Source organism: Zootermopsis nevadensis, unplaced genomic scaffold (genome assembly GCF_977971745.1).
Source record: "Zootermopsis nevadensis isolate Lab colony 2312 unplaced genomic scaffold, Znev_1.0 Znev_ptg000021l, whole genome shotgun sequence".
NCBI classification, from domain to species: Eukaryota; Metazoa; Arthropoda; class Insecta; order Blattodea; family Termopsidae; genus Zootermopsis; species Zootermopsis nevadensis.
In genome coordinates, this window is record NW_028259153.1 from 6147891 (window position 1) to 6420992 (window position 273102).

General features: G+C 40.2%; 13 protein-coding genes, 5 long non-coding RNA genes, 2 other non-coding genes and 3 pseudogenes across 52 annotated transcripts; 8 read left to right on the plus strand and 15 right to left on the minus strand.

Moving 5' to 3' along the window:
• Window positions 1-862: 862 nt before the first annotated feature.
• On the minus strand, window positions 863-3803 carry LOC147873109 (uncharacterized). Its single transcript, XR_015536082.1, has 2 exons — window positions 3703-3803; window positions 863-2751 (listed from the first exon to the last, which is right to left on the minus strand). It is a non-coding gene; the product is annotated as an uncharacterized LOC147873109 (long non-coding RNA).
• A 4264-nt stretch (window positions 3804-8067) lies between these two features.
• Window positions 8068-29807, minus strand: LOC147873110 (uncharacterized). Of its 5 annotated transcripts, none has more exons than XM_087353002.1 (7): window positions 29533-29807; window positions 26596-26729; window positions 26342-26467; window positions 25981-26071; window positions 22799-25664; window positions 11146-11406; window positions 8068-8354 (listed from the first exon to the last, which is right to left on the minus strand). In XM_087353002.1, exons 3-5 carry the CDS (start codon window positions 26421-26423, stop codon window positions 25502-25504), a joined length of 336 nt encoding a protein of 111 aa, XP_087209128.1. In that variant the 5' UTR covers window positions 26424-26467; window positions 26596-26729; window positions 29533-29807; the 3' UTR covers window positions 8068-8354; window positions 11146-11406; window positions 22799-25501. The 5 variants fall into 5 exon arrangements, 4 of the variants coding, with proteins under 4 accessions (XP_087209128.1, XP_087209127.1, XP_087209126.1 ...); XM_087353001.1 differs by lacking the exon at window positions 29533-29807 and adding an exon at window positions 26931-27109; XM_087353000.1 differs by lacking the exon at window positions 29533-29807 and adding an exon at window positions 26784-27109 and having other exon boundaries at window positions 26596-26682.
• LOC147873111 (uncharacterized) lies at window positions 11160-14252 on the plus strand. The gene is made up of 5 exons (XM_087352998.1): window positions 11160-11295; window positions 11651-11821; window positions 12355-12510; window positions 13122-13274; window positions 14032-14252. The coding sequence occupies exons 1-5, from the start codon at window positions 11236-11238 to the stop codon at window positions 14182-14184; spliced, it is 693 nt and encodes a 230-aa protein (XP_087209124.1). The 5' UTR covers window positions 11160-11235; the 3' UTR covers window positions 14185-14252.
• A 3037-nt stretch (window positions 29808-32844) lies between the features above and the next one.
• LOC147873112 (uncharacterized) lies at window positions 32845-45816 on the minus strand. 7 transcript variants are annotated; one of them, XM_087353004.1, is made up of 5 exons: window positions 45757-45816; window positions 43111-43292; window positions 38616-38801; window positions 38286-38385; window positions 32845-37297 (listed from the first exon to the last, which is right to left on the minus strand). In XM_087353004.1, exons 3-5 carry the CDS (start codon window positions 38695-38697, stop codon window positions 37033-37035), a joined length of 447 nt encoding a protein of 148 aa, XP_087209130.1. In that variant the 5' UTR covers window positions 38698-38801; window positions 43111-43292; window positions 45757-45816; the 3' UTR covers window positions 32845-37032. The 7 variants fall into 7 exon arrangements, with proteins under 7 accessions (XP_087209130.1, XP_087209131.1, XP_087209135.1 ...); XM_087353005.1 differs by having other exon boundaries at window positions 38616-38817; XM_087353009.1 differs by lacking the exon at window positions 38286-38385 and having other exon boundaries at window positions 38616-38817.
• Window positions 37297-37874, plus strand: LOC147873113 (uncharacterized). Its single transcript, XR_015536206.1, has 2 exons — window positions 37297-37461; window positions 37733-37874. It is a non-coding gene; the product is annotated as an uncharacterized LOC147873113 (long non-coding RNA).
• Window positions 45817-49249: 3433 nt separating the features above from the next.
• Window positions 49250-60138, minus strand: LOC147873114 (kelch-like protein 10). Its single transcript, XM_087352596.1, has 8 exons — window positions 59870-60138; window positions 57806-57993; window positions 56310-56561; window positions 54342-54621; window positions 51803-52048; window positions 50818-50987; window positions 50310-50470; window positions 49250-49437 (listed from the first exon to the last, which is right to left on the minus strand). The coding sequence occupies exons 2-8, from the start codon at window positions 57988-57990 to the stop codon at window positions 49250-49252; spliced, it is 1482 nt and encodes a 493-aa protein (XP_087208722.1). The 5' UTR covers window positions 57991-57993; window positions 59870-60138.
• A 6277-nt stretch (window positions 60139-66415) lies between these two features.
• LOC147873115 (U2 spliceosomal RNA) lies at window positions 66416-66595 on the minus strand (annotated as a pseudogene).
• Window positions 66596-69747: 3152 nt separating this feature from the next.
• LOC147873116 (U2 spliceosomal RNA) lies at window positions 69748-69933 on the minus strand. The gene has a single exon (XR_015536277.1). It is a non-coding gene; the product is annotated as a U2 spliceosomal RNA (small nuclear RNA).
• A 3534-nt stretch (window positions 69934-73467) lies between these two features.
• On the minus strand, window positions 73468-88532 carry LOC147873117 (uncharacterized). 15 transcript variants are annotated; one of them, XM_087352351.1, is made up of 8 exons: window positions 88372-88527; window positions 86685-86822; window positions 86128-86295; window positions 85324-85424; window positions 83864-83982; window positions 80627-80786; window positions 80220-80426; window positions 73468-79954 (listed from the first exon to the last, which is right to left on the minus strand). In XM_087352351.1, exon 8 carries the CDS (start codon window positions 77389-77391, stop codon window positions 76912-76914), a length of 480 nt encoding a protein of 159 aa, XP_087208477.1. In that variant the 5' UTR covers window positions 77392-79954; window positions 80220-80426; window positions 80627-80786; window positions 83864-83982; window positions 85324-85424; window positions 86128-86295; window positions 86685-86822; window positions 88372-88527; the 3' UTR covers window positions 73468-76911. The 15 variants fall into 15 exon arrangements, 12 of the variants coding, with proteins under 12 accessions (XP_087208477.1, XP_087208476.1, XP_087208474.1 ...); XM_087352350.1 differs by having other exon boundaries at window positions 80284-80426; window positions 85324-85458; XM_087352348.1 differs by having other exon boundaries at window positions 85324-85458.
• A 6144-nt stretch (window positions 88533-94676) lies between these two features.
• On the plus strand, window positions 94677-104626 carry LOC147873118 (kelch-like protein 10). The gene is made up of 8 exons (XM_087352597.1): window positions 94677-94886; window positions 97015-97205; window positions 98390-98641; window positions 99948-100227; window positions 101860-102096; window positions 102912-103081; window positions 103399-103559; window positions 104442-104626. Exons 2-8 carry the CDS (start codon window positions 97018-97020, stop codon window positions 104624-104626), a joined length of 1473 nt encoding a protein of 490 aa, XP_087208723.1. The 5' UTR covers window positions 94677-94886; window positions 97015-97017.
• A 124-nt stretch (window positions 104627-104750) lies between these two features.
• Window positions 104751-108776, plus strand: LOC147873119 (uncharacterized). Of its 3 annotated transcripts, XR_015536084.1 has the most exons (3): window positions 105095-105767; window positions 105891-106066; window positions 107062-108776. XR_015536084.1 is itself a non-coding variant. In XM_087352370.1 (2 exons), the coding sequence occupies exons 1-2, from the start codon at window positions 105640-105642 to the stop codon at window positions 107627-107629; spliced, it is 696 nt and encodes a 231-aa protein (XP_087208496.1). In that variant the 5' UTR covers window positions 105117-105639; the 3' UTR covers window positions 107630-108776. The 3 variants fall into 3 exon arrangements, 1 of the variants encoding a protein (XP_087208496.1); XR_015536083.1 differs by having other exon boundaries at window positions 104751-106066; XM_087352370.1 differs by lacking the exon at window positions 105891-106066 and having other exon boundaries at window positions 105117-105767.
• Window positions 108777-114133: 5357 nt separating this feature from the next.
• Window positions 114134-116823, minus strand: LOC147873120 (uncharacterized). Its single transcript, XR_015536098.1, has 3 exons — window positions 116196-116823; window positions 115397-115593; window positions 114134-114970 (listed from the first exon to the last, which is right to left on the minus strand). It is a non-coding gene; the product is annotated as an uncharacterized LOC147873120 (long non-coding RNA).
• A 3466-nt stretch (window positions 116824-120289) lies between these two features.
• On the plus strand, window positions 120290-134296 carry LOC147873121 (kelch-like protein 10). The gene is made up of 10 exons (XM_087352579.1): window positions 120290-120500; window positions 122633-122808; window positions 124041-124292; window positions 125507-125786; window positions 127390-127626; window positions 128094-128266; window positions 128556-128725; window positions 129267-129425; window positions 130272-130464; window positions 132673-134296. The coding sequence occupies exons 2-10, from the start codon at window positions 122636-122638 to the stop codon at window positions 132938-132940; spliced, it is 1905 nt and encodes a 634-aa protein (XP_087208705.1). The 5' UTR covers window positions 120290-120500; window positions 122633-122635; the 3' UTR covers window positions 132941-134296.
• A 33596-nt stretch (window positions 134297-167892) lies between these two features.
• On the plus strand, window positions 167893-168450 carry LOC147873122 (uncharacterized). Its single transcript, XM_087352598.1, has one exon. The coding sequence runs from the start codon at window positions 167893-167895 to the stop codon at window positions 168448-168450; it is 558 nt and encodes a 185-aa protein (XP_087208724.1).
• Window positions 168451-170297: 1847 nt separating this feature from the next.
• Window positions 170298-172007, plus strand: LOC147873123 (SCAN domain-containing protein 3 pseudogene; annotated as a pseudogene).
• A 9897-nt stretch (window positions 172008-181904) lies between these two features.
• LOC147873124 (uncharacterized) lies at window positions 181905-199522 on the minus strand. Of its 3 annotated transcripts, none has more exons than XR_015536171.1 (5): window positions 199344-199522; window positions 187845-188105; window positions 182507-185053; window positions 182150-182203; window positions 181905-181949 (listed from the first exon to the last, which is right to left on the minus strand). It is a non-coding gene; the product is annotated as an uncharacterized LOC147873124 (long non-coding RNA). The 3 variants fall into 3 exon arrangements; XR_015536172.1 differs by having other exon boundaries at window positions 181918-181949; window positions 182400-185980; XR_015536170.1 differs by having other exon boundaries at window positions 181920-181949; window positions 182400-185053.
• LOC147873125 (uncharacterized) lies at window positions 187859-190951 on the plus strand. The gene is made up of 5 exons (XM_087352805.1): window positions 187859-187994; window positions 188350-188520; window positions 189054-189209; window positions 189821-189973; window positions 190731-190951. The coding sequence occupies exons 1-5, from the start codon at window positions 187935-187937 to the stop codon at window positions 190881-190883; spliced, it is 693 nt and encodes a 230-aa protein (XP_087208931.1). The 5' UTR covers window positions 187859-187934; the 3' UTR covers window positions 190884-190951.
• A 395-nt stretch (window positions 199523-199917) lies between the features above and the next one.
• LOC147873126 (uncharacterized) lies at window positions 199918-211308 on the minus strand. Of its 4 annotated transcripts, none has more exons than XM_087352810.1 (5): window positions 206232-211308; window positions 203295-203381; window positions 203041-203166; window positions 202680-202770; window positions 199918-202363 (listed from the first exon to the last, which is right to left on the minus strand). In XM_087352810.1, the coding sequence occupies exons 3-5, from the start codon at window positions 203120-203122 to the stop codon at window positions 202201-202203; spliced, it is 336 nt and encodes a 111-aa protein (XP_087208936.1). In that variant the 5' UTR covers window positions 203123-203166; window positions 203295-203381; window positions 206232-211308; the 3' UTR covers window positions 199918-202200. The 4 variants fall into 4 exon arrangements, with proteins under 4 accessions (XP_087208936.1, XP_087208935.1, XP_087208934.1 ...); XM_087352809.1 differs by having other exon boundaries at window positions 203295-203428; XM_087352808.1 differs by lacking the exon at window positions 206232-211308 and adding an exon at window positions 203630-203812 and having other exon boundaries at window positions 203295-203428.
• A 137-nt stretch (window positions 211309-211445) lies between these two features.
• On the minus strand, window positions 211446-215124 carry LOC147873127 (uncharacterized). Its single transcript, XM_087352806.1, has 2 exons — window positions 214985-215124; window positions 211446-213996 (listed from the first exon to the last, which is right to left on the minus strand). The coding sequence occupies exons 1-2, from the start codon at window positions 215071-215073 to the stop codon at window positions 213732-213734; spliced, it is 354 nt and encodes a 117-aa protein (XP_087208932.1). The 5' UTR covers window positions 215074-215124; the 3' UTR covers window positions 211446-213731.
• Window positions 211446-222816, minus strand: LOC147873128 (uncharacterized). Its single transcript, XR_015536169.1, has 3 exons — window positions 222451-222816; window positions 219809-219990; window positions 211446-215499 (listed from the first exon to the last, which is right to left on the minus strand). It is a non-coding gene; the product is annotated as an uncharacterized LOC147873128 (long non-coding RNA).
• Window positions 222817-223571: 755 nt separating this feature from the next.
• Window positions 223572-239327, minus strand: LOC147873129 (kelch-like protein 10). 2 transcript variants are annotated; one of them, XM_087352803.1, is made up of 10 exons: window positions 239069-239327; window positions 237005-237192; window positions 235509-235760; window positions 233541-233820; window positions 231002-231247; window positions 230017-230186; window positions 229509-229669; window positions 228475-228636; window positions 227282-227489; window positions 223572-225883 (listed from the first exon to the last, which is right to left on the minus strand). In XM_087352803.1, exons 2-10 carry the CDS (start codon window positions 237187-237189, stop codon window positions 225676-225678), a joined length of 1872 nt encoding a protein of 623 aa, XP_087208929.1. In that variant the 5' UTR covers window positions 237190-237192; window positions 239069-239327; the 3' UTR covers window positions 223572-225675. The 2 variants fall into 2 exon arrangements, with proteins under 2 accessions (XP_087208929.1, XP_087208930.1); XM_087352804.1 differs by lacking the exon at window positions 228475-228636.
• A 6287-nt stretch (window positions 239328-245614) lies between these two features.
• Window positions 245615-245794, minus strand: LOC147873130 (U2 spliceosomal RNA; annotated as a pseudogene).
• A 3152-nt stretch (window positions 245795-248946) lies between these two features.
• On the minus strand, window positions 248947-249132 carry LOC147873131 (U2 spliceosomal RNA). The gene has a single exon (XR_015536278.1). It is a non-coding gene; the product is annotated as a U2 spliceosomal RNA (small nuclear RNA).
• Window positions 249133-273102: the final 23970 nt, after the last annotated feature.

The following is a 273102-nucleotide window of genomic DNA, read 5'->3' on the forward strand; positions in this document are numbered from 1 at the left end:
TTAGTAATATTCTCATCAAAATTACAGAACACCGTAATACACCGTATTTCTGATACGTTCAATGTAATAGGACTCTTGTACATATTTAATAACATCATCCTCAGTATATACAGACTATTCGGTGGGGGTGGGGGGATAAAGAAGATGACAAAAATCATCAACTCTAGAAAAATCTAAACTATTCGTGAAAAACTACTTTCTTGTTGCTGCATGAATGTTATTCCTTCATCCTCTCAGTTGGTACACTGGGGTTAAGTGGTTTTGCTTCAGCAACAGAAATTTTCCTACACTTGAGTACAGAGATCAGTTTAAATAATAAATCCAAATGGAAAAAGAGAGAGAGAGAGAGAGAGAGAGAGAGGGGCAGAATATAAGTTTGAGCATTTTTCAATATTCATATACTGATTCACGAATCAACAAAATTATGAAAATGCTCGTTACTTTCCTGCTTCAAATCTGATCAATAACAGACAATCGATGAAAGCCAGCAGTCCCATTTCGCAGATTTACGACATGTAAAAGAACCTTACGAGCATGAACGAGGTGCTTCGTAAGCAAGCCGTGGTGACAATAATACCCACGCAATATTGAAGTTCACAGACAACGCAACCACGGCTCACCGTAGACTAACAACGGAAACCACAACTTAGGCCAGCGGACATTAAGCTAACTAAATTTACATAAAGCTTAATCATTCAGTGTGGTATTACATGAAGCATGGTTTCAAAAAGTGCAACTTTTTATGCCGAGCGCTTTATAACATACAATCGTCTTGTGAATTGTATGATTTTAATAGACAGACTAAAGAATTCATGTTTTTGGCACTGATGATCACCTCATGAGGTCAAAACACGTTTGGCACTAAATGCTTTTCAAAGTGTAAACTGTTCTGTTTGTATGCACGATTTTATATATTTCAGATAAATATGAACTTCTAAAGTTACGCCATGAGAACAGCCCTTTCAGGTTGCATCGTACACACCTCAGCATCCGATACATTATCCTATCTCTCTGGCCGCAGTCAGACAAATGTGGTCTGAAGAACTGCCTTGTCGGTGAAGGCACATTTCAATGACCGCAAACCTAAGCACGTCCAGTCGACGTAATTAAAAGATGAATTTAATAACTTTCATGATAAAACTTAAAAGGCAGTAGACTTAAAATTGCTCAGCGCAGAAAGAGACCGTTTTGAAACTCACCAATTCTGAGAACAATAAATCATTTCTAGCATTTTATTTTGTCAAAAAAAAAATCAAATCAAAATTTTGTAGAAATAACTGCAGTGAAATGTATTCAGCCTAATATTGTCTACATTCACAAATTTATTTCTGATTCTTCCTTCTTTTAAACTTTCATTATGCACCTGTTCCACAGACAATTCAATTCCATTCACTCACTCAAGTGAGGCGTGGCATGACATAAGAAGCCGGGCGACTTTTATTCAAGTTATGGCACCTGTGGTATCTGGTGCTGAAGACCAGAACTAAATCGTGGGACATGAATTCATGATTCCACTACGTAAATGGCTCTAAACAGGAGACATCAAGGCAAAGACAGTAAAACAGTAATGGTAAAATAGTGAAAGCATGTGCGCATGAAAGAAAATGATTTGGGATACAAATCAATCTCTTTCCATTATCTTACACTATTAGAATAAAGTTATTATTCCGCACTGCATGATAAAACTGACATTCAAACACTGCATCTCACTTATATAATGAATTTCTCTCAGGCTACCAACCGTGCCAGGTGGTTGAAAGACGAGAGAATCAATTTTCTAAGGAACATATTCATCCTCAAGGTGCTGAGCACTTTAGCACTGAGGACGAGATCAAAGCCTCAAAAGGTAAAATCCTCTGAAATTTTAGAAAAATCCCATAAATACAAAACTAGTAAAAACCAAAATATCATTGTGTTATTTGACCTAGCAATAAACAGAAAAAAGTAAATTACAGGAGAGTCGAATATCTGGACTTGGATTGGACGGAAAACTGTGCATGCGTATCAGTATACCCGTATACTCAGTTGTTGTTATCTGTTAGTTTGTTCAGTTATTTATTGCTGCTCGGTACCAAGTTAAAAGTTTGGAATTCACTTAACAGTGAGGAAGATTCCGTCTCTTTTCTGCAGAATGAAGGAATACTACCGTAGGCGAGGTACGAAATTTCTTATGCAATAGTGGGCCACCCTGATTTCAGAGTTAATATACATCCTATACATTTTTAAAACTAACGGTAACACCCACGCACCATTGGAGTTCACAGACGCAGGCGACGCAACCACGGCTCATCGTAGACCAACAACGGCAAGCAGACCAGCGGACAAAATAGCCAAGTGCTCAATATAATGCACCAACTCCTGAGCAATCAACGTCCAGTGAGGTGTTACATAAATACGATTTAGTAAAGAACTTGCGTTTTATGCTCAGTTAAAAACCATAATCTTTTAGATCTGTGTCATAAGTATTAACTTGTTTTTGCCAACGATAATGACCACTTGAGATCAAAACTCCTTCGGCATTAGTGTCCTTCAAACTGCAAACAGTTTTATATTCCAATACACTACACGGTGTGCAAGGTCTTAAGATTATTGGTGTTTCACCTTTCAACCACACGACATGGCTGGCAACCTAAGAAGAATTTTAGTTGCAACAAAAGCTCCAGGTCAAACTGGCACTTACTTGTTAGACTCCAGCTGCTATTACTACTTCTGCACTCACCATTAAGGGCCCAGGCTGCAATTGTTCCAGTCCTGAAAACAAAAATGTACAAAGTCCTGTGAAGACTAGTTGACTGGATTCCTGACATCACGTTCACCCTAAGCAACTTCTGTGGTAACCGCTTTCATCTCCTAATTATGGTTACACATTTTAGTTAATGTGTGTTTACAGTGCCTTTCAGAAATACAATGATGTGAAAAGTGAGCGAAGGAAAATTTAACTAGGAAGTGGCTGTGCGTTAATTGAGCCCATTATCTTGGACTAACTTAAATCTCACATACAGAATGCACATGCGATATGTCCTATTGCTGATCTGATGCACTTAAAAAGTGATATGAAGTTTCTTAAGAACACACAACAACATGTGGGCCTTCAGCACATTATCTTGAGGCAAACACAGGAGACACAATTTGCTACTCAGCAGACTATGCAGGATCAAGCCTCTAGTAATGAATTCCTAGATTGATAAAAAGCAATTATATCCTAAATATCCTGTTTCCTGAATGCAAACATACTCAAACAAATCAGCAGATTCTTGGGCAATGAGCTTTTTATTAAAATAGAGCATATGTCTAACTCAGCCCTCTCTTATGAAAATGGTAATATGCGTTCGACTTTCCATGTCCAAGTCACACCCATTTGAATATGGTACCAAATGTAATCATGACGCCACAGATGGGTGATGTAATAATGGCAGAACCAATCAGCATTGATATTTCGTTTTCCAGATGGCGCATATTACAATTCTCAGAATGAAGGTACACCAGAAATGAATCCTAGCCTACTCAACAGAAGTTAATCAGACGCATTCACCCCCCCCCCCAACCCTTTTGCACAACATTTCGCAAACTCATCCCAACCTCAAACAGCAAAAAAAAACATCAACTTACGTTGCAGCGTCTGAAAGGATAACCGAATGATAAAAGCGAAACCATAACGTTCACCTCAGTTTCCTTACTGCAATGAATATTCTGATTTAATACCTGGGTCTATGAAGTAACGCCAAGCCACGCCACGCCAGGGAAGATCAACGAACTGCAACCTATCCTTAGTAACGCAAGGCAGTAAGCTTCTTCCACATTGCTGAAATGACCAAAGCAAACAATTTTGAAATGTAATTTGGGGGGGGGGGGGGGGGGAAGTGACGAGTTGCTACTAGCCATTCTAAAAACATTCGTTCCACAACCACTGAATGAACAACAAACAGGCTTTCATTTGTTCTAATGGGAATAGCTTTAAGATTACCTCACAGAGGCACAGCGATTTAATCTAGAATATTATCAGAACACATTAGAGGTGCACTCACTACACGCTACTTGTAACGGCTTGATGTTTTCAGTCCACAGATCAGGAGAAAATCCCTGCTAGGAATTCGATATACGCGCATGCGCAAGGTTTCGCGGTGAGTAACGACCGATCCTAAAAGCATTCGTTCCACAACCACTGAACGAACAACAGACAACAGGCTTTCATGTGTTCTAATGGGAACAGCTTTAAGAATACCTCACAGTGATTTAATCTAGATTATCAGAACACATTACAAGTGCACTAACTACACGCTACTCTTAACTGCTTAATGTTTTCAGTCTGTGTAGTAGCGTAAAACTCTTGCCGTATCACACTTCCCACCAACAGCAGCCCTCTAGTCCACCTGATAAGAAACCCTCCCCATGCACAGCACCAGAAACGACTTCCAAGAGGCTGGTGGACAGAACCAGTTTAGTTCAATGTCATTGTCATACCAATAAAGACTGCCAAACCCATTAAGGGAAACAGTAGATTTTTATATGAAATCCTTAAGTTCATTGCCGTAGTCACAAAAGCTTACTATTCGTGCCCGTTCTGAGCAAGTTACATTCCATGCCACTCCTTCACTTCAAATTTCAGTTCCATTTTAATATTACCCTACCGTCAACGTCTTAGTATTGTAAAAAATGTTTTTTTCATGCGAGTAATCTCATCTTTCCCATCCGTGCTAGGTGTCCCGCCCATCTCATCCTTATTTATTTGATAAATAAGAATGATAATAATATTTGAAAACGTCCGAACCATGGAATCCCTGCAGCCTCTTTGGTCCAGAAACTTTCCCAGTTTCAGAACCTGGCTCGGAGAATGACAGTCCTGCCTCAGCTTTTGTGATTTTCCAAAGTCTCTCCAGACACAACCGGGGATATTTTTAAAAATTATTGTTACCAAGTGTTACTCTAAATTAAAATGCGTTTAATTCCTTTTGTTAATGTAATGGCAAGGAAACAGTGAACGGATTCTAAAGGACGTTTTTGCAGTCTTAAGAAAACCAATATAAATCCTAAAATTTAAACTGAATTTCTTCACTGCATTCACAATAAACTCTTTCGTCACTAAAACGCTTAATGCATAATGTTATTGAAAAAACATTAATTTCACTTTATTTTACGGCTTGTATTAGTTTGACATGTGGTAGTTTCTGATTTCTGGATTCTATTGTTGGTGATGTTTGCGACTTATGACTTGCAAGATCAAGGCGTTTCACAAATCCCAATTGCTAATTTCTTTCTAAGTGTTTTTGTACTTAGTTATTCTTTCGACGGAAGGCCACGTGGGCAAGTCATGATATTGTTTTCTGTTTTAGTCTTGTGGAGTTGCCTTTAAGATGGTCGAGATATTGCACGTGTTTCGAGATTGACACAGCTGTTGAGTTTTGTGTGAACGCAGGTGTACAGCCTAAAAGTGGGGTCTATTGAGTCAGAAGTGGTTTAATACAAGGGTCTCCAAACTTTTTTGGTCGTGCACCCTACTTAGTAAAAAAACGTAGCACGCACCCCCGGAACAAACAAATATTTAAGTGTAATTTTATTATATTAAAAAATAATTTACACGGTATGCATTTATATCTAGCATCACATCATACAATCACAAATAAAATTCAATACAAGAATACAAAACAAAATTAATTGAAATTATCTCGCGACCCCCACGAGCATCTCGCACACCCTACTTTGGGGACCATTGGTTTAATGAAGGAGACGATGGAGCGACAGAAGTTTGAACGCATGATTTGCATTCTTTATAATAAAATATATTTTAAGTCTGCATAACTACACCCCGTTAAGCGACCCCTCAGCAAACCGGTTCGAGACGGTGAAACGGTTAGAATAAATTATATTCAGGATATCATAGTAATTAATACAGCATCCCTTAGGGTACTTCCTCTCTGATATTTGGGACGATGATCTAGATGGACCTTGTCATCCCTTCATATATTGAGCACGGTTGAATTAATACAATTTCAGAGTTCAAATCCAATTAGTTAGGTTTTTAACCTGAAATGTACTGAAATGACAGTGTCAGAGTAATCTAAGTGCTGACTACATATATTCCACCTAATTCTTGTCTGAAAAACTTTTTTATTTTTCTAGTATCTTGTGACAGCGCGATTCTGGGTTCGAGCAAACAATAATTTGGTACGGGACACTTTGTGAAAGACCGAAGCCGGAAGTATGGCGCCAGGGTGCCGGTCGCAATCTGAAATTTGTAATTTAAAACAATTACTGTGTCGTTCTGTACAACTATAGCGGCGAGAGCGATTTGTTTTGAAGCAATGTCGTGTTAGGTCCGACATGCACGTCGAGTGGGGCTGATAAGACTATTTGTTCATTGTTCGAAAGAAACAACCTTCAAACCTCTGTCGAGACAGACTGTCTTCCGGCTGTGACTTGAGCACAGGAACTCCCGAACACGTGCCAATCACTCGGCTACGATATTGCTAGAGAGAGAAGAAAAGTCAACAACGAACGAGCAAGGAACAATAAAAGTTGCAGACAAAAACAGAAATTTGAAAAATGTATAAGGAAAGAACGTGGCAAATGGCTGCTTGAGCCGGAGTTCGAAGGCAGGACCAAAAGCTGATACGTAATTTGGTGGTCATTTTTTCAGTGTCTCGGTCATCCTGTGATTTGATATAAAAGTAACATCATCACTACGAATTGTTATAAATGTGATGGAGTGCACATCGGGCTACATGGTTTCCGCTGCCTTTGCGTTGTTTCCACGTGTAGCATGGCAAAAGTTTCCCAACGTCCCAGAGGTACTTGCTGCCTCGCCCTGATGAAGGACGCAAAGATTTTGTACGTTTGGTGACCGCTGCTCTAGAGTGTACGTAGTACGGGATCAGTTTTGGATAAAAAGAAGAACAGGAAACGACAATTCATTTCGGCAATATCCCAGAAGGGCTTTGTCGAGTATTTCGAAACAAGTTAACGAGATGTGAAGTTGCCTACAAGCACAAGGAAGTCACTTTGAACATCTTTTGTGATTTAAGGTAAGAACAATTAATGTAATAACATATATCAGCGACGAGAAACACTCGCAGCTCCCTGTTACTAGCGGCACTGAAACTGATTCGCTTGCGACTCACGGGAAGAACCCTGCCCTAGGCCAACTAAATCCAGTCGCCTGACATTATCCTCCCATCTACACCTAGGTCTCCCTAACAGTTTCTTCCCAACAGGCTTACCAACCAATACCCGGTGCACATCTCTTGTCCCATCCATGTGCGCTACATGCCCCACCCATCTCATTCCTCTCGACTTAATCACCCTGACAATACTGGGGGAGAACAAATTTTAAAGCTCACCATTATAAAGTTTTCTCTATACCCCATCGTCTTCTCATCTAGGCCCAAATATCCTCAACACCCTGTTCTCAGACACCTACAATCCATGTTCCTCCCTCAGAGTGAGAAACCATATTTTGCACCCGTACAAAACAGGCAAAATTATTGTTTTTGTATATTTTAATCTACAGCTTCTTAGAAATCTGATGGGAACACAAAATATTTTTATGAAGTAAACTGTTCTCTGGATATTAACCATCCTCCAATACTAAATAAAATCAATATAAGCCTATCTCCATCCTCAGGTAAAACCTAATCTGTTGGACCCAATCGATACAGCTAATCCCTATTTTGAATTGAGAAGTAACACATATTTCCTGAATTTAATGCCAAACGCGTTTTGATCTCAAAGTGGTCATCATCATTGGCAAAAACAAGTTAATACTTATGACACAGATCTAAAAGATTATAATTTCAAATGTAAATAGGCCTGAAAAATAAAATAATATGTAGGCTAATTTAGGAAGAGGCCATACACAAGTTTACTTTATTGTAAAATTGCCTTTAAACATGACCAACCACTGAAGTTGTAAATATGCTTTGTCATAATGTCTTTTTGCAAGGAATTCAGAACACCTGAAAGGATTACCATTAAATTTCAAATTACGGATTTTTCAGACTTTTCTGCACATTCAAATTCTTGTTAAAAATTGGCAACTATATGGGATCTATGGAATGTAATAAAATATGGATGTGTTTATGTATGGATTTTTATTATTCTCTGTGACCATAGGTAAATCAAAACAGCTGGTCCTTGCTTAGAATTTGGAGAGCTTTAACAAGAAAACATGGCGGTGAAGGCTACAGCGACTGAAAATCGTAATGATGAAGCAGCTCACCCAAGGGTTGAAGATGAATCCAGCGGGGTAAGACTTCCTTAACCATTACAAACGGTTTCTAGCAACGTTTTGTGTTTTATTTAAGTTAGTGTACAGGTAGCCCTCGATTTGCGCCGATTCAGAATAACGCCAATTTTGAAACCTGCAAGTCAAAAAGTGGAAAAAATTGCTTATAACCTTTTACAATGTTTCTCGTACTAATTCTTATACTAAATCGTAATTCTTACATCGCTGGTTTTGAATAAAAATTATAAAAGCAGTCATCTCTGCAATTACGTATGTTTCGTTAACGCGAATTTGCTCCAATGAGATCGATGAATCGGTAAAAGCCGTTTGTGAAATGCAAAATTTTGCATATGCGAGTTTGCTCTCATGCAATTTCATTCCTGGTGCTTTAAACTTTCAAAGGACTAACTTAATCTCTGCGGAGGTCGCAGGGTTATTTTTGCTACGCAGTTTTCTATAGGTCGGTGTCTTACATCGCATAACAGCAGAGATGACTGTACACATCAATCACAAGAAAGGATCACAGTCAATCGCGGGGACCAACGAATTGTAAGTGCATAAAATATATTTTTTAAATTCCCTTTATTTTATTTACATTATTTCATAGATTTAAATGTATTTCCATTATATTACTCGTCGATGTTTTGGTGCTGGGAACACATGTAATTGACTACCCATTGATTTACATTATTAAAGAGTTTCAATTTACGCTGATTCGTCCAGGAACGCATCTCCGGCGTAATCGAGGGCTACTTGTACAGTCCCTCAAATCAAAAAGCTGATCAGGTTATGATGAAATAACAAGTAAAATTTAGAAAACTTGTCCAGCCTTAACCTCTCAAAGTTGAACTGTGGCCTCTTCAATCTTTGCCTCCATTCATTTCTTATTTTTCCTTATTCCTAGAAATTTATTGGCATTCTCCCTCACAGCATCTCCCCACCTCTTTCTGGGTTTACCTATTCTTCGCTTTCCATATGCATGTATTGTCTCTTGAGTCACCTTTTTGGATACGCGATTATCCTCCATCCTAACCACATGGCCAGCCCACCGCAATCTCTTGAGCTTAATAAACAGGGAAAATTTTTAGGTCCTTGTACAGTTCACAAATTTCATAATTATACCCAATTCTCCATCTACCAGCTTTGGACCATAAATTTGTCTTAGTATTTTCCTTTCAAGGACATCCAACATGTCTTCTGAATTCCTTACCATGGTCCAAGGTCACATCAATAGGATACAATCGGTCGTATGATAATTTTGTGTAATCTCACTTTGTTATTTTGCTGGACTGGAAAAAGGTAACAGGGTCTATCTATTTTTATTATTCCCTGGATGTCATTCACGGGGCATTCGATGGCGCCACCGTTCTCCAAAGAGCGTAATTATCGGATTCAAGCAGGACTTTTGGATTAACAATTTATCGAAGGTTCAAAAAGTAAATCAAAATATTCTCGGGCAATCAGCCGCGTTAGCTGGTTACCGTAGTAAAGCGACGTTTCGGGAGCAAATTCAATAAAATCTCAGGCAGTCAGCTGCGTTACAGTAAACGACGTTTCGGGAACAAATTCAATAAATCTTCTCGGACAAACAGCTGTGTTAACCGGTTATGGTAGTAATCCGACGTTTCGGGAACAAACTCTGTCCCAATCTTCAGGGTTCTGACGTGACTGGATCCTCGGAAGTTGCCTGTGTAACTGCCTGCTCGGGACCAGTGCACGCAGTTACACAGGCGACTTCCGAGGATCCAGTCAGATCAGAACCCTGAAGATGGGGACAGAGCTTCCTCCCTAGAATCGCGAAGGTCCCGGCTAGCCTCCGAATAAAAGTGAAATGTAAAGTTTTCTTCCTATGTTGCATTAACAGAGACAAAACTTGGAATCGATTGATGAGAGGGATGGGTAGAAATTACGCAGACTGTTCTGTCTGATAGCAAAGGAACAATTCCACAGATTTGTTGCCTCATTAGGTTAGAACTGTTATCTCCATTTTAATTTTTAGAAAACTCCGATCGAGTGTAATTCTAAATTCTCGATAATTCCATAATTAATCGTAGAATGTCAGACACTTCGACGCGTGATAGATAAGGGCATTGATAGCGATTCTGTTTTTTTGTTTACAATCTTTTTATGTCTCATGTTTACTTCTCTTCACAAACAACGATGCGCAGTTGTGACAGTCACTGACATGAGTGACTGAGGAAAATCTGAGGCGAAGTAGTTGTTGGCGTGGCGGGCGGCCGACGCAGTAGGAGGAAACATAACATAACACAACGTGCAACAAATCTTAAAAATAATTTCTGACGAAAGGAAGTTGATTTGTTACTCTCAACGTTACTCATAAGTGGACCTAATGGTACAGTCACGTGATTTTTGCCAGAGATACTTAATTTCATTTTGAAAAACTACGCTAGAGGTGGGAGAGTCGAATTTATGCAGAGAAGGTTTTAGATAATTCTTATTTTACTAGAAGCTAAGAAATGCCGTGGAAGCATAAATAAAGGAAACCTTCGATTCTTCGTCCTTGAAAGACTCCACATTCACGTAAAGAACTCTGACGGCGTCCGGAATTTCCTTTGAGAATGAGGCACGCAGGCATTCGACTGCGTATTTGCCCTTAAAACACACGCATGGAGAGAAAAATTAGCAAATCAAAATGACTCGGGTCTGAATGTCGACAGAAACTCGTCTAGAAAACTGGATTTTCCTCGGTTCTTCCAGGCTAATTCCCCGATGTAAGCCGAGAGACCGTTTTTATGAACTCGATAATTTAACAACTTTTATTATCAATAACAAATATTATTCCAAGGTAAATAACAAGTGCAGGGTGCTGAAGTGTCCCTAAGTGACGCATAAATCATCGATCAAAATACGCAATTGCAGATCTTGATCGCAGGGATTAAAATATTTGCACTTTCTCATTACATCACCTATGCTTGAAGTGGTTTCAGAGGTTGCTCGCTCTGGGGGCCATAATCGTCCCTTTAGCGAGCCAGGTGGTGTTCCTGATCGCCAACAAGATGGGACACGACGTCCGCTGGTTTGTGTTGGCCATCGTGTTATTCACCATCGTATTGCAGGTACGTGACACGTAGTCTTAGGTTTCTGTCTTCATTGCTCACATGCTCATTCTGTTCCTGCCTAACCCTTGAATGATCTATGAAATTCTTTGCCGCGATGATCCTGCGTCCCTGTGAACATTGACATAATCTTATTACGTAGAAGCGTAAATTATTTAAAAGAAGGCGAAGGAAGAGTGGAGAAAGTGGGGCCAGAAGGAAACCAGTTTGAGCATAATTTCGATTCACTCGCGTAACTTAAATCAACATTTCATTTCAGATGTGGCGGGTATCGCTTTGTTGTGAGTTACGAAATGTAATCAGACTCGCCTTTGTTTTTATTTTCTGATTTTTTCTGTTTTGTTCCGTGCCTCAGATTGTTCGGGGCTACATCTGGGGATGCCATACCTACAAATGGGTGTGGATCCTGGAATGTTGCTGCGAGCTAGATACATTCGAGTACTGGGTCGACTGCACGTTTTATGCAGTCGTAATTGCTGGGGGAGCCTTAGGCATCACCCAGCATAAGAAGATCCTTGATCCAGCGGTAAGATCGAAGTCTCGAGCCATTCAGGGCTCAAGAGTGCGATGACTAAGCCACGTCTTCACCGCCGTCAGAACCTCAAATGCCACCAATAAATCTGATTTCTGGAATTGTACAATTTATTTTTGTAAATCGTGATTTTCCGGGGGGTGGCAACAGGAACCCCAAAACGCACATTTTTAAGGGAGCCTCGTATTCGAAATTGCACTTAAGTGATGCACAAATCATCAATCAAGATACGTAATTGATCACAGGGATTAAAATATTTACACTTTAGCAAATCAAAATGACTCAGGTCTGAATGTCGGCAGAAACTCGTCTAGAAAACTGGGTTTTCCTCGGTTCTTCCAGGCAAATTCCCCGATGTAAGCCGAGAGACCGTTTTTATGAACTCGCTAATTTAAGAACTTATTATTATCAAAGATAAATATTAATCCGAGGTAAATAACCCTAAGTGACGCATAAATCATCGATCAGGATATGCAATTGCAGATCTTGATCGCAGGGATTAAAATATTTACACTTTCTCATTACAGTGGAAAAAGAAACTGGGCATCGCCATTGCGGAGGTGGCCCAGTTTTTGAACATCTGGGGCCAAGGAAAGGCCATCAACAGGATGAGGGAGAAGGAAGACCATACCCCGTCAGTAATTACCCTGACATTCTTGGTGGCCATCACCGTCATTCTCTTGGTACGTGACACGTAGTCTTAGGTTTCTGTGTTCGTTGCTCGCACGCTCATTCTGTTCCTGCCTAAGCCTTGAACGATCTACGAGATTCTTTGCCGCGATGATCCTGTGACCTTTGACATAGTCTTATTACGCAGAAGTGTAAATTATTTAAAAGAAGGCGAAGGAGGAGTGGAGAAAATGGGGCCAGAAGGAAACCAAAATAGTTTCACATTACTGAGATGTTCTTCGTGGAAGAACATCTCAAAGAGGTCCGCAGGATTTTGCAGACACAACTTCTTTGTGGACAAGTTCAAGGTCTGTAGTACAGAACCGTCAGTTCAGGTAAGTTCTCTACGACGACACCGTTTGCAGTGAGGCTTGCTGGGAGAACCCAGATTCAAGAAAGGTTCAAGGACGGAATTACCTCAATCCCTTGACAATTGTAATTATGGAGGGAAAGTCAAGTCTCCGAGAATTTGCCTGTTCGCGCTGTTCAAGAACTTATTTTTCCGAGGTATTTAACAAGTGCACGGTACTACAGTGACCTTAAGAGACGCATAAATCATGAATGAGGATACGCAATTGCAGATCTTGATCACAGGGATTAAAATATTTACACTTTCTCATTACAGCACCCAAGGCTGAAGTGTGTGAAGAAGACGCTAGCAATGGCGGCAATGCTATTCACCTTATCCGTGAAATTGGCTTTGGTGATAGATGGGGACAAAGATTCCCACGGTTACACTCCGATAGTGGTGTCGACCGGCTTCGCTGTCGATTTCGTGGTAAGTGACACGTTGTCTCACACGCCCTTTCTGGTCCTGCCTAAGCCTTGAACGATCTACGAGATTCTTTGCCGCGAAGATCCTGTGACCTTTGACGTAGTCTTGTTACGTAGAAGTGTAAATTATTTAAAACAAGGCGAAAGAGGAGCGGAGAAAGTGGGGCCAGAAGGAAACCAAAATAAATCACTGATAATAAGAAAAATATCGGAGAGTGCAGGATCTAACAAGTAGGGAAATTTGCTATGAAAGAGAAAATACTAGGATCGGCATTAAGTGAACGAAATTGGAGCTAATTATAATTTCGCTTAACTGATCAGACAATTTAATTAGTCTGCGTGTCATAAAACCTCGCTGACAGGCCCGAACATTCCGCGTTCTTTATAAACTAAATGAACGTGTGTGCATTAAGTCAGTCTTCGAATCACTTGGTCTTTCCTTTAATAGGGAAACCCCCATGACTTTTTAAAACTGCTTGTAATAAGTAGACTCCAGTTTAAAATATGAGGACTTTGGCCTGCCATTTTAAGCCGCTAATCGATGCTCGTAAATACCCATTTTCTGTTGATCTGTTTAGAAATTCCTTTGGTCACAATTAATTTGTAAGTACAGTAGCAATAATACAAGAGCATAATTTCGATTCACTCGCTTGACTTAAATCAACATTTCATTTCAGATGTGACGGGTATCGCTTTGTTGTGAGTTACGAAATGTTTTTATTATTGTTTTCTAATTTTTTCTGTTTTGTTCCATGCCTCAGCTTGCTCGGGTCTACGTATATGTGGCCCGATATAAGCCGGAGTGGCGGCGATGCCAGGAAGCCTCTGGGCTGGAGGATTTCCACCTGTGGGTGTTGCTTTGCACAGGACTTGTGAGCACTGGATGCGCAATTATTGGAATACAAGAACATTAAATTAATGTCCATGTATTCCAATAATTATTGCAGGAAAAAAATGTACATAAACAATTTTATAAATTTTATATGATGAGTTTTATTCATAAACACAAAGAATGAACTTTTCACTTTTTGAAAAATTATACAGCTCTTCAGCTCTAACCCGGTTTCCTACGTGAGCGATTAAATGCGAGTTGCGTGGGTGAAGCGGAAATAGCAAACTGGCTGTTTGTGTGGCGCTGTCCTAGGTTACAGCGAAGCGATCAGGAGAGTAAAGCGGCCGGATTCCGAGATCAGATATTTCGATATGTTCGCGTGAGTCGCTGCGCTGGCCGTGTAGTACACGGAAGGTGCGTGCGCAGGAATGTTTCTCTCACGTAGGACACAACGAGCGATTGCCCGCTTCATATGACACCCCGAGCTCGCTTGCCTTACGGACGGGTCGTCACTGACTACGATACTGTCAGGCAACCGCCCATGAAATTAATTTAACTTGATTGTGCATTAATCTGCTATGTGGACCAACAAATAACCAAAGAACACAAATCAGTAAGTAAATATATTTGCATGACCAAGAATAAAAAGAAGAAAAAATGTACACCGGAGCCACGTCCGCCGTTTTATAAAGGAAAATAATTTACCACAGTGAACGTCCCCACCCTCACAGGGCCAACACCCCAGAGCCAAAAGAGATTTTTATGGAAAAGGCTGAACTGTGGGTGAAGGTCTTACAAGTTACAGGGCAACGCAGTCCCAAGGAGCGGAGGGGAAATGTAGGGGGTGGGGGGGGGAAAATGGCAACTGCGTAGTTTGACTGTGGCTTCATTAGCCGAAACCTTTTGGTTACTGCTGTCATGTCACATGACAATTATTATTTGCTCTCTGTTTATTACAGTTACTAAACTTTTAGTTGTGCTTATATGAACAGAACAATTTCTCTTTAATGCAGCATTTGGTTAAAATATAGATTTCACTACAAACAAAACTTTATCTCCAGCCACCAAAAAATATCTAGTCTTTAAAATGTCAATCGACAATAACTTTTCAGTATTCTGCGCAGGAAATCACGACTTGGGGTTCAGTTATGTCTTTATAATTGTTCAATAAATAATAATAATGCTTTGGCGAAAGGCAATTCATATATCAGTTGTTTACTCTGAAATACAATATCAACATCACGATCCACCTTCCGACATTTACTGATACATATTTTAGACACAATAACATCATTTAAAAATATATTTTCTCTTTATTAGTTAGTTTATATATTTCGATCCACGCAAGTAGAATGTATTTATTGCAGTTAGGACGATAAATAAAAATTGCGACTCCAAGAGGCTGGCGGCCAGTTCAAACGTTCGCCGACTGACGCGCCCTTCTAAGAGGGTGGGAGAAGGTGTAAGCTGTACAGCAACTTTCTTTCCATGAACAACAAATCAGGGTTTTTTTTTCAAACAATATAACAACAAATAATGACATTCGTAATACCTTACAAAAACAGAAGATAAACGACGGATATCAACAGACATCACGCAATACCCAGTTCCGACGGTCCTCACGAATATAAAAAACTATCAGGTGAGTACGCGGAGCGCATCGCTGGGTCGGAACTGACAGTTACAGTCTTGATCCATACACGGCTTACGGGTTTGTACCCTCAGTTCCTCAAATATCTTCGCAAGAACAGAAAAATTATGCCTTGGGCCATCTATTATATAAATCTATTTTATTCTGAGATTATAGATGCTGTATTTGAGTAGAAGACAATGCTTGTGCTACGTCCGAGACGAATAAGGGGAAGGGGTGAGCATGACGTCACAGCGTTACAGATTTCCCTCCCGTCCCACCCGCACTGACTGGTCTTCGGCTTGTGAATTTCTAGCCGTCAACGAAGCTCGCAGATATCTTGAGACAAGTTTTCCGATGGGAGAATTTCTAAGCCAGCTGAGCCACCACCAGCTTCTCAAGGAGGATTCTCGTACGTCAATTCAGTAATACGTTTCTAGGTGCCCACTTTCCAGAAAAGCATTTATTTCTGAAACATAATAGCCTTCATATTTGCGTAGAAATAACACACTCCATTCAGTGGCCTTGCCCCCCTCCAGCTCTGTGTAAAGAAAGTCCTAATTAAAATGTATTGGAATATAAAAAGCCTCTGAAACTCTCTTAAAGTCGCAGAAGATTGGACCCGGAAGCGACTTGGTTCTTTAAGTGCAATTTCGAAGGGAAAAATGCCGAGTCGAGAGGTCGTGGTGTGTGTGAACAAGTCCGTGTGTTACTCTCGAGAGAACGCCTTTCACACGTCGTCTGTCTGCCCTGACAAATGTCTGACATCAGCATCGCATTACTCACGTGTTACGAGCAGAACACGAGACGACATCGCAGTTTTGCTGAGCTGACTCTGAGACTCGATCGAAGGGCGACCTTGAAGAGTTGCTGGTTCAGAGGCAACAATTTATGGTAATTGTTGGTAATGTGATGAACTCACGACTAAGTCACCTGTTTAAAGAACGGGATTTTGATGCAAGGCAAATATTTCATTAAAGCTTAAATCTTTCTGGAATACCTTAATGTAAATGCATTAAACCTGATCGCCTTGTTAACATCTGTGACATTTTAATTATCTCAAACTCAGTTGTTCATCTGTGGGATTCGGATGATGATGATTTATTGACGATTTTTTAAACTTGCTGATTTCCAACCGACGGCGTCCCAAGACGAAACAAACCACGAGGAAGACGTCAGAGGTTTAATTACACTCTTAAATTCTGGTCCGTGTATACGCCATCATCTGCGTTACAATGAATGGCTAAGTTTATAGTTTTATAGGTTATAAATCATTATCCAAATTAATTTCCTAACGAAGGACGTGCTTTGACGTACGTGCAGCAGACGACAGTTAATTAGTGACACACTAATCCTCCTTTGTCAATATCGACCCACTGATCGATCATATTCTCTGTGAGTTCCTGTTCCTCTAACTGCCCGTATGTCACAATGCACTGCTCTGATCTGACTTGGTTTCGGGGAAGCCGTTCTTTTGTGTTGGAGCTGTTTTTTTAAAACGTCCCTAATGAAAATATATAGAAGTTTAGATTTCAGAGAAAACAAAATAACCCCCGTCACACGCCCAATTTTATTAAAATCTTCTTCTGTTCACACCAGTTTCGTATTTTCAAAGGTCGCTTAATAACAGACAATAGTCATTTACGCTAACAAGCCCAATTAGCCGCCATGTTTTTTCCCCAATTAATTCGCATTTGGTTTAAATAAGAATGAGAGGAAAATTTTTTGGTGAGTACAATCGCGGGTTTTATGCGATGTTGTGATTACTCTGTATGAGTTTTCCAAAGGAAGTGTCGGGGGGACACACATAAGAAGAGAAATTATATCAGAACGTTCCTTACGAAAAGTTGCAAACGTGCCTAACAGCTTTGTGATGTCTGTCTGTCCCTCTCCATCGGTCCTGAGATTTGGCGAGTTTCATTAAAACGTGTCCCCACTTTTCAGTTGTGGTTAAGATCGGATGGATTTAGTCAACGTCCTCACACATTCACTGATTCTCTTTAATATTATCCTACCATCTACCCCTTGGTCTTCCGAGTGGTCTCTTTCCACGTTGTTTGTCTTAAACAGACGATGAAGCTCACAATGAAAGAATGTTCGGATGGGCCCATGTGCCGCGGGTGCCAACTTAGAATGGACAGAGTGTAACCTCGTGATCGTTGAATCGCCTCGCGTTCTCTTATGTATTCGGCGCATTTCGGCTGACGAGGTGGAAGTTTATCGGTCGTTTCTGTGAGAAGGTCCGAAGGCCGGAACGAACCTGGGCCTTGTGCCACGCCCCCAATTAACACGCGTGACGATTCATTTCACGTCTTGAGGCGATTGGCTGGCGGTATCATAGACGCAATGAGAGCCAGTTCCCTGGTACGGCTAGACGCAGATCGCGGTATAATATTAAAATGGAGCGTGAATAAGTACAGTCTTCCGTGGAATCATCTGGCGCAGAATAGCAAAGAATATGGCGAGCCTTCGGTTCGGTAACAGGCGGGAAATTGTTTTGGCGAGACAGTCGACCTGATTACCTGCTGCAATACCGATGCAGAATTCGAGGCGCCCCACTGCACTTACTTGAAACGAAAGATAGATGCCGCCTGGTTCCAACGTACGAAGATTTGGTCTTGTTGATGGAGGGGATGAAAAATCATTTCATACCAAGAATTCGAGAGGAAGTTTGCTTCTAGTAGATGGTCACAGGTCACATTGTTCTCATTCTTGACTTCACTGTAGAGGAGGAGGTCACAACACTGCATCTTCCAGGTCACATGACACTTTTATCAGAGCACTTGAAACTGTTCTGGCAGCGGTCCGTGGACAACTGAACCCACGGCAAAGCTCAGCTGCTACAAATGACCTTGAGCCTGTCTGCGATCAGAGCTGTTTATTTTACTTTCAGATGGTCAGATGCAGAGTCTCGCCGAAGTCTGTGGTCAGAATGACGACGATCGATATATTTGGTGTCATATCAATGATTTTACTCGTGAGAGTAGAGAGTCAAATTAGTTAAAAATAAACCAAATTTAATATTATGACGCACTAATTACCCTTGTGACGTAAACTTTTTTATCGACAGAGATCTCCATCCAAAATAAATTTGGTCAGAAAAGTTCGATTACAAAATCTTACGTTTGGCAAAAAGGTGGCGCTGATAATTTCTCGGATGGCATAATATGTAACGAAAGTGAAGTGTAAGATTTGGGGTTTTCACAGCGGTGAGTATGAAGATTTCCGTCTGGCCGATGTAGACTTTTCCGCACTCACAGGGAACGCTGTGTACGCCAGGCGTCTTCAGTCCTAGGTCGTCCTTGACCGGCCGGTATTCTCTGATGTAAGACCTTACATGAATCTAAGCAAGTGTAATATATTCTGTATATTTAAAGTTAAAGAAGCTTAAAATATATGTAAATAAATGTAATAAGTTGATTTCAGATTGCTATAGTGCACGCATCATAGTCCCCAACCTTCTATTCCTTCTTTCCAAGCGATTTCTATCAGATGTCGCTTTGATTGTCGGTGATGGAGTCCTGAAATCCTAGATGCGATAATTCGCGAGCAAAATCGATTAGACTTTGTGGGACGCGATGGATAATCATGAAGCAGAACGCTTGATTCACGTTGAGTCTCTAATTCTTCACGAACCAGTGACACTTCTTAAGTCGTGAAGTCTTTGAACAGACCGGATAACAGCATGACAATCTTAAAGACTTGTGCTGAGTGTTTGAACGAACAATTTTAATTTGGATACATCCCAAAAGTTTCAGTTTCTATAATTACAAATGTTTTAACGCGTGGAATTAGCTTGTTATGGTTTCTGTATCGCATCATCGGAAAAGTATATAAAAATAAGTATGGTTGGTAATGCGTGCTGTTGGAATAAAATGCGTGCGCCATCTCTGAGACACACAATTAACCTTGACAGTGCCACTGCAGAAACACTTTCAAAAACGGATATCACAACATTATGAACCAAATAATCTCAACTGCGAATGAAACAGAACATTATTAATTTATTAAAAAATATCATATTTTTAAATTACCAAATTGAGACGTTATATTCTTTCATTAATGTGAAAGGAAGCTCGCCTCATTTGGCAATTTAAGGTCTCATACTACGTTTATGGTTTCCATTACGAGCTTTGTACCTGATAAAACGGAAAGATGGTTGTCTTATGGGTTGTGCCGTGTAGTCAGGTAGAAGTCTACAGACGTTTCAGAGGTGCTTGCTATCTCCGTCATGAACTTAATGATAATGTAATAAACTTGGCCCCACAAACGACTAGGACTTCTTTCAAAAATGATTTTCTCTATATTAGTTCCATAATTACACATGTTCATAATGTTTAAATTGTAAACGCATGTGTAAAATGTGTCTTTATTAGAATGGAAGACCAAATACAAAATTTCTCAGACACCTTCAATCTGTGTTCCTCCCTCAGAGTAAGAGACCACGTTTTGCACCCATACAAAATTACTGTTTTGTATATTTTAATCTTTAGTTTCTTAGAAATCAGACGGTAAGACAAAGTATTTTGAACTGAGAAGTGTCAAGCGTTTCCAGAACACAGTCACCTCCTGATTTCCTCATGAGTATCATTTCGATTAATTATTGTTGCTCCCAAATATTTAAAATCTGTCACGCTTTTAATGGAATGCAATCAAAGAGCAGAATAAAACAACTTCTTACATCTGTTTTATTTACACTGACTGTGAAAATGCTCCTGTACTGTCTATAACATAATCTTGTGTCATTTTGTCTCTCATTTATCTTTCTGGCATCAAAAGAAAACAATAAAATAGGCAGGTCTGTTATTTCTTCTACCACATTTAGGGATTCCGTTGTTGTTCCGCTCTGTTCGTTTCTTTGAGCAACAGAAATGCCTGAAGGATTTCTAAATTTACTTCCACTGATGGAACAATCTGAATGACAATAACAAAACAATTTCATATATACACGTCATGTAACAGATATTAATAACCATTAAAACTATTTTACATCTCACCTCTGCACTGGATTTTTGTCTACTAGAACTTCTAAGAATGTAAGTTAATTTCAAGTCATGATGCTTTTCCATGTTCTTTGAGGTCTGGTCACTGAGAAACACTAAAAATAACACTTTCATAATTTACTACACATAACCAATACAGAATAGGGTTTCCAGGGAAGGCAGTCCAGATAAGTATTAGAACTGCAATGGCAGCATGAATCACCGAACTTTCAGCACAAGGACAACTGGAATGAGCGCAGTTCTATATTATCACTCAGGTACCCATGCCAAAATCAAATGATGGAAGAAATTAACCCATTATGTCCTATAGTGAACCTGACTTGTAAGCACATCGAAGTGAGGCAGCACTGACTTGGCCTCTTTCAAAAGTCTATGGCGATCACCAAAATTTGGTAGCCAGGAATTGCAAACATTTGGTTAATGCTGTTATGATGGTGTATTTAGCATCGGACCTTCTGTGCTGAAAATTAATGACTGAGAATCTTCTTTAAAAGACTTGGCACTAAATTTTCTACAGTGATGAAAACTCACGCTTTTTTGTCATATACAAAATTTAATAAATTTAATTCCTAAAATAATTTTTATTAATTCAGCATCTTCCTTGACAGTAGCATTTACAAGGATGGATTGGCTTTATAACATATCTACATTTAGACTCACTTTTAGAAAAAATACCTCTATAAACAAATAACACAAAAGAGCAGACAATATAAATGAAAAAATTTACAACATTTCAGTATTCTTCTTATTTTGACTCTATTTAAACAAATTTCATATACCAACAACAAAATAAAGGGCCAAAATACCACAATCACAATTTCAATAAATGGACAAATATAAAGGACAACAAATAATTACACTTCACCCCACACTCTTCAAATTTAACAAGTCAATAAAATAAAATAATTCAGTTTTTTCAAAATTGGTGCCACTGCCGAATGATATTTGCCCATAAAGAATGTAAAGATCGTTTTTCATAACTTTTTCCAACAAAATATCTTCTAAGTTAATGAACTTCATTTTCAAGGAAGACTGTTTTATGGACTTCTGTCATTGCATTTTTCAAGCCTCCTTCCTTGATTCCAGTAAATTTAACCTTTTGAAAACCTCAAACATAAAACCATTGTATTAAAAACGCTGAAAAGCAGTACTACAAAATACACACGATGTACACACTTCTATAACATGCTGACCAGTCTTCAAGGAATCAAATGATTGTAAAATGATGGCTCTTATTAAAGTCCTACTACAGTAGACTGTAGCAAAATAAAACATTTCTTGCTGCTGCATGTAACATACTAAAACATAATGCCAAAAAGGGCATTTTATTAATACCAGGGAATAGTGGAGTTATATGGAACAGCAAGGGTTAATGTTTCAGAATTAGGCTTCATAAGATATTTCAACTTGCCTTATTAAAATGATGAACTGCATCCCAAAAAACCAGTTCTTTTGTGCCAGAAGACAACATCGTCATCCATTGATATCTGCATGTGGATGTGTGATTATACTTCTACACTATCTGACAGTGAAGTGAAATCATATTTTTCTCCTGCTTCCCACATTTCAATATTTTGCAATGTATGACATATTGTGATTAAAATGAGTACACCGCAGGGAATACCGTAGCAGTATGAATGCCACTGTTACAAACTAAGTTGGCAGCCCTTCAAAGGAAATGGCATAATCATGAACTTTTTCTACAGCAGTAAAATGAACTTCACATCAATAAAAATACTGCGTGTTATTTTAGTCAGCTGAACTCCACTGTTTTGTAAAGTAAAGAGATGGTGAATTCCCTGCAGTCTGCACGATTCGTAGGGAACCCAAATTCTTAACTGGCATTCTAAGCGTTAGTAAAATAGAAGCCAACAAGGAAATCCGAAAGATAATAAAAATATATATTTACCTCACTAATAATCTGTCACAGTTGCAAAGCTTTACTATAATGAAAACGACCGACTCCTTTAAAATCTGTATTCTATTACAACATAATCACTCTCAACAACACACTTCCACACACGAACGCCATCCACATAAAACCATATAATATACTAACTTACCACTGCCACCAACTGCAAAAGCTTACTATAGCTAAGTGCTCAAGATTTCCAACGCTGCCAACCCTTGCGAATTCAAGTTTCCTGTCATTATGACAGTGCTGCCACCATGCTGATTCTAGCCCGGTAAAATGAATCCTGTGTCTGTAGCCAGACCAATCTCTGTTGGGATATCAACTAAGGTAAGGACTGATCACAAATCCTGCAGAATGTTTAAGCTGACTTCTGTAACATGTATATTACATGAGTCTGGTGTCAAAGAACATGTCAGTACTCCACATCCTCCACTTTTCAAGTGTGATACCACCCCTGGCCTTGGTTTCATGATCACCAGGTAAAGCTAAATTCTTAATCATCTCCCTCTTTCCATACACACATGGCTAAATCAGATCCAGGATGTTACAGTGTATGCAATAAAAGAAGTTGACAAATCAAATATCCATTTTAATAAATAATTTAGATGCACCTAGTGCCCTTCTATTCTCTTTACATATAAACAAACAATATATTACTAAAATTTCAGGAGCAATTTACTCAAGTAAAAACTATAACAGCACTAATTTTTTTACATGAAAATGCTGTATATAGTAAGGAATGAAGAATTTGATCCTGATTAATCCATCACCCCTAATTGAGATTAGTTATTAATGCATGTCTGTCACTACACATATGCAACACACAGATAAATACGCTTTTGTTCTCTCTCATATATTACTAGACAGAGGAACCCCTCCAGGATAATTCCAGACAATTAATTTAAAAAAAACAATCACTATACTATATGAACAACATGAATGTAACAGGTGTTGAACACTTTGCCGACAGTTTTCCATCACCAGTAAAATAACAAACAAAATACTGGGCCATTATTGCAGTGTGCCAACTGAATAATGCCAAAACTGTATGTGACTTTAAATGGAGCAGCAGATTTATCGCAAAACTTTACAGAATTAAAGTTGTAATTTAGCAAACAGAAAGAAAGTTTCCTTAGGACACATCTGCGACAATTTTACTAAATAAATAAATAAAGCATTCGTTATGTTTAATAAGATCAAGATTTTGAACATCACAGTATAATGCTGAGCAAAAGATGCAGAAGAACCCAAAAACGGGAAATATTTTGCAGCTGTGACGTACCATGACCTGTCTTCTGCATGTGATACTGCGTTGGCCGCTGACAATAACTCCAAATAAGCAGTCATAAAAATAGAGTGTTATTATACTCTTTTGCAATATTCTTGCGTGACTCACTGCTGGATACAGATAAGCTCAAAGAATAAAAACAATTTGTCACAGAAAAATCATAAAAACAGTCCTCGGTGTTCAAGTTCCCCACAGAAACAGTTCTTAATCAAGAACTGACATTAGAACAACAAAATGTCATTATCAGGTATTAACTGAAGAAAAGAATGGCATCAACATTAACCTTGCAAAGCTCAAATGGGTCTTGCAGAATAAAACAGGTGTATCAAAAGGGACCATGAAAACTGCAACAAGATCACTGAAACTATTTAGGGTTTGAGGTTTTCACGGCAGTGAGTCTGAAGATGGCAGTCTTCTGGGTTTTTGCACCATGTAGAAGTCTGCCAACATTTCAGAGGTCCTTGATGCCTCCATCATCATCGTCCTGATGACAGAAGACATCCATCTTCATCGCTGAAACCATCCTTGTCTAATACAGAATGAAGTATTACACTGCACCATACACGAGTACTGCAAGGGAGCGAGTATCACTTTCTCTTCTGACTCAAAATATCTCGTGATGAGATAAAGTTATCATTTACAGTGGAAAGATAATGCAATGGCAGCTATTAAATATCAATACAGCAGAAATACTTATGATCATAAACCACCAAAAACCAATTGTTACAATACAATGGACCATAAAAACAATATGGCTCTCAAAAGAACAGGTCAATGATTGATTCAATTTTGGCGGTGAAGTAGATATTACAGAAGAGTTGGGAATTCGGCAAATATACATTTGGCTTTAACTGATTTTAAAAAACGTGTGATTATGTGAACACACAAGAAGCTGGGAAGGCACAGAACTAATATGAGAATAAGGAACACTTGTGAAAAATGTGGAAAGAGCGAGGTCAGAGACTGCAAACCTTCTGTTCCGCAACATGATAATGTACGAGATGATAACAACGGTATCAAAAGGGCAAGAAAGTGGAGTACCAAAACTTATGGTGTAGCAAGGCATTTACTGTTGTGCTGACAGTGGGATTCTCTGGAGAGATGTCCTGCAGAGGGCAGATCAAAGGGACAGTGACAAAGGCACCAAACTGTGTGTAATTCTCGTTCGTCTGTTAGAAGTTTAGCTATTGACAAGGTACGGAATTACCTCAAAGTTTCAGCCATAATCAAGAATAGTAGTACCAGAACAAATACAATATTTACTTGACTTCTAGACAGCCCCCTTTTTCTGGTATGTTTTGAAGAAAACTTCTCTTCCAATAATATACTTTGATGCATTTATACTTTACAGACATTATTTCAACTTTATTATGTAATTCCCAGATAATAATTAATGAAAATATGTGCTTCTATTAATATGGTAAATACAATATTTGATTCCAGTAACAAAGAACTTTCAATTAATGAAATTTAGTATGCAGATAGTTCATAAACAAATTTTTAATCTTGTGTGAAACTTCTTGTTGCCTGTATCATAATATAAATATGCAAGTATTACATTTATTACCAGGAGGTTGCTTCTGACAAGTTGGAGGCAGTGAAGTTGTAGAAATTGTGCACTTTTCTGCCCCTCCGTCGATTGTCAATACTTTCCGTAACATCACCTGTGGCAGAGACTCTGTTGAGGTTCCACCAGACTCTGTATATCCGTGGTCCCACTTTGTAGCTGAAAAATAAACAATAAAATAAAATACAATAAATAACATAAAACTAAAAAAAAAACATTGTCCGTCTCTCTGTTACATGAAGAATCTTCTAATCTTTATACCCCTCTGGGGACTTTTGATGAAGACGTACAAGGACATGTGAGACCGGGAACCTGGAGACACGATACTGAAGATAACACGGGTCTTTTACCTTTGGTAAATAGACCACGAAGAGGCAATAGGATGGTACAACAAATTCGTGATGAAATTGTTGAATACTGTACTCAGGAGGGGTCACTGATCTGGCAAGAATTGTATGCTTAAAGATGAACTTACCGTGTCTTGTGTGGTCCGTGGTTCATTCCGATCCAACATAAATTGCAGCGTTTCAAATGCAAACCACGTACTAGTGTAACTTCATCTGCACCTAGAACAGTGGGAATACTCTTTAAAAATAGGATAACAAATTGTACGTAGGTACAGAAAATGTAAGCTACCCTACGTTAATGTTGTTAAGGAAAATATGAACACCTCTAATACAGAAATATTATTACCTATTCTTTTCTTTTATTTTACTAATTACCCGATTACAGCAAAGCCAAAAGGAAGGGAAGTTTTGGCACTCTAAGTCGGTTAGTTAAAGGAAAGAATTTGAACTAAAACTTGATAAAATATACTATAATTACGTAGGACTAACGTTTTCCCATTCTGGTAGGTTTCTTCATTTTGTTTTCTCTCTTCTCAGAGAAGCAAGTAAGCTGGTCAGTTTCCTTTTGCATTCTTCTGTATCGATCTCCAACTCAAATGATCATCATTTTCACCACTGTGAGAATTCAAATCACACTTATCGGGTGAAGTATTACTTTGTACATCACAAAAAGTACTGAATACTGAAAATTCATTACTAGTTTAAGCATTCCACTTAACCGTTTAAAGCATTCCAAAACTTACTTCAAGACATTTTGTTGGTGTTGGTACTGTATCAACACAAATCTGATACAATGTTTTGTAGTTATGAAAGATGCTTGACACGTCACTCTGCAATGCAAGCAATTCCGAAATAATCTACTGCTTATTTACAGCGTCTGCAAAATAAAACAATAGTAATCTTTAAAGATTTCAAGAATTACCATACATACTCTTACGTTGTGGCGACAAGTATAACTCTATTTCGTAAGGATATATTTAAATCAAATTTGAGCGACGACAGGAGCATAAAACTTTTCTCATTTTTCCAAACGTCCATACACGTTTCAAAGTAGGGCCACCTTGTGTCACAAACATACCCAACCTACAAAAACGCCTTAAACCACAGGGTGAAATATGAAAGTTAAACTCTGTTAAGCGCATATAAACCCAAATATATGCCAATCAGCAACTCCAAGTAGTTCCAATGGTTACTACGAGATGGAACTAGATACATCAAACGGCCGATCTTAGTTCCCATTAATGCCACCAGGTTGCATTCGAGAAATATTTATCACAATCGAGATGATATGGAACGAGTTGAACCAAACAAACCACCTCATTAAAATAAAAGCAAATATTAGCACGGCGTGAAATTTGGATTTTGAAGACGGCACAAGCCATGAACAAGCAATATTATCAGAGCAAATGCCAGATGGGATTTATATGCAAAGAAGAGTATGAACTCCTGCAACTAGCTAACCAAGAACTTCAATACTTTTTGTATCAAAAATACTATTCTGATTCTAGTAATTTTGGCATCTGTAGAATTCATTTTATCAAGAAACAAATGATGCTTACAAAATATTTACATTGAATAAGGGGGTGCAAACACAGGCTGCCTTCTATAACTTTTGTAGCTATTTGGAACATTCTTATTTTCTTTTTATTAGCATTCGTGTTCCTTGATGTATAGTAACTAGCATCTTCAATTCACATAAAACTAATGAAGTCCAATGGTAACTGCATGATCCGTGTGCTTCAACAGTCAGTAACTCATTTTATATTTGAGTTTCATACAATTCTTACTTTAAACTTTCTTAAACTGCGTTAACAAGCTAATCTTTGTGCTAGTGAAGACTTGTTTTTTCTCCACAGTTTTGAATTCTGAAATTCTATTTAGACAATTTTCATCTTCAAAGGGTTAATGTTCTAAAATTTGTCCCTTTATTTTGATGCTGGCAAATGTTTTGGTACAATTGTACCAACCTCAGGCCAACTGTTACATGTTATTCAAAACAGAAGTCAAAAGATAATTAATTAAAAGGTACCTAAGGTTAGTACTGAAATAGATGTTACACAGTGGTATAATTAAAAATAATGCAAGTTTAAAATAAATTCAAATGGGACCAGTTACATGGAATGCCTACAATCACAAGAAATATGTTTAGGTTACATAGCGCAGGTTGAGATCATTTATATACATGCCTCACATAAAATGCCCTAGTTAATTATTATACAGTACAGATACGAATATACTGAAAGTAAATTTTTAGCCAATTTGTTTTCCTTCAAATAATTTGGTATGAACAGAAGAGACCCAATTTTCTGAGTACTATGAAAATCTGAAACATTAAATGTCATTGCACTCTAACCTATATCTTATAGCTTAGTGTATGTTACATACTTATTACCAAATTAAAAATAAGAGTTAATGCTATTGCATACTTCCACTAATTATGATGAAAACTTTGAAAGGGACGAGGCAATAACTGCATAAGTTATAAAACTTTCAAGTCACTTTTCTTAAAACTTATGAACTGTCAGTCAGAACCTTGTCAATCCAAGCTCACAACTGCCGGGACACAGTGCAACATTCCAGAAGGCAGCCATCACGACATTCACAGAACCCAGAACTCAAAATAGGACCACCTTTGCACAGGTGGATATAGGGGTTTTATCTTCCACAAGTTACATTTGAGCTACACACATCATTAGCCAACCATATTCAATGAACAGACAAAACATCTTTCAATAACCCCCATTTCTGTTAACAGTAATACAGGTGAAGTTGTTGTGTCTGAAAGTGTCTTCACATGTTCTTAACCTTGGCACAAGATGGAGTTGAGTACCTTCAAGCCCTGCAGTTTTATACTAGAGGAATAAACCCCAGTATCCACTGAATAGTTTGGTGGGACCCAGTTTTAATGTTACAGGGAAGAGAGACATCCTGCCCCACTGGCTAAATTGCAGTCTGCATCAGTACCCTAGTCACTGAACTAGCTGAACTGTCCTGGCTCATGTAAATCACCTTCAAAACCAGAATAAAATTTATTCTTGCACCATACGATGAAACTGAAACTTGTCTGTGAAGTTTCTGCCTGTTAGGACAATTCTAAATTAATATTTGGCGGGAGCACAAAATAAATTAAATAAAGAAACTGAAACTTCAGTTTTCTAAAACCAGCAAGACAACGTGAAGGCAGTTTTCCTAAATGGAATTCAATACTTTTTACACATCTGTAGCTGTTGGGGTGAGATGCTCTCCACAAACAAGTGAGCAAGAACTCTTAGAAGTTCACTCAAGAAGAACTTTAAGTTGTTACTGTAGAATTTTGATCATGATGAGGTTTGCAGGAGGAAGAACTCCAGGCTGAGTTAATTATTGCCCCAGATCCAAAATCAAAACCTATCTAACGATTCACCTGAACACCTCACACTGCACAAATCCTTTCCATGTACTGCCTCCATTTGGTTTGATATTCTTGCTGCTCCTTACATAAACTCTGAATCAATTTCCTGTGACAAATTATGAAATTCAAAACTTCTGCTGTATATCCACCCAGAAACTACAACCACCACAGTTCTTAAGTTACTTTTCCTCTGTCAAGAATCTGCATCATTACAGGAGTCCACCACTCTACATAACCCTTGTCTGACCAAAGATTCCTTCTACGCATCAATTTCCTCACATATATATACCTCTTGAAGTCCATTCCGTTTCTTGTTCCCCTTTCTTCTTTGTCATGGCACTTTTCAATCGGAGTGCTCCTGCTTCAGTATCTTCAGCTCCCATTGTGTCCTCACTGTTCAGAATATACTGCAGAGATCTTGTTCAGTAAATCTACTCCGACAGGGAACACATCTGAATCTCTTAATCCGCTTCATCAGCCTATAGGAATTTCACATGGACAATCTTTCGTAAGCCGTGTCCAACATTAGCACACCTACAGGAAAATACGAAGAAAACTTTCTCGCACCTCAAAATTCCATATTTCCCCCATTTCTTCTAATCACACTGTTTCCTTCCTAATACTTCTAACTCTTATCAATCAGATCATCTAAAATTTTATTCCAATCAATTTTGCAACATGAACAGACGATGTTACCTTTCACGTTAGGCGTATATATGGTTTCCATCACACACTTCACATTGCACATTAATCACACCATACATGATTTCTCAAAGTCCCATCAGTTTCTCACAAACATCCACCAATCGATCTATCCTTATCCAATTACTTCCCAAATACTTTATATTACTTAGTAGGTTTCTCAACTCTACACAAACTGTTCTTCATTCATTTGACTCTACACCGGAAAGAATTTGTCAGCGCAGCTTTCAAGTTCCTCTTCATACTTTCTATCCACACCTCTCCCCCCTTCCTTCAGACGCTACAACACAAAAGGCAGCCATCTTCCTATCTCAAATGTTTCACTTCTTTTCTTGAATTTCAATCATGACTTCTGAGACTTTTCTTAATCTTGATTTTCATCAATTCACTGCTTCCTTCACTGAACCGCTTTCTTACAACTTCAAACATTAAGCTTTCACACAATTTATGACTTGAACCAGCTTGCGGCCACTGTTCCTTTGTTAGACAGGCAACAGCCTTCCTCAAGGCACTCACAATTTCAGACACTCAGGTATGAACACATCACAGACCACTTTACACTAAAACAAACTGTACTTGCACTAAATAAATTTAAAACCAGTTTGTTCCTCACTTCTTTACCTGAAGCATCATGACCACATGACGACAAAGAGAGCTGCAAGGTATTTTGCAGATGATTAATAATACAAATCATATTTTGTTATTGCGGAACAACACATCTGTATTTCTTGTCCACCCACAATTTTTAAGGAAAATGTGCACGATGTCCATCAGCTACTACAGTTACTATATTACCATAACATGAAAGATATGTTCTTCTGAAAAGTTTGCATTATTTAGACCTACTGCTATACTGAGCAGATCCTTCTGTATCTTATAATGTGGCAACCATCAGTGACCCTTCCCAAAACTCAACCAAAATCCAGCCTGTGGCAGCTTCCCCCGCCTCTTTCTCCAAGGGCAAAGGCACTACAGCCTAAACCCAACCACTCACCTCCACCTAATGCCCATGTTAAGAACATGCAAAGTTTTACCTTTTGCTCCCCAAATTCAGTTCTGGAATTGGATCAGCATGAGGCAGTAAACTGTGTAAGAACACCACAGACCAAATGTTACAATGTAACCTTAACATTATCTCCATCCTTCATGTGTGTTGGTATCGCTCCTTCAGAGAGCTTCCATCCCACCTTTCCATGTTTCAGCAGATTCAGTTCCAGTTGTAGAAAGTACTAATTTGTTACTATCAAAACCAGTTACTAATTCTTGAATTGTCAGGATTCAAGATCAAACTGTTAATAAAGCAACAAATTTTATGATACTAGAGACCTTGCACCTTATACTGCTAAATAAAACAAAAAATTTGAATCTAAGCATCAAAACGACAGACTTTAGCATTTTGGTTATTCACCTGGGAAGACCTGTTCTGGAGAGGAAAATTACAATTCAAGGAAGCATGAGGAAGAGCACGACACATTTCTAACAACAGAACGCAAGACTGCAGTAGCAACTACTTTCCATTTCTAATTATTTTTCTTAATTATGCTTAAGGTTGCTTTTGTAACTTCTATACAATTTCTGCCTTGGTGCAACATCTTGACAGATGTTTATCTTTCAAGTCTAATGGTAATTTTAATTAATGTAAAATATGTGAGTATTGAACTAGTTTAAACACATTAAACAGTAAAACTTCAATTTTACAATCACTCACTTGTCTCCATCATATGGCAAAATTTCCACAATGAAGTTCAATTTGTAGTCATTTCCTGAATTCTCAGCCATACATTGAAGATTTTCATACTAAGTGATCGACTTTTTGGTTAAAAACTCTCACTGCCACTACGTATGTTCAGTGAGTACAGAACGGTGGTGGAACTCTTGGCTCAAACAAATAACAGCAAGTCCATCAAGCAGTAGCTTCACATGCCATGCACAAAAATAAAACTGTTTCAGTAGCAGAATCCTCAAACTTCTTTCTTTTTCCAACAAGCATTCATCACCTAAACAATTATGAGAAATGAAAACCATCGAGCTGGTTTTCAGCTGTAGTTGTATTAGAACCGGTTACTCAAAGTGTTTCATGTAACAGTATGTCACAGCCAGTAAGACAGCCCATAGCGAAGAGATACATTTGGCCACAACACTATATCACGCTACCAAAACAACACTGTCCCTCATTGCATAAAGGACGCAGAACACACTATACTCTTGAAAAAGGAACCCATTCCAGCACCAACCGTTGTTAATATAAGGTATGAGCAAATATTTGCCTGAATGTTCAGCCATAATGTAACCGTAAGCAGGGAATGTGGGAGGCAGTGACAATATAATTGACAGCGACTTCACAAATATCCCTGATGACAGACTGCGAGATTGCCTCCACAATATTGGAATTTTGTTTAAAATAAAATGGCCCATATGTTATCATAAATAACAAAATAAATTTTGGAACCATATATTTGATCCCAATAGAAAACATAAATATCCAGTCTAGTCCAAGATACAAGGTCTCATTTACACATTCCAAATATTTATGCCAAAATTTGCTGCTTTGTTTGAAACTTGAGTTCAAAGTGACAGATATTTGCTATGTTAAATTATACGCAATGTCTTTTGAATGTCAGTGTGTCATGGGGGCCGGTACACAGCAGAACACTAACAATGCTGCAAGCTGTGACATTGCGTATCTTACCTTGAACTAAATATTTAAGAATTTACCAAGTACAAAATGCGCAAAATTTGTATGTTCTCATGATCAGTGTATGATGTAGTATCCAAAAGTTCTGAGAATGCTCCCATAACAATTTCTGGTTTCTGCAAGGAAAAACAGCCTTCCAGACCAATAATTGCCGTCTGCCGAAGTGTCCCATAACTCGTTAGGAACATCATAGCAGGAATCAACTTGCAGTAACAATCTTTAATTTCTCTGTCTTCAACAGCTGAGGAAATGTTTATGTTTCTCCAATGAAGCAGACACACATTTTATAAATGCTTTAACAGTATACACACCTCCGAGGTCTATACCACATACTGCAGACAAATTCACTGTTACAAAGAAAAGTGCATTAAAGGAAAAATTCACCAGAAACACTTCCTTGCATTCTGTTACTCACCACACTAGAAACATCATTCATAAAGATTGTAGTTCTTATTAACTTCTGAATGTTATATCACGCCCCAAATTCCATACACTAAACTGTTTCAAAAAACTATAGGTACTTACAAATTATGTTATGTTTTACATTAGATTGATATCAACCGCAACTAACATCCCCAAAAACATTCAATACAAAACCCCAGTACTGAATTTCACTAAAATCCAAGTTATTTCAGAAACAAAACATAATCCTGGACAAACGCAGCCTCACCATAATGAAAGTATTTTGTTCACTTTCTGTGAAGAACATAAAAAAATAGACATTAAACACTGCATTCAAATTCAGCACAGCAACTGCATACCTGAAAAAGCGAGATGATCATATTTTGTAGCCACGTTGTCATATTCACACCCACATGTACTGCTGCAGCCTTTGTGCCGAACACCCCTTCAGGCCAAGATATGTTCTGCTGCAATTTAACAAATTACAGTATTCGAACACAATTCAAAATTCAGTCTTCATGCAGTACTTTTGTGCTGTTGCTGGCTGTTATGGACTGGTATTTGATGTTTACAGACCAACATTCTGAAGCATCAAAGTATGAATGCAAATTCTGTGGACCATAACGGAATGTTTCAGCACAAACTGCTGTAATGATTAATTTCTAAATCATCTTTGTGCATATTTATTTTGATTACTCACAAATTCAGACACAAACACACCGCAATCTTAATTCCACACTTACCCCACAACTAGTGCCTCTTGGTGCATTATCACTATATTTTATCTAATAGATCTCATCTTGAGGTAGGATCCTGATGTTTATTTTCCTATATTTCATTGTGAGAAAATGAGCAAAGAGCCTTACCCTACCTTATGGCCATGGTTTCTTTACGAACTTCTACGTCTCCCTAGATAATCTGATAATTTGTTAACGTCTTGGTATGGTTTCAAACTTAAAATGCCACTTATCCCTGAAATCGATATAATTTTACAAATATCTTTTTTGTCATAATCCAAACTCAATAAAGTATACAATTACATTTTTGTATCCGAGAGCAGAACCATTGAACGTTGTAGTTGGAAACCAACAGCTGGAGAATGTGGAGCATTTCAAGTACTTGGGAAGCATAGTCACGACGGACGCCCTATGCACCAAGGAAGTAAAAGCAAGGATAGCCATGGCCAAGGCAGCTTTCGTCAAGAAGAGGATACTTCTCACTAGCAAGTTGGGCTTGGAGATGAAGAAGAAACTAGTGAAGTGTTACGTATGGAGTGTCGCGCTGTATGGAGCAGAGACTTGGACACTCAGGAAGAAGGAACAGAAATACCTGGAGAGTTTTGAAATGTGGTGTTTGAGAAGAATAGAGAAGATCAGGTGGACGGATCGAGTGACCAACGAAGAAGTATTGAGGAGAGTCAACGAGCAAAGAAACATTCTGCAGGCGATTACACGAAGGAAAGCTAACTGGCTGGGACATATTATGAGAAGGAATGGATTACTGAGTGATATCACAGAAGGCCAGGTTGAAGGAAAGAGAGGACTAGGAAGAAGATTGATACAGCTAACCGACGATTTTAAAAAAGGAAAGAAGATAACGTTCCAGGAATTAAAACGAGAAGCCGAGAATAGGGAACACTGGAGAGCTCTGTTTGGGCAGAGCAATGGACCTGTCGTAAGACAGAACACTGAATAATAAATAATAATCTGCCACCATTTTCTCTTCAAATGCCTTTCCCGGTTCAGATTGTCATATATTCACCCACAATGTCACATTCAATGCATAAATGGAAACATGTTATATATCCAGGTTTAAAAAAGTATAATAAAATAACCTAATCAACATTAAAGGAACATCATGGTAGATCAGAAAATAATCACATAAAATCTGTAGTTCTTTGTATGGAACTCTACTATAAACAGTATTTGCCATGGATGTTTTCTTCACTTCTCTCTTGAACTGTAAAGATCTTCTCGTTGCATGCAATAACACAAACCTACCCTTAGCCTGTATATCTCATTTCCACCAGCATGGCATGTTTCTATGAAACTAAACACATTTTCAAAAACAGCATGAACTTGGAAGCCTCTAACTACAAACTTTTGGGTATATCTCTGCGAAGTCTTGAAACTGGTTTCATTACTTTTCTGATAAAGGTAAAGTGCTGTTAGCAACAATTACATGTCACACCCAGATAAAGCTGTGCAGATTGCTGGTATTTTTGGTGTCACGCATCAATACCTCATGGAACTTACCATCTCAGATTCTCCCTTCACACCCAACATGTATATATGCACATACTGAAAGGAACGTGTAGCATCCACCTATACAAAATTTTATTTTAAAATTATAAAATAAGCTTTCACTACTTTGTATTGCATGTAATACACTGATACAGTGAATAATATTCATCATTAAACTCATCAGGCAACTGCAAGATAAAACTTAAAAATGCTTTTAAATAAAGTCTTGTCAAATCAGAGACATGAGTTGAGCGTTAACATTTCAGTAGCAAACTAACTTATCTATTATGTGATCCAGCAGAACGTCTTGAAATATAACACCAGGTCGCTCGAGCAATGCTGTATCCTTTAGTTCTTTATGTTTTATTTATTCATGGCTTATTTAACGACACTGACTGTACCTCAGACTTCAACATCAAATTATGACTGATGAATTGGAATGGATATGGGACGAAGCGCAGACATGGCTTAATCCAATGTATTATCGTGGCATCTGCATGGACTAATGAAAAGAGCATTTCAGACGAGCTTGAAAACTGGTTATTATCTGTCGACATCGATTAAACCAGAAGTTATCTCGACTTGACAAACAACCATTTCTACGAACAAATTTAAAAAGCATACGACTAAAGAATCATTTTTAACCAATATAGTAATTTGAACACAAGATTTTCCAATGACAGAACATACATTCGAGAACATGGCCATCCAAAATAAACGAATGCAAGACAATTGTAAGGACAAATGTAACTACGTATAGTTTTTAAGCTTTTCATAATTTAAAATAATTACAGATTGAACGATGCATTTTGCAAAGTTGTGTCAGAATTACCATTTTTGTGCTTTACACATCATTTTTTCCCCATGGCATAGTATAGTCATTTTAGATAATAAGAAAGATGGCAAAAGCTCTGATTGCAGTGACGTAACAGAAAGGGTTTGGAAGTTTCTTTATAGTGTTGATGTCTAGCAGATTCACCATGTAACATAAGAACCAGAAAATTATTTAAACATTTTTGATCCCTTTCATTGCTTCGAACGACAGTTTTACCATATATCAGATGTGAATGCGGTACTTTCAGGTTAACTATAAAATATTTCTGCCAGTCTGGATTTTAAACATGACTTAATTATTAGGAAGTAAACTTTATCTTGTATTTTCAGGCACCTTCAGAGAGCACAAGTGGATTATTCTCGAAGCGAATACCAGGTAAAGGATATATTTGTGTTGTCTTATGGTCCTTCCTGCATCATATCAAAAAATACAGCCCTTTAACTACCCTTGTAATTCAGGTCTGAACCAGTGTTTCACAACCCATGCAAAGGCATGCCAGAATGTCTGAGCTTATTATTCTATCTGATGTAAAAAAGCATTTACTGTGTTTTTTCATTATGTTCTGGGCCACTGGCACCAAAACAAATTTGCCATTAATATATAATAGAAGCATTTGTTTTAAAGATTGAGTCCCAAATTAATGGACCAGTCTTTCGGGTGTTCTGTAAGAATGTAAAAGGCGTTGAGTGTCGGTACCTCTCCAAACATTGGTTGCTAGTCGTCATGTATTGTGCAATTGTATGTGTTGGGTATTCAGTATTATTGATACGCTCGTCCAGATCCTTCAAAATATTCATCCTCTTGGGTCTTGGATAACACCGAATAGGACCTCGGTGTAATAACATTACATATTCCCATTTGCACTCGCACGATCTCATAACTTATGTCATTATATTTAAAATACTAATTAAATTATTGACAGATACTGATCACAAATATTTTAACTTGCGCTGCACCTGCGTATCTGATCTTCTGTCGATAAACCAGGATACACATTGTGCCTTCTCCTGTGGAGTAGCCATTTCCCTTATCTGATAATGTAATACAGCTGTTCTCATCCTCAGCCATCAACTCTGAAATGGGTCTTCTTCCAGGACGTCGTTTTCTTGGCTCTTCCACTGACAGACCGCCTCGCCGTGCGGTAAATACTGAAGTTGTCACTGGCGATGAGGGGCAGCTGAAATATGACAACACAATACAATTAATCCAGCCACTGAACCAGCAACATGCAAAGACTCCAGCTAGACACCATCAACTTGTATAGAACAAAATAATGTTAGAGGAAGAACAAGACTTGAGTTAGTTATACAAATTCTACCTTAGGCATCATCCATTATCCAGGTAATTTGACAAACACTATGACTTTGGCGTACAGCCAACTCTCAAAATATCTAATACACCTAAGACAATGGACAATATCGAACACAGTATTCATAAAATGAAACGACAAATGTCATAAATCTTGAAAGAATCACTCAAATTAATATAGGCTACAAACTTAAGCTGTAAAATTCAGACAAGTATACAGTACACCCAGGAGAGCTCAGTCAGTACAATAACACTGAGTCCCATTCAGAACTCTATCTAACAGGTATTTGGGATCTTTCCCCAGGGTAAGAATAGCGACAGCTTGAAGATGACCAATCATGCCCACATATTATCAAGTTAAGAATACAAGGAATTGTACCTCCATAAACATTCAAGCACAGGAGCAACTGTAAATGTACACAATAAAATACCATCACATTTCCAGACTAATTCTTTCAGTGCTACAATCCAACGTAACACCAAGACAAAAATAAAATAATCACTTGTTGATCTTTAAAAGTCCACCATGGATACTCTAAAGAAAGGGAATGGCTTCAATGCAAAGATGCTCATACCACATTTCACAAAATTCTCAAATCTGGTTCAAGAGTTGAAGATGGCTGTCTTCTGGAATGTAGCAAAATGCAGTCTGGTAGGTAATAGTTTATGTTTCAAAAAAGCTCACTGCCTTCAACACATCCCAAAAGATACCCATCTGTAAGAACCTCACATCTCATCTGGTTCAAAAGTTAAAAGGTGGGAAAGACGAAAAAGTGAGCACGTGCATTTCTTTCCTCTTCAGAAATTACAGGAGGATAAACAAAAAGAACACCAGAGTAATATCGGACTGTACAAACCTGTTACACGGACTCTGGTAACCATACTGGCCTGTCTGATCATAGCTGGAAAGCGTTTGTTGCTGCTTCACTGTATTCACTATTACCATACAAATCAGACCTGTAATATGGGCACCTAAGGTTTATAATTCATTACGCATCCATTACATTAAGAATGTCCACTAGTGGGATGAAGTTTGTACCTGGTTTCATGAATATATCCAAAATGGTTATAAAGCCATTAAGTGGAGACACACAAACACATGGACATGATGCAACATAAGCTTTATGAAGTAATAAAATTAAGCGGAAACTGGAAATAAAAAACAAGGAAAATAATTCCTGACATGCCCTGTATGCAGCGGGGTGGCAGGCTGATTGCTGTAGGGGGTGTAAGAGGTGTATGGCTCCTGCAATTCTGTTCCACTTCCATCTAGTGGTGTCATTGGTGACTCATATTCTGGTGGTGGAGGATCATCCATCCGAATCCGCTTCCCTCCTCGTCGCTGCATCCTAGGTGACTGTTACTATAATCACCTGAAAACACAAAGCACTACAGACTTAAAATATTTATAAAAACTCTTTTTCATCCCACATTGGCTTGGTTCAGTTAAAGTCTGCAGTGTCAGGTGATATGCATTCAAATGTAAAATTCCTCATTCTGGCAACCACATCATTATTCTTATGACTGGGTTTTGTCCATAAAAATTTAAGACAATACTTTACTACGATGCACTAAAAATACCTTTGCATTTTTATAAGTTTCACTTCCACAATGTTCTCACATACTTATACTATTTTTACTGAAGTATATGTATACAACTATTCGTACAGTACCGATTTCTTTGTGTAGCAAGCCCTAACCAGAATGGGCTTTTTAAAAATGAAAGCTGGTTATGGGCACTACTTCTACTAGCCGAAAATACTTTCATTCTAAGGTTTAAATATTCCATTCATAACTGATCTGTATATAAAAAGTTTCCCGACAAACTGTATCCCCCACAAAGGAAAGAAGGAGACAGGTTTGTCAAATTGCTTCATGAAGTAATTGAGGACAAAAGAATATTCAAAGTTTTCCCACAAGGCTTTGGACAATAAAAAAGGTTACAAATATGATTACGCACTTCTTGCAAATCAAGTACACATAATAAAATCATTATCCACATTACATACCTAATTTAAAAATGTTACAATTTTGTTGCGACTTAACATCAACACGGCACCATTACCGCTGAAACCAGGGATACTAGTATAGCCACAGGTCGTGGCTTGGAATTGATCGAAAAAGTTTCAGCTGCCCCAAGATAACGTTCACCACCAGAGCGCACGCAGTATGATTAACTTCTTCAGAATCTTATAACCTCGATGTTCTAATGATGACATGAGCGTAATGTCTAAATTAAACTAAATTATAAACCACAGAATTAAACAAACGCAGAAGCCAAAAGCTAATAGACGAGAACGCCGAAAATGACATACAAACGGCTTCCTATTAGATTTACTTCGTGGCATTTTGTATACATCGTGCACACTGCATGAAACAAATCCTATTATATGTGCAGTAATTCGTCATAGACCGATGTGCAGGTGCCTACCTAATGCAAGATCTGACCACCCAAAAAGCCTAAATTTTATGTAGACACACGTGTCTACCCTAACAATCTAACCTAGCCTAATAGAGATATACGCGGGGTAAATGGGTAGATATCAAACTGTAAACCAAGAGCCGAATATAGGCAATTACATTGTATTTGAAATTCTGAATACAATGCCAACATTAACATCGATTAGTCCACCAACAATAAAGCAAACGTGGGATATAACATTGAATTCAGACCAACAACAAAACAACTCAATGATGCTATGTTCAAAACAGCCACCACTATATAAAAATTAAAAAACTGTTTAAAATTACTAACCACTGGCTTTGAAGGTATTCGACGAGTGTTATTCTAAATTAAATTCGAAAATAAAGAAGTTCTGAAAAGCCTTGGTTCCCAAGCCTTCTATATAAGCAGTCTGGTACTATACTTTCATATCAAAACCACAACTTCATCCATAAGCTCATGTCTAAATTGTGTTATACATTTTTGAAAAAATCAGTGAACCAAATCTGTCACAACTTTCTGAAAACTATTCTTTACTTCTTGGAAACTTATGTTTATGGGCTTACACTCCCCCACCCTGGCACTAATAATAACATAGGAAAAGCGCACAGGTGTGCATAAGAAAGTTTTTCTGTATCTAGAACGTCCTAGTCCTTGCCATATTCATTGATGGATTTGGTTCTGTTCTTACAATTTGTTACGTGTTATCTGTCGCATCGTTGATCACATAGTTCACATACACATTCGGGTCCTGGTTCTTGGTTGAGTTTCGTTTTACAGATCTTGTGGTGGTAACCGTGAACTGCCAGGCTTATTTTTGCGTGCCGCAGTGGTTGGTTCGGTCCTGTCCATGCCCGGTCGGTCATCGCGTTTCTCTTCAAGTAGTCGCGACGAGTTTTCCGTAGATGGCAGCAGTAGTCTGTAACGCAGATCTTCCATCTGGAAACTTTCCTTCTCTAGCTCGTAGGCCAGTCTTGATGGCGCGTATTTTGAAACTCCAAGAGTAATTTTCACGAATCGTGCCTTGACGTTTTCCAGTGATTTTACGTCTTTCAGACTTAGGTTGGGCCATGCGATTTCGATTCCATAGGTTAGCAGTGGGACAATTTTAGCTTCGAATAGTCTTACAGCGGTTTCAAGGCTAAATTGTCTTAGATTTTTTATTTCGAGCATTCCTTTGGTAGCTGCGATAGCTCTCTCTTTAATGTGGATCCGCAGTGTTACTCCCAGGTACTTAAATACATTAGTGACTTTCAATTGTTCCTGTTTGAAGTAGACTGTGTCTTCCGCAGTCTTCCTTCCGCCTCTCCTGAATACCATCTGTACCGTCTTTTCTTGGTTGATTATGAGTCTGTTTTGTTCCGCCCAGGTTATTAGTCGGTTGAATGTTTCCTGCAAGTCACTTTTATTCGTCGAGCCTAGGTCCATATCGTCAGCATAGCTATATTGCGACGTTGCGGGTAGACATACTTTCGTGATGTCGGCCGTGGGGATGTTGAATAAGAGTGGGCTTAGTGGATCCGCTTGTAATACCCCTCTGGTTTGTACGATTTCTTTTGATGTCGTTACGGTGTCGTCGATTCTGATCAGGTTGTGGGTCAGGATGTTGTGGATTAGGATGGATGTGCTTTTATCCAGTCCTATCTTTTCCATCTTTCCAGCGAGTATCTGTCTGTCCACACTGTCAAAGGCTGTTGTGTAGTCAATGAAAATTGTGTAGTACTTCTGTTTTGGGGTTCGGAGAGCCTCCTTAATGTCATTTAGCAGGTTTTCTATTGCTTGTAGGCAGGAGCGGCCTCTTCTAAACCCAACTGCTGTTGAGGGATTTGTGGGTCGGCTATCTTCGCGATTCTTTTCGTCAGTATGGTTGTCAGCAGTTTGAATGAGCTGTTTTCTAGAGCTGTAATTGGTTGCTTTAGGGGTAGAAAAGTATACCCTCCGGAGAATTATTCTATCCAACAGGGGCTTGATCTGAACTCTAAAATATAGTGAAAAAGCGTAGGATATAGTACCCAAGATAAGACACGACCGCGTCAGTATTAGGTACCATGACCAAAGATAACTCAAACATGGTTGTAGACCACTGCGATATATGAAAGAAGGATGTGAGCAACAACGACAACTCGATAGAATGCGAGCACTGTCAGAGATGGCAGCACTTCGACTGCAGCGGCCTCACCAGAGGGGAATTTGATATAGCAAAAAGAAAGAACTGCAAGCTGACATGGTTATGCTCGGATTGCAAGCCCAAAATATTAAAGATGACTGAGATAGAAGAAAGAATAACAGAAAAGCTGTTATTACAGGTACAGTCCAAACTGGATGCCATGATGACTAAGATCAAGGAGGAACTAAAAGCTGCAACAAGCCTAGAGCTAAGACAGCAACACCCGAGGCAGACAGTGATCAAGCCAAGGGCCCCTAACCCCCCGAATGTTCGAAATGAGAAGAGTAGTAGAACCACACAGACAGCCACTTCACAGAACCAACTGAAGGAAGAGACAAAAGAGAACAGGAAACTGAAGAGGATCCCCGAGGTACCCTCGAGAAACCCCAACCCTGGCACTAATGATATGTTGATGTCAGTGGTATTGTGTGGCAGTGAAGAATCTGAAATGTTGACAGCCCAGGGGCTGACATGGCTGACTGGCCACTGCAACTTCATTTCTCAAGACCAAACTTTTTAGTGATTCGCTATATTTTCTAATCAGACTAATATTTAACTTTATTAATGCGATGTTTTATTGTGTTCGTGAGCACATCTCAGTGCTGTATCTGTAATTGGCCATCAGGCTGTTGATACAGCACACAAATAATAATAAAGAATTGACATGTAATGGAGATAATGTATAACCCTGGGAATATGAGACTGACATCCATCATAACAGTTTCAGTAGACAAAAGATAAGGTGCATCTTAAGCCTGTTGTACCTTTGATGTCGAGATCCTGTTCAAGTGTTTTACCCATTTCCATATTGTATTTGGAGACCTAGTACTGAGGCAATGCCACAACCAACCAGTAGATTAGATTAGTTTCAAAGTTCAGTAATTAAGTGTTGTTTAATGTATTATCAGTTCTTATGAGTCAGCTATCAATCAGAATGTGTCAGCAAATACTGTTCTGAAATACGGAACTAATTTTGAGGTTCGTGCGTAAGAATCTCGCATGACTGGCATAAATTTGAAGTCTTGATAATGAATAGCTGCTGTAAATCTGGCATATGACTACAGTTTCTTACCTTGTAGCATTCTTCCCATGTGTGCTTCAACCATCTGTTGGTGATGCTGCGAATGACAAACTTGAACGTCGTTAACTGACTCTGCATTTTCTGCCTCAGAAGCCATCACTTCAGGTTGTAAGTGCTCCACTCTGTTGTTATTACAAGGGCCTTTGTGATGACGATGTGATGGTAGGTCGATACTGTGAAGCACAAATCCTTTTTGTACCTAAAACCTAATTTCTTTTTCTGAGGTATAAAAATGTTGTAACAATTATTCCTGCTGGAGTCTTTTCTGTTATCAATAATCCAAATTGAAACTTGATTTGTTGATTTTCAGAATGAAATATATTCACAAAATTTTGCTTGTTAAACCTGAATGGAAGAGCCCACTTGGAAGAGCTAGGAGTACATGGGACGAAAACAATTAAAATTGAACTTACGGATATGGTGCTATGGTGTGAACTGGATTTAGGTGGCTCAGGATTGGGATCAGTGGCAGGCTGCTATAAGAATAGTAATGAATCTTCAGTTTTTGTAAAAGGTAGGGAATTGCTTGATTGGCTGAATGTTCAGTAGCTTTTCAAGGTCTCTGCACCATTGAATTAAATAGTTGGTACCGCATTTGATTCAGTACATCAAGTAAACTATACTGTACTATATTGTACGTACAACAGTGTAAAATAATAATGTGTTAAATATAACTCATACGAAATATGAAGAATACACAGGTCGTAAAGTCAACTTACAAATTAACTAATAATAAAATAAGATCATATGGACTCATTTTAAGAATGAACAAAGAGACGATGACAGTAAAGGAATTAAATATAAAAGTGAAAGGAAAACACACAAGAGGGAGACTGATAGAGATTTAAATACAGTGAATAAATAGTGCAATTCTTATGTTACTGCATTACATTAACATGGATTATGAGGTTTTATGTGCGCACTAATTGAATTTACTGCAAGCTGAAGGCTGTAAACATTTTGTGTTATCCGACATTAATGTTGCAAATTTGGATCCTGTAACATTTTCACATGATCTAAAATTTATTAATGAGACTTCCTCTCATTACCTTGTAAGAGATTAGTGTTTACTGAAGAGTAATGTCTTGTTCTTTCTATGTGTTTTTATGCGGTCCTCTTAGAACATATAATTCGGACATCAATGTGATTTTACACTTGCATTTTCCAAAAATTTTGAATTTGTATTAGGATCGTCTTTATTCTTTCAGATAATTTTTAAGTATAGGTAATTTTATACCATCCCTGGTATAAAAAATGTTGACAGAGGTGTTGCCCAGAACCTGGCCTTGATATTTTTAGACTAAATAATTAATGAAAACATGAACATTCACGTATGTCCCACCCCTTTAGCCCCATTCACAGATTTTTGGTACTTGATAGGAAACCTGGGTCTCTCTCAGAAATCACACATCACAATCATTCTTAGATGATATGATCATCTGAAACTCTTACAGCCCCACTATTTCGACAGAAAAGAAAGTTATGATGTTTGAGGAATCTATAAAATTACAGCATTTTGAAAACTGAATCTCCTGTCTTCAGGCAGAAAAGAGAAGAACAGAAAACTTAGCCCTGGTTGGACTAGCCTCAGACCTTGTCCATCTCTGGAAAGAAAGAGCAGGTCTGAGGCCAGCTCGACCAGAGGACTCAGCAGAATTTAATTCATTCTTAGCAATTTTGTTTCTACAGATGATCTTGATGGAGATACGTATCTGTTGTTACGAAGCTATTCGACCAGATGTATATTATAGTGCATACAGATATAATTCTTTACATATTATTGAATATAACTGTTTTAAACTAAAATTATAGTTTTTAATGAGACTGCAGTTTAGTTCACACATCTACTTTTAATGATGATTGTTGTTTTGTGTTAAATTATGTTAAATCTGAACCTCATGTAAATGAAGACATTTTAAAAATGAAAGGCACCAAGTTATTTGGGATTTGATTTGCTCCTTTAAGCATAGGTGACAAACGAAGTGAATAGTTCTACTGCATTATTCATAATAAAATATCCTGCATTCAAAATTTGGTTTCCATCAGAAAGGAATTTAAATTAAGTATCAAACATTTGAATTTCTTCAGTGAGGATATTACTTATTTCAGGAATTAAAAAGTCATGTGTTTTCAAATAAAAACCACGGTTCCAGAGAATCTGACGTAAATACGTCTCAGTATTTAGATTATATTTAGGCAATAAATACAATGAAAGGAAAGGTTTAAAACACCCTCTTCAGCTTGTTCAGTGAGGTTATGTTATCCGATAACGTTTTATATCAATTATAGTGGTTAATAAAATAAAAATATGAAGTTTTGAAGCTTAAGGGAAAAATATGCTATCGACATTGTTTCATAACTTTCGTTCTCACGTAATACAGCGTAAAAACGGTGGTCTTCAGTTTCAATAAACGCCGGAGAATTTACTGTCTAGCTGAGCGACTATTAGGTTGTTAAAAAGAACTCTGCCCCACGAAGATTGACTTGTTAATGTAAAAATACTATTTTATGAGGTTAAGCAAAACCTATTAACTTTTCCCGTACGTCAGGTATAAAAGTTAAAAATGTGTCAGTTACACGTCCTTTTCGCATGCTGAAAAGTGTAAGTCAGTGGCAAATTCAACTCCACTTACGTACTTAAAGCTGCAGATTCCATTTCGTTACGAGTGCGTCTTCTCAAGCACTAAGTCGCCGATCGACTTGTAGAAACAAGTTCAAGGAAGAAAGGCAGAACAAAGATGGCGGACACGTTACATTTAATATCATGGATACCCTAAACAACAATACACGAGGGTTTCTAACCTACGTCTCCCGCAAATAAAGTTAAGCCGTGTTAAGCAACAGTCAGCGAACTAAGTATCATCCAGTCTACACGATTAAAATACGAGGTGTGTGGCCTACCGTTGACCATTATAAATAGATCAATGTTTGTAAATTATTATATGGCACGAGAATGTGCACAGGAGATTATACCCTTCAGAGCCTGAAGAAGGAGAATGTATGTTTCTCCGTAACGGTGGTATCTACCTAAACGTCCACGCATGGCATTAAAAACCGGAAGGTTTCAACCTCATTCAGCGACTATGAAGTAAATAAAACATTATTTGAACGCGCGTAGACATGAGATTAATAAACGTCATCTTCCACGTATCAAATAATATTTCAGAGGCCTAAACGGTTCCTATTTTGTGAGAGTCGAAAACTGTTCGCTGTTATTAGTACAATACAAATTGTTCCTCCGGTTTCAAGCTTCAACTCTTTCCACATACACGATTTTCCCCTGAGGGAACAAGGATGAGGCAGTGAGGGCGGAGACTCGGATGTTTTTCATCGCTCTAATAGACTTTATTAAATTAAAAATTAAATCGCACGGAAATGGCTGCTTGAATGCTAACCACATCGCTCGCTAAATTGGTGAGATTTATATAATTATATTCCTCAACTTTTAGTCTGAAATGTTTATGTTCACTACGACGATGGATTGTTAAAATATCTATAATAAATCAGCTGTAACCAATAGTTCTTGGTTTTAAAATTTACCTTGAATTAATATTTTGTATTAGATGGAATTTTATTTTAGCATAAGTAATGTTCATCAGCCAACGATTCAGAAACTGCTATTCTCTGTTATGTCTGAAAACAATTTAAAACATATAAATACGAAATCTTTTGACACTAGGTCTTCTTGATTTCAGGTCTTCCTCAGTTGTTCAATAAACCACAAATAAAATTAAATATATTTTAATGCTATTTCGTGCATTAGTCCGGACTAGACACACGACCGAAAAACTTCCCCGGAAGACTTTTAAAAGAATGAACACAATTTCTGGTAAGACAGACTTGATCTTGGTGTTTGGTTATCGCATCATTTAACAATGACGAGCGAGCAATCGCGTTCTGCGCGAGGAAATGCATCTGAATGAGTAATAAATGAGCATAGCAGAGCGTGTACTTTTTTCGTTTCAGATGCTGTTTAAGTGTGGCGGTTCTGCGAGGTTCAGTGTACGCCATGGGCGGTTTCTCTAGTAATGTTTATCACAGAACGGCTGAAAGATACGACTGCGAGACGGACCAGTGGTCAGTGTTCGCTCCAATGAACACAGGACGATCCGATGGAAGTGCGGCTGGACTGAATGGTACGTAAATCCTGTTAAAGTGTAGTGTATGAAAAGTCGCGGGATTTGAGGTTCTCACGACGGGGAGTACGAAGATACCTGTCGTTTCGCTTCTGCCGACGTTTCGGACGAACTTTATGCCTTCATCATCAGGGAATTCCTCTTCGCTCTTGATCTTAGTTTCCCTCCCTCCATTATCCAATATTCTTTCATTATCCCTTTCTTTTATCCGTGCTACGGACTTCGTTATTTCACAGACTGCAACGGCTTGAAGTTCTGAGTGCGTGATGGATTCTTCTGCTCTCGTAAGCTGTCCCTGTGCGTCGTCTTCTGCCTTTTTTAGTGTGCACTAGGAGTGAATGCAAACAACCATCAAACTGGCTCTCAAATAATACAGATGAAATGTGTTTTTGAGACAGTTATTAATCTCATGTAAACAGCACATTGTATTATAAACGTAGAGCACCTTTTAGCAGCTCGTTCCGTACATCTCTGGTGCCAAATTTAATAAAATTCGTTTCGCAGAAGACGTAACTTACCATCATTTACATCATGCATTAATTTAAGCACTTTATGCTGTTTATGTTAAATTTTATTAGTTAAACTCGTTTCCTTTGACACGCTGATGGTCTGCATTCGAAAGAAAGAAACAAATGAACAGAGACGGCCGTGTCTGTGCAGTTTCTGTGACTCGAAGGGGGACATTAGTAGATTTACAAGTTTAAGTAGGGATTGTCCAATGTCTATGCTCTGCATGGACCAGTTTAATTCCTCTCCCTACACCAAATATGTGTACAGTTCGTGTCATAATTTGTTTTTACAGACAAAATATACGTCGCTGGTGGATGTGTTAATCCTTTCAGTCCCCTAAACTCGGTGGAAATTTATGACCCGGACACCAACCGATGGACGTTCGTTGCACCAATGCATTCTGAACGTGCCTTCCATTCTTGCGTCGCCTTCCACGGCTGTCTGTACGCCCTGGGTGAGAACTCTGGACATTCTGAGTGATGCTCCTCTATCCTTCCTACAGAACGTGCTATTGTGAAATGTTTTCCTGGTATTTTTGAGTTCTTGAAATTTTATGAACAGAATTTTCTTCATGTCATCACAGAGTTAGTTTGTCAGTAATTTTAACCCCGATTCGTGGTTTCGATTACATTCTCGACAAAGAACACTTAAGTAACTAACTAACAATCTCTTGTGGTATCTCAAGTTACATATGCTCCATTTTTCACACAGTCGCAGTTTTACAGGTAAATATTTTGTTCTTGTAGCAAGGAAATTTCAGTTTGCCGCGCTGTCATCCCCAAAAAGCTGATGGTTTAAAGCAGTCCCTTCGTAGGCTTTGTTTTTCGTCACTTCTTTGTGTAACGCCGTTTGGAACAGTCCATCTAGTGTTGATATTTAAAGTTAATTTGTAATTCCGTAAACGGAACGAATGAATGGAATTCAACGAATGAAATTAATTCCCTCTTGCATTGTTAATATTAATAGCAGGAACGAATTAAAGGATGAAATAGCTAAAATATTATTTTCGTACTTGTAGCATCAGGAAATTGCGCCTGACATCTGTCGTCTGCTTCATGAAACTGATTACGAAAATAGAGTTCAACAACAACACAAGATGCACTGTTCAAAATGGCGTTAGAAAACAAGTGACGAAACACAAGACTGCGAAGGGACTGCTTTAAACCATCGGCTTTTTGGGGATAACAGCGGCAAACTGGAATTTCCTTGCTACAAGAACAAAATATTTACCTTTAAAACTGCGACTGTGTGAAAAATGGGGCATGCGTTACTTTGGATACTACAAGAGATTGTTAGTTAGTTAGTTAGTTAGTTAAGTGTTCTTTGTGGAGAATTTAATCGAAACCACGAATCGGGTTTAAAATTACTGACAAACTAACTCTGTGAAGACAGGAGAAAAATGCTGTTCATAAAATCTCAGTCACTCAAAGAAAACCAGGAAAACATTTCACAATAGCAAATTCTGTAAAAAGGACAGAGGAGCATCACTCAGAATGTCCAGAGTTCTCACCTATGGCGTACAGACAGCCGTGGAACGCGACGCAAGAATGGAGGGCACGTCGAGAAAGCATTGGAGCAACGAACGTCCATCGGTCGGTGTCCGGGTCATAAACTTCCACCGAGTTTAGGGGACTGAAAGGATTAACACATCCACCAGCGACGTATATTTTGTCTGTAAAAACAAATTAGCCATATGACACGAACTGTACACATATTTGGTGTAGGGAGAGGCGTTAAACTGCTCCGTGCAGAGCACAGACATGGGACAATCCCTACTTAAATTTGTAAATCTATTAAGTCCCCCTTCGAGTCACAGAAACTGCACAGACACGGCCGTCTCTGTTCATCTGTTTCTTTCTTTCGAATTCAGACAATCAGCGTTGCAAAGGAAATTAGTTTAACTGATAAAATTTAATATAAACAGCATAAAGTGCTTAAATTAATGCATAACGGAGATGATGGAAAGTTACATCTTCTGTGAAACGAATTTTATTAAATTTGGTACCAGAGATGTACGGAACGAGCTGCTAAAAGGTGTTCTACATTTATAATATAACGCGCTATTTACGTGAGATTATTAACTCTCTCAAAAACATATTACATCTTTATTATTTGAGAACTAGTTTGATGGTTGTTTGCATTCACTCCTAGTGCACACTAAAAAGGCAGAAGACGACGCACAGGGACAGCTTACGAGAGCAGAAGAATCCATCACGCACTCAGGACTTCAAGCCGTTGCAGTCTGTGAAATAACGAAGTCCGTAGCACGGATAAAAGAAAGGGATAATGAAAGAATATGGGACGATTGAGGGAGGGAAACTAAGATCAAGAGCGAGGAGGAATGCCTTAATGATGAAGGCATAAAGTTCGTCTGAAACGTCGGCAGAAGGCAAACGACAGCCATCTTCGTACTCCCCGCCGTGAGAACCTCAAATCCTGCGATTCCTTCAACATTCTTGCGTTCTTACACGCGGACAGACAGACAGACAGACGCCTCGCCTTCTGCACTAACTCACAAATTCCTGTTTCACATGATTTACGTACCATTCAGTGCAGCCGCACTTCCATCGGATCGCCCTGTGTTCATGGGAGCGATCCACGACCACTTGTTCGTCTTGGGGTCATATCTTTCCGCCGTTCTTATATAACGACAACCGCCCATGGCGTACACTGCACCTCGCAGAACTGCCACACTTAAACCCCATCTGAAACGAAAAAAAGTATACTCTCTGCTATGCTCATTTATTGCTGATGGAAATGCATTTCCTCTCGCAGAACGCAATTGTTCGCTCGTCATTGTTAAATCATAATTCAATTGAATTAACAAGCAAATCGTATTCTTGAAACCAAAATTGTCGCAAACGTCCTCCTACCTATTCGCACTCGGCACGATGAGCCATGAGGCATGGCTCATCGTTGTATGGAACCGCCTGCTTTCGAGGCCCTGATGTGTGGTTCAATTTTACAGCCCCTGCCCACATTTATATCTTGACTAACGGAGCGACTATCAGCTTTTTAAGAAGAACTCTGTTCCTAGGAGTTCCTTAGTTACCTTCGGGCATTCATAGGCGCCACCTCGCGGCATGTCTTCGTAACAGCGTTGAAGCAACGGCATGAGCATAAGGTTTCTATGCCGTCGAAACCACCGATGACGTAAATGTCGAAACCGACCACTGCCGTGCCATGGTCCATTCGACGACCGATCGAGTCGACCCCTTCCACCTGCAGGAAGGACAGGTTATGGCTTTATGTTTCTTTGGGTCATTCGGTCTACTGAAGTGAAGTCCTTACATTAGAGTCAAAGCGACCAACCACCGAAGCAGAGGTGCAAACCCCAACAGTGGACCGAAATTGCTACACCGTGGAGGGAGGCACTCGACAAAGACCTTGAGAAATTAACTATGAGAGGCGGAGGAAACAGGAAGACCCGAAGAGAAGCTCTCGTCAAGTTCGACAGACGAACGTAGAATTAATTTCTGATCAACAGCTGACATTTCAGGTTCGTGCGAGGGCAAAAACAGATGTTGGTGTTTTTGGTTTTATCGACGCCAAGATGGAGGCAGTACGTCCCCCACCGCACCCCAAAGCCTTCTATTTCACGAGGCTTTACCTCGCAGATGGCCGAAATCAACGCTGATCAGTGCTTCATTTACTACGTTGAAATTCACTGACGATCAACGATGTCTAAGATCAGCAGACAGGTTGCCATGACAGTTGAAGCAGGACGCTTATTGTAAACGGTATTTAAGTCAAACTTCTAATCCTTCGTCGATTCCTATTAGAACTTACATTGTCAATGAGACTCAGCATTTGAGTAATTTATTTATTTATTTATTCTTTTTAATTCATGTCTTTGGAGGTTCTCTTAAAAAAGGGTTCACTGCAATGGAAATTAACGAACACGAAATAAAGAGGCAATGCGGTCCTCGTGATTAAGCTTAAATAAACAATTACTTAGTAAAAATAAGGAAAAGTAGTTTGTCTCAGAGGCGTCATTTAACAACCCACGGTAATAGTAGAAATTTTACGCAACTCACCACAGTCCACCGGTGTGCTCGTGCGTCGTACGTTTCGATCACATCTGACAGATCTGTCACCCTTCCGTTGCGATACCCACCAATAGCAAACAGAATGTCCTGTGGGATTCGCGGGCGGGCAATCCTTGGTGTCACGAGGTCCTTGTCGTCCTTCGACAAACTTTTCACGTCGTCCAGGAATGCGAGCGTCTCCGAGATCACGGGTTTGCACTCCTCATTTTCCGTCACGTAAGGGTGCTTTGACACCTGTTGAACAGTTCAATGTGGACCTTAAGAACTTTTTTGGAAGAAATGGAATGTTCCATTGCAGAGGAGACAAGAAATTCACACATAATTTGGTTGGGAACTCGCCGAAATAGATTATGGTATATAAAGGAAAATGTTTTTTTACGTTTATTTAACGACGCTCTTAACAAATGCACAGATTGTGGAGAGAAGCGAAATCAAGGTTAAATCGATCTTAGAGGAAAATATTGAAATGTGTTTCAACCGAAATTCAAATACTTCAGTAAGTGTTGCATTTTGAGTTACATTCAAAAATTGCAATTTATTTCTCGTCTCTCCCGTGCGAGATGCACATTCTTTTTGATTCGATAAGTTTAATTAATCGTCAAAATTACGTAGCATCGAAAGAAAATTATGACAATTAGTTGCTTCGAGTGTCATTGAGACAACCTGCTACATGTTGATGGTTGGGTTGAAGGCCCGTCAACACAACAGCGTGTGATTATGGGCTCGATGTCTATTATGAGGCATTGCATGTTTCGACATTATTTGGTCATCATCAGGTGGTTCTCTTTAAGTGTTCGAAACTATTAGATAGGAATGCTAAATTGTAAAAACATTTGAAGCAGATAACTTTTTTATGGATCCGTGCGATTATTTCACACGCATTAAGTGGGAGGTGAGTGGCTGAAATCACAGGGCATTTGACTTAGGGTAGAAACATTTTTGACGTGAAAACGTCTTTAAAATCGATGCCGGGTGTGGGGAGGCAATCGCGCCCAAATGAGCGACAGTTTCTGTCGAAGTAACTTCAAACTTAAATAACTCGGCTAAAAATAGAAATAGTGCCGCCATCTTAGTCTCGCTTTAAAGAGGAAGGATGCGCGTTTGTGCCAGTATCGCTCCGACATTCGTGGCGGCCGGACGTCGCGAACTGCGCACGCGCAAATTGAACCCACGATTTTCGACTTTCCGGATTCGACACGTGTCCGTAAACGGGATCTTATCTCCGATCCGAGTGAAACAAGTGTAGTTTTGAAGAGGGATGTATATTTTACAACTCATCCTGGCCTCCAAGTGTGTATCTCAAAAACTCAAAAAGATACGAGGCTGTGAATTTGAAAAAGTTTGAAAATTTCCCGATTTTCTTAAATTGTCGCGATATATGAGGGCAAAGTAAAACGAGAATTACAAATATCGGGCAAGAATGCGTAGAGCACAAAATTCCAAAGAGAATGACACCGAAAACGCCAGGCCCGGACCCAAAACCAACGCGCAGTACTGCCGCGAATAAAGGCAACGTAAGCGCGCTCGGACAACTCAGGCGGCGTCTGACGAGCCTGGGTCAAGTATGGATGTATACCAATTAAGAAATAATCATTTATAAAAATGATTATATTTACAATATCCTACTTCTCATACCACTACCCTGTACTCAATAAATGTAAGTTGCAAATGAATTAAACGATTCAAAAAAAAAATTTGTTTACACGATTGACGTTTTCACGAAAATAACTGCGGCAGTGTCCGACACTGTCTATCATTTTTTCTCTCTCTCGGGTAAAAGCACGTGCTGGAATGGAAGAAGGAATATGGCTGCTTCGTGAGATTACGTTTAAAATATTAGAATGTTCAAGCTATGAGTTTGAAGCCCCTCGGGTAATTTACTCTTGGATGTAGAACGAAGCCTTCTTGCTGAACGTTTCGGATATCTGTTGTCCCTATGTGGTCAATCAGCTGAAGATTATCATGCTAAGTGTTCATCGTCGGAGCTGTTTGAAATTATTATAGCAGCTAAGACCCGCTTCTTATGGCAGTAGGATCTTTGGTTAAGTTGAATGCTGCGCCAGAAGACGTGATTTGTCTGTTGGGGGATTTTCCTATTCGAGCTGAGGGGACGTTTGAATGTAGTTGACGGTGGAATGCTGTCGTTGAACTTAAACGCGTAATGGATCTCAATAAACGCTGAGACTGTAATAACTAAGTTAATCTGGGGATTTCTTACTAAGGAAATTTTGCGCGGAATAAGGCATTAAAATCATTGTATAATTTTCACGTTGTTATTGTAAGATTTTAAAAAAATCGGACTGTGTCAACAGATTCCGTTAAAACTCATCAGTATTAAATCTAATGAACATCCGTTTAGACGTTCTCGAGCTGGAAATGCCAATGGACAGACAGATAGACGGGCTTACACGTGACTAAGCGAAAGGCTCACGATTTGCATTAATTAGTTAAGAACAAGTGTAAATATGGAATTAAAAATGCGGGTTTCACTTCCCATTAACATCCACGATTTCAGGGTCATACTGACCTCCTCCTTGAAAAACATTTCGTCTAGTAGTCCCAGTCTGACGCCCTCCAAAAGGCCCGCGATGTGACCTTTCCTGTTGTTCGGGTCGTGGTTGATCCACCGGAGAATGCACTCCCACACAACTCTCTCGTCCTTGACGTTCAGTTCGACGGCCTCGATTATCGCTTGCAGCTCCTCTACAGGCAGTTCCAGCAGTTCTTTGCTCTGCCGAGACACTTCCACGAAGTGGCGCAGAACGAAGCGACGAGCGTGAGTCTCAAGGTCGGCGCAGGAGTGAGACCTGCGACAGCGAGGGTAACGCTGACACAATTAACACTACAGCAAGAACTGGATTATCAAGCATTTGCACACCACAGTATTTCGCCTCCAGTTTTTACCTTAACAGTTTGAAGCCCTTACGACCGAGACTGAGAGCAGACATGAGGAGAGGCAACGATGATGGATGCTCCATTTAACCGGTGCAAAATAGAAAGTTTTCGGACCCGAAAGTTCTCAGGCAATGCCCGCTCGTCCTCGTGGTAAGATTATAGGTTGAAACAAGGGCACGGTGTACGCAAGTGAAAAAGGCAGTAAGATGAGAAGTGTAGAATTTTGAATTCTGGCATTAACCTGCGCTCTACTGGCGGCCAAGAAGATTAAAAGAATCCCAGAAGCCGGGAGGTGGTACGGTCGTAGGATAAGAATAGCGGTTAAGCCAAAAAAGCAAATAAAAGAACCCCCGATTAACCAAAAATATATTTAATAAAAATTATATAAACACTGAAAAATAGAGAACAGAGAGACACAATTCGGTCAAGCCTCCCAGGGCTCAGTCTCCGGTTGGGTATACGACTCGACACGTCAAACCAGACCCCCAAAACAGACCTGCCTTCAACCTTCCTGCTTTAGTCGTTCACTCAAGACGGACACACACAAACTGTCCTGCCCTGCTGTCTCATCAGGGCCTCGAACCCAGCGACTCCAAAGAACGTCGAGAGAGGAGATTGGCCACTTCGAGCCATGAGACATGGCTCAAACCTTGGCGAAACGACGTTTTGGTGTGTGTTAATCCAGTGAAACCTCGTGTAACCGGACTATATGGGGGAACCACGGGTCGGATAATCCGATAACTCGAATGAGCGGGGGAAAGGGGAACGTGGACATGGAATTGAACGAATAAGTAGAGACTCAATACAGATTTTCCTCGTCGGCGGATGATGCGGGCGAGTCGCACGCACCAGCCGACTTCAAAAGTCACTCGTGAGCGCTATTCGAGGGAGTCCCTGTACTAAAAGAGTGAATTTATCAGTCATTCTGTCCATTGCATGAACTGAAGTTTCTGGTGTGATTCTGCCGTTGTCAGTTGATTTGCTTGCTATGTTGTCCTGAACAAGAAGGAGTAGGAGTTCATCTTCTACGAGAACCAGCGGGCTGTTTCTTGTCTTTGCCCGATAATAACGAATTCTCTAAATGTCTTGAAGTGTTCATAATAATCAGCAAAATCTGGGGTGAGGTTAGATAAATGAACTGTACCGCGTGGACATCGATTTAACCACTCTGGCCGGTGGAAATCAATCGGAACCGATCTGGTTGAAATTCGGTCTCTTGATGTATGCAGAAATATGTGGGTCTGAATATTGATTTTGTTGTTGGGAAGATTATGTAAGAAGCGAGGAATGCTGCAGAGAAAGAAAGAAAGAAAAAAGAAAAGGAAGAGAGAGATAATTGTGACCCTGCATTGTGTAGCGATTTACGTTATACATGGTGAAATTATTCATCTGCTGTTCATAATGAAGATCAAAACATATGCAGTTAAATCAGAACATTTAAATTTCAGGGACGTTAATAACAAAATGCAAACGCATTATATTTCGCACAGTCCTCAGTCAGAGGCTTTAATCTCCGACACGGCACTCAGCATGAGATAAGGTGATTCGCTCCAGCGACGAAGGCTGGCGTCACAGCAAATGACAAATTAACACCAATTACCTTGCGACACGCAAGATGCCGATACAGTTGTCGGCGTCCATCGCGTCCATGAGGAAGTCGCAGCAGTGTTCAGTAACGTCCGGTATACACAAGTAGTCAGCCGTCTCGAGCAGCCGATACGCGTTGTCGGAGCGAATGTCCACCTCGCGAGAATAAACATAATCCAGTATCTTGTTCATCATGTCTGAGCTGACTCCGTGGAGGAGAATGTCAGTCTCCTCATTGGTGTGCAGTGTTGTCGTGAAGAGTGTCCTGAAACGTCGATTTGGAGAAACGGCGAGAATAAAATTACAAGTCATGTTCACAAAGTTTAAGTTTTTATGACTCACGTAGCCAAATAAAAGTATCCTTACGTCAATGTGGTGGATGAATTTTTGTTACCTGAATAATTAAAAGACTCCAGAATGTTTACTAATGGGACCGGATTAAATGCTAGAGGTTCAAAAGCGGGCGAAAGCTTAAAAGAATTTAACCTAAAAATCGGATAGCAAGCAGCGAACATTTGAACTATAGAATGGTCACCTCGTTTCTTACATAACCTTGACTCCTTCAAGAGATGTCTGAGGTTATAACAACTATTACAGAAATTTTAAAGCCAACGCAAATATTTCAACACACATCGCAGGCTGTACATTCCACTGATTGATAGTTCGTAATATGAAATCTATTTGTTCTGTCAAAAGATTTTCCCGACAATAAACAACTTAAAAGAAAAGCCCATGTTTCTACGAGGCCTTTAAAAGTGATCACCAACCAGCAAAGAATTTCTTATTACAAATTAAGGGTTTTGCAGTGCAAGACAAACGGAAAGATTTGATAGTCTGAAACTGAAAGAGGGCACAGCTTGTAAGAAGACGTGAGACACGTCTCTTGGAAGACAGAATCAATGGCTCACGGTTAAAATTCATTTCTCATTTCGAGAACGCACCGCGTCTTGATTTAAAACACGAGCATATTAACGTATGCACAAATTCTAGAAAGATTCTCTCGTAATAATGAAACATTTCTCGCGAAGATCTTTGTTACAGTTTATTTCAGACAGAGCAACACACAGCAGCTCTCGATGTTCCGGGCATTACCAACTTTCTTCTGGATTTTGTCGGTCGTCTTTATGTATTAAAAAGAAAACGTTTTGGAAAGGGATTCTATTTCTCCCTCCAGATCGATTCACTGTCACCTTGGTACAACCGCACTTAAAAATTAGTACAAGAAAACACCTACGTCTTCCGGGATGTTGCGTCGTAGAAATTATCGGACGTTTCAGAGGTGCTTACTGCCTCCATCTTGAAGGAAAGAAGGCAGTAATGCCACTTAATTGCCACTTAATTTCTACGGCGCCGTGAGATTTCATGACAACGAACAAATAACAAAAGACATTCAGCCGTATAAAAATACAGGTTTCTGGATCAGAGGGGATTAAACATTTCACATACGAATCGACGTCTCTTGTGTCCTTAATTCACGTGTTAATCAACCACGTCAGTAAATAAACAAACCTGAAATATTCGCTACGCATCGACAGAATCACTCTGTGGACTCGAAAGACGCCGCCGTCCTCCGACCTCAACACCGCGTCACACAAGAAGTTCCTCTCTCTTAGTTTATTCAGACGGACCAAAGCTTTGGTGCACGTGCACCTGACGCCGACTTGGAAACAGCTGCGATGTTGGTTTGACTCCATCTCCTGAAAAACAGTCGATCGCTGTTACGGGTTTTTCTTCATACTGACGCGTGTGCACATCAACTGAGAGTGACTGAGAGGGAACACGGTACTGAGAAGAATACATGGTCCTGCGAGAGAGTTACTGACAAGGGAATGGTGAAAATTGCATAATATGGAGATTTATAGATCTCTTCACTAATTAATAAATTGTAGGCTGTCAGATCGAGGGTGATGAGATAGGCGGGGCATGTAGAACATATGGCAGAGACAAGAAGTGCAACGTTTTAATCGGAAGACCTGAAAAAATAAAGATCAGTTGAGAGTCCCATGCGTTCCTGGGATAATATTAAAATGAATCTTAGAGGGTGGAGAATGAAGGTGTGGATTGTCTTCATCTGTTTGTGAATGTGGCTTAGAGTCACGGACATGAAACTTAAAGTTTCATAAAAGGCGAGGCTAATGTTAGATTCTCAAGCAGGGCTTCTGGTCCATGGACTCATTTTTTTATCTTTGTTACAGGAACGTCTGTTGAAATTCAATACAAAATGACAAAGCTGTAAATGTGACTAATCTAACTAACTACCTAGACGGCTTACGGATCACGAAGTGTCAACACCGAACCAACCAAAGCCCTCCATCAGACTCTGCCCTCAGCCAACAAGATCCAGTATCCTTCAACTCCTATCTCCCATAGATCCCGCCTGAGATTATTCTCCCATTTACGTCTGGGTCTCCCCAGCGGCCTCTTCTACCCAGGCTTTCCAAAAATTCCCGGTGCACACCTCTCGCCCCATCCATGCACTCCACATGCCCCGCCCATCTCTTTCTTCTTGACTTAATCACCCCGAAGATGTGACTGATTCAGTCAATAAGGCATGCCAAGTGTTTGTCATTACTCGCATAATTTAAATCTTTTTATATGTAAACTACGTAGACATTACGTATAAAATACCAATGTAATCCATAAATTCTTAGATGCCTCTGCTCTGGTGAACCGATTTAAAAAGATACGCCGTAGAATTTGCGTGACCTTTGATGCAGAACCAGGCAGTTAAATAAATTTTAGAAAATGAATGCTTCGCCTTTCCTTAAGCATAAAATTTTCGAGTTCTTCTCTCTGTAGGACTAAAAGTGCTTAAGATCTTACGTGATTAAGGACTTTCCTGCCTAAGTTACACATTTATATAAACCACGAGCGCAATACGTCACTTAAATTTATCAAACGAACGCGAGAATTACAGTTGGGAACAGTCACAAAAGCTCTAAGTTGTTCTAACGCATGCGTAGATCAGGCCTAGATCACGCCACTCACATACTGCAATGTGCAAGATATTCTATGGAAACTCGATTGGTACTCGACTCGTCAAAGAATACCCCACTTCCTTTTCTGAACCAGAAGGTTCATCATCGTGTTTACAAAATCCCGCCACCGGGTTTTATCCTGAGCCAGTTCGCTCCATCGAGTCCCATCTCCCTAAGATCCATCTTAATGTTATCCTCCTACTGACACCGAGGTCTTCCCAGGGGTCTCCTCCCTTCAGGCCTTGTAAACACTCAACTCACACTAACAACATCGGGTGAGGAGCTCGTCATGCATTTTCTCTATTATCTGCTCCACTCCCGTTTTGGGTGCAAACATCTTCCTCGACACTCTGTTGTCAGAGGCCCTCAGTCTGTGTTCCTCCCTCAAAGCGAAAGACAACTCCTGAGGAATGAACGTTTAAATGTGACTCGGCGCTGGATCTTACACATCTTCGTAATGTTTTTGCCGAATGACCCTTCCGTATAGACGTATTTACGTCAAAAGAAGACAAGCCTAATTCTCTTACACGAGTTCACAAATGCAGATGAAAACATTAAATGTGATGAACATTAATAATGAATAGGAATCCCTTACCTCAAACTTTGTTCAATTGTAAGAGACCACGACGTCCACCGGCAATTATTAATTTAATAAAAAATAAAATGGAGTATCACAGACTTCTTAATAATTCTTATATAAGATAAGAACTTGTGATATTCTAAAACGTTTTTAACAGCACAAAATTATCTACTCTACGACGCACTTCTTATACAAGCGATTCACAGCTCAGCTCTTGCCGCAATAATGAAAGCGGATTGTTGACGGCGATAATGAAACACAACAATGGCGAGTAAACAGATGACGTAACAATTAGTTTCTTAGGTAACATAACAATGCATATAAAAGCTGGCCATTGTTGTCGATCCATATTTACATGTTTAGACGAATGACCCTTCCCTATAGACGCATTTACGTCAAAAATATTCGCTAAACTAAAAAAAGCTGTTTGTATTTAAATCATGTTCTTTATTTACATATGCATGTACATTACTTGATTTCCTTCCGATTTTAATCAAAAACCTAAGTCGTTTTAAGCTGTAAATGCCTCGTTTTGGATCAGCATCAGATTTTGAGTATACGTGTCCCTATAAAAATGCTTTTCAAATTCGTTAATTACAAATAAATAAATAAAATTCAAAATATTAAGCACCTTTCTTCATTCTCCTTTCTTGGTAGCATTACTACGTATATATAACGATGTGCATTTTCAAGGTCTGAAATGAAAATATTCTGAGATTGTCGCAAAATATGGTCTTGTAACTTGAGACATCACAAACTTTTCATGGCGTCATCGACAATTGCAGAGATGGAGGAGTTGTTTACTGTATCAAGGAGGAATAAGTCACCAGGGCGGTCAGCAAAGAGAGCTCCAATAACGAAATTCGCTACATATCTGACGCAGACATCCGTTGTTTCTTCAATCGAAACCCAAATCTTATTGTAGTTTCATGTTGAAGTTGTTGGAGTGTTATCGAACAGAATTCGTTGCTCGCTTTGACGACTGTTTTGTCGGCTCAAATTATTTTCATGTTTTGCGTATCACAATGTTGTCTCACATTAAATATCTTACCAGCTGTAACTTCAACTTCACAAAGTCTACAGAACAGAATTGTTCCATCACAACTAAAATATTCCTCGCCGAAATCTTTAACGAAACCTCTTAACTTCGCACTTTCAAAACACTTCACTTTCGGTATCTTAACTAAATGAAGGATTCACTGTAAGTGCCTGAGAAATGTAGTTAGAAGTACAAATTTTAAACCCAAAATATAACCGAAATATGCACTTAACTACAAATGTAACTAAACATGCATTTATATGCAAAATAGATAGAGCATAATTGTGATTAGGATAACCCAATTAGTGTTTAATTTCAGTTTAGAATGAAAATAGAAGCCTCAGTAGAAATATGACATGTCATGAACATCCGAACCCAACGCAGAGTAAACGTAAATCGGATCTCTATGGCGCGTCGTGATAAAGGAAGTAAGAACTCTCTTACATTAATAAAATAATTTAGCCAATGGCGGGTGATTCCCCGGTTTCTCCGTGGCATCCCAACAGTTACTCCATTCACACACAGAAGAAGGCAATGGCAAACCACTTCTGGATCATCTGCCAAGAACGTATATAAACACGTCCCAGTCCAGGAAAAGGATGGAAGGATCCTGCTCATATGGACCTGTCGTCAGACAGAACACTAAATAATAATAAGATGAGGTGGTCTAGCGGTTAGAACGCTGGCCTTGTAATCCTGGGGTCTCGGGTTCGATTCCCGGCGGTGCCCGAATTTATAACTTGTGTTGGGCAAGGCCGTGGTCTAGGCAACACGGAGTTTTCCTCCGTGGCATCCCAACAATTACTCCATTCACACACAAAAGAAGGCAATGGCAAACCACTTCTGGATCATCTGCCAAGAACGTATATGAACAGGTCCCAGTCCGAGAAAAAGATGGAAGGATCCTGTTCATATGGACCTGTCGTCAGACAGAACACTAAATATAATAAATAAACACCAGATTAAGGATCCAAGTTGACGGATTACAGAGACGTTACGAGACAGTTAGGAAGGCGAATAACGTTTGTATGATTCTGAATCTCTTCAATTCAAAGCGACGCGGAGGTCGGGCTACAACAGAAGGAACAGCTCAATAGGGATTAGACTCTTGATGTAATTAACAACGTTTTCCCTTCTGCATAACGCTGTAATGTATACATATAGTATGTAAACAACGAAGGATTGGGAAGGACTCATTTATGGCCTGTTTTAAGTTAATATTCCGGTACGCGTTTGGTGGAAAACCACGTAATCTCAGCCGGGATAACGACCTCAGGGCGGAAGGATTCATTTCCGAGGACCCTCGATGTGATGCAATTGCGCCAACCACCACCAGACGGCGAAAATGGTATTCGTAAATGTACGGCTTAAGGAACTGTGGAATACGTTTGGTGTGGCGGCGAAGGCTCAGATTTAATTCCTGGTTAAAATTCCGTTTCTTCGATAATACAACAGCATATAAAGCAAGACGTATGGGTTATCACAGCTGTGAAGATGTCGATGTTGGTCTCCTTAGTTGTGACGCCACGTGGACTTGTAGAAGGATACCAACCTTTTGGACAATACTGCCTCATATTCCTCTGCAAAGTTGGTATCTACGTACAAATTCGCATGGCGTCACAAGTCAGAAAACGCACATCAACACACTAAAACACGCCAGTTTCTCCCCAACACTAAAAACGTTACAATTCACATTTGACGCTATACTACACAATGGTTAGCACAGCGGTAATTCGTCTCTCCTTTATTAAAATAACGTCCTACATCTGTGAGGGTTTCAATTGTTTCCTTAGTACACTCAGACTAAGTGCAGTCTGGTTACTAGGTTCGAACACCGGTTCTGAGGGTTCATTAAGGTGTTTAATGCGAGCCTACGACTGAAGTCAGCAGTTAAAATTGAGTTATATACACAATTCATTTAACATTACATCTGGTCGTATATAACCCGAGTGGCCTCTGCCCTTCATTTTTTCTGACTGTATTGAAACATTTCTCAATTCTAAAGGCCTGTTTGGGACAACAGATCCCGCCCAATTGATCCTTGACGTGTACTTCAAAAGCAGAGCTTTGGAGTATTGCGCCTGCTATATAGATCTCACGTTATACTACACTGTCGGAGAAGTTGCCGTGACGGCAAGGGGAAGCTGCAGATGTTAAGGAATGTTTCGGGATATAGAACAATAAATAAATAAATAAATCCGTTGCGTAACAGCTCCAGAGAGCCAAAGCCTCACGTTCACACGCCTAAGCAGAGGTGAACGATCATCCGACCAGATATAGGGTGACGTGTGGTCAGCACGACGAACCCCCAGCCATTGCTAGTTTTCATAACTGCATTACGCTACTCATTGTAGCTCCCCAATTTCCTCACGATGCTGGGTTGGCACCGGTCGAAAGCTCACGAGAAACTTCCTTCTCCCCCGAGACTCGAACCAGCGCGCATTCCGTCCGAAGCATGATGCCTCATACTGCGCGGCTACGGCGCTGGAATATGGAAGAATTTTTATTTTATTTATTTAGTGTTCTGTCTGACGACAGGTCCATATGAACAGGATCCTTCCATCCTTTTCTCGGACTGTGACCTGTTCATATACGTTCTTGGCAGATGATCCAGAAGTGGTTTGCCATTGCCTTCTTCTGTGTGTGAATGGAGTAATTGTTGGGATGCCACGGAGGAAAACTCCGTGTTGCCTAGACCACGGCCTTGCCCAACACAAGTTATAAATTCGAGCACCGCCGGGAATCGAACTCGAGACCCCAGGATTACAAGACCAGCGTTCTAACCGCTAGACTACCTCATCTTATTATTATTTAGTGTTCTGTCTGACGACTGGTCCATATGAACAGGATCCTCCCATCCTTTTCTCGGACTGTGACCTGTTCATATACGTTCTTGGCAGATGATCCAGAAGTGGTTTGCCATTGCCTTCTTCTGTGTGTGAATGGAGTAATTGTTGGGATGCCACGGAGGAAAACTCCGTGTTGCCTAGACCACGGCCTTGCCCAACACAAGTTATAAATTCGGGCACCGCCGGGAATCGAACCCGAGACCCCAGGATTACAAGGCCAGCGTTCTAACTGCTAGACCACCGTTTATTAATCGATTAATCGACTAATTCCGTTCCTCTAATCAAACAAACCCAGTGTACATTTTGTTGACCTTTCATCCAAAATGCCAGCTGTTAGATCGTATCTTATACAACAAAATATTTCTTCAGTGTTTACAGAATTGGAATTTTGATGACATTTGTGAAAATGTCGTAGAAAATTGTGTGGATCTAAGTATCAGACTTATTCTGTTGGGCATAATTAATCTAATATCGATTTATTTGGAAATGAAGCGCAGAACAGGTGACATCGGCTTGTTACTGACTTGACTTCTTCGTTATGAGACACTAAAACCCGACCAGCAATGGGAAAGTCTCCTCGGCCTGTCCGTACGTCCGTTTGGTTCAAAAAACTATTTAACGTGTTCCGGGGAAAAATTCAATATCGAACGAGACCGAATGTTTGGAAAGTGAATATACGAACAGCGAGAGGCATTGAATTCGGTTTCATGCAATTAAAGGAAGGTATTTCAGAAATTGTCGCGACGTGACTTTGACTATAGGTTAATGTTGTTTTTTTCACGTGTCGTACCGGTGAGATAGATGAGGGTTTTTGTATTGTAAACACGCGCGAAATCCTTGCTCGAAAAAAAAAAGACTACAATATTCTGAGGTCTGGCCAACTAGAAAGTGTGTCGCACGAATTCCTTCGCAAGTTCATTCATTCGTTCATTTTTCCACGGGACGCGATTATCAGTACAAAAGTATTTTCCTTTCCATCATAACAAAAATATATGTACGATAATTAGCGGAATACAAAACGTGCGCTAAGTATCGTACATACATTTTTACACTTTTCAATACAACTCTTCTCTCATCGTCTGAAGATTTCTGTCTTCTGGGTTGTTGCGCTGTGAAGTCTGGTAGATGATTACTAACGTTTCAGAGGTCGTACTGCCTCCGTTATCAGGGCGATGAGTATGAGGATTTTTGTCTTCTGGGTTGTTGCGCTGTGTAGTCTGGTCGATGTTTACCAACGTTTCAGAGGTCATACTGCCTCCATCATCAGAGTATGAAGATTTCTGTCTTCTGGGTTGATGCGCCGTGTAGTCTGGTCCATGTTAAAAAACGTTTCAGAGGTCATACTGCCTCCATCATCAGGGCGATGAATATGAAGATTTCTGTCTTTTGGGTTGTTGCGCTGTGTAGTCTGGTCGATGTTTGCCAATGTTTAGGAGGTCATACTGCCACCATCATCAGAGTATGAAGATTTCTGTCTTCTTGGTTGTTGCGCTGTGTAGTCTGGACGATGTTAACCAACGTTTCGAAGGTCATACTGCCTCCGTCATCAGAGTATGAAGATTTCTGTCTTCTTGGTTGTTGCGCTGTGTAGTCTGGTCGATGTTAACCAACGTTTCAGAGGTCATCCTGCCTCCATCATCAGAATATGAAGATTCCTGTCTTCTGGGTTGTTGGGCCGTGCAGTCTTGTAGATGTTTATCGACTTTTAAGAGGTCTTTGCTGCCTCCATCATCAGGGCTATAAAATTTCAGAATGCTGTTCTCTACTCCTTGAACGATTGGTCGGATTCTCGCTAAGACACGTCACAGGAAAAACATTTATGCCTCGAGCAAGATTCAAATCCACGACCGCAGCATCCAAGGTATCAACACACACGCCTTCGTGCATTCAGAGCCTTTGGTAAGATGTGTGGTATGAATCCATGAATCAAAGAACCTTACTTCGGTTTTCTTAGTAACACAGATGGGCCAACAATTCTTCTTTGGGTTGGTCGGTTAGGAACGTACGTACATCAACACCTGTTTCTTTGCCAGAATATTTCTCTGCTACATAAAGAGAGATAAGGCTATTTCTCTCGTACTTCTAAATCATCTTCACTTATAAGACTTGTGGGCAATTACACACATTCCTCATGATAGGGCCTGCGAGCGTGGAAATAAATCGATGTGTTGATAAGTGGTATCAGAACTCTCCTATACAAATGCGTCGCATCAGACGCCTCCAGACTGGCGCCAAACGTCGTTTGATGACCAGACGTCCACTGTATGAATCCACTTAACACGAACACGTGTTCATAAGCACAGATCCAAGGCGCTGAACAGTTTACCAAAGATTATTCTAAAGTCTAGGTCCACAGATTAAACCAAACAGAATGCAGAGGCGTACTAACGCAAGTCACAGTCGAGTGGTTGTCAAACCAGCTGCGTATTTGCGCTGTCCCGAGTTCGACCGACGTGGAGGTACAATATCATAACCTAGGCTTCCGTGATTTTCTTCAGTTCACATAAGAAATCACTGAGTGGAAACTTAACCTCTTCAGTTATATCGCTTAGAAGATCTGTCAACATTTAAACGTCCACTTTAACCGCCATATACATTACAGGAGTCTCAATAAATATTCTTCCTTCGTCTGCTTCGTCTAAAAGTAAAGTACACCACCAACCATGAAACATGTAACGGTGGACCGAACCCGGCAAAACTGCAATACCAGGTCGATCAGCGACCGGAGTGAAGCAAGCTTCTAAACTCCAGTCATTTTACAAAAAGTAGTTCAATTTACTTATTCTGCGATGCAGAATATATCAGAAATCAAGCTGATAAGAACAGATCTTTTATTTATCAAATATTAACAATTTACATGCATAATGGTAACAATTAAACAATTTACATGCATAATGTATCATGCAAGAACAAACTTCATGCAAGAACTCAGCATTCAACACAATTGTCCAATGGAAGTTTGTAGCTTCCTTGTCTTGTAGCTTCCAGATACGCCGTGGCCTTGAGCTATTACCCCGGCATTGGCCTTGGGAGACTGAGGAAAACCACGGGAAAACCCCAGTCAGGGTACTTGCTCATTGTTGTCGGACTCCTGTAATGTGCTCAACGTATATGTCCCTGGAGTAGCGAATGACGTCCGACACACAAAGTTTCTTGAATAGGTTCATATACTTACGCGAGCACATAGTCTTCATAACCTTATCGTTCTCGGGGTCCCAGGATCCCAACGAACCGAGAACGATTGCGTCAACTTTAACTTCTTCGAATCGCCCACTCAGGGCACTCGCTAGATCCTGATATTTCTCTATTTTCCTGGTTCTAGCGTCCTTGATGGCTTCCATCCTGTTCTCGAACGGGATTGTGATGTCAATGATCATTGCCTTATTGTCCTTCGCAATGACCAAGCCTGGCCTCAGATGTCCCTGTACGGCCTCATTTTCAGTCACAATCGAGAACTTACCCTCAGCTGCTTTCCTGACCCTGCTTACCACTGCGTTATGTCTTCTGGTGATCATATCAGAGTATCTCATGCAGTGGTTGATGACGTGTGGCAGGGTCTCCCTTTCGTAGCCACATCTTCTGCAGCTTTTGTCACTGTTGGGTTCATTGTAACTCCTTCCGTTCAGCCGCGCTCGGTGGACGAACCTCCAGTCTGCAAATCTGGTGTAGAGGCCCGTTCGGAAGAAGTGAGAGCTCGCTGGGTCGGCCGTAACACATTCCATCGCCTTCCCCTGGCTTGGCAACTCACACAGTCGCTTCATGTGCTTCTCCCTTTGGCACTTTCTGCCTGTGTTTGTCGTGCAGGGTTTTGCCGTCGAACGTCAGTGAGGGTTTCGAGTTTTCAAATGCCCACTCCACTTCTTTTCTCGTGGAGGCTTTTCTCGCATTCGTCCATGCACACGAGATGGCGTTGGTGTTTCGCCTGAAATCGCCCTCGTTCTCTCCGGTTAAATAAGCGGCTAGGTCTTGCTGATCTACCTGGCGTCCAACTCTCTTCTGCACGGTGGTCTGCAGATCTTCTAATGCTAGCTCCTTGATCGTCTGATCTTTAGATGTCAGGAGCTTAAAGGCATTATCTATCAGGTAGTTATCGGAATCAGCAGCTGCCTCCGGTATTCCTGCACATCCGGCCTTGACTGGACCGTATATGTAGTCGTTGGACGCCTCTTGAGGTACATTCAAGGTCTTCTTGATGCTGGCCCTAAGATAGTTGGCAGCTTCCATCAGTCGCGCTGGCTCCCTTAAGTCTTTTGTGATCTGGAATCCAACCGGCATTCCCAGGAACTTGTCGAATTCACCATCTCTTAAGTTCCTGATGGGTTCATTGCAGATATTGAAGATGGACTCTCTCGTGCCGGTTGGTGTCTCCCCCGACAAATGCAGTGAGAATGACTTTGCAGGATTAATTTTTATATTTATTTTCCCTGCCAGTCTCTCTACTTCATCCAGACTTATCTGCATTTGTTCGGGCGTTTCAGCCAGTATTACTAAGTCATCAGCATAAGCTAGTACCCTGTGATTTGCCTCCTGACCCTGCAGGTTCCTTATAATTGGGTCAATTGCAATGTTAAATAGGAGGCCACTGATGGGGCACCCTTACATATGTCACTGGTTGGTTCATTGCCTGTCAATATTCTGGTCTTCGTGTCACGGTACATGCTCTTAATTAAGTTTACAAACATTGCACCAGCTTTCATCCTGTTGAGACCCGCAAAGATGGCGTCATGCGGAACGGAGCCAAATGCATTGGAGAAGTCGATCCAGGTAGCTATAAATTCGCCTTTGTCTGTCCTGGTCTTATCAAACATTCTCCTTAATGCGTAGTTGTGTTCGAAGACTCCGTCATGTGGCAGCAATCCCTTCTGCGCCGGTGATAGTACCGCGTTACTCTCCAACCAGGCATTCAATCTTCTGGCTAGCACGCCTGCGAATAGTTTGTATATTGCTATTGGGCGCCAATTGGTGATGTCATTATGGTCGCCCTTCTTGTGAATCAAGACTGTGACCGACGTCTTCCAGTCGTCTGGTATACTCTCGTATTTCATACATATATTGAATATTGTAGCGAGAGCTGTACATGCTGGATCGACCGTCTTCCAGTGCTTATATGTGATGCGGTCGTCACCAGGAGCTGTATTTTCACATTTCTTCAGCTTCCTCGCTACTTCGTCAGGTGTAATCCTGGAGGTCGGTATGCAGTTCCTTTCCTCCGGAGCGTCAACATTCTCATAGAGGGTCTGGTCACAAGTCTTGCGTGCTGCCGTCTCCTTAAAGTGGTTTTCTACCACTTGTCTATCAATTGAGCACCGCCTACCGTCCTCTCCCAGAATGGTCCGGATGGCCTTTCTTCTATTTCGTTTGTAGAGTTTTTGTATATACTTTGGATCTTCTGGGTTTATGTTAAGTCTCCTCACTGTGCTGTGATGGACTGGGATCTATACTATTGCCTTGACCCTTTCTGTTACTTCTCGTAGGGTCTCTTGAAACCTTTCCCAGTTCACATCGGAGGTTCCACTTGTTAGGACGTCTTGTAGCCTTGGGAGGAATTCGTGTATCTTAGATCTATCGTTTACGTCGATACCGATATCCTCCTCTTCGTGCATCGATGGTGTTTCTATATCCTCGTCTCTCCTTGAGTGTTCTGATATGGAGGCTGAGGAGTCGCCCTCTTGATTTTGTGGAGTGGCGACGTCGGGCACTAAGGCACTTGTATTTGGCGGTGTCACTGTGTGTCTTGTATCGGTGTCAGCTTGGTGTCTGTGGCCTGTATTCTCCAACGACCGACGTGGAGGTACAATATCATAACCTAGGCTTCCGTGATTTTCTTCAGTTCACATAAGAAATCACTGAGTGGAAACTTAACCTCTTCAGTTATATCGCTTAGAAGATCTATCAACATTTAAACGTCCACTTTAACCGCCATATACATTACAGGAGTCTCAATAAATATTCTTCCTTCGTCTGCTTCGTCTAAAAGTAAAGTACACCACCAACCATGAAACACGTAACGGTGGACCGAACCCGGCAAAACTGCAATACCAGGTCGATCCGCGACCGGAGTGAAGCAAGCTTCTAAACACCAGTCATTTTACAAAAAGTAGTTCAATTTACTTATTCTGCGATGCAGAATATATCAGAAATCAAGCTGATAAGAACAGATTAACTTTATTTAGAGAATGCTTAAAAATAATAAATACAATAATCGGTAATATAAAACATGAATTAGGTGGTATACATATCTCCACCTCTTAACACTCTACACAGTTTTTAGACTCTCATAATTGTCACACATACATTGATGCGGTCATTGGTTCATGGACATATGTCGAAACACCCAATATGTCACTGACATAGTAAATCTTGGTAAAACACAAAAGGGGGGGGGGTTACCGCTCCCCGCCAGAGAAGTGCACATCCACATCGTGCGCACCGTCAGGGATGGCTCGGCCTTCGGCGTATTGCCTGACCCCTGTCACGTGCTCGACATAGATGTCCCTACTCCAGCGGATAGCGTCCGTGCACATTAGGCGCCGCATAAGATGGCAGTAGCGGTGCCCAAGGCGCAGCTGGCTGATGAGCCGCTCGTTCGCCGGATCCCATCCACCCAGCGCCCCAACAAGGAAGGCATCTACGACCACATCGTAGCCCTGCTGACGCAGGTGGCTCGCAATGTGGTCGTATTTGACCTTCTTGCCATTCCGCGCGGCTTCAAATGCGGCGTACCGATTTTCAAACGGCGTAGCCACATCGATTATCGCGGCGGTCTTCTCCGCCTCATTAAGAATAAAGAGGTCGGGCCGAAGACCGTCGTTGAAACCTGGCACGGTCTGGTTCACGCGGACCGTGGTCCCGCTCGAAGGCTTGAGCGCCTTGACGAGCCGACCAAGGACCGCGTTGTGACGGCGGGTGATGGTGGCGAAGTGCGGCTTGCAGTGGTTCAGGACGTGCGGCAGGGTCTCGTTCTCATACCCACACCTGCGGCACGCCTTCACCCCGTTCCCCCAGCGCCGGGACCCGTCCAGGGGCACACAGTCGAGGCGGGCTCGGTGCACGAACCGCCACTCCGCGAAGCGAGTAAAATTCCCGCTCCGCATAAAATGGTTTGGCGGCGTCGAGGCACTCGTCACCGCGTAGACCTTGCCCTGATCGGGTTTGCTGAGCAGGCGCTGCCGGAAATGGCCCCTGATGGCATGCGTTAGGGCGGTCTCCGCATCCTTCACTCGCAGGGCAGAGGCGTTGAGCTGCAGCTGCGGGTGCTGGTCAGCGTCGAGGGCCCACCCCACAGCCATCTTCGGCCTGATGCGCCTGGTGGCGGTTCGAAGGCGCGTCCAGACGTTGGTGACCTCGACACTTTCACTGGCGAAGTCACCGTCCAGGCGGCCGTTGAGGTAGTCCACCAGGTCGCACGCGCCGCCCCACCACGGCCCGCAGCATACTACACTTTGATCTAAGCCCAAAAGGCCGAGAAGCGATACCATTTAAAACATTTCCGGACGTTAAATGCTCTTTCCGACATCGCCTGTCACCGGCCTTTGTTCCTCGACGCTAAACTTCAGCATTATGCTTCGTCATTCTTTGCTACATTAAAATGAACCAGATGCAAATCGAAAAAACTAAAGCTTACACACATCATTAGAATTTAAATAATTATTATTAAACTCTTCATTACTTTAATATTCTTAAATAAATACAGTTTAACACATACTGCCATCTAGTGGCTATATCGTGAGGTTGTTGCCCCTTGGTGCGGAGACTATAGCTCGCTCTCTGCTTTCAACCCCTCACGCTCCTGAACAGGTTCTCCGAAGAGCCATTAGCATCCAACAAGGATTTCGAAGGCCTGAGCGGAATGGATTTCCACCCATCGCTTGAACAAGACAAATGCAGCTGATGACTTCCATGACTCGGCCGAGTGATTCCACAAATGAACGGAGATTCACTTCAAACCGCAAGTTTCAGGAACCTTGCTGATGCGAATTTTTCAAAACGTTTATTCCAATTTACATTCTTTGCTGTCGCCAAGGCCTGATGATGGAGGCAGGTAGCACCTCTGAAACGTTGGCTAATTTTTACCGGACTACATAACGTACAATCCCAGATGACAGGCATCACAAGAGTCGGACGTAGTGATCGCGTCCTCAGTAATTTTTACAAGACAAGAGAGGAAATTGGAGTGTAATATTAATAAATAAATCGGAAGCGATGAACAAATATTGTGGTCACACGTGAAAAATGAAAATGGTCCTCAAAATACTTTTCATCTACCAGAAATGTAACCTGAGCAAATTTCCAGGTGTTTCTTCATATTTGGCCACAATGTATAACGTTCGTCTACCAATAAAAGTAAGCAGAAATTTTCCAGAAGACAAAGCGAAAGACTGGGGCCCTCCACCCCTCGCGGGGGCTTGGAAAATGAAAGGAGCAGGGGCAGAGGCCTGCTTCATAAGTAAGCATAAATGCCTGTCCGATACAACTTTATATCAAAGATGTCTTCAGACTCCCTCATTGAGTGAACGAAGTGGCAGATCGAGTTCCACCGATCTTTTTCCTACTTTGTGGTGCATGTGGTAAAATCTTGTAGCAAATCTTAAGATTTCCTTTATCCTTGGAATTGTCTTAAGACGTGATTTGATTTTAGAAAACATCTAAATAACAAGCAGTCCTCCTCTTTACCTGTAACGGAAAATGAATGCTAGAACAAATAATGTGATATGTGATACATATAAAATTAGTTAATGGCTCTGTAAATTGTCTCAAGTCTGGGATCATATAATTCTACGCGGCAGATGGGAAGGCGTTCTGGTTTAAAGACGCCATTTCCAGGGCAGCAGCTGTTAATGCCCTTATATTTTTCAAGGTTCCTGTAAAATAGCGTGTCCCTTCACAACACGAGATTTCTTCTAGGAATTAATGCCTGCGTTCGGATGTCGTAATGGTATCCGTTTTTACAACAACTTATAAAGGGGCATCCCGAAGTACACAACTTTGCAAAACCCATTTCAAATTTGCTACTGCTTATTGGTAAATATTCACAGAAATTATAATACATTCCTTGCAATTAATGCATGGCATTCGTGTGTGAAATATTGTGATTTTCTGCCTTTTACTCTAATTACTAAAGAACATAGAAATATGAAATGTTGGTCGATACTCGAAACAAATATAAAATTATGCAATAATACAATCTAGTGTAATATATAATCATCACATTCGTCAGTCATCAAATCATAATTAATAATATACCATAATTTTCATCAAAACATCAGCTAATAATATCCAGAATAATTAAACAATCATGTAAAAAAATTATCAGATTATCACTTAATAATCATCATTGTAATTTAAAAAATCAAATAGTTCATACTATAACTGATACATGGCAGCACGACCTATTAGGCTGAAAATAACGATGGACAGACAGACAGACATATTATATTATTTTACCTATTACAAACTAATGTACCTGGTGTAATATTCCAAGATTCAAAAGATTCTCTTTTGGCACAGACTTCCGAGTTTCTTGCCAACAGTGAGAGACTACGTAGTACTATTGTAGACCATGCCTGTTTGTTTGTTTTGTGTTCTTATCCATTCAAAATCTTGTAAAACTAAAGTATTCAAGGAAATAAAGTGTTTTATAACTGAATAATGGAGATACCAAAATTCTTATTTGGTATGTAAGATCAATATATATATATATATATATATATATATATATTCTCCTGAAATAAATTATGTGGTTTCAACGTTCGTCGGCTTACATTCGACGGGAACATTGCCTATTTATACGGATTGGTGTGCTGTTAATTAACAGGTTGTTTTGCAGAATAACCTCCATTAGCTCTGTTGTTGACGACCGTGTCACATTTTCATTTCGGAGGAATCTTCCATTTTGGGCCCAACAAAAATCATCATAATCACTGCATCAGATTACGAAGAGTTGTTAATAGGGTCATATTTTACCGCGTGTCAGACCATCGATAAAGCGGGAAGTGAATGCACGAAGAATAGCGTGTTGCAGATAAGCCAATAATGAAATTAAATTACATTTGAACAGAGTTAATTTACAAATACAAGTTAGTGTGAGACTAATCGCCATTTTGACACCTGGTTTTATAGTGATAGGGCAGTTTACAACAGCGGCAATGCTTTGAATTTTACTCAAGAGCATCCTTTTTATGTTATGAATAAATAAAATTACAAGTTCCTTAAAATGTTACGCTAGCTTACACCTGGACACGTGATATTTCTTCAAACACTTTAGATAACTAAAAAAATGTCAGAATTGAAAATTGTTGACGTTTCATGTCGTGTAAAAATTTACAGAAAGTTCGTCGTGAGTGTTTCGTAAAGTAGACTGTTATGTGTCCGTCATTGACCAAAACTGAATTCGCCAGACATTTATAACAGCAAATTTAATTTTAAAAAATACCATCTCCTCAAACGCGGTCCTTTTATGAAATAGTTTCATGAAAAACATAAAATTATGGGTCGGACTGCTTACTAAGAACAAGTTTCGATGTAAATTCCTGAACAACAAATCCGTTCCTGTTATAACGAATGTGATCACATGTAAACGAGCGTTTTTGTAGTGTGAACTGAAGCCCTCGCTGACATTTCGGAAGTCTGCAAGGGCAGAACCCCCGGAAGTCTGAATCAGGTGAGCCGGTCTCCGGTCCAGGACACGTCCTCCCAAAAAAATTTCAAGGTTGAAATCACCGAATACAGACGATGAACGTCAAACACCATTCTGTCGCTCTAAGGTCACAATTAAATGCTGGCATGACGAGGAAATTACTGCCTCATCACAATAGCGAATCCATTGCGGCTGATTTCAGCGCTGCCTGAGAAATAAACCCAGTGATTATCAGATTTAAAATGACCATAATTCCTCCAGTGCGTCGTCGGTCGGGTCGCTCGACAAAACAAAATCCTCATCGGCTTTTCTGCTCGTTTTGGTGATCATGTGGTCCATAGTGCAGTGAGGCCTCTCTCTCTTCTGCCCCGCGGTGTTGGAACCAAGCCATACGGGCCATGCCTTCAACTTATTGACACCAGGTCGGAAAAGGAGTGAGTCGCCTTTCGCCCTGGCTCGATACTGATCCCCTCCGCTGTCCAACATCAGTTGCAGTGTCCAAGCTAACTAGAGACGTGGACGTGGACGCCAATATTTCGTCGCGGTCTTGAGGAATTAACCTGCACTATTAACTCCTAGCTCATTAAGCTGCTTCTCAGATTATCCGAGGCACCTCAGTAAACCCCTTCCTCTCGTTTGTTATCTGGGGTTTTCACCCAATCTTCAAGTGAGTTACTCAGCTTAACAGCGTGGACCACGTGAAGGTGAGAGTCAGAGTTGAAGTTATTGGCCAGTGTATTTCTCTGACCCGTGTCTGGCATTAAACGGAGACATTATTATACGAGGTGCAATCGGAAGGTTTCCAGACTGTGTCAATAGAGGGCGAACCGGATGTAGTACGAGCTTCTGCCGCTAGGTGGTGCGGCCTACATTCATAGTGAATCAGTGTGCCAGCCGGCATCATCGAATTAGCATTTGTTTCTTAGTTACGGGCGTTTCGGTAGTGCATTACACCGACCTTCCTGCGATTTCGGAATGGCGGATTTTCATGAACAAATCAAATTTTGCCAATGACTCGCCAAAACGGTTACGGAAACCTATGAAATGCTAAAGCAAGTATTTGGGGAGTCCGCAATGGGTCGTGCACAAACTTTTGTGTGGCATTCACCACTGTCGATGATGACGAGCTTTCTGGACGACCATCTTCGAGCACAACGCCCGAAAATGTTACGAAGATTCGGCAGGTCATTCACGAAGATCGACGTCGTACCATCAACGTCTTGTGCGACATTGTTGGGATAGGCTAAGGGACCTGTCAGCTGATTCTAAAGGAAGAACTCCACATGCGACGCATCATGACAACGCCAGCGCACACCGCCCTCAAAGTTCGCCAGTTTTTGGCCTCAAACACCATGGCCGTCATCCCGCACCCTCCATATTCGCCGTGTGACTTCTTCCTCTTCCCAAAGATGAAAATTCCACTAAAGGGAAGGAGATTTGAGACGATAGAAGAGATTCAGGCAGAATCGCAGATGGTGCTTGACAGGCTGACAAAGAAAGATTTCCAGGGATGCTTGCAGGCTTGGCAGCGGCGCTGGGATCGTTGTGTTCACTCCCAGGGGAACTGCTTCGAGGGTGATGGACGAATTTAAGACAATCAATGGATTGTACATAAAGTTAAGCCACGACCACTTCCCTCCATATCCTTTACAACTGATTCATTTAATCTTCCTGCCATTCGACAACATTCTTCTTCGATTCAAGCCCTAGGGTCGTTGAGGACCTTGGATTTCAGTGCATTTTCCCTTCATTCTTAGTGGTCCTTAGCCCCGTTATACCAATTTCTTTTTCCCATGATTTTCGAATCATCTTCAGCCTCATCTCTACATCTCTTCTTCCTTTATGTCCACGTCATCTGTCAGAGGTTTTATAAATTTCACAACATATTACATCCTCTATCTCCTTTAGAGTTTTTTTCCAGGTTTCTCCATCTTTTATGGGACCACGGATTTTTCTAATCTTCCTTCTTTCAAATATTCTAAGGGCCTTAATTTCTTCTGAAGTCACTGTCCAAGAACACTAGGGTTTCGATTGTCTAAATTCGATATTAATCTGCAGTCTTTTAACACAATGGACTCGGGCGGGAATAAATGATGTGTTGTGTTAACCACGTCTTGTTTAATGACACTTTCTAGTGCTGTATTGTCCAGGTACAATGCAGTTATAAGGCGTAAAGTCTTCTTTGAGGCCCGGCTTATGATCTGTTAAGCTAATTCTGTATTTGATTCTACCTCGGAAACATACTCTGAGTTCCCCGTTTGATTACAGCTGTTACATTTTTCTATTACTCTGTATGTATTATTATTATTAAGTGTTCTGTCTTACGACAGGTCCATTGCTCTGCCCAAAAATAGCTCTCCAGTTGTCCCTATTCTCGGCTTCTCGCTTTAATTCCTGGAACGTCATCTTCTTTCCTTGTTTAAGGTCGTCGGTTAGCTGTATCAATCTTCTTCCCAGTCCTCGCTTTCCTTCAACCTCGCCTTCGATGATATCACTCATTAATCCATTCCTTCTCATAATATGTCCCAGCCAGTTAGCTTTCCTTCGTGTAATCGCCTGCAGAATGTTTCTTTGCTCGTTGACTCTCCTCAATACTTCTTCGTTGGTCACTCGATCCGTCCACCTGATCTTCTCTATTCTTCTCCAACACCACATTTCGAAACTCTCCAGGTATTTCTGTTCCTTCTTCCTGAGTGTCCAAGTCTCTGCTCCATACGTAACACTTCACTAGTTTCTTCTTCATCTCCAAGCCCAACTTGCTAGTGAGAAGTATCCTCTTCTTGACGAAAGCTGCCTTGGCCATGGATATCCTTGCTTTTACTTCCTTGGTGCATAGGGCGTCCGTCGTGATTATGCTTCCCAAGAACTTGAAATGCTCCACATTCTCCATCTGTTGGTTTCCAATTACAACGTTCAATGGTTCTGCTCTCGGTGCTATCCTCATTACCTTTGATTTTTCAATGTTGATTTCCATTCCATACTCTCTACCTGTCTCCACTAACTTGTCCATCATGTTCTGTAATTCCTCCTCTTCCTTCGCCAATACTACTAAGTCGTCTGCATACTATACAGTCTTTATCACTCTTCCTCCAATTTTGAAGTCTCCTGTTCCCTCCAGAGCTTCCTTGGCAAGCCATTCCCCATACAGGTTAAAAAGAATTGGTGATAAGCAGCATCCCTGTCTTACACCTCTACCAATCTCAACGCTGTTGGTGTCTCCTGAATCCAGTCTCACTTTGACTTTTTGCTGCATGTACAGGTTTTTGATTTGTCTTCTGTCTCTCCAATCAATTCCAATTCTCTGTAGGATCCTCATTAATTTCTTCCATTTTACTCAATCGAAAGCCTTCTTCCAATCGATGAAGCAGGCACATACTTCTTCCTTGACATCGAGAACGCTCTCTGAAATTATTCTCATAACTCCGATGGCATCTCTGGTTCCTCTTCCTCTCCTGAATCCAAATTGGTCGTTTCCCATCACTTCCTCTCACATTAATATAATTTATCAGTCAATATTAGTTTAATTCAAATACTAATTTGCTCTTGTAAGTGCCATAAAATTCAGAGTGCAAGTTTTATTCAGCATTGCATGGTATTTGGATAAATATGTTAAGCTGTGAAATTGTTAAATTCTGTGTAAACATCTTGTCTTTATCTATAAGCAGTTACAGTCCACAGAAAGCAGTATTCCTAGTAGCAACCAAATAAGAGCTAGTACAAATGCTTATGTATAAAATAAGGTTTTTTCCCTCATTTCGAATGTATGACAAAATGTTTACATCATCAGCAATACAAAGCACTGAATCTTTTCAGACTGCATAGTGTCACTATCAATTGTGTAAGCAGACAATCTATTCTTCAGTGCGTACTTGCTGTATGACAAAGTAGCATTCTGTTGCTGGAAGTGGTTCGAATGTAATACAGGAAGATGTAAGAAGGGTCACATCAGAGTAAGTGACAAAAGTTTTGTTTAATTTTGTAAAACATGAGTGAACATGGGAAGAAAAGAGATCTACAGCAACACATGTATCTAAATCATCAAAACAGATTATAATTCGAGGATGACGAACCTCAACAAACAAACCAACAACCTTGAAGAAGTAGGCCAGAATAAACAATAAATAGGAACAAACTGCATTTAGATTTAAAACTACAAAATTAATATTTTACTTTCTGTGTATCTGTGTTTTTACGAGGGAAGTAATCTTGCGTCTTTCTTGTTATCACACCTGTACCCAGTAATGGGCAAAAACAAATACAATATATGCATAATGACAAAGTCTTGACTTGAAAGTAAACTGTTCAACAGCATGGCCCCTGACAACTGCAATACGACCAATCTTTTCAATGGGCAGAACTTGTACCTCACTTGTGATAACAAGATTTCTGCCTTTCACAACAACCGTGAAATCAGCAACAACACAAGTACTGCATCATGGTCTCCTACAAAACAACACTCCACATAAATCTACTTGAACAGACGTACTCCTGTTATGAAAGAACGAAGCATTGCCTGTAGGAGAGGCTCACAATTTAGGAAACGAGAGACAATGAGGATGTAACTAAGTTTAACATGCACATACCTCCCCTGCTCGTGAATGCTTCAGGCATATTTGCCGCTAGATACTGCACGTGTTGATTTGACTGCTGAACATCAAGGCATCGAAGCTCCAAATCAATTGCCTTTTTACGGGCTTTACTTTCTGTAAACATTTTCTAAAGGAACAAAACTATTATTACTGGTACATCACACCTCAGCTAATACTGTTATGGCAATAAAATTATAATTATCATAAATTAATATACACTGAATTTTGGTGGAGAATCCTCCTGGAAGACCCAGGAAAAGGTAAGAGGATGGAACTGTCTGACTTTTACTTTATTTAATGACAGTGGTTTAACTGCAAAGATTATTTAGTGTACTGAATAAAATTGGAATATAATAGCAAATGATATCCTTTTTTTAGGTACTGTATTGGCATTCACCCAGAGACACTGAGGAAAATTCAGTCAAATTTAACCAACCTTCTTCCTCAGGATAATATTAAAATAATCTCAATGAAATGAATGAATTGAAGTGGATCAGGATCATGTCCAATGACAGGTTTTGGCATTACAGGTGTTCAACCTTCAAATTGTGTTACCAGATAGTTAATCCTCCAGCAAATAACATGTGTTGACATATAACTCAGCATGGTATATATTGCATTACTAACATCTGTTTAAATCTACCATGGCACATAAACTCTCTCTCACATATAAGACACTGCTGCACTCTGTCCTGAACCATTCCAATTAGCTCATACTTTTTCATTCTCCCTAAGAATATTAGGTGAAGCCCACAAACTGTGACATACTAAACGCCTACAAGAAACAGTTCACATTTTCTTTCTAAAACATAGGAAAACACATGCCTTAAAATCTAGGATCTCTGGAAGACCAGAAACAGGTTTTGTGGATTCCCTGTCCAACCGATGCTGCAGCTCCTGACTCTGCTGGACCAGTTCATGGAACTTGGCAATGGTAATTTCTCGGTCTGCCAGTGTTTCTAAAGCTGCTTCCTTTTCTCGCTGTGTCTGGAATATATAATTGTGTGATTCTCTTAAACACAGGCAGTAGCATCAATATTTTCAGAATATTTTATTTTCTGTAACTTTTATCATTTATTACTTGGTCTTAAAATGTCAATCTACAAATTTTTTCAAGTGCGAAACAAAACTGAATATGATTTCTGCATAAACATACACATAATTTTACAACAATACATGTGCTGAGAAATACTGAACTATATTTCAGTGTAAAACCATGTAGAAAAGACTAAGAAACACTGCAGTAACTCGCCCATAAATTTCTTCTCATTTGTCATGGACAAAATTAGCAAGATCCACTTTCAGTTCTCGGCTACCTTCTTGGAGCTGTTGATTCATGTCTTGCAAGGCCTCTAAATCTGCTACGGCTTCTTCCAAATCCTTCACACGTTCTTCAAGGGTAAGTTTGGAGTCTGCCAATTGTTGAACCATTTCCTCTGCCCCCCAGAGCTGCATCAACCTAAGTTAGACCTGTTCTCTAAATATCTTTCCTATGCTTATGAAATATAATCCCTTAATTTAAGGAAATAACACAAATTACAGTGCTTGAAAATGAAGTATCCATAATTTAGGATATTACACAATGAGGAAATATGTGACTTAAACAGCAAACAAGACACACTAGCAGCACCTTAGTAAGAGTGCACCTGAACTGCGTACCTGCTCCTGCAAATCAGAAATTTGGTTATCCATTTCTTCTACTCTTGAGCTCAGTTTCTCTTTAGTGCGAGCAAGCTCGGCAATCTCAGACTTCCTTAGATCCAGATCCTTCTGCAGTTTTTGAAACTCGTGCTTCTCGTGAGCAGACAGGTCCCGCATTCTGTAACAACATACATGCAAAGGAATAATTAGTAACTGCTGGGATACCAATTTGTCTCTGAAACTGAATATTATGAGCATAAAGACATCAAGTGGTGCATCACTTGGTGCAGGTCAGAACTGATGTATTATCCAGAAAGTGTCACAATTGTTTCAATGTTATAAAACGTTAATTAGAGCTAGAATGAAACGAGGAGATCAGAGAGTAAAAGCGTGTTACACAATAACAGTGTGACATTGTAAGATTATTTTCACGAAGAACTGTCTTGTGTTGTGATGCTAAGATTAGTGTGGGTTTGATAATATAGTTAATTAACAACAAATACTTTTGTTTGCTCAGACAGCTCAGTCAATAAAGGGATTAGCTATGGGCTGGTGAGAGGTGACTACACAATGCATGACCTACACTTAAATTCCTTTCACAAACTATTAATTATTTATTTCATAATAAATAATAAATCTGCACTGGACTGAGAATGCATCCTACAATCACGCCGACGGAAAAACACAAGAGCACCGCAACACCTAAGCCATTTTCTCATACGCAGGGACGGCAACGTCTGAAAAACAGCGAACACATCCCGCCACCGCCGGAGCACGAGGGATATTCAATGATCGTTATATGCGCACCCTGACGAACATTCCTGTCATCTACCGACATCAGCTATGAAGTAGATGTCCGTCCGCGCACACTCCACTCCACTGCCGAACGAAATGCTACCTGAAATATCACTCCACAGATTGTAAACTCATAAGTAGCAACGAGGGTGCTGGGTAGTATTTCCGTGACTGCCAGACTACAGACATATGAAGGCCAAAAAGCTCCTACCAACTTCACCTATAAGAAACCAACTACCAAACATATACATAACCTAAAAATCTTCGAATAATTTATGAAAGCAACACCGCGAAAGGACAGCTAGGTTCGGAAACTACAGAAAATAAAATTTGCAAGAAGCACTATGAAACAAATAACCCACATTTCGCCACTAGATCGCCTACATCCTGGCGCACATTTACCACATAGCCCATCAGTCACCGGATTGTACTGCACGAGCATCTATAACACACCGAGTGACTACGTCTTCATCACCGAACAGATTGTCGGTGGGCGCTAGCAATTACATGCCTACAAGTTATCCCCAACATCTGTGTAAACACCTCAAGTCGACCCACCGCACTTGCTAAATGAGTGAAACTGCAGAGCCCCCCTATCTGCTGCGGAACAAATGCAGAATGACTGACGTTTTGAAGTTCTTCCTGTGGCATTAGCTTGAACTGAGAATATGAAATGGAATGAAGCTGATAAAAGGCAAAACCATATTCTTTCCAGGAAGAGGAATCACATCTTTGGTGACAAGCTGCGGCCAAAGCCGAGAGTACCTGCAACTTACAGCCTTTCACACATGACAAACTCTCTGATTCCAAGATGTTGGTCACCACACTATGAAGCATTAACACCCAGCAGTCTGTGTCAGCACCCACTTCAAAACGCAAAAATGCAGAAGATGATTAATGTTTCCTTCGAACGATATCTTGGAATCTGGAGCAGGGTTTTCCTGTCCGAGTCCTAACTTGAGCTGCAAATCGTGTTGCATGCGAAGATGCAAATGCAGGGCTTTCATTTGTATTTCGATGATGTGGCTTTTTAAGCTTTGAAATTGTTTCCGAACATATCAACTGCATGGCTTTTATAAGCAAAGTGAACAGATGGTTTTTAGTTCGACTTCCTGAAAAACACAATTCTTTTATCTACTTCTTCCCAATTCCTTTCTGTTTCAGGGGTGTGAAATAGCCATTTCTCGCACCGATGCATTTCCACTGATTAACATGAAAGTGCTGGCAGATCATTCCAGGAATCCGACAAACTCAAGTCCACGTCGTTAATTCTTGAAAGGAACTTTGATTTGTATTGATTCTTAATTCAAGGGTCTCTGTCACATGTAGTTTACACGTGCTAACAAACATACTCTGTACATTTCTCATGAAAAAGTGTACATTCAGATTCCAGTTTATGTTTTGTTTTTTTACAAAGACATTGCAAAAATTGTTTTTGTTCAATTTATCCTAGTTTCATTTAAATATAAGCAATGCAAAGCAGTCAGTGTTGGAAAAATGTACTCGCTACTTAACACTTAGCTAGAACCGGGGCCGCCTTCGACATTGCAATGTGCACAGCGATGGCTTAGGCGCCCTGGAAGTAGAAATGCAACGCAAAAATACAAGACTGACAAGAATAAATAAAGAAGACGTCGTTCAATACGTAGAGTGGAGAATGAGAATCCGTCCCCACACATCGATCACATCTTGGGTGAACAGACCAAAGCAAAGGCTTGAAGAGGCGGGCAGAATTTCTTGTGTGTACAAGAACAGAGCGGGGTTGAGCCCTTTTATTACACGTTCATGCCTGGCTTCATGCACGTATCTGGACGCCGTTTAAAATGGAGAGTGCAATAAACTAAAAAGTAATGAATGATTCTTCTCCCGGCCATGTTTGAATTTCTGTTCGTTGTTGATGTACGTCACATGCTTGAAGCAACTTTTTTGGTTCACTGTTGAGTTCTGATGTGACTGACCATGAGTGCTTTAAGTAATCACACTAATGCGTGTTAATTAATTGTAATGTTTTTACTGCTCAATTTGTTCGACCAGATTTATGTGGCAAAACAAAAGTGCAAAAGAAATCAAGCACAAATATTCCGCCTGGAAAAGTTTTCTCCTTGCTACCACTATATCCAAAGACTGGACATGAGACTAAGAAAACCTCTTATTTAAGGTTTAACAGGGTTCATATCCTGTGAGTAAAGCAAACTAAGCATGATGCTACCCACTCATCTCCATCTAGTTTCAATGTTAACAATAAATGCAGCTTTAAGGCATGGTACTTTGGCACAGGGGCAACTTTACCAAACAATTTTTGTTACCATTATCATTCAACTGTCATAAGTCTAATACCACATGGCAACTTAATGAGTGCACTTGTCAGAGAGACATAAACAGTGCAAATAGCAAAGCCTGATGGATGTTGATTGAATTTACAGCATCGCCCACCTACTTGTCCGATTTGCGATTTCTTACCTCACTAAAGTATCTCGCAGTCTGATATTCTGCAGTTAAAGTTGTTTCATTTGTTGACACTCTGGATTCAGCAGTTCTTCAATCCTTTCTCGTGTTGCTTCTAGTTCCAATGGCTCTGCCTGCGAGAAAGTTTACAGTCACATTAACAACACATAAATAAACCTACGTAGTTTAATTCAGGATGTCATAGAATTATGTCCAACTTATTGTACCTTTCAAATACCACACACACTACAATTCAGAAGTTTTCAATTAAAAGAGGGACTGTTTTACATATCAAATACACAAAATATCTAAATGCATAAACAACTTTCTGAGTGTCATAATTTGTGAAAACCTTCAACTGAGATGTTCAATCACGTTTATAATTATTGGAACACGCACGAAAATGAACCATTTTCAGTAAATTGCATATTTAGTTACTGCATCTAATAAAGCTTCTAGCAGACAAATCAGGATTGAGTAGAAATTATGCCCAGGCAGTGGACTCATCACTGCTGTATACACACCTGCGTGGTGGTGATATTGGAGGTGGGTAAGACGAGTGGTGGCCGTTAATTAATTAAACTATGCTTCTAATAATATGATTATATATTTTATACGAATAATTCAAATGATTCTAAACAATAATTACTGATTATCCCAATATACACATATAAACCCTACAACCATAATATAATATATGACTAACCTGTACTTAACCTATGACTTACTCAACCAGAACCAGTTCCTAAACTGATACTCTGTAACAATTTCCAGCAGTATTTTACTAGCTCTGATTGACTTTAATAACTTTTAGTGACGTTTCAGTGAACAGAATTACAGACAATACTCACATACGATGACCACAGTGCACAGCATGCATGTTAGTGTTGGCTTTCCTGCTGCTCGTCTTGAAGAATACCGTTTGAAATTCGCCTTCTTTTATGCTCATAAAAGTAGTACAACTGGCAGTGTGAAATCCGAATATTGTCCTCCGATTGGTGGATGGTTTGAATGACTTACACTTTCGCCGGTGATTACCTCATGTTTAATTAAGCATAGTATGTGACAGTGCGTGATTTCGTAGGTCAATCTTGCGTCAGTGCTATCTATCTATCTTAACACCACAATGTCCGTCCTGTTGGTTGTCATGCTGAATTACCCAGTATACGATTCATACAAGAAGTCAAAGTCATATTGCCGAAATTTAAGGTGTGGGACCATGTGGGTCTCCAAATACAACAAACAATTCCCCCATTCAACTGATGCATTTCTTGTAAAGAACATGTAAAAGGTAGTCCAGTAATATAAATTTGTTCTACTTGCCTAAGTCACATATTTTATAAAGACCAAGTGCAATTTGCTGAAGGGAAGCCTTTACTAAGTCCTGCAGAGTTTCCATCACTTTTGCTGCATGGAGACAGCATTGCTGTGGCATAGCCGTAACATCATGTGAGAAGCCAAGTCGAGTTACTGACCCTTCCTGTGGAATGCGAAGCCGAATCTGCTTCCGCTGCTGCTGTATCACATCCACAGAAGTAACCGGGTACTGGCTTAGAGAACCCATGTCTTCGGATTCCTGACCAGCAACACAAATCCAAGACAGACTGCACCTTCACAAGAAATGTAATGTTAACACCTTCAACACGTGTCAAAAGCATAAGGCAGATTCATAGTTTCAGCTGAAAATTTCCTGTGGCAAATGGCATAGTTTCTCAACTCTTTTCACAATACTGACTCTCATATTGTTTTAACTTGAGAGACTGCGTAATATCAGATGAGATGGTAAGAAATACTTTTGCTGGATGGAAAGGGGGGGAAGTATGCAATGTCTTACACACTCATTTGGAAGCGTTTCTTACACACTATGACACAAATGTGTGTCAGTCCTTAATGAAATATCCTGCATCTCATGTATATGAATATATAAATAGTATTATAGCCTCACATAATAATTTACATTGGAAAAAGTAGCACTAATTCTTGATTACTTCAAATTAATAGTTTAAAACAAGTGAAAGATGTTGAAATCTGTTGCAGTATTAATCTTTTCTGGAAAATGCTGCCTAACATTTGTATGAACCAAATAGTCCAGAGGTACAGTAGTTATTTTCGTGAAAGTTTCACTCTAAAACTTGGACATGTCTTCTATTCTGGTGCATCTCATAGTCTGCAAAGTATAGCAACTTATCCATTTCCCATGATCTACAACTTTTCTGGTGAGTTAACAGCACTGCGTAACAATGAGTTTCGCTGTATTCATTCACAGGAGGGAACAATACCTGTATTAAGGTCTTGATCACAGCAGCACCTGTCGCATGCTGATGACAAGGCCCTTCCACTATCTCCCAGGAGATAGGTTTGGTTCATTTTAGTCTCAGTACTGGATAAACAGTGTTGAAATAGGCAACACAGAGTTCCAAAGCCTCAGCTGTGACATTTTCATCAAGCTGTCAACAAAATAATGAATAAATTAACATTAAAATATTCCAAGTTACACAATGGTATACATTATTATTAGTTTAGCACAAAAATACTAATCATAAGTTACTTTAGTTTTGTCATATGTGTCATCAGACTTCAGTGTAACCTGTAACTACTGAACAATTGATTTAAAAGAATTTGTTACCTAATTAATTTTCACTATCTTCATGGATACTTTTACCATGGTCTAGAAGTTAGCTTTATTACTCACAGGGTTCTGGGTTTTCTTCCATTTGTAAACACTAACCTCAAAAATAACCAACAATCCTCCAACTACCCCAACAGATAAAATTCTTTAATCAGCAATCTTATATTTTTCAATCCTGTCAGTAGTTGAATACCATAAAATAAGTACCTGGTCCTTCCTCAGGAGCTCAACAAACGTGTCAACAGCTTTCTCCTGTACTGCCATTTCAGGATACGCTGCCCCAACTTTCAGGAGTGTGTCTGGTGAACACGAATTCAGTCCATACAGGAACTGATGTAATGTGGCCTAGAATACACACGTAACACAGAGGACATACTTCAAAGGACTGAATTATATCATTATCATCATCACTGTTGAATTGTATTGATAAATGCGTGTTTATGTAATTTATATAAAAACACTGAAATGAACACTACATCTATGTCATAATGAACTGCTTAAATGATAAAACAGTATCCTTACAAATACCTTGCACATCTCTTATATAACATTTTTACATGACTGGATGCTCATAATAAGAGAATATGATTTGGATAACACAAAGGAGAATATACAAGATAAAGCATTAAGCCTGGCAACATCATTCACAGGAGCTGCCAACATCACCACTGCCATGAAAACTTTAAATCACGCAAGGAAATAATTAATTGTCATGATGAATAGAGTAAATCCATCTTTTATTTAGTTTAATATTTTTCATGTTGGTTGTCATTTCATTAACCATTGCACAATATATTGGATACATTAATATAATTTATCAGTCAATATTAGTTTAATTCAAATACTAATTTGCTCTTGTAAGTGCCATAAAATTCAGAGTGCAAGTTTTATTCAGCATTGCATGGTATTTGGATAAATATGTTAAGCTGTGAAGTTGTTAAATTCTGTGTAAACATCTTGTCTTTATCTATAAGCAGTTACAGTCCACAGAGAGCAGTATTCCTAGTAGCAACCAAATAAGAGCTAGTACAAATGCTTATGTATAAAATAAGGTTTTTTCCCTCATTTAGAATGTATGACAAAATGTTTACATCATCAGCAATACAAAGCACTGAATCTTTTCAGACTGCATAGTCTCACTATCAATTGTGTGAGCAGACAATCTATTCTTTAGTGCGTACTTGCTGTATGACAAAGTAGCATTCTGTTGCTGGAAGTGGTTCGAATGTAAAACAGGAAGATGTAAGAAGGGTCACATCAGAGTAGGTGACAAAAGTTTTGTTTAATTTTGTAAAACATGAGTGAACATGGGAAGAAAAGAGATCTACAGCAACACAAGTATCTAAATCATCAAAACAGATTATAATTCGAGGATGACGAACCTCAACAAACAAACCAACAACCTTGAAGAAGTAGGCCAGAATAAACAATAAATAGGATCAAACTGCATTTAGATTTAAAACTACAAAATTAATATTTTATTTTCTGTGTATCTGTGTTTTTACGAGCGAAGTAATCTTGTGTCTTTCTTGTTATCACACCTGTACCCAGTAATGGGCAAAAACAAATACAAAAACGCATAATGACAAAGTTTTGACTTGAAAGTAAACTGTTCAACAGCATGGCCCCTGACAACTGCAATACGACCAATCTTTTCAATGGGCAGAACTTGTCCCTCACTTGTGATAACAAGATTTCTGCCTTTCACAACAACCGTGAAATCAGCAACAACACAAGTACTGCATCATCATCTCCTACAAAACAACACTCCACATAAATCTACTTGAACAGACGTACTCCTGTTATGAAAGAACGAAGCATTGCCTGTACGAGAGGCTCACAATTTAGGAAACGAGAGACAATGAGGTTGTAACTAAGTGTAACATGCACATACCTCTTCTGCTCGTGAATGCTTCTGGCATATTTGCCACTAGATACTGCTCCTCAGATTGTAATCACATAAGCAGCAACGGGGTTTGAAGAGTAATTCCGTGACTGCCATTAGTAACATCTTCCCTCTTATTAATATCAGGAACTAAAGTCAAATGAAGTTATTCTTAAAGCTCTCCTGCCATCTACCGACATCAGCGCAGAAGTACATGTCTCCGTCCGCGCACACTCCACTGCAACCATCGAACGAAATGCTGCCTGAAATACCACTCCACAGATTGTAAACTCATAAGTAGCAACGGGGTTGCTGAAGAGAAATTCCGTGACTGCCATTAGTGACATCTTCCCTCTTATTAACGTCAGGAACTACAGACATATGAAGGCCAAAAAGCTCCTACCAACTTCATCTATAAGAAACCAGCTAACAAACATATTCATAACCTAAAAATCTTCGAATAATTTATGAAAGCGACGCCGCGAGAGGACGGCTAGGATCGAAAACTACAGCACAATTAAATTAGCACGAAGCACTATGAAACAAATAACCCACATTTCGCCACTAGATCGCGTACATCCTGGCACACATTCCCATCTTTATCACAGCCTCCATTGTGAACATTTTCCTTTCATTTTCATGTTCCAAGCCTTTTTTGGGATTTGTCTATTATTCATTCTTAATAAATCATTGCCCATACCATCTAATTCCGTTCTTTTGTTAGTTTCTCTTGCATGGCATTTGACTTAGATTATCTTTCATTTTTCATTTTCTATCCTATCTCTTTTAGTTTTTCAGTCTATTCTTCATAAAAATCTTATCTCTACTGCCATTAATATAATAGTTCAAGAGTTTACTATTTAACAAAAGAATTATAATCCTTAAATGCCAATTAATTTGGATTGAAACTCTTTAATTTTCATATTTGCACTTTGTGGATATTTTAAATTTATAAAGTATTTCCATAAAATATTTTTTATCTAAGTGTCAGACTGTATCTAGTCGTCCAAACACCAAACTAACACAATGCGAATACCAGTAGCACCTTCTGCAGCCAGAGTCAGTTTCTATTTTACTATAATAATCCATGGCGAAACAGCCCTCTGAGAGCCAAAGCCGACTAGCTTGATTACTGGCTTCACGTTTACATGCCTAAGCAGAGGTGAACGATCATCCTACCAGATACAGGGTGTCTGTGGAAATGTTTTGCTCCTGATTTTGCCAAGAAGAAAGAGATAAGAGACTTTGCTGCTCCGAGCATGTTTAAGGGAATTAGATGATGGAATTTGTTGTTAATGTGAACTGTCTAGTGACTTACATAAATGTTCAAGAAGCATACTTACTACATACGTGCTATCTTTCAGTTCTTATGATATGCAAATTTACATGCTTTCTTTTGCACCCGTTCTAACTCCCTGTAAGGATCCCAGCACGCAGCCCCATATTCCAGAATCGGACGCACTAGTGACGTGTAGGCTAGAATTTTAGTGTTAATATTTCCCTTTTTGAGAACGTGCATCGTAAAATGAAGTGCCTTCAGGCTTTCTTCACCGTACAAAATACTTGACAGCCCAGCTTAAGGGAAGAGCAATACTCGGAGTGTTCGAGAATTGGGCGATGAAGGGAATGTTTGAATTGAACGCCAAAGAAATGACAGCAGGCTGGAGAAAATTACATATTTCACTTTTCCATGATTTGCAGTTATTCAACAAATATTTATTCCAGACATAATTTAAATCAACATGAGATGAGGCTTTCATAACAGTGAAAATCTGGGCCACAGTCTTCCACGGTATTAAGCCATGTAGTCAGGATTTAAGATGGAGGTGATAGGTTTCTGCAAAACCTTGGTAACCACAAACAGGACTACAAACTGTCATAACGCAGATTACTACAATTCCAATTAATTTACACCAGTTAACTAGTTTAGAAACTACACACCACAGTGTAAAGTTTAAAATTCTAAAACTTTGTGAAACAGTACACAGACTTTTTTTAAAGTACAGCCATAGTCAGTTCTGAAACTCTTATTCAGAATGATTGTCATTGCGAGTACGAATAACTCAAATAAAAAAGGCAAACCTTCCAATGGCAACTACATAAAATAGAGGTCTTCTACAATGATGTAAACAGTCTCTGAAAGAAAGTTTCTTTTCAGCAATGATGTTACTTATCACTTAATAATAATATCAAGCTTTACAGCTGAGTAGATAGAAAATCCTTTGTAATTTCTGGCAGTCTTACTTTACCAACATTTCATATGTCCTTCCTGTCTTCATCAACAAGGCGACGATGAAGGCCTCAGGGTCCTCTCAAACCTTGGTAAGCTTCTTCCAGACTGCACGGCGCTACAACTCAGAGGACAGCAACCAAAGCCACCAAGATTTTCGTCTCTATTATGAGGAAGTCACAAAATATCTCCATGATAGAGTCGTCCGGACACTTGACGTACAAAGAAATATTTTGAGCCTAGTTCACTGGAAGACAGAGCGCTTGAAATAGAATATTATAATAACGTAATTGTAGAATGCTGTGCTGTATAATTTGATACAAATTTGTCTAAATTATGTTTTTACTAATATACAGAGCACCAACAGGTGACATTTATTAACAAGTTAAACAGCATTATGCACTACATTTACAAACCGAAAACGGAATTTGTTGTGTCTTATTGTTTTGTATCTTATTGTAGGTCACTGCCACCGGGTATAAACCCATTTGCAGTCAATAATATATAATAATAATAATAATCTGTGGAGATATAAATATTGACTATCTCTCTGAAAGCTGCCGTAAGCAATGTCTCGTTTAGCAACGTTTAATCTTACACCTACAGTTAGTTTTCCCACAAGAATTCAAAATAACTCCAACTCTGCCATTGATAATATTTTTGTAGATAGTTACAGGTTAGAACGCATTTCCATTAAACTTGTAATAAATAAGCTATCTGATCTTGATGCTCAGCTATTACTGGGTACTGGGAACGACCCGTTCTTCAAGTGCCTGAGCACTGCGGGTCCCAACTTTTCGTTGGCTTGGTCTATAGACATTTGGTAGGACTCCTTTAACGAAGGATCGGCCCGTCACAAGGCCTCTACCTGTGCACAGGACAGCACAGCACAGAAAAACATCCATGGCTTGAGTGGGATTCGAACCCAAACCAAACGGCACAAGACCACGCCTCTGACTGCGCGGCCAATCTTTCTTCATATTAACGCAATGATTTCTGTCTAATAAACTTTAAATGGAAAAGTTGTGTTGTACGCGATTTAGTTTCATATTTCAAATACTCGATCCAATTTCCTTCAATCTTTCTGCGTAGTTTTGTCAGAATAAATTAAAATAAATTTTATACAAGACGACGACCACAGCCGGTGTTGGGCGTCTTGAGCACTGGGATTGTGGGTTCGCATCCCACTCGCGTTTTTCAATCCTGTCTCGTGCGAGTGGACATCTGTCCCTTGTCAAAGGAGTCCTGCCGAGTGGCTTCAAGGATTCGCACTTGCTTGTGAATTGGAACATGCCAGAACACGCGTACGGGAAAAACTGAAGAAGAGGAAATTCAATGCCTATTAAAAGCATTTTCCGTTTTCTGTAAGCTGCGCAGACGCAGTAATCTCGTCAAGTCGCTCCTCTGAGTGCACGTGCACCCTTCCGAAGTGGCGTCACGAGTTCCTGATGCTTGAGGCGCCTGCAGCGAGCAAATTTCAAATTAAAACTGAATAGAAATTATTTTCCATCACGGACTTTGCTTCGAGTGGCAGAACTTTCAGCGAATGCGTCGTTAAATTTCTCATGCTGTTGGACATCTCCATTACCAGGAATGGTAAATCAGCATAGAATTTAGTGATGTGGTTGAGCACGTGAAAAATTGTGGCTGGTAAACAATTTCAAGTTGTCAGACTCGAAATAGAAACTTTTTACGCACAAGAAAAGCTCGTGCAAAATTCGCGTCTACGCTTCTAACGTGCCTCGGAATTGAATAATCTCATTCCTACAATCGATTTGATGTAGGTCCGAGACCGGTTGCCCTGACTGAAGTTTTTCGTGGTTTTATTTATTTCTTTCAGGCACATTCTGTGTTGGTACCGGAAACTAGGCCGTAGTCCTTTCTTTCAACGTATTTTACAATTTATTATTCATTACTCGTCTCATCATTCGACGTAATGCACTTTAGATTACAAATATCGTCGTTAAACAAACGAGATCCGACTGCCCGCCGTGTCTCCACGTCTGTGCGCTGGACTCCAGAGATCCAGTTCCATTTTAAGTTACTGCATTATTCATCAGCAGCATAAAAAGTTACACTGGTCACAATTATTCAGTTTAATTTAAAATTTATGAAACACTTTCTTGTGTATTAAAAATGTTTGAGTCTTGTGGAAATGTCGGTGAATCAAGCAGGAACCTAACAAGTCAGAACGAAATCACATGTTCAGTTGATGAGCGATATAAGTCTCCATTGTGTCATGGATTAGACCCAGAAAGAGATAACAATTATGATTTCCAACTCAGTCTCCTTGAAAAGAGAGATCAGCCAACTTGAGAGGCATTACACTTCCATTCTCTACGCCAGAACCGCGAAACATGGGTCACTCAGGCCCCCGGAAACATTTTCCCTGGTCCAGCGGTGACGGGGTCAACAGCCCCGGGGCCTTGAAAAATTATTTTTAAAATTAATTAAGTAAAATAAAACCTGACGTTATTTTTAAGCAAGCGAAAATGAAATTACATTTCTTTCTTATGTAAATTCTCATTATTTTTAAATTTATTTCCTTCTGATAGAGAACACATTTAATATTAATTATTCACTTTTTACATTTATGACGGAATGCAACCAAATTATACGCTACTTATTTTTGTTGTTCTTTTTTTCAACTACCAACAATGTGCGGAGTCCTGCGCATGCGCAGGACATCGTCCCTTCCTAGGTAACACCATTCCTGCGTACGAAACGCATTGCTGGTAATGGCAAACAGCCTTAAAATTGAAACGGGAGTTTTGTTTACGCTGACGGGGTTCCATCGTGGCGGGAGCATCGCCAATTCAAACTGGGGTCTGTTGCTGCTGATGGGAGTGTTGTATCCCGAGCTGGGATAGGTTGGCAGGGCGAGCGGATCCCTTGGGAGGCAGTTCGGGGTGATCGAAGTACTGCAAGCTGGAGGTTAACTTGAGAATTTATTGCAAATAAATTGATACAAGTTGTTGCGAGATCCAGGTATCGAGAGATGTTGATCTGCCTAAGCACGGGCAGAGCCGACTTCTAACAAGAGTCGAGTTCTCTCCTGCGCAGAGACGATCCAAACTCAAGTTCAGAGAGTGAATAAGGGTGGTCGGTCGTCGTGGTTTTATACACATTTAGTGACGTTAACTTTCTAAAATGGTTACAAAATAATAGCTTCCTTCATCTCGGTACTCTGCCACTGCATATAGGTCTTTGGTTTGTTTACAGTAAATTCCATCGCTAGTTGACGACTAGGGATGATTTAGAAATCAGTTGAAACATCCTGCTTTCCCTTACTGAAAATAACTTGTGTGTAGCTTATTTTGAAATAGCTTAGGGAGAGTACCGATTACACAAATAGTTACAATTTGCAGCTTTGTATCTAAGGATATTGGATATACTAATTAACGCATTTTCTATAATTGGCCCGTATATAACAGGAGGTCATCCCGTCCAAAGAATATGGTTGGTTGGTTCTCTGAGGTTTGAACCCAGAGGGGGTGGGACGCTTCGTCAAACACTCAGTCTGCAAATATGGACCGACAATGGTCAGCTTTTATGTGAACACCTGCGTGGATAACAAAGCAAGAAAAATTGTCAGTGGAACCACGGTTCCGGAGAATTAGACGTAAATACGTCATAACTGCTTTACAATTGAGTAAAGTTTGATTAAGACATTGCTTATTTAACTTGAATTAGTTACGCTTAAGATGGGTCTGTGGTAGATGAATGTAATGTAATGTAATGTTTTATAGGTAACAACAATGCCGAGTAAACAGATGACGTTTCCTAGGTAACCATTGTTATCAGATGTTACACATTTTCCTGTCACTTTTTCGTTACACTTTTTTGCGGAATGACCCTTCCGTATAGACGTATTTACGTCAAAATCAGTGGAATTTATAACCCACGCCTGCAACAATCTTGGCTGAGCATGCCATAAAGCTCTTTTCTCGTTTCCTATGCATGCAGTATAATTGAATGAATGAACCGTATTGCACTCCATTCCTTTACCCAAGAAACTAATTGTTAAGTCATCTGTTTACTCGGCATTGTTGTGTTTCATTATCGCCGTCAACAATCCATTCGTTATTGCGGAAAGAGTTGAGCTGTGAATCGCTTGTAGAAGAAGTGCGTCGTAGAGTAGATAATTTTGTGCTGTTAAAATCCTCTTAGAATATCACAATTACTTATCTTATATAAGAATTATTAAGAAGTCTGTGAAACTCCATTTTAGTTTTGATTAAATCGATCATTGACGGTGGACGTCGTGGTCTCGTACAACTGAACAAAGTTTGAGGTAATGGATTCCTATTTATTATTATTGTTCTTCACATTTAATGTTTTTATGTGCATTATTTATCTCGTGTAAGGGAATTAGGCTTGTCTTCTTTTTAACATAATTTAAAGTAATGTTGCATTGACTTCTGTTTGTTCACGGCATCATTGATAATAAAAGAATATTCCAGTAGGCAATTAACTTCTTAAAGGGATAAAACGTGTTTAGTAGCCCAGAATCTTAATAAAAATATGTCGATACTAAGAAGTGGGGTTTATATTCTGAACAATAATTCTAACACTTTACAATTCCTGATACATCGACATTATTAAAGCGTTTTAGGGAACTCGGAAGAATTTTTATTTCGGTTTTACAAGCCTAATTATCGACGAATCTCCCTCTCATTATCTCCCTGCAACAGCAGATTAAATCCGGGTAATGTTTGCTATTATTGAGTGCAAAGAATTTATGGGTGCAAAACGTGGTCTTTCACTTTGAGGGAGGAACATAGACTGAGGGCCTCTGAGAGGAGAGTGTTGAGGAAGATGTTTGGACCCAAAACGAGAGTGGGACAGATAATTGAGAAAAGTGAATGACGAGCTCCTCACCCAATGTTGTTAGGGTGAGTTGAGTGTTTACAAGGCCTGAAGGGAGGAGACCTCTGAGAAGACCTCGGCGTCAGTGGCAGGATAACATTAAGATGGAGCTTTGGGAGATGGGACTCGATGTAGCGAATTGGCTTTCCGAACACGATAATGAATCTTCTGGTTCAGCAAAGGAAGTGGGCTGTTCTTTGACGAGATGAGTACCAATAGACTTTTCACAGAATATCTTGCTCATTGCAGTGTTTGAGTGGCGTGATCTACGCATGCGTTAGAACAACTTAGAGCCTTTTTTACTGTTCCCAACTGTAATTCTCGCGTTAATTGATAAATTTAAATTACATCTTGTGCTTGTAGTGTATATAAATTTGTAATTTAGGCAGAAAGGTCCTTAATTATGTAAACTGTTAAGCACTTTTAGTTCTACAGAGAGAGAAGAACTCGAAAATTTTATGCTTATGAAAAGGCGTAAACTTCTTTTTCCAAAATTTATTTAACTGCCTGGTTCTGCATCAAAGGTCACGCAATTTCTATGGCATATTTTTGTCGTAATTTTTTAAAATTGGTTCACCAGAATAGAAGCATCTAAGACTTTATGGATTACATTGATGTTTTTATACGTAATCTCTACGTAGTTTACATATAAGGAGATTTAAATTATGCGAGTAATGACAAACACGCGGCATGACTTAATATTGCCTGAATCAGTCACATCTTCGGAGTGATTTAGCCAAGAAGAGTGAGATTGGCGGGGCATGTTTTAATGCATGGATGGGGCAAGAGGTGTGCACCTGGTATTGGTCGGGAAGCCTGAGGGTAAGAGAACGCTGGCGAGACCTAGACGTAGATGGGAGGATAATCTCAGGCGGGATTAATGGGAGATAGAAGTCGAAGGAGACTGGATTTTGTTGGCCCAGGGCAGTGTCCGGTGGAGGTCTTTGGTTAATTCGGTGATGAACCTTCGGGTTCGGTAAGCCGTCTATGAAGTTACTTAGATCAGTCACATTTAGAGCTTTGTCGTTTTGTATTGAATCTCAACAGGCATTTCTATAACAAAGAAACAAACTGAGTCCATGGAGCGGAAGCCCTGCTTGAGAATCTAACAGTAGCCCAGGTAATCAAATGTCTCGCATTTTATGAAACAAGAAGTTTCATGTTCGTGTTTACAAGACTTCGCCTCTAAGCCACATCCACTAGCCACACTTTCATACCACATGTCTCTAAGATCGATTTTAATATTATCCCAGCAACGTATAGGACTTTAAAGTGACCTTTTCCTTTCAGGTCTACCGATTAAAAAGTTGCATTTCTTGTCTCTGCCATGTGTTCTACAAGCCCAGCCCATCTAATCACCCTCGATCAGACAGCCTACAATTTATTAATTAGTGAAGAGACCTATAAAGCTCCATATTATGCAATTTTCGCCATTCTGCTCTCCGGACCAGATATTCTTCTCAGTATCTTGTTCCCTCTCAGTCACTCCCAGTTGATGTTCACACGCATCAGTGTGAAGAAAAACTTGTAACAGCGATCGACTGTCTTTTCAGGAGATGGAGGTTAAGCGAGAAAGCGGCTGTCCTGAGCAAGATGGCGGCAGGTGCACGTGCACCAAAGCATTGGTCCGTCTGAACGAGCTGAGAGAGAGGAACTTCTTGTGTGACGCGGTGTTGAGGTCGGAGGACGGCGGCGTCTTTCGAGTCCACAGAGTGATTCTGTCGATGCACAGCGAATATTTCAGGTTTGTTCATTTACTGACGTGGTTTATTAACACGTGAATTAAGGACACAAGAGACGTCGATTCGTATGTGAAATGTTTTATCCCTTTGATGCAGAAACCTGTATTTTTATATGGCTGAATGTCTTTTGTTATTTGAACATTGTCATGAAATCTCACGGCGCCGTAGAAACTGAGTGGCACATCAGACGTACTTACTGCCTTCTTTCCTTGATGATGGAGGCAGTAAGCGCCTCTGAAACGTCCGATAATTTCTACGAGACAACACGAAGCAACATCGCAGAAGACGTACGTGGTCTTTTGTACTAACTTTTAAGTGCGGTTGTACCAAGGTGACAGTCAATCGATCTGGAGGGAGAAATAGAAACAATCCATTTCCAAATCGTCTTGGATTTAATTCATAAAGACGACCGACAAAGTCCAGAAGAAAGTTGGTAATGCCCGGAACATTGAAAGTTGCTGTGTGTTGCTCTGACTGAAATATAACAAACTGTAACAAAGATCTTCGCGAGAAATGTTTCATTGGTAGGAGAATCTCGATCGAGAATTTGTGCAAACGTTATTTTGCTTGTGTTTTAAATAAAGACGTTTCTCACGTCTTGTTACGAGCTGTGCCCCTTTTCCAGTTTTCCAACACCGAAATCTTTCCGTTTGTCTTGCACTGAAAATCCCTTAATTTGTAATAGGAAATTGTTTGTTTCTTAAAGGCCTCGTAGAAACATCGGCTTTTCTTTTCAGTTGTTTATTGTCGGGAAAATGTTTTTACAGAACAAATAGATTTCATATTACGAACTGATCAATCAGTGGAATGTACAGCCCGCGATGTATGTTGAAATATTATTTGGCTTTAAAATTTCTGTAGTTGTTATAACCTAAGACATCTCTTAAAGGAGTCAAGGTTATGTAAGAAACGAGGGTGGCCATTCTATAGTTCAAATGTTCGCTGCTTGCTTTCCGATTTGTAAATTATATTCTGTTAGGCCTACGCAGGCCCTTCACCCAATCGCAGTTAATCCGGTCCCATTCGTACTTATTCTTAGTGTTTTTTAATTATTCAGGTAACAAAAATTCATCCACCACATTGACGAAAGGATACTTTTATTTGGCTACGTGAACCATAAAAACTTAAACTTTGTGAGCATGACTTGTAATTTTCTGCTCGCCGTTTCTCCAAATCGACGTTTCAGGACCCTCTTCACGACATCACTGCACACCAGTGAGGAGATTGATGTTTTCCTCCTCGGAGTCAGCTCAGACGTGATGACCCAGATACTGGATTATGTTTATTCTCGCGAAGTGGACATCCGCTCCGACAACGCGCGTCAGCTGCTCGAGACGGCTGACTACTTGTGGGTACCAGGCGTTACTGAACTCTGCTGCGACTTCCTCACGGACGCGATGGACGCCGACAACTGTATCGGCATCTTAAGTGTCGCAAGGTAATTGATGTTAATTTGTCATTTGCTGTGACGCCAGCCTTCGTCACTGGAGCGAATGACCTTTACTCAAGACAGCAGCCGGGTTGGAGATTAAATTCTCTGACTGAGGACTGAGCAAATAATTATGTTTGACGGGTTATTATTAACGTCCCTGTAATTTAAGTTTTCTGATTAACTGCATATGTTTTGATAGTCATTATGATCAGCAGATGAATAATTTCACCATATGGAACGTTAATCGCGATCTATTGCAGGGTCATAATTAAATATGTCTTCCTCTCGAAATCCTTATCTTCGTTCTTCTCTCTATGCAGCATTCCTTGCTTCTTGCACAATCCTCTCAACACCAAAATCAACATTCAGCCCGAAATACTTCTGCATACAGCAAAACCTCTGTAAACCGAGATTCGATTATCCGATTCCCGCATTAAGCGACCGAATTTCAACCAGATCGGTTGTGATTGGATTCCACCGGCGAAAGTGCATAAAGCGATGTCCACGCGGTACAGTTCATTGGTCTAACCTCACCCCAGATTTGCTGATTATTATGAACACTTCAAGATATTTAGAGAATTGGTTATTATGCGGCAAAGACAAAGACCAACCCACTGGGTCCCGTAGAAGCTGAACTCTTACTCCTTCTTGTTCAGGACAACATAGCAAGCAAATCAACTGATATCGGCAGAATCACACCAGAACCTCCAGTTCATGCGATGGACAGAGTGACTGATAAATTCACTCTTTTAGTACAGGGACTCCCTCGAACAGCGCTCACGAGTGACTTTTGCCGTCGGCTTGTGCGTGCGACACGTCCGCATCATTCGCTGGCGACTAAAATCTGTATTGAGTCTCTACTTATTTGTTCAATTCCATGACCACGTTCCCCTTTCCCTCGTACATTTGACCCGCGGTTCCCCTCATATAGTCCGATTACACAAGGTTTCACAACACACGCAGTTACCAAAACGTCGTTTCGCTACGGTTAAAGACAGAATTCAAAATTCTACACCGTGCCCTTATTTCAACTTATAACCTTATCTCGAGGACGAGCGGGCATTGCCTGGGAACCTTCAGAGCCGAAAACTTTCTGTTTTGTCACGGTTAAACGGAGCGTATCTCAGCGTTGCCTCTCCACGTGTCTGCGCTCAGCTTCGCTCATTCGGGCTCCAAAAGGCTAAGGTAAAAACTTCAGGCGAAATACTGTGGTCTGCAAGTGAATGAGAATCCAGTTCTTCCTGCGGTGGTTCAATGTGTCAGAGTTCGAAGAAGAACGATTCTGAGTCGGTTCTTACCCTCGCTGTCGCAGGTCTCACTTCTGCGCCGACCTCGAGACTCCCGCTCGTCGCTTCGTTCTGCGCCAATTCGTGGAATTGTCTCAGAAGAACGAAGAACTGCTGGAACTGCCTGTAGAGGAGCTGCAGGCGATAATCGAGGCCGATGAACTGAACGTGAAGGACGAGACATTTGTGTGGGAGTGCATTCTCCGGTGGATCAACCACGACCCGGACAACAGGAAAGGTCACATCGCGGACCTTTTGAAGGGCGTCAGACTGGGACGACTTGACGCAAAATTTTTCAAGAAGAAGGTCAGTATGCCCCTGAAATCGTGGATGTTTATGGAAACTGAAACCCGCATTTTTAATTCCATATTCGCACTTGTTCGTAACTAATTAATGCAAATTGTGAGCCTTTTTCTTCGTCACGTGTAAACCCGTCTGTCTGTCTGTCCGCAGTTCCAGCTCGTTCATTAGATTTAATACTGATACGTTTTAACAGAATCTGTTGACACATTCCAATTCTGTTTACAATCTTACGACAACATCGTGAAATTTACACAATGATTTGAATGCCTTTTTCCGATCAAAATTTGCTGCGTAAGAAATTCCCAAATTGCTTTAGATTCCATTGCCACAATAACTACCTGTCGTATGCCGCTGGTAACACGCTCGCATACGCGTGTGTATGTGCAAAACAAATATTCGATTCGTCCTTTTATGCAGAAATGTGGTTGGAGATAATGATCGTCCTTTATTCATCGTCTTTAAGTTTGACAGTCCGTCGGCGTTACAATCTTTTATTGTAGTCTCAGCGTTTATTGAGATCCATTACGCGTTTCAGTTCAACTACGGCATTCCACCGTTAACTGCATTCAAACGTCCCCTTAGCTCGAACAGGAAAATACTCGAACTGATAAATCACTTTTTTGGTTCAGCGTTCAACTAAACTGAAGATCCTACGCCATAAGAAGCGGGTCTTAGCTGCTATAAAAATTTCACGCATCTCCGACGGTATATATATATAGTCAACCAGAGATCACATCAGCGTGATAATCTTCAGCTGATTGACCACATAGGGACAACAGATATCGGAAAAGTTCAGCAAGGTAGATTCGTTCTACATCCAGAAGTAAATTACCCCAGGGGCTTCAAACTCATAGACAGATTTAACATTCAAATATGGTAACCGTCATCTTACGAAGCAGCCATATTCCTTCTTCCATTCCGCCATACGCTTTAACCCGAGAGAAAAAAATGTTTCTACCCTAAGTCAAATGCCCTGTAATTTCAGCCACTCACATTTTACGAATACGTGCGATACAATCGCACGGATTCATGAAAATGTTGTCTTTAAAATTTATCATTCGTATCTACTAATTTCCAACACGTAAAGAGAACCACCTGATGATGACCAATTAAGGTCGAAACACGCAATGCCTCATAATAGACATCGAGCACAATCACACGGTTTTGTGTTGACGGGCATTCCACCCAACCATCAACATGCAGAAGGTTGCCTCCCTTGAAACTCGAAGCAACTAATTGTCATAATTTTCTTTTGATGCTACGTAATTTTGACAATTAATTAAAGTTATCGAATCAAAAAGAATGTGCATCTCGCACGGGAGAGACGAGAAATAAATTACATTTTTTAATGTAACTCAAAATGCAACACTTACTGAAGTATTTAACTTTCGGTTGAAACACATTTCAATAGTTTTCTCTAAGATCGATTTAATTTGTTTTCGCTTCTCTCCTCAAACTGTGCATTTTTTAAGAGCGTCGTTGCATAAACCAAAAAACACATTTTCCTGTATATATACCACAGTGTATTTCGGTGATTTCCCAACCAAATTATGTGTGAATTTCTTGTCTCCTCTGCAATGGAACATGGAATCCCTTCCTAAAAGTTCATAAGTTCCACAATGAACTGTTCAACAGGTAATAAAACACCGGTACGTGAGGAAGAATAAGGCGTGCAGACCCGTGATCTCGGAGACGCTCAAATTCCTGGACGACTCGAAAAGGTTGTCGAAGGACGACAAAGACTTCATGACACCAAGGATTGCCCGCCCGCGAATTCCACAGGACATTCTATTTGCTGTTGGTGGGTATCGTGACGGAGTGCCTTCAGATGTGATTGAAGCCTATGACGCACGAGCAGACCGGTGGACTGTGGTGAGTTGCACGTATTTCTACTGTTACCGCGCCTTGTTAAATGACGCCTATGAGAGAAACTACTTTTCCTTAGTGTTACTAAGTAATTGTTTATTTAAGCTTAATCACAAGGACCTCTTAGCCTCTTTATTTCGTGTTCGTTTATTTCCATTGCACTGAACCCTTTTTTAAGAGAAGCTCCAAACACATGAATTAAAAAGAATAAATAAATAAATAAATTACTCAAATGCTGAGTCTCTTGTACAAAGTAAGTTCTAATGGGAATCGACGACGGATCTGAAGTTTGCCTTAAATATCGTTTACAATAAGCGTCCTACTTCAACTGTCATGGCAACCTGTCTGCTGATTTTAAACATCGTTGATCGTCAGTGGATTTCAACGTAATAAATGAAGCACTGATCAGCGTCGATGTCGGCCATCTGCGTGGTAACGCCTCGTGAATTAGAAGGCTTTGGGGTGGGGTGGGGGACGTACTGCCTCCATCTCTGCGTCGATAAAACCCAAAACACTAACATCTGTCCTTTCCAAAGTACGAACCTGAAATGTCAGCTGTTGATCAGAAATTAATTCTACGTTTGTCTGTCGAACTTGACGAGAGCTTCTCCTCGGGTCTTCCTGTTTCCACCTTCGCTCCAAGTTAATTTCTCGCGGTCTTTGTCGAGTGCCTCCCTCCACGGTGTAGCAATTTCGGTCCACTGTTGGGGGGTTGCACCTCTGCTCTGGTGGTTGGTCGCTTGGACTCTATTGTAAGGACTTCACTTCAGTAGATCGAATGACCCAAAGAAACATAAAGCCATAACCTGTCGTTCCTGCAGGTGGAAGGGGTCGACTCGATCGGTCGTCGAATGGACCATGGCACGGCAGTGGTCGGTTTCGACATTTACGTCATCGGTGGTTACCGCGGCATAGAATACTTATGCTCATGCTGCTGCTTCAACGCTGTTACGAAGACATGCCGCGAGGTGGCGCCTATGCATGAACGCAGGTAAGATGCAGCTTGGTAACTAAGGAACTCCTTGGAGCAGAGTCCTTCTTCAAAAGCTGATAGTCGCTCTCTTAGTCAAGATACAAATCTGGGCAGGGGATGTAAAATTGTACCACTCACACACAGGAGCATCGTGCAAAGTGCGAATAGGTCGGAGGACTTTTGCGACAATTTTGTTTTTAAGAATGCGATTTGCTTGTTAATTCATTTGAATTATGATTCAACAATGACGAGCGAACAATTGCGTTCTACGAGAGGAAATGCATCTCCATCAGAAATAAATGAGCATAGCAGAGCTTGTACTTTTATCGTTTCAGATGGGGTTTTAGTGTGGCAGTTCTGCGAGGTTCAGTGTACGCCATGGGCGGTTGTGTTTATGACAGAACGGCGGAAAGATATGACCCCAAGACGAACGAGTGGTCTTTGATCGCTCCCATGAACACAGAGCGAAGCTATGCAAGTGCGGCTGTACTGAATGGTACGTAAATCCTGTGAAACAGAAATTTGTGAGTTAGTGCTGAACGCGAGGCGTCTGTCTGTCTGTCCGCGTGTAAGAACGCAAGAACGGTTGAAGGAATCGCAGGATTTGAGGTTCTCACGGCGGCGAGTACGAAGATGGCTGTCGTTTGGCTTCTGCCGACGTTTCAGACGAACATTATGCCTTCATCTTCAAGGCATTCCTCCTCGCTCTTGAACTTAGTTTCCCTCCCTCCATTATCCAATATTCTTTCATTAACTCTTCTTTTATCCGTGCTACGGACTTCGTTATTTCACAGACTGCAACGGCTTGAAGTTCTGAGTGCGTGATGGTTTCTCCTGCTCTCGTCAGCTGTCCCTTGCGTCGCCTTCTGCCTTTTTAGTGTGCACTAGGAGTGAATGCAAATAACCATCAAACTATCAAACTGGCTCTCAAATAATACGGATTTAATATGTTTTTGAGACAGTTAATGATCTCACGTAAACAGCACTTTGTATTATAAATGTATTGCACCGCTTGGCAGCTCGTTCCGTACATATCTGATACCAAATTTAATAAAATTCCTTTCACAGGAGATGTATTAATAAATTACCATCATTTCCATTATGCATTAATTTAAGCACTTTATGCTGTTTATATTAAATTTTATCAGTTAAATTCGTTTCCTTTGACACGCCGATGGTGTGCATTCGAAACAAAGAAACAGATGAACAGAGACAGCCGTGTCTGTGCAGTTTCTGTGACTCGAAGGGGGACTTAATAGATTTACAAATTTAAGTACGAATTGTCCCATGTCTGTGCTCTGCACGGACCAGTTTTAACGCCTCTCCCTACACCAAATGTGTGTACAGTTCGTGTCATATGGCTAATTTCTTTTTACAGACAAAATATACGTCGCTGGTGGATATGACGGAAACAATCGTCTAAACTCGGTGGAAGTTTATGACCCGGACACCGACGAATGGACGTTCGTTGCACCAATGCATTCTGAACGTTGGTTTCTTTCTTGCGTCGCGTTCCATGGCTTCCTGTACGCCCTGGGTGAGAACTCCGGACATTCTGAGTGATGCTCCTCTAACCTTCTTACAGAAATCGCTATTGTGAAATGTTTTCTTGGTTTCTTTGAGTGACTGAGATTTTATGAACAGAATTTTTCTCCCGTCATTACAGAGTTAGTTTGTCACTAATGTTAACCCCGATTCGTGGTTTCGATTACATTCTCCACAAAGAACACTTAACTAACTAACTAACAATCTCTTGTGGTATCTCAAGTAAATTATGCCCCATTTTTCACACAGTCGCAGTTTTAAAGGTCAATATTTTGTTCTTGTAGCAAGGAAATTCCAGTTTGCCGCGCTGTTATCTCCAAAACTCCGATGGTATAAAGCAGTCCCTTCGCTATCTTTGCTTTTCGTCACTTGTTTTCTAACGCCGTTTGGAACAGTGCATCTTGTGTTGATATTTATGTCTACTTTCGCACGCATTTTCATGAAGAAGACAACAGATGTCAGGCGCAATTTCCTGATGCTACAAGTACGAAAATGAAATTGTAGCTGTTCCTGGTACTAAAGCTGACAATGCAAGAGGGAATGAATTTTCTTTGTTGTATTTCATTCATTCGTTCCTTATACGGAATTACCAATTTTAAGAGCGTAAATCCGTTTGTAAGAAACATTGAAGTTTCGGGAAATACAAACATCTAGAAATTTGTAATTGGTAATCTTGAAGATAAGATACCACTTGTAATACATTGGCGTAAAAGGAAGGATAATATTAAAATGTTTTTAAGGAACTAGATTGTGTGAGATGAGGCCAACTACCGACTTTTGTGAATAAGGTAATGAATCTTGTGGCTCCATAAAGGCCAAACATTTCGTGGCCATTTGACAGAGTAATGAATATCAAGAAGGGTCTCGCTGAATGGGGTTAGGATAAGTTCCCTTTGGCAGCTTTTCTTTATATGCTGTGACCTGTTACTGAATCTGTGTGCGTGTGTGCAGGAGGACAGAACGAGATATCATCCGAGCTCAGTACCGAAAAGTACGACCCTGCAGAAGAGACGTGGACCGAGATCCCTGCCATGAACTTCAATGATTATGAATTAAACGCAGAAGTGATGGACGATATGATCTTCGTCATCTGTAATTATTATAACGGGAGCGACTTCTTCAAACGTGTTGCATATTTCAATGACAAGGAAAATCGATGGTTTGTTTCTTTGTTTGTCTGTTTCTTTGTATGATTTTTCAGGGCTGTATAATCACAAAATCTTACTTTCGAAAAGCACTAGGAAGTGAATCATTTCCAGTCAAGATATCCACGATCTTGCAGATGCTGCGCCGTGTAGTGACGTAGAAACTGACCGACGTTTCGGAGGTTCGTACTGATTACTCAGAGCCTCGAATAAGAGTGCGAAAAATGGATGGAATGAAAAGCGGCAGGGCGACGTTGCGGTCAAGCTGATTGGTTAAAGCAGACGGCGAATGACTAGGAAATGCTAATCAGACGTAAGCCGTGACTGCATTAATAAGAAGTTCTTTGACTAAGTTTCTTTGATCAGTGGCACTCTCTTGGGCAGGAATCTTCTGGCGTTCAGCACATCAGCATCGCCATAAACTTCGGCTTTCATCAAAGTGTTAGGCCAGTTTCAGGTTTAACGACGCCTACCGTCTCATGTTCTCATTTCTGATGGAAATTTATTTTAAAATGGCTGTCTCTTGGCGTGTTTGACCACGCAGTCTCCTGCCATCTGTTGACGGAGTGAGTAAGGAGCTCCAAAAACATCCCAGAAGACAAATTTCTTCATACTTGTTTGTGCAAAAGCCAGAATTCCCACAGACTATTTTGCTAAGAGAAGGAAATATTGTCATGGGCGCGTGTCTCAAACAAGACGTGCTTATCTCTCCAAAGAAAGCGTGTGATTAAATTTATTATTCAGACCGAAGGTAATGGTTTAATGAAGTTTACCAAACGCAGTTAGCTCAGAACACAAGTCATTTGACAGCGTTTTAAAATAGTGGTAACCTCTTCCTCCATTTTGATGTAATAAAATGTGTTACGTTATAATAGCAAGCTGGCCCATGTTCTATGTGCATCTGAGTAAAAGAGAAATCACGTGGGAACTGTTCTGAAATATGGTGTGGGAATGAATTCCGATTGGAGGAACTTTTGTTAAGGTTGTCAGGAAACAAAATACAAGCAACGACATTTCGGTGGAAGCTTTGCCCTTAGCTTCAAGCAGTTTCCCATTCAACCCAAAGACAGAGCCAGCCCATCAGACAAGGATATTTTTAGGTCAACACATTTTACGACTCGCAAAGATAATTCTTTTTACTACACCGAAATCTCTGATATTTTAGAACCCCAAAAGTAAAAGTATATATATATACATATTTTCTGTAACTGTGTCCGCGAAATGTGATAAAAATTGTCTTGAGTGTAGATTATACTAATGGACGATGAAAGAGGGTTTGTTTTCACTTTTAATTATTTCAAATTGCAGGAGCCAGGCGGCAGACATGAATGTTAGTAGAAGAAAGATGTCGACTTGTGTCATCAAGAACCTACCGAATGCAAGCGACTACGCCTACAAACACAGAGACAAATCGATGGAGGCGAAATGCAAAGAAATGTTGGATTCGGAATGTAACCGTCCATCTGCTGATGTAGCCACGGGTTCGAACCCAGTAGAGAAATGCAAAGAAATGTTGGATTCGGAATGTAACCGTCCATCTGCTGATGTAGCCACGGGTTCGAACCCAGTAGAGAAATGCAAAGAAATGTTGGATTCGGAATGTAACCGTCCATCTGCTGATGTAGCCACGGGTTCGAACCCAGTAGAGAAATGCAAAGAAATGTTGGATTCGGAATGTAACCGTCCATCTGCTGATGTAGCCACGGGTTCGAACCCAGTAGAGAAATGCAAAGAAATGTTGGATTCGGAATGTAACCGTCCATCTGCTGATGTAGCCACGGGTTCGAACCCAATAGCTAGGCCGGCGCTGGTGCGGTTAAAACGTTTGTTACTTCGGTGCGCGGAGAGGGTTAAAGGTTTTCTCAGGATACCTTGACATAAGGTCAGTCGGTGGGCGAGGATCTCGGACTCTCAGGGAAAATACGAAGAGGCCTTAATTGGAGCGACGCTCGCGGGAGGGCAGCGAAGTCGCTGAGCTGGTGCAATTCTTCACGACACAGTTGTTGTTGTTGTTGTTGTTGAAATCACTCAATTTATTCACGAATTGAGACACGCTGATGCAAAGACACAATTATGTTGATATTCAGAGAGTGCAATGAATCGGCTGTTTATTTACTGAAACTTTGCGAACAGAACACGTCTGCACGACTTGAAGATCAAAACTTGAGAGCCCCGTCACAACACAATCACGATATAAATACCCCCGCAACTCGTAACCGTTCTTAAATTTTGAATTGAATGCGGCGATCCGATTCGTCCCCCAAAATCACAGGATAACGTCGCAAACGCTCCGAAATGCACATTCGAATTTCATTGGTCCCAGTCGCAGTGAGGCGTCTGTTCTAGGGCAACCGTCATTCTATATCTGGAAAGGCTTAAGTTTTCGCCTCGTAAACAAATTTACGAGGCGAAAGCTTTGTGAGTGTCACGGAAGGTCTCGAGGAAAGACGTTGAAGCGACTGACTGTCGCCACTCTCTTCAAATTTAATACATTAATCAATGCCAAAATTCATAAAATCGTTCACATTTGGATGACGTAAGGCATTCAAAATATAATCTCATCCTTCGTTTGTATAAACCGGATTAATACGCCAAAGCCTGGTTTACCCTTTTCATCTCAAGTTTCAGCCCGTTCGGGACTCGAACTACGAAACTGGACTGGCACAGAAAAATAAGTATTTTCCAGTTGATTACAACCACGATGAACACATTAGTTTTAATTACTTTCCTTACGGAAATAAAGTAGAAAACTAGGAATTGATGTAGTAGCTACAAAAAATAAAGAGAAATATTGATTGCAGCAAAGAAGGAAAAAATATTTCTTCTCCTTATTCTCTGCACAAGAAATCTTATTGAAATGAATTATTTTACAGACGTTTAATTTTATCTAAAATATTACCATTCATCAACACACAGCAGTTTCACCTTTCGTCTTGTATTAAATGAATCCACTTGTGGCGACATGTTTCGAATTATGAAACCGTCATTATGAAGGCAACAGACTGTGAATTTTTTATCGATTTCTGAACTACGTCTGATATTTAAAAAAATTGCAAAATTACATTTGGCTGATTTGCTCCAATATACCGGATAATTGTGCCATGTGCCTGAGGAAGAACCAACTGTAATCGTCTAGCCATGAGGTCGAGCTCGAACTATGACCACCCATCAAGGATGAAGCAATGTTTCCGTTTTCAATACATTCACTCCCGCACATGTCGCGAAGGGTCAGCGGAACATTTGTCATTGTCCTTTCGAAAAATCCACATCCAAGGAGTTCGAAACTTCTTGTAACTGGCCATTGTAGTATTTCACCCCTGGGAGGTCGGACCCCTATTAATTGGGTTTATGCAAAAGTAGGCATAAGTGACCTAGCGTCACCACGCGATGTAAACTGTCAGAGTTGACCTCGGGAATCGAACCGACCAATCAGAGACTTGAATTTAAAATATTGCACCAATCACAAAACTAAGGGAAGTCGAACCAATGATGTTACAAAATTTGAGATTTCTGAATGAGTGGGAGAAATTAATATATTTGAGACGCAGACTTCTTTTGAGAGGAGTCGGCAGTTATCAGCTATCAGTTGTTGCAAGTTGAAACGGAATCACGGACTCGTCGGTGTATTACATTAACTTTGACCAATATTGCGCGGAGAATTTAAATCAGCAATCACCTGAAAATAAATAACTAAAGCCTCAGCTGAGGCGATCTTTAATTAAACCCCGTAAACCCAGCAAAAGATTCTCATGAATCCGTTCATCGAACCCAATCCCACCTTGGCAACAAAGCAAAGAAGAAGGGAACGGTTTCACAACCTCTTCAAATGCCGTGAAGAAACAGACGATGGTTTCAGTTAACAGATGTATTTCTTTATTCGCGGTATTTTGTAAGGTACTTTTAAGTACTTTAATGAATAAGTACGAATATTACCACAAAACACACAAAACCAAGAACTTGAATTTCGTTAAGGCACATACGGAGTAATAGAAAAATGTGACAGCTCTAATCAAATGGGGAACTCAATTCATGTTTCCGAGATAAAATCAAATACAGAATCAGCTTAACAGATCATAAGCGAGGCCTCAAAGAAGACTTCACGCACCAATCCTGCTTCTTAAATGCTTTGGTTATGAAATGACAAAGTCACAAGAGAGATGTGAAACTTCTATAGGACAGACAGTCCTAATTGTAATGTAAGAATGTTGCCACCTGATGTCGAGACCTTTTTATTTTCAAAAGGTTAAGTCTTTGGGTAAGAAATGCCAAAGCATTTCACAAGAGAGATGTGAAACTTTCCTATGCCAGACATTGCTAATTGTAATGTAAATATGTTGTCACCTGATATCGAGGCTTTTTATTTTCACAGATTGACGTGCTTTGGTTACGAAATGGCAAAGCATTTCAGAAGAGAGATGTGAAACCTCTCTAGGCCAGACTTTGCTGATTGTAATGGAAGAATGTTGCCACCAGATCTCGAGGCCTTTTTATTTTCACAGGTTTAAGTTCTTTGGGTACGAAATGGCAAATATTTCACAAGAGAGATATGAAACTTCTCAAGGCTACGGTACCTGGAGGACTTTTTATTTTCATTTCTTTGAATCATTTGCTTTGCAGACCGATGTAGAACATCAAAAGCATTCACTCCAAACAATACATTCGCTCCAATATGTGAAAATAATATGGATATGAACATCACAAAAAGCTACACAACAGAAATTATAGTTGAGTTTTAAGTTATTGATATAATTTTACACCTGAAGATGGTTCGATGAAACCGAAACATGTTGTAAAAATGTTCCAAATGTAAATCGATTATTCGATGTGGAACATAAAATGATAATTTAATTATCTTATTTGTAAATTTTAAATTTTAAATAAATTTTAAATATATTGTGATTAGACGGACAAAACCGAATAATTAATTTAATATTTGATTCACAATATGACGCAATTATACTATTTTAAAAATAAATAAAGCATAAGATCAAGATTTTGAACATCACAGATTTATGTTCAACAGAATATAATGCTGCGCAAAAGATGCAGAAACTCCCCGAAGGATAAATATTTTGCAGATGTGATGTGTCATGACCTTTCTTCTACATGTGATACTGCATTGGCCACTGACACTAATGCCATGTTAGCAGTGAAAAAGGAAAAAGTGGTATTATACTTCTTTGCAATATTCATGTGTGACTCACTGCTGGATGCAGAAAAGCTTAAACAATAGCACAAAGTGTGACAGAAAAATCGTAAGAACAGTCTTTGGTGTTCAAGTTCCCCCGCTGAAACAGTGTGACTACACAGAATCTTACTAAACAAGAGCTGACATTAGGACAACAAAATGTCAGTATCAAGTATTAACAGAAGAAAAGAATGGCATTACCATTCACCTTGCAAAGCTCAAATGGGTTTTGCACAATAAAACAGGTGTATCAAAAGGGACCATGAAAACTGCTACAAGATCACTGAAACTATTTAGGGTTTGAGGTTTTCATGGCAGTGGGTCTGAAGATGACTGTCTTCTGTGTTATGTAGTCTGGTAGAAGTTTGCCAAAATTTCAGAGGTCCTTGCTGCTTCCATCATCGTCGCCCGGATGACGTAAGACATCCATCTTCATCGCTGAAACCATCCGTGTCTAATACAGAATGAAGTATTACACTGCACCATACTCGAGTACTGCAAGGGAGCGAGCAACTCCTTCCTCATTTGACTCAAAGTATTTTGTGACGAGACACAGCTATCACTTACAGTGGAAATATAATGCAATGGCACTTAAAAAATATCCATACAGCAGAAATACTTATGATCATAAACCACCAAAAACCAATTGTTACAATACAATGGAATGTACTAACCAGTTGCTTAAAATTATTTTCCAGATTTAGTTCCAAAAGAAGCATATTTCAGGGAATTCCATTTAAAACGAAGCCCCAGCTTCTATACATGAAACCCTTTTACAAACAAAATTATGAAACAAATGGCGATATTAAAGCTGCATTCTGCTACTACAAATGATGAACTATTTTAAATTCGTACAGCCATAATTTGAGGCATATTGTCACTCGATTAATAATTGTCACAGACAAACACTTTCGCTGTCCCAAAACTTTGTTAGCTTTCTGTGTATTGTCTTATTTTGCACTTCCTTCGGAGGATATGCATTGCTAAATGCCTAACAAACAGCTGAAAATTATTCTGGTGCAAAGAAATGCTTGAGAATAAACATCTTCTGCTCATGATATACCTTGTTTGCACACGCACAGCCCAACAGCTGTGAGCAAGGGCAATGGAATGTCATGGGGAAGGTTGAGAGAGTTCATTACGCTGGGAGGAACATGCTTCTGATTCCATTTTTGTACCATGGTACATGATACTAGGTTGCATATTCAATGGTATACCCTACATATAATAAATTTTACAAGAAAACTTTCTGCGTTATCTTAAGTTATCTCACGAGCTACCTCACAACTTATAGCATGTTGTGTTGCTTACCACCATTTCAAAGGTACATACTGCCTCCATCTTCACATTCCTAGAAAACAATGGCAATGTGACTGCATAGTGTCATAATCCAGAAGACCACAATCTGTACATATAAATCTGTCTCCCAACGTTATCACATTTTCTCAAATACCCCATGCATTTCCTTCCAAGAGAGGGAAAATGAAACCAAACTTTGGATATAAGGTTTATTTGTAAGAAATTTGGCAACAGAATTCATTAATGTACCCAGAAACCAAGCCAAGCACAACTTCAGTGTACACGGGTACTTTTTGCATATGACGGAAGAATCAGAAATATAAATCAAGTTGTCATCCCTGGAGAAATGGACATGCATGCTGCATCTATACATAAGCCATTTGAAGCTGCAATGAAAGACAAAACAAGTGATGGTTGAATTTTTGAAAGCATTCATTCACACCAACAACGAAAATCAAGTGGCTCGACACTTAACAGTTTTGCACGTTGATAAAAAGTGAATTGGCATTCATGCTGCCTGTGTTAACTTGAAAAAGAGTTTTAAGAAGTTGATGGCACAGAGGATGACCACTCATGTGACAGCAATCCTGACCATGTCAAATCAGCTGATGATGGCAGCAGTGGAGAACAGTAATTATAAGTATACTTCTTAAGGACTGTTTGAGTAGCAAAACATTAACATACACCACTTTCTTCTTTCAGGATAAATGCAGGTACGTGAAATGGATTGGGATATTGTCCTCAGTGGTCTGCCTAGTAGTTGTGCCACCAGTCTACTAAAACTGGAGGAATATGAGATGTTTTCTCTTCTCCATTCCGCACAAGCTTTACTGTTTGCTTGGATGTGGCTTTATGAAGTATGCAACTTAACTGCTACATCATTTGATCACGTTTTCATGCACTAGAGGATCAGAGTTTCCAGGCTTCGCATTCATTTGTGCCTCACAATCAAGGAAACTTAGAGAATTTGCCCTTTAAACATGGGTAGACTGTGTGGTCCCCACCAAAAAATATCTCAGTTGAGCTGTGTACTGTGCAAGTACTTTTCCTTTCTTGTAATGACAGTAAATTAGTCCCTTTGTTTTAAGAATATTATTTTTGGCATCCTAAAACCCTTTGTTACTAAACAGTCAGTTTTTGGAAACTAGATAGAAATGCTATTCCATGTTTTTTAGAAAAACTATTGTCAAGAAGAACATTCTTGGAGAAACTAAAAACATTAAAATATGGGAGACACTGCCAACCTACATACAACCCTAAGAGTGAATATAAGGAAAACAAAATGTACACTGGGAACCTTTGTTTTGCAATATTATTTTTACCAATGGTTAACAGCTTGCAACAATCTGAGAAAAACTGATTTGCTGGCAATGCTTGATGTTTCAAAAAAGTTGAAATGTTTTGAATTTCAGGGGCCTTTAACAACCATATGACTTACGTGCTTCACGAAAAGAAAAGAAAAACATGAATCTTCGGCAAAAACATTTACAGTACATGCTGGTCATTCTTTATTTAAGCCACCAAAGAAATTATGAGCTTCTGGAGATCCAACTTACATTTAGTAGTTCAGAATATAATAAAAGAGTTTGTAGAAACTGAGAAATATTGAAATGGGTGACACGACTTGCCAGATCAAGAACTGCCATTGAGAGGTCAAGAATAATCTGAGTTGCCCCTTGACAGAAGTAATTGTACAGAATCTTTCCAACTGCTAGATCATTATGATCCTCTGCTGAATGAGCAGTTTCCAAAGGCCATTCAAACGGATTTGTTAAAAGCCCTCCATGAAGTGAGCTAGGTGACATCTCAAGACAAATTCAAGAACCACCTACGATTGGCTGAAACTTCTGACCTTCATTTTGTCATGAGGTACATTCATGATAGTAACAGGTCTTATTGCTAGAATCCTTTATTTCTGTGTTCACAAATTCTTACATTTTGGTTCATACATTACAGACAGAAGGTCTGGGTATAGATTTTATTCACAAAATAAGAGAAATTCAAAGTCACATGCAAAATGAACATGACACACTGTTCTTAATTTTCTGACAAAAACCAGGGAAATGAAGAAGGCAAATCCTGACATAAGAAATTCTGGAGAAGAAAAGTACAGAAAACTTTTCTACAAAATTATTGATAACCAAATCAGTAATCTATCAGCTTATTTCTGAAGTACAGAAACATGAATTTTGCTGTTACTACATAAGTGACAAATTCTACATACACAAGTTTATGGCTGCCTTTCCTGAACAGCATACACAAAAACTGCCCGTGTATTTTTTGATTTTGCATTGCTGAAAAACAAACTGTCCTTTATGTCTCTGGTTACTTATCTCATTGTGCAAAACAGAGTAGTTTCTTCGCAACAGTATGGCCATATTTTTTGAACAACATTACAAACTAGTTGATTCAGTATCCACCATTCCAACTGCAACACCATAGATCCAATGAAGTTTTTCAGCTCATAAAAGAGGTAAGGTGACAAGACATTGGTCATCTCGCTCTGTAATCAATATAAAAGCCTTATTTGTAGACCTGATGAAGAATCCTGTTTCTATGATTACGTCATTTGAAAAAATCATGGCAGTGCAAACCGCAGCAGAGTTGCATTCTGACTCTTGACATGTATTTTCCTTAGGCCGTAGGCATACGTTTCAAATCCTGGAGTGTGACTGGCAGCCTGTAGCATGGAATTTAAATCCTACATTCTTGTGCAGTAGAGGTTCATGCCTGAAATATATAGGAGTGTCCAGAAAACATTCTACAATTATTAAAGCTTACAAAAACAGCAGATTCTTATCAATGTTTTTCAAACATAACCTCTCTTTTATTCAACTCCCCACACAATTTAAAGACATTCCTTCTGAATTGAAACCTTGTCACTTACAAATCATCACTGATAAATTTGGGCTGTTAATACCACAAATGTTACACTATATTCACATTCACATTTGCAAGTAAATCTATATTCTGTGTTATGCATTAAAATCACTTTTTTCTCACAAATATGGCATTATTAGAATTAAGAGCACCACAAAATACAACAAGGTTACAAATGCCACTGTATTCATTTACAGTACCACATATAATATTGGTCAGACTTAAGTCTCTCATAAGACAAGCACATCAAATACATCCTAATGTTCATGTACTTACACAACACATGCCAAGTTCAGACAGAGATGAATCCCTTGCGGACAAGGGTTCCTCCATGCTCCCAGCAGGTTTCCTGTTCTGATATCAAGTCAGTCTGCCAACTGTTGCTACTGCTTCTATGGCAAGCTGTATGAAGGTCAGGTTACATACAGCATTCCGCTCAGAAGGATCATTCTATTTCATGTAATCTGCTACTCCTAGAAAAAAAATACATTCACATTCAAAAAATAAAGATTCCACCATACATGTATCACACTCCTCTAAGAACACACAGTTAACACTTCTACCTTAGCCAATGAGCACGCACCTTCCATTTTCAAAAGACAGATTTTGTCATGTTCACTACCAACCCATTCACAAGTTAACACTTCTAATATACGTCACGACTGTGAAACAAAAAGTAACCTCCCTATCTCACAGATTCATACTGGAACCTTTCTTTCCCCCCCCCCCCCCCCCCCCCAACTGCAAAAAACAAACATTAGACATGTGGGCTGACATTATTCCACACCACATCATAAAATTTTTACTAAAAACTCTGCCACTCCTTCCCACACACACACACACACACACACATCAGTCCTATGCAACTTCAGTTGCCACTGATTTTAGTTTCACTGTGCTTTAAAGCCTTTCTTCTTTCCACAAATATGGTAATATTTAAAATCTGATCACCAGGAAATACAACAACCAAGTTACAAATGGCACTGTAATGATAAACAGTGCCACATATTCTTGGCAGACTTAACTCTATCACATGACAAGCACATCTAATACATCATATTGCTCGTGTACTTACACAATGCACATCAAGAAGAGACAGATAAATCTGTAGCAGACATGAGTGCCCTTCGTGATCACAGTCAATTTCCTGTTGTGATATTAAGTGAGCCTGCCAAGTGTACTGAACATACTCCACTGATTTCCTGGCAAGCAGTAGGCTGGTCAGATGACAGACAGCTTTCCCCTCAGTAGAATCCCAAGGATTAATTAAGATTCTTCTCTCAGCTATTCTCAGAAGACAAAATGCATTCATTTTTAACTATCACGTTTTCCCACCCAAACAGCATTCATATGACGCAGTTGATTGAATATGTTCTTTTGTTCTGGGGGCACACCACACATGCAGCATTGCTAAACAAGCATAATTCACGTTCCAAGGCAAACATATTGAAATTTTTCAAGTAACTGTACAAGGCACCAAACCCGCAAATAATAAACAATTCTGAGTATATAAATGTCACTTATCAATGCCTCGTGGCGTCTATTTAATCATCGTCACATAACCTCAACCGACTAACGAGAACACCCCATAATTTCCAGTCTCTTATTCCCTAACCTAATAACAGCCACGAAGATCACTGTTCGCACACAGAAACTTCATACGCCAGTCATACCACACCTCCAAGACTCCAAAGACTAGATCACGCAACAAATCTTACCAACTTCTGACTTCCTTTCACTCTCTGTGAACTTGGCCACAACGAAATCTAGTAGCGAACCAATAAACTACGTATCGCATCGACATAACTGATCGAACCAGAATCAAAATATACCACACGCCTCGTAGCTGAAGAGTTAACGTACGAGAGACTGCGGAGGACGACGACGACGGATGGTTACAGTAGTATTGAGTTGTAGAAATAAAAGATTGGCATAAACGGGTTTGGTATTCTATGCTTTACCTAACTGATTTCTGCCTTCTAAAATAAATTACAGAGGGTTTAACTGGTAGGGGATATGGGAGCCCAAGATGAGAGGAAGGAGGGTTTATGCAAAAATATATTTATGAGGGAGCAGCCAAAGTGGTCCAAACAGACATCATTTCATTTCCAGGACAACAATCTTTAACCAAAACCACGTGTTCAAAGCACTTTAGTCGAAAAAGATAAAACCAAGCCAAGTAAATCAACAAATCTAAACTGTCATCTACTGGGCTTGAGATTTTTGCAAGCAAATCCAAATTCATAACAAACAGCACACCAAAAAACTTACAAGTTTTGTAACCTATCCCCTTGCTCGACACAGCAAACTCCTGTAGTTCTCACGCTCGCCGACAAAAAGGATCTTTGAACGTACACGGGATAATTGGCTGTCAACGCTTCTATTGTCTGCCTCGGACAACGCCGGCGATAGATTCTCTGCTAACAAGGCTTATCTCAAGAAGTGTTCCGACTTGCTTTCTTTGTTCTTGTCAAACTTGTCCTGGTACAGCGAACATCGCTTGTATCTGCTGATTCCACAGCAATTGGGTTATGGCGACCTTGAACGGCTCACAACTCTTCAAATCTTTGTGTATCGCCGTGCACCATTGTTTAGCATAGCCATCCGTTTCTGACTTAAAAGCAATCGGGAGTCGAACCGAACCTGTTTAGAACGGTCGCTGTAAGTTGGAAGGACAAGATCTAACAACTGCGACGGGCCTTGCTTAACCAATCCCTGCGTAGTAGTTGTATTGTCGCTGCTACAATCTACAGGCCCATCCGACATGTACTTATTCTCACTTCGCGTTCTCTCTGCAAACAGGCGTTACTGATTGGGTTGAGGTCCCGGGAACTAAACCATCTGAATTGTCACTAGAGGGCCTGTCTTTCTCACTGGTAGTTGGCTGGTCCGAACGTCTACGAGCACCTGATAATTTCTCCTCCATTTTGCCTAATCTAGACGTTACTTCCTCTCTCTTGGATTGACTATCCTCCGCAGGGTCCACACGATCTCGCAGTCTACGTAATTTAGCCTCGTCCTCAATTGCAGTGACGGGGATAATTTCCATCTCCTTTCTAAAATTTTGCAATTCCTGCCGAAAAGTCTCTAACTCACTGTCTACATCTCGCCTATGCTCGACTATTTCTTTGTTCGTTTGTTCATTAATTCGCCTGGTTTCCGCCATGATCTCTCGCATCTGCTCATTCACTCTGGCAAACTTTCGCTCAACTTTCTCGTTTACAAGTTTAATTTCACGTCGGGTACCTTCTCTAAGACTCGCCATTTCTCTGGATAATCTGTCTGCAGTTGATTCTATACGATTTACAATACCCTCATTCGTATCTCCGTCCTCCTGCCTGATTCTCTCCCTCTCTTTTCTATCTTCTAGCAAAGCGTCCCAAATTGTAGCTCGCAAGTCTGCTTGTGATTTATGCAATTCGTTATCATCGTTCTTTCCACTACGGCGTTCTCTCCCCCGGCCAAAGATGCCATCGGCTCCCGGAGTGGGCCTTCTACGTCAGCCGACACACGTGGTCTCTGCGGTTCCCCTGTTCCATACTGCTTGCAGTGCAACCCATAAATACAGAATGCAGCGTTAAAGCTGATGGTTCATGCACGAAGTGTCGTGTAAACTAAGAAGTCTTCCTTGAGTTCAATGCGTAACAGGAGCCAAAGTCGCTTGTTGCTTTTCGGTTTTAAACGATGATGAACCAACTGACAAGTGTGAAATCTCATACCAACTGCTGGCATCGAAGTGAAGGAACGTAAATTCTGTTTCTCGGAATTAAAATCGTAGATCCTGCTTTGATAAAATCCCCGGAAAAACTTTTTGATAGATCCGAGACATGATTTATTTAGACTAGACACATTTGAAATTTAATTGGGTAATGACTATTTCGATAAAGAGGTTTTACTTGGCGCTAGTAGAAAGTTTGGTATGAGTGAGGTTTCCCGAGCTTTTCCTCAGTTGTAAGGCAAATACAAGGAGGACGGCCCGCCACTCCCAAATCATTAAGAACTTCAGCTGACGTGAGCGACTTATGGGTTCAAATTCCAGACAACTCTCCAACCAAAATCCTTTCCAAGAAGGACGAGTTGCCTCACGCGATAATTCTCATCAGCAGCAGCAACAGACCGTCAAGGCTTCCGCCACGACCAAACCCTCGTTTAAATTATGAGGCTCTGTTTACCATTTCCAGCAAAGCGTTCCTTACGCAGGAATGGTGGTTTCTTAAGAGAGACTCGGGTCTGTGACCTTAGATCCTGTAACTTCCTCTCCGAAACGAAAGATTTTCGCTCTCTTAACGCGGTTGCGTTCCTGTCAACATAAGCCATTCTTCTTATCAGGAGTCGAACCCAGTGTCGAGGCCTCCGTTTCCGTAATCTCCTCTTGGAGGCAAAAATTCTGATCCTTGCGCCATTGTTCTGTCTCGCTTAGTTTCGGAGTTAAAGGAACCGCCCTAGCCGGAAATCGAACTCAGGACACTTTCCCCAGAGTTCTGACCTTCCTGTGTTCTCTCATTTGTCTTATGGAATAATCGGGCCATGTTTCTTCTTCACGGGCCACAAGCGAACGAGTAAAGAAATGTCAACTCTCAAATTCGAGTCTACACATGGCCGGTAGACTCTGCGGTATTTACTAAGGGGAAATACGACAGTTTCTTACAAATTCATCTTCTGGGTCTGAGACAGTTTTCGGGCTTGTGACCTTAGTCAATCGAATCATTTCCCAGGAACAAGAACAGAATTTGCCTTAGCGCCATTCTTCCCTAGTGGTCGCTATCCGTACAAGAGAAAACATCTTCCCCGGGATTCGAAGAGGGGAAACGCTTTCTCTGACCCAGAGCCCGGCCCACTCAAAAATCATCTTTAAAATTAATCAAGTAAAATGAAGCCGGACGTTATTTTTAAATAAGGGCAATGAAATTGCAATTCTTCCTTATGCTTCTTCTCATTATTTTTAAACGTGTTCTCTTCTTATAGGGAAAGAACTTAGAATTATGACTGAATGTAACCAAATTATAAGTTAGAGTAATTCTCTTTGTATTTCTTAACTACCAACAATGATTATGTTACCGAGTAAACTAACCTCAAATCTTACAAACTAATTGTTGCGTCATCTGTTTATTCGACATTGTTGTGTTTCATTATCGCCGTCAACAATCCGCTTTCGTTATTGCGGAAAGAGCTTTGCTGTGAATCGCTTGTAGAAGAAGTGCGTCGTAGAGTAGATAATTTTGTGCTAGTAAAAACGTTTTAGAATATCACAAGTTCTTATCTTATATAAGAATTATTGAGAAATCTGCGATACTGCCCTCCACCCTCTCCGTTATATTTTAGATTAGATCGATCATTGACGGTGGACGTCGTGGTCTCTTACAATTGAACAAACTTTGTGGTAAGGGATTCCTATTTATTATTAATGTTCATCACATTTCATGTTTTCATCTGCATTTGTGAACTCGTGTAAGAGAATTAGGCTTGTCTTCTTTCCAACTCAGTTTCAAGTAACATTAGATTGACTTCTGTTTGTTCACGGTAACATTTATAGTGAAATGATATTCCAGTAGGAAATTAACATTTTACAATTTTAAAAGAATTAAAAGTGTATCGTAGCCCAGAATCTTAACAAAAATATGTGGATCTTAAGAAGTGGGGTTTATATTCTGAATAATAATTCTAACACTTTACAATTCCTGATACATCGACATTATTAAAGCGTTTTAGGGAACTCTGAAGAAATTTTATTCCGGATTTACAAGCCTAATTATCGACGGATCTCCATGCAAGAGCAGATTAAATCCGGGGAATGTTTGCTATTATTGAGTGCAAAGTATTTATGGGTGCAAAACGTGGTCTTTCACTTTGAGGGAGGAACATAGACTGAGGGCCTCTGAGAACAGAGTGTTGAGGAAGATGTTTGGACCCAAAATAAAGGTGGGACGGATAACAGAGAAAAGTGAATGACGAGCTCCTCACCCGATGTTGTTAGGGTGGGGGTTGGCAGGGGAGGGGTGTTTACAAGTTATTGGGGAGACCTAGTCGTAGGCGGGAGGATAACATTAAGATGGACCTTAGGGAGATGGGATTCGATGGAGCGAACTGGATGCAACTGGCTCAGGATAGACGCCGGTGGCGGGATTTTGTGAACATGGTGATGAGCCTTCTGGTTCAGTAAAGAAAGTGGGCTGTTCTTTGACGAGCCGAGTACCAATCAACTTTTCATAGAATATCTTGCTCATTGCAGTGTGTGAGTAGTGATCTACGCATGCGTTAGAACAACTTAGAGCTTTTGTGACTGTTCCCAACTGTAATTCTCGCGTTCATTTCATAAATTTAAGTTACATTTTGTGCTTGTAGTGTGTATAAAAGTGTAACTTAGACAGGAACGTCCTTAGTCATGTAAGCTCTTACGCACTTTTAGTTCTACAGAGAGAAGAACTCGAAAATGTTATGCTTATGAAAAGGCGCAACCTTCTTTTTCCAAAATTTGTTAACTGCCTGGTTCAGCATCAAAAGTCACGCAAATTCTACGGCATATTCTTTTCGTAATTTTTTAAAATCGATTCACCAGAATAGAGGCATCTAAGACTTTATGGATTACATTGATGTTTTATAAGTAATGTCTACGTGGATTACATATAAAAAGATTTAAATTTATGCGAGCAATGACAAACGCGGCATGACTTAATATTGCCTAAATCAGTCACATTTCAGGGAGATTAAGCCAAGAAGTGGCAGATGGGCGGGGCATGTGGAGTGCACGGATGGGACAACAGGTGTGCACCGGGTAATGGTTAGGAAGCCTGAGGGGAAGAGGCGGCTGGGGAGACCTAGACGTAGATGGGAGGATAATCTCAGGTGGGATCTATGGGAGATAGGAGTTGAAGGAGACATGGTTCCGGTGGAGAGCTTTTGTTAGTTCGGTGATGAACCTTCGTGTTCCGTAAGCCGTCTAGGTAGTTAGTTAGATTAGTCACATTTAGAGCTTTGTCATTTTGTATTGAATCTCAACAAGCATTTCTATAAAAAAAGAAACAAACTCAGCTTGAGAATGTAACAGTAGCCTAGGTAATCTAATATCTCGCATTTTATGAAACATGAAGTTTCATGTTCGTGTTTACAAGACCCCGCCTCTAAGCCACATACTCAAGCAGATGAAGACAATCCACACCTTCATTCTCCACCCTCTAAGATCCATTTTAATATTATCCCAACAACGTATAGGACTCTCAAGTGACCTTTTCTTGTCAGGTCTTCCGATTAAAAAGTTGCACTTCTTGTCTCTGCCATGCGTTCTACATGCCCAGCCCATCTCATCACCCTTGATCTGACAGCCTACAATTTATTAATTAGTGAAGAGATCTATAAAGTTCCATATTATATAATTTTCACCATTCCCTTGTCAGTAACTCTCTCGCAGGACCAGATATTCTTCTCTGTATCGTGTTTCCTCTCAGTCACTCCCAGTTGATGTGCACACGAGTCGGTATGAAGAAAAATCTGTAACAGCGATCGACTGATTTTCAGGAGATGGAGTCAAACCAAAGTAAAGTTGGCGGCAGGTGCACGTGTACCAAAGCATTGGTCCGTCTGAATAAACTAAGAGAGAAGAACCTCTTGTGTGACGCGGTGTTGAGGTCGGAGGACGGCGGCGTCTTTCGAGTCCACAGAGTGATTCTGTCGATGCGTAGCGAATATTTCAGGTTTGTTTATTTACTGACGTGGTTAATTAACACGTAAATTAAGGACATAATAGACATCGATTCGTATGTGAAATGTTTTATCCCCTCTGATCCAGAAACCTGTATTTTTATACGGCTGATTGTCTTTTGTTATTGTTCATTGTCATGAAATCTCACGGCGCCGTAGAAACGAGTGGCATTTCAGACGTACTTACTGCCTTCTTTCCTTCAAGATGCAGGCAGTAAGCACCACTGAAACGTCCGATAATTTCTATGAGACAACATCCCGGAAGACGTAGGTGTTTTTTGTACTAATTTTTAAGTGCGGTTGTACCAAGGTGACAGTCAATCGATCTGGAGGGAGAAATAGAATCCATTTCCAAAACTTCTTCGTTTTAATACATAAAGACGACCGACAAAGTCCAGAAGAAAGTTGGTGATGCCCGGAACATTGAAAGCTGCTGTGTGTTGCTCTGTCTGAAATAAACTTTAACAAAGATCTTCGCGAGAAATGTTTCATTGGTAGGAGAAACTCGATCGATAATTTATGTATACGTTAATTTGCTTGTGTTTTAAATAAAGACGCGGTGCGATCTTGAAATGAGAAATGAATTTTAACCACGAGCCATTGTTTCTGTTTTCCAACAGACGTGTCTCTCGTCTTGTTACAAGCTGTGCCCTCTTTCAGTTTCCGACAATCAAATCTTTCGGTTTGTCTTGCACTGCAAAACCCTTAATTTGTAATAGGAAATTGTTTGTTTCTTAAAGGCCTCGTAGAAACATTGGCTTTTCTTTTCAGTTGTTTACTGTCGGGAGAATGTTTTGACAGAACAAATAGATTTCATATTACGAACTGTTCAATCAGTGGAATGTACAGCCTGCGATGTATGTTGAAATATTTGCGTTGGCTTTAAAATATCTGTATTAGTTGTTATAACCTCAGGTATCTCTTGAAGGAGTCAAGGTTATGTAAGAAACGAGGTGGCCATTCTATAGTTCAAATGTTCGCTGCTTGCTTTCCGATTTTTAGGTTAAATTCTTTTAAGCTTTCGCCCGCTTTTGAACCTCTCGCAGTTAATCCGGTCCCATTCGTACTTATTCTGAGAGTTTTTTAATTATTCAGGTAACAAAAATTCGTCCACCACATTGACGAAAGGATACTTTTATTTGGCTACGTGAGTCATTAAAACTTAAGACTTTATGCGCATGACTTGTAATTTTCTGCTCGCCGTTTCTCCAAATCGACGTTTCAGGACACTCTTCACGACATCACTGCACACCAGTGAGGAGACTGATGTTTTCCTCCACGGAGTCAGCTCAGACATGATGACCCAGATACTGGATTATGTTTATTTTCGAGAGGTGGTCATCCGATCCGACAACGCGTGTCGGCTGCTCGAGACGGCTCACTACTTGCGTATTCCGGACGTTCCTAAACTCTGCTGTGACTTCCTCATGGACGCGATAGACGTCGTCAACTGTATCGGCATCTTGCGTGTCGCAAGGTAATTGATGTTCATTTGTCATTTGCTGTGACGCCAGCCTTCGTCGCTGGAGCGAATCAGCTTTACTCAAGACAGCAGCCGAGTGCCGGGTCGGAGATTAAAGCCTCTGACTGAGGACTGGGCGAATTATAAAGCGCTGTATTTCAGGGCTGTTTGGCGGGTTATTAGTAACGTCCCTTCGGAATTCCTTGCTGCTGACATAATCCTCCCAACACCAAAATCAACATTCAGCCCCACATCTTTCTGCATACAGCAAAACCTCTGTCAACCGAGACTCGATTATCCGATTTCCGCATTAAGAGACCGAATTTCAACCAGATCGGTTGTGATCGATTTCAACCGGGGAGAGTGTTTAAAGCGATGTCCACGCGGTACAGTTCATTGATCTAACCTCACCCCAGATTTTGCTGATTATTATGAACACTTCAAGACATTTAGAGAATTGGTTATTATGCGGCAAAGACAAAGTCCAACCCACTGGGTCCCGTAGAAGTTGAACCCTTACTCCTTCTTGTTCAGGACAACATAGGAATCAAATCAACTGACATCGGCAGAATCACACACGAACCTCCACTTCATGCGATGGACAGAATGACTGATAAATTTACTCTTTTAGTACAGGGACTCCCTCGAACGGCGCTCACGAGTGACACTCGCCGTCGGATGGTGCGTGCGACTCGCCTGCATCATTCGCTAGAGACTAAAATCTGTATTGAGTCTCTACTTATTCGTTCAATTCCATGTCCACGTTCCCCTTCGCCCCGCTCATCAGACACGTGGTTCCCTCCATTTAGTCCGGTTACACGAGGTTTCACGGGATTAACACACGCAGTTACCAAAACGTCGTTCCGCCAAGGTTAAGGCCAGAATTCAAAATTATACACTCCTCACCTCATTGCCTTCTTCACTTGCGTACGCCGTGCCCTTGTTTCAACCTATAACCTTATCACGAAGACGAGCGGGCATTGCCTGGGAACCTTCAGAGCCGAAAACTTTCTATTTTGCCCCGGTTAAACGGAGCGTCTCTCACCGTTGCCTCTCCACGTGTCTGCTCTCAGTCTCGCTCATTCGGGCTTCAAGGGTTAAGGCAAAAACTGCAAGCGAAATACTGTGGTCTGCAAATAGTTGATAATCCAGTTCTTGCTTCAGTATTTCAATGTGTGAGAGTCCGAAGAAGATCGATTTTCAGACGGCTCTTAACCACGCTGTCGCAGGTCTCACTCCTGCGCCGACCTCGAGACTCACGCTCGTCGCTTCGTTCAACGCAACTTCGTGGAAGTGTCTCAGCAGAGCAAAGAACTGCTGGAACTGCCTGTAGAGGAGCTGCAAGCGATAATCGAGGCCGAGGAACTGAACGTGAAGGACGAGAGAATTGTGTGGGAGTGCATTCTCCGATGGATCAACCACGACCCGGACAACAGGAAAGGTTACATCGCGGGCCTTTTGAAGGGCGTCAGACTGGGACTCCTTGACGCAAAGATTTTCAAGGAGGAGGTCAGTATACCCCTGAAATTGTGGATGTTTATTGGTAGTAAAGCCCGCATTTTAAATTCCATATTCACATGTGTTCGTAACTAATTAATGCAAATTGTGAGCCTTTTTCTTCGACACGTGTAAGCCCGTTTGTCTGTCTGTCCGCAGTTCCAGCTCGTTCATTAGATTTAATACTGACACGTTTTAACAGAATCTGTTGACATATTCCAATTCTGGTTAAAATGTTACAATGACATCGTGAAAATTGTACAATGTTTTGAATTCCTTATTCCGCGCAAAATTTGCTGCGTAAGAAATCTACAGATTAACTTAGTTGCCATGGTTACAATAACTTCCTGTCGTATGCCGCTGGTAACACGCTCGCATACGCGTGTGTATGTGCAAAACAAATATTCGATTCGTCCTTTTATGCAGAAATGTGGTTGGAGTTAATAATCGTCTTTTATTCATCATCTGCGCTACAATCTTTGATTAAAGTCTCAGCGTTCATTACGATCCATTGCCTGTTTCAGTTCAACTACAGCATTCCACCGTCAACTACATTCAAACGTCCACTCAGCTCGAACAGGAAAATCCTCCAGCTGATAAATCACGTCTTATGGCGCAGCGTTCTACTTAACCAAAGATCCTACTGCCATAAGAAGCGGGTCTTAGCTTCTATAACAATTTCACGCATCTCAGACGATGAACACTTAGCATGATAATCTGTAGCTGATTGACCACATAGGGACAACAGATATCCGAAAAGTTCAGCAAGAAAACTTCTTTCCACATCCAAGAGTAAATTACCCCAGGGGCTTCAAATTAATAGACAGCTTGAACATTCAAATATCTTAAACGTAATTTCACGAAGCAGCCATATTCCTTCCTCCATTTCATCATGCGCTTTAACCCGAGAGGGAAAAAATTTCTATCCAAGGTCAAATGCCCTGTGATTTCAGCCACTCACCTCTCACTTAATACGTGTGAAACAATCGCACGGATTCATGAAAATGTTATCTGCTTCAAATGTCTTTACAACTTTTCATTCGTATCTACTTGTTTCAAACACTTAAAGAGAACCACCTGATGAAGACCAATTAAGGTCGAAACATGCAATGCCTCATAATAGACATCGATCATAATCACACGGTGTTGTGTTGACGGGCCTTCCACCCAACCATCAACATGCAGAAGGTTGCCTCCCTTGACACTCGAAACAACTAATTGTCATAATTTTCTTTGGATGCTACGTAATTTTGACGATTAATTAAAGTTATCGAATCAAAAAGAATGTGGTGATCGCACGGGAGAGACGAGAAATAAATTACATTTTTGAATGTAACTCAAAACGCAACACTTGCTGAAGTATTTAAGTTTCGGCTGAAACACATTTCAATATTTTTCTCTAAGGTTGATTTAACCTTGATTTTGCTTCTCTCCTCAACCTGTGCAGTTGTTAAGAGCGTCGTTACATAAACCAAAAAACATATTATCCCGTATATGTCATTGTCTATTTCGGTGATTTCAGAACCAAATTATGTGTGAATTTCTTGTTTCCTCTGCAATGGAACATGGGATCCCTTCCTAAAATTTATAAGGTCCACATTGAACTGTTCAACAGGTGTCAAAGCACCCTTACGTGACGGAAAATGAGGAGTGCAAACCCGTGATCTCGGAGACGCTCGCGTTTCTGCACGACTCAGAAATGGTGACGAAGGAAGGCAAGGACCTCGTGACACCAAGGATTGCCTACCCGCGAATCCCACAGGACATTCTGTTTGCTATTGATGGGAGTCGCAAGGCAGAGCCTATACATGTGATCGAAGCCTACGACGCACGAGCAGACCGGTGGACTGTGGTGAGTTGCGTAAAATTTCTACTCTTACCATGCCTTGTTAAATGACGCTTCCGAGAAAAAGTACTTTTTCTCCTTTTTTCTTCTTTTCACCAAATAATTGTTTATTTAGGCTTAATCATGGACGTACTGCCTCCATTTTTGCGTCGATAAAACCCAAAACACCAACATCTGTCCTTTCCAAAGTACGAACCTGAAATGTCAGCCGTTGATCAGAAATTAATTCTACGTTTGTCTGTCGAACTTGACGAGAGCTTCTCTTTGGGTCTTCCTGTTTCCACCTTTGCTCCAAGTGAATTTCTCAAGGTCTTTGTCGAGTGCCTCCCACCAAGGTGTAGCAATTTCGGACCACTGTTGGGGGTTGCACCTCTGCTCCGGTGGTTGGTCGCCTGAACTCTAACGTAAGGACTTCACTTCAATAGACCGAATGACCCATAGAAACATAAGAACATAACCTGTCCTTCCTGCAGGTGGAAGGGGTCGACTGGATCAGTCCGCGAGCTTACCATCGCACGGCAGTTGTCGGTTTCGACATTTACGTCATCGGTGGTTTTAACGGCTGGGATTCATTAAGCTCATGTTTCTGCTTCAACGCTGCTACGAAGACATGCCGCGAGGTGGCACCTATGCTTACTAAATACAGGTAAGATGCAGCTTGGTAGCTGATTAAGTCCTTGGAACAGAGTCCTTCCTCAAAAGCTGGTAGTCGCTCCCTAAGGCAAGATATAAATCTGGGCAGGAGATGCAAAATTGTACCACTCACATACAGGAGGACATTTGCGACAATTTTAGTTTTAAGTATGCGATTTACTTGTTAATTCGTCTGAATTAAGATTTAACACTGACGGGAGAATAATTCCTTTCTGCGAGAGGAAATGCATCTGAATCAGCAGTAAATGAGCACAGCAGAGCGTGAAACTTTTTCGTTTCAGATTGGGTTTAAGTGTGGCAGTTCTGCGAGGTTCAGTGTACGCCTTGGGCGGTGAAGGTGATGGTCAGATTCACAGAACGGCGGAAAGATACGACTCCAAGACGAACAAGTGGTCGTGGATCGCTCCCATGAACACAGGGCGATCCGATGGAAGTGCGGCTGTACTGAATGGTACGTAAATCCTGTCTGTCTGTCCGCGTGTGAGAACGCAAGAACGGTTGAAGGAATCGCGGGATTTGAGGTTCTCACGGTGGCTAGTACGAAGATGGCTGTCGTTTGGCTTCTGCCGACGTTTCAGACGAACATCATCAAGGCATTCCTCTTCGCTCTTGATCTTAGTTTCCGTCATTCCACTGTCCCATATTCTTTCATTATCTCTTTCTTTTATCGGTGCTACGGACTTCGTTATTTCACAGACTGCAACGGCTTGAAGTTCTGAGTGCGTGATGGATTCTTCTGCTCTCGTAAGCTGTCCCTGTGCGTCGTCTTCTGCCTTTTAGTGTGCACTAGGAGTGAATGCAAACAACCATCAAACTATCAAACTCGCTCTCATATAACACATTTCATGTAGTTTCTGTGACTCGAAGGGGGACTTAATAGATTTACAAGTGTAAGTAAGAATTGTCCAATGTCTGTGCTCTGCACGGAGCAGTTTAATGGCTCTCCCTAAAACAAATATGTGTACAGTTCGTGTCATAATTTGTTTTTGCAGACAAAATATACGTCGCTGGTGGAAGAGATGGTAAGAATTATCTAAACTCGGTGGAAGTTTATGACCCAGACACCAACCGATGGACGTTCGTTGCACCAATGTATTCTGAACGTTACGATCTTACTTGCATCGCCTTCCACGGCTGTCTGTACGCCCTAGGTGAGAACTCTGGACATTCTGAGTGATGCTGCTCTGTCCTTACAGAACTTTCTATTGTGAAATGTGTTGTAACTAACTAACTAACATTGTATAATCTCTTGTGGCATTTCAACTAACGAATCCCCTATTTTTCACAGAGTCCCAGGTTTAAAGGTAAATATTTTGTTCTTGTAGCAAGGAAATTCCAGTTTGCCGCGCTGTTATCCTCAAAAAGCCGATGGTTTAAAGCAGTCCCTTCGCAGTCTTTGCATTTCGTCACTTGTTTGTGTAACGTCATCTTGTGTTGATATTTAAGGCTACTTTCTCACGCAGTTTCATGAAGTAGACAACAGATGTCAGGCGCAATTTCCTGCTGCTACAAGTACGAAAATAATATTTTAGCTATTTCATCCTTAATTTCGTTCCTGGTACTAATATTAACACTGCAAAAGGGAATCAGTTTTCTTTGTTGTATTTAATTCATTCGTTCCGTTCACGTATTTACAAATTTTAAGAGCGTAAAGTCCGTTGGGTAAGACGGACGGAGTGTGAAGCATCGAAGTTACGAGAAATACAAACATCTAGAAAGTTATGATTGGTAATGTTGAAGAGAAGATACCACTTGTGATACATAGTCTTAAAAGGAAGGATAATATTAAAATGTTTTATTGAACTAGAGTATGTGGGAACAGACAGACAGGCTCTTGTGAATAAGGTAGTGGCTCCAGAAAGGCCAAACATTTTGTGGTCATTTGACAGAGTAATGAAAATCAAGAAGGGCGCCGCTGAATGGGGTTAGAATAATTTATCGTTTGGTAGTTTTTTTTATATCCTGTGACCTGTTACTGAATGTGTGTGTGTGTGCAGGAGGACGCAAGGAGACATCACGCAGGCTCAGTACCGAAAAGTATGACCCTGCAGAAGACACGTGGACCGAAATCCCTGCCATCAACTTCTATGGTCATAAATTAAAAGCACAAGTGATGGACGATATGATCTTCGTCATCAATGATTATGATAACCAGGACGTCGCATGTTTCAATGACAAGGAAAATCGATGGTTTGTTTCTTTGTTTGTTTGTTTCTTTGTTTGATTGTTCAGGGCTGTATAATCACAAACTGTAACTTTCGAAAAGCACTAGGAAGTGAATCATTTCCGGTCAGGATTTCCGCGATCTTGTGGATGCAGCGCCTTATAGTGACCGAAGTTTCAGAGGTTCTCACTGCTTACTCAGAACCTCGAATAAGCGCGCGAAAAATGGATGGTTAAGGGTGTAGAATGAAAGGAGGCGGGGCGACGTTGCGGTCAAACTAATTGGTTAAAGCAGAGGGCTAATGACTAGGAAATGCTAATCAGACGTGAGCCGTGACTGCATTAATAAGAAGCTCTTTGACCAAGTTTCTTTGATCAGTGGCACTCTCTCGGGCAGGAAGTGTCTGGCGTTCAGAACATCAGCATCGCCACAATCTTCCGCTTTCGTCAAAGTTTTAGGCCAGTTTCAGGTGTAACGAGCCCTACCGCCTCATGTTCCCATTTCTGATGGACGTTTATTTCAAAATGGCTTTCTCTTGGCGTGTTTGACCACGCAGTCTCCTGAAATCTGTTGACGGAGTGAGTAAGGAGATCCAAAAACATCCCAGAAGCCATATTTCTTCATACTTGTTTGTGCAAGAGCCAAAAATCCCAGAAAAATTCATTTAATTTTGATTTTTATCTGTCTTACGTGTAGCAAAACTATTTTTGGTGGAACAAAATATTTTTTGAAAATGTATTGCTAAAAGAGGGAAATATTGTCATGGGCGCGTGTCTCAAACAAGACACGCTTATCTCTCCAAATAAAATTTATGATTAAATTTATTATTCTGACCGAAGTTAATGGCTGAATGAAGTTTATCAAACGTCGCTAGCCAGAACACAAGTCATTTGACAGGGTTTTAAAATAGTCATAACCTCTCCCTCCACTTTGATGTAATAAAATGTTTTACGTTATAATAGCAATATGGCCGGTGTTCTGTGCGAATGAGTGAAAGAAAGATCACGTGGGAACTGTTCTGAAATATGGTGAGGCAATCGTATATCGAATTCCGATTGGGGGAATTTTTGTTAAGGTTTTCTGGAAACAAAATACAAGCAACGACACTTCGGTGGAAGCTGTGCCCTCAGCTTCAAGCAGTTTTCCATTCAACCCAAAGACAGAGCCAACCAACCAGCCATGGACATTTTTAGGACAAAACATTTTACGACTCGCAAAGATAATTCTTTAGAAGTGTGGGCAGGACGTGGGAAATTTTAAAGGAGAGGTGCAACGCCATAGAACGACAGAACGTTTTTGTTAAAATTAGAGAAAAGAGATCTTTGGCGTTGTACGGGGAGATGAAATCAGGGTGGGGTAGACAGGGCTACATTGGTTGCTGTCCGAGGGTGGAGAGGAAGGGATGGGCATGGTTCAGAGCGGGTATTTGGAAGCTGAGAGGGATGAGGGGGGGCATGGATGGGAAAATATGCCCTTTATGTGGGGCGACAGAAAGCGAGATTCACATACTATTAAAGTGTACGGAAACCGGGAGGTGGAGGGGACAGCTCCTGAGGAACAAGTGGTTCACCGTTGGCGAAGAGTTGGACTTCAAGAAAATTTTAAGCACTACGAATGACACGGAGGTCAGGGATGTAGGGAAATTTCTGTATAAAGTAAGATGTAAAAGACAGGTCAAAATTAGGAATTTAGAACTGCCACTGGGATAGAAGGCACGAGAACAATACGAAAGAGTTATGTAAATAGTATTAGGGATTAAGGAATAGTTATGTAGAGTAGCGTTAGTGACTAGTTGTAGTAAGCAGTAGTGCTAATAGTGCTACGTATGTAAGGACTGTGGCCGTGAAAACCTGGTGTTAGGCGGCCACAGATCTCTGTATATAGTTCTAAACCAAATATATTATTATTATTATTATTATTATTATTATACTTATTCTAGACCCAAATCTCTGATATTTATAACCCCAGAAGTAAAAGTATATATATATTTTTACGAAAATTGATATTTTTTTTACATAATTGCACTGGCATTCAAATTACATTTTTTAAAATTTATATTAATAAATTATTTATTGTAGAAGACGCATTCCTTCATGAGTTACATCATCGCATGTTGAGCTGCATATTTTCTTTAACTCTGTCCGCGAAATGTGGTAAAAATTGTCTTGAGTGTAGATAACACTGATGGATGATGGAAGATTGTTTGTTTTCACTTTCAATATTTCCAATTGCAGGCAAAAGGCGGCAGACATGAATGTTCGTAGATCCGGGACGTCGATTTGTGTCATCAGGAACTTACCGAATGCAAGCGACTACGCCTACAAGCACAGAGACAAATCGATGGAGGCGAAATGCAAAGAAATGTTGGATTCGGAATGTAACCGTCCTTCGGCGGATGTAGCCACGGGTTCGAACCTAGTAGCTAGGCCGGCGCTGGTGCGGTTAAAACGTTTGTTACTTCGGTGCGCGGAGAGGGTTAAAGGTTTTCTCAGGATACCTTGACATAGGGTCAGTCGGTGGGCGAGGATCTCCGACTCTCAGGGAAAATACGGAGAGACCTTAATTGGAGCGGCGCTCGCGGGAGGGCAGCGAAGTCGCTGAGCTGGTACAATTCTTGACGACAAAGTTGTTGTTGTTGTTGAAATCACTCAATTTATTCACGAATTGAGACACTGATGCAAAGACACAATTATTTTGATATTCAGAGAGTGCAATGAATCGGCTGTTTATGTACTGAAACTTTGCGAACAGAACGCGTCTGCACGACTTGAAGACCGACATTTTTAGAGACCCCGCAACAACACAAACGCGCTATAAATACCCCCGCAACTTAAATTTTCTATTTAATATGGCGATCCGATTCGTCCCTCAAAATCACCCCATGACGTCGCAAACGCTCCGAAAAGCCACATTCGAAATTCATTGGTCCCAGTCGCAGTGAGGCGACTGTTCTAGGGCAAACATTATTCTATATCTGGAAAGGCTTAAGTTTTCGCCTCGTAAACAACTTTTACGAGGCGAAAGCTTTGTGAGTGTCACGGAAGGTCTCGAGGAAAGACGTTCAAGCGACTGACTGTCGCTACTCTCTTCAAATTTAATACATTAATCAATGCCAAAAATCATAAAATCAATCACATTTGGATGACGTAAGGCGTTCCAAATATCATCTCTTCGCGCCTCCTTCGTTTGTATAAACAGGATTAATACGCCAAAGCCTGGTTTACCCTTTTCATCTTAACTTTCAGTCCGTTAAGGAGTTGAACTATGAACCTGGACTGGTACAGGAAAATCAGTAGTTTGCAGTTTATTACACCCAAGATGAACACATTCATTTTAATTTCTTTCCTTACAAAAATAATGTAGAAAACTAAGAATTGATGTAGGAGCTACAAAAAATCAAATAAAGAGAAATATTGTTTGCAGCAAAGAAGGAAAAATTATTTCGCCTCGTTGTTTTCTGCTCAAGAAGTCTTATTGAAATTAATTATTTTACAGACGTTTATTTTTATCTAAAATATTACCATTCATCAACACACAGCAGTTTCACCTTGCGTCTTGTATTAAATAAATCCACTTGTGGCGACATGTTTCGAGTTACGAAACCGTCTTCATGGTATTAGGGGAAGATTCATGAACATCGTTTACAAAAACGTCATTACGAAGGCAACAGACTGTGAATCTTGTATCGATTTCTGATCTACGTGTGCTATTTAAAAAAAGTTGCAAAATTACATTTGGCTGATTTGCCCCAATATACCGGATAATTTTGCCATATGCCTGAGGAAGAACCAACTGTAATCGTCTAGCCATGAGGTCGAGCTCGGACTATGACCACCCATCAAGGATGAAATAATGTTTCCGTTTTCAATGCATTCACTCCCGCACATGACGCGAAGGGTCAGGGGAACATTTGTCATTGTCGGCTGTCCTTTCGAAAAATCCACATCCAAGAAGTTCAAAACATCTTGTAACTGGCCATTGCAGTATTTCACCCCTGGGAGGTCGGACCCCAATTAATTGGGTTTATGCAAAAGTAGGCATAAGTGACCTAGCGTCACCACGCGACGTTAACTGTCAGAGTTGACCTCAGGTATCGAACCGACCAATCAGAGACTTGAATTTAAAATATTCCACCAATCAGAAAACTAAGCGGGAAGTCCAACCAATGATGTTACAAAATTTCAGATTTCGGAATGAGTGGGAGAAATTAATATATTTGAGACGCAGACTTCTTTTGAGAGGAATCGGCAGTTGTTGCAAGTTGAAACGGTATCACGGACTCATCGGTGTATTACATTGACTTTGACCAATATCGCGCGGAGAATTTAAATAAGCAATCACCTGAAAATAAATACCTAAAGCCTCAGCTGAGGCGATCTTTAATTAAATCCCGCAAACCCAGCAAAAGAGTCTCATAAATCCCTTCATCGAACCCGATCCCATCTTGGCAACAAAGCAAAGAAGAAGTGAACGGTTACACAACCTCTTCAAATGCCGTGAAGAAACAGGCGATGGTTTCAGTTAACAGATGTATTTCTTTATTCACGGTAATTTGTAAGGTACTTTTAAGTACTTTAATGAATAAACACAAAATATTACTACAAAATACACAAAACTAGGAACTTGATTTAAGTTAAGGCACATACGGAGTAATGGAAAAAAGAGACACCTCTAATCAAACGGGGAATTCGAACTCTTTAGGAGATAAAATCAAATACAGAATCAGCTTAACAGATCATAAACCGGGCCTGAAAGAATACTTCACGCCTTATAACTGCCTGGTACCTGGACAATACCTCACCAGAATGCGCCACCAACCAGGACGTGGTTAACATAACACATCATTTATTCCCGCCCGAGTCCATTGTGTTACAAGACAGAACAGTTTCATTTCTTCGAGGACACCAGCAGAATCTAAAGTTCTCACGGCGGTAAGAACGAAATTTCTTTCGTTCTGGTTTGACCACTGATCGGCGCTGCAACCAAGGACACAGTCGTCATCCTCCATCTTTCCTTCCTCAAGCACAGAAAAATCAATAATGTCCCGAAGTTCTTCGTCCGCCAGACGGCAGGAGTGTGTTGATGTAGACCGTGCACGCAGCTAGTTTCAGCTCGCAGACTCAGACAGCGCGCGTGTCAACACTTCCACTTCCTGTTCGTACAGCGGATGTAATGACGACGTATTTTGATTTGGCATGTAATTAGCAAATGGTCATTTTTGGGCCAACAACACAAAGTTTATTCGCGGGAAATCTGTTGTCTCGTCTCAGTAAATAAAGAAATAAATTAATGCCAGACTGCATGACAAAATATCCAAAAGACAGTCACCTTCGTTTTCCTTTGAATTTTAAGTTAATATTCTTTAACTATGCCGTTTTATAATGACTGTCAACTTATCGGTTCATAATTAATATATGATATAATGATTACCAGTCAATGGCCCATGAATATTGGTCATCTGGAGAGAAATTTTGACTGTAAAAGAGGCTTAGAGCCTGCCACTTCAAAACCATCGTCAGTATGGGCTTCTACTGCACATTTTTCACATAACTGGAAATCATTTAGAACTATCTAAACAAAAGACGGAGTCTAACGAAGGTTTATTGCGATTACATACGAAATTCTTTCGCACTAAAAGGGCTATAAGCTGTCTATTTCTTCTTCCTACTTATTAATTTCTGTTTTAATGGATCAGAGTCCTTCATCGGAATCCGATAGCAACTTACTCACTCAAGAAATCCACCGCCTTTCATTGAATCCAAAGGTTCATCACCGTGTTCACAAGATTATCCTTATTCAAATTCAACCCACTCTCTAACATTTAACTTCATTACAATCCATTTTAATATTATCCTACAACTTACTCTTATGTTTCAGGGTAAATTTAAAGTGTCATAGAAGATGCTGTTGAATTTACTTTTTCTTACAATCTCTGATTGATTAATTAGGTTAATGGACGTTTAATAACTTCACCTTAACCTCCATGTACCTAGATTTTAGGTTGTCCCCAGACATTGTGGCAAAGGGAAAGAGACCCCCGTCCTGCCAAGAATTGAAGCCCGAACGCCCAGTTCGTAGCTAGTAGCCTGAAAGAAACGTCGTGCCACTTCAGAGGCCCCAATCCGGATTGACGGAGGCGTTACTTATATACTTTGTATACCATCTTGGAAATTCAGCGGACGCCGACTTCCTTATGAGCTCGGCGTAAACCGTAGTCAGAAAAGTGGGGCGTACGCGATGCCTTTTCTATTTGTGTAACTTTTTTTTTTAATTCGAATCGTGTCATTGGAAAACAGAGACAGAACAACGGCGAACGAATAAAATGTACGGAGAAGAAACAGGGAAGGGGAATAGGAAAAGATGGAGATGTCATATTTGTTTTTATATGATATGTTCACTCCCTTTATCACTTTTTCCACCCCTGTTTCGAAACCGTAGACTCCAGATTCAGAATTTTCAGCTGTCTTGTTGTAGTGTCCGATTGGACATAGAAATATTTGGTAATTACGTGTTGACAGGAGAAGACTCCAGCGACGTGCCAGCACGTACAAGCAGCATTGAGGTCCTACGCAGAGGCACTCAAGAATTCAGTGTTGTCATCCCCGAATGTTAGCAATGAAATAAAAAGAACGTAGAATTTACTCAGTTCCAGCAACGGAGTAAGGAAATAAATTTGTATGTGCCATCATAAGATGCATTTTGTAGCTGTTAATAAGTCATTTAATCAGTTTCTGTCTGCGCTGATACAACTTCAGTAATCCTGATGCTGTAGAGTAGTGACAGCTCTTCGTCATAATTTAGAGGTCAACTTTTCTAACTGGAATTAGTTTTTAGGTTTTCTCAGTCCCTCGAGGCCAATGTCTTGAAGTAGGCATATTCTTCCCAGTCTATCACGATCATCCTGGCACCTGATATTCTGTGCAGCCGATGAAACGTAGGGACAAAGAATCTTTCTCTCCAGTGAACTGACATTTCACTCAACTTATCATTATAACACAGACATCTTTATCTGGGTAAAATGCGCTTAAAAACGGACAGGAGATATTATGCATGAAGCTAAAATTGTGTTACAATTCCATCAAATTTGAAGGTTCTGTCCCGGTGTGGGAATGCGAACTGTGTAGACAAATCCTGGCCACGTGAATGTTAAAACTAAATTTCCTCTTATGAAAATTAGTAGCAATGGGTATTGGATCACTTATGCTGGGCAAAACCCAGTTGGTCAACAACATTTTTACAGGGAGTGTGGCCACAGGCCCATTGGTGCAAAGAGTACCAAAAGAAATGTAAGGCAAGCCCCAAGCATACACTGGGTTACCTCCATTTTAGCTTCTTCATGTCCAAACTGAAGGATCGAGTTGAGAAGGCAAGTTCATGTATTCATTTTAGAGGTACCTTTTTGAGCAGAGATGTTTTATAGTTGCAAGCGTTGTTTGATTGATAAATAGAGATTTTAAAATCCCAGAGCGACTGAGATAAGGTAAGTACTGAGAGCGTGTTACTTGTACATAGTGCATTTGAGAGCTCATGTGACACGCATTAGAAAATTAAAGCAGTGGGTTCATTCATCTTTTGGCAAAATGAATTTTCTTTAAAGAATGCTTTGCAGTGAGGAACTCTGAAATTGGTTCTGTGCATTCCTTCCTCCACCAGCCACCTTGCTAGCATCTGATGGGATTTCTGTGTGTTTCTTTGTGGTATTTAAGTTTTTAGCAAATAAATTAATTTACAAGGAAAAAGAATGGGATTTTTTTTTAATATGGGTTGGGTCAGGTCCGGTGATATTCTTTGTGTGTCTCCATCTAGAGTATTTATTTTCTGTCTGTCATCATTCCTGCAGCTTTGTTCTTGGTCTCCCCGTGGGCCATCTTGAATTTATTTTCACATGTGAAGCTGCCCCTTGGCAGTCTCAATGCTCAGTATCTTATTCAGCTGAGAGCGTATTTATTTCTAGGGACAAGTGAAGGAAGCCACAAACAAAGAAGACCCTACAATTTATGCTTGCATCTGCGCTTTTGCTGAAATTAAGTGAACAGTTCTCAACCTTGACAAGTTTCCTGTAGCTTTGCCCTCCACCCCCACAACTCCTACATCCGAGTGATGAAGATGGCACTGGAACTCGTGAAGTTGAAGTTGAGGTTCTAAGAGCGGAGGCCACAGGCCTCACTGTTGCTGGTGATGTTACAATATCACGTGTAAATCTGTGCGCTTAATTCTCTTCAGTCTTGTGTCATGTTTGATGAAATATTTGTTAAAGATCGAAGTTCAGGATATTTTCTTTGTGTGTGCATGTGAATACACGCACACATTCCTTCAGAACAAGTATAAAAGGGGATAGAAAAGTTGTTATAAGAATTGAAACTAAAGGTTCATTTTGTTGGGAAGGCTCCCATCTTACACAAAAAAATATATAAATTAGTGATGAATCAATGTTTTTCGTGTGTTAACCTCATGCCACTGAAAGTAGATATGTGACTGGCAGGTAATGCATAAGGACCAGCGTATTATATCACCTTGAAGTTAAGCATTTAAAGGATCCTCATATGTCAGTAAGAACACTTCCAAAAAATTAGCATTAGATACCATTATACTCTTTTCATGGTGCCCAGTTTGCACTGTGTTCATTGATAACATTAATTGTGTTGTGTCGTAGAGGAACCGTAGTTGGAACTCATGACAATTCAATTCGAGTACTTTCCTGAAGTAAATGGCATATTGACAGGAAGTTGGGATGCAACTGCAAATTGTGGGATCCTAGGAGTCCATGGTGTGTGGGGGACAGTAAAAACTGTGTGATTTGTACAACTCATTAAAATGAAATATTAAATGATTGCCACATTAAGTAAGATTATTTTTTTTTTCACACTTCTGTATTTCCTGTCCAGATATTAATTTAAATTAATTTATTTGGTTCCTACTTGCAGTCACTTTAACAAAATCTAGATTCAAAAATATAAGCAGGAATACAAAATTTTTAACATCACAAAAAATCATAAAAATGTGCAATTCAGGATCATTTTGTCACCTCAGCCATTGCATTTCATTGCATTAAACACTTCAATGTCTGACTTATCGGTGTTTTCAGTAATTAAACAAAGAGAAAATTTGATTTGTTAGAATTGTGACTCATCTGTCTCTCATTCCATAAAAAGTGATTTATTTGCTGTGTTGCGTGTTCTTAAGGTACACACAATGAGTGAGTCTGTGTTGTGGGCACAGCAGGACGCAAAGTGAATGTTTGGGACCTCCGCAACTCATTTATCTATATTTTTCAGCTCTGGAAAGCAAGACTCAGTGGCTATGAAGAGGCAGCAAAGTTGTTCCGGAAGATTGGCGATGAAAAGTCTCCAGAATCCAACAAGTTTTTGGGTCTTGTTAAGAAGTTTGTTGTTGACAGCAATGTAGGGGCTTGACGCTGCACTTGCATTTGTTGAGAATTCTGTTTCTTCTGCCAAGTAAGAACATACATGAATCTTTGTAAATTAATTTGTGATCTTGAAACATAATCAACTGGGTACTAAATGTGCACTCAGCTAGTCAAGAAATTCCTGTATTTTATGGAACTCGAAGGTTTAATACTGAATTCACAAGTCAGTCAGTGGTCCCTGTCCTGAACCAATTGAATGTGGTTCAAACCCCCAAACCATTACCCTAAGATCCATTGAAATAAAATTGTCCCATCCATGTATAAGTCTTCAAGTGGTCTCTTCCTTTGAGTTCTTTCAACCAACATTTTATATGAATTTTCTTGTCATCTCCATTAATGTTACATCCTCCTTGATTTGACTATCCTGATAATATTTTATGAAGTATAAATCCTAGTATGCAGTTTCATCCAGCCTTCTACCATTCCTTTACACTTAGGTCCAAATATTATCCTAAGCAACCTTCGGTGTGCATCTGCTGTGTATATTATTTTTCACAGTCTGCCTTTGTGAGGGAGTGGGAACTCTTTTTTTGGTGAAACAGGTTACATAAACATAAAAGTAGAGATATTTTGAAGAGCTCATTTCTTTCAAGGATTATGGGTGGGGGTTAGCAAATGTTTACTTAATTCACTAATCAAAATGCAATTTGTTAGATGCCTGAACATTTCACTAGAAAACACGAGAATATACATTTCAATGTCTCGCGCCATAGCCGCGCGGTCTGAGGCATCGTGCTTCGGAGACGGAATGCGCGCTGGTTCGAGTCTCGTGGGAGAAGAAATTTTCTCATGAGCTTTCGACCGTGTATGGGACCGGTGCCAACCCAGCATCGTGAGGAATTTGGGGAGCTACAATGAGTAGCGTTATCCGGTCAGGAAAACTAGCAATGGCTGAGGGTTCGTCGTGCTGACATTACTGTGCAAAGGTATGCTGTTCCATCATTCAAACCATACACAATTTAACAAAACAATAAGAAAATTACCCCATTCTTCATGCCCGATATTGGATTCAAATATAGTTTTGTATATGTTGTAAATTTACTTTCATATTTATTCTATATTAAATTTTATCCCACCTCCTCTTTTATCTCAATGTTATTAATATTATCCTATTTAATGATTTCTACTTTGAATGGTATTCGGATACAAAATAAACAAATAAAACTGGAAAATGAATCTGGGAGTACAGGGAACATCCAGTCATTTTTAAGGAATTACTATCACAAACACAGTACAGCATCCACACCGAGGAACAGAGGGTAACAAGACATTAGAATAGCTAAATCCAATCTTTCCTAACAGTTTCCATAATACACATAATTTTCTGTATCTCTAAAGGTGTTTGAGAATATTATCTATGTCAGGCACTGCCTAATAACTGATCAAATAATTTAATCCCTGAAGTCATATTCTCTATGAAATAGTAATGTATCTCCTCACTCTAAGAAGAATATGTCAGTGTGGTTTGGTGTTGTAACTTGTTCCTAGGTGCACGCAGTCAACTTTATGCTCTGAGCAAGAAAGATCTCCGAGCATCCTGGCTTCCTTCTGTCCATAGCCTGTCATAATTCAGAGCTCAAATAGCTCTCTCTACTCATTCTCTGCACCACACCACAATATACGACAGCTTCCGAGGATTAAAATTGTATGACTGCACTGTAAGTCTTACCTCCAGGACCTTCTTTGTGTAGTGGCCAGGAACAGTTTTCACTTTCTTACCATTAGCATGTTTTATGTTCTTATGAACATCATCTGACTCCCTGTGTTTCAAAGGAATCTCTGTTTGAATGATTCAGATCAATGTACTCTATCTCTTCTGACATTATGGTACTAGAACAAAGAAACAATTTATTTCAAGTGCTCTGATTAAACAACAAAATTATCAAACCTGTGAATCTATGAGAGTCCTTAAAGAGCCTCGAAAGCTTGAAATGTTGAATGAAAAATATGGGAAACCTAATATACATTAGGAGCTTTGACAGTAAGGATCAGAGAAAGTGTACAAGCCCATACATAGGAACTGGTTTATTGTACAAAACAGACTTCTATAATCACTTACAATTTATGGCTACTGATGGTTTCCTTCTGTAGACTGAATGTGCTGATAGACTCCCATTAATGTTTTCCCGAAATTCACACAAAACAGATCTATCATGTATTTTACAACTTTAAATATATGCCTCCTCTTTGGAGGACTAGCAAGGATGAGCAACAACTTAATTGTCAGCCAGCCAACCAATAGGCAGTACCTCACCAGGCATAAGACAAACTGAAATGGGGTTCTTCAGCACAAATTTTGGTGTTAGGATTTCTGCTGCAAGTGCAGGTCCCACATCACCTCACACAGTCTCTTCAGACAAAGGAAGGAATTGAGTAAAAGTCATGCAAAGACAACAGCTTGGTCAGGTGTGAGAATGCTGAGCCCAGGACATCATGTAAGCACTGCCTGGTGTGTGGCTTCTACAGCCTGTTCTGAAATAAATGTGACTCCTTGGGGCAAAGTAAATAAATAAAAAAACAAATGCCCAACATGTGACTAACAGGAATGTGTCTTCCCCCCAAATTCCTAATTTTTCAACCAAATGAAACTTTACAATAGCATTTACCATACAAAGTCATGACACATCTTATTACTACAAAATCAGTCTGATTTTTGTATCACACATCCAAGATACACCACTGTGTTGTAAGTCGATACATCCGCCTTTTCTATTTATCTCTCATTGGCTTACGGGTTTTCACACCACGCCAGAGGCCATTCAATATCTTCTTGGCTTACGGGGTTTTATACCGCGCCAGAGGCCATGTACACTCATTCAGAATCAATCTCTTGGGTTTCAGTAGGGAAATATTAAACCAAATAGAATAATTTCAGATTTAGATAAAGTCACAATGTTAATACATCTCCAAAACCCTAATCATGGCCAAAATTCGGCTTGCACTGACTGATAGCTCCTGGTCAACATTCTCACTTATGTGAACACACTTTTCCTTTGTCATAAACAACTTTCTTTAAATGGCATTGATTTAACTGGAAGGCTAAGTGACAAATAAAATTAGTATATACAGAGTGATCAAAAAGTCAAGCAACGTGTTCCTGGTACATGGTATAAAAATAATAAAAACATTGAAATCTGAAAACAAAAACACTTATATTGTGTGTCAGAAATATCCACTGTGCTCAGCGATTCATTCTTTAAATGTCTGAAATAGCCAGTTAAGTGCAACTTTGTTATAGAAACGGTTAATCATACAATATTCTCGATTTCTCTGGCACAGGTGAATCAGAAAATGTATCATTCTGGAAAGTTAAGTTCAAGCGAGCTGCCATATGGTGTTTGATGATAAACACTCGTTAAACTTATGAAAGAGATATCTTTGCACTTACACTGCTATAAGACAAGAGACTGTTGTAAGGACCTTACAACATAATGTAACCTCAGCAAACATAAAATTACACATGAATTACTCAACTACATTTCACTCTCAGTGTCTGCTAAAACACAAAGTATAAACACATCAGGTAATAGTTTTGACACCAAAGAAACATTCAATCTTAATGCGACTTAAGAGTCTCCTTTGTTCCACAGTTTTGTTCCGGAAGGCTGAGGCAAGAAATATGAATGGCCCACAAAAGGCTGGTCCTGTTCCATCTTGGCTTATGGAATGGAGCTACAGCGGTTGCTGCTTTCATCTCAGGTGAGTGCTTGGCTCATCCAAGTTGACGTCTGCTGATACCTTCACCCCTCCATCTGGCCTGATTAAACACTAATTCCCTTTACACTTATACACTCCTACATAACACAGTTCGGTGACTGGTACAGTACACATTAAAACAACGGCCAATCAGCAATGGAAACTTTTATCCAGAACTTGACGGTTTAAGGCTTTCAGTTTTATTTGTAAATCCTGAGCAGACATCTTTAAACTGAAATTCACTGAAATCCATTGAGCTTTCACCAAATTAATTAGTCATATTGAATTGCTGAGTGTATAAAATTCCTCTCTTGAAATCCACTGATGGCTGATACTGACTGTAGGTTAAGTTTGTGATAATTTTTCCCTCACTAGATGGCAAAGTACTCATTGTGATAACGGTTGTGCACTGAGTTTGTCAAGGCAAACACATTAATTTCTACAGTCAATATTCTGCCAGGTTACTAGTAGGCCATGTGGGATTTGAGGTTTTCATGGCGGTGAGTCTGAAGATCACTGTCTTCTGGGTTGTTGTGCTGAGTCGTCTGGTAGATGTCCAACAACATTTCAGAGGTCCACGCTGCCTCCATCATCACGGCGATGAATAAGATATGCGAGAGGAAAGCGCTAGATTTATAGGAACAGGACATTAAAAGGAATAGCCTAATCCCAACCAGTGGGGACTGGTGTCAGAATGAGGCAGGGGGTGGGACCAACAGGAGAGAAGGAAAAAAGGTCTAGGAGACAGCCCTTTTGAGGGCTTCAGGGAGTCCATCTGATGGGACACACTGGAGTTGGGTCAAGATGCAGGGGGGAAGGGAACACTGGGCAGGGCCAGATTTGTCTGGAAAATGGCAGAGTAGTGGTGGGTGGGATAAGCAATGCTCTCTGGGATGCTTCCAGAGCCTTAGGAGGGAGTGAATGAGGGGCTTCCATGACCGGCTCAGGCGAAGTTCATCCTCCCTGTTGATGTGGTTGGGATGCAATTCAATTTTGATGGCTTCCCTAATCATCCAATCCACGTAACCAGATTTTGTAGACAAGATAGAGGTGTCTTGGAGTTGGATGCGGTGGCATGGATTGTCTTTGTTTCTGTGTCAGTTGAAGGTGTTTTGAACACATCAAACTGATATGCAAGTAGTTTCGATAGCTTTCACTGCAAAAGCCTTAGATTTAGAAGAAGTTTTCTTAGCTTCCACAAGATTATGATCCTTTGTTTTTTGGACTATGGCATATAAAAGCCCATACACTGCTCAAAGTATGAAGGAAGCAGTATGACTGATGAAAAGGCAGATGGACTAACCATCAATCAAGTCAGATGGGCAGCCTACGATGTTATTGAAGCTGAAGGGATAAACTATCCATTTATTTATGAAAGTCAATGGCTGGTTGGTATTGGTGGTTGAAGAGTTAATAAAAACCCAAACTCAACACTGAAGATGTGCTGCCTGTGAGTAAAACAGAGTGTGAAGTGCCTGGAAACAATCCACCTGCAGAAATACTTTCTCGAACTGGGCCTATACCAGCAACCCCCATCACCCACCCCCCGGTGGTTCATGTGGTGGATTGTATTTGGACAACAATAATAAGAAGTATGCTCTCAAATTGATTGAGTGATGGATCAATTTCACTTCACGTGTGATGTGTGCGAGGACTCAGAAGACAGTGAATAATTAATTACAGCACGTACACAAAAGTGGTGGCAATGTCAATTCTGAAATTGCGCTAAACTACACAACACGGGGTTACAGGCCAATCTGTCTTTTTAACTAGGCCACATTTCAACACAAGTTTTGCATTCACTACCAAGACTCCCCAAGAATGCAATTAAAGCTTGTACCAAAGAATTTACCTAATGACAGAATTGTTTATATCACAGACCTACATAACATCACAAAATTTCCAGATTTTAAATTATAAAACTTGTTTTAAATTAATTAATTAGAACAACTAAATTCTGCTATCAGTACAAATAAGTTGATGTAAAATTATCACTCTTTATCTGACTCTAAAGCCAAAAGTATATTAATAAATTTTAATAGATTGTCAATAAGTATTAACATAAAAAGTAGCATGAGCTTAGATTTAAGGTTCTCCCAGCAGTGAGTCCAATGATGGCCGTCTTCTGGGTTGCAGCACCGTGTAGTCTGGTATACGTTTTCTAGTGTTTCTGAAGTCCTTGCTGCCTCCATCACCACGGCGAAGAGTTGCATGGTGCTAAACTCAGAAGACAGCCATCTTCAAATTACCCCATGTTTCCCCAGTCCTTGGTAACAGGCCATAGTGAAGTGAATAGGACTTTCAACTGTAACTAACTTTTCAGAATGCCTGTACCTGAAACTGTGGTCACAGTAGTCCATACTCTCAAGACACTTCCTCAGTAACTCTTAGCAAGTTTCCTTATTCCTCAGAAACAGAAAATATCCAGAAATGTTGGCTGGTGCCCGCTGCGTCCCCAGACCTCGACGATCGCAAAGTTCCATGGCTGCACCACTTCTTCTCAGAAACAGCGCTGCTGGGAGGCTGAAAGAAGAACAAAACCAGCGGGACACGAGGCTTATGCCTCACCGCTGCATTTGCTTGTTAGTGTCATCTAAGAAAATTTAATGTCTGTCTGTGGTAACTACAAAATTAGGAAACAGTGCGATTAACAATATCGACAAAGTAGGAATCAGTCCTATGGTCTTGGTGAGTTGCAACTCTCGTACTTGGTACAACTCATGGTATCTATCGGCCAACTACAGAGGCACGTCTGTGAATACACAAATCTACTTTTGGTTCCTAATGCACTGACATCCACTGAAAAAAGTTGTGAGCACGTGGAGACCATATTTGCAATCAATGGAGAATGTGTAGTGCCTAATCCATTTGTGTACAAGATTGGAAAGTGTACACGACTACATGCTAATGGTGAAGACTAGAATTCAGTTACAAAACATATTGCTGTAGACCACTCTTTCCCACAAATAAATGACGTGGAAAACATGAAGCCTATGTGAATTCTGTTTCCTGTAAAGGCGATTATTTCCGCATTAAGACTTCCAGGGAGGGACAGTGCATCCATAAGGGTTAATCACACCACGAATTGCTAAATCATATTTTTAAACAAGTCCAACTGAGGTGTAATTTGGATTTCTACATAATGGATGGCTGGCATAAAGATCCATTGTTGAAATTGGCATAAACATTTATTATTGCAAACTCAACAATATAAGTAAGTAAAAGTAAAGTTTGTCCCACTACACGCCATGTAGGCGTTTGGGGGGAGTGGGGGTACAGCTCCTCTCTTCCTTGACCTCGGCACTAGATGGGGTGAGTGGTCAGCATCACGCCCCGGCCGGCTTTACCCCCGGGAAAGGACCCCGGTACCCATTGGATAGGAGGCTGGGTGGGCCCCAGAGCCGGTCTGGACGCAGAGGCTAGAGGATAAATCCTCTGCCCCCGTCGGGGATCGAACCCCGGTCGTCCAGCCCGTAGCTAGTCCAAGAAATGAATATTTGTACCATTGGGAAACGTGATACGTACATATTCGTGACTTGGAGTCTCTTCTCTGTTGCTTCTGGCAATATTTAACTAAACTGGCTACCACAGAAGAGAACTGGACCATGAAAGGTCGTAAAGTACACCGAGAATAATCATGAAACTTGTATTTGCTAATCCCCCGGCCCCCGTTATGGGTGTCGACCTTAGAATATTATTTCTATTTTCTGTCTGTGACATTTATATTCGTAATGCCACAAAGCGTGTGTCGCCATCGAAAACTGTTGGACATTATAGTGTTCCAAGTTTTATTATTAATGGTTGTTCAGTAGCAATTTGCGTAAGTCTATTAACGTGCCACGCACTCATGTAATAGTCGTCTACGCATCCTTCTACCGGAAGCCACTGTTCATCTTGTACTCCACCACGCAACATCCCCTGACGACGAGCGTCATGTTCATCTTTGCTAGGATCCCAAATCAACCCTGAAACCAATGCACCGAAGGCTACACCCAAGCCGGGCAACTCTTCGAAAGGAGATGTAAGTAAGGAGGAGAGGTGTGAATTGATAAACAATCATGTGCCGGGGCAGAATTCGAAGACTCATTAAGAATCCTTGACTGATTATATGAAATTAAAGAACATTCCCACTCATTTGCAATTCTTTAACGCGGTTAAATGTTTGAAAGGGACTTCTGGAATGTCAAGGATTATAAGGAACTTCAAAGACGAATTTCTGCTACCATATTGGAACGTGTCATGCCAATATAAGGTCCGTGTTTATATTTATCAAGACCGGTGCCTCGAGGATAGTCGAGTTAGCTACGCCATTTGATGATCATCCTATGACCGGCAATGAAATCTTAGAAGCAATTCGACGCCACTTTCCGATTCAGATGCAAAGACCATGGATCGTTGCGCAACCGAGAAACACACCAGACGCTGACATTTCTCAACAAAGTGGAGACGTTGGATCACAGCCAATCGTCGTCCAAGTATGCTTCAGCAGCATCGAACCCCGGACCTACTTTCGACAACAGACACCACAATTCCTAACAAGGTCAGGATAACAGGCCCTGGTATTTAGGATGTGGACATCAAGAGAGAGGACGCGCTCAGCAACCAAAAAGGCACCACAGCCTAGGTCGACTGGTTACTCCCAAGGATAAATAAATGAAAAGAGAGACAATGAATGCAATTTTAATGGTCCTTAAATTTGGTGGGCTCACTTCTTCATAGGTCCATAGGCCTACTGTGAAGAAAGAATAATCCATAAATAAACTCATCGCTAAGCAAACATTTGCCTTTGATGTGGACTAGGTCATGCTCGCTCGTCATGATCTTGAATTTCGTAATTTGCTTTTGTGTTAGCTTCGGGTTGTAATGTCGATTGAGAACATTATTCGTTATGCGTCATAAGTGGACCTAATGGCACCGTCACGTGATTTTTGCCAGAGAAATTACTTTACTTCATTTCGAAAAACTACGCTAGAGGTGGGAGAGTCGACTTTATGCAGAGAAGGTTTTAGATAATTCTTATTTTACTAGAAGCTAAGAAATGCCGTGGAAGCGTAAATCAAGGAAACCTTCGATTCTTCGTCCTTGAAAGACTCCACATTCACGTAAAGAACTCTGACGGCGTCCGGCATTTCCTTCACGAGAGAGAATGAGGCACGCAGGCATTGGACTGCGTATTTGCCCTTAAAACACACGCACGGAGAGAGAAATTAGCAAATCAAAATGACTCGGGTCTGAATGTCGGCAGAAACTCGTCTAGAAAACTGGATTTTCCTCGGTTCTTCCGGGCTAATTCCCCGATGAAAGCCGAGAGAGCCTTTTAATGAACTCGATAATTTAAGAACTTATTATTATCAAAGATAAATATTAATCCGAGGTAAATAACAAGTGCAGGGTGCTGAAGTGTCCCTAAGTGACGCATAAATCATGAATGAGGATACGCAATTGCAGATCTTGATCACAGGGATTAAAATATTTGCACTTTCTCATTACAGTGGAAAAAGAAACTGGGCATCGCCATGGCGGAGGTGGCCCAGTTTTTGAACATCTGGGGGCAAGGGAAGGCCATCAACAAGATGAGGGGGATGAAAGACCATACCCCGTCAGTAATTACCCTGGGATTCTTGGTGGCCATCGCCGTCATCCTCTTGGTAAGTGACACGAAGGCTTAGGTTTCTGTGTTCGTTGCTCGCACGCCCATTCTCTTCCTGTAGTAGTAAGCAACATACATTCCACATTCGGAAGAAACATTTCTGTTTAACCTTGGATGGGGTAACAACACGAGGATACTCCTCCCTCAACCTTGACGAGATCGACAATTAACCCAAAGAATCTCTCGCTGGAACGAGACTCCTAGAGACTACATACGCGCTACACTTCAGGCGCTGGTCACGTCCTGCAGCGATATACAAGGACATGCTGCTCTATGCTGCAGCGATGGGCTCATTCACAATAAAAAGAGAGTATCCCAAGGTTGGGAACCATAGTATCAGAATCACTGCCTTCTGAATAATCTTTCTGCATTAGGGCCCCTACCAACGGGTACGAGTAATCTTTTTAGGGGCAAAACACAGGTGGGGTGTGTAGTGAAGAGTCCATATCTCATCTACCCCATTTGCTCGATGGCGTGTATTCGAACAGCTGTCTTTACCTTTCTTAATGGTGATCTGAGTGATTTCAAGTCACATTCTTCCCCATCGTAATCTTTATGGCATTCTTGTCAGAATATTTGCAATGATGAATTATTAAATTATACCTTCAGGGTTAACATTGAAGAAAGGGGACAAATCATAGTTTGGATCTGAAATTAAAACTAAAACACAAGAATTTTTGGGCAATGATTATAAAATTAAACTGTCGTGCTTCACCAATATAAATTATTTTTGTGGTGCATCATGATTTCTCCCCCCCCCCCCCCAAGCCCTTACAGGCTGTAGTTCTTCAGCAGTCCGTGATCAATGCATATAGGAGCGCAGTGACACTATTTTGCTGCTTTGGAATAGTGGCTACGTGTGTGTACATACGCAATGACAGGCGATAGCAGCAAATTGCTTAGTTGTTATCAGTTATTTATGTGTTTATATTTTTGAAGTCTATTTTTATTATTATTGACTAGATAGTGGGCGTACTAGAAATTTGGAACAGGTTTTCAGAATTCCCATGATTAAGACAAAAAGTAGAGTAAAAATGTTTGTTATATTTTAGGCGTTGTAATATAAATAAAATATTCTGTAGAAGGTTTGGAACAAATTGTTGATTGAAAATTTTAAGTTTTTAAAAATACAAGAATATTTAATCCAAAGATAGAACGGTTCTACTAATAAATAGACATTGATATTAAATTCATGATGAAGATAATACTATGTATTACACATATTTCTAGTATAACATTGGATGTTGAATTGTGATTTTTTTATTTTGTGTTGTAAGTTTCTAGAATAATGTTTCGTATTCTACGTTCTCTGGCATTTAATTGTTTTAAAGTTGAAAAACAATGTGTAAATCTTAATAAAATATGTGTTACACCATACAGCCTTTTTGTAATCATAAGCAACTACAGTTTTGTGGTGGTAGCCTTCTAATAGCTTAGTTATTGTAGTTTAAATGCCTGGGTGTTCTTTTAAAATTTTAACATTTTTCTATGGACTGTACGAAGGCTGCTAGAGAACGAACATCATGTCAGTATTTACACCCAGCAAGTTACTGGGTTCCAGCTGGAATCTGATCATTGAATACAGCGTTTACCATAATATTCTTCGTCCTTGAAAGACTCCACATTCACGTAAAGAACTCTGACGGCGTCCGGCATTTCCTTCACGAGAGAGAATGAGGCACGCAGGCATTCGACTGCGTATTTGCCCTCAAAACACACGCACGGAGAGAGAAATTAGCAAATCAAAATGACTCGGGTCTGAATGTCGGCAGAAACTCGTCTAGAAAACTGGATTTTCCTCGGTTCTTCCAGGCTAATTCCCCGATGTAAGCCGAGGGACCGTTTTTATGAACTCGCTACTTTAAAAACTTTTATTATCAAAGACAAATATTATTCCGAGATAAATAACCCTAAGAGACGCATAAATCATCGATCAAGATACGCAATTGCAGATCTTGATCGCAGGGATTAAAATATTTACACTTTCTCATTACATCACATATGCCTGAAGTTGTTTCAGAGTTTACTCTATCTGGGGGCCATAATCGTCCCTCTGGCGAGCCAGGTGGTGTTCCTGGACGCCAACAAGATCTCACACTCCGCCTGGTGGTGTGTGTTGACCCTCGTGTTATTCACCATCGTTTTCCAGGTAAGTGACACGTAGTCTCACAGGCCCTTTCTGTTCCTGCCTGAGCCTTCACGATCTACGAAATTCTTTGATTTGATATGCGCTGTAAGCAATGACATCAGTGAACATGACAAATGAAACAAACTTCCACACTACAGACCCCTCTGGACGCGAACGGCTAAGCCATGAAGCAGACAAATGAATATGTCAATCGGGGGCTTGACCAAAGTCACGGCGATGTGTTGAATGATCTGGTACCACCTAAAGTCGCGGACTGCCACAAGCAGAATGTGGTAACAATTTTGGTCAGACCACTCAGACCTCCGTTGGCCTTGAAGGCACTTACAGATGGTTACGCTAAACAATGGTTCATCGCTAGATACAAGCCGTAACAGCTACTACGGAGTCCTCAGACACAGTTCCGGACGAGATGCGCTTTGTATCAGGATCGATACGACGAAGGGAAGGAACAGAGGAAGTACGTCGGCCCACTTTTCGGATACTCACTGTAGGAGACACATTTGTTACCGCGCTTATATTAGTTACATCTTACAGACGCCAACTCAGGCCACCCCCCTAATGTAAGCACCATTAAGGAAGCCTTCATCTTCCTCAACAAGTTGGAAATCAAGGAAGACGAAGAACGGAACCGGGGGTCAAACCCCGGACCACAGAACATCAAAGGCAATTATCATAATCGGTACAAGACACCACACACGACGTCACAGGGGGAGCAGACTCTGGGAGGTTTGAACGCTCAAGCCAACCCGTAAGACTCCAGACACCAGACCAATCATGGCGAGAACCGCGCATCAGCGGCAAACTATGGAGGAATGACACAGGGGACATGAACCCATGCCAACCCAAGGGATGGTGCAGAAGTGCCTGAAGAGAACCGAGATCCAAACATTCGTTATGGAGGCTCGAATGAGGAAGGCACTCACATCAGTATTCACGACAAATGATACAAACTTAAAGGGATGTTTAGTTTCGCATTACTGAGATGTTCTTCGTGGAAGAACATCTCAAAGAGGTCGGCAGGATTTTGCAGACGCAACTTCTTTGTGGACAAGTTCAAGGTCTGTAGTACAGAACCGTCAGTTCAGGTAAGTTCTCTACGACGACTCCGTTTGCAGTGAGGCTTGCTGGGAGAACCCAGATTCAAGAAAGGTTCAAAGACGGAATTATCGAGCTGTCTCAGTCAAGCTTCCTCAATCCCTTGACAATTGTAATTATGGAGGGAAAGTCAAGTCTCCGAGAATTTGCCTGTTCGCGCTGTTCAAGAACTTATTTTTCCGAGGTAAATAACAAGTGCACGGTACTACAGTGACCTTAAGAGACGCATAAATCATGAACGAGGATACGCAATTGCAGATCTTGATCACAGGGATTAAAATATTTACACTTTCTCATTACAGTGGAAAAAGAAAGTGGGCATCGCCATTGCGGAGGTGGCCCAGTTTTTGAACATCTGGGGCCAAGGGAAGGCCATCAACAAGATGGGGGCCAAGGAAAGACCATACCCCGTCAGTAATTACCCTGGGATTCTTGGTGGCCATCGCCGTCATTCTCTTGGTAAGTGACACGAAGGCTTAGGTTCCTGTGTTCATTGCTCGCACGCTCATTCTGTTCATCAATCAAGAAACGTAATTGATCACAGGGATTAAAATATTTACACTTTCTCATTACAGCTAACATGGGTAAAGTGGGTGCTGACTTTCACACATATAATCATCGGCCTCTTAAGCCAGGTGGTGTTCCTTTTCATGAAGGGGACCTCACACCCCGCCTTCGGGTGGGTGTTGGCCTTCGTGATGTTTGTCCCCTGTTTGCAGGTAAGTGACACGTAGTCTTTGGTTCCTGTGTTCGTTGTCTCACACGCCCTTTCTGGTCCTGCCTAAGCCTTGAACGATCTACGAGATTCTTTGCCGCGATGATCCTGTGACCTTTGACGTAGTCTTGTTACGTAGAAGCGTAAATTATTTAAAACAAGGCGAAAGAGGAGCGGAGAAAGTGGGGCCAGAAGGAAACCAAAATAAATCACTGATAATAAGAAAAATATCGGAGAGTGCAGGATCTAACAAGTACGGAAATTTGCTATGAAAGAGAAAATACTAGGATCGGCATTAAGTGAAGGAAATTGGAGCTAATTATAATTTCGCTAAACTGATCAGACAATTTAATTAGTCTGCGTGTCATAAAACCTCGCTGACAGGCCCGAACATTCCGCATTCTTTATAAACTAAATGAAGTCAGTCTTCGAATGTGGCTAGATCCCGGAGATCGAAGGAAGTCTCCGAATCACACGCTCTTTCCTTTAATAGGGGAAACCCCCGTGAATTTTTGAAACTGCTTGTAATAAGCAGACTCCACTTTAAAATATGAGGACTTGGGCCTGCCATTTTAAGCCGCTAATCTTCTGCACAGAAATCGATGCTCGACTGATCTGTTTGGAAATTCCTTTGGTCACAATTGATTTGTAAGTACAGTAGCAACAATACAAGAGCGTGACTTTAAATCAACATTTCATTTCAGATGCAAGTTAAGAAATGCCTTATTCTGTTTTGTTCCGTGCCTCAGATTTTACGCGTCTATATTTGCATATGTGACCACGTCCACTGCTACGGCCGCTACTGGCGTATGAGGGATGGTTGGAGGGAGATGTTCCGCCTTTGGGTGGCGATTGGGTTGGCGGTCCTAACAATAGCTGGCAGTATCACTGCCATAATTCTACACCTCACAAAGGCCCCCTGTCAAGAGAGCACGACGACTTCCCCGGTAAGATCGAGTCTTGAGCCATTCAGGGCTCAAGAGTGCGATGACTAAGCCACGTCTTCGCCGCCGTCAGAACCTCAAATGCCACCAATAAATCTGATTTCTGGAATTGTACAATTTATCTTCGTAAATCGTGATTTTCCGGGGGGGTGGCCCATGCAAGAGTAACCCCAAAACGCACGTTTCAACGGAGCCTCGTATTCGAAATTGCACTGAAAGAGCCCGGTCGCTTCCGGGTCCAATCTTCTGTGACTTTTAAGAGAGTAACACAGGCTTTTTATATTCCAATACATTTTAATTAGGACTTTCTTTACACAGAGCTGGAGGGAGGCAAGGCCACTGCCTGGAGTGTGTTATTTCTACGCAAATACGAAGGCTATCATGTTTCAGGAATAAATTCTTTTCTAGAAAGTGGGAACTTAGAAACGTATTATTGTATTGACGTACGAGAATCCTTGTCGATTCTACGTGTATGCGGCCCGACACAAGCCGAAGTGGCGGCGATGCCAGGAAGCCTCCGGGCTCGAGGATTTCCACATGTGGGTGTCAGCGTAGGATGTGCAATTATTGGAATACAAGAACATTAATAATTAATGTGTATACAGTCCAACAAATATTGTAAAAAAATGTAAAAAATGTATATAAAAACAATTTTATAAATTATATATGATTTGAGTTTTATTCATTAACACACAAAATTAACTTTCCACTTTTTGAAAAATTATACAGCTTGGCCATCAGGTCGTAGTTTGACTGTCGCTTCTTTAGCCGAAACCTTTTGGTTACCCCTGTCATGTCACATGACAATTATTATTTGCTCTCTGTCTATTACAGTTACTAAACTTTTAGTTGTGCTTACATGAACAGAACAATTTCTCTTTAATGCAGCATTTGGTTAAAATATAGATTTCACTATAAACAAAACTTTTTCCCTAGCCACCAAAAAATATCTAGTCTTTAAAATGTCAATCGGCGATCACGACTAGGGGTTCAGTTATGGCCCAGTTTTTAAGCATGTGGGGCCACGCGAAGGCCACCGACAAGACGCAAGATACATTCCACATTCGGAAGAGATTTCTGTTTAACCTTGGACGGGGTAACAATACGAGGATACTCCTCCCTCAACCTTGACGAGATCGACAATTAACCCAAAGAATCTCTCGCAGGAACGAGACTCCTAGACTTCAGTCACGCGGAGACTAAACACGCGCCAAGCTAGCGAAACAGACTTCTACAAGACGGGCATTGTCGCTGGATCCTGCGTTTGCTCAGCCTAGCTTGCGATGACAGTTCTAATCTTGTGATTTGAAGACAACAGCGAATGGGGCTTAAAATTCCTTACTTACTTGGTATTAATTACAAGTCTTTCATTTCGCTAGGGTTCGGAGGAACACCAATGGGGAATTCAGGCCGTTTAATGGACAACACGTGCTTATGCCAGATACAGAGGCATCCAGAGTTGGGGAAGGAACCAAATATGCAGGCGTCTTCGCGACCCTGACTGCACTTAATTCTCAGATAACAAGAAACGGAGGGAGACGCATTCGAGGGGTGTCCATCCCGAAACGTATCTTAATCTGTCAGCGGACGATTCAAAAAAGGGGGATACTCCAAAGGGCGCGCAGAAGAAGACTTTAGCACTGGAGGGCCCTAGCGGGTGCTGACGAAATGTGATTTCCGCCGTGTTCTGAATGTCAAAATGAAGAAATTCAAGCAAGCGCGGGTACACGGCGGGAGTAACTAAGAATCTCTTAAGGGATGACTCCGGCCCTTAACCCTAGGCTTTCATGCCTAGGGCACTGGCTAGGTCCGGTCATTGCCACCTGAGAGTCGGCCAAACGTCAGTGGAGGAATCCCCCGGGGTTAGACGCCCTTGGAGGGTTATGAATTGGCTTTCGATTCTGTAAGAAGAGCCTCGGACTTCGGAGAGAACGACCCCGCTCTTCGTCGTAGGCTTCGGCCTCGGCTGGGGGTCGCTGATGACAAGGCTTTGTACATAATAAAGCTCCCATTCAAATCTCATTCCTGCCCTACATGTCTCCGCAGTGGCACGGGGAGTTACGTCGCACTTAGCTTAAGTGATATTATTCCTCATCACAAGGAGAAACACTCTTTACTTCCATTAAGCTTCCAGTGGACTAAGTGCGACAAACTTTATAAACGGAAGCACGCGGCTCAGTGCCATCTTGTTAAGTGCACTGTTCCAAAAACTACTTTGGCCTATAAACGTCGTCTGTGCGAGGACTCATTTGGTACAGCGGTAGGTCTTCCGCCATCCCCTTGCAAGAAACACCGAAAGGCTTGCCTGAGTCCCGATGCCGACGTCGGCTGGGAGAGTCTTCTCTCGGGAAGATATTGAGGACATGCTTCAGCTTGAAGTCACGTTAAGAGGGGATGCACGCATCGCTATGAAGATGGCGGCGCAGTCGAAGATCAAGGCTGCCAAGCAGGTAAGAGAACCCGCTTACATTGCCAAACGAGATGCACGACTTGAAATGCTCCTTTTTGTATGACCCCACGCTGTTAAAACCATGTCGGTTTACAACAGCCCTGCAGCTACGTACAAACACTGCAGGAGACAGGACCAGCCTCGGGCGGAGACACTCGCACACATTTTAGGCCAATGCACACTTACTAAGGCGGCTATGATCCGTCGCCATAATGAGATACGTGATCTGGTTATAAAGAACCGGGCCGGGGTCTTTGAGGTCAACGTGACGGTGCGCCACGAAGATGGGGAGTACCTAAAAGTTGCTAAACTAGAAAACGAAGCAGCTATGCAGCGGGAGCGGGCGGCCCCGTCTCCAGAAGTTCTGACCATTGCTGTTGGGACTAGAGGAGCTATGCCCCGCTGACACCGTAAAATGTCTCGATAAGTTGGGTATAGTTAGGCGCCATCAGAAGACTATTTCCCTGATGGCACTTAGAAGTTCCACAGAAATATACCCCGCATTTATGGATTACAACCGTCAAATCCTCTAGCACTATGGGCAGGCTACCTGCTCGTATCGGGGGGCTGCAACCTCTAATAACCAGTGTAGGTTCCCCAGCTATGTAGTAGGTGAGGGTCTGGAGTTCGGCCCTCGTTTGGCACAGCCCACTCTTCATATAAATGTTGAATGTTAATTTTTAATTTATTTTTGGCTAATACATAAATCGAAATTTTAACTGGTCCTTTACACCGCCATTTTTAAATTCTGTTATACATATAAATATATGTATTCCAATCAACACAAACATGACGCAATTGAGATACAAATTGAATAATAGTCAAATAAATTGCGTATATCAATTCTTAAATTTAAAACGAAAAATACTAAAATGCAACGCAAATATTAGATTTAACAAAATATGCTTAAAAAAGATGGATGGATTCACAAACGCATAAAATCAATAAATGCAACGCAGCTTAGCATATAATAGTTTATAAAATTAATAGAATTGATAACCTGAAGATGATGTCTCAGTACTTCGAAACATGTCGTTTCTAATATGAAGATGCCAAGAATGTAATATCGTAATACGATAAAATGAGCACCAAAACATAACATAACGTATTTTATATATTTTATATTTATATTGTGAATGTTATAATATTTTAACAACTCATTTTAATAAGTTTGTGTATAGACGGCCAAAATAAATATATGTATTCCAATCAACACAAACATGACGCAATTGAGATACAAATTGAATTCTGTTAGTTTTGTTATCCTAGTTTTAAGCTACACGCCTTTATTTTGGTGGTTGTACATGCGTACAATTTTAATCCGTACATGTCGAGGCCTTTCCCGGACAACGCACAATACTAGTGCGGCTAAGATCCACCCCCAGGTTAATGGGGTCCCGCTTGCGCTGATTTTCCAAAAACAACTACGCGATAGGCGAACCAGTGGAGGTTTCCCAACCATCCATGGCTAGCCGGAGTGGCGCAGCCCAGTTCACTGAACAGGAAACAAGAAAGGATCGTCTGCAATCCACTCCCACGATGATACTGAGGCCGAGGCTAAGTGGAGAGAAGGGCTAATCACCAACGAGGGCCCTAAGGATGCAGCGGAGGTCATAAACAAAATAAAGCAGGCAGCACATCTGTGTCGTTCGCAGGACACGATCGATGAGATATATATATGACTGTCCTGGAGCACTTGGGATCAACGCCATACCCAGTACCGCCTCCGGTCGATCAAAGCCACTAAGGACAAATCACAAAAGAGGGCCCATATATGCAAGGACCAGAGACCTCTATAACAAAAACACGTAATAATGGACACTGACCAAAAGCGAGGAGAAACCAAACTCCTATACGACAGACTGTGGGGAACCAAACCTTGTCTGCGACTAGCTGATCCTGCCGCGTCCCAGGAACCAATTTCGTTGGAAATATTCCTGGGAGCCTTAAAACTTTGTGCCCTCTACAGTCTGATCCTAATAACTGGCATCCTACCAACAGCTTGGAGCCACAACCGCACCGCCCTCATCCCCAAAGAAGGGAAAGACAGCGCCCGATTACAATTAGTTCCCTCCTCAGTCGCCTCTTTTGGGGTCGGTGGTGCGGCAGGACCCGAGACAAAGAGGGTTCGCAGCGGAGAATTGGAATTGATTGGAGAAATAGAAGACTAATCGAAAACCTGTACAAGCAGCAACAGGTAGAGAGTATGGAATGGAAATCAACATTGAAAAATCAAAGGTAATGAGGACAGCACCGAGAGCAGAACCATTGAACGTCGTAGTTGGAAACCAACAGCTGGAGAATGTGGAGCATTTCAAGTACTTGGGAAGCATAGTCACGACGGACGCCCTATGCACCAAGGAAGTAAAAGCAAGGATAGCCATGGCCAAGGCAGCTTTCGTCAAGAAGAGGATACTTCTCACTAGCAAGTTGGGCTTGGAGATGAAGAAGAAACTAGTGAAGTGTTACGTATGGAGCAGAGACTTGGACACTCAGGAAGAAGGAACAGAAATACCTGGAGAGTTTTGAAATGTGGTGATGGAGAAGAATCCTTCTCGAAGGTATCACCACCTTGTCGAAGGCAATCTGCCGGGTGAGGAGGCTTGCGTGCTCAAATGACCCTTAGGGCTATGCCGGCCTGAGCTTCGGCTCATGGTAGGGTCACCCAAGCCGGACAGGTCTAAGGAGATGCGCTAGACTAAGAGTGATACCCTGGTCCTCCAGGTTGGGGGTTGGGTGTAGGGCTAACAACCTTTCACCTTTAAAAAAAATATGTGTTACGAAAAAATCAACCAAGCCTCGGATCAGGACGGACTCTTTGGCACGACCACGGCAATTGAAAAAGGACATGAGATTTGGTACCTGGAACATTAGGAGCCTCTATAGGGCTGGGGCACTGAAATCAGTGTGTAGGGAATTAGGGAATTATAAGTTAGACTTAGTGGCAGTGCAGGAAGTGCGATGGGAGGGGGAGGGCACGATCCCAGTGGACAATTTTACATTTTTCTATGGAAAGGGGAATGACAATCATCAGCTAGGGACGGGTTTTTTTGTTCATAGCAGAATTAGGGCAGCAGTTAAGAGAGTAGAATTTGTTAGTGACAGGTTGTCTTACGTAATTTTGGAAGGACGTTGGTGCGACATCATTGTCCTTAATGTTCATGCCCCAACTGAAGACAAAAGCGATGATATCAAGGATAGCTTTTATGAAGAATTGGAATCAGTATTTGATACATTTGGCAAGTATCACATGAAAATTCTGCTAGGAGATTTCAATGCAAAAATTGGGAGGGAGGATGTCTTCAAACCCACAATAGGCAGCGAGAGTCTCCATGCACTTAGTAATGATAATGGCGTCAGAGCAGTGACCTTCGCTACGTCAAAAGATTTAATTGTAAAAAGTACAAAATTTCCACACCGTGATGTTCATAAATACACTTGGACTTCCCCAGATGGCAGAACACACAATCAAATAGATCATGTTTTAGTAGATAAGAGAAGGCAGACAAATGTAATTGATGTGAGATCATTCAGAGGAGCAGATTGCGACACTGATCATTATCTGGTGGTAGCAAAAGTGAGGGAGCGGCTTTCAGTAAGTAGACGAACTAAACAAAATTTTGACACAGAAAGATTTGATTTGAAAAAATTAAGTGAGGGAGAGGCAAAGGAACAATATCAAGTTGAAATTTCGAATAGGTTTCAAATTTTAGAGACAAATGAGGATAATGAAAGTGTGGACATCAACAGGGAGTGGGAAAATGTCAGAAACTGCATCAAAATTTCAGCAAAAGAGAAACTAGGATACTACAGGAGAAAGCAAAATAAACCGTGGTTTGATGAAGAATGTTCAAAATTAATAGATCGAAGGAAGCAAACAAAATTTCAATGGTTGCAGAACCCAAACAAAACAAATGCGGATAATCTATGTAACGTGAGACGTGAGGCTAGTAGAACCTTTAGGACTAAGAAAAGGGAATACCTGAAGGGCAAAATTGCTGAACTTGAGACAAATAATAAGGAAAAAAACATCAGAGACCTGTACAGAGGCATTAATAACTTTAAGAAAGGATATCAACCCCAGACTAATTTGGTAAAGGATGATAGTGGCAATTTGCTTGCAGATCCAATAAAAATTGTGAATAGGTGGAAAAATTTCTTTAGCGAGCTCTTAAATGTTCATAATACTGGTGATATTAGACAGATTAAAATGCATACAGCTGAACTGTTGGTGCCAGAACCTAGCTTAGATGAAGTGGAACTAGCCATTGGGAAGTTGAAAAGTTATAAATCTCCAGGAATTGATCAGATTCCGGCCGAATTAATTAAAGCAGGTGGCAAAGGGTTGCATATGAGGATCCATAAGCTTATTCAGTTAATTTGGGATAAGGAAGAGATGCCACATCAATGGAAGGAATCCATAATTATTCCTATTTATAAGAAGGGGGACAAGACTGAGTGTGGTAATTACCGAGGAATATCGCTGCTATCAACCTCATACAAAATTCTATCCAACATTCTTTTGGCAAGATTAACCCCATATGCGAATGAAACTATTGGGGATCATCAGTGTGGGTTCAGACGAAACAGATCAACGATTGATCAGATCTTTTGCATTCGTCAGATACTAGAGAAAAAATGGGAGTTCGGTGGGACTGTACATCAGTTATTTATAGATTTCAAAAAAGCCTATGACTCTGTGAAGAGAGAAGTGCTATATAATATTCTTATTGAATTTGGTATACCAAAGAAGCTAGTGGGTCTAATAAAAATGTGCTTAAATGAAACCTGCAGCAAAATTCGAGTAGGTAAATATGTATCTGAGACATTCCTCATCAAGAACGGTCTAAAACAAGGAGATGCTTTGTCTCCCTTGCTCTTTAACTTTGCGCTAGAATACGCCATCAGGAAGGTCCAAGGTAGGCAGGAGGGTTTGCAATTGAACGGGACACATCAGCTATTGGCATATGCTGATGATGTTAATTTATTGGGGGACGATATAAATACAATAAAGAGGAACGCAGAAGTTTTACTAGAGGCTGGTAGACAAGTGGGGCTGGAAGTAAATTCAGAAAAAACTAAGTACATGTTAGTATCTCGTCATCAGAAGACAGGCGGGCAAAATTATCTTAGGGTAGCTAATAAATCCTTTGAAAGGGTTACAAAGTTCAAATATTTGGGAACAACAATAACAAATCAAAATGATACTTGTGAGGAAGTTAGGAGGAGACTAAATTCCGGAAATGCTTGCTACTTCTCAGTCCAAAATATTTTGTCTTCCCGTCTGATTTCTAAGAACCTGAAAATTAAAGTATACAAAACAATAATCTTGCCTGTTGTTTTGTATGGGTGCGAAACATGGTCTCTCACTCAGAGGGAGGAACACAGATTGCAGGTGTTTGAGAATCGGGTGTTGAGGAGGATATTTGGGCCTAAGAGGGAAGACGATGGGGCGTGGAGAAAACTGCACAATGACGAGCTTAAAAATCTGTACTGCTCCCCCAGTATTGTGAGGGTGATTAAGTCGAGAAGAGTGAGATGGGCGGGACATGTAGCGCGCATGGATGGGACAAGAGGTGTGCACCGGGTACTGGTTGGGAAACCTGAAGGGAAGAGACCGCTGGGGAGACCTAGACGTAGATGGGAGGATAATCTCAGGCGGGATCTATCCGAGATAGGAGTTGAAGGAAACTGGATTTTGTTGGCCCAGGACAGGGTCCGGTGGAGGGCTTTGGTTAATTCGGTGATGAACCTTCGGGTTCGGTAAGCCATCTAGTTAGTTAGTTAGATGGAGAAGAATAGAGATCAGGTGGACGGATCGAGTGACCAACGAAGAAGTATTGAGGAGAGTCAACGAGCAAAGAAACATTCTGCAGGCGATTGCACGAAGGAAAGCTAACTGGCTGGGACATATTATGGGAAGGAATGGATTACTGAGTGATATCATCGAAGGCGAGGTTGAAGGAAAGCGAGGACTGGGAAGAAGACTGATACAGCTAACCGACGACAGAAGATGAAGTTTCTGGAGTTAAAGCGAGAAGCTGAGAATAGGCAAGACTGGAGAGCTCTTTATAGGCAGGATAATGGACCTGTCGTCAACACTAAATAATAATACAAACAGTAGCAATAATATAACAGCTATTAATTAAATCTGCATTTAAAGCGTAACTTAAATCAACATTTCATTTCAGATGTGACGGGTATCGCTTTGTTGTGAGTTACGAAATGTAATCAGACTCGCCTTTGTTTTTATTTTCTGATTTTTTCTGTTTTGTTCCGTGCCTCAGATTGTTCGGGGCTACATCTGGGGATGCCATACCTACAAATGGGTGTGGATCCTGGAATGTTGCTGCGAGCTAATCGAGTACTGGGTCGACTACACGTTTTATGCAGTCGTAATTGCTGGGGGAGCCTTAGGCATCACCCAGCATAAGAAGATCCTTGATCCAGCGGTAAGATCGAGTCTCGAGCCATTCAGGGCTCAAGAGTGCGATGACTAAGCCACGTCTTCACCGCCGTCAGAACCTCAAATGCCACCAATAAATCTGATTTATGGAATTGTACACTTTATTTTCGTAAATCGTGATTTTCCGGGGGGTGGCCCATGCAAGAGGAACCCCAAAACGCACGTTTTAACGGAGCATCGTATTCGAAATTGCACTCAAAGAGCCCGGTCGCTTCCGGGTCCAATCTTCTGCGACTTTAAGAGAGTTTCACAGGTTTTTTATATTCCAATACATTTTACGCCAAACAATGGTTCATCGCTAGATACAAGCCGTAACAGCTACTATGGAGTCCTCAGACACAGTCCCGGACGAGATGCGCTTTGTATCAGGATCGATACGACGAAGGCAAGGAACAGAGGAACTATGTCGGCCCACTTTTGGCATATTCACTGCAGGAGACACATTTGTCACCGCGCTTATATTAGTTACATCTTACAGACGCCAACTCAGGCCACCCCCCTAATGTAAGCACCATTAAGGAAGCCTTCATCTTCCTCAACAAGTTGGAAGTCAAGGAAGACGGAGAACGGAACCGGGGGTCAAACCCCGGCCCACAGAACAGCAAAGGCAATTATCATAATCGGTACCAGACACCACACACGACGTCACAGGGGGAGCAGACTCTGGGAGGTTTGAACCCTCAAGCCAACCCGTAAGACTCCAGACACCAGACCAATCATGGCGAGAACCGCGCATCAGCGGCAAACTATGGAGGAATGACACAGGGGACATGACCCCATGCCAACCCAAGGGATGGTGCAGAAGTGCCTGAAGAGAACCGAGATCCAAACATTCGTTATGGAGGCTCGAATGAGGAAGGCACTCACATCAGTATTCACGACAAATGATACAAACTTAAAGGGATGTTTAGTTTCGCATTACTGAGATGTTCTTCGTGGAAGAACATCTCAAAGAGGTCGGCAGGATTTTGCAGACGCAACTTCTTTGTGGACAAGTTCAAGGTCTGTAGCACAGAACCGTCAGTTCAGGTAAGTTCTCTACGACGACTCCGTTTGCAGTGAGGCTTGCTGGGAGAACCCAGATTCAAGAAAGGTTCAAGGACGGAATTACCGAGCTGTCTCAGTCAAGCTTCCTCAATCCCTTGACAATTGTAATTATGGAGGGAAAGTCAAGTCTCCGAGAATTTGCCTGTTCGCGCTGTTCAAGAACTTATTTTTCCGAGGTAAATAAGAAGTGCACGGTACTACAGTGACCTTAAGAGACGCATAAATCATCGATCAAGATACGCAATTGCAGATCTTAATCACAGGGATTAAAATATTTGCACTTTCTCATTACAGTGGAAAAAGAAAGTGGGCATCGCCATGGCGGAGGTGGCCCAGTTTTTGAACATCTGGGGCCAAGGAAAGGCCATAAACAGGATGAGGGGGATGAAAGACCATACCCCGTCAGTAATTACCCTGGGATTCTTGGTGGCCATCGCCGTCATTCTCTTGGTAAGTGACAGGATCCATACGACGAAGGCAAGGAACAGAGGAAGTACGTCGGCCCACTTTTCGGATACTCACTGTAGGAGACACATTTGTCACCGCGCTTATAAGAGTTACATCTTACAGACGCCGACTCAGGCCACCCCCCCTAATGTAAGCACCATTAAGGAAGCCTTCTTAACAAGTCAGTGTTTTAACTGTATATTTATGAGCATATAATTGTTTTTTATATATATAATCATTCTTAATTATTAAGGAGTAGTATGTGGTCCTGTGGGTGCACTCCCTGCTGGTGGAAGTGCACTAATAAAACACAGGAAATGCCATTTATTCCTACTAAGTCCGATGCATGCATGTCCACGTCATGGCTCCTGGGCAACGGGTACACTCTGTGTACACGGCTAAGTCATGTAAGGGCTAAAAAGCGAGTTCCCGACGCTTTAAAATGGGGACCTACCAGCTAAGGGAGACAACCCCGACAGAAAACATCGGTCCTCCAGGATGGCTGGGGGTTGGCGTAGGGCTAACAACCAGACCTGTAAAATTTCTTGTTACGGAAACAGCAAAAAAAGACAGCCGGATAGATTCAGTGTTGACGACTTTTGGAATGAAAAGGACCACGAAAATAGGTTTTTGGAACGTGAGAACTTTGAGAGAAACCAGCAGATTAAAGCAGGTTACAAAGGAGATGCTGAAAGACAGATTGGATATCCTTGGGGTTAGTGAAGTGAGATGGCCAGACTTTGGAGAAATGCAAACACAAGATGGGCTGACATTCTTGTACTCAGGACCTACTGCAGAAGATGCAGAACATAGGAACGGAGTTGGTCTCTTGTTGACAAAAGGAGCAAAAAGAAGCCTTATGGAATGGCAACCCTTATCAGACAGGTTAATGACGGCACGCTTTAAGACAAACATCCGAAATGTCACAATCATCCAGTGCTATGCTCCTACAGAAACTTCAGACGTTGAACTAAAAGAAGAGTTCTATCAATCCCTAAATGACACTGTCAGGAAAACCTGCAAAAAGGATGTTTTGATTGTTATGGGAGATCTGAATGCAAAAGTTGGGGACAGAAATGAAGGCATGGAGCAGGTAATGGGAGTTCATGGCATTGGGGAAATGAATCAAAATGGAGACATGTTTGCAAACTTTTGTGCCAGCCATGATTTGGTGATTGGAGGTACAATATTCCCTCATAAGAATTGCCATAAGATCACTTGGGTATCTCCGGATCACAAAACAGAAAACCAAATTGATCAAATAGCACTGAGTAAAAAATTTAGAAGATTATTGATGGATGTGAGGAATAAACGCGGAGCTGATATCAGCAGTGACCACCATCTTGTTGTCGCAGACTTCCGATTAAAAATCATGGCTACAGGTAGAAGGTTTGAACAACGGAACCAACGATATGATGTGAAACAACTTAGGACATCAGCAAAAAAAGAAGAATTTCACTTAGAGCTAAAAAAACCGCTATGAAGCATTACAAGAAGTAGAGGAAACCGATATTGAAAGTACAGGGACTCAGGTTAAGGATATCTATTGCAGTGTGAGTGAACATGTCTTGGGCTTCAAAAATTATTTTAAGAAAGATTGGATGTCTGAAAATACATGGAAGTTAATAGGTGATAGAAAGGAGCTCAAAGCACAACTAAATATGAGCAAAACACGGCAACAAAAAGCCCGGATCCAAACTGAATACACAATTACTGACCGCCTAGTAAAGAGAAGTGTGAGAACTGATAAGAGAATGTGGGTGGATGAACAGGCCCAGAGAGCTGAGACGGCTGCAGCAAGGGGAGATGCCAAAGAACTCTGTAGTATAACCAAGATGTTAGCTAGGAAAGGCTTCAGCAAGAATAGACCTGTGAGAAGTAAGGATGGTCAACTATTGACAACAGAAGAAGATCATCTCAAGAGATGGAAGGAATATTTCTCTGAAGTCCTAAACAGAGATCGACAGGACGGAGGGGTGACGCGAGAAAATGTGGTAGAAACTGATTGTAGAATCGGTATAAATGTACCAACAAAGGCTGAAATCAAAGTAGCCTCAAACAGATAAATAATGAAAAGGCTCCAGGAATGGATAATATTACACCTGAGGTGCTTAAAGTAGACATCGACACCACTGTGAATCTACTTCACCCACTGCTTGAGAAGATATGGACAGAAGAGAAACTACCAAAGGACTGGATGTCTGGAGGCCTGATTGTCAAGTTACCAAAGAAAGGGGATATTACCAATTGTAATAATTGGCGGGGCATCACTCTCATGTCAGTACCGAGTAAAGTGCTCTCAAGAATAATCCTAAACCGAATTAAAGAATCCGTGGAAGAAAAATTAAGGAAAGAGCAAGCAGGGTTCAGAAAACATCGAAGTTGTGTCGATCTTATCAACACACTCCGCATAATACTAGAGCAGAGTGCAGAATGGAGGAGTACTCTCTACCTTACGTTTATCGATTTTGAGAAAGCGTTTGATTCGGCCAACAGGAGAGTGATGTGGAATACTGTGGAAGAACATAGAATACCATCAAAGATTACCAATATCATGGAAGAGATGTATGAAGCATATGAATGCAGAGTCTTGCACAATGGAAAACTCACTGAACCTATCCAAACAAATGCTGGGGTGAGGCAGGGACGTATCTTGTCACCTACCTTATTCTTTTTGTATTTATTCCCTATGTCAATTCCATACTCATTTGCATAATAATACTTGGAAATTAATTCCACAGATAATGAACGTCTGAATACAGACACCAGATCATTATGAAGACGGAAAATTCTACAAACATACCAAAAGATCAATAAATGCAATGCATCAAAATGTATAATAGTTTTAAAATAATATAGATTGATATAAACCTGAAGATGATGTCATAAAACATCGAAACATGTCGTTCAAAAATAGAAGCGCTGAATAATGTAATGTCGTACTACGATAAAAGAGCGCCATAAATATAACATAATATATTTTATACTATAAATGTTATAATATTTTAACAACATCATTTTAAATAAGTTTGTGTATAGACTGTGAAAATGAATATATGTACCTTATTCTTGCTGGTTTTGGATAGAGTAATGAAGAAAGTTGTTGAAGGTGGCAGAAGAGGTATTCAATGGGGAATACAAGATAGGCTCGAAGACCTCGATTTTGCGGATGATATCTGTCTGCTCTCGCAAAGATTTCAGGATATGGACACAAAGCTAGCAAGATTGCAAAAGGAAGCAGAGATTGCAGGGTTAAAGATCAACATCCAAAAGGCAAAGGAGATGAGAATTCCATCTGAAAATGAGACAAAACTAACAGCGCTTGGAGAATAAGTGGAACAAGTGGACTCCTTTGTATATCTAGGCCGTATGGTCGGGAAAGATGGAGGGGCAGAAGAGGATGTAAAGAAGGCAAATGGAGCCTTCGTTCAACTTTATCCCGTCTGGCGAAACAAGAACATCTCGAGACGAACCAAGCTTAGACTGTTCAATAGCAATGTGAAGTCAGTTCTCCTCTATAGCTGTGAAACATGGAAGGTTACAAAAGCTATTGTTAATCGGTTACAAGTCTTCACCAACCGGTGTTTGCGGCAAATTATAAATGTGAGGTGGCCGGATATAATATCAAATGATGTCCTGTGGGAGATAACAAATCAACCACCGATTGACGAGCAAATTAAGGAAAGAAAGTGGAGGTGGATTGGCCACACATTGCGCAAGCAACCTGGACCAGTTGAAAAGACAGCACTGGACTGGAATCCGCAGGGAACACGGAGACCGGGCCGTCCGAGGAAGACATGGAAGAGAACGGTGGAAGAAGAGGCTATGGAAGCTGGTAAAACTTGGAGTGAAGTGAAACGCTTGGCTGTCAACAGAACTAGATGGAAGGTCTTCACTGCTCCACCAGGAGTAACAGGAAATAACTAACACTTTATCTTCGTAAATCGTGATTTTCCGGGGGGGTGGCCCATGCAAGAGGAATCCCAAAACGCACGTTTTAACAATGGACCTGTCGTCAGACAGAACAATCTATAATAATAATGATAATAATAATCGGAGGCGGGTTGCTTCGCTAATGCACAAAATTTTATTAGCAAAATTATACGTATATGTCGTTAGAGGCATTGCGTATCTTAATTAGCACACCGGAAACAAGTTTTTTAAATAAACTATAAAGGTAGTAACTATGCAAATGAAGGACATGTTTCAGCTTCAACAGAAATGAATCACGGTGTGCCACAGGGTTCAATTCTCGGGACGACAATATTTTAATTATACATGAACGACCGGTCAATAAATATCCAAGAATCAAAGATAATTTTATTTGCAGATGACACAAATATTTTAGTAACAGCAGAGAATGGCCACATCCTTGAACAGAAAATAAATAGGGTTATTATGAACAATTTGCCCTCATGGTTTTACGTAACAGTCATATAATAAATATTGACAAGACAATAGCAATGTCGTTTTGTAATAGGCAAAAATGAGATCCAGTGAAACCTCAAGTCAAACTTGACAACAGGGATTTATATTATAATTCAGAAATAAAATTCCTATCATTGCATCTCAGTTTAAACATGAAATGCTAAGATAGTGTAATTGCGTCATATTGTGAATATTATATCGATTATTTATTTTAATCCGTCTGATCACAATATAATTTTTATGAAATCCTAAGTACATTTAAAGTTTCTCAGTTCCAAACTTAGTATCAAATCATTCAAAAATGTAACGAGTCCACACATCATAAGGAGCACTTACTTTGCATACAGCCACGCTCATCTGAGGTATGGTTTAAAAAAGTTAAAGTGTCCTTAAATTACAAAACCGGATTTTACGAATAAACAGTGGTGTGAGGAGATATGCATGAGAATGTAGTATTGAAAGTGTTTCTGTGTTACTGGGCGTGTAGTCAATTACAGCGCTTCTCAAAGTGGGCATGTCTTGACGCATTTAAAATTTTTCGCGGACATTCTTAATCTGCAGAAATGCATTTTCTACTAATTCCTGAATGAGTAAAGAGTGGTGAGGTGAGATTTTAGTGATATTTCATCGTAGTAACATATAAACATATTACATATAATCAGCCAAATTCTTTAAAAAGTATCTATGAAAGTTGTGATCATGTTGCTACGAAGTAACTTCATAGCAATTGTCACAGAAAATCGAGTTATTTTGGTATTCTGTGACAACTGTTGCTGTTTCGAAGTTTATAGCGAGTTTGCAAATTTACAGTAATTTTTGACAGGTTACTACTGATAATAACTTCATTTTAGTGGAAATTATCTTCTTCTTTCCTGTGATTTTTGTTAATCATTTATTAGTTTGCAGTATTAATACACTAAACTCTCCATTTAATCGAATAATTGGTAGCTTGAAAACACTGCATAAATGGAGCTTAAGAATATATAACAAATAGGAAAATTGGTTCCAACATTTTTAAAACATATAGCATTTTAAAGAATACATAATTTTAAACGCTTAAATTTGTAGAAAAAAAATAATTATTGCATTTATAAAATTTAGATCTTAGAATTCCCAGGTTATGTACGATCCACTTTAAGCGCATCTTTATTTATTTAATAAAACATTTGTGATATGGTGGGTTATCGGCGTCCGTCATGTCAGTCTGTCGGTCTGTGGACACGTGTAGAGTAGAATCTCATTAATTAAATTGCCCCTAACTATATGAAACTTTGAATACATGTTTTAGTAAATTTTACTAATTAATGTATCATGGATTTTTTGTTTAGATGGCAAAGCAAGGAACAATGGATAAGTTCATTAAGAAGAAACGTAATATGAATGACGACGAAAATTCTGATTCTTCACAATCATTTGCTAGCGAAGTAATCAACATTGAACCACCTGCTACAATGAAAAGAATACGCACTAGTTTTACTCGAAATTACGATGCTTCATACATTGAGTTCGGATTTGTAGCCATGGCTGATGGTGCAGTACCAAAACCGCAGTGTGTTATCTGTGGCGATTTGAAAGGAAGTGCTTTGATTTGAAAAGTCGTCAGAAACAGATTTTTGATGTGTCACATAATAAGTACTTCTGCTTTGCGAGCATCTTATAAGGTTGCACTTCGAACAGCTAAGAAGCCGTTTACAATTGCCGAGACACTGGTGAATGGTTGTCTCAGAGATGTCTGCTTTGAAATGTTTGGCGACGCGGCTGCTAAGAAAGTGGCTCAGATATCACCAACAAATGACACAATTACTCGAAGAAATCAAGATATTACTAATGATCTCTTGGTATATGTACGCTATCAATATGAAGCCGATTTGAAGGAAGAGTTTTTGTTTGCGGAATCTCTACCAACACATACAACCAGTTATGAAATATCCAAAGCTCTTAACGACTACATAGTTGGCAAATGTGGGTTGAATTGAAAGTTTTGCGTTGGAGTATGTAGCAATGGTGCTGCGGAAATGACAGGCAAGCATTCAGTTGTTGTTGCCAAAATTAAGGAAGTAGCCCCCGAATGTAAGTCTACGCAATGTTTTCTACATAGAGAAAGTTTGGCGACAAAAACATATCAACAGAACTAAACAGCGTCCTTACAGACATAGTTAATATTGTGAATTTTATAAAAGGGAATGCTTGGAATTCAAGATTATTCGCTGTATTATGTGATGAAATGGGAGCTAGCCATAAACATCTCCTTTTACATTCCGAAGTGCGTTGGTTGTCACGCGGTAAAGTTTTGTCGAGAGTATTTGACCTCCGAAATGAGCTTGCAGTTTTGCCAAGCAAAAAAGCCAAATTGGTCACAATTACTTCAAAATGTTGATTGGATAGCAAAGCTGGCCTATTTGGCTGATATCTTCGGAATTTTGAATGAACTGAACATTTCCATGCAAGGAAGAATGAATTCATGTTTGACTACGGCGGATAAGATCGATGGACAAAAGAGAAAGCTAAAAGCATGGAAGACTCGTGTCTCAAAGAATTGCTTTGATATGTTCTATAACTTATCTACAACTATTGCCGATGCAGCTGAGGAGCTTAATGTTTCGTCTGTACAAAATGTTGTTAGTGAACACCTGACAAACCTGGCACACCGTTTTGAGATCCACTTTCCTGTTGAAGAAGATCCACGGAAAGGAACTGGATAGATCCATAATCCATTGACTACACTGAAGGATGACTTGCCGGTCACTTTGGAAGACAAGTTGTTGCAGATAGCTGCTGATCAAGGGCTTAACAATATTTTCAAAAATGCATTATCACTTGCCTCCTTTTGGATAAAATTGAAAGGCGAATATCCCGAACTAGCTGAAATTGCACTTAAAACTCTGCTTCCGTTTCCCTCAACATAACTTTGTGAGACTGGATTTTCGACCAAGTGTGTCATTAAGACTAAGTACAGAAATAATATGGACATTCATGTTCCATTGCGCTTGGCATTGTCTTCAATTCAGCCACGGATTGAGAATCTAGTAAAGAAGCAGGCTCATCTGCCACATTAGAAGTTGACTGAATTTCATGATACATACCTTTTTCAATAAAAATTTATTTTTCTATAATCCCATACATCATATTAGACCTTTGACCCTCAACACCCATGCCGGTCCCTAGCAGACTGGGAAACAAATTGACCGAGGTTTAGGTGGCACTTACTGCCTCCATCATGTTATCATGAAATCTCACTACAGGAATGATATTTTAAACTGACTCTGTGACCTTTAATACTTGAGAAGCTGACACTCAGCTGGTCAAGAAATTACCCGAAGATTCATTGCTGTGTTAGCCACTGGACCCTATTTATGAATTAGAACAAAACACTCAAATCCATAACCACAACACAAGCCAAAAGTTGGACCTCCGTATCCAGTTCTGTAGAACGAATGTTCTCAAGAAAGGTGCGGTGAATATAGGAATAAAACTATACAATAAATTACCAATTCAAATGAGGAAAGTGGAGAAAATTAGGACTTTCAAGAACGAGCTGACGTCCTACCTATTAGAACGCACATTTTATTCAGTAGATGGATACATATCATAGAGCAGGTGAATTCCATGAATTGTAATTGTATTGTGTGGTAATATTGACATAACTTGCGAGCTATATATTTCCGCCGCCATATTCGATTCGGCCGTTACACGTCCTTAGGACCGAGAAAATGTGACCCTGAACAACAAAAATCTCCACCATTCTCCCAACTAAACATCCGACCACTTATGGTTACAACAGCGACCAAGTCCATGGCATTCTGGTTGATACACCACGTGGACTCATACGTAGAGACCAACGTTTTCGAGAAACATTTCCATCTTCTGCAAAATCCTCACTTCAGCCCTGAAGATGGAGGCATGTTCTTCTGAAGCACTGGTGCCTATCTAAGAGGCCACATGGCATCACAACCACAAAAACCAACACGACTTTCATACTCTACGTCCACAAATCAAAGGAGAATACAAAGGGACGTGGCTGACATTAACTACTAATCTATCAAATGAGGTAAATATAGATAATTCCTAAATTAATTAATAGCTTATGAAACACAATTCCATGGTCTCATATTATAACCCAGAATAAAATCCAAATTACTGAATTTGTGTAAGAGACGTTAGACGACACAAGATCTGCGTATAAAGCAGAGATTACTGAAACAAATGCAACCCAAGTTCCCCTACTGAGAAAAGTCAGCAGAATGAAGATGGCAAACCAGAAGGGCACGCCCCTCTATGACATACTCCAAGAACTTCAACAAGTAACTACAAAACAGAGACATAGAATGCTACTTAACAAATAAAACCACTTCATTATCTCTGATTAAATCAATTTCTGTTCACCATTTTAGTAATATTCTCATCAAAATTACAGAACACCGTAATACACCGTATTTCTGATACGTTCAATGTAATAGGACTCTTGTACATATTTAATAACATCATCCTCAGTATATACAGACTATTCGGTGGGGGTGGGGGGATAAAGAAGATGACAAAAATCATCAACTCTAGAAAAATCTAAACTATTCGTGAAAAACTACTTTCTTGTTGCTGCATGAATGTTATTCCTTCATCCTCTCAGTTGGTACACTGGGGTTAAGTGGTTTTGCTTCAGCAACAGAAATTTTCCTACACTTGAGTACAGAGATCAGTTTAAATAATAAATCCAAATGGAAAAAGAGAGAGAGAGAGAGAGAGAGAGAGAGAGGCAGAATATAAGTTTGAGCATTTTTCAATATTCATATACTGATTCACGAATCAACAAAATTATGAAAATGCTCGTTACTTTCCTGCTTCAAATCTGATCAATAACAGACAATCGATGAAAGCCAGCAGTCCCATTTCGCAGATTTACGGCATGTAAAAGAACCTTACGAGCATGAACGAGGTGCTTCGTAAGCAAGCCGTGGTGACAATAATACCCACGCAATATTGAAGTTCACAGACAACGCAACCACGGCTCACCGTAGACTAACAACGGAAACCACAACTTAGGCCAGCGGACATTAAGCTAACTAAATTTACATAAAGCTTAATCATTCAGTGTGGTATTACATGAAGCATGGTTTCAAAAAGTGCAACTTTTTATGCCGAGCGCTTTATAACATACAATCGTCTTGTGAATTGTATGATTTTAATAGACAGACTAAAGAATTCATGTTTTTGGCACTGATGATCACCTCATGAGGTCAAAACACGTTTGGCACTAAATGCTTTTCAAAGTGTAAACTGTTCTGTTTGTATGCACGATTTTATATATTTCAGATAAATATGAACTTCTAAAGTTACGCCATGAGAACAGCCCTTTCAGGTTGCATCGTACACACCTCAGCATCCGATACATTATCCTATCTCTCTGGCCGCAGTCAGACAAATGTGGTCTGAAGAACTGCCTTGTCGGTGAAGGCACATTTCAATGACCGCAAACCTAAGCACGTCCAGTCGACGTAATTAAAAGATGAATTTAATAACTTTCATGATAAAACTTAAAAGGCAGTAGACTTAAAATTGCTCAGCGCAGAAAGAGACCGTTTTGAAACTCACCAATTCTGAGAACAATAAATCATTTCTAGCATTTTATTTTGTCAAAAAAAAAATCAAATCAAAATTTTGTAGAAATAACTGCAGTGAAATGTATTCAGCCTAATATTGTCTACATTCACAAATTTATTTCTGATTCTTCCTTCTTTTAAACTTTCATTATGCACCTGTTCCACAGACAATTCAATTCCATTCACTCACTCAAGTGAGGCGTGGCATGACATAAGAAGCCGGGCGACTTTTATTCAAGTTATGGCACCTGTGGTATCTGGTGCTGAAGACCAGAACTAAATCGTGGGACATGAATTCATGATTCCACTACGTAAATGGCTCTAAACAGGAGACATCAAGGCAAAGACAGTAAAACAGTAATGGTAAAATAGTGAAAGCATGTGCGCATGAAAGAAAATGATTTGGGATACAAATCAATCTCTTTCCATTATCTTACACTATTAGAATAAAGTTATTATTCCGCACTGCATGATAAAACTGACATTCAAACACTGCATCTCACTTATATAATGAATTTCTCTCAGGCTACCAGCCGTGCCAGGTGGTTGAAAGACGAGAGAATCAATTTTCTAAGGAACATATTCATCCTCAAGGTGCTGAGCACTTTAGCACTGAGGACGAGATCAAAGCCTCAAAAGGTAAAATCCTCTGAAATTTTAGAAAAATCCCATAAATACAAAACTAGTAAAAACCAAAATATCATTGTGTTATTTGACCTAGCAATAAACAGAAAAAAGTAAATTACAGGAGAGTCGAATATCTGGACTTGGATTGGACGGAAAACTGTGCATGCGTATCAGTATACCCGTATACTCAGTTGTTGTTATCTGTTAGTTTGTTCAGTTATTTATTGCTGCTCGGTACCAAGTTAAAAGTTTGGAATTCACTTAACAGTGAGGAAGATTCCGTCTCTTTTCTGCAGAATGAAGGAATACTACCGTAGGCGAGGTACGAAATTTCTTATGCAATAGTGGGCCACCCTGATTTCAGAGTTAATATACATCCTATACATTTTTAAAACTAACGGTAACACCCACGCACCATTGGAGTTCACAGACGCAGGCGACGCAACCACGGCTCATCGTAGACCAACAACGGCAAGCAGACCAGCGGACAAAATAGCCAAGTGCTCAATATAATGCACCAACTCCTGAGCAATCAACGTCCAGTGAGGTGTTACATAAATACGATTTAGTAAAGAACTTGCGTTTTATGCTCAGTTAAAAACCATAATCTTTTAGATCTGTGTCATAAGTATTAACTTGTTTTTGCCAACGATAATGACCACTTGAGATCAAAACTCCTTCGGCATTAGTGTCCTTCAAACTGCAAACAGTTTTATATTCCAATACACTACACGGTGTGCAAGGTCTTAAGATTATTGGTGTTTCACCTTTCAACCACACGACATGGCTGGCAACCTAAGAAGAATTTTAGTTGCAACAAAAGCTCCAGGTCAAACTGGCACTTACTTGTTAGACTCCAGCTGCTATTACTACTTCTGCACTCACCATTAAGGGCCCAGGCTGCAATTGTTCCAGTCCTGAAAACAAAAATGTACAAAGTCCTGTGAAGACTAGTTGACTGGATTCCTGACATCACGTTCACCCTAAGCAACTTCTGTGGTAACCGCTTTCATCTCCTAATTATGGTTACACATTTTAGTTAATGTGTGTTTACAGTGCCTTTCAGAAATACAATGATGTGAAAAGTGAGCGAAGGAAAATTTAACTAGGAAGTGGCTGTGCGTTAATTGAGCCCATTATCTTGGACTAACTTAAATCTCACATACAGAATGCACATGCGATATGTCCTATTGCTGATCTGATGCACTTAAAAAGTGATATGAAGTTTCTTAAGAACACACAACAACATGTGGGCCTTCAGCACATTATCTTGAGGCAAACACAGGAGACACAATTTGCTACTCAGCAGACTATGCAGGATCAAGCCTCTAGTAATGAATTCCTAGATTGATAAAAAGCAATTATATCCTAAATATCCTGTTTCCTGAATGCAAACATACTCAAACAAATCAGCAGATTCTTGGGCAATGAGCTTTTTATTAAAATAGAGCATATGTCTAACTCAGCCCTCTCTTATGAAAATGGTAATATGCGTTCGACTTTCCATGTCCAAGTCACACCCATTTGAATATGGTACCAAATGTAATCATGACGCCACAGATGGGTGATGTAATAATGGCAGAACCAATCAGCATTGATATTTCGTTTTCCAGATGGCGCATATTACAATTCTCAGAATGAAGGTACACCAGAAATGAATCCTAGCCTACTCAACAGAAGTTAATCAGACGCATTCACCCCCCCCCCCCAACCCTTTTGCACAACATTTCGCAAACTCATCCCAACCTCAAACAGCAAAAAAAAACATCAACTTACGTTGCAGCGTCTGAAAGGATAACCGAATGATAAAAGCGAAACCATAACGTTCACCTCAGTTTCCTTACTGCAATGAATATTCTGATTTAATACCTGGGTCTATGAAGTAACGCCAAGCCACGCCACGCCAGGGAAGATCAACGAACTGCAACCTATCCTTAGTAACGCAAGGCAGTAAGCTTCTTCCACATTGCTGAAATGACCAAAGCAAACAATTTTGAAATGTAATTTGGGGGGGGGGGGGGGGGGGGGGGAAGTGACGAGTTGCTACTAGCCATTCTAAAAACATTCGTTCCACAACCACTGAATGAACAACAAACAGGCTTTCATTTGTTCTAATGGGAATAGCTTTAAGATTACCTCACAGAGGCACAGCGATTTAATCTAGAATATTATCAGAACACATTAGAGGTGCACTCACTACACGCTACTTGTAACGGCTTGATGTTTTCAGTCCACAGATCAGGAGAAAATCCCTGCTAGGAATTCGATATACGCGCATGCGCAAGGTTTCGCGGTGAGTAACGACCGATCCTAAAAGCATTCGTTCCACAACCACTGAACGAACAACAGACAACAGGCTTTCATGTGTTCTAATGGGAACAGCTTTAAGAATACCTCACAGTGATTTAATCTAGATTATCAGAACACATTACAAGTGCACTAACTACACGCTACTCTTAACTGCTTAATGTTTTCAGTCTGTGTAGTAGCGTAAAACTCTTGCCGTATCACACTTCCCACCAACAGCAGCCCTCTAGTCCACCTGATAAGAAACCCTCCCCATGCACAGCACCAGAAACGACTTCCAAGAGGCTGGTGGACAGAACCAGTTTAGTTCAATGTCATTGTCATACCAATAAAGACTGCCAAACCCATTAAGGGAAACAGTAGATTTTTATATGAAATCCTTAAGTTCATTGCCGTAGTCACAAAAGCTTACTATTCGTGCCCGTTCTGAGCAAGTTACATTCCATGCCACTCCTTCACTTCAAATTTCAGTTCCATTTTAATATTACCCTACCGTCAACGTCTTAGTATTGTAAAAAATGTTTTTTTCATGCGAGTAATCTCATCTTTCCCATCCGTGCTAGGTGTCCCGCCCATCTCATCCTTATTTATTTGATAAATAAGAATGATAATAATATTTGAAAACGTCCGAACCATGGAATCCCTGCAGCCTCTTTGGTCCAGAAACTTTCCCAGTTTCAGAACCTGGCTCGGAGAATGACAGTCCTGCCTCAGCTTTTGTGATTTTCCAAAGTCTCTCCAGACACAACCGGGGATATTTTTAAAAATTATTGTTACCAAGTGTTACTCTAAATTAAAATGCGTTTAATTCCTTTTGTTAATGTAATGGCAAGGAAACAGTGAACGGATTCTAAAGGACGTTTTTGCAGTCTTAAGAAAACCAATATAAATCCTAAAATTTAAACTGAATTTCTTCACTGCATTCACAATAAACTCTTTCGTCACTAAAACGCTTAATGCATAATGTTATTGAAAAAACATTAATTTCACTTTATTTTACGGCTTGTATTAGTTTGACATGTGGTAGTTTCTGATTTCTGGATTCTATTGTTGGTGATGTTTGCGACTTATGACTTGCAAGATCAAGGCGTTTCACAAATCCCAATTGCTAATTTCTTTCTAAGTGTTTTTGTACTTAGTTATTCTTTCGACGGAAGGCCACGTGGGCAAGTCATGATATTGTTTTCTGTTTTAGTCTTGTGGAGTTGCCTTTAAGATGGTCGAGATATTGCACGTGTTTCGAGATTGACACAGCTGTTGAGTTTTGTGTGAACGCAGGTGTACAGCCTAAAAGTGGGGTCTATTGAGTCAGAAGTGGTTTAATACAAGGGTCTCCAAACTTTTTTGGTCGTGCACCCTACTTAGTAAAAAAACGTAGCACGCACCCCCGGAACAAACAAATATTTAAGTGTAATTTTATTATATTAAAAAATAATTTACACGGTATGCATTTATATCTAGCATCACATCATACAATCACAAATAAAATTCAATACAAGAATACAAAACAAAATTAATTGAAATTATCTCGCGACCCCCACGAGCATCTCGCACACCCTACTTTGGGGACCATTGGTTTAATGAAGGAGACGATGGAGCGACAGAAGTTTGAACGCATGATTTGCATTCTTTATAATAAAATATATTTTAAGTCTGCATAACTACACCCCGTTAAGCGACCCCTCAGCAAACCGGTTCGAGACGGTGAAACGGTTAGAATAAATTATATTCAGGATATCATAGTAATTAATACAGCATCCCTTAGGGTACTTCCTCTCTGATATTTGGGACGATGATCTAGATGGACCTTGTCATCCCTTCATATATTGAGCACGGTTGAATTAATACAATTTCAGAGTTCAAATCCAATTAGTTAGGTTTTTAACCTGAAATGTACTGAAATGACAGTGTCAGAGTAATCTAAGTGCTGACTACATATATTCCACCTAATTCTTGTCTGAAAAACTTTTTTATTTTTCTAGTATCTTGTGACAGCGCGATTCTGGGTTCGAGCAAACAATAATTTGGTACGGGACACTTTGTGAAAGACCGAAGCCGGAAGTATGGCGCCAGGGTGCCGGTCGCAATCTGAAATTTGTAATTTAAAACAATTACTGTGTCGTTCTGTACAACTATAGCGGCGAGAGCGATTTGTTTTGAAGCAATGTCGTGTTAGGTCCGACATGCACGTCGAGTGGGGCTGATAAGACTATTTGTTCATTGTTCGAAAGAAACAACCTTCAAACCTCTGTCGAGACAGACTGTCTTCCGGCTGTGACTTGAGCACAGGAACTCCCGAACACGTGCCAATCACTCGGCTACGATATTGCTAGAGAGAGAAGAAAAGTCAACAACGAACGAGCAAGGAACAATAAAAGTTGCAGACAAAAACAGAAATTTGAAAAATGTATAAGGAAAGAACGTGGCAAATGGCTGCTTGAGCCGGAGTTCGAAGGCAGGACCAAAAGCTGATACGTAATTTGGTGGTCATTTTTTCAGTGTCTCGGTCATCCTGTGATTTGATATAAAAGTAACATCATCACTACGAATTGTTATAAATGTGATGGAGTGCACATCGGGCTACATGGTTTCCGCTGCCTTTGCGTTGTTTCCACGTGTAGCATGGCAAAAGTTTCCCAACGTCCCAGAGGTACTTGCTGCCTCGCCCTGATGAAGGACGCAAAGATTTTGTACGTTTGGTGACCGCTGCTCTAGAGTGTACGTAGTACGGGATCAGTTTTGGATAAAAAGAAGAACAGGAAACGACAATTCATTTCGGCAATATCCCAGAAGGGCTTTGTCGAGTATTTCGAAACAAGTTAACGAGATGTGAAGTTGCCTACAAGCACAAGGAAGTCACTTTGAACATCTTTTGTGATTTAAGGTAAGAACAATTAATGTAATAACATATATCAGCGACGAGAAACACTCGCAGCTCCCTGTTACTAGCGGCACTGAAACTGATTCGCTTGCGACTCACGGGAAGAACCCTGCCCTAGGCCAACTAAATCCAGTCGCCTGACATTATCCTCCCATCTACACCTAGGTCTCCCTAACAGTTTCTTCCCAACAGGCTTACCAACCAATACCCGGTGCACATCTCTTGTCCCATCCATGTGCGCTACATGCCCCACCCATCTCATTCCTCTCGACTTAATCACCCTGACAATACTGGGGGAGAACAAATTTTAAAGCTCACCATTATAAAGTTTTCTCTATACCCCATCGTCTTCTCATCTAGGCCCAAATATCCTCAACACCCTGTTCTCAGACACCTACAATCCATGTTCCTCCCTCAGAGTGAGAAACCATATTTTGCACCCGTACAAAACAGGCAAAATTATTGTTTTTGTATATTTTAATCTACAGCTTCTTAGAAATCTGATGGGAACACAAAATATTTTTATGAAGTAAACTGTTCTCTGGATATTAACCATCCTCCAATACTAAATAAAATCAATATAAGCCTATCTCCATCCTCAGGTAAAACCTAATCTGTTGGACCCAATCGATACAGCTAATCCCTATTTTGAATTGAGAAGTAACACATATTTCCTGAATTTAATCTCCTCCTAACTTCCTCATGAGTGTCATTTTCATTTGTTATTGTTGTTCCCAGATATTTGAAGTTTGTAACCATTTCAAAGGACTTATTAGCCACCCTAATATGATTCTGCAGGCTTGTCTGCTGACAGGATACTAACATGTACTTAGTTTTCTGAATTTACTTCTAGCCCCACCTGTCTACTACCCTTTAGTAAAACTTCTGCATTCCTCTTTATTGTATTCATATCGTTCCCCAATAAATTAAGATCATCAGCATATGCCAATAGCTGATGTGTCCCATTCAATTTCAAACCCTCCTTACGTATCTTGGACTTTCCTGATGGCGTATATTCTAGCGCAAAGTTAAACAGCAAGGGAGACAAAGCATCTCCTTGTTTCAGACCGTTCTTGATGTGGAATGTCTCAGATAAATATTTAAGTACTCGAATTTTGCTACAGGTTTCATTTAAGCACATTTTTATTAGACTCACTAGATTCTTTGGTTTACCAAATTCAATGAGAATATTGTGTAACACTTTTCTTTTAACAGAGTGGTAGGCTTTTTAGAAACTTTTAATTAATTGATGTACTGTCTCATCTTTTCTCTAACAGCTGACAAATGCAAAAGATCTGATCAATCGTTGATCTGTTACATCTGAACCCACACTGATGACTCACAAATTCATCAATAATTGACAGGAATTTGTGTACGTAAATTATTATTTTAATGGCCTTTTATATCAGTTATATATAACTCATATACTTCATTATGACCAATTGTATTTTTATTTCATTGAATTTGGTGAAATAGTTCCTAAGATATTATATAATTGTAAAAGTTTGCATATAAAAACTCACCATTCTGTATACTCAAAGCAGCTTCCTCCCATACAGGCAAGCACACAGGATAACTGCTACACCAAACTGGAAAGGAAAACAGATATAGCAAGATAATTATTTTAACATGAAGGAGTTACATTATTTTAATGGCCCCGTATATCAGTTATATATAACACTGTGTTTTACTTCATTATGTCGTAAATGACCTCTCTATTCTGTTGAACTTGGTGAAATACTACCCGAAATATTAATTTTATTGCAAAAACCTACAAATAAAAACTTACCTTTCTGAATACTCAAAGCTGCTTCCTCCCTCATAGGACAACAGCTCCACCGCACTGGAAACCAGATACAGCAAGATAATTAATTATTGTAACAAGACGCTTTTATGCATAAAAGGAATATTAAGTTACAAGTGTGCGCCTCAGCTTTTCCAGCACTTTCGGCGTTCTCTACATATTCACATTCCATAATTCATCAATACTTGACAATAACAAATGTACACAAATTTTTATTATTTCAATGGTCTCTTACATCAGTTAAATGTAACACTGTTGTTCCTTGAGTGGGCGTATGTCCCACTACAGTGAACTATTTCTTTATTAAAACACACTTCAAACTCGTATAAAACTTCCACCAACCTTGCCTCGACGAAGAACAACGCGGAACAGGACAAGAAGCTAAGGTTACAGTCGTACCAACATTAAACATCGTACAATAGCTACGGTTACATAGCTGCCAACATGAACACCGAACATTCCGCCTACATTGACGGATGTCAACATTTACTACAAATTACATAACTTGTAAATCCAAATTGTTCAATTGTAAACAAAACAAAAAATGATGTGTAAGTTGAACGATATTCGTATTCATCGGTCACTAAAACATATACTTATTCACACTTAATTTGTTTAAAGCCCATTTCACTAGTCATGTGCAAGTGGACACAGTTTATTTATGTCACCCTTGCAACTTTAACTGTCGCCAATCTTGTGTTGCCGTCTCTTCCTAGATGCACTGCTTTGACCTTGGGTGGCAGCCCGTCCTCTCGCAATAGCCCCACCTTGATGTTACGATTTTCAAATTTCCATTTTACTCGTTGTGAAGTTCATTGTGATACTCCTTGGAACAACGTTGCCAGAAATGTTGCAACATTTGCTGCAAATCCTGCCATCTGCTGGGTTACCGCACACGTTTAGAGAGAGAGAGTGAGAGTGACTCGCTAGCAAGAGACGATGTCTTGCGCTTCCGCAGGACTCCGCCCTTACGTCGGTCTACCATATAGTCTGAGATAATGGAGTAGTTGTGTGGTCATGCTTTGCTTCGCTTTGTGCGTCTTGGACCCAGGTATTAAATCAGAATATTCATTGCAGTAAGGAAACTGAGGTGAACGTTATGGTTTCGCTTTTATCATTCGGTTATCCTTTAAGACGCTGCAACGTAAGTTGATGTTTTTTTTTGCTGTTTGAGGTTGGGATGAGTTTGCGAAATGTTGTGCAAAAGGGTTGGGGGGGGGGGTGAATGCGTCTGATTAACTTCTGTTGAGCAGGTTAGGATTCATTTCTGGTGTACCTTCATTCTGAGAATTGTAATATGCGCCATCTGGAAAACGAAATATCAATGCTGATTGGTTCTGCCATTATTACATCACCCATCTGTGGCGTCATGATTACATTTGGTACCGTATTCAAATGGGTGTGACTTGGACATGGAAAGTCGAACGCATATTACCATTTTCATAAGAGAGGGCTGAGTTAGAAATATGCTCTATTTTAATAAAAAGCTCATTGCCCAAGAATCTGCTGATTTGTTTGAGTATGTATGCATTCAGGAAACAGGATATTTTGGATATAATTGCTTTCTATCAATCTAGGAATTCATTACTAAAGGCTTGATCCTGCATAGTCTGCTGAGTAGCAAATTGTGTCTCCTGTGTTTGCCTCAAGATAATGTGCTGAAGGCCCACATGTTGTTGTGTGTTCTTAAGAAACTTCATATCACTTTTTAAGTGCATTAGATCAGCAATAGGACATATCGCATGTGCATTCTGTATGTGAGATTTAAGTTAGTCCGAGATAATGGGCTCAATTAACGCACAGCCACTTCCTAGTTAAATTTTCCTTCGCTCACTTTTCACATCATTGTATTTCTGAAAAGGCAATGTAAACACACATTAACTAAAATGTGTAACCATAATTAGGAGATGAAAGTGGTTACCACACAAGTTGCTTAGGGTGAACGTGATGTCAGGAATCCAGTCCACTAGTCTTCACAGGACTTTGTACATTTTTGTTTTCAGGACTGGAACAATTGCAGCCTGGGCCTTTAATGGTGAGTGCAGAAGTAGTAATAGCAGCTGGAGCCTAACAAGTAAGTGCCAGTATGACCTGGAGCTTTTGTTGCAACTAAAATTCTTCTTAGGTTGCCAGCCATGTCATGTGGTTGAAAGGTGAAACACCAATAATCTTAAGACCTTGCACACCGTGTAGTGTATTGGAATATAAAACTGTTTGCAGTTTGAAGGACACTAATGCCAAACGCGTTTTGATCTCAAAGTGGTCATCATCATTGGCAAAAACAAGTTAATACTTATGACACAGATCTAAAAGATTATAATTTCAAATGTAAATAGGCCTGAAAAATAAAATAATATGTAGGCTAATTTAGGAAGAGGCCATACACAAGTTTACTTTATTGTAAAATTGCCTTTAAACATGACCAACCACTGAAGTTGTAAAAATGCTTTGTCATAATGTCTTTTTGCAAGGAATTCAGAACACCTGAAAGGATTACCATTAAATTTCAAATTACGGATTTTTCAGACTTTTCTGCACATTCAAATTCTTGTTAAAAATTGGCAACTATATGGGATCTATGGAATGTAATAAAATATGGATGTGTTTATGTATGGATTTTTATTATTCTCTGTGACCATAGGTAAATCAAAACAGCTGGTCCTTGCTTAGAATTTGGAGAGCTTTAACAAGAAAACATGGCGGTGAAGGCTACAGCGACTGAAAATCGTAATGATGAAGCAGCTCACCCAAGGGTTGAAGATGAATCCAGCGGGGTAAGACTTCCTTAACCATTACAAACGGTTTCTAGCAACGTTTTGTGTTTTATTTAAGTTAGTGTACAGGTAGCCCTCGATTTGCGCCGATTCAGAATAACGCCAATTTTGAAACCTGCAAGTCAAAAAGTGGAAAAAATTGCTTATAACCTTTTACAATGTTTCTCGTACTAATTCTTATACTAAATCGTAATTCTTACATCGCTGGTTTTGAATAAAAATTATAAAAGCAGTCATCTCTGCAATTACGTATGTTTCGTTAACGCGAATTTGCTCCAATGAGATCGATGAATCGGTAAAAGCCGTTTGTGAAATGCAAAATTTTGCATATGCGAGTTTGCTCTCATGCAATTTCATTCCTGGTGCTTTAAACTTTCAAAGGACTAACTTAATCTCTGCGGAGGTCGCAGGGTTATTTTTGCTACGCAGTTTTCTATAGGTCGGTGTCTTACATCGCATAACAGCAGAGATGACTGTACACATCAATCACAAGAAAGGATCACAGTCAATCGCGGGGACCAACGAATTGTAAGTGCATAAAATATATTTTTTAAATTCCCTTTATTTTATTTACATTATTTCATAGATTTAAATGTATTTCCATTATATTACTCGTCGATGTTTGGGTGCTGGGAACACATGTAATTGACTACCCATTGATTTACATTATTAAAGAGTTTCAATTTACGCTGATTCGTCCAGGAACGCATCTCCGGCGTAATCGAGGGCTACTTGTACAGTCCCTCAAATCAAAAAGCTGATCAGGTTATGATGAAATAACAAGTAAAATTTAGAAAACTTGTCCAGCCTTAACCTCTCAAAGTTGAACTGTGGCCTCTTCAATCTTTGCCTCCATTCATTTCTTATTTTTCCTTATTCCTAGAAATTTATTGGCATTCTCCCTCACAGCATCTCCCCACCTCTTTCTGGGTTTACCTATTCTTCGCTTTCCATATGCATGTATTGTCTCTTGAGTCACCTTTTTGGATACGCGATTATCCTCCATCCTAACCACATGGCCAGCCCACCGCAATCTCTTGAGCTTAATAAACAGGGAAAATTTTTAGGTCCTTGTACTGTTCACAAATTTCATAATTATACCCAATTCTCCATCTACCAGCTTTGGACCATAAATTTGTCTTAGTATTTTCCTTTCAAGGACATCCAACATGTCTTCTGAATTCCTTACCATGGTCCAAGGTCACATCAATAGGATACAATCGGTCGTATGATAATTTTGTGTAATCTCACTTTGTTATTTTGCTGGACTGGAAAAAGGTAACAGGGTCTATCTATTTTTATTATTCCCTGGATGTCATTCACGGGGCATTCGATGGCGCCACCGTTCTCCAAAGAGCGTAATTATCGGATTCAAGCAGGACTTTTGGATTAACAATTTATCGAAGGTTCAAAAAGTAAATCAAAATATTCTCGGGCAATCAGCCGCGTTAGCTGGTTACCGTAGTAAAGCGACGTTTCGGGAGCAAATTCAATAAAATCTCAGGCAGTCAGCTGCGTTACAGTAAACGACGTTTCGGGAACAAATTCAATAAATCTTCTCGGACAAACAGCTGTGTTAACCGGTTATGGTAGTAATCCGACGTTTCGGGAACAAACTCTGTCCCAATCTTCAGGGTTCTGACGTGACTGGATCCTCGGAAGTTGCCTGTGTAACTGCCTGCTCGGGACCAGTGCACGCAGTTACACAGGCGACTTCCGAGGATCCAGTCAGATCAGAACCCTGAAGATGGGGACAGAGCTTCCTCCCTAGAATCGCGAAGGTCCCGGCTAGCCTCCGAATAAAAGTGAAATGTAAAGTTTTCTTCCTATGTTGCATTAACAGAGACAAAACTTGGAATCGATTGATGAGAGGGATGGGTAGAAATTACGCAGACTGTTCTGTCTGATAGCAAAGGAACAATTCCACAGATTTGTTGCCTCATTAGGTTAGAACTGTTATCTCCATTTTAATTTTTAGAAAACTCCGATCGAGTGTAATTCTAAATTCTCGATAATTCCATAATTAATCGTAGAATGTCAGACACTTCGACGCGTGATAGATAAGGGCATTGATAGCGATTCTGTTTTTTTGTTTACAATCTTTTTATGTCTCATGTTTACTTCTCTTCACAAACAACGATGCGCAGTTGTGACAGTCACTGACATGAGTGACTGAGGAAAATCTGAGGCGAAGTAGTTGTTGGCGTGGCGGGCGGCCGACGCAGTAGGAGGAAACATAACATAACACAACGTGCAACAAATCTTAAAAATAATTTCTGACGAAAGGAAGTTGATTTGTTACTCTCAACGTTACTCATAAGTGGACCTAATGGTACAGTCACGTGATTTTTGCCAGAGATACTTAATTTCATTTTGAAAAACTACGCTAGAGGTGGGAGAGTCGAATTTATGCAGAGAAGGTTTTAGATAATTCTTATTTTACTAGAAGCTAAGAAATGCCGTGGAAGCATAAATAAAGGAAACCTTCGATTCTTCGTCCTTGAAAGACTCCACATTCACGTAAAGAACTCTGACGGCGTCCGGAATTTCCTTTGAGAATGAGGCACGCAGGCATTCGACTGCGTATTTGCCCTTAAAACACACGCATGGAGAGAAAAATTAGCAAATCAAAATGACTCGGGTCTGAATGTCGACAGAAACTCGTCTAGAAAACTGGATTTTCCTCGGTTCTTCCAGGCTAATTCCCCGATGTAAGCCGAGAGACCGTTTTTATGAACTCGATAATTTAACAACTTTTATTATCAATAACAAATATTATTCCAAGGTAAATAACAAGTGCAGGGTGCTGAAGTGTCCCTAAGTGACGCATAAATCATCGATCAAAATACGCAATTGCAGATCTTGATCGCAGGGATTAAAATATTTGCACTTTCTCATTACATCACCTATGCTTGAAGTGGTTTCAGAGGTTGCTCGCTCTGGGGGCCATAATCGTCCCTTTAGCGAGCCAGGTGGTGTTCCTGATCGCCAACAAGATGGGACACGACGTCCGCTGGTTTGTGTTGGCCATCGTGTTATTCACCATCGTATTGCAGGTACGTGACACGTAGTCTTAGGTTTCTGTCTTCATTGCTCACATGCTCATTCTGTTCCTGCCTAACCCTTGAATGATCTATGAAATTCTTTGCCGCGATGATCCTGCGTCCCTGTGAACATTGACATAATCTTATTACGTAGAAGCGTAAATTATTTAAAAGAAGGCGAAGGAAGAGTGGAGAAAGTGGGGCCAGAAGGAAACCAGTTTGAGCATAATTTCGATTCACTCGCGTAACTTAAATCAACATTTCATTTCAGATGTGGCGGGTATCGCTTTGTTGTGAGTTACGAAATGTAATCAGACTCGCCTTTGTTTTTATTTTCTGATTTTTTCTGTTTTGTTCCGTGCCTCAGATTGTTCGGGGCTACATCTGGGGATGCCATACCTACAAATGGGTGTGGATCCTGGAATGTTGCTGCGAGCTAGATACATTCGAGTACTGGGTCGACTGCACGTTTTATGCAGTCGTAATTGCTGGGGGAGCCTTAGGCATCACCCAGCATAAGAAGATCCTTGATCCAGCGGTAAGATCGAAGTCTCGAGCCATTCAGGGCTCAAGAGTGCGATGACTAAGCCACGTCTTCACCGCCGTCAGAACCTCAAATGCCACCAATAAATCTGATTTCTGGAATTGTACAATTTATTTTTGTAAATCGTGATTTTCCGGGGGGTGGCAACAGGAACCCCAAAACGCACATTTTTAAGGGAGCCTCGTATTCGAAATTGCACTTAAGTGATGCACAAATCATCAATCAAGATACGTAATTGATCACAGGGATTAAAATATTTACACTTTAGCAAATCAAAATGACTCAGGTCTGAATGTCGGCAGAAACTCGTCTAGAAAACTGGGTTTTCCTCGGTTCTTCCAGGCAAATTCCCCGATGTAAGCCGAGAGACCGTTTTTATGAACTCGCTAATTTAAGAACTTATTATTATCAAAGATAAATATTAATCCGAGGTAAATAACCCTAAGTGACGCATAAATCATCGATCAGGATATGCAATTGCAGATCTTGATCGCAGGGATTAAAATATTTACACTTTCTCATTACAGTGGAAAAAGAAACTGGGCATCGCCATTGCGGAGGTGGCCCAGTTTTTGAACATCTGGGGCCAAGGAAAGGCCATCAACAGGATGAGGGAGAAGGAAGACCATACCCCGTCAGTAATTACCCTGACATTCTTGGTGGCCATCACCGTCATTCTCTTGGTACGTGACACGTAGTCTTAGGTTTCTGTGTTCGTTGCTCGCACGCTCATTCTGTTCCTGCCTAAGCCTTGAACGATCTACGAGATTCTTTGCCGCGATGATCCTGTGACCTTTGACATAGTCTTATTACGCAGAAGTGTAAATTATTTAAAAGAAGGCGAAGGAGGAGTGGAGAAAATGGGGCCAGAAGGAAACCAAAATAGTTTCACATTACTGAGATGTTCTTCGTGGAAGAACATCTCAAAGAGGTCCGCAGGATTTTGCAGACACAACTTCTTTGTGGACAAGTTCAAGGTCTGTAGTACAGAACCGTCAGTTCAGGTAAGTTCTCTACGACGACACCGTTTGCAGTGAGGCTTGCTGGGAGAACCCAGATTCAAGAAAGGTTCAAGGACGGAATTACCTCAATCCCTTGACAATTGTAATTATGGAGGGAAAGTCAAGTCTCCGAGAATTTGCCTGTTCGCGCTGTTCAAGAACTTATTTTTCCGAGGTATTTAACAAGTGCACGGTACTACAGTGACCTTAAGAGACGCATAAATCATGAATGAGGATACGCAATTGCAGATCTTGATCACAGGGATTAAAATATTTACACTTTCTCATTACAGCACCCAAGGCTGAAGTGTGTGAAGAAGACGCTAGCAATGGCGGCAATGCTATTCACCTTATCCGTGAAATTGGCTTTGGTGATAGATGGGGACAAAGATTCCCACGGTTACACTCCGATAGTGGTGTCGACCGGCTTCGCTGTCGATTTCGTGGTAAGTGACACGTTGTCTCACACGCCCTTTCTGGTCCTGCCTAAGCCTTGAACGATCTACGAGATTCTTTGCCGCGAAGATCCTGTGACCTTTGACGTAGTCTTGTTACGTAGAAGTGTAAATTATTTAAAACAAGGCGAAAGAGGAGCGGAGAAAGTGGGGCCAGAAGGAAACCAAAATAAATCACTGATAATAAGAAAAATATCGGAGAGTGCAGGATCTAACAAGTAGGGAAATTTGCTATGAAAGAGAAAATACTAGGATCGGCATTAAGTGAACGAAATTGGAGCTAATTATAATTTCGCTTAACTGATCAGACAATTTAATTAGTCTGCGTGTCATAAAACCTCGCTGACAGGCCCGAACATTCCGCGTTCTTTATAAACTAAATGAACGTGTGTGCATTAAGTCAGTCTTCGAATCACTTGGTCTTTCCTTTAATAGGGAAACCCCCATGACTTTTTAAAACTGCTTGTAATAAGTAGACTCCAGTTTAAAATATGAGGACTTTGGCCTGCCATTTTAAGCCGCTAATCGATGCTCGTAAATACCCATTTTCTGTTGATCTGTTTAGAAATTCCTTTGGTCACAATTAATTTGTAAGTACAGTAGCAATAATACAAGAGCATAATTTCGATTCACTCGCTTGACTTAAATCAACATTTCATTTCAGATGTGACGGGTATCGCTTTGTTGTGAGTTACGAAATGTTTTTATTATTGTTTTCTAATTTTTTCTGTTTTGTTCCATGCCTCAGCTTGCTCGGGTCTACGTATATGTGGCCCGATATAAGCCGGAGTGGCGGCGATGCCAGGAAGCCTCTGGGCTGGAGGATTTCCACCTGTGGGTGTTGCTTTGCACAGGACTTGTGAGCACTGGATGCGCAATTATTGGAATACAAGAACATTAAATTAATGTCCATGTATTCCAATAATTATTGCAGGAAAAAAATGTACATAAACAATTTTATAAATTTTATATGATGAGTTTTATTCATAAACACAAAGAATGAACTTTTCACTTTTTGAAAAATTATACAGCTCTTCAGCTCTAACCCGGTTTCCTACGTGAGCGATTAAATGCGAGTTGCGTGGGTGAAGCGGAAATAGCAAACTGGCTGTTTGTGTGGCGCTGTCCTAGGTTACAGCGAAGCGATCAGGAGAGTAAAGCGGCCGGATTCCGAGATCAGATATTTCGATATGTTCGCGTGAGTCGCTGCGCTGGCCGTGTAGTACACGGAAGGTGCGTGCGCAGGAATGTTTCTCTCACGTAGGACACAACGAGCGATTGCCCGCTTCATATGACACCCCGAGCTCGCTTGCCTTACGGACGGGTCGTCACTGACTACGATACTGTCAGGCAACCGCCCATGAAATTAATTTAACTTGATTGTGCATTAATCTGCTATGTGGACCAACAAATAACCAAAGAACACAAATCAGTAAGTAAATATATTTGCATGACCAAGAATAAAAAGAAGAAAAAATGTACACCGGAGCCACGTCCGCCGTTTTATAAAGGAAAATAATTTACCACAGTGAACGTCCCCACCCTCACAGGGCCAACACCCCAGAGCCAAAAGAGATTTTTATGGAAAAGGCTGAACTGTGGGTGAAGGTCTTACAAGTTACAGGGCAACGCAGTCCCAAGGAGCGGAGGGGAAATGTAGGGGGTGGGGGGGGGGAAATGGCAACTGCGTAGTTTGACTGTGGCTTCATTAGCCGAAACCTTTTGGTTACTGCTGTCATGTCACATGACAATTATTATTTGCTCTCTGTTTATTACAGTTACTAAACTTTTAGTTGTGCTTATATGAACAGAACAATTTCTCTTTAATGCAGCATTTGGTTAAAATATAGATTTCACTACAAACAAAACTTTATCTCCAGCCACCAAAAAATATCTAGTCTTTAAAATGTCAATCGACAATAACTTTTCAGTATTCTGCGCAGGAAATCACGACTTGGGGTTCAGTTATGTCTTTATAATTGTTCAATAAATAATAATAATGCTTTGGCGAAAGGCAATTCATATATCAGTTGTTTACTCTGAAATACAATATCAACATCACGATCCACCTTCCGACATTTACTGATACATATTTTAGACACAATAACATCATTTAAAAATATATTTTCTCTTTATTAGTTAGTTTATATATTTCGATCCACGCAAGTAGAATGTATTTATTGCAGTTAGGACGATAAATAAAAATTGCGACTCCAAGAGGCTGGCGGCCAGTTCAAACGTTCGCCGACTGACGCGCCCTTCTAAGAGGGTGGGAGAAGGTGTAAGCTGTACAGCAACTTTCTTTCCATGAACAACAAATCAGGGTTTTTTTTTCAAACAATATAACAACAAATAATGACATTCGTAATACCTTACAAAAACAGAAGATAAACGACGGATATCAACAGACATCACGCAATACCCAGTTCCGACGGTCCTCACGAATATAAAAAACTATCAGGTGAGTACGCGGAGCGCATCGCTGGGTCGGAACTGACAGTTACAGTCTTGATCCATACACGGCTTACGGGTTTGTACCCTCAGTTCCTCAAATATCTTCGCAAGAACAGAAAAATTATGCCTTGGGCCATCTATTATATAAATCTATTTTATTCTGAGATTATAGATGCTGTATTTGAGTAGAAGACAATGCTTGTGCTACGTCCGAGACGAATAAGGGGAAGGGGTGAGCATGACGTCACAGCGTTACAGATTTCCCTCCCGTCCCACCCGCACTGACTGGTCTTCGGCTTGTGAATTTCTAGCCGTCAACGAAGCTCGCAGATATCTTGAGACAAGTTTTCCGATGGGAGAATTTCTAAGCCAGCTGAGCCACCACCAGCTTCTCAAGGAGGATTCTCGTACGTCAATTCAGTAATACGTTTCTAGGTGCCCACTTTCCAGAAAAGCATTTATTTCTGAAACATAATAGCCTTCATATTTGCGTAGAAATAACACACTCCATTCAGTGGCCTTGCCCCCCTCCAGCTCTGTGTAAAGAAAGTCCTAATTAAAATGTATTGGAATATAAAAAGCCTCTGAAACTCTCTTAAAGTCGCAGAAGATTGGACCCGGAAGCGACTTGGTTCTTTAAGTGCAATTTCGAAGGGAAAAATGCCGAGTCGAGAGGTCGTGGTGTGTGTGAACAAGTCCGTGTGTTACTCTCGAGAGAACGCCTTTCACACGTCGTCTGTCTGCCCTGACAAATGTCTGACATCAGCATCGCATTACTCACGTGTTACGAGCAGAACACGAGACGACATCGCAGTTTTGCTGAGCTGACTCTGAGACTCGATCGAAGGGCGACCTTGAAGAGTTGCTGGTTCAGAGGCAACAATTTATGGTAATTGTTGGTAATGTGATGAACTCACGACTAAGTCACCTGTTTAAAGAACGGGATTTTGATGCAAGGCAAATATTTCATTAAAGCTTAAATCTTTCTGGAATACCTTAATGTAAATGCATTAAACCTGATCGCCTTGTTAACATCTGTGACATTTTAATTATCTCAAACTCAGTTGTTCATCTGTGGGATTCGGATGATGATGATTTATTGACGATTTTTTAAACTTGCTGATTTCCAACCGACGGCGTCCCAAGACGAAACAAACCACGAGGAAGACGTCAGAGGTTTAATTACACTCTTAAATTCTGGTCCGTGTATACGCCATCATCTGCGTTACAATGAATGGCTAAGTTTATAGTTTTATAGGTTATAAATCATTATCCAAATTAATTTCCTAACGAAGGACGTGCTTTGACGTACGTGCAGCAGACGACAGTTAATTAGTGACACACTAATCCTCCTTTGTCAATATCGACCCACTGATCGATCATATTCTCTGTGAGTTCCTGTTCCTCTAACTGCCCGTATGTCACAATGCACTGCTCTGATCTGACTTGGTTTCGGGGAAGCCGTTCTTTTGTGTTGGAGCTGTTTTTTTAAAACGTCCCTAATGAAAATATATAGAAGTTTAGATTTCAGAGAAAACAAAATAACCCCCGTCACACGCCCAATTTTATTAAAATCTTCTTCTGTTCACACCAGTTTCGTATTTTCAAAGGTCGCTTAATAACAGACAATAGTCATTTACGCTAACAAGCCCAATTAGCCGCCATGTTTTTTCCCCAATTAATTCGCATTTGGTTTAAATAAGAATGAGAGGAAAATTTTTTGGTGAGTACAATCGCGGGTTTTATGCGATGTTGTGATTACTCTGTATGAGTTTTCCAAAGGAAGTGTCGGGGGGACACACATAAGAAGAGAAATTATATCAGAACGTTCCTTACGAAAAGTTGCAAACGTGCCTAACAGCTTTGTGATGTCTGTCTGTCCCTCTCCATCGGTCCTGAGATTTGGCGAGTTTCATTAAAACGTGTCCCCACTTTTCAGTTGTGGTTAAGATCGGATGGATTTAGTCAACGTCCTCACACATTCACTGATTCTCTTTAATATTATCCTACCATCTACCCCTTGGTCTTCCGAGTGGTCTCTTTCCACGTTGTTTGTCTTAAACAGACGATGAAGCTCACAATGAAAGAATGTTCGGATGGGCCCATGTGCCGCGGGTGCCAACTTAGAATGGACAGAGTGTAACCTCGTGATCGTTGAATCGCCTCGCGTTCTCTTATGTATTCGGCGCATTTCGGCTGACGAGGTGGAAGTTTATCGGTCGTTTCTGTGAGAAGGTCCGAAGGCCGGAACGAACCTGGGCCTTGTGCCACGCCCCCAATTAACACGCGTGACGATTCATTTCACGTCTTGAGGCGATTGGCTGGCGGTATCATAGACGCAATGAGAGCCAGTTCCCTGGTACGGCTAGACGCAGATCGCGGTATAATATTAAAATGGAGCGTGAATAAGTACAGTCTTCCGTGGAATCATCTGGCGCAGAATAGCAAAGAATATGGCGAGCCTTCGGTTCGGTAACAGGCGGGAAATTGTTTTGGCGAGACAGTCGACCTGATTACCTGCTGCAATACCGATGCAGAATTCGAGGCGCCCCACTGCACTTACTTGAAACGAAAGATAGATGCCGCCTGGTTCCAACGTACGAAGATTTGGTCTTGTTGATGGAGGGGATGAAAAATCATTTCATACCAAGAATTCGAGAGGAAGTTTGCTTCTAGTAGATGGTCACAGGTCACATTGTTCTCATTCTTGACTTCACTGTAGAGGAGGAGGTCACAACACTGCATCTTCCAGGTCACATGACACTTTTATCAGAGCACTTGAAACTGTTCTGGCAGCGGTCCGTGGACAACTGAACCCACGGCAAAGCTCAGCTGCTACAAATGACCTTGAGCCTGTCTGCGATCAGAGCTGTTTATTTTACTTTCAGATGGTCAGATGCAGAGTCTCGCCGAAGTCTGTGGTCAGAATGACGACGATCGATATATTTGGTGTCATATCAATGATTTTACTCGTGAGAGTAGAGAGTCAAATTAGTTAAAAATAAACCAAATTTAATATTATGACGCACTAATTACCCTTGTGACGTAAACTTTTTTATCGACAGAGATCTCCATCCAAAATAAATTTGGTCAGAAAAGTTCGATTACAAAATCTTACGTTTGGCAAAAAGGTGGCGCTGATAATTTCTCGGATGGCATAATATGTAACGAAAGTGAAGTGTAAGATTTGGGGTTTTCACAGCGGTGAGTATGAAGATTTCCGTCTGGCCGATGTAGACTTTTCCGCACTCACAGGGAACGCTGTGTACGCCAGGCGTCTTCAGTCCTAGGTCGTCCTTGACCGGCCGGTATTCTCTGATGTAAGACCTTACATGAATCTAAGCAAGTGTAATATATTCTGTATATTTAAAGTTAAAGAAGCTTAAAATATATGTAAATAAATGTAATAAGTTGATTTCAGATTGCTATAGTGCACGCATCATAGTCCCCAACCTTCTATTCCTTCTTTCCAAGCGATTTCTATCAGATGTCGCTTTGATTGTCGGTGATGGAGTCCTGAAATCCTAGATGCGATAATTCGCGAGCAAAATCGATTAGACTTTGTGGGACGCGATGGATAATCATGAAGCAGAACGCTTGATTCACGTTGAGTCTCTAATTCTTCACGAACCAGTGACACTTCTTAAGTCGTGAAGTCTTTGAACAGACCGGATAACAGCATGACAATCTTAAAGACTTGTGCTGAGTGTTTGAACGAACAATTTTAATTTGGATACATCCCAAAAGTTTCAGTTTCTATAATTACAAATGTTTTAACGCGTGGAATTAGCTTGTTATGGTTTCTGTATCGCATCATCGGAAAAGTATATAAAAATAAGTATGGTTGGTAATGCGTGCTGTTGGAATAAAATGCGTGCGCCATCTCTGAGACACACAATTAACCTTGACAGTGCCACTGCAGAAACACTTTCAAAAACGGATATCACAACATTATGAACCAAATAATCTCAACTGCGAATGAAACAGAACATTATTAATTTATTAAAAAATATCATATTTTTAAATTACCAAATTGAGACGTTATATTCTTTCATTAATGTGAAAGGAAGCTCGCCTCATTTGGCAATTTAAGGTCTCATACTACGTTTATGGTTTCCATTACGAGCTTTGTACCTGATAAAACGGAAAGATGGTTGTCTTATGGGTTGTGCCGTGTAGTCAGGTAGAAGTCTACAGACGTTTCAGAGGTGCTTGCTATCTCCGTCATGAACTTAATGATAATGTAATAAACTTGGCCCCACAAACGACTAGGACTTCTTTCAAAAATGATTTTCTCTATATTAGTTCCATAATTACACATGTTCATAATGTTTAAATTGTAAACGCATGTGTAAAATGTGTCTTTATTAGAATGGAAGACCAAATACAAAATTTCTCAGACACCTTCAATCTGTGTTCCTCCCTCAGAGTAAGAGACCACGTTTTGCACCCATACAAAATTACTGTTTTGTATATTTTAATCTTTAGTTTCTTAGAAATCAGACGGTAAGACAAAGTATTTTGAACTGAGAAGTGTCAAGCGTTTCCAGAACACAGTCACCTCCTGATTTCCTCATGAGTATCATTTCGATTAATTATTGTTGCTCCCAAATATTTAAAATCTGTCACGCTTTTAATGGAATGCAATCAAAGAGCAGAATAAAACAACTTCTTACATCTGTTTTATTTACACTGACTGTGAAAATGCTCCTGTACTGTCTATAACATAATCTTGTGTCATTTTGTCTCTCATTTATCTTTCTGGCATCAAAAGAAAACAATAAAATAGGCAGGTCTGTTATTTCTTCTACCACATTTAGGGATTCCGTTGTTGTTCCGCTCTGTTCGTTTCTTTGAGCAACAGAAATGCCTGAAGGATTTCTAAATTTACTTCCACTGATGGAACAATCTGAATGACAATAACAAAACAATTTCATATATACACGTCATGTAACAGATATTAATAACCATTAAAACTATTTTACATCTCACCTCTGCACTGGATTTTTGTCTACTAGAACTTCTAAGAATGTAAGTTAATTTCAAGTCATGATGCTTTTCCATGTTCTTTGAGGTCTGGTCACTGAGAAACACTAAAAATAACACTTTCATAATTTACTACACATAACCAATACAGAATAGGGTTTCCAGGGAAGGCAGTCCAGATAAGTATTAGAACTGCAATGGCAGCATGAATCACCGAACTTTCAGCACAAGGACAACTGGAATGAGCGCAGTTCTATATTATCACTCAGGTACCCATGCCAAAATCAAATGATGGAAGAAATTAACCCATTATGTCCTATAGTGAACCTGACTTGTAAGCACATCGAAGTGAGGCAGCACTGACTTGGCCTCTTTCAAAAGTCTATGGCGATCACCAAAATTTGGTAGCCAGGAATTGCAAACATTTGGTTAATGCTGTTATGATGGTGTATTTAGCATCGGACCTTCTGTGCTGAAAATTAATGACTGAGAATCTTCTTTAAAAGACTTGGCACTAAATTTTCTACAGTGATGAAAACTCACGCTTTTTTGTCATATACAAAATTTAATAAATTTAATTCCTAAAATAATTTTTATTAATTCAGCATCTTCCTTGACAGTAGCATTTACAAGGATGGATTGGCTTTATAACATATCTACATTTAGACTCACTTTTAGAAAAAATACCTCTATAAACAAATAACACAAAAGAGCAGACAATATAAATGAAAAAATTTACAACATTTCAGTATTCTTCTTATTTTGACTCTATTTAAACAAATTTCATATACCAACAACAAAATAAAGGGCCAAAATACCACAATCACAATTTCAATAAATGGACAAATATAAAGGACAACAAATAATTACACTTCACCCCACACTCTTCAAATTTAACAAGTCAATAAAATAAAATAATTCAGTTTTTTCAAAATTGGTGCCACTGCCGAATGATATTTGCCCATAAAGAATGTAAAGATCGTTTTTCATAACTTTTTCCAACAAAATATCTTCTAAGTTAATGAACTTCATTTTCAAGGAAGACTGTTTTATGGACTTCTGTCATTGCATTTTTCAAGCCTCCTTCCTTGATTCCAGTAAATTTAACCTTTTGAAAACCTCAAACATAAAACCATTGTATTAAAAACGCTGAAAAGCAGTACTACAAAATACACACGATGTACACACTTCTATAACATGCTGACCAGTCTTCAAGGAATCAAATGATTGTAAAATGATGGCTCTTATTAAAGTCCTACTACAGTAGACTGTAGCAAAATAAAACATTTCTTGCTGCTGCATGTAACATACTAAAACATAATGCCAAAAAGGGCATTTTATTAATACCAGGGAATAGTGGAGTTATATGGAACAGCAAGGGTTAATGTTTCAGAATTAGGCTTCATAAGATATTTCAACTTGCCTTATTAAAATGATGAACTGCATCCCAAAAAACCAGTTCTTTTGTGCCAGAAGACAACATCGTCATCCACTGATATCTGCATGTGGATGTGTGATTATACTTCTACACTATCTGACAGTGAAGTGAAATCATATTTTTCTCCTGCTTCCCACATTTCAATATTTTGCAATGTATGACATATTGTGATTAAAATGAGTACACCGCAGGGAATACCGTAGCAGTATGAATGCCACTGTTACAAACTAAGTTGGCAGCCCTTCAAAGGAAATGGCATAATCATGAACTTTTTCTACAGCAGTAAAATGAACTTCACATCAATAAAAATACTGCGTGTTATTTTAGTCAGCTGAACTCCACTGTTTTGTAAAGTAAAGAGATGGTGAATTCCCTGCAGTCTGCACGATTCGTAGGGAACCCAAATTCTTAACTGGCATTCTAAGCGTTAGTAAAATAGAAGCCAACAAGGAAATCCGAAAGATAATAAAAATATATATTTACCTCACTAATAATCTGTCACAGTTGCAAAGCTTTACTATAATGAAAACGACCGACTCCTTTAAAATCTGTATTCTATTACAACATAATCACTCTCAACAACACACTTCCACACACGAACGCCATCCACATAAAACCATATAATATACTAACTTACCACTGCCAAAAACTGCAAAAGCTTACTATAGCTAAGTGCTCAAGATTTCCAACGCTGCCAACCCTTGCGAATTCAAGTTTCCTGTCATTATGACAGTGCTGCCACCATGCTGATTCTAGCCCGGTAAAATGAATCCTGTGTCTGTAGCCAGACCAATCTCTGTTGGGATATCAACTAAGGTAAGGACTGATGACAAATCCTGCAGAATGTTTAAGCTGACTTCTGTAACATGTATATTACATGAGTCTGGTGTCAAAGAACATGTCAGTACTCCACATCCTCCACTTTTCAAGTGTGATACCACCCCTGGCCTTGGTTTCATGATCACCAGGTAAAGCTAAATTCTTAATCATCTCCCTCTTTCCATACACACATGGCTAAATCAGATCCAGGATGTTACAGTGTATGCAATAAAAGAAGTTGACAAATCAAATATCCATTTTAATAAATAATTTAGATGCACCTAGTGCCCTTCTATTCTCTTTACATATAAACAAACAATATATTACTAAAATTTCAGGAGCAATTTACTCAAGTAAAAACTATAACAGCACTAATTTTTTTACATGAAAATGCTGTATATAGTAAGGAATGAAGAATTTGATCCTGATTAATCCATCACCCCTAATTGAGATTAGTTATTAATGCATGTCTGTCACTACACATATGCAACACACAGATAAATACGCTTTTGTTCTCTCTCATATATTACTAGACAGAGGAACCCCTCCAGGATAATTCCAGACAATTAATTTAAAAAAAACAATCACTATACTATATGAACAACATGAATGTAACAGGTGTTGAACACTTTGCCGACAGTTTTCCATCACCAGTAAAATAACAAACAAAATACTGGGCCATTATTGCAGTGTGCCAACTGAATAATGCCAAAACTGTATGTGACTTTAAATGGAGCAGCAGATTTATCGCAAAACTTTACAGAATTAAAGTTGTAATTTAGCAAACAGAAAGAAAGTTTCCTTAGGACACATCTGCGACAATTTTACTAAATAAATAAATAAAGCATTCGTTATGTTTAATAAGATCAAGATTTTGAACATCACAGTATAATGCTGAGCAAAAGATGCAGAAGAACCCAAAAACGGGAAATATTTTGCAGCTGTGACGTACCATGACCTGTCTTCTGCATGTGATACTGCGTTGGCCGCTGACAATAACTCCAAATAAGCAGTCATAAAAATAGAGTGTTATTATACTCTTTTGCAATATTCTTGCGTGACTCACTGCTGGATACAGATAAGCTCAAAGAATAAAAACAATTTGTCACAGAAAAATCATAAAAACAGTCCTCGGTGTTCAAGTTCCCCACAGAAACAGTTCTTAATCAAGAACTGACATTAGAACAACAAAATGTCATTATCAGGTATTAACTGAAGAAAAGAATGGCATCAACATTAACCTTGCAAAGCTCAAATGGGTCTTGCAGAATAAAACAGGTGTATCAAAAGGGACCATGAAAACTGCAACAAGATCACTGAAACTATTTAGGGTTTGAGGTTTTCACGGCAGTGAGTCTGAAGATGGCAGTCTTCTGGGTTTTTGCACCATGTAGAAGTCTGCCAACATTTCAGAGGTCCTTGATGCCTCCATCATCATCGTCCTGATGACAGAAGACATCCATCTTCATCGCTGAAACCATCCTTGTCTAATACAGAATGAAGTATTACACTGCACCATACACGAGTACTGCAAGGGAGCGAGTATCACTTTCTCTTCTGACTCAAAATATCTCGTGATGAGATAAAGTTATCATTTACAGTGGAAAGATAATGCAATGGCAGCTATTAAATATCAATACAGCAGAAATACTTATGATCATAAACCACCAAAAACCAATTGTTACAATACAATGGACCATAAAAACAATATGGCTCTCAAAAGAACAGGTCAATGATTGATTCAATTTTGGCGGTGAAGTAGATATTACAGAAGAGTTGGGAATTCGGCAAATATACATTTGGCTTTAACTGATTTTAAAAAACGTGTGATTATGTGAACACACAAGAAGCTGGGAAGGCACAGAACTAATATGAGAATAAGGAACACTTGTGAAAAATGTGGAAAGAGCGAGGTCAGAGACTGCAAACCTTCTGTTCCGCAACATGATAATGTACGAGATGATAACAACGGTATCAAAAGGGCAAGAAAGTGGAGTACCAAAACTTATGGTGTAGCAAGGCATTTACTGTTGTGCTGACAGTGGGATTCTCTGGAGAGATGTCCTGCAGAGGGCAGATCAAAGGGACAGTGACAAAGGCACCAAACTGTGTGTAATTCTCGTTCGTCTGTTAGAAGTTTAGCTATTGACAAGGTACGGAATTACCTCAAAGTTTCAGCCATAATCAAGAATAGTAGTACCAGAACAAATACAATATTTACTTGACTTCTAGACAGCCCCCTTTTTCTGGTATGTTTTGAAGAAAACTTCTCTTCCAATAATATACTTTGATGCATTTATACTTTACAGACATTATTTCAACTTTATTATGTAATTCCCAGATAATAATTAATGAAAATATGTGCTTCTATTAATATGGTAAATACAATATTTGATTCCAGTAACAAAGAACTTTCAATTAATGAAATTTAGTATGCAGATAGTTCATAAACAAATTTTTAATCTTGTGTGAAACTTCTTGTTGCCTGTATCATAATATAAATATGCAAGTATTACATTTATTACCAGGAGGTTGCTTCTGACAAGTTGGAGGCAGTGAAGTTGTAGAAATTGTGCACTTTTCTGCCCCTCCGTCGATTGTCAATACTTTCCGTAACATCACCTGTGGCAGAGACTCTGTTGAGGTTCCACCAGACTCTGTATATCCGTGGTCCCACTTTGTAGCTGAAAAATAAACAATAAAATAAAATACAATAAATAACATAAAACTAAAAAAAAAACATTGTCCGTCTCTCTGTTACATGAAGAATCTTCTAATCTTTATACCCCTCTGGGGACTTTTGATGAAGACGTACAAGGACATGTGAGACCGGGAACCTGGAGACACGATACTGAAGATAACACGGGTCTTTTACCTTTGGTAAATAGACCACGAAGAGGCAATAGGATGGTACAACAAATTCGTGATGAAATTGTTGAATACTGTACTCAGGAGGGGTCACTGATCTGGCAAGAATTGTATGCTTAAAGATGAACTTACCGTGTCTTGTGTGGTCCGTGGTTCATTCCGATCCAACATAAATTGCAGCGTTTCAAATGCAAACCACGTACTAGTGTAACTTCATCTGCACCTAGAACAGTGGGAATACTCTTTAAAAATAGGATAACAAATTGTACGTAGGTACAGAAAATGTAAGCTACCCTACGTTAATGTTGTTAAGGAAAATATGAACACCTCTAATACAGAAATATTATTACCTATTCTTTTCTTTTATTTTACTAATTACCCGATTACAGCAAAGCCAAAAGGAAGGGAAGTTTTGGCACTCTAAGTCGGTTAGTTAAAGGAAAGAATTTGAACTAAAACTTGATAAAATATACTATAATTACGTAGGACTAACGTTTTCCCATTCTGGTAGGTTTCTTCATTTTGTTTTCTCTCTTCTCAGAGAAGCAAGTAAGCTGGTCAGTTTCCTTTTGCATTCTTCTGTATCGATCTCCAACTCAAATGATCATCATTTTCACCACTGTGAGAATTCAAATCACACTTATCGGGTGAAGTATTACTTTGTACATCACAAAAAGTACTGAATACTGAAAATTCATTACTAGTTTAAGCATTCCACTTAACCGTTTAAAGCATTCCAAAACTTACTTCAAGACATTTTGTTGGTGTTGGTACTGTATCAACACAAATCTGATACAATGTTTTGTAGTTATGAAAGATGCTTGACACGTCACTCTGCAATGCAAGCAATTCCGAAATAATCTACTGCTTATTTACAGCGTCTGCAAAATAAAACAATAGTAATCTTTAAAGATTTCAAGAATTACCATACATACTCTTACGTTGTGGCGACAAGTATAACTCTATTTCGTAAGGATATATTTAAATCAAATTTGAGCGACGACAGGAGCATAAAACTTTTCTCATTTTTCCAAACGTCCATACACGTTTCAAAGTAGGGCCACCTTGTGTCACAAACATACCCAACCTACAAAAACGCCTTAAACCACAGGGTGAAATATGAAAGTTAAACTCTGTTAAGCGCATATAAACCCAAATATATGCCAATCAGCAACTCCAAGTAGTTCCAATGGTTACTACGAGATGGAACTAGATACATCAAACGGCCGATCTTAGTTCCCATTAATGCCACCAGGTTGCATTCGAGAAATATTTATCACAATCGAGATGATATGGAACGAGTTGAACCAAACAAACCACCTCATTAAAATAAAAGCAAATATTAGCACGGCGTGAAATTTGGATTTTGAAGACGGCACAAGCCATGAACAAGCAATATTATCAGAGCAAATGCCAGATGGGATTTATATGCAAAGAAGAGTATGAACTCCTGCAACTAGCTAACCAAGAACTTCAATACTTTTTGTATCAAAAATACTATTCTGATTCTAGTAATTTTGGCATCTGTAGAATTCATTTTATCAAGAAACAAATGATGCTTACAAAATATTTACATTGAATAAGGGGGTGCAAACACAGGCTGCCTTCTATAACTTTTGTAGCTATTTGGAACATTCTTATTTTCTTTTTATTAGCATTCGTGTTCCTTGATGTATAGTAACTAGCATCTTCAATTCACATAAAACTAATGAAGTCCAATGGTAACTGCATGATCCGTGTGCTTCAACAGTCAGTAACTCATTTTATATTTGAGTTTCATACAATTCTTACTTTAAACTTTCTTAAACTGCGTTAACAAGCTAATCTTTGTGCTAGTGAAGACTTGTTTTTTCTCCACAGTTTTGAATTCTGAAATTCTATTTAGACAATTTTCATCTTCAAAGGGTTAATGTTCTAAAATTTGTCCCTTTATTTTGATGCTGGCAAATGTTTTGGTACAATTGTACCAACCTCAGGCCAACTGTTACATGTTATTCAAAACAGAAGTCAAAAGATAATTAATTAAAAGGTACCTAAGGTTAGTACTGAAATAGATGTTACACAGTGGTATAATTAAAAATAATGCAAGTTTAAAATAAATTCAAATGGGACCAGTTACATGGAATGCCTACAATCACAAGAAATATGTTTAGGTTACATAGCGCAGGTTGAGATCATTTATATACATGCCTCACATAAAATGCCCTAGTTAATTATTATACAGTACAGATACGAATATACTGAAAGTAAATTTTTAGCCAATTTGTTTTCCTTCAAATAATTTGGTATGAACAGAAGAGACCCAATTTTCTGAGTACTATGAAAATCTGAAACATTAAATGTCATTGCACTCTAACCTATATCTTATAGCTTAGTGTATGTTACATACTTATTACCAAATTAAAAATAAGAGTTAATGCTATTGCATACTTCCACTAATTATGATGAAAACTTTGAAAGGGACGAGGCAATAACTGCATAAGTTATAAAACTTTCAAGTCACTTTTCTTAAAACTTATGAACTGTCAGTCAGAACCTTGTCAATCCAAGCTCACAACTGCCGGGACACAGTGCAACATTCCAGAAGGCAGCCATCACGACATTCACAGAACCCAGAACTCAAAATAGGACCACCTTTGCACAGGTGGATATAGGGGTTTTATCTTCCACAAGTTACATTTGAGCTACACACATCATTAGCCAACCATATTCAATGAACAGACAAAACATCTTTCAATAACCCCCATTTCTGTTAACAGTAATACAGGTGAAGTTGTTGTGTCTGAAAGTGTCTTCACATGTTCTTAACCTTGGCACAAGATGGAGTTGAGTACCTTCAAGCCCTGCAGTTTTATACTAGAGGAATAAACCCCAGTATCCACTGAATAGTTTGGTGGGACCCAGTTTTAATGTTACAGGGAAGAGAGACATCCTGCCCCACTGGCTAAATTGCAGTCTGCATCAGTACCCTAGTCACTGAACTAGCTGAACTGTCCTGGCTCATGTAAATCACCTTCAAAACCAGAATAAAATTTATTCTTGCACCATACGATGAAACTGAAACTTGTCTGTGAAGTTTCTGCCTGTTAGGACAATTCTAAATTAATATTTGGCGGGAGCACAAAATAAATTAAATAAAGAAACTGAAACTTCAGTTTTCTAAAACCAGCAAGACAACGTGAAGGCAGTTTTCCTAAATGGAATTCAATACTTTTTACACATCTGTAGCTGTTGGGGTGAGATGCTCTCCACAAACAAGTGAGCAAGAACTCTTAGAAGTTCACTCAAGAAGAACTTTAAGTTGTTACTGTAGAATTTTGATCATGATGAGGTTTGCAGGAGGAAGAACTCCAGGCTGAGTTAATTATTGCCCCAGATCCAAAATCAAAACCTATCTAACGATTCACCTGAACACCTCACACTGCACAAATCCTTTCCATGTACTGCCTCCATTTGGTTTGATATTCTTGCTGCTCCTTACATAAACTCTGAATCAATTTCCTGTGACAAATTATGAAATTCAAAACTTCTGCTGTATATCCACCCAGAAACTACAACCACCACAGTTCTTAAGTTACTTTTCCTCTGTCAAGAATCTGCATCATTACAGGAGTCCACCACTCTACATAACCCTTGTCTGACCAAAGATTCCTTCTACGCATCAATTTCCTCACATATATATACCTCTTGAAGTCCATTCCGTTTCTTGTTCCCCTTTCTTCTTTGTCATGGCACTTTTCAATCGGAGTGCTCCTGCTTCAGTATCTTCAGCTCCCATTGTGTCCTCACTGTTCAGAATATACTGCAGAGATCTTGTTCAGTAAATCTACTCCGACAGGGAACACATCTGAATCTCTTAATCCGCTTCATCAGCCTATAGGAATTTCACATGGACAATCTTTCGTAAGCCGTGTCCAACATTAGCACACCTACAGGAAAATACGAAGAAAACTTTCTCGCACCTCAAAATTCCATCTTTCCCCCATTTCTTCTAATCACACTGTTTCCTTCCTAATACTTCTAACTCTTATCAATCAGATCATCTAAAATTTTATTCCAATCAATTTTGCAACATGAACAGACGATGTTACCTTTCACGTTAGGCGTATATATGGTTTCCATCACACACTTCACATTGCACATTAATCACACCATACATGATTTCTCAAAGTCCCATCAGTTTCTCACAAACATCCACCAATCGATCTATCCTTATCCAATTACTTCCCAAATACTTTATATTACTTAGTAGGTTTCTCAACTCTACACAAACTGTTCTTCATTCATTTGACTCTACACCGGAAAGAATTTGTCAGCGCAGCTTTCAAGTTCCTCTTCATACTTTCTATCCACACCTCTCCCCCCTTCCTTCAGACGCTACAACACAAAAGGCAGCCATCTTCCTATCTCAAATGTTTCACTTCTTTTCTTGAATTTCAATCATGACTTCTGAGACTTTTCTTAATCTTGATTTTCATCAATTCACTGCTTCCTTCACTGAACCGCTTTCTTACAACTTCAAACATTAAGCTTTCACACAATTTATGACTTGAACCAGCTTGCGGCCACTGTTCCTTTGTTAGACAGGCAACAGCCTTCCTCAAGGCACTCACAATTTCAGACACTCAGGTATGAACACATCACAGACCACTTTACACTAAAACAAACTGTACTTGCACTAAATAAATTTAAAACCAGTTTGTTCCTCACTTCTTTACCTGAAGCATCATGACCACATGACGACAAAGAGAGCTGCAAGGTATTTTGCAGATGATTAATAATACAAATCATATTTTGTTATTGCGGAACAACACATCTGTATTTCTTGTCCACCCACAATTTTTAAGGAAAATGTGCACGATGTCCATCAGCTACTACAGTTACTATATTACCATAACATGAAAGATATGTTCTTCTGAAAAGTTTGCATTATTTAGACCTACTGCTATACTGAGCAGATCCTTCTGTATCTTATAATGTGGCAACCATCAGTGACCCTTCCCAAAACTCAACCAAAATCCAGCCTGTGGCAGCTTCCCCCGCCTCTTTCTCCAAGGGCAAAGGCACTACAGCCTAAACCCAACCACTCACCTCCACCTAATGCCCATGTTAAGAACATGCAAAGTTTTACCTTTTGCTCCCCAAATTCAGTTCTGGAATTGGATCAGCATGAGGCAGTAAACTGTGTAAGAACACCACAGACCAAATGTTACAATGTAACCTTAACATTATCTCCATCCTTCATGTGTGTTGGTATCGCTCCTTCAGAGAGCTTCCATCCCACCTTTCCATGTTTCAGCAGATTCAGTTCCAGTTGTAGAAAGTACTAATTTGTTACTATCAAAACCAGTTACTAATTCTTGAATTGTCAGGATTCAAGATCAAACTGTTAATAAAGCAACAAATTTTATGATACTAGAGACCTTGCACCTTATACTGCTAAATAAAACAAAAAATTTGAATCTAAGCATCAAAACGACAGACTTTAGCATTTTGGTTATTCACCTGGGAAGACCTGTTCTGGAGAGGAAAATTACAATTCAAGGAAGCATGAGGAAGAGCACGACACATTTCTAACAACAGAACGCAAGACTGCAGTAGCAACTACTTTCCATTTCTAATTATTTTTCTTAATTATGCTTAAGGTTGCTTTTGTAACTTCTATACAATTTCTGCCTTGGTGCAACATCTTGACAGATGTTTATCTTTCAAGTCTAATGGTAATTTTAATTAATGTAAAATATGTGAGTATTGAACTAGTTTAAACACATTAAACAGTAAAACTTCAATTTTACAATCACTCACTTGTCTCCATCATATGGCAAAATTTCCACAATGAAGTTCAATTTGTAGTCATTTCCTGAATTCTCAGCCATACATTGAAGATTTTCATACTAAGTGATCGACTTTTTGGTTAAAAACTCTCACTGCCACTACGTATGTTCAGTGAGTACAGAACGGTGGTGGAACTCTTGGCTCAAACAAATAACAGCAAGTCCATCAAGCAGTAGCTTCACATGCCATGCACAAAAATAAAACTGTTTCAGTAGCAGAATCCTCAAACTTCTTTCTTTTTCCAACAAGCATTCATCACCTAAACAATTATGAGAAATGAAAACCATCGAGCTGGTTTTCAGCTGTAGTTGTATTAGAACCGGTTACTCAAAGTGTTTCATGTAACAGTATGTCACAGCCAGTAAGACAGCCCATAGCGAAGAGATACATTTGGCCACAACACTATATCACGCTACCAAAACAACACTGTCCCTCATTGCATAAAGGACGCAGAACACACTATACTCTTGAAAAAGGAACCCATTCCAGCACCAACCGTTGTTAATATAAGGTATGAGCAAATATTTGCCTGAATGTTCAGCCATAATGTAACCGTAAGCAGGGAATGTGGGAGGCAGTGACAATATAATTGACAGCGACTTCACAAATATCCCTGATGACAGACTGCGAGATTGCCTCCACAATATTGGAATTTTGTTTAAAATAAAATGGCCCATATGTTATCATAAATAACAAAATAAATTTTGGAACCATATATTTGATCCCAATAGAAAACATAAATATCCAGTCTAGTCCAAGATACAAGGTCTCATTTACACATTCCAAATATTTATGCCAAAATTTGCTGCTTTGTTTGAAACTTGAGTTCAAAGTGACAGATATTTGCTATGTTAAATTATACGCAATGTCTTTTGAATGTCAGTGTGTCATGGGGGCCGGTACACAGCAGAACACTAACAATGCTGCAAGCTGTGACATTGCGTATCTTACCTTGAACTAAATATTTAAGAATTTACCAAGTACAAAATGCGCAAAATTTGTATGTTCTCATGATCAGTGTATGATGTAGTATCCAAAAGTTCTGAGAATGCTCCCATAACAATTTCTGGTTTCTGCAAGGAAAAACAGCCTTCCAGACCAATAATTGCCGTCTGCCGAAGTGTCCCATAACTCGTTAGGAACATCATAGCAGGAATCAACTTGCAGTAACAATCTTTAATTTCTCTGTCTTCAACAGCTGAGGAAATGTTTATGTTTCTCCAATGAAGCAGACACACATTTTATAAATGCTTTAACAGTATACACACCTCCGAGGTCTATACCACATACTGCAGACAAATTCACTGTTACAAAGAAAAGTGCATTAAAGGAAAAATTCACCAGAAACACTTCCTTGCATTCTGTTACTCACCACACTAGAAACATCATTCATAAAGATTGTAGTTCTTATTAACTTCTGAATGTTATATCACGCCCCAAATTCCATACACTAAACTGTTTCAAAAAACTATAGGTACTTACAAATTATGTTATGTTTTACATTAGATTGATATCAACCGCAACTAACATCCCCAAAAACATTCAATACAAAACCCCAGTACTGAATTTCACTAAAATCCAAGTTATTTCAGAAACAAAACATAATCCTGGACAAACGCAGCCTCACCATAATGAAAGTATTTTGTTCACTTTCTGTGAAGAACATAAAAAAATAGACATTAAACACTGCATTCAAATTCAGCACAGCAACTGCATACCTGAAAAAGCGAGATGATCATATTTTGTAGCCACGTTGTCATATTCACACCCACATGTACTGCTGCAGCCTTTGTGCCGAACACCCCTTCAGGCCAAGATATGTTCTGCTGCAATTTAACAAATTACAGTATTCGAACACAATTCAAAATTCAGTCTTCATGCAGTACTTTTGTGCTGTTGCTGGCTGTTATGGACTGGTATTTGATGTTTACAGACCAACATTCTGAAGCATCAAAGTATGAATGCAAATTCTGTGGACCATAACGGAATGTTTCAGCACAAACTGCTGTAATGATTAATTTCTAAATCATCTTTGTGCATATTTATTTTGATTACTCACAAATTCAGACACAAACACACCGCAATCTTAATTCCACACTTACCCCACAACTAGTGCCTCTTGGTGCATTATCACTATATTTTATCTAATAGATCTCATCTTGAGGTAGGATCCTGATGTTTATTTTCCTATATTTCATTGTGAGAAAATGAGCAAAGAGCCTTACCCTACCTTATGGCCATGGTTTCTTTACGAACTTCTACGTCTCCCTAGATAATCTGATAATTTGTTAACGTCTTGGTATGGTTTCAAACTTAAAATGCCACTTATCCCTGAAATCGACATAATTTTACAAATATCTTTTTTGTCATAATCCAAACTCAATAAAGTATACAATTACATTTTTGTATCCGAGAGCAGAACCATTGAACGTTGTAGTTGGAAACCAACAGCTGGAGAATGTGGAGCATTTCAAGTACTTGGGAAGCATAGTCACGACGGACGCCCTATGCACCAAGGAAGTAAAAGCAAGGATAGCCATGGCCAAGGCAGCTTTCGTCAAGAAGAGGATACTTCTCACTAGCAAGTTGGGCTTGGAGATGAAGAAGAAACTAGTGAAGTGTTACGTATGGAGTGTCGCGCTGTATGGAGCAGAGACTTGGACACTCAGGAAGAAGGAACAGAAATACCTGGAGAGTTTTGAAATGTGGTGTTTGAGAAGAATAGAGAAGATCAGGTGGACGGATCGAGTGACCAACGAAGAAGTATTGAGGAGAGTCAACGAGCAAAGAAACATTCTGCAGGCGATTACACGAAGGAAAGCTAACTGGCTGGGACATATTATGAGAAGGAATGGATTACTGAGTGATATCACAGAAGGCCAGGTTGAAGGAAAGAGAGGACTAGGAAGAAGATTGATACAGCTAACCGACAATTTTAAAAAAGGAAAGAAGATAACGTTCCAGGAATTAAAACGAGAAGCCGAGAATAGGGAACACTGGAGAGCTCTGTTTGGGCAGAGCAATGGACCTGTCGTAAGACAGAACACTGAATAATAAATAATAATCTGCCACCATTTTCTCTTCAAATGCCTTTCCCGGTTCAGATTGTCATATATTCACCCACAATGTCACATTCAATGCATAAATGGAAACATGTTATATATCCAGGTTTAAAAAAGTATAATAAAATAACCTAATCAACATTAAAGGAACATCATGGTAGATCAGAAAATAATCACATAAAATCTGTAGTTCTTTGTATGGAACTCTACTATAAACAGTATTTGCCATGGATGTTTTCTTCACTTCTCTCTTGAACTGTAAAGATCTTCTCGTTGCATGCAATAACACAAACCTACCCTTAGCCTGTATATCTCATTTCCACCAGCATGGCATGTTTCTATGAAACTAAACACATTTTCAAAAACAGCATGAACTTGGAAGCCTCTAACTACAAACTTTTGGGTATATCTCTGCGAAGTCTTGAAACTGGTTTCATTACTTTTCTGATAAAGGTAAAGTGCTGTTAGCAACAATTACATGTCACACCCAGATAAAGCTGTGCAGATTGCTGGTATTTTTGGTGTCACGCATCAATACCTCATGGAACTTACCATCTCAGATTCTCCCTTCACACCCAACATGTATATATGCACATACTGAAAGGAACGTGTAGCATCCACCTATACAAAATTTTATTTTAAAATTATAAAATAAGCTTTCACTACTTTGTATTGCATGTAATACACTGATACAGTGAATAATATTCATCATTAAACTCATCAGGCAACTGCAAGATAAAACTTAAAAATGCTTTTAAATAAAGTCTTGTCAAATCAGAGACATGAGTTAAGCGTTAACATTTCAGTAGCAAACTAACTTATCTATTATGTGATCCAGCAGAACGTCTTGAAATATAACACCAGGTCGCTCGAGCAATGCTGTATCCTTTAGTTCTTTATGTTTTATTTATTCATGGCTTATTTAACGACACTGACTGTACCTCAGACTTCAACATCAAATTATGACTGATGAATTGGAATGGATATGGGACGAAGCGCAGACATGGCTTAATCCAATGTATTATCGTGGCATCTGCATGGACTAATGAAAAGAGCATTTCAGACGAGCTTGAAAACTGGTTATTATCTGTCGACATCGATTAAACCAGAAGTTATCTCGACTTGACAAACAACCATTTCTACGAACAAATTTAAAAAGCATACGACTAAAGAATCATTTTTAACCAATATAGTAATTTGAACACAAGATTTTCCAATGACAGAACATACATTCGAGAACATGGCCATCCAAAATAAACGAATGCAAGACAATTGTAAGGACAAATGTAACTACGTATAGTTTTTAAGCTTTTCATAATTTAAAATAATTACAGATTGAACGATGCATTTTGCAAAGTTGTGTCAGAATTACCATTTTTGTGCTTTACACATCATTTTTTCCCCATGGCATAGTATAGTCATTTTAGATAATAAGAAAGATGGCAAAAGCTCTGATTGCAGTGACGTAACAGAAAGGGTTTGGAAGTTTCTTTATAGTGTTGATGTCTAGCAGATTCACCATGTAACATAAGAACCAGAAAATTATTTAAACATTTTTGATCCCTTTCATTGCTTCGAACGACAGTTTTACCATATATCAGATGTGAATGCGGTACTTTCAGGTTAACTATAAAATATTTCTGCCAGTCTGGATTTTAAACATGACTTAATTATTAGGAAGTAAACTTTATCTTGTATTTTCAGGCACCTTCAGAGAGCACAAGTGGATTATTCTCGAAGCGAATACCAGGTAAAGGATATATTTGTGTTGTCTTATGGTCCTTCCTGCATCATATCAAAAAATACAGCCCTTTAACTACCCTTGTAATTCAGGTCTGAACCAGTGTTTCACAACCCATGCAAAGGCATGCCAGAATGTCTGAGCTTATTATTCTATCTGATGTAAAAAAGCATTTACTGTGTTTTTTCATTATGTTCTGGGCCACTGGCACCAAAACAAATTTGCCATTAATATATAATAGAAGCATTTGTTTTAAAGATTGAGTCCCAAATTAATGGACCAGTCTTTCGGGTGTTCTGTAAGAATGTAAAAGGCGTTGAGTGTCGGTACCTCTCCAAACATTGGTTGCTAGTCGTCATGTATTGTGCAATTGTATGTGTTGGGTATTCAGTATTATTGATACGCTCGTCCAGATCCTTCAAAATATTCATCCTCTTGGGTCTTGGATAACACCGAATAGGACCTCGGTGTAATAACATTACATATTCCCATTTGCACTCGCACGATCTCATAACTTATGTCATTATATTTAAAATACTAATTAAATTATTGACAGATACTGATCACAAATATTTTAACTTGCGCTGCACCTGCGTATCTGATCTTCTGTCGATAAACCAGGATACACATTGTGCCTTCTCCTGTGGAGTAGCCATTTCCCTTATCTGATAATGTAATACAGCTGTTCTCATCCTCAGCCATCAACTCTGAAATGGGTCTTCTTCCAGGACGTCGTTTTCTTGGCTCTTCCACTGACAGACCGCCTCGCCGTGCGGTAAATACTGAAGTTGTCACTGGCGATGAGGGGCAGCTGAAATATGACAACACAATACAATTAATCCAGCCACTGAACCAGCAACATGCAAAGACTCCAGCTAGACACCATCAACTTGTATAGAACAAAATAATGTTAGAGGAAGAACAAGACTTGAGTTAGTTATACAAATTCTACCTTAGGCATCATCCATTATCCAGGTAATTTGACAAACACTATGACTTTGGCGTACAGCCAACTCTCAAAATATCTAATACACCTAAGACAATGGACAATATCGAACACAGTATTCATAAAATGAAACGACAAATGTCATAAATCTTGAAAGAATCACTCAAATTAATATAGGCTACAAACTTAAGCTGTAAAATTCAGACAAGTATACAGTACACCCAGGAGAGCTCAGTCAGTACAATAACACTGAGTCCCATTCAGAACTCTATCTAACAGGTATTTGGGATCTTTCCCCAGGGTAAGAATAGCGACAGCTTGAAGATGACCAATCATGCCCACATATTATCAAGTTAAGAATACAAGGAATTGTACCTCCATAAACATTCAAGCACAGGAGCAACTGTAAATGTACACAATAAAATACCATCACATTTCCAGACTAATTCTTTCAGTGCTACAATCCAACGTAACACCAAGACAAAAATAAAATAATCACTTGTTGATCTTTAAAAGTCCACCATGGATACTCTAAAGAAAGGGAATGGCTTCAATGCAAAGATGCTCATACCACATTTCACAAAATTCTCAAATCTGGTTCAAGAGTTGAAGATGGCTGTCTTCTGGAATGTAGCAAAATGCAGTCTGGTAGGTAATAGTTTATGTTTCAAAAAAGCTCACTGCCTTCAACACATCCCAAAAGATACCCATCTGTAAGAACCTCACATCTCATCTGGTTCAAAAGTTAAAAGGTGGGAAAGACGAAAAAGTGAGCACGTGCATTTCTTTCCTCTTCAGAAATTACAGGAGGATAAACAAAAAGAACACCAGAGTAATATCGGACTGTACAAACCTGTTACACGGACTCTGGTAACCATACTGGCCTGTCTGATCATAGCTGGAAAGCGTTTGTTGCTGCTTCACTGTATTCACTATTACCATACAAATCAGACCTGTAATATGGGCACCTAAGGTTTATAATTCATTACGCATCCATTACATTAAGAATGTCCACTAGTGGGATGAAGTTTGTACCTGGTTTCATGAATATATCCAAAATGGTTATAAAGCCATTAAGTGGAGACACACAAACACATGGACATGATGCAACATAAGCTTTATGAAGTAATAAAATTAAGCGGAAACTGGAAATAAAAACAAGGAAAAGAATTCCTGACATGCCCTGTATGCAGTGGGGTGGCAGGCTGATTGCTGTAGGGGGTGTAAGAGGTGTATGGCTCCTGCAATTCTGTCCCACTTCCATCTAGTGGTGTCATTGGTGACTCATATTCTGGTGGTGGAGGATCATCCATCCGAATCCGCTTCCCTCCTCGTCGCTGCATCCTAGGTGACTGTTACTATAATCACCTGAAAACACAAAGCACTACAGACTTAAAATATTTATAAAAACTCTTTTTCATCCCACATTGGCTTGGTTCAGTTAAAGTCTGCAGTGTCAGGTGATATGCATTCAAATGTAAAATTCCTCATTCTGGCAACCACATCATTATTCTTATGACTGGGTTTTGTCCATAAAAATTTAAGACAATACTTTACTACGATGCACTAAAAATACCTTTGCATTTTTATAAGTTTCACTTCCACAATGTTCTCACATACTTATACTATTTTTACTGAAGTATATGTATACAACTATTCGTACAGTACCGATTTCTTTGTGTAGCAAGCCCTAACCAGAATGGGCTTTTTAAAAATGAAAGCTGGTTATGGGCACTACTTCTACTAGCCGAAAATACTTTCATTCTAAGGTTTAAATATTCCATTCATAACTGATCTGTATATAAAAAGTTTCCCGACAAACTGTATCCCCCACAAAGGAAAGAAGGAGACAGGTTTGTCAAATTGCTTCATGAAGTAATTGAGGACAAAAGAATATTCAAAGTTTTCCCACAAGGCTTTGGACAATAAAAAAGGTTACAAATATGATTACGCACTTCTTGCAAATCAAGTACACATAATAAAATCATTATCCACATTACATACCTAATTTAAAAATGTTACAATTTTGTTGCGACTTAACATCAACACGGCACCATTACCGCTGAAACCAGGGATACTAGTATAGCCACAGGTCGTGGCTTGGAATTGATCGAAAAAGTTTCAGCTGCCCCAAGATAACGTTCACCACCAGAGCGCACGCAGTATGATTAACTTCTTCAGAATCTTATAACCTCGATGTTCTAATGATGACATGAGCGTAATGTCTAAATTAAACTAAATTATAAACCACAGAATTAAACAAACGCAGAAGCCAAAAGCTAATAGACGAGAACGCCGAAAATGACATACAAACGGCTTCCTATTAGATTTACTTCGTGGCATTTTGTATACATCGTGCACACTGCATGAAACAAATCCTATTATATGTGCAGTAATTCGTCATAGACCGATGTGCAGGTGCCTACCTAATGCAAGATCTGACCACCCAAAAAGCCTAAATTTTATGTAGACACACGTGTCTACCCTAACAATCTAACCTAGCCTAATAGAGATATACGCGGGGTAAATGGGTAGATATCAAACTGTAAACCAAGAGCCGAATATAGGCAATTACATTGTATTTGAAATTCTGAATACAATGCCAACATTAACATCGATTAGTCCACCAACAATAAAGCAAACGTGGGATATAACATTGAATTCAGACCAACAACAAAACAACTCAATGATGCTATGTTCAAAACAGCCACCACTATATAAAAATTAAAAAACTGTTTAAAATTACTAACCACTGGCTTTGAAGGTATTCGACGAGTGTTATTCTAAATTAAATTCGAAAATAAAGAAGTTCTGAAAAGCCTTGGTTCCCAAGCCTTCTATATAAGCAGTCTGGTACTATACTTTCATATCAAAACCACAACTTCATCCATAAGCTCATGTCTAAATTGTGTTATACATTTTTGAAAAAATCAGTGAACCAAATCTGTCACAACTTTCTGAAAACTATTCTTTACTTCTTGGAAACTTATGTTTATGGGCTTACACTCCCCCACCCTGGCACTAATAATAACATAGGAAAAGCGCACAGGTGTGCATAAGAAAGTTTTTCTGTATCTAGAACGTCCTAGTCCTTGCCATATTCATTGATGGATTTGGTTCTGTTCTTACAATTTGTTACGTGTTATCTGTCGCATCGTTGATCATATAGTTCACATACACATTCGGGTCCTGGTTCTTGGTTGAGTTTCGTTTTACAGATCTTGTGGTGGTAACCGTGAACTGCCAGGCTTATTTTTGCGTGCCGCAGTGGTTGGTTCGGTCCTGTCCATGCCCGGTCGGTCATCGCGTTTCTCTTCAAGTAGTCGCGACGAGTTTTCCGTAGATGGCAGCAGTAGTCTGTAACGCAGATCTTCCATCTGGAAACTTTCCTTCTCTAGCTCGTAGGCCAGTCTTGATGGCGCGTATTTTGAAACTCCAAGAGTAATTTTCACGAATCGTGCCTTGACGTTTTCCAGTGATTTTACGTCTTTCAGACTTAGGTTGGGCCATGCGATTTCGATTCCATAGGTTAGCAGTGGGACAATTTTAGCTTCGAATAGTCTTACAGCGGTTTCAAGGCTAAATTGTCTTAGATTTTTTATTTCGAGCATTCCTTTGGTAGCTGCGATAGCTCTCTCTTTAATGTGGATCCGCAGTGTTACTCCCAGGTACTTAAATACATTAGTGACTTTCAATTGTTCCTGTTTGAAGTAGACTGTGTCTTCCGCAGTCTTCCTTCCGCCTCTCCTGAATACCATCTGTACCGTCTTTTCTTGGTTGATTATGAGTCTGTTTTGTTCCGCCCAGGTTATTAGTCGGTTGAATGTTTCCTGCAAGTCACTTTTATTCGTCGAGCCTAGGTCCATATCGTCAGCATAGCTATATTGCGACGTTGCGGGTAGACATACTTTCGTGATGTCGGCCGTGGGGATGTTGAATAAGAGTGGGCTTAGTGGATCCGCTTGTAATACCCCTCTGGTTTGTACGATTTCTTTTGATGTCGTTACGGTGTCGTCGATTCTGATCAGGTTGTGGGTCAGGATGTTGTGGATTAGGATGGATGTGCTTTTATCCAGTCCTATCTTTTCCATCTTTCCAGCGAGTATCTGTCTGTCCACACTGTCAAAGGCTGTTGTGTAGTCAATGAAAATTGTGTAGTACTTCTGTTTTGGGGTTCGGAGAGCCTCCTTAATGTCATTTAGCAGGTTTTCTATTGCTTGTAGGCAGGAGCGGCCTCTTCTAAACCCAACTGCTGTTGAGGGATTTGTGGGTCGGCTATCTTCGCGATTCTTTTCGTCAGTATGGTTGTCAGCAGTTTGAATGAGCTGTTTTCTAGAGCTGTAATTGGTTGCTTTAGGGGTAGAAAAGTATACCCTCCGGAGAATTATTCTATCCAACAGGGGCTTGATCTGAACTCTAAAATATAGTGAAAAAGCGTAGGATATAGTACCCAAGATAAGACACGACCGCGTCAGTATTAGGTACCATGACCAAAGATAACTCAAACATGGTTGTAGACCACTGCGATATATGAAAGAAGGATGTGAGCAACAACGACAACTCGATAGAATGCGAGCACTGTCAGAGATGGCAGCACTTCGACTGCAGCGGCCTCACCAGAGGGGAATTTGATATAGCAAAAAGAAAGAACTGCAAGCTGACATGGTTATGCTCGGATTGCAAGCCCAAAATATTAAAGATGACTGAGATAGAAGAAAGAATAACAGAAAAGCTGTTATTACAGGTACAGTCCAAACTGGATGCCATGATGACTAAGATCAAGGAGGAACTAAAAGCTGCAACAAGCCTAGAGCTAAGACAGCAACACCCGAGGCAGACAGTGATCAAGCCAAGGGCCCCTAACCCCCCGAATGTTCGAAATGAGAAGAGTAGTAGAACCACACAGACAGCCACTTCACAGAACCAACTGAAGGAAGAGACAAAAGAGAACAGGAAACTGAAGAGGATCCCCGAGGTACCCTCGAGAAACCCCAACCCTGGCACTAATGATATGTTGATGTCAGTGGTATTGTGTGGCAGTGAAGAATCTGAAATGTTGACAGCCCAGGGGCTGACATGGCTGACTGGCCACTGCAACTTCATTTCTCAAGACCAAACTTTTTAGTGATTCGCTATATTTTCTAATCAGACTAATATTTAACTTTATTAATGCGATGTTTTATTGTGTTCGTGAGCACATCTCAGTGCTGTATCTGTAATTGGCCATCAGGCTGTTGATACAGCACACAAATAATAATAAAGAATTGACATGTAATGGAGATAATGTATAACCCTGGGAATATGAGACTGACATCCATCATAACAGTTTCAGTAGACAAAAGATAAGGTGCATCTTAAGCCTGTTGTACCTTTGATGTCGAGATCCTGTTCAAGTGTTTTACCCATTTCCATATTGTATTTGGAGACCTAGTACTGAGGCAATGCCACAACCAACCAGTAGATTAGATTAGTTTCAAAGTTCAGTAATTAAGTGTTGTTTAATGTATTATCAGTTCTTATGAGTCAGCTATCAATCAGAATGTGTCAGCAAATACTGTTCTGAAATACGGAACTAATTTTGAGGTTCGTGCGTAAGAATCTCGCATGACTGGCATAAATTTGAAGTCTTGATAATGAATAGCTGCTGTAAATCTGGCATATGACTACAGTTTCTTACCTTGTAGCATTCTTCCCATGTGTGCTTCAACCATCTGTTGGTGATGCTGCGAATGACAAACTTGAACGTCGTTAACTGACTCTGCATTTTCTGCCTCAGAAGCCATCACTTCAGGTTGTAAGTGCTCCACTCTGTTGTTATTACAAGGGCCTTTGTGATGACGATGTGATGGTAGGTCGATACTGTGAAGCACAAATCCTTTTTGTACCTAAAACCTAATTTCTTTTTCTGAGGTATAAAAATGTTGTAACAATTATTCCTGCTGGAGTCTTTTCTGTTATCAATAATCCAAATTGAAACTTGATTTGTTGATTTTCAGAATGAAATATATTCACAAAATTTTGCTTGTTAAACCTGAATGGAAGAGCCCACTTGGAAGAGCTAGGAGTACATGGGACGAAAACAATTAAAATTGAACTTACGGATATGGTGCTATGGTGTGAACTGGATTTAGGTGGCTCAGGATTGGGATCAGTGGCAGGCTGCTATAAGAATAGTAATGAATCTTCAGTTTTTGTAAAAGGTAGGGAATTGCTTGATTGGCTGAATGTTCAGTAGCTTTTCAAGGTCTCTGCACCATTGAATTAAATAGTTGGTACCGCATTTGATTCAGTACATCAAGTAAACTATACTGTACTATATTGTACGTACAACAGTGTAAAATAATAATGTGTTAAATATAACTCATACGAAATATGAAGAATACACAGGTCGTAAAGTCAACTTACAAATTAACTAATAATAAAATAAGATCATATGGACTCATTTTAAGAATGAACAAAGAGACGATGACAGTAAAGGAATTAAATATAAAAGTGAAAGGAAAACACACAAGAGGGAGACTGATAGAGATTTAAATACAGTGAATAAATAGTGCAATTCTTATGTTACTGCATTACATTAACATGGATTATGAGGTTTTATGTGCGCACTAATTGAATTTACTGCAAGCTGAAGGCTGTAAACATTTTGTGTTATCCGACATTAATGTTGCAAATTTGGATCCTGTAACATTTTCACATGATCTAAAATTTATTAATGAGACTTCCTCTCATTACCTTGTAAGAGATTAGTGTTTACTGAAGAGTAATGTCTTGTTCTTTCTATGTGTTTTTATGCGGTCCTCTTAGAACATATAATTCGGACATCAATGTGATTTTACACTTGCATTTTCCAAAAATTTTGAATTTGTATTAGGATCGTCTTTATTCTTTCAGATAATTTTTAAGTATAGGTAATTTTATACCATCCCTGGTATAAAAAATGTTGACAGAGGTGTTGCCCAGAACCTGGCCTTGATATTTTTAGACTAAATAATTAATGAAAACATGAACATTCACGTATGTCCCACCCCTTTAGCCCCATTCACAGATTTTTGGTACTTGATAGGAAACCTGGGTCTCTCTCAGAAATCACACATCACAATCATTCTTAGATGATATGATCATCTGAAACTCTTACAGCCCCACTATTTCGACAGAAAAGAAAGTTATGATGTTTGAGGAATCTATAAAATTACAGCATTTTGAAAACTGAATCTCCTGTCTTCAGGCAGAAAAGAGAAGAACAGAAAACTTAGCCCTGGTTGGACTAGCCTCAGACCTTGTCCATCTCTGGAAAGAAAGAGCAGGTCTGAGGCCAGCTCGACCAGAGGACTCAGCAGAATTTAATTCATTCTTAGCAATTTTGTTTCTACAGATGATCTTGATGGAGATACGTATCTGTTGTTACGAAGCTATTCGACCAGATGTATATTATAGTGCATACAGATATAATTCTTTACATATTATTGAATATAACTGTTTTAAACTAAAATTATAGTTTTTAATGAGACTGCAGTTTAGTTCACACATCTACTTTTAATGATGATTGTTGTTTTGTGTTAAATTATGTTAAATCTGAACCTCATGTAAATGAAGACATTTTAAAAATGAAAGGCACCAAGTTATTTGGGATTTGATTTGCTCCTTTAAGCATAGGTGACAAACGAAGTGAATAGTTCTACTGCATTATTCATAATAAAATATCCTGCATTCAAAATTTGGTTTCCATCAGAAAGGAATTTAAATTAAGTATCAAACATTTGAATTTCTTCAGTGAGGATATTACTTATTTCAGGAATTAAAAAGTCATGTGTTTTCAAATAAAAACCACGGTTCCAGAGAATCTGACGTAAATACGTCTCAGTATTTAGATTATATTTAGGCAATAAATACAATGAAAGGAAAGGTTTAAAACACCCTCTTCAGCTTGTTCAGTGAGGTTATGTTATCCGATAACGTTTTATATCAATTATAGTGGTTAATAAAATGAAAATATGAAGTTTTGAAGCTTAAGGGAAAAATATGCTATCGACATTGTTTCATAACTTTCGTTCTCACGTAATACAGCGTAAAAACGGTGGTCTTCCGTTTCAATAAACGCCGGAGAATTTCCTGTCTAGCTGAGCGACTATTAGGTTGTTAAAAAGAACTCTGCCCCACGAAGATTGACTTGTTAATGTAAAAATACTATTTTATGAGGTTAAGCAAAACCTATTAACTTTTCCCGTACGTCAGGTATAAAAGTTAAAAATGTGTCAGTTACACGTCCTTTTCGCATGCTGAAAAGTGTAAGTCAGTGGCAAATTCAACTCCACTTACGTACTTAAAGCTGCAGATTCCATTTCGCTACGAGTGCGTCTTCTCAAGCACTAAGTCGCCGATCGACTTGTAGAAACAAGTTCAAGGAAGAAAGGCAGAACAAAGATGGCGGACACGTTACATTTAATATCATGGATACCCTAAACAACAGTACACGAGGGTTTCTAACCTACGTCTCCCGCAAATAAAGTTAAGCCGTGTTAAGCAACAGTCAGCGAACTAAGTATCATCCAGTCTACACGATTAAAATACGAGGTGTGTGGCCTACCGTTGACCATTATAAATAGATCAATGTTTGTAAATTATTATATGGCACGAGAATGTGCACAGGAGATTATACCCTTCAGAGCCTGAAGAAGGAGAATGTATGTTTCTCCGTAACGGTGGTATCTACCTAAACGTCCACGCATGGCATTAAAAACCGGAAGGTTTCAACCTCATTCAGCGACTATGAAGTAAATAAAACATTATTTGAACGCGCGTAGACATGAGATTAATAAACGTCATCTTCCACGTATCAAATAATATTTCAGAGGCCTAAACGGTTCCTATTTTGTGAGAGTCGAAAACTGTTCGCTGTTATTAGTACAATACAAATTGTTCCTCCGGTTTCAAGCTTCAACTCTTTCCACATACACGATTTTCCCCTGAGGGAACAAGGATGAGGCAGTGAGGGCGGAGACTCGGATGTTTTTCATCGCTCTAATAGACTTTATTAAATTAAAAATTAAATCGCACGGAAATGGCTGCTTGAATGCTAACCACATCGCTCGCTAAATTGGTGAGATTTATATAATTATATTCCTCAACTTTTAGTCTGAAATGTTTATGTTCACTACGACGATGGATTGTTAAAATATCTATAATAAATCAGCTGTAACCAATAGTTCTTGGTTTTAAAATTTACCTTGAATTAATATTTTGTATTAGATGGAATTTTATTTTAGCATAAGTAATGTTCATCAGCCAACGATTCAGAAACTGCTATTCTCTGTTATGTCTGAAAACAATTTAAAACCTATAAATACGAAATCTTTTGACACTAGGTCTTCTTGATTTCAGGTCTTCCTCAGTTGTTCAATAAACCACAAATAAAATTAAATATATTTTAATGCTATTTCGTGCATTAGTCCGGACTAGACACACGACCGAAAAACTTCCCCGGAAGACTTTTAAAAGAATGAACACAATTTCTGGTAAGACAGACTTGATCTTGGTGTTTGGTTATCGCATCATTTAACAATGACGAGCGAGCAATCGCGTTCTGCGAGAGGAAATGCATCTGAATGAGTAATAAATGAGCATAGCAGAGCGTGTACTTTTTTCGTTTCAGATGCTGTTTAAGTGTGGCGGTTCTGCGAGGTTCAGTGTACGCCATGGGCGGTTTCTCTAGTAATGTTTATCACAGAACGGCTGAAAGATACGACTGCGAGACGGACCAGTGGTCAGTGTTCGCTCCAATGAACACAGGACGATCCGATGGAAGTGCGGCTGGACTGAATGGTACGTAAATCCTGTTAAAGTGTAGTGTATGAAAAGTCGCGGGATTTGAGGTTCTCACGGCGGGGAGTACGAAGATACCTGTCGTTTCGCTTCTGCCGACGTTTCGGACGAACTTTATGCCTTCATCATCAGGGAATTCCTCTTCGCTCTTGATCTTAGTTTCCCTCCCTCCATTATCCAATATTCTTTCATTATCCCTTTCTTTTATCCGTGCTACGGACTTCGTTATTTCACAGACTGCAACGGCTTGAAGTTCTGAGTGCGTGATGGATTCTTCTGCTCTCGTAAGCTGTCCCTGTGCGTCGTCTTCTGCCTTTTTTAGTGTGCACTAGGAGTGAATGCAAACAACCATCAAACTGGCTCTCAAATAATACAGATGAAATGTGTTTTTGAGACAGTTATTAATCTCATGTAAACAGCACATTGTATTATAAACGTAGAGCACCTTTTAGCAGCTCGTTCCGTACATCTCTGGTGCCAAATTTAATAAAATTCGTTTCGCAGAAGACGTAACTTACCATCATTTACATCATGCATTAATTTAAGCACTTTATGCTGTTTATGTTAAATTTTATTAGTTAAACTCGTTTCCTTTGACACGCTGATGGTCTGCATTCGAAAGAAAGAAACAAATGAACAGAGACGGCCGTGTCTGTGCAGTTTCTGTGACTCGAAGGGGGACATTAGTAGATTTACAAGTTTAAGTAGGGATTGTCCAATGTCTATGCTCTGCATGGACCAGTTTAATTCCTCTCCCTACACCAAATATGTGTACAGTTCGTGTCATAATTTGTTTTTACAGACAAAATATACGTCGCTGGTGGATGTGTTAATCCTTTCAGTCCCCTAAACTCGGTGGAAATTTATGACCCGGACACCAACCGATGGACGTTCGTTGCACCAATGCATTCTGAACGTGCCTTCCATTCTTGCGTCGCCTTCCACGGCTGTCTGTACGCCCTGGGTGAGAACTCTGGACATTCTGAGTGATGCTCCTCTATCCTTCCTACAGAACGTGCTATTGTGAAATGTTTTCCTGGTATTTTTGAGTTCTTGAAATTTTATGAACAGAATTTTCTTCATGTCATCACAGAGTTAGTTTGTCAGTAATTTTAACCCCGATTCGTGGTTTCGATTACATTCTCGACAAAGAACACTTAAGTAACTAACTAACAATCTCTTGTGGTATCTCAAGTTACATATGCTCCATTTTTCACACAGTCGCAGTTTTACAGGTAAATATTTTGTTCTTGTAGCAAGGAAATTTCAGTTTGCCGCGCTGTCATCCCCAAAAAGCTGATGGTTTAAAGCAGTCCCTTCGTAGGCTTTGTTTTTCGTCACTTCTTTGTGTAACGCCGTTTGGAACAGTCCATCTAGTGTTGATATTTAAAGTTAATTTCGCACGCAGTTTCATGAAGCAGACGACAGATGTCAGGCGCAATTTCCTGATGCTATAAGTACGAAAATAATATTTTAGCTATTTCATCCTTTATTTCGTTCCTGCTATTAATATTAACAATGCAAGAGGGAATTAATTTTCTTCGTTGTATTTAATTCATTCGTTCCGTTTACGGAATTACAAATTTTAAGAGCGTAACGTCCGTTGGTTAAGACGGACGGAGTGTGAAGCACAGAGACAAATTGATGGAGGAGAAATTTTAAGTTAACTTAAAGTGTTCGCTCTGGTTGTAATCAACCGCAAAATCTATTGATTTTCTCAATCTAAGATTCTTTTGCGTTTCGTGTCCTTTTTTGCGTTACTCCTTCTTCTTCTTCTTCTTCTTCTTCTACGTTTCTCCTCCTTTTTTTGCATTTCTTCTCCATCATTTTATCTCTGTATTTGTAGGCGTAATCGCTTGCATTCGGTAATTTCTCGATGACACAAGTCGACATCCCGGATCTACAAACATTCAAGTCTGCCACCTGGTGCCTGCAATTTGAAACATTAAAAGTGAAAACAAATTTTTATCGTCCATCAGTATAATCTACACTCAAGACAAATTTTATCACATTTCACTGACAGGTACAGAAAACATGAGATTCACGAATGAATGCGTCTTCTAAAGTAAATAATTTATTTAATACAAATTTAATAGAAATGTAATTTGAATGTCAGTGCATTTATGTAAAATTTAACAATTTTCTTAAAAATATCTTTGTGAGTCGTAAAATATGTTAACCTAAAAATATCCATGTCTTTGTGTAGAATGGGAAACTGCTTGAAGCTGAGGGCACAGCTTCCACCGAAATGTCGTTGCTTGTATTTTGTTTCCTGACAACCTTAACAAAAATTCTCCAAACGGAATTCATTCCCACACCATATTTCAGAACAGTTCCCACGTGATCTTTCTTTCACTCATGCACATAAAACCCCGGCCATATTGCTATCATAACGTAATACATTTTATTACATCAAAGTGGAGGGAGAGGTTATGACTACTTTAAAACGCTGTCAAATGACACGTGTTCTGGCTAGCGACGTTTGGTACATTTCATTAAGCCATTAGCTTAGGTCAAAATAATAAATTTAATTATAAATTTTGTTTGGAGAGACAAGCTTGTCTTGTTTGAGACACGCACCCATGACAATATTTCCCTCTTTTAGCGATACATTTTCAAAAAATATTTTGTCCCAACAAAAATAGTTCCGGAGAGGTTCTGCTAGACGTAAGACAGACACAAACCAAAATTAAATTAATTTCCGTGGGATTTCTGGCTCTTGCACAAACAAGTATGACGAAATATGGCTTCTGGGATGTTTTGGAGCTCCTTACTCAATCCGTCAACAGATGGCAGGAGACTGCGTGTTCAAACACGCCAAGAGACAGCCATTTCTAAATAAATTTCCATCAAAAATGAGAACATGAGACGGTAGGCGTCGTTAAACCTGAAACTGGCCTATAACTTTGACGAAAGCCGAAGATTATGGCGATGCTGATTTGCTGAACGCCAGACACTTCCTGCCCGAGAGAGTGCCACTGATAAAAGAAACTTGGTCAAAGAGCCTCTTATTAATGCAGTCACGGCTTACGTCTGATTAACATTTCCTAGTCATTCGCCCTCTGATTTAACCAATCAGCTTGACCGCAAAGTCGTCCTGCCTCCTTTCATTCTACCCCCTTCCTCCCAAACATTTCTCGCGCGTTTACTCGAGGCCATGAGTAAGCAGGAAGAACCTCTGAAACGTCGGTCACTTTCTTCGACACTACAAGGCTCAGTATCAGCAAGATCGCGGTTATTTTGATCGGAAATGATTCACTTCCTAGAGTTTTCCGAAAGTAACAGTCTGTGATTATACAGCCCTGAACAATCATACAAAGAAACAAACCTTCGATTTTCCTTGTCATCGAAACATGCGACTTGGGGGACGAATTTGGTCCTGTCATAATATCCAGTGACGACGAAGATCATATCGTCGATCACTTCTGCGTTGAGTTTATATGCATAGAAGTTCATGTAAGGGATCTTGGTCCACGTGTCTTCTGCAGGGACGTACTTTTCGGTACTGAGCGCGGATGATGTCAAGTTGTGTCCTCCTGCACACACGCACATTCGGTAACAGGTCACAGGATATAAAAAAAAACTACCAAACGATAAATTATTCTAACCCCATTCAGCGGGGCCCTTCTTGATATTCATTACTCTGTCAAATGGCCACGAAATGTCTGGCCTTTATGGAGCCATTACCTTATTCACAAAAGCCTGTAGTTGAATCATTCCCACATACTCTACTTCCATAAAATATTTTAATATCATCCTTCCTTTTACGCCTATGTATCATAAGTGGTATCTTACCTTCAACATTACCAATTATAACTTTCTACATGTTTGTATTTCTCGTAATTTCGATGCTTCACATTCCGTCCCTCTTAACCAACGGAATTTACGCTCTTAAAATTTGTAATTCCGTAAACGGAACGAATGAATGGAATTCAACGAATGAAATTAATTCCCTCTTGCATTGTTAATATTAATAGCAGGAACGAATTAAAGGATGAAATAGCTAAAATATTATTTTCGTACTTGTAGCATCAGGAAATTGCGCCTGACATCTGTCGTCTGCTTCATGAAACTGATTACGAAAATAGAGTTCAACAACAACACAAGATGCACTGTTCAAAATGGCGTTAGAAAACAAGTGACGAAACACAAGACTGCGAAGGGACTGCTTTAAACCATCGGCTTTTTGGGGATAACAGCGGCAAACTGGAATTTCCTTGCTACAAGAACAAAATATTTACCTTTAAAACTGCGACTGTGTGAAAAATGGGGCATGCGTTACTTTGGATACTACAAGAGATTGTTAGTTAGTTAGTTAGTTAGTTAAGTGTTCTTTGTGGAGAATTTAATCGAAACCACGAATCGGGTTTAAAATTACTGACAAACTAACTCTGTGAAGACAGGAGAAAAATGCTGTTCATAAAATCTCAGTCACTCAAAGAAAACCAGGAAAACATTTCACAATAGCAAATTCTGTAAAAAGGACAGAGGAGCATCACTCAGAATGTCCAGAGTTCTCACCTATGGCGTACAGACAGCCGTGGAACGCGACGCAAGAATGGAGGGCACGTCGAGAAAGCATTGGATCAACGAACGTCCATCGGTCGGTGTCCGGGTCATAAACTTCCACCGAGTTTAGGGGACTGAAAGGATTAACACATCCACCAGCGACGTATATTTTGTCTGTAAAAACAAATTAGCCATATGACACGAACTGTACACATATTTGGTGTAGGGAGAGGCGTTAAACTGCTCCGTGCAGAGCACAGACATGGGACAATCCCTACTTAAATTTGTAAATCTATTAAGTCCCCCTTCGAGTCACAGAAACTGCACAGACACGGCCGTCTCTGTTCATCTGTTTCTTTCTTTCGAATTCAGACAATCAGCGTTGCAAAGGAAATTAGTTTAACTGATAAAATTTAATATAAACAGCATAAAGTGCTTAAATTAATGCATAACGGAGATGATGGAAAGTTACATCTTCTGTGAAACGAATTTTATTAAATTTGGTACCAGAGATGTACGGAACGAGCTGCTAAAAGGTGTTCTACATTTATAATATAACGCGCTATTTACGTGAGATTATTAACTCTCTCAAAAACATATTACATCTTTATTATTTGAGAACTAGTTTGATGGTTGTTTGCATTCACTCCTAGTGCACACTAAAAAGGCAGAAGACGACGCACAGGGACAGCTTACGAGAGCAGAAGAATCCATCACGCACTCAGGACTTCAAGCCGTTGCAGTCTGTGAAATAACGAAGTCCGTAGCACGGATAAAAGAAAGGGATAATGAAAGAATATGGGACGATTGAGGGAGGGAAACTAAGATCAAGAGCGAGGAGGAATGCCTTAATGATGAAGGCATAAAGTTCGTCTGAAACGTCGGCAGAAGGCAAACGACAGCCATCTTCGTACTCCCCGCCGTGAGAACCTCAAATCCTGCGATTCCTTCAACATTCTTGCGTTCTTACACGCGGACAGACAGACAGACAGACGCCTCGCCTTCTGCACTAACTCACAAATTCCTGTTTCACATGATTTACGTACCATTCAGTGCAGCCGCACTTCCATCGGATCGCCCTGTGTTCATGGGAGCGATCCACGACCACTTGTTCGTCTTGGGGTCATATCTTTCCGCCGTTCTTATATAACGACAACCGCCCATGGCGTACACTGCACCTCGCAGAACTGCCACACTTAAACCCCATCTGAAACGAAAAAAAGTATACTCTCTGCTATGCTCATTTATTGCTGATGGAAATGCATTTCCTCTCGCAGAACGCAATTGTTCGCTCGTCATTGTTAAATCATAATTCAATTGAATTAACAAGCAAATCGTATTCTTGAAACCAAAATTGTCGCAAACGTCCTCCTACCTATTCGCACTCGGCACGATGAGCCATGAGGCATGGCTCATCGTTGTATGGAACCGCCTGCTTTCGAGGCCCTGATGTGTGGTTCAATTTTACAGCCCCTGCCCACATTTATATCTTGACTAACGGAGCGACTATCAGCTTTTTAAGAAGAACTCTGTTCCTAGGAGTTCCTTAGTTACCTTCGGGCATTCATAGGCGCCACCTCGCGGCATGTCTTCGTAACAGCGTTGAAGCAACGGCATGAGCATAAGGTTTCTATGCCGTCGAAACCACCGATGACGTAAATGTCGAAACCGACCACTGCCGTGCCATGGTCCATTCGACGACCGATCGAGTCGACCCCTTCCACCTGCAGGAAGGACAGGTTATGGCTTTATGTTTCTTTGGGTCATTCGGTCTACTGAAGTGAAGTCCTTACATTAGAGTCAAAGCGACCAACCACCGAAGCAGAGGTGCAAACCCCAACAGTGGACCGAAATTGCTACACCGTGGAGGGAGGCACTCGACAAAGACCTTGAGAAATTAACTATGAGAGGCGGAGGAAACAGGAAGACCCGAAGAGAAGCTCTCGTCAAGTTCGACAGACGAACGTAGAATTAATTTCTGATCAACAGCTGACATTTCAGGTTCGTGCGAGGGCAAAAACAGATGTTGGTGTTTTTGGTTTTATCGACGCCAAGATGGAGGCAGTACGTCCCCCACCGCACCCCAAAGCCTTCTATTTCACGAGGCTTTACCTCGCAGATGGCCGAAATCAACGCTGATCAGTGCTTCATTTACTACGTTGAAATTCACTGACGATCAACGATGTCTAAGATCAGCAGACAGGTTGCCATGACAGTTGAAGCAGGACGCTTATTGTAAACGGTATTTAAGTCAAACTTCTCATCCTTCGTCGATTCCTATTAGAACTTACATTGTCAATGAGACTCAGCATTTGAGTAATTTATTTATTTATTTATTCTTTTTAATTCATGTCTTTGGAGGTTCTCTTAAAAAAGGGTTCACTGCAATGGAAATTAACGAACACGAAATAAAGAGGCAATGCGGTCCTCGTGATTAAGCTTAAATAAACAATTACTTAGTAAAAATAAGGAAAAGTAGTTTGTCTCAGAGGCGTCATTTAACAACCCACGGTAATAGTAGAAATTTTACGCAACTCACCACAGTCCACCGGTGTGCTCGTGCGTCGTACGTTTCGATCACATCTGACAGATCTGTCACCCTTCCGTTGCGATACCCACCAATAGCAAACAGAATGTCCTGTGGGATTCGCGGGCGGGCAATCCTTGGTGTCACGAGGTCCTTGTCGTCCTTCGACAAACTTTTCACGTCGTCCAGGAATGCGAGCGTCTCCGAGATCACGGGTTTGCACTCCTCATTTTCCGTCACGTAAGGGTGCTTTGACACCTGTTGAACAGTTCAATGTGGACCTTAAGAACTTTTTTGGAAGAAATGGAATGTTCCATTGCAGAGGAGACAAGAAATTCACACATAATTTGGTTGGGAACTCGCCGAAATAGATTATGGTATATAAAGGAAAATGTTTTTTTACGTTTATTTAACGACGCTCTTAACAAATGCACAGATTGTGGAGAGAAGCGAAATCAAGGTTAAATCGATCTTAGAGGAAAATATTGAAATGTGTTTCAACCGAAATTCAAATACTTCAGTAAGTGTTGCATTTTGAGTTACATTCAAAAATTGCAATTTATTTCTCGTCTCTCCCGTGCGAGATGCACATTCTTTTTGATTCGATAAGTTTAATTAATCGTCAAAATTACGTAGCATCGAAAGAAAATTATGACAATTAGTTGCTTCGAGTGTCATTGAGACAACCTGCTACATGTTGATGGTTGGGTTGAAGGCCCGTCAACACAACAGCGTGTGATTATGGGCTCGATGTCTATTATGAGGCATTGCATGTTTCGACATTATTTGGTCATCATCAGGTGGTTCTCTTTAAGTGTTCGAAACTATTAGATAGGAATGCTAAATTGTAAAAACATTTGAAGCAGATAACTTTTTTATGGATCCGTGCGATTATTTCACACGCATTAAGTGGGAGGTGAGTGGCTGAAATCACAGGGCATTTGACTTAGGGTAGAAACATTTTTGACGTGAAAACGTCTTTAAAATCGATGCCGGGTGTGGGGAGGCAATCGCGCCCAAATGAGCGACAGTTTCTGTCGAAGTAACTTCAAACTTAAATAACTCGGCTAAAAATAGACATAGTGCCGCCATCTTAGTCTCGCTTTAAAGAGGAAGGATGCGCGTTTGTGCCAGTATCGCTCCGACATTCGTGGCGGCCGGACGTCGCGAACTGCGCACGCGCAAATTGAACCCACGATTTTCGACTTTCCGGATTCGACACGTGTCCGTAAACGGGATCTTATCTCCGATCCGAGTGAAACAAGTGTAGTTTTGAAGAGGGATGTATATTTTACAACTCATCCTGGCCTCCAAGTGTGTATCTCAAAAACTCAAAAAGATACGAGGCTGTGAATTTGAAAAAGTTTGAAAATTTCCCGATTTTCTTAAATTGTCGCGATATATGAGGGCAAAGTAAAACGAGAATTACAAATATCGGGCAAGAATGCGTAGAGCACAAAATTCCAAAGAGAATGACACCGAAAACGCCAGGCCCGGACCCAAAACCAACGCGCAGTACTGCCGCGAATAAAGGCAACGTAAGCGCGCTCGGACAACTCAGGCGGCGTCTGACGAGCCTGGGTCAAGTATGGATGTATACCAATTAAGAAATAATCATTTATAAAAATGATTATATTTACAATATCCTACTTCTCATACCACTACCCTGTACTCAATAAATGTAAGTTGCAAATGAATTAAACGATTCAAAAAAAAAATTTGTTTACACGATTGACGTTTTCACGAAAATAACTGCGGCAGTGTCCGACACTGTCTATCATTTTTTCTCTCTCTCGGGTAAAAGCACGTGCTGGAATGGAAGAAGGAATATGGCTGCTTCGTGAGATTACGTTTAAAATATTAGAATGTTCAAGCTATGAGTTTGAAGCCCCTCGGGTAATTTACTCTTGGATGTAGAACGAAGCCTTCTTGCTGAACGTTTCGGATATCTGTTGTCCCTATGTGGTCAATCAGCTGAAGATTATCATGCTAAGTGTTCATCGTCGGAGCTGTTTGAAATTATTATAGCAGCTAAGACCCGCTTCTTATGGCAGTAGGATCTTTGGTTAAGTTGAATGCTGCGCCAGAAGACGTGATTTGTCTGTTGGGGGATTTTCCTATTCGAGCTGAGGGGACGTTTGAATGTAGTTGACGGTGGAATGCTGTCGTTGAACTTAAACGCGTAATGGATCTCAATAAACGCTGAGACTGTAATAACTAAGTTAATCTGGGGATTTCTTACTAAGGAAATTTTGCGCGGAATAAGGCATTAAAATCATTGTATAATTTTCACGTTGTTATTGTAAGATTTTAAAAAAATCGGACTGTGTCAACAGATTCCGTTAAAACTCATCAGTATTAAATCTAATGAACATCCGTTTAGACGTTCTCGAGCTGGAAATGCCAATGGACAGACAGATAGACGGGCTTACACGTGACTAAGCGAAAGGCTCACGATTTGCATTAATTAGTTAAGAACAAGTGTAAATATGGAATTAAAAATGCGGGTTTCACTTCCCATTAACATCCACGATTTCAGGGTCATACTGACCTCCTCCTTGAAAAACATTTCGTCTAGTAGTCCCAGTCTGACGCCCTCCAAAAGGCCCGCGATGTGACCTTTCCTGTTGTTCGGGTCGTGGTTGATCCACCGGAGAATGCACTCCCACACAACTCTCTCGTCCTTGACGTTCAGTTCGACGGCCTCGATTATCGCTTGCAGCTCCTCTACAGGCAGTTCCAGCAGTTCTTTGCTCTGCCGAGACACTTCCACGAAGTGGCGCAGAACGAAGCGACGAGCGTGAGTCTCAAGGTCGGCGCAGGAGTGAGACCTGCGACAGCGAGGGTAACGCTGACACAATTAACACTACAGCAAGAACTGGATTATCAAGCATTTGCACACCACAGTATTTCGCCTCCAGTTTTTAACTTAACAGTTTGAAGCCCTTACGACCGAGACTGAGAGCAGACATGAGGAGAGGCAACGATGATGGATGCTCCATTTAACCGGTGCAAAATAGAAAGTTTTCGGACCCGAAAGTTCTCAGGCAATGCCCGCTCGTCCTCGTGGTAAGATTATAGGTTGAAACAAGGGCACGGTGTACGCAAGTGAAAAAGGCAGTAAGATGAGAAGTGTAGAATTTTGAATTCTGGCATTAACCTGCGCTCTACTGGCGGCCAAGAAGATTAAAAGAATCCCAGAAGCCGGGAGGTGGTACGGTCGTAGGATAAGAATAGCGGTTAAGCCAAAAAAGCAAATAAAAGAACCCCCGATTAACCAAAAATATATTTAATAAAAATTATATAAACACTGAAAAATAGAGAACAGAGAGACACAATTCGGTCAAGCCTCCCAGGGCTCAGTCTCCGGTTGGGTATACGACTCGACACGTCAAACCAGACCCCCAAAACAGACCTGCCTTCAACCTTCCTGCTTTAGTCGTTCACTCAAGACGGACACACACAAACTGTCCTGCCCTGCTGTCTCATCAGGGCCTCGAACCCAGCGACTCCAAAGAACGTCGAGAGAGGAGATTGGCCACTTCGAGCCATGAGACATGGCTCAAACCTTGGCGAAACGACGTTTTGGTGTGTGTTAATCCAGTGAAACCTCGTGTAACCGGACTATATGGGGGAACCACGGGTCGGATAATCCGATAACTCGAATGAGCGGGGGAAAGGGGAACGTGGACATGGAATTGAACGAATAAGTAGAGACTCAATACAGATTTTCCTCGTCGGCGGATGATGCGGGCGAGTCGCACGCACCAGCCGACTTCAAAAGTCACTCGTGAGCGCTATTCGAGGGAGTCCCTGTACTAAAAGAGTGAATTTATCAGTCATTCTGTCCATTGCATGAACTGAAGTTTCTGGTGTGATTCTGCCGTTGTCAGTTGATTTGCTTGCTATGTTGTCCTGAACAAGAAGGAGTAGGAGTTCATCTTCTACGAGAACCAGCGGGCTGTTTCTTGTCTTTGCCCGATAATAACGAATTCTCTAAATGTCTTGAAGTGTTCATAATAATCAGCAAAATCTGGGGTGAGGTTAGATAAATGAACTGTACCGCGTGGACATCGATTTAACCACTCTGGCCGGTGGAAATCAATCGGAACCGATCTGGTTGAAATTCGGTCTCTTGATGTATGCAGAAATATGTGGGTCTGAATATTGATTTTGTTGTTGGGAAGATTATGTAAGAAGCGAGGAATGCTGCAGAGAAAGAAAGAAAGAAAAAAGGAAAGGAAGAGAGAGATAATTGTGACCCTGCATTGTGTAGCGATTTACGTTATACATGGTGAAATTATTCATCTGCTGTTCATAATGAAGATCAAAACATATGCAGTTAAATCAGAACATTTAAATTTCAGGGACGTTAATAACAAAATGCAAACGCATTATATTTCGCACAGTCCTCAGTCAGAGGCTTTAATCTCCGACACGGCACTCAGCATGAGATAAGGTGATTCGCTCCAGCGACGAAGGCTGGCGTCACAGCAAATGACAAATTAACACCAATTACCTTGCGACACGCAAGATGCCGATACAGTTGTCGGCGTCCATCGCGTCCATGAGGAAGTCGCAGCAGTGTTCAGTAACGTCCGGTATACACAAGTAGTCAGCCGTCTCGAGCAGCCGATACGCGTTGTCGGAGCGAATGTCCACCTCGCGAGAATAAACATAATCCAGTATCTTGTTCATCATGTCTGAGCTGACTCCGTGGAGGAGAATGTCAGTCTCCTCATTGGTGTGCAGTGTTGTCGTGAAGAGTGTCCTGAAACGTCGATTTGGAGAAACGGCGAGAATAAAATTACAAGTCATGTTCACAAAGTTTAAGTTTTTATGACTCACGTAGCCAAATAAAAGTATCCTTACGTCAATGTGGTGGATGAATTTTTGTTACCTGAATAATTAAAAGACTCCAGAATGTTTACTAATGGGACCGGATTAAATGCTAGAGGTTCAAAAGCGGGCGAAAGCTTAAAAGAATTTAACCTAAAAATCGGATAGCAAGCAGCGAACATTTGAACTATAGAATGGTCACCTCGTTTCTTACATAACCTTGACTCCTTCAAGAGATGTCTGAGGTTATAACAACTATTACAGAAATTTTAAAGCCAACGCAAATATTTCAACACACATCGCAGGCTGTACATTCCACTGATTGATAGTTCGTAATATGAAATCTATTTGTTCTGTCAAAAGATTTTCCCGACAATAAACAACTTAAAAGAAAAGCCCATGTTTCTACGAGGCCTTTAAAAGTGATCACCAACCAGCAAAGAATTTCTTATTACAAATTAAGGGTTTTGCAGTGCAAGACAAACGGAAAGATTTGATAGTCTGAAACTGAAAGAGGGCACAGCTTGTAAGAAGACGTGAGACACGTCTCTTGGAAGACAGAATCAATGGCTCACGGTTAAAATTCATTTCTCATTTCGAGAACGCACCGCGTCTTGATTTAAAACACGAGCATATTAACGTATGCACAAATTCTAGAAAGATTCTCTCGTAATAATGAAACATTTCTCGCGAAGATCTTTGTTACAGTTTATTTCAGACAGAGCAACACACAGCAGCTCTCGATGTTCCGGGCATTACCAACTTTCTTCTGGATTTTGTCGGTCGTCTTTATGTATTAAAAAGAAGACGTTTTGGAAAGGGATTCTATTTCTCCCTCCAGATCGATTCACTGTCACCTTGGTACAACCGCACTTAAAAATTAGTACAAGAAAACACCTACGTCTTCCGGGATGTTGCGTCGTAGAAATTATCGGACGTTTCAGAGGTGCTTACTGCCTCCATCTTGAAGGAAAGAAGGCAGTAATGCCACTTAATTGCCACTTAATTTCTACGGCGCCGTGAGATTTCATGACAACGAACAAATAACAAAAGACATTCAGCCGTATAAAAATACAGGTTTCTGGATCAGAGGGGATTAAACATTTCACATACGAATCGACGTCTCTTGTGTCCTTAATTCACGTGTTAATCAACCACGTCAGTAAATAAACAAACCTGAAATATTCGCTACGCATCGACAGAATCACTCTGTGGACTCGAAAGACGCCGCCGTCCTCCGACCTCAACACCGCGTCACACAAGAAGTTCCTCTCTCTTAGTTTATTCAGACGGACCAAAGCTTTGGTGCACGTGCACCTGACGCCGACTTGGAAACAGCTGCGATGTTGGTTTGACTCCATCTCCTGAAAAACAGTCGATCGCTGTTACGGGTTTTTCTTCATGCTGACGCGTGTGCACATCAACTGAGAGTGACTGAGAGGGAACACGGTACTGAGAAGAATACATGGTCCTGCGAGAGAGTTACTGACAAGGGAATGGTGAAAATTGCATAATATGGAGATTTATAGATCTCTTCACTAATTAATAAATTGTAGGCTGTCAGATCGAGGGTGATGAGATAGGCGGGGCATGTAGAACATATGGCAGAGACAAGAAGTGCAACGTTTTAATCGGAAGACCTGAAAAAATAAAGATCAGTTGAGAGTCCCATGCGTTCCTGGGATAATATTAAAATGAATCTTAGAGGGTGGAGAATGAAGGTGTGGATTGTCTTCATCTGTTTGTGAATGTGGCTTAGAGTCACGGACATGAAACTTAAAGTTTCATAAAAGGCGAGGCTAATGTTAGATTCTCAAGCAGGGCTTCTGGTCCATGGACTCATTTTTTTATCTTTGTTACAGGAACGTCTGTTGAAATTCAATACAAAATGACAAAGCTGTAAATGTGACTAATCTAACTAACTACCTAGACGGCTTACGGATCACGAAGTGTCAACACCGAACCAACCAAAGCCCTCCATCAGACTCTGCCCTCAGCCAACAAGATCCAGTATCCTTCAACTCCTATCTCCCATAGATCCCGCCTGAGATTATTCTCCCATTTACGTCTGGGTCTCCCCAGCGGCCTCTTCTACCCAGGCTTTCCAAAAATTCCCGGTGCACACCTCTCGCCCCATCCATGCACTCCACATGCCCCGCCCATCTCTTTCTTCTTGACTTAATCACCCCGAAGATGTGACTGATTCAGTCAATAAGGCATGCCAAGTGTTTGTCATTACTCGCATAATTTAAATCTTTTTATATGTAAACTACGTAGACATTACGTATAAAATACCAATGTAATCCATAAATTCTTAGATGCCTCTGCTCTGGTGAACCGATTTAAAAAGATACGCCGTAGAATTTGCGTGACCTTTGATGCAGAACCAGGCAGTTAAATAAATTTTAGAAAATGAATGCTTCGCCTTTCCTTAAGCATAAAATTTTCGAGTTCTTCTCTCTGTAGGACTAAAAGTGCTTAAGATCTTACGTGATTAAGGACTTTCCTGCCTAAGTTACACATTTATATAAACCACGAGCGCAATACGTCACTTAAATTTATCAAACGAACGCGAGAATTACAGTTGGGAACAGTCACAAAAGCTCTAAGTTGTTCTAACGCATGCGTAGATCAGGCCTAGATCACGCCACTCACATACTGCAATGTGCAAGATATTCTATGGAAACTCGATTGGTACTCGACTCGTCAAAGAATACCCCACTTCCTTTTCTGAACCAGAAGGTTCATCATCGTGTTTACAAAATCCCGCCACCGGGTTTTATCCTGAGCCAGTTCGCTCCATCGAGTCCCATCTCCCTAAGATCCATCTTAATGTTATCCTCCTACTGACACCGAGGTCTTCCCAGGGGTCTCCTCCCTTCAGGCCTTGTAAACACTCAACTCACACTAACAACATCGGGTGAGGAGCTCGTCATGCATTTTCTCTATTATCTGCTCCACTCCCGTTTTGGGTGCAAACATCTTCCTCGACACTCTGTTGTCAGAGGCCCTCAGTCTGTGTTCCTCCCTCAAAGCGAAAGACAACTCCTGAGGAATGAACGTTTAAATGTGACTCGGCGCTGGATCTTACACATCTTCGTAATGTTTTTGCCGAATGACCCTTCCGTATAGACGTATTTACGTCAAAAGAAGACAAGCCTAATTCTCTTACACGAGTTCACAAATGCAGATGAAAACATTAAATGTGATGAACATTAATAATGAATAGGAATCCCTTACCTCAAACTTTGTTCAATTGTAAGAGACCACGACGTCCACCGGCAATTATTAATTTAATAAAAAATAAAATGGAGTATCACAGACTTCTTAATAATTCTTATATAAGATAAGAACTTGTGATATTCTAAAACGTTTTTAACAGCACAAAATTATCTACTCTACGACGCACTTCTTATACAAGCGATTCACAGCTCAGCTCTTGCCGCAATAATGAAAGCGGATTGTTGACGGCGATAATGAAACACAACAATGGCGAGTAAACAGATGACGTAACAATTAGTTTCTTAGGTAACATAACAATGCATATAAAAGCTGGCCATTGTTGTCGATCCATATTTACATGTTTAGACGAATGACCCTTCCCTATAGACGCATTTACGTCAAAAATATTCGCTAAACTAAAAAAAGCTGTTTGTATTTAAATCATGTTCTTTATTTACATATGCATGTACATTACTTGATTTCCTTGCGATTTTAATCAAAAACCTAAGTCGTTTTAAGCTGTAAATGCCTCGTTTTGGATCAGCATCAGATTTTGAGTATACGTGTCCCTATAAAAATGCTTTTCAAATTCGTTAATTACAAATAAATAAATAAAATTCAAAATATTAAGCACCTTTCTTCATTCTCCTTTCTTGGTAGCATTACTACGTATATATAACGATGTGCATTTTCAAGGTCTGAAATGAAAATATTCTGAGATTGTCGCAAAATATGGTCTTGTAACTTGAGACATCACAAACTTTTCATGGCGTCATCGACAATTGCAGAGATGGAGGAGTTGTTTACTGTATCAAGGAGGAATAAGTCACCAGGGCGGTCAGCAAAGAGAGCTCCAATAACGAAATTCGCTACATATCTGACGCAGACATCCGTTGTTTCTTCAATCGAAACCCAAATCTTATTGTAGTTTCATGTTGAAGTTGTTGGAGTGTTATCGAACAGAATTCGTTGCTCGCTTTGACGACTGTTTTGTCGGCTCAAATTATTTTCATGTTTTGCGTATCACAATGTTGTCTCACATTAAATATCTTACCAGCTGTAACTTCAACTTCACAAAGTCTACAGAACAGAATTGTTCCATCACAACTAAAATATTCCTCGCCGAAATCTTTAACGAAACCTCTTAACTTCGCACTTTCAAAACACTTCACTTTCGGTATCTTAACTAAATGAAGGATTCACTGTAAGTGCCTGAGAAATGTAGTTAGAAGTACAAATTTTAAACCCAAAATATAACCGAAATATGCACTTAACTACAAATGTAACTAAACATGCATTTATATGCAAAATAGATAGAGCATAATTGTGATTAGGATAACCCAATTAGTGTTTAATTTCAGTTTAGAATGAAAATAGAAGCCTCAGTAGAAATATGACATGTCATGAACATCCGAACCCAACGCAGAGTAAACGTAAATCGGATCTCTATGGCGCGTCGTGATAAAGGAAGTAAGAACTCTCTTACATTAATGAAATAATTTAGCCAATGGCGGGTGATTCCCCGGTTTCTCCGTGGCATCCCAACAGTTACTCCATTCACACACAGAAGAAGGCAATGGCAAACCACTTCTGGATCATCTGCCAAGAACGTATATAAACACGTCCCAGTCCAGGAAAAGGATGGAAGGATCCTGCTCATATGGACCTGTCGTCAGACAGAACACTAAATAATAATAAGATGAGGTGGTCTAGCGGTTAGAACGCTGGCCTTGTAATCCTGGGGTCTCGGGTTCGATTCCCGGCGGTGCCCGAATTTATAACTTGTGTTGGGCAAGGCCGTGGTCTAGGCAACACGGAGTTTTCCTCCGTGGCATCCCAACAATTACTCCATTCACACACAAAAGAAGGCAATGGCAAACCACTTCTGGATCATCTGCCAAGAACGTATATGAACAGGTCCCAGTCCGAGAAAAAGATGGAAGGATCCTGTTCATATGGACCTGTCGTCAGACAGAACACTAAATATAATAAATAAACACCAGATTAAGGATCCAAGTTGACGGATTACAGAGACGTTACGAGACAGTTAGGAAGGCGAATAACGTTTGTATGATTCTGAATCTCTTCAATTCAAAGCGACGCGGAGGTCGGGCTACAACAGAAGGAACAGCTCAATAGGGATTAGACTCTTGATGTAATTAACAACGTTTTCCCTTCTGCATAACGCTGTAATGTATACATATAGTATGTAAACAACGAAGGATTGGGAAGGACTCATTTATGGCCTGTTTTAAGTTAATATTCCGGTACGCGTTTGGTGGAAAACCACGTAATCTCAGCCGGGATAACGACCTCAGGGCGGAAGGATTCATTTCCGAGGACCCTCGATGTGATGCAATTGCGCCAACCACCACCAGACGGCGAAAATGGTATTCGTAAATGTACGGCTTAAGGAACTGTGGAATACGTTTGGTGTGGCGGCGAAGGCTCAGATTTAATTCCTGGTTAAAATTCCGTTTCTTCGATAATACAACAGCATATAAAGCAAGACGTATGGGTTATCACAGCTGTGAAGATGTCGATGTTGGTCTCCTTAGTTGTGACGCCACGTGGACTTGTAGAAGGATACCAACCTTTTGGACAATACTGCCTCATATTCCTCTGCAAAGTTGGTATCTACGTACAAATTCGCATGGCGTCACAAGTCAGAAAACGCACATCAACACACTAAAACACGCCAGTTTCTCCCCAACACTAAAAACGTTACAATTCACATTTGACGCTATACTACACAATGGTTAGCACAGCGGTAATTCGTCTCTCCTTTATTAAAATAACGTCCTACATCTGTGAGGGTTTCAATTGTTTCCTTAGTACACTCAGACTAAGTGCAGTCTGGTTACTAGGTTCGAACACCGGTTCTGAGGGTTCATTAAGGTGTTTAATGCGAGCCTACGACTGAAGTCAGCAGTTAAAATTGAGTTATATACACAATTCATTTAACATTACATCTGGTCGTATATAACCCGAGTGGCCTCTGCCCTTCATTTTTTCTGACTGTATTGAAACATTTCTCAATTCTAAAGGCCTGTTTGGGACAACAGATCCCGCCCAATTGATCCTTGACGTGTACTTCAAAAGCAGAGCTTTGGAGTATTGCGCCTGCTATATAGATCTCACGTTATACTACACTGTCGGAGAAGTTGCCGTGACGGCAAGGGGAAGCTGCAGATGTTAAGGAATGTTTCGGGATATAGAACAATAAATAAATAAATAAATCCGTTGCGTAACAGCTCCAGAGAGCCAAAGCCTCACGTTCACACGCCTAAGCAGAGGTGAACGATCATCCGACCAGATATAGGGTGACGTGTGGTCAGCACGACGAACCCCCAGCCATTGCTAGTTTTCATAACTGCATTACGCTACTCATTGTAGCTCCCCAATTTCCTCACGATGCTGGGTTGGCACCGGTCGAAAGCTCACGAGAAACTTCCTTCTCCCCCGAGACTCGAACCAGCGCGCATTCCGTCCGAAGCATGATGCCTCATACTGCGCGGCTACGGCGCTGGAATATGGAAGAATTTTTATTTTATTTATTTAGTGTTCTGTCTGACGACAGGTCCATATGAACAGGATCCTTCCATCCTTTTCTCGGACTGTGACCTGTTCATATACGTTCTTGGCAGATGATCCAGAAGTGGTTTGCCATTGCCTTCTTCTGTGTGTGAATGGAGTAATTGTTGGGATGCCACGGAGGAAAACTCCGTGTTGCCTAGACCACGGCCTTGCCCAACACAAGTTATAAATTCGAGCACCGCCGGGAATCGAACTCGAGACCCCAGGATTACAAGACCAGCGTTCTAACCGCTAGACTACCTCATCTTATTATTATTTAGTGTTCTGTCTGACGACTGGTCCATATGAACAGGATCCTCCCATCCTTTTCTCGGACTGTGACCTGTTCATATACGTTCTTGGCAGATGATCCAGAAGTGGTTTGCCATTGCCTTCTTCTGTGTGTGAATGGAGTAATTGTTGGGATGCCACGGAGGAAAACTCCGTGTTGCCTAGACCACGGCCTTGCCCAACACAAGTTATAAATTCGGGCACCGCCGGGAATCGAACCCGAGACCCCAGGATTACAAGGCCAGCGTTCTAACTGCTAGACCACCGTTTATTAATCGATTAATCGACTAATTCCGTTCCTCTAATCAAACAAACCCAGTGTACATTTTGTTGACCTTTCATCCAAAATGCCAGCTGTTAGATCGTATCTTATACAACAAAATATTTCTTCAGTGTTTACAGAATTGGAATTTTGATGACATTTGTGAAAATGTCGTAGAAAATTGTGTGGATCTAAGTATCAGACTTATTCTGTTGGGCATAATTAATCTAATATCGATTTATTTGGAAATGAAGCGCAGAACAGGTGACATCGGCTTGTTACTGACTTGACTTCTTCGTTATGAGACACTAAAACCCGACCAGCAATGGGAAAGTCTCCTCGGCCTGTCCGTACGTCCGTTTGGTTCAAAAAACTATTTAACGTGTTCCGGGGAAAAATTCAATATCGAACGAGACCGAATGTTTGGAAAGTGAATATACGAACAGCGAGAGGCATTGAATTCGGTTTCATGCAATTAAAGGAAGGTATTTCAGAAATTGTCGCGACGTGACTTTGACTATAGGTTAATGTTGTTTTTTTCACGTGTCGTACCGGTGAGATAGATGAGGGTTTTTGTATTGTAAACACGCGCGAAATCCTTGCTCGAAAAAAAAAAGACTACAATATTCTGAGGTCTGGCCAACTAGAAAGTGTGTCGCACGAATTCCTTCGCAAGTTCATTCATTCGTTCATTTTTCCACGGGACGCGATTATCAGTACAAAAGTATTTTCCTTTCCATCATAACAAAAATATATGTACGATAATTAGCGGAATACAAAACGTGCGCTAAGTATCGTACATACATTTTTACACTTTTCAATACAACTCTTCTCTCATCGTCTGAAGATTTCTGTCTTCTGGGTTGTTGCGCTGTGAAGTCTGGTAGATGATTACTAACGTTTCAGAGGTCGTACTGCCTCCGTTATCAGGGCGATGAGTATGAGGATTTTTGTCTTCTGGGTTGTTGCGCTGTGTAGTCTGGTCGATGTTTACCAACGTTTCAGAGGTCATACTGCCTCCATCATCAGAGTATGAAGATTTCTGTCTTCTGGGTTGATGCGCCGTGTAGTCTGGTCCATGTTAAAAAACGTTTCAGAGGTCATACTGCCTCCATCATCAGGGCGATGAATATGAAGATTTCTGTCTTTTGGGTTGTTGCGCTGTGTAGTCTGGTCGATGTTTGCCAATGTTTAGGAGGTCATACTGCCACCATCATCAGAGTATGAAGATTTCTGTCTTCTTGGTTGTTGCGCTGTGTAGTCTGGACGATGTTAACCAACGTTTCGAAGGTCATACTGCCTCCGTCATCAGAGTATGAAGATTTCTGTCTTCTTGGTTGTTGCGCTGTGTAGTCTGGTCGATGTTAACCAACGTTTCAGAGGTCATCCTGCCTCCATCATCAGAATATGAAGATTCCTGTCTTCTGGGTTGTTGGGCCGTGCAGTCTTGTAGATGTTTATCGACTTTTAAGAGGTCTTTGCTGCCTCCATCATCAGGGCTATAAAATTTCAGAATGCTGTTCTCTACTCCTTGAACGATTGGTCGGATTCTCGCTAAGACACGTCACAGGAAAAACATTTATGCCTCGAGCAAGATTCAAATCCACGACCGCAGCATCCAAGGTATCAACACACACGCCTTCGTGCATTCAGAGCCTTTGGTAAGATGTGTGGTATGAATCCATGAATCAAAGAACCTTACTTCGGTTTTCTTAGTAACACAGATGGGCCAACAATTCTTCTTTGGGTTGGTCGGTTAGGAACGTACGTACATCAACACCTGTTTCTTTGCCAGAATATTTCTCTGCTACATAAAGAGAGATAAGGCTATTTCTCTCGTACTTCTAAATCATCTTCACTTATAAGACTTGTGGGCAATTACACACATTCCTCATGATAGGGCCTGCGAGCGTGGAAATAAATCGATGTGTTGATAAGTGGTATCAGAACTCTCCTATACAAATGCGTCGCATCAGACGCCTCCAGACTGGCGCCAAACGTCGTTTGATGACCAGACGTCCACTGTATGAATCCACTTAACACGAACACGTGTTCATAAGCACAGATCCAAGGCGCTGAACAGTTTACCAAAGATTATTCTAAAGTCTAGGTCCACAGATTAAACCAAACAGAATGCAGAGGCGTACTAACGCAAGTCACAGTCGAGTGGTTGTCAAACCAGCTGCGTATTTGCGCTGTCCCGAGTTCGACCGACGTGGAGGTACAATATCATAACCTAGGCTTCCGTGATTTTCTTCAGTTCACATAAGAAATCACTGAGTGGAAACTTAACCTCTTCAGTTATATCGCTTAGAAGATCTGTCAACATTTAAACGTCCACTTTAACCGCCATATACATTACAGGAGTCTCAATAAATATTCTTCCTTCGTCTGCTTCGTCTAAAAGTAAAGTACACCACCAACCATGAAACATGTAACGGTGGACCGAACCCGGCAAAACTGCAATACCAGGTCGATCAGCGACCGGAGTGAAGCAAGCTTCTAAACTCCAGTCATTTTACAAAAAGTAGTTCAATTTACTTATTCTGCGATGCAGAATATATCAGAAATCAAGCTGATAAGAACAGATCTTTTATTTATCAAATATTAACAATTTACATGCATAATGGTAACAATTAAACAATTTACATGCATAATGTATCATGCAAGAACAAACTTCATGCAAGAACTCAGCATTCAACACAATTGTCCAATGGAAGTTTGTAGCTTCCTTGTCTTGTAGCTTCCAGATACGCCGTGGCCTTGAGCTATTACCCCGGCATTGGCCTTGGGAGACTGAGGAAAACCACGGGAAAACCCCAGTCAGGGTACTTGCTCATTGTTGTCGGACTCCTGTAATGTGCTCAACGTATATGTCCCTGGAGTAGCGAATGACGTCCGACACACAAAGTTTCTTGAATAGGTTCATATACTTACGCGAGCACATAGTCTTCATAACCTTATCGTTCTCGGGGTCCCAGGATCCCAACGAACCGAGAACGATTGCGTCAACTTTAACTTCTTCGAATCGCCCACTCAGGGCACTCGCTAGATCCTGATATTTCTCTATTTTCCTGGTTCTAGCGTCCTTGATGGCTTCCATCCTGTTCTCGAACGGGATTGTGATGTCAATGATCATTGCCTTATTGTCCTTCGCAATGACCAAGCCTGGCCTCAGATGTCCCTGTACGGCCTCATTTTCAGTCACAATCGAGAACTTACCCTCAGCTGCTTTCCTGACCCTGCTTACCACTGCGTTATGTCTTCTGGTGATCATATCAGAGTATCTCATGCAGTGGTTGATGACGTGTGGCAGGGTCTCCCTTTCGTAGCCACATCTTCTGCAGCTTTTGTCACTGTTGGGTTCATTGTAACTCCTTCCGTTCAGCCGCGCTCGGTGGACGAACCTCCAGTCTGCAAATCTGGTGTAGAGGCCCGTTCGGAAGAAGTGAGAGCTCGCTGGGTCGGCCGTAACACATTCCATCGCCTTCCCCTGGCTTGGCAACTCACACAGTCGCTTCATGTGCTTCTCCCTTTGGCACTTTCTGCCTGTGTTTGTCGTGCAGGGTTTTGCCGTCGAACGTCAGTGAGGGTTTCGAGTTTTCAAATGCCCACTCCACTTCTTTTCTCGTGGAGGCTTTTCTCGCATTCGTCCATGCACACGAGATGGCGTTGGTGTTTCGCCTGAAATCGCCCTCGTTCTCTCCGGTTAAATAAGCGGCTAGGTCTTGCTGATCTACCTGGCGTCCAACTCTCTTCTGCACGGTGGTCTGCAGATCTTCTAATGCTAGCTCCTTGATCGTCTGATCTTTAGATGTCAGGAGCTTAAAGGCATTATCTATCAGGTAGTTATCGGAATCAGCAGCTGCCTCCGGTATTCCTGCACATCCGGCCTTGACTGGACCGTATATGTAGTCGTTGGACGCCTCTTGAGGTACATTCAAGGTCTTCTTGATGCTGGCCCTAAGATAGTTGGCAGCTTCCATCAGTCGCGCTGGCTCCCTTAAGTCTTTTGTGATCTGGAATCCAACCGGCATTCCCAGGAACTTGTCGAATTCACCATCTCTTAAGTTCCTGATGGGTTCATTGCAGATATTGAAGATGGACTCTCTCGTGCCGGTTGGTGTCTCCCCCGACAAATGCAGTGAGAATGACTTTGCAGGATTAATTTTTATATTTATTTTCCCTGCCAGTCTCTCTACTTCATCCAGACTTATCTGCATTTGTTCGGGCGTTTCAGCCAGTATTACTAAGTCATCAGCATAAGCTAGTACCCTGTGATTTGCCTCCTGACCCTGCAGGTTCCTTATAATTGGGTCAATTGCAATGTTAAATAGGAGGCCACTGATGGGGCACCCTTACATATGTCACTGGTTGGTTCATTGCCTGTCAATATTCTGGTCTTCGTGTCACGGTACATGCTCTTAATTAAGTTTACAAACATTGCACCAGCTTTCATCCTGTTGAGACCCGCAAAGATGGCGTCATGCGGAACGGAGCCAAATGCATTGGAGAAGTCGATCCAGGTAGCTATAAATTCGCCTTTGTCTGTCCTGGTCTTATCAAACATTCTCCTTAATGCGTAGTTGTGTTCGAAGACTCCGTCATGTGGCAGCAATCCCTTCTGCGCCGGTGATAGTACCGCGTTACTCTCCAACCAGGCATTCAATCTTCTGGCTAGCACGCCTGCGAATAGTTTGTATATTGCTATTGGGCGCCAATTGGTGATGTCATTATGGTCGCCCTTCTTGTGAATCAAGACTGTGACCGACGTCTTCCAGTCGTCTGGTATACTCTCGTATTTCATACATATATTGAATATTGTAGCGAGAGCTGTACATGCTGGATCGACCGTCTTCCAGTGCTTATATGTGATGCGGTCGTCACCAGGAGCTGTATTTTCACATTTCTTCAGCTTCCTCGCTACTTCGTCAGGTGTAATCCTGGAGGTCGGTATGCAGTTCCTTTCCTCCGGAGCGTCAACATTCTCATAGAGGGTCTGGTCACAAGTCTTGCGTGCTGCCGTCTCCTTAAAGTGGTTTTCTACCACTTGTCTATCAATTGAGCACCGCCTACCGTCCTCTCCCAGAATGGTCCGGATGGCCTTTCTTCTGTTTCGTTTGTAGAGTTTTTGTATATACTTTGGATCTTCTGGGTTTATGTTAAGTCTCCTCACTGTGCTGTGATGGACTGGGATCTATACTATTGCCTTGACCCTTTCTGTTACTTCTCGTAGGGTCTCTTGAAACCTTTCCCAGTTCACATCGGAGGTTCCACTTGTTAGGACGTCTTGTAGCCTTGGGAGGAATTCGTGTATCTTAGATCTATCGTTTACGTCGATACCGATATCCTCCTCTTCGTGCATCGATGGTGTTTCTATATCCTCGTCTCTCCTTGAGTGTTCTGATATGGAGGCTGAGGAGTCGCCCTCTTGATTTTGTGGAGTGGCGACGTCGGGCACTAAGGCACTTGTATTTGGCGGTGTCACTGTGTGTCTTGTATCGGTGTCAGCTTGGTGTCTGTGGCCTGTATTCTCCAACGACCGACGTGGAGGTACAATATCATAACCTAGGCTTCCGTGATTTTCTTCAGTTCACATAAGAAATCACTGAGTGGAAACTTAACCTCTTCAGTTATATCGCTTAGAAGATCTATCAACATTTAAACGTCCACTTTAACCGCCATATACATTACAGGAGTCTCAATAAATATTCTTCCTTCGTCTGCTTCGTCTAAAAGTAAAGTACACCACCAACCATGAAACACGTAACGGTGGACCGAACCCGGCAAAACTGCAATACCAGGTCGATCCGCGACCGGAGTGAAGCAAGCTTCTAAACACCAGTCATTTTACAAAAAGTAGTTCAATTTACTTATTCTGCGATGCAGAATATATCAGAAATCAAGCTGATAAGAACAGATTAACTTTATTTAGAGAATGCTTAAAAATAATAAATACAATAATCGGTAATATAAAACATGAATTAGGTGGTATACATATCTCCACCTCTTAACACTCTACACAGTTTTTAGACTCTCATAATTGTCACACATACATTGATGCGGTCATTGGTTCATGGACATATGTCGAAACACCCAATATGTCACTGACATAGTAAATCTTGGTAAAACACAAAAGGGGGGGGGGGTTACCGCTCCCCGCCAGAGAAGTGCACATCCACATCGTGCGCACCGTCAGGGATGGCTCGGCCTTCGGCGTATTGCCTGACCCCTGTCACGTGCTCGACATAGATGTCCCTACTCCAGCGGATAGCGTCCGTGCACATTAGGCGCCGCATAAGATGGCAGTAGCGGTGCCCAAGGCGCAGCTGGCTGATGAGCCGCTCGTTCGCCGGATCCCATCCACCCAGCGCCCCAACAAGGAAGGCATCTACGACCACATCGTAGCCCTGCTGACGCAGGTGGCTCGCAATGTGGTCGTATTTGACCTTCTTGCCATTCCGCGCGGCTTCAAATGCGGCGTACCGATTTTCAAACGGCGTAGCCACATCGATTATCGCGGCGGTCTTCTCCGCCTCATTAAGAATAAAGAGGTCGGGCCGAAGACCGTCGTTGAAACCTGGCACGGTCTGGTTCACGCGGACCGTGGTCCCGCTCGAAGGCTTGAGCGCCTTGACGAGCCGACCAAGGACCGCGTTGTGACGGCGGGTGATGGTGGCGAAGTGCGGCTTGCAGTGGTTCAGGACGTGCGGCAGGGTCTCGTTCTCATACCCACACCTGCGGCACGCCTTCACCCCGTTCCCCCAGCGCCGGGACCCGTTCAGGGGCACACAGTCGAGGCGGGCTCGGTGCACGAACCGCCACTCCGCGAAGCGAGTAAAATTCCCGCTCCGCATAAAATGGTTTGGCGGCGTCGAGGCACTCGTCACCGCGTAGACCTTGCCCTGATCGGGTTTGCTGAGCAGGCGCTGCCGGAAATGGCCCCTGATGGCATGCGTTAGGGCGGTCTCCGCATCCTTCACTCGCAGGGCAGAGGCGTTGAGCTGCAGCTGCGGGTGCTGGTCAGCGTCGAGGGCCCACCCCACAGCCATCTTCGGCCTGATGCGCCTGGTGGCGGTTCGAAGGCGCGTCCAGACGTTGGTGACCTCGACACTTTCACTGGCGAAGTCACCGTCCAGGCGGCCGTTGAGGTAGTCCACCAGGTCGCACGCGCCGCCCCACCACGGCCCGCAGCATACTACACTTTGATCTAAGCCCAAAAGGCCGAGAAGCGATACCATTTAAAACATTTCCGGACGTTAAATGCTCTTTCCGACATCGCCTGTCACCGGCCTTTGTTCCTCGACGCTAAACTTCAGCATTATGCTTCGTCATTCTTTGCTACATTAAAATGAACCAGATGCAAATCGAAAAAACTAAAGCTTACACACATCATTAGAATTTAAATAATTATTATTAAACTCTTCATTACTTTAATATTCTTAAATAAATACAGTTTAACACATACTGCCATCTAGTGGCTATATCGTGAGGTTGTTGCCCCTTGGTGCGGAGACTATAGCTCGCTCTCTGCTTTCAACCCCTCACGCTCCTGAACAGGTTCTCCGAAGAGCCATTAGCATCCAACAAGGATTTCGAAGGCCTGAGCGGAATGGATTTCCACCCATCGCTTGAACAAGACAAATGCAGCTGATGACTTCCATGACTCGGCCGAGTGATTCCACAAATGAACGGAGATTCACTTCAAACCGCAAGTTTCAGGAACCTTGCTGATGCGAATTTTTCAAAACGTTTATTCCAATTTACATTCTTTGCTGTCGCCAAGGCCTGATGATGGAGGCAGGTAGCACCTCTGAAACGTTGGCTAATTTTTACCGGACTACATAACGTACAATCCCAGATGACAGGCATCACAAGAGTCGGACGTAGTGATCGCGTCCTCAGTAATTTTTACAAGACAAGAGAGGAAATTGGAGTGTAATATTAATAAATAAATCGGAAGCGATGAACAAATATTGTGGTCACACGTGAAAAATGAAAATGGTCCTCAAAATACTTTTCATCTACCAGAAATGTAACCTGAGCAAATTTCCAGGTGTTTCTTCATATTTGGCCACAATGTATAACGTTCGTCTACCAATAAAAGTAAGCAGAAATTTTCCAGAAGACAAAGCGAAAGACTGGGGCCCTCCACCCCTCGCGGGGGCTTGGAAAATGAAAGGAGCAGGGGCAGAGGCCTGCTTCATAAGTAAGCATAAATGCCTGTCCGATACAACTTTATATCAAAGATGTCTTCAGACTCCCTCATTGAGTGAACGAAGTGGCAGATCGAGTTCCACCGATCTTTTTCCTACTTTGTGGTGCATGTGGTAAAATCTTGTAGCAAATCTTAAGATTTCCTTTATCCTTGGAATTGTCTTAAGACGTGATTTGATTTTAGAAAACATCTAAATAACAAGCAGTCCTCCTCTTTACCTGTAACGGAAAATGAATGCTAGAACAAATAATGTGATATGTGATACATATAAAATTAGTTAATGGCTCTGTAAATTGTCTCAAGTCTGGGATCATATAATTCTACGCGGCAGATGGGAAGGCGTTCTGGTTTAAAGACGCCATTTCCAGGGCAGCAGCTGTTAATGCCCTTATATTTTTCAAGGTTCCTGTAAAATAGCGTGTCCCTTCACAACACGAGATTTCTTCTAGGAATTAATGCCTGCGTTCGGATGTCGTAATGGTATCCGTTTTTACAACAACTTATAAAGGGGCATCCCGAAGTACACAACTTTGCAAAACCCATTTCAAATTTGCTACTGCTTATTGGTAAATATTCACAGAAATTATAATACATTCCTTGCAATTAATGCATGGCATTCGTGTGTGAAATATTGTGATTTTCTGCCTTTTACTCTAATTACTAAAGAACATAGAAATATGAAATGTTGGTCGATACTCGAAACAAATATAAAATTATGCAATAATACAATCTAGTGTAATATATAATCATCACATTCGTCAGTCATCAAATCATAATTAATAATATACCATAATTTTCATCAAAACATCAGCTAATAATATCCAGAATAATTAAACAATCATGTAAAAAAATTATCAGATTATCACTTAATAATCATCATTGTAATTTAAAAAATCAAATAGTTCATACTATAACTGATACATGGCAGCACGACCTATTAGGCTGAAAATAACGATGGACAGACAGACAGACATATTATATTATTTTACCTATTACAAACTAATGTACCTGGTGTAATATTCCAAGATTCAAAAGATTCTCTTTTGGCACAGACTTCCGAGTTTCTTGCCAACAGTGAGAGACTACGTAGTACTATTGTAGACCATGCCTGTTTGTTTGTTTTGTGTTCTTATCCATTCAAAATCTTGTAAAACTAAAGTATTCAAGGAAATAAAGTGTTTTATAACTGAATAATGGAGATACCAAAATTCTTATTTGGTATGTAAGATCAATATATATATATATATATATATATATATATATATATATATATATATATATTCTCCTGAAATAAATTATGTGGTTTCAACGTTCGTCGGCTTACATTCGACGGGAACATTGCCTATTTATACGGATTGGTGTGCTGTTAATTAACAGGTTGTTTTGCAGAATAACCTCCATTAGCTCTGTTGTTGACGACCGTGTCACATTTTCATTTCGGAGGAATCTTCCATTTTGGGCCCAACAAAAATCATCATAATCACTGCATCAGATTACGAAGAGTTGTTAATAGGGTCATATTTTACCGCGTGTCAGACCATCGATAAAGCGGGAAGTGAATGCACGAAGAATAGCGTGTTGCAGATAAGCCAATAATGAAATTAAATTACATTTGAACAGAGTTAATTTACAAATACAAGTTAGTGTGAGACTAATCGCCATTTTGACACCTGGTTTTATAGTGATAGGGCAGTTTACAACAGCGGCAATGCTTTGAATTTTACTCAAGAGCATCCTTTTTATGTTATGAATAAATAAAATTACAAGTTCCTTAAAATGTTACGCTAGCTTACACCTGGACACGTGATATTTCTTCAAACACTTTAGATAACTAAAAAAATGTCAGAATTGAAAATTGTTGACGTTTCATGTCGTGTAAAAATTTACAGAAAGTTCGTCGTGAGTGTTTCGTAAAGTAGACTGTTATGTGTCCGTCATTGACCAAAACTGAATTCGCCAGACATTTATAACAGCAAATTTAATTTTAAAAAATACCATCTCCTCAAACGCGGTCCTTTTATGAAATAGTTTCATGAAAAACATAAAATTATGGGTCGGACTGCTTACTAAGAACAAGTTTCGATGTAAATTCCTGAACAACAAATCCGTTCCTGTTATAACGAATGTGATCACATGTAAACGAGCGTTTTTGTAGTGTGAACTGAAGCCCTCGCTGACATTTCGGAAGTCTGCAAGGGCAGAACCCCCGGAAGTCTGAATCAGGTGAGCCGGTCTCCGGTCCAGGACACGTCCTCCCAAAAAAATTTCAAGGTTGAAATCACCGAATACAGACGATGAACGTCAAACACCATTCTGTCGCTCTAAGGTCACAATTAAATGCTGGCATGACGAGGAAATTACTGCCTCATCACAATAGCGAATCCATTGCGGCTGATTTCAGCGCTGCCTGAGAAATAAACCCAGTGATTATCAGATTTAAAATGACCATAATTCCTCCAGTGCGTCGTCGGTCGGGTCGCTCGACAAAACAAAATCCTCATCGGCTTTTCTGCTCGTTTTGGTGATCATGTGGTCCATAGTGCAGTGAGGCCTCTCTCTCTTCTGCCCCGCGGTGTTGGAACCAAGCCATACGGGCCATGCCTTCAACTTATTGACACCAGGTCGGAAAAGGAGTGAGTCGCCTTTCGCCCTGGCTCGATACTGATCCCCTCCGCTGTCCAACATCAGTTGCAGTGTCCAAGCTAACTAGAGACGTGGACGTGGACGCCAATATTTCGTCGCGGTCTTGAGGAATTAACCTGCACTATTAACTCCTAGCTCATTAAGCTGCTTCTCAGATTATCCGAGGCACCTCAGTAAACCCCTTCCTCTCGTTTGTTATCTGGGGTTTTCACCCAATCTTCAAGTGAGTTACTCAGCTTAACAGCGTGGACCACGTGAAGGTGAGAGTCAGAGTTGAAGTTATTGGCCAGTGTATTTCTCTGACCCGTGTCTGGCATTAAACGGAGACATTATTATACGAGGTGCAATCGGAAGGTTTCCAGACTGTGTCAATAGAGGGCGAACCGGATGTAGTACGAGCTTCTGCCGCTAGGTGGTGCGGCCTACATTCATAGTGAATCAGTGTGCCAGCCGGCATCATCGAATTAGCATTTGTTTCTTAGTTACGGGCGTTTCGGTAGTGCATTACACCGACCTTCCTGCGATTTCGGAATGGCGGATTTTCATGAACAAATCAAATTTTGCCAATGACTCGCCAAAACGGTTACGGAAACCTATGAAATGCTAAAGCAAGTATTTGGGGAGTCCGCAATGGGTCGTGCACAAACTTTTGTGTGGCATTCACCACTGTCGATGATGACGAGCTTTCTGGACGACCATCTTCGAGCACAACGCCCGAAAATGTTACGAAGATTCGGCAGGTCATTCACGAAGATCGACGTCGTACCATCAACGTCTTGTGCGACATTGTTGGGATAGGCTAAGGGACCTGTCAGCTGATTCTAAAGGAAGAACTCCACATGCGACGCATCATGACAACGCCAGCGCACACCGCCCTCAAAGTTCGCCAGTTTTTGGCCTCAAACACCATGGCCGTCATCCCGCACCCTCCATATTCGCCGTGTGACTTCTTCCTCTTCCCAAAGATGAAAATTCCACTAAAGGTAAGGAGATTTGAGACGATAGAAGAGATTCAGGCAGAATCGCAGATGGTGCTTGACAGGCTGACAAAGAAAGATTTCCAGGGATGCTTGCAGGCTTGGCAGCGGCGCTGGGATCGTTGTGTTCACTCCCAGGGGAACTGCTTCGAGGGTGATGGACGAATTTAAGACAATCAATGGATTGTACATAAAGTTAAGCCACGACCACTTCCCTCCATATCCTTTACAACTGATTCATTTAATCTTCCTGCCATTCGACAACATTCTTCTTCGATTCAAGCCCTAGGGTCGTTGAGGACCTTGGATTTCAGTGCATTTTCCCTTCATTCTTAGTGGTCCTTAGCCCCGTTATACCAATTTCTTTTTCCCATGATTTTCGAATCATCTTCAGCCTCATCTCTACATCTCTTCTTCCTTTATGTCCACGTCATCTGTCAGAGGTTTTATAAATTTCACAACATATTACATCCTCTATCTCCTTTAGAGTTTTTTTCCAGGTTTCTCCATCTTTTATGGGACCACGGATTTTTCTAATCTTCCTTCTTTCAAATATTCTAAGGGCCTTAATTTCTTCTGAAGTCACTGTCCAAGAACACTAGGGTTTCGATTGTCTAAATTCGATATTAATCTGCAGTCTTTTAACACAATGGACTCGGGCGGGAATAAATGATGTGTTGTGTTAACCACGTCTTGTTTAATGACACTTTCTAGTGCTGTATTGTCCAGGTACAATGCAGTTATAAGGCGTAAAGTCTTCTTTGAGGCCCGGCTTATGATCTGTTAAGCTAATTCTGTATTTGATTCTACCTCGGAAACATACTCTGAGTTCCCCGTTTGATTACAGCTGTTACATTTTTCTATTACTCTGTATGTATTATTATTATTAAGTGTTCTGTCTTACGACAGGTCCATTGCTCTGCCCAAAAATAGCTCTCCAGTTGTCCCTATTCTCGGCTTCTCGCTTTAATTCCTGGAACGTCATCTTCTTTCCTTGTTTAAGGTCGTCGGTTAGCTGTATCAATCTTCTTCCCAGTCCTCGCTTTCCTTCAACCTCGCCTTCGATGATATCACTCATTAATCCATTCCTTCTCATAATATGTCCCAGCCAGTTAGCTTTCCTTCGTGTAATCGCCTGCAGAATGTTTCTTTGCTCGTTGACTCTCCTCAATACTTCTTCGTTGGTCACTCGATCCGTCCACCTGATCTTCTCTATTCTTCTCCAACACCACATTTCGAAACTCTCCAGGTATTTCTGTTCCTTCTTCCTGAGTGTCCAAGTCTCTGCTCCATACAGCGCGACACTCCATACGTAACACTTCACTAGTTTCTTCTTCATCTCCAAGCCCAACTTGCTAGTGAGAAGTATCCTCTTCTTGACGAAAGCTGCCTTGGCCATGGATATCCTTGCTTTTACTTCCTTGGTGCATAGGGCGTCCGTCGTGATTATGCTTCCCAAGAACTTGAAATGCTCCACATTCTCCATCTGTTGGTTTCCAATTACAACGTTCAATGGTTCTGCTCTCGGTGCTATCCTCATTACCTTTGATTTTTCAATGTTGATTTCCATTCCATACTCTCTACCTGTCTCCACTAACTTGTCCATCATGTTCTGTAATTCCTCCTCTTCCTTCGCCAATACTACTAAGTCGTCTGCATACTATACAGTCTTTATCACTCTTCCTCCAATTTTGAAGTCTCCTGTTCCCTCCAGAGCTTCCTTGGCAAGCCATTCCCCATACAGGTTAAAAAGAATTGGTGATAAGCAGCATCCCTGTCTTACACATCTACCAATCTCAACGCTGTTGGTGTCTCCTGAATCCAGTCTCACTTTGACTTTTTGCTGCATGTACAGGTTTTTGATTTGTCTTCTGTCTCTCCAATCAATTCCAATTCTCTGTAGGATCCTCATTAATTTCTTCCATTTTACTCAATCGAAAGCCTTCTTCCAATCGATGAAGCAGGCACATACTTCTTCCTTGACATCGAGAACGCTCTCTGAAATTATTCTCATAACTCCGATGGCATCTCTGGTTCCTCTTCCTCTCCTGAATCCAAATTGGTCGTTTCCCATCACTTCCTCTCACATTAATATAATTTATCAGTCAATATTAGTTTAATTCAAATACTAATTTGCTCTTGTAAGTGCCATAAAATTCAGAGTGCAAGTTTTATTCAGCATTGCATGGTATTTGGATAAATATGTTAAGCTGTGAAATTGTTAAATTCTGTGTAAACATCTTGTCTTTATCTATAAGCAGTTACAGTCCACAGAAAGCAGTATTCCTAGTAGCAACCAAATAAGAGCTAGTACAAATGCTTATGTATAAAATAAGGTTTTTTCCCTCATTTCGAATGTATGACAAAATGTTTACATCATCAGCAATACAAAGCACTGAATCTTTTCAGACTGCATAGTGTCACTATCAATTGTGTAAGCAGACAATCTATTCTTCAGTGCGTACTTGCTGTATGACAAAGTAGCATTCTGTTGCTGGAAGTGGTTCGAATGTAATACAGGAAGATGTAAGAAGGGTCACATCAGAGTAAGTGACAAAAGTTTTGTTTAATTTTGTAAAACATGAGTGAACATGGGAAGAAAAGAGATCTACAGCAACACATGTATCTAAATCATCAAAACAGATTATAATTCGAGGATGACGAACCTCAACAAACAAACCAACAACCTTGAAGAAGTAGGCCAGAATAAACAATAAATAGGAACAAACTGCATTTAGATTTAAAACTACAAAATTAATATTTTACTTTCTGTGTATCTGTGTTTTTACGAGGGAAGTAATCTTGCGTCTTTCTTGTTATCACACCTGTACCCAGTAATGGGCAAAAACAAATACAATATATGCATAATGACAAAGTCTTGACTTGAAAGTAAACTGTTCAACAGCATGGCCCCTGACAACTGCAATACGACCAATCTTTTCAATGGGCAGAACTTGTACCTCACTTGTGATAACAAGATTTCTGCCTTTCACAACAACCGTGAAATCAGCAACAACACAAGTACTGCATCATGGTCTCCTACAAAACAACACTCCACATAAATCTACTTGAACAGACGTACTCCTGTTATGAAAGAACGAAGCATTGCCTGTAGGAGAGGCTCACAATTTAGGAAACGAGAGACAATGAGGATGTAACTAAGTTTAACATGCACATACCTCCCCTGCTCGTGAATGCTTCAGGCATATTTGCCGCTAGATACTGCACGTGTTGATTTGACTGCTGAACATCAAGGCATCGAAGCTCCAAATCAATTGCCTTTTTACGGGCTTTACTTTCTGTAAACATTTTCTAAAGGAACAAAACTATTATTACTGGTACATCACACCTCAGCTAATACTGTTATGGCAATAAAATTATAATTATCATAAATTAATATACACTGAATTTTGGTGGAGAATCCTCCTGGAAGACCCAGGAAAAGGTAAGAGGATGGAACTGTCTGACTTTTACTTTATTTAATGACAGTGGTTTAACTGCAAAGATTATTTAGTGTACTGAATAAAATTGGAATATAATAGCAAATGATATCCTTTTTTTAGGTACTGTATTGGCATTCACCCAGAGACACTGAGGAAAATTCAGTCAAATTTAACCAACCTTCTTCCTCAGGATAATATTAAAATAATCTCAATGAAATGAATGAATTGAAGTGGATCAGGATCATGTCCAATGACAGGTTTTGGCATTACAGGTGTTCAACCTTCAAATTGTGTTACCAGATAGTTAATCCTCCAGCAAATAACATGTGTTGACATATAACTCAGCATGGTATATATTGCATTACTAACATCTGTTTAAATCTACCATGGCACCTAAACACTCTCTCTCATATAAGACACTGCTGCACTCTGTCTTGAACCATTCCAATTAGATCATACTTTTTCATTCTCCCTAACAATTTCAGGTGAAACCCACAAACTGTGACATACTAAACGCCTACAAGAAACAGTTCACATTTTCTTTCTAAAACATAGGAAAACACATGCCTTAAAATCTAGGATCTCTGGAAGACCAGAAACAGGTTTTGTGGATTCCCTGTCCAACCGATGCTGCAGCTCCTGACTCTGCTGGACCAGTTCATGGAACTTGGCAATGGTAATTTCTCGGTCTGCCAGTGTTTCTAAAGCTGCTTCCTTTTCTCGCTGTGTCTGGAATATATAATTGTGTGATTCTCTTAAACACAGGCAGTAGCATCAATATTTTCAGAATATTTTATTTTCTGTAACTTTTATCATTTATTACTTGGTCTTAAAATGTCAATCTACAAATTTTTTCAAGTGCGAAACAAAACTGAATATGATTTCTGCATAAACATACACATAATTTTACAACAATACATGTGCTGAGAAATACTGAACTATATTTCAGTGTAAAACCATGTAGAAAAGACTAAGAAACACTGCAGTAACTCGCCCATAAATTTCTTCTCATTTGTCATGGACAAAATTAGCAAGATCCACTTTCAGTTCTCGGCTACCTTCTTGGAGCTGTTGATTCATGTCTTGCAAGGCCTCTAAATCTGCTACGGCTTCTTCCAAATCCTTCACACGTTCTTCAAGGGTAAGTTTGGAGTCTGCCAATTGTTGAACCATTTCCTCTGCCCCCCAGAGCTGCATCAACCTAAGTTAGACCTGTTCTCTAAATATCTTTCCTATGCTTATGAAATATAATCCCTTAATTTAAGGAAATAACACAAATTACAGTGCTTGAAAATGAAGTATCCATAATTTAGGATATTACACAATGAGGAAATATGTGACTTAAACAGCAAACAAGACACACTAGCAGCACCTTAGTAAGAGTGCACCTGAACTGCGTACCTGCTCCTGCAAATCAGAAATTTGGTTATCCATTTCTTCTACTCTTGAGCTCAGTTTCTCTTTAGTGCGAGCAAGCTCGGCAATCTCAGACTTCCTTAGATCCAGATCCTTCTGCAGTTTTTGAAACTCGTGCTTCTCGTGAGCAGACAGGTCCCGCATTCTGTAACAACATACATGCAAAGGAATAATTAGTAACTGCTGGGATACCAATTTGTCTCTGAAACTGAATATTATGAGCATAAAGACATCAAGTGGTGCATCACTTGGTGCAGGTCAGAACTGATGTATTATCCAGAAAGTGTCACAATTGTTTCAATGTTATAAAACGTTAATTAGAGCTAGAATGAAACGAGGAGATCAGAGAGTAAAAGCGTGTTACACAATAACAGTGTGACATTGTAAGATTATTTTCACGAAGAACTGTCTTGTGTTGTGATGCTAAGATTAGTGTGGGTTTGATAATATAGTTAATTAACAACAAATACTTTTGTTTGCTCAGACAGCTCAGTCAATAAAGGGATTAGCTATGGGCTGGTGAGAGGTGACTACACAATGCATGACCTACACTTAAATTCCTTTCACAAACTATTAATTATTTATTTCATAATAAATAATAAATCTGCACTGGACTGAGAATGCATCCTACAATCACGCCGACGGAAAAACACAAGAGCACCGCAACACCTAAGCCATTTTCTCATACGCAGGGACGGCAACGTCTGAAAAACAGCGAACACATCCCGCCACCGCCGGAGCACGAGGGATATTCAATGATCGTTATATGCGCACCCTGACGAACATTCCTGTCATCTACCGACATCAGCTATGAAGTAGATGTCCGTCCGCGCACACTCCACTCCACTGCCGAACGAAATGCTACCTGAAATATCACTCCACAGATTGTAAACTCATAAGTAGCAACGAGGGTGCTGGGTAGTATTTCCGTGACTGCCAGACTACAGACATATGAAGGCCAAAAAGCTCCTACCAACTTCACCTATAAGAAACCAACTACCAAACATATACATAACCTAAAAATCTTCGAATAATTTATGAAAGCAACACCGCGAAAGGACAGCTAGGTTCGGAAACTACAGAAAATAAAATTTGCAAGAAGCACTATGAAACAAATAACCCACATTTCGCCACTAGATCGCCTACATCCTGGCGCACATTTACCACATAGCCCATCAGTCACCGGATTGTACTGCACGAGCATCTATAACACACCGAGTGACTACGTCTTCATCACCGAACAGATTGTCGGTGGGCGCTAGCAATTACATGCCTACAAGTTATCCCCAACATCTGTGTAAACACCTCAAGTCGACCCACCGCACTTGCTAAATGAGTGAAACTGCAGAGCCCCCCTATCTGCTGCGGAACAAATGCAGAATGACTGACGTTTTGAAGTTCTTCCTGTGGCATTAGCTTGAACTGAGAATATGAAATGGAATGAAGCTGATAAAAGGCAAAACCATATTCTTTCCAGGAAGAGGAATCACATCTTTGGTGACAAGCTGCGGCCAAAGCCGAGAGTACCTGCAACTTACAGCCTTTCACACATGACAAACTCTCTGATTCCAAGATGTTGGTCACCACACTATGAAGCATTAACACCCAGCAGTCTGTGTCAGCACCCACTTCAAAACGCAAAAATGCAGAAGATGATTAATGTTTCCTTCGAACGATATCTTGGAATCTGGAGCAGGGTTTTCCTGTCCGAGTCCTAACTTGAGCTGCAAATCGTGTTGCATGCGAAGATGCAAATGCAGGGCTTTCATTTGTATTTCGATGATGTGGCTTTTTAAGCTTTGAAATTGTTTCCGAACATATCAACTGCATGGCTTTTATAAGCAAAGTGAACAGATGGTTTTTAGTTCGACTTCCTGAAAAACACAATTCTTTTATCTACTTCTTCCCAATTCCTTTCTGTTTCAGGGGTGTGAAATAGCCATTTCTCGCACCGATGCATTTCCACTGATTAACATGAAAGTGCTGGCAGATCATTCCAGGAATCCGACAAACTCAAGTCCACGTCGTTAATTCTTGAAAGGAACTTTGATTTGTATTGATTCTTAATTCAAGGGTCTCTGTCACATGTAGTTTACACGTGCTAACAAACATACTCTGTACATTTCTCATGAAAAAGTGTACATTCAGATTCCAGTTTATGTTTTGTTTTTTTACAAAGACATTGCAAAAATTGTTTTTGTTCAATTTATCCTAGTTTCATTTAAATATAAGCAATGCAAAGCAGTCAGTGTTGGAAAAATGTACTCGCTACTTAACACTTAGCTAGAACCGGGGCCGCCTTCGACATTGCAATGTGCACAGCGATGGCTTAGGCGCCCTGGAAGTAGAAATGCAACGCAAAAATACAAGACTGACAAGAATAAATAAAGAAGACGTCGTTCAATACGTAGAGTGGAGAATGAGAATCCGTCCCCACACATCGATCACATCTTGGGTGAACAGACCAAAGCAAAGGCTTGAAGAGGCGGGCAGAATTTCTTGTGTGTACAAGAACAGAGCGGGGTTGAGCCCTTTTATTACACGTTCATGCCTGGCTTCATGCACGTATCTGGACGCCGTTTAAAATGGAGAGTGCAATAAACTAAAAAGTAATGAATGATTCTTCTCCCGGCCATGTTTGAATTTCTGTTCGTTGTTGATGTACGTCACATGCTTGAAGCAACTTTTTTGGTTCACTGTTGAGTTCTGATGTGACTGACCATGAGTGCTTTAAGTAATCACACTAATGCGTGTTAATTAATTGTAATGTTTTTACTGCTCAATTTGTTCGACCAGATTTATGTGGCAAAACAAAAGTGCAAAAGAAATCAAGCACAAATATTCCGCCTGGAAAAGTTTTCTCCTTGCTACCACTATATCCAAAGACTGGACATGAGACTAAGAAAACCTCTTATTTAAGGTTTAACAGGGTTCATATCCTGTGAGTAAAGCAAACTAAGCATGATGCTACCCACTCATCTCCATCTAGTTTCAATGTTAACAATAAATGCAGCTTTAAGGCATGGTACTTTGGCACAGGGGCAACTTTACCAAACAATTTTTGTTACCATTATCATTCAACTGTCATAAGTCTAATACCACATGGCAACTTAATGAGTGCACTTGTCAGAGAGACATAAACAGTGCAAATAGCAAAGCCTGATGGATGTTGATTGAATTTACAGCATCGCCCACCTACTTGTCCGATTTGCGATTTCTTACCTCACTAAAGTATCTCGCAGTCTGATATTCTGCAGTTAAAGTTGTTTCATTTGTTGACACTCTGGATTCAGCAGTTCTTCAATCCTTTCTCGTGTTGCTTCTAGTTCCAATGGCTCTGCCTGCGAGAAAGTTTACAGTCACATTAACAACACATAAATAAACCTACGTAGTTTAATTCAGGATGTCATAGAATTATGTCCAACTTATTGTACCTTTCAAATACCACACACACTACAATTCAGAAGTTTTCAATTAAAAGAGGGACTGTTTTACATATCAAATACACAAAATATCTAAATGCATAAACAACTTTCTGAGTGTCATAATTTGTGAAAACCTTCAACTGAGATGTTCAATCACGTTTATAATTATTGGAACACGCACGAAAATGAACCATTTTCAGTAAATTGCATATTTAGTTACTGCATCTAATAAAGCTTCTAGCAGACAAATCAGGATTGAGTAGAAATTATGCCCAGGCAGTGGACTCATCACTGCTGTATACACACCTGCGTGGTGGTGATATTGGAGGTGGGTAAGACGAGTGGTGGCCGTTAATTAATTAAACTATGCTTCTAATAATATGATTATATATTTTATACGAATAATTCAAATGATTCTAAACAATAATTACTGATTATCCCAATATACACATATAAACCCTACAACCATAATATAATATATGACTAACCTGTACTTAACCTATGACTTACTCAACCAGAACCAGTTCCTAAACTGATACTCTGTAACAATTTCCAGCAGTATTTTACTAGCTCTGATTGACTTTAATAACTTTTAGTGACGTTTCAGTGAACAGAATTACAGACAATACTCACATACGATGACCACAGTGCACAGCATGCATGTTAGTGTTGGCTTTCCTGCTGCTCGTCTTGAAGAATACCGTTTGAAATTCGCCTTCTTTTATGCTCATAAAAGTAGTACAACTGGCAGTGTGAAATCCGAATATTGTCCTCCGATTGGTGGATGGTTTGAATGACTTACACTTTCGCCGGTGATTACCTCATGTTTAATTAAGCATAGTATGTGACAGTGCGTGATTTCGTAGGTCAATCTTGCGTCAGTGCTATCTATCTATCTTAACACCACAATGTCCGTCCTGTTGGTTGTCATGCTGAATTACCCAGTATACGATTCATACAAGAAGTCAAAGTCATATTGCCGAAATTTAAGGTGTGGGACCATGTGGGTCTCCAAATACAACAAACAATTCCCCCATTCAACTGATGCATTTCTTGTAAAGAACATGTAAAAGGTAGTCCAGTAATATAAATTTGTTCTACTTGCCTAAGTCACATATTTTATAAAGACCAAGTGCAATTTGCTGAAGGGAAGCCTTTACTAAGTCCTGCAGAGTTTCCATCACTTTTGCTGCATGGAGACAGCATTGCTGTGGCATAGCCGTAACATCATGTGAGAAGCCAAGTCGAGTTACTGACCCTTCCTGTGGAATGCGAAGCCGAATCTGCTTCCGCTGCTGCTGTATCACATCCACAGAAGTAACCGGGTACTGGCTTAGAGAACCCATGTCTTCGGATTCCTGACCAGCAACACAAATCCAAGACAGACTGCACCTTCACAAGAAATGTAATGTTAACACCTTCAACACGTGTCAAAAGCATAAGGCAGATTCATAGTTTCAGCTGAAAATTTCCTGTGGCAAATGGCATAGTTTCTCAACTCTTTTCACAATACTGACTCTCATATTGTTTTAACTTGAGAGACTGCGTAATATCAGATGAGATGGTAAGAAATACTTTTGCTGGATGGAAAGGGGGGGAAGTATGCAATGTCTTACACACTCATTTGGAAGCGTTTCTTACACACTATGACACAAATGTGTGTCAGTCCTTAATGAAATATCCTGCATCTCATGTATATGAATATATAAATAGTATTATAGCCTCACATAATAATTTACATTGGAAAAAGTAGCACTAATTCTTGATTACTTCAAATTAATAGTTTAAAACAAGTGAAAGATGTTGAAATCTGTTGCAGTATTAATCTTTTCTGGAAAATGCTGCCTAACATTTGTATGAACCAAATAGTCCAGAGGTACAGTAGTTATTTTCGTGAAAGTTTCACTCTAAAACTTGGACATGTCTTCTATTCTGGTGCATCTCATAGTCTGCAAAGTATAGCAACTTATCCATTTCCCATGATCTACAACTTTTCTGGTGAGTTAACAGCACTGCGTAACAATGAGTTTCGCTGTATTCATTCACAGGAGGGAACAATACCTGTATTAAGGTCTTGATCACAGCAGCACCTGTCGCATGCTGATGACAAGGCCCTTCCACTATCTCCCAGGAGATAGGTTTGGTTCATTTTAGTCTCAGTACTGGATAAACAGTGTTGAAATAGGCAACACAGAGTTCCAAAGCCTCAGCTGTGACATTTTCATCAAGCTGTCAACAAAATAATGAATAAATTAACATTAAAATATTCCAAGTTACACAATGGTATACATTATTATTAGTTTAGCACAAAAATACTAATCATAAGTTACTTTAGTTTTGTCATATGTGTCATCAGACTTCAGTGTAACCTGTAACTACTGAACAATTGATTTAAAAGAATTTGTTACCTAATTAATTTTCACTATCTTCATGGATACTTTTACCATGGTCTAGAAGTTAGCTTTATTACTCACAGGGTTCTGGGTTTTCTTCCATTTGTAAACACTAACCTCAAAAATAACCAACAATCCTCCAACTACCCCAACAGATAAAATTCTTTAATCAGCAATCTTATATTTTTCAATCCTGTCAGTAGTTGAATACCATAAAATAAGTACCTGGTCCTTCCTCAGGAGCTCAACAAACGTGTCAACAGCTTTCTCCTGTACTGCCATTTCAGGATACGCTGCCCCAACTTTCAGGAGTGTGTCTGGTGAACACGAATTCAGTCCATACAGGAACTGATGTAATGTGGCCTAGAATACACACGTAACACAGAGGACATACTTCAAAGGACTGAATTATATCATTATCATCATCACTGTTGAATTGTATTGATAAATGCGTGTTTATGTAATTTATATAAAAACACTGAAATGAACACTACATCTATGTCATAATGAACTGCTTAAATGATAAAACAGTATCCTTACAAATACCTTGCACATCTCTTATATAACATTTTTACATGACTGGATGCTCATAATAAGAGAATATGATTTGGATAACACAAAGGAGAATATACAAGATAAAGCATTAAGCCTGGCAACATCATTCACAGGAGCTGCCAACATCACCACTGCCATGAAAACTTTAAATCACGCAAGGAAATAATTAATTGTCATGATGAATAGAGTAAATCCATCTTTTATTTAGTTTAATATTTTTCATGTTGGTTGTCATTTCATTAACCATTGCACAATATATTGGATACATTAATATAATTTATCAGTCAATATTAGTTTAATTCAAATACTAATTTGCTCTTGTAAGTGCCATAAAATTCAGAGTGCAAGTTTTATTCAGCATTGCATGGTATTTGGATAAATATGTTAAGCTGTGAAGTTGTTAAATTCTGTGTAAACATCTTGTCTTTATCTATAAGCAGTTACAGTCCACAGAGAGCAGTATTCCTAGTAGCAACCAAATAAGAGCTAGTACAAATGCTTATGTATAAAATAAGGTTTTTTCCCTCATTTAGAATGTATGACAAAATGTTTACATCATCAGCAATACAAAGCACTGAATCTTTTCAGACTGCATAGTCTCACTATCAATTGTGTGAGCAGACAATCTATTCTTTAGTGCGTACTTGCTGTATGACAAAGTAGCATTCTGTTGCTGGAAGTGGTTCGAATGTAAAACAGGAAGATGTAAGAAGGGTCACATCAGAGTAGGTGACAAAAGTTTTGTTTAATTTTGTAAAACATGAGTGAACATGGGAAGAAAAGAGATCTACAGCAACACAAGTATCTAAATCATCAAAACAGATTATAATTCGAGGATGACGAACCTCAACAAACAAACCAACAACCTTGAAGAAGTAGGCCAGAATAAACAATAAATAGGATCAAACTGCATTTAGATTTAAAACTACAAAATTAATATTTTATTTTCTGTGTATCTGTGTTTTTACGAGCGAAGTAATCTTGTGTCTTTCTTGTTATCACACCTGTACCCAGTAATGGGCAAAAACAAATACAAAAACGCATAATGACAAAGTTTTGACTTGAAAGTAAACTGTTCAACAGCATGGCCCCTGACAACTGCAATACGACCAATCTTTTCAATGGGCAGAACTTGTCCCTCACTTGTGATAACAAGATTTCTGCCTTTCACAACAACCGTGAAATCAGCAACAACACAAGTACTGCATCATCATCTCCTACAAAACAACACTCCACATAAATCTACTTGAACAGACGTACTCCTGTTATGAAAGAACGAAGCATTGCCTGTACGAGAGGCTCACAATTTAGGAAACGAGAGACAATGAGGTTGTAACTAAGTGTAACATGCACATACCTCTTCTGCTCGTGAATGCTTCTGGCATATTTGCCACTAGATACTGCTCCTCAGATTGTAATCACATAAGCAGCAACGGGGTTTGAAGAGTAATTCCGTGACTGCCATTAGTAACATCTTCCCTCTTATTAATATCAGGAACTAAAGTCAAATGAAGTTATTCTTAAAGCTCTCCTGCCATCTACCGACATCAGCGCAGAAGTACATGTCTCCGTCCGCGCACACTCCACTGCAACCATCGAACGAAATGCTGCCTGAAATACCACTCCACAGATTGTAAACTCATAAGTAGCAACGGGGTTGCTGAAGAGAAATTCCGTGACTGCCATTAGTGACATCTTCCCTCTTATTAACGTCAGGAACTACAGACATATGAAGGCCAAAAAGCTCCTACCAACTTCATCTATAAGAAACCAGCTAACAAACATATTCATAACCTAAAAATCTTCGAATAATTTATGAAAGCGACGCCGCGAGAGGACGGCTAGGATCGAAAACTACAGCACAATTAAATTAGCACGAAGCACTATGAAACAAATAACCCACATTTCGCCACTAGATCGCGTACATCCTGGCACACATTCCCATCTTTATCACAGCCTCCATTGTGAACATTTTCCTTTCATTTTCATGTTCCAAGCCTTTTTTGGGATTTGTCTATTATTCATTCTTAATAAATCATTGCCCATACCATCTAATTCCGTTCTTTTGTTAGTTTCTCTTGCATGGCATTTGACTTAGATTATCTTTCATTTTTCATTTTCTATCCTATCTCTTTTAGTTTTTCAGTCTATTCTTCATAAAAATCTTATCTCTACTGCCATTAATATAATAGTTCAAGAGTTTACTATTTAACAAAAGAATTATAATCCTTAAATGCCAATTAATTTGGATTGAAACTCTTTAATTTTCATATTTGCACTTTGTGGATATTTTAAATTTATAAAGTATTTCCATAAAATATTTTTTATCTAAGTGTCAGACTGTATCTAGTCGTCCAAACACCAAACTAACACAATGCGAATACCAGTAGCACCTTCTGCAGCCAGAGTCAGTTTCTATTTTACTATAATAATCCATGGCGAAACAGCCCTCTGAGAGCCAAAGCCGACTAGCTTGATTACTGGCTTCACGTTTACATGCCTAAGCAGAGGTGAACGATCATCCTACCAGATACAGGGTGTCTGTGGAAATGTTTTGCTCCTGATTTTGCCAAGAAGAAAGAGATAAGAGACTTTGCTGCTCCGAGCATGTTTAAGGGAATTAGATGATGGAATTTGTTGTTAATGTGAACTGTCTAGTGACTTACATAAATGTTCAAGAAGCATACTTACTACATACGTGCTATCTTTCAGTTCTTATGATATGCAAATTTACATGCTTTCTTTTGCACCCGTTCTAACTCCCTGTAAGGATCCCAGCACGCAGCCCCATATTCCAGAATCGGACGCACTAGTGACGTGTAGGCTAGAATTTTAGTGTTAATATTTCCCTTTTTGAGAACGTGCATCGTAAAATGAAGTGCCTTCAGGCTTTCTTCACCGTACAAAATACTTGACAGCCCAGCTTAAGGGAAGAGCAATACTCGGAGTGTTCGAGAATTGGGCGATGAAGGGAATGTTTGAATTGAACGCCAAAGAAATGACAGCAGGCTGGAGAAAATTACATATTTCACTTTTCCATGATTTGCAGTTATTCAACAAATATTTATTCCAGACATAATTTAAATCAACATGAGATGAGGCTTTCATAACAGTGAAAATCTGGGCCACAGTCTTCCACGGTATTAAGCCATGTAGTCAGGATTTAAGATGGAGGTGATAGGTTTCTGCAAAACCTTGGTAACCACAAACAGGACTACAAACTGTCATAACGCAGATTACTACAATTCCAATTAATTTACACCAGTTAACTAGTTTAGAAACTACACACCACAGTGTAAAGTTTAAAATTCTAAAACTTTGTGAAACAGTACACAGACTTTTTTTAAAGTACAGCCATAGTCAGTTCTGAAACTCTTATTCAGAATGATTGTCATTGCGAGTACGAATAACTCAAATAAAAAAGGCAAACCTTCCAATGGCAACTACATAAAATAGAGGTCTTCTACAATGATGTAAACAGTCTCTGAAAGAAAGTTTCTTTTCAGCAATGATGTTACTTATCACTTAATAATAATATCAAGCTTTACAGCTGAGTAGATAGAAAATCCTTTGTAATTTCTGGCAGTCTTACTTTACCAACATTTCATATGTCCTTCCTGTCTTCATCAACAAGGCGACGATGAAGGCCTCAGGGTCCTCTCAAACCTTGGTAAGCTTCTTCCAGACTGCACGGCGCTACAACTCAGAGGACAGCAACCAAAGCCACCAAGATTTTCGTCTCTATTATGAGGAAGTCACAAAATATCTCCATGATAGAGTCGTCCGGACACTTGACGTACAAAGAAATATTTTGAGCCTAGTTCACTGGAAGACAGAGCGCTTGAAATAGAATATTATAATAACGTAATTGTAGAATGCTGTGCTGTATAATTTGATACAAATTTGTCTAAATTATGTTTTTACTAATATACAGAGCACCAACAGGTGACATTTATTAACAAGTTAAACAGCATTATGCACTACATTTACAAACCGAAAACGGAATTTGTTGTGTCTTATTGTTTTGTATCTTATTGTAGGTCACTGCCACCGGGTATAAACCCATTTGCAGTCAATAATATATAATAATAATAATAATCTGTGGAGATATAAATATTGACTATCTCTCTGAAAGCTGCCGTAAGCAATGTCTCGTTTAGCAACGTTTAATCTTACACCTACAGTTAGTTTTCCCACAAGAATTCAAAATAACTCCAACTCTGCCATTGATAATATTTTTGTAGATAGTTACAGGTTAGAACGCATTTCCATTAAACTTGTAATAAATAAGCTATCTGATCTTGATGCTCAGCTATTACTGGGTACTGGGAACGACCCGTTCTTCAAGTGCCTGAGCACTGCGGGTCCCAACTTTTCGTTGGCTTGGTCTATAGACATTTGGTAGGACTCCTTTAACGAAGGATCGGCCCGTCACAAGGCCTCTACCTGTGCACAGGACAGCACAGCACAGAAAAACATCCATGGCTTGAGTGGGATTCGAACCCAAACCAAACGGCACAAGACCACGCCTCTGACTGCGCGGCCAATCTTTCTTCATATTAACGCAATGATTTCTGTCTAATAAACTTTAAATGGAAAAGTTGTGTTGTACGCGATTTAGTTTCATATTTCAAATACTCGATCCAATTTCCTTCAATCTTTCTGCGTAGTTTTGTCAGAATAAATTAAAATAAATTTTATACAAGACGACGACCACAGCCGGTGTTGGGCGTCTTGAGCACTGGGATTGTGGGTTCGCATCCCACTCGCGTTTTTCAATCCTGTCTCGTGCGAGTGGACATCTGTCCCTTGTCAAAGGAGTCCTGCCGAGTGGCTTCAAGGATTCGCACTTGCTTGTGAATTGGAACATGCCAGAACACGCGTACGGGAAAAACTGAAGAAGAGGAAATTCAATGCCTATTAAAAGCATTTTCCGTTTTCTGTAAGCTGCGCAGACGCAGTAATCTCGTCAAGTCGCTCCTCTGAGTGCACGTGCACCCTTCCGAAGTGGCGTCACGAGTTCCTGATGCTTGAGGCGCCTGCAGCGAGCAAATTTCAAATTAAAACTGAATAGAAATTATTTTCCATCACGGACTTTGCTTCGAGTGGCAGAACTTTCAGCGAATGCGTCGTTAAATTTCTCATGCTGTTGGACATCTCCATTACCAGGAATGGTAAATCAGCATAGAATTTAGTGATGTGGTTGAGCACGTGAAAAATTGTGGCTGGTAAACAATTTCAAGTTGTCAGACTCGAAATAGAAACTTTTTACGCACAAGAAAAGCTCGTGCAAAATTCGCGTCTACGCTTCTAACGTGCCTCGGAATTGAATAATCTCATTCCTACAATCGATTTGATGTAGGTCCGAGACCGGTTGCCCTGACTGAAGTTTTTCGTGGTTTTATTTATTTCTTTCAGGCACATTCTGTGTTGGTACCGGAAACTAGGCCGTAGTCCTTTCTTTCAACGTATTTTACAATTTATTATTCATTACTCGTCTCATCATTCGACGTAATGCACTTTAGATTACAAATATCGTCGTTAAACAAACGAGATCCGACTGCCCGCCGTGTCTCCACGTCTGTGCGCTGGACTCCAGAGATCCAGTTCCATTTTAAGTTACTGCATTATTCATCAGCAGCATAAAAAGTTACACTGGTCACAATTATTCAGTTTAATTTAAAATTTATGAAACACTTTCTTGTGTATTAAAAATGTTTGAGTCTTGTGGAAATGTCGGTGAATCAAGCAGGAACCTAACAAGTCAGAACGAAATCACATGTTCAGTTGATGAGCGATATAAGTCTCCATTGTGTCATGGATTAGACCCAGAAAGAGATAACAATTATGATTTCCAACTCAGTCTCCTTGAAAAGAGAGATCAGCCAACTTGAGAGGCATTACACTTCCATTCTCTACGCCAGAACCGCGAAACATGGGTCACTCAGGCCCCCGGAAACATTTTCCCTGGTCCAGCGGTGACGGGGTCAACAGCCCCGGGGCCTTGAAAAATTATTTTTAAAATTAATTAAGTAAAATAAAACCTGACGTTATTTTTAAGCAAGCGAAAATGAAATTACATTTCTTTCTTATGTAAATTCTCATTATTTTTAAATTTATTTCCTTCTGATAGAGAACACATTTAATATTAATTATTCACTTTTTACATTTATGACGGAATGCAACCAAATTATACGCTACTTATTTTTGTTGTTCTTTTTTTCAACTACCAACAATGTGCGGAGTCCTGCGCATGCGCAGGACATCGTCCCTTCCTAGGTAACACCATTCCTGCGTACGAAACGCATTGCTGGTAATGGCAAACAGCCTTAAAATTGAAACGGGAGTTTTGTTTACGCTGACGGGGTTCCATCGTGGCGGGAGCATCGCCAATTCAAACTGGGGTCTGTTGCTGCTGATGGGAGTGTTGTATCCCGAGCTGGGATAGGTTGGCAGGGCGAGCGGATCCCTTGGGAGGCAGTTCGGGGTGATCGAAGTACTGCAAGCTGGAGGTTAACTTGAGAATTTATTGCAAATAAATTGATACAAGTTGTTGCGAGATCCAGGTATCGAGAGATGTTGATCTGCCTAAGCACGGGCAGAGCCGACTTCTAACAAGAGTCGAGTTCTCTCCTGCGCAGAGACGATCCAAACTCAAGTTCAGAGAGTGAATAAGGGTGGTCGGTCGTCGTGGTTTTATACACATTTAGTGACGTTAACTTTCTAAAATGGTTACAAAATAATAGCTTCCTTCATCTCGGTACTCTGCCACTGCATATAGGTCTTTGGTTTGTTTACAGTAAATTCCATCGCTAGTTGACGACTAGGGATGATTTAGAAATCAGTTGAAACA

What these genes read in the sequence shown, in the direction of transcription:
- LOC147873111 (XM_087352998.1), top strand. Translation starts at nt 11,236, where the DNA reads ATGGGACACGACGTCCGCTGGTTTGTGTTGGCCATCGTGTTATTCACC. An exon ending in TATTCACCATCGTATTGCAG is followed by an intron (nt 11,296 to 11,650) that starts GTACGTGACACG and finishes TCCGTGCCTCAG; the next exon opens with ATTGTTCGGGGCTACATCTG. An exon ending in AGAAGATCCTTGATCCAGCG is followed by an intron (nt 11,822 to 12,354) that starts GTAAGATCGAAG and finishes TTCTCATTACAG; the next exon opens with TGGAAAAAGAAACTGGGCAT.
- LOC147873119 (XM_087352370.1), top strand. Translation starts at nt 105,640, where the DNA reads ATGAACTTCAATGATTATGAATTAAACGCAGAAGTGATGGACGATATG. An exon ending in AATGACAAGGAAAATCGATG is followed by an intron (nt 105,768 to 107,061) that starts GTTTGTTTCTTT and finishes TTCAAATTGCAG; the next exon opens with GAGCCAGGCGGCAGACATGA.
- LOC147873112 (XM_087353004.1), bottom strand. Translation starts at nt 38,697, where the DNA reads ATGGAAGTGGAACAGAATTGCAGGAGCCATACACCTCTTACACCCCCT. An exon ending in GCCACCCCGCTGCATACAGG is followed by an intron (nt 38,386 to 38,615) that starts GCATGTCAGGAA and finishes CCCATATTACAG; the next exon opens with GTCTGATTTGTATGGTAATA. An exon ending in TACCAGAGTCCGTGTAACAG is followed by an intron (nt 37,298 to 38,285) that starts GTTTGTACAGTC and finishes GTCATATTTCAG; the next exon opens with CTGCCCCTCATCGCCAGTGA.
- LOC147873122 (XM_087352598.1), top strand. Translation starts at nt 167,893, where the DNA reads ATGGTCGGGAAAGATGGAGGGGCAGAAGAGGATGTAAAGAAGGCAAAT.
- LOC147873110 (XM_087353002.1), bottom strand. Translation starts at nt 26,423, where the DNA reads ATGCAAAAGGAAACTGACCAGCTTACTTGCTTCTCTGAGAAGAGAGAA. An exon ending in ACCTACCAGAATGGGAAAAC is followed by an intron (nt 26,072 to 26,341) that starts GTTAGTCCTACG and finishes CCACTGTTCTAG; the next exon opens with GTGCAGATGAAGTTACACTA. An exon ending in CACGGACCACACAAGACACG is followed by an intron (nt 25,665 to 25,980) that starts GTAAGTTCATCT and finishes TTTATTTTTCAG; the next exon opens with CTACAAAGTGGGACCACGGA.
- LOC147873117 (XM_087352355.1), bottom strand. Translation starts at nt 77,391, where the DNA reads ATGATGGACAAGTTAGTGGAGACAGGTAGAGAGTATGGAATGGAAATC.
- LOC147873125 (XM_087352805.1), top strand. Translation starts at nt 187,935, where the DNA reads ATGGGACACGACGTCCGCTGGTTTGTGTTGGCCATCGTGTTATTCACC. An exon ending in AGAAGATCCTTGATCCAGCG is followed by an intron (nt 188,521 to 189,053) that starts GTAAGATCGAAG and finishes TTCTCATTACAG; the next exon opens with TGGAAAAAGAAACTGGGCAT. An exon ending in GCTTCGCTGTCGATTTCGTG is followed by an intron (nt 189,974 to 190,730) that starts GTAAGTGACACG and finishes TCCATGCCTCAG; the next exon opens with CTTGCTCGGGTCTACGTATA.
- LOC147873118 (XM_087352597.1), top strand. Translation starts at nt 97,018, where the DNA reads ATGGAGGTTAAGCGAGAAAGCGGCTGTCCTGAGCAAGATGGCGGCAGG. An exon ending in GAGCAGACCGGTGGACTGTG is followed by an intron (nt 102,097 to 102,911) that starts GTGAGTTGCACG and finishes TCGTTCCTGCAG; the next exon opens with GTGGAAGGGGTCGACTCGAT. An exon ending in AAGTGCGGCTGTACTGAATG is followed by an intron (nt 103,560 to 104,441) that starts GTACGTAAATCC and finishes TTCTTTTTACAG; the next exon opens with ACAAAATATACGTCGCTGGT.
- LOC147873121 (XM_087352579.1), top strand. Translation starts at nt 122,636, where the DNA reads ATGGAGTCAAACCAAAGTAAAGTTGGCGGCAGGTGCACGTGTACCAAA. An exon ending in AAGTGCGGCTGTACTGAATG is followed by an intron (nt 128,726 to 129,266) that starts GTACGTAAATCC and finishes TTGTTTTTGCAG; the next exon opens with ACAAAATATACGTCGCTGGT. An exon ending in AATGACAAGGAAAATCGATG is followed by an intron (nt 130,465 to 132,672) that starts GTTTGTTTCTTT and finishes TTCCAATTGCAG; the next exon opens with GCAAAAGGCGGCAGACATGA.
- LOC147873126 (XM_087352810.1), bottom strand. Translation starts at nt 203,122, where the DNA reads ATGCAAAAGGAAACTGACCAGCTTACTTGCTTCTCTGAGAAGAGAGAA. An exon ending in ACCTACCAGAATGGGAAAAC is followed by an intron (nt 202,771 to 203,040) that starts GTTAGTCCTACG and finishes CCACTGTTCTAG; the next exon opens with GTGCAGATGAAGTTACACTA. An exon ending in CACGGACCACACAAGACACG is followed by an intron (nt 202,364 to 202,679) that starts GTAAGTTCATCT and finishes TTTATTTTTCAG; the next exon opens with CTACAAAGTGGGACCACGGA.
- LOC147873127 (XM_087352806.1), bottom strand. Translation starts at nt 215,073, where the DNA reads ATGGTAATAGTGAATACAGTGAAGCAGCAACAAACGCTTTCCAGCTAT. An exon ending in TACCAGAGTCCGTGTAACAG is followed by an intron (nt 213,997 to 214,984) that starts GTTTGTACAGTC and finishes GTCATATTTCAG; the next exon opens with CTGCCCCTCATCGCCAGTGA.
- LOC147873114 (XM_087352596.1), bottom strand. Translation starts at nt 57,990, where the DNA reads ATGGAGTCAAACCAACATCGCAGCTGTTTCCAAGTCGGCGTCAGGTGC. An exon ending in ATGCGTAGCGAATATTTCAG is followed by an intron (nt 56,562 to 57,805) that starts GTTTGTTTATTT and finishes TCGACGTTTCAG; the next exon opens with GACACTCTTCACGACAACAC. An exon ending in GCGCCTATGAATGCCCGAAG is followed by an intron (nt 50,471 to 50,817) that starts GTAACTAAGGAA and finishes TTTTCGTTTCAG; the next exon opens with ATGGGGTTTAAGTGTGGCAG.
- LOC147873129 (XM_087352803.1), bottom strand. Translation starts at nt 237,189, where the DNA reads ATGGAGTCAAACCAACATCGCAGCTGTTTCCAAGTCGGCGTCAGGTGC. An exon ending in GCGCCTATGAATGCCCGAAG is followed by an intron (nt 229,670 to 230,016) that starts GTAACTAAGGAA and finishes TTTTCGTTTCAG; the next exon opens with ATGGGGTTTAAGTGTGGCAG. An exon ending in CGGCTGTCTGTACGCCATAG is followed by an intron (nt 227,490 to 228,474) that starts GTGAGAACTCTG and finishes GCGTGTGTGCAG; the next exon opens with GAGGACACAACTTGACATCA.